Here is a 272,385-nt window from a genome sequence, read left to right on the forward strand (position 1 = left end):
TTGGGGTTATTACTACGTGTGAGGTATTCTTCCAAGATGTCTTTTTTTTCCCATTGTACTTTATAAATGATTGTGTCTGAGGTAATCAGAAGTCTCTTGATTTTGTAGTTGGTTTAGTAACTGGCTTCTTTTCTGAATTTTAAGCTAATTCTCTTGTGTTTTCTAGACAGAGATTCACACTTGCCGAAGATGTTAATGGAATGTATTCATTGTTTTTAAGAAATTTTTTAAGGGGCTCCTGGGTGGCTCTGTTGGTTAAACAGAGCCTTTGGCTCAGGTCATGATCCCGGGGTCCTGGGATCGAGTCCCACATCAGGCTCCCTGCTCAGCCGGGGGTCTGCTCCCCCCTCTGACCCTCCCCCCTCTCATGCTTGTGCTCACTTGCACTCTCCCTCTTTCTCTCTCTGAAATAAATACATAAAATCTTTTCAAAAAAGGAATTTTTTAAAGATTTATTTTTATGTAATTTCCATACCAGCATGGAACTTGAACTCGCAACCCCAAAATTAAGAGTTACACACTCCACCAACTGAATCAGTCAGGTGCCCTGAATATAGTCTTTTTTTAAAAGACTTTACTTATTTATTTCAGAGAGAGAGAGAGAGACAGAGCACAAACAGGGGCAGGGAGAGAGGGAGACACAGGCTCCCTGCAGCGCAGGGAGCCCAACGCGGGGCTCCATCCCGGGACCCTGGGATCAAGACCTGAGCTGAAGGCAAAGGCTCAACCCACTGAGCCACCCAGGCGCCCCCATATTCATTTTTAAAGGCAGAATCTATAGATACCATGTCATAGCTGATCATACTGGTAAAATTAAGTTCGATATGGTTCTATATATATACACACGTGCATACATTTATATATGTGTACGCACACACAGTGAATCACTAATGAAACGTAATCCTTTTAGATCAACTAGAGAGACAAACACAGGGAAAACAGCATCTACAAAAGATCGAAAATTCAGAAAACAGCAAGGATGAATGTTTTATTTTATGAAACATTTATTTAGAGAGTGAGCGTGCGCACGTGCAGGCGTGGGGAGGGGCAGAAGGAGCTGGAGAAGCTCAAGCGGACTCCGCTCCCAACGCTGGAGCCAGACACGGGCCTCGAACCCACCACCCAGATCACGACCTGAGCCGAAATCCAGAGTCGGACACTCAGCTGACGGAGCCACCCAGGCGCCCCAAGGGTGAGTTTTTTTTTTAAAGATTTTATTTATTTAGGGGCGCCTGGGTGGCTCAGTATGTTAAGCCTCTGCCTTCGGCTCAGGTCATGATCTCAGGGTCCTGGGATCGAGCCCCGCATCGGGCTCTCTGCTCAGCGGGGAGCCTGCTTCCTCCTCTCTCTCCGCCTGCCTCTCTGCCTGCTTGTGATCTCTGTCTGTCAAATAAATAAATAAAATCTTAAAAAAATAAAACATTGCAAGGAACAGAAAATGCATTAACCGTGCTGTACATAAAAACTCCGCTTATAAACGGACCCACACAGTTCAAGCCTGTGCCACTCCAAGGCCAACGGTGTGCTTCTTTAGGTCGGGTTTTCTGATTCAAATATCCATAGGGGAAATAACTAAGAAACTTTATGTGCTGAAGTACAGTAAATGAATTAGAAAACTAAGGAAACTTAACAAAATGGTTTGAAAAGCATGTAGGATTAATTTTCTTGCAGGCTACAGAAAGGACTAATACACTGGTATATTGATGTATAAAGATAGAAACTATAAAACCACAATTAACTTATTAACTGACATCATGTAATTCCTTTATAAGTTAAATATAATTAAAATAATATTTTACATATGTGTAATTTACGAAAGTTTACTCACTGGCAAATTTTTCAACTTCTTACCTGACAACCGACAGTCTCCTTTGCTAGACGACCATAAAAGCATTTGTGAACATCGATTTCCGCTTTTAACTGATTATATCAAACTCCAAAAAAAGCCGTAAAACAATACCAAAATCATACATGCTGTTGCCTCCGTCACAAGGCTCTGTGACATGCTGGTGCCAACCCACCCGTGCCCAGCGTCCAGCTGGACCGGTCCTTACGGTTCCTGTTAGGATTACAAGACGGTCTTCAGCAATAACCGGCGGGAAACGCTGCAAAACGCAATCCTCACGGGACCTGGGAATTCCACGGCACAGCTGCGGCCACACCCCGAGGTGACACACCAAGGGGATGGGGCACACGGGCCTGGGGTTCTGCTTTTAATGGGGTCAAGAGTAGGGACCTAGGGTTTCTCAGACTCACTCCTTGTCGGTGAATCTAAAACACAAGAGCAGGGGCGCCGGGGGGGCTCCGTCGTCGAGCGTCTGCCTTCGGCTCAGGTCGTGGCCCCGGGGTCCCGGGATCGAGCCCCGCAGCGGGCTCCCTGCTCGGCGGGGGGCCTACTTCTCCCTCTGCCCCTCCCCCTGCTCGTGTTCACTCATTCGTTCTCAAATAAATAAAGTCTTCAAAAAGTAAATAAATGAAATAACCAGAGAACCCCCGTCAGGGCGAGCCTGTAGCAGTGAAACCAGAAGCGAATGGCCAGACGCTACACGACTGTCGCGCGGGAACACGCCGCCGTGTCTCGGGGAAGAGCCGCGGGGCCGCACGACGGCTGCGAACACGCGTGTCTTCAAGCCACCGCGGTGGCTCCTCGTTCTCAGTGCGAGCCGGCGGCGCCCGGGCGGCGGGACGGGTCGCCGGAGCTCGGCCGCTTCCCACAGCGCACGTGGGCCCCCCGCGGCTGCACGGTCGGGGTCCAGCCCTGCCTGGCTGGTCCCCGCTCAGCTGCCGGCAAGGGGTCTGCAGGGGCCGGGGCCGGAGGCACCTGCCTCCACGCCTCCGAGGTGGGTGGCAGAGCGGCTGGCTGGTCCCGTGCAGTGTCACAAACCAGCAACGCGCAGGCTTCCGGGGTTGCTCAACAGCATTAACAAGATGCGGCTGGCGTGCCCCCAAGTCACCCCTCCAAAGGGAACTGTCCACTGGCAAAATTGTGCAATCATCACCTGTCTAGTTCCCGAACATTCTCACCATCCTAAAAGCAACCCTGTCCCCATCAGTTGTCACCTCCTGGCCCCCGGCCCCCGCGACCCCCTTTCCGTCCGTGGAGGAGCCTGGTCTGGACGTGTCATCCAGGTAGACTCACACCCCGTGTGGCCTCCTGTGTCTGGTTCCCTCCCTGGGCATCGTGGGCTCAGGGTTCGTCCCCGGGGCGGCGCGTGGGGGCCTCCCTCCGGTCGCGGCCGGGGACGCTCCCGCGCGTGGGGGACCCGCTATGTGACTGTCAGAGTTTGGGGCTGTCGCCACCTGTGCCGTCCGGAGCCACGGGCAGAGTTCTGTGCGGTCTGCTGTTTTGAAGCCACTGTTTACAGTCTGCTGACCTCTGATGCCACTGCCGGTCACCACCCGGGGGCAGGGGGGTTGCGTTCCTAGATATTTCTGGAGCCATCGGCACTTCTTTCCAAACCAAAGACAGCGGGTGAAAAACAAACCCAGCTGCTCGGCTCTGCCGCCGCTGCTGAGGGCCTCCCGTCCCTGCATGGGAATTCCGCTCCCAGGAAGGCCCCCGGGGCAACAGCTCTTTCTGTCCCGAGCAGACCCTGGGGGAGGTGGGCCCCCCCGTTTTCTGCCAGGCCCCGGGTCTGTCCGAGCTCCCGGCAGACACTGGGTTGGCCTGAATCTCACACTGGTGACATGTGGCCTGTTCTAGCACTTCGCAGGGACACGGAGATGGTCAGGTCCCTGCCCCCCCCCATGGACCCCCAGGGCCAACTTACCACACTGCTGGTTCTCCCCCTCACCAGGCCCCGGGCCCCAATCCCGGCCTCCGTGAGGGATGGGTACAGGATGGCTGGGTGCCCCAGGAAGCCCCTGGTCTGTTGCGGCACCGGAGGCGGCCCCCCGCCCCGGGGTCCCTGTACTCCGTGGGCCCCGCTGGCCTTTTCCTCCCCTCGTGGGAGCAGATCCAGCTCAGCTCTGGGATCAGCCAGGACTACCAGCCGGCAGCCAGGCCAAGGCAATAACAAGCATTCTGGCGGCGGTCCTGGAGGACCCCACGGCCCACTCTGTGCGCCCAGCTGCCCGGGGCTTTGTGCTGCTGTGTCCGAGCGGCTGCGGATGGCCGGGGGGCCTCATCCCTCGGGATCGGCCTGGGCTGAGGGCCTCGTGGTTTGCTGGGGCTGCACACGTACTGGGGTTCAAAATCCCACTCCCCAGCCACAGCCGGCCCAGAAGCAGGGGCGGCTTCTAGAACAGGTGGACGGAACCTCGGGGACACGTCCAGCTGCGCGCCCAGGAGGGTCATCTTTTACGGGTCAGCAAGGGGGGTGGACAACAATGTTTGGAAATTCTTAACAACTGGGGTGTCTGGGTGGCGTGGCCGGATGGGCGGCTGACTGTTTGGGCTCAGGTTGTGATCTCAGGGTGGTGAGACGGAGCCCCACATTGGGCTCCAAGGACCGTGCAGAGTCTGCTTTAGATTCTCGCTCTCCCTCTGCCGTCGCCCCTCCCCTGCACGCTCTCTCCAGTACATAAATAGGTCTTCAATACAATTTTAGAAGGAATTACTTAATAGCGGTGTGCCTTTCCTTTTAGTCATTTTTAAAAAGATTTTATGTATTTCACAGTGAGAGAGCACGACTGGGGGAGCAGCAGAGGCAGAGGGAGAAGCAGACTCTGATCAGCAGGGAGCCCGATGCGGGGCTCGACCCCAGGGCCCCAGGACCACAACCTGCGCCGAAACCCACGGAGTCACCCGGGCGCCCCGGTGGGCTTCCTTCCATTTTACTTCATTTTGAACGAGTTGCAGAACTTGAACTGAGGGTTTTCGGGTGCCCCCACGCATTTTCCCCTAAAGCCAGCATCTTGGAGGCCAGGGGACAGGATCACCGCAGGACAGCCCAGGGAGCGCTGTCCAAGGAGGCTGGGGTGGGGGATGGAGGGACAGGAAGGAAGGACACTGGGGGAAGCCGCGTCCACATGCCTGACGTGGCGCCGGGCCCCTGCCCTGCTCATTGTCCCCTCCCCCCCAAATCTCTGGGTCCTGCCACCCCTCTGACGCCAGTCCTATTCTTTGGGGCAGCCGGGCAGGGGCGCTGGCCTCAGATCCCTCCCGTCCCTGCGGGCCACCGCGGGCTGCACTGCAGGCTCGGACCGCAGGAGGCGGCGAGGGGCTCCGGGTCACTCCTGGGGCTGCCTGCGCCCGGGGTCGGCCAGCGCCCCTTCTTGCCCCTGGTTTGTGCTTCCGTCGGCCTGGACGCGGGGACGACGGGGGGCAGCGCGGGTGGAGGGACACGGTGGCCGCGGGCTCCGGCCGTCAGAGCCCGCAGGGACCCTCTGCTTCCCGCTGGGGCCCGAGAGCCCGAGGGGCACGGCCCGAGCACTGGGGCCCGAGACCCAGGGACGACCTCCCTGACCTGCAGGTGGCGGAGTCCTGGCAAAGGCCGTCTCCCGGCCCGGGGTGAGCGCGGCGGGCGCGGGGCCCAGGCCCGGGCGGTCCTGCCCCCCGCGCGGTCTGACGGCTCGGTGCACACCGTGGCGCCGCATAAATGCAGCGGTCCCCTGCCGGGCGCACCTGAGGACACCGCGTCGGGAAGGAGCCCCGGGCGGGCCGGCCGCGCCCGGGTCCTGACCTCCGGCGCCGGGGGAGGAGCGCGGTCCGTTTCGAGGGGGCGAGGCCCTCCTTGCGTGGCCCTGAGGCCAACAACCCCATTGGCTGGACTCTGCGCCTCGCCACGCCCCTCGCGCTCAGTCCCTGCAACCCTATTGGCCCAGCTCCGGGGCCGCCTCGTCCGCAGCCTGGGAGCCGGGCGCCGTGCCAGGTTCGGTGACGCAAACGCGTTGCCCGGCAACCGCTCCCGCCGGGGGGCCTCGGGGCCCGGCGCTGTGGCCAGGGCGCAGGCGCGGCGGCCGCGAGTCCCCAGGGCGCGGGGCCGGGACCCCGGCGTCCCCTCCGCCCTCCGTCGGCGCCCTCGCCGCCCGCCAGCCCCGGGCGAGGCCCCGCCGTGCGGACGAGGAGGAGGGCCGCGGGGGCGGCGTGGGAACGGGCTGGGCGCCGCGGGCGTGCGGCTGCCGAGGGCGGGGAGGGCTCGGAGGCGGCGGGTCCGCGGGCGCGTTCGGCCGCGCGAGCGGATCCCGCCCTGGGGAGGGGCCCCCGGACGCCGGAGCGGGGCCCTCGCCGCGGCCGCTGTCGCCCTTCGTGCCAGCGGCCATGCGCCCTGCGGCCCGGCTGCACCTGCCTCACCCGGCTCGGCCCAGAGTGGCCGGCGAGGCGTCCGTGCCTGGGGGAGCGCCGCGGCCGCCGTGGGCATCGGCAGATTCGGGGCCTTCAGATGACGGAAGTCGAGTCTGTGACCCTTGCGGGCTCGGACTCGCGGGCTAAAGCCCTGGCGTGCGGGGCGCCTGGGGGGCTCGGGTCGTAGTCTCAGGGTCCGGGGATCGAGCCCCGCATCGGGCTCTTTGCTCGCAGGGACCCTCTTCCCCTCTCCCCCTGCCTACTTGTGATCTCTGTCAAAAAAATAAATAAATTCTTAAAAAAAAAAAAAAAGAAAAGTAAAACTCTGGCGTGGGCAGGGCTGGGCTCCAACCTCCCCACCAGCAGTGCGGGGTCTGCCCATCTCTGGGACGCCCACCCGCTGCCTCCCTCTCCTGAGAACCTCACGAGGTTGCAGGGCCCCCAGGAATCCCGACCTCGGGGTCCTTAATCTCATTTGCAAGTCCCTTCTGTCACTAGATTTCATAATGACAGGCATGAGGACAGGGTGTCAGCCGACCCCAGGGCATGACTGAGGTTTCTGCAGCATGGAGCCCACTCTGGGGGAGGCCCGGGGCTAGGTGACCTGAGCGGTGTGGCCTGCCAGCATTGGGCTCCCCCCTACGTCTGCCTCCTTTTCCCTGTCTACTCCATCACCCGTCCTCTTTGTGCTCCCATGGCCGTGTCCCTCCCAGGACCTGCACACATGCCTGAAAGCCCCGGCCCCTCCCCCAAACTGGGGGCTCTTGTACATGACGCCCCAGGTTATTGTTGGGCAGGTCAGCTGGGAGTGGGAGATCTGGCTTTCCAAGAGCCACCTGCATGTCCGCTACCTTGGAGGACTGGGCAGAGAGGAAACAAGATCGCAGGCCAGGGACACCTGGGTGGCTCAGTCGGTTGAGCAGCTGCCTTCGGCTCAGGTTATGATCCCAGCGTCTTGGGATCGAGTCCCACATCGGGCTCCTTGCTCCGCAGGGAGCCTGCTTCTCCCTCTGCCTCTGCCTGCCACTCTGCCTGCCTGTGCTCGCTCTCTCTGACAAACACATAAATAAAAAAAAAAAATCTTAAAAAAAAAAAAATCACAGGCCAAGGGCCCCATCCTCTGACACTGGGGCAGAGTGGTGGCCCTTGGCCAGCTGCTGGGCCCGGCCCCGCCTGCCCCCAGCCCCACCCCTGCCCCCACCCCGGGGACTTCCAGTGACCGATCCATGGGAGACAGGACACGCGCACGCCCCATGGTGGCTGAGGCACCCACAGCCAAGCAGGCGGGGCAGCCCAGGACTCCTGGCCACACCCACCCCTGCTTTCTCTTCTCCCTTCCCTCCCCCACCCCCATGGAGGACAGCCGCCCTGGCTTCATCCCCAGGACTGCTGAGCCACCGGAATGGAGCGGGCTGTGAGTCAGTCCGCAGGAAGGGACACTTACAGCCACTTGCATCAGACGTTCCTGCCGCATGGCCCCACAGCCAGAAGCCCTCGCTTGTGACCCCCCACTTCTCTGGGGTGCTCCTGGAGCTTGGGAGCCCCTGTCCATGGAGGGCCAGACAGGAGGGAATATGCGGGGAGGGTACAGGCCAGGTGGGGCGCCACTTGTCCCTATGCCCACAGCCACCCTTGCTCCAAATGCCAGTCCTTATCCCAACACCCTGATCCTCCTTAGAAGCCGCACTGCGACCCCGGTCCTCCCACACCAGCTCAGGGCTTTAGGGCAGCCCTGAGTCCCTCTGTGAGTCAGGGGCCTGGCTCTGAGCAGAAGAGGGAGAGGCCCAGCCCTTCCCCCAAAGGCACTGGCTTGTGAGGGTACTGCAGACGTCCCAGCACTGTCTACACACCGTCCGCTCGGTCCCCAGCCCCACGCACGGGCCCCCGCTGCTCTCTCCTGTGTGTGCACACACCTCCACTCAGCTCCCACGCGTGCACAGGCTCTGCCCTACACAGATCCAGGCTCCGCACTTCTCCAAACGTGCACAGACACACGTGCACGCCCAAATCTGGTCATACTCGCACGCACGTCAAACTGGGGCCTTGCTTTTAGCGTTGGGGGAGAAAGGTCTTTGCCATCGCCTCCCACAGGGCTGTCGGGTAAAATGCAGGAGCCCGGGTGCCACTCCAATTTCACGTAAACAGTAACTGTTCGGCTGTTTGGGATATACTTATGCCTTCACTGAAAAATATTCCTTGTTTATCTGAGATTTCAAATGTAACTGGGTGTTCCGTAGTCTCTTGGCTCAATCTGGGAGCTCTATCTGCTGGGTTGTGGAGGCCTGAGCTTCCTGGATTCCCCCAGACGCTGCCCAGGAGGTCAACGCTGCACACCCAAGCCCCGCACTCCCCAGGGCTCTGGCTGCTTAGCCAGGCCAGGGAGGGGCCTGCCAGAAGGGACACCACCCGTCACAGCCAGCTTGCCTCCTGGCTCAAAGGAGGCAGGGGGAAGCAGGGGCCCTAAGCGGGGAAGTCAGGACCTGCCTGGTGTCTCCTCTGGGGTTTGGGGGAGTCCTGGGCCCTACCTGCCCTGCGCACTGGCTCTCTCTGTCCTTTGCTTGGCTGGAACGGCTCCTCCCCTCCCTGCGCCCCACTGATGATCGCCAGGAGCTGGGCGGGTGTGAGGGGCAGGGGCCCCGACCTGGTCTTCCGGCCTCACTTGCCTGGCAGACTACCTTCCACCCCCCAGGGCAGGTCAGAGGAACCTGGCGTCCAAGGAGAGGTGGGCAGGGTAGCTGGCAGATACCCCGAGCTCCCTTTCCCTTCCTGGCCGCTGGGCACCCAGCACTTCTGGGAGCTTGGCCTAGGAACAGGGCCTTCCTGGAGGAGGAAGACCGGCTGGCTGGGTCTGCAGCTGGCCCGCAGCAGGACAGGGCTCGGGTCTGCGAGCCCGCCGGCTGGGCCCAGAGGTCCCTCCACTTCCCCATTCCCACTGGCAGCCCCCATCGCCCCCAGAGCAGGCCAGGCTGGGGTGGGCCTGGCTGCCTCTCCTTGCTCAGCGTAAGTCAGGCACCCACAGGCCCCTGTCCCAGGGTCAGACCCGGGGCTCAGACCTGGGGTCTCAGAACCTTCGGGGGGGGGAGCGGTGCTCAGCCCTGACCTGTTCAGGGGATGTGTGTGGACTAACTGGGCACCCCGCTATCAGCAACGGACACACACATGTGCGCGCTCCTGGAGGTGTGCACAGAAGCCCGTGCCCGTGTGCACATCACACACGGCCCCACTGGTGGGGACAGGCCCTGTGTGCACCGCGATCCCCACCCCCGCCAACTTTCACAGAAGGGTGTGCTCCCCTCGTGGTCCCCACCTGCTCACCCACAGGGCAGGGGGTTATAGGACTCTGCTCACTGGGTGGGCAGAAGCAAGGGGTCCCTTGGGGGGTGTGAGCCTGCCCCCCCCGCCCCCGCAGGACCACCGGGTGAGGTCTGGGGACATTTGTGGTTGTCATAACTGGGGGTGCTGGTGCATCAGGTGGGTGGGGGCCACAGTGCCCAGGACGGCCCCCACAGAGAATGACCGGCCCCTATGTCACTAGTGCCGAGGGCGGCCCCTGCGGGAAAGATCCCAGAGGTAGGGGCCAGCCCCCCGCCCCTTCTTCCCATCCACAACACGGCACCTGTGGAGGAAGCAGCTATGCGGGCTGTGTGCGGGTGAGGCGGCTTGTCTGAACATCGCCCGGAGCTGGGGACAAGCCTGCCCCCTCCCCCACCGGCCAGGCTCCAGGATCAGGACCCCGGGACCTGAGCTTGGCTGCCCCTAGGAAGACGGGCCAAGGGCAGGCCTTCGTTCGCGTCTGTTCCCTGAGGTCCGTGTGAATGGCAACCCCCGCAGGTCCGCACAGGAGGGTGAACACGGCTAAACACCCACCCTGCGGTGTGGACCTCCTTCACTGCTGTGGATTGAATCGCGGTCCCCAGAACCCAACCCTTGGAACCTGTGAACGTGGCATCTGGACACGGGGCCTCGTTAGGTGGAATTCGGTGGTAAGATGAGGTTGTATGGGAAGAGTGAGGGCAGAGTGGCCGAGCAGACAGCCGCCTGAAGGTGGGGGCGGGGACCCGGGCAAGGCCTCTGGGGGCCTAGGGACTGTGGCACTCTCGAGGACCGCCCGCCGCCCGGGAAGCTGGAGAAGCAGGAAGGATCCTCCCTGCGAACCTTCCGGGAGGGTGTGGCCCCACCTAGACCTTGATTTCAGACTCCTGGTCTCCCGAATCTGAGAGCAGAAATTCCTGCTGTTTGAAGTCTCCCGGTGTGTGAGAAGCTACCACACTTCAACCCCTGTACACACAGACACAGACACACACCCCTTTGCACACACACGTGCACACACACTCAAACACACCCAATCTTTTCAGCAGTATTCAGGAAGCACTTGCTGTGTCCCAGGCCCTGTGCTGGGCTCTGGACGGCCCATGGACAGATCTGTGCTGTCATGGAGTTGAGCTTCTGAGGAGGGACGGTGGCCCTTCGGTACCCACCTGAGCCCGGCAGGGGACAGAGAGGGCCCTGGCCTGAGGGCAGGGGTGGGAGGGGACAGCTGGGAGAGGGAGGGAGAATGAGGAGACTTCTCCCGGGCAAGCAGGTCTGACCGCCCCACCCCAGGCACCTGGAGCAGACCTGTATGTCTACACACACACACACACACACACACACACACACACGCAGGGGGTGGAGATAGGGCGGGGGTGGGGGGCTGGTGCTGACTGAGGTCAGGTGTGGCCTTGGCGGGGGCACATAGAGGCTGCCCCACTAGAAGGGGACCATTCAGCTTCACGTCAGTGGGGCCTGGTTGGGGGACAACGAGGTATGGGAGGCAAAAAGCCTCTAGTAGGACAAACAGTGTGGAGGACAGGGAGGTTGGTCCAGCCCACAAACGCGCACTTCCGTGTGCCCAGGGTACGGGGAGTCTGAGGGCTCTACACCACAGTACTTTGGGGACAGGGAGTTGGCCTAGCTCAGGAAGGACGGATTCTACCCAAGTCCGGGGCAGGGCGGGGGTTGGGAGGCAACAAAAACCCCCCTGTCCTGGCTGCCCCCACCCTTTGGGCTCTTTCTTGGTTCTGGGCCCCTGCTCTCTCCGAAACGTTCCTTTGCAGGACTGAGGGAAGGTCTTTCATAGATCTCAGTCCCAATCCCAGTGGTTCCCTTTCTCTGCCAACTACAGGGCAAACCCCTGGGGGGCTCCCTGGAGGAGGCAGCTGGGTCTCAAAGCCTTTTGGGGTGCACCAGCAGGACAGCCAGAGCCAGGATCAGCGAGAGGCACCAGGGGGCTATGGCAGCTTGTAGGATCAGTCAGGACCGAGCCACAGCACGTTCTGGGATTGGAAAGCTGCGAGAGGGAGCCATGTATGTTCTAGGGAAGGGAAGTCGCCCAAAGGAGTCAGTGTATCCCAGGCCCTGGCCGGCTTCCTGGGGGTATTGCCACAGCGCAGAGCGCGGCTCCAGCTCGGTGCCAGGGACCCACGGGCCTCCCACGGCCGCAGGCAGCCCCTCCACCACCCACACCCCTGCCGGCAACGGTCAGCAGCCCTCCCGGATCCTTCCCCCAAGCCCCGCGCACCTCCCCGCGCACGCGCACGGACACCCCTCACGGCCAGAGTGCGCAGCCGCACTTGGCCGAAGGGCCCTCCAGCCCCACCCCCGCTGAGCGCGTGTGGGAGGGGCGGGCGGGGGCGGGGCATGCGTGTGGGGCGGGGCGAAGCCTGGCCTATAAAGGCGGCGGCGGGGCGGCGCGCCCGGCTCCTCTCGGCGGCGGCGGCGGCGGCGGCCCAGGCGGAGGAGTCCGCGGTGGTGGCGGCGGTGGCGGCGGTGGCGGCGCTGTTCCCCGCGCGGTCCGCGCAGCGGGCTCCGGGCTGCGTGTCTCGGGCGGCGGCGGCGGCGGCAGTCCGGCCCCGGCCCGAGCCCGACCCCGGTGAGTGCGGCCCAGCGACCCTGGCCCGGCCCCGGCCGGGTCTCGGGGATCGGGCCCCGCGGAGCGTCGGCGGCCCGGGCTCCCGGCGCTCTGGCCGCAGCCACTCACGCTCTCCTTTGTCTGCTCCCGCCTGCAGGGTCCCTTCCCCGGCCGCCCCCCGCCCACGGGCCGCCCCCCCGGGCCCGCCGTCCCCTCCCCCGCTGGCGGGGCCCGGACAGAAGATGGTGCAGAAGAAAACAGCCGAACTTCAGGGCTTCCACCGTTCGTTCAAGGTGAGGGCCGGGTGGGCTTGGGATCGCCTGGGGCTGGACCGGTCGAGTGGCCGGTGGGGGGCGCGTAGCCCACCCACCCCTAGGATCCCCCCAACTCCGGGGCTCGTGCCTGCCCCCCACCCTGCGTCTGGGGCTGCTCCAGTGGGGTGTGCACTGGTGGTGGGGGGCGGTCAGTGGGCCACAGGCCAGGCCCCAGCACCTTGGGGACTGTAGGGTCTTTCCTGCAAGAAACCCAAGTGGGGCCGGGGCCCGCAGCCCCTAGGGGCACCTGGCTGTTTGTCCCTGCAAACCCCAGCCAGGGAGCCCAGCAGGCCACAGTCCAGCTCTCTGCGCCCTCAACCTGTGGGTCTGTGGGGTCTTTCCTCCAGGGATCTGAGGTAGGGCTGCAGGTCCCCAAAAGCCCTCCTAGGTGGTCTACCGAACGGGGGAGTGGATTGGCTGCCCCCCCCCAGCCCTGCATCTCCCAGACACTCCAGGCCCAAGTGCTATTTCCTGTGGGAGCGGGAAGTTTCTGCGGTGGCCCCGAGGCTGCAGCCGAGTCCTGGTCTCAGATGAGCAAGTCTGGGCGGGGGGGTTGGGGGGGGCGGGCAGGTGCTGGGCTGGGGCCCCGCAGGGCTGGCTCAGGGGACGCAGTGATGTCAACGGCCGCCCCACCCCGCCAGCCGCGTTATGTAATGGCTTCCCTGGGCCTCCTTGGGCAGGGACCTGTTGCCCTGTAAAGAAGGCAGGACCTGGGTGTGTGTGCAGGCGTGCGCACGCGTGTGTGTGTGTGTGTGTGTGTGTGTGTATACACGGGCGCGCGGCACACGGGGGTGGGAGGAGCAAGCTGAGACTGTTTGGGTTAGAATTCCCAGGCCTGTCCAGCCAGCATCTCAGGCCAGCGTGCCCCACCTCTGCCCACACGCCTGTCATCTGTGCGCTTCCCCCCCCCCCCACACCCCAGGGCAGCAACAGCCTTGGCACATCCAGGTGTCCGGGGCTGGGCTGAAGTGGGGGTGGGGGGTGGACCTGAGATGTCACTGTCAGTGGTCTGTCTCCTCCTGGTGCTGGCCAGTAGCTGAGACAGGGTCAATGTGAGGGGCCAGCACCGCCGCCAAAACAAACTCGAACTTTCTGGATGGTTCCAGCTGCCTCCTGCCAAGGCCTGCTGACTGGAGGCCTGAGGCCCGCCCTAGGCCCAGCCCGCCCACATTGCTTGGGACCAGAGGCTTTGCCCAGGTGGGACGATAGGAGTGCTGAGGGGGTGAGAGGAGCACTGGACGGGGAGCCTCAGCTCTGAGATGGCCCTCCCGGCTACTCTAGGACTGTCCTCCCTGCACAGTAAGGTTGCTCCCTTGGGCTGGGGCCAGCTCCCTCCCCCGCACCGTCCAGCAGTGGCTCAGCAGGGACAGGCTTCTGCCGGCCGTCTCCCAATACGCTTCCCCCATTGTAAGCTGGGAAATTGGAGGCCCGGAAAGAGCAGGGGTTTGCCCTGGGTCCCCCCAGCACATAGTGACGAGGACACGGGAGCTGGCTCTCCCCTGGGGGCGGCCTGGTCACTCTTGCTGTCTCCACGTAAGAGGCCGGGACGGGCATGTGAGGGCGGCGAGGGGACCCAGAAGACACCCTAGGGTCCTCACGCCCTCCCCCCATCTCCCCCACAGATGTTTGTCGGGCCTGGGGCTGAGGTCACTAGCCCAAGGTGAGGTGGCTGGTGGGTGACGGTGTTGGCTGCTGACTGTGGGCCTCTTGTCTTATCGCCCCTTCATGTGGTGACCCTGGAGCCCCTCCTCCCAGGTGCGAGGAGTAACCTGGCGCCTGGGGAGGAGTCTTACCGGTGAGCTGATTGCTGGCGCTCCAGCCTGCTGTCCGCCTGCCTCCCCACGGGGGCCGGAGCCCTCAGCGGGCCGGGCCAGGCCAGTGGACGAGCCCTGAGCTGGCTGGCAGGAGGACTCCCTTCTTCCCGCTCCCCTGCCCAGCCCGGGCCTCCTAGCAACTATCTGCAGGGCGGGTGGGAGCCTGGGAGCGCCCGTGCGTGTTTTGCAGCTGCTCCCTCTGACCTCCCGCTGCCCCCCTCTGCTGCCGGCCTGGCTTCCGGGCGTCCTGTCTGTAGGAATCTGGCCCAACTCCGGGCCCCTCAGGGTCTCTCTAGGGCTTTCCTGGAGTTTCTTCTCTGGATGACCCACCAGCCAGAGCCTGGCCCCACGTCGTGAGGCCCAGAGAGGGCTAGTGACTGGGCCCGGGTCACCCAGCATCAGCAGCACCACCACGCACAGAGGCCCCCCACGCCCACCCGAGGCCCTGGCCACTTAGACTGCTAGGGCTCGGGGAGCTGAATTAGAGGTGGCTCCTGAGGGAACCTGGCTGTGCCTCAGTGCCCCAGCCTCCAAGGCCGCACACCTCATGCCGGGGCTGTCAGTCCTCACCCTGGACCATGTCCTCTGCAGAGAATGGGTCCAGCTGTCCTGCGGGGCATACGGGATGGTTCCTCCAACCCCCAGCCGCCTTCCTTCCCCAGTCGTGGGGACTGGTGGGCAGTCTCGAGTGGGCCTCTCTGTCACAGGGCCGCTCTCGTGGCTGGGCGCGGGGGCCTGTGAGGGGCTCTGTCCGGGGGTGAAACGGGACAGTGCCGGCTGTGGCCTGGGCAGGGCCAGGCTGAGGGCGGCCGGGGTTTACACTCTCTCCCAAGGCCTTGGAGCCCCATTTTGTGAGCCTGCAGAGTCTGGGGGAGTGACACTGTGGGTCCGGTGACAGTGGGACCACAGAGGGAGCGGTACATGGCCAGGAGGGCAGTGGCTGCCCATTCAGCAGAGGGGAAACTGAGACCGGAAAGACCAGTGCCTTGCATGGGAGGCGGTGGGAAAGCAGGCAGGGCCGCCCCTGCTGGGAAGCCCGCCTAGAAGCCGGTGACTCAGCCCCTCCCACTGACGGCCGTGCTGCCTTTGATCCCGGGCAGCACGGGGCCAGCCGGGCTACGGAGCTTGTCCCCATTCTGCAGCGGTGAACAACCAAGGTGTGAGGCGTGGCTGGGCACCACGGTGACTCACGCCCAGCCCTCTGCCCGCTCACGGGCCCTCCCCACACCGCATCCCCTTCCTGGACGCCCCAAGGGCCCTGGGCTAGGTGGTGGGGGGAGCGGTGACCATTTCCTCACAGTCCGGCAAAGCCAGGCTTTGTTCCCCTTGACTTGTGGACACAGGGTGGGCCCGGTCACTCTCTGGGCGGGGCCTGAGCGCTCTCGCCTCCCCTCCTCCTCCAGGGGCAGAATCCTTTCGAGCTGGCCTTCTCCTTAGACCAGACCCATCACGGGGAGACCGATTTCAGCCTGGAGCGCCCTGCCCGCCCTGGTGAGGCCCGAGAGGGAGGGGGGCTTCCCCGGGAGCCGCGGGGGGCCACTGCCTGCTGGGCGGGGTGGGCCTCACCTCCGGGTCTCCCAGTGCAGATATGCCCGCGAGCCAGCCCATCGACATCCCGGACGCCAAGAAGAGAGGCAAGAAGAAGAAGCGGTGCCGGGCCACCGACAGCTTCTCCGGCAGGTTCGAGGGTGAGTGGGCGCCAGCGGGGGCGGGGCGGGGAGCGAGATGGGGGCCGGCCTGGGGCAGCTCTCACGACCCCCCCCCCCCGCCCCGCTCCATAGACGTCTACCAGCTACAGGAGGACGTGCTTGGGGAGGGCGCGCACGCCCGAGTGCAGACCTGTGTCAACCTCATCACGAACCAGGAGTACGCGGTCAAGGTGAGCGCCAGCGCCCGGGCGGCTCCCCCTTACCTCTGCCCGCAGCGCCTGGGAGCTGGCACTGGCGGAGGGTGGCGGGAGGAGGGGAGCTGGCATCCGAGCCCCGGGGCCAGCAGCTGGGGAAAACGAGTGTCTAAAAATGGCCTTAGGGCCAGTGAGTCAGGCCACCCCTGGGAATCTAGGTCAGACTGGCCTGAGCCCCCGAGGTTGGGCAGGAAGTGACCACAAGGGCCAGCTCCCTACCAGGCGGCTGGGGGCTTCGGTCAGAGCTGGCTCTTGTCTGCTGGGTCCTCTCGTGCCATACCTCAGGACTGACAGGTGGCTCTCCACGCTGGTCACGAGGATGAAAAGGCCGCGCTTTACTTGGGGCCCGAGGAGGCTTGGCATATGGGGAAACCAGGGCAGGCCCAGAAGGACCTCTTGGGTGTTCCCGTGTGGCCTCTGACCCACGGTGTGGCCAGGTGGTCTGGAAAACTTGTGTTCCTTGGCCAGGTAGTGTGACCCTGTGTTCTGAGAAACCTTGCAGTGTTCCCTGGTGACCCTGCCTCTGGGTGGGGTGGGGTCCGAGGAGGCTGGCGGCCCAGGACGGAGGACCAGGTGCCGCGGGCATTGGATGGTTCGCCTCCAGCACTTCTGCACTGGGGGCTCTCCTGCTCGGGACCCTGCCGGGCAGCCTGGCTTCCTATCACTGTCGGGCACTGCGACTTTCTCATGCTGCTGTGTGATCTCCCGTAAATGTGGGGCCCGCGTTTTCCTCCACGAAGGCGGGGTCCCAGCCAGACCGCCCAGAGCTCCCTCAGAGGAGGTGGCTACTGGCGTTGTGTCAGGAGGCCCTGGAATCCGGTGGCTCTGCCTCTCGGCACAGGTGCTTGTCACCAGACAGGTGGCACAGGGCATGGGCTGGGCGCTGGCAGCAAGTGGCCATCACGCCTGCCTGCTGCAGGAATGAGCTGGGACACACCATGTTCCCCCCCTCCCCAGGCCGGTGTGCTGGACAGAGAACTCTGGGCCGGGGGGTGACCTCGCCTGCCTCACCGGCCCAGGGAGAGGGGGCCGAAGACCCAGCCTGGGGAGAGGTCCCCAGTGGGGGCCAGGGCTGCCCGGAAAGAGCCAGCAGACACCTGTCCCCACTTCTGGGAGCAGACATGGCTGGGGCACCCTCCGGTCCTCAGAGCTCCTGGGGGCCTGAGGGGATTGGGGGCAGAAGCTGGCGTCCTGAGGCTGAGTCCCAGGGGACTGTGCCTGCTCCTTGGCAGGAGGGCCCATCTGGGCGGCCTGAGGGACCCCAGGCAGCTGCCCAGACAGTCGTGAAACCGGAGGTGAGACTTGGCACTGAGGCAGGCAGGGACAGCATGGCCAGTGGCCAGGTACCCCAAGGCCCCCCCAGTCCCCTGGGTGGGTTGGGAGCCCACTCAGTGGCCACCAGTGTCCTGGTCAGGGAGGGGAGGCTGCCCAGTTCCGGGGACCCTGACACCCTGAAGGGGCATTCTGTAGGAGTCCCAGACCCCAGACGTGCCCCCGAGGCCTGTGGGGTCAGGCATGGAGAAGGCGCAGCTCTTTTCTTTCTCTGGCTGGCTTGTCCTGCTTGTTTCTCCCCCAGTGCCACTTGGGAAACATGTCACCCCTCCCTCCCCCCAGACTTGTGGTGACGCCATAGTCCCGGCGGCTGGTGAATTCTGGGCCCCAGAAGAAGAACTCAGCTTCTTAGAACTTAAGATTTAAGAGCTAATGGGGTCCTAGGCATGGCACAGAGTGAATTTCGGGTGGGGGCCCTGTGGGCCTTGGAGGGTCCGGGTGATGCAGCTGCTCCAGCTCCTGCCCCGCCCCCTTCCAGATCATCGAGAAGCAGCCGGGCCACATTCGGAGTCGGGTTTTCCGGGAGGTGGAGACACTGTACCAGTGCCAGGGACACAGGTAATGTGACCCACCTCGCCACACACTGGGCCCAGAGCCAGCTCTCCGTGGATGAATGGGCCTGAATAGCTCGTCATCCCCAGCAAGCATTTCAAGAGCGTCCAGTGTGTCCCTACGGGCAGGGTCTCGGGTGGGCAGGCGGGGGTGGGGAGGAGTCGGTGCACAGGGACCTCAGGAAGCCTTTCTCCTCTCCTGCCTCTCCAACCCCCTGTGCCCCAGGAACGTTCTAGAGCTGATAGAGTTCTTTGAGGAGGAGGATCGCTTCTACCTGGTGTTTGAGAAGATGCGGGGCGGTACGTGGGGCCTGGGAGACCCTTCCCGCTGGGTTGTGATGGGCTGTGGGCTGGGCCACCCCACAGGACTTCTCAGAGCTGCCCCTCCTGTGCATGGCTTGTGGGGTCTGAACTTGCTGTCCAGGCTTTGGGCCCCAGGAGGCCAGAGTCAGAGTGTCCCTGTGGGGGGGAAGCGGGTGCTGCTGGGCAGTGGCCTGGAGGCGCCCAGGTGACCGTGTGCGCTCTCCCTCCGCCGCGGCCCGGCCCCAGGCTCCATCCTGAGCCACATCCACAAGCGGAGGCACTTCAACGAGCTGGAGGCCAGCGTGGTGGTGCAGGACGTGGCCAGTGCCCTGGACTTCCTGCACAACAAAGGTGTGTGGGGTGGTCCCCGGGGGCGGCCCACCGGGCGTCCGCTCCACCTGCCCTGGGACTCCCGGAAAATGCTCCCGCGGACTTGCCCTGGTTCTCCCTGCAGGCATCGCCCACAGGGACCTAAAGCCGGAAAACATCCTGTGCGAGCACCCCAACCAGGTGAGGGCGCTGGGGAGCGGCCCCCTGCGGCCGGGGCGGGGAGGGGGGGGCCGGGACCCCCGCCTCAGGGCCTCTGCCCACCCCTCCCAGGTCTCCCCCGTCAAGATCTGCGACTTCGACCTGGGCAGCGGCATCAAACTCAACGGGGACTGCTCCCCCATCTCCACTCCGGAGCTGCTCACCCCGGTGAGCCGCGGGCGCGCCCAGACCCGCTCCGGGGCTGCGGTTGCGTAACCTCGAGGTGCTGCCGGCCCAGCGCCGCCGGGCTGGGGCTTTTTGCTTAGCAACAGCCGCTGATTGGCCCCGCGGAAGGGGGCGGGGCGGGGGCTGGCTCCCGGCCGCTGATTGGGTGGCAGGGCGGGGCGAGCACCTGCCACCTGTTGATTGGGTGGAGGGGCGGGGCGGGCGTCCTAGCCTGCCTCTGATTGGCCGGGCGGGGGGGCGGGCGGGGCGTTGGGCGCCTCGGCCCCGGTGACCCTGCGGCGGGGCCCTCACGTGACGCCCGGGAAGTCCCGGCCCGCGGCGCCACCCATCCCCCTCGCGGGCTCCTGACGCCGGGTCCCGCCCGCAGTGCGGCTCGGCGGAGTACATGGCCCCCGAGGTGGTGGAGGCCTTCAGTGAGGAAGCCAGCATCTACGACAAGCGCTGCGACCTCTGGAGCCTGGGGGTCATCCTCTACATCCTGCTCAGCGGCTACCCGCCCTTCGTGGGCCACTGCGGCAGCGACTGCGGCTGGGACCGCGGCGAGGCCTGCCCAGCCTGCCAGGTGCGCGGGGGCCCCGCAGCCGCCCCGTGCGCCCCCTGCACCCCGCGGGGACCCCGCACCTGCCCCGTGCGCCCTGTGACCCGCGGGGACCCCGCACCCACCGCACCCTGCCATGTGTCCAGATCGTGGGTTAGGCTGTCTGGTGGCCCGGGGCCCCTGGCAGAGCTCACCACTAAGCCGGGGAGCCCAACTCTGGGTCCCGGCCGGCGCGCGTCCCTGTGGGGGCTCCGTTGCCCGCAGCCGACACGTCGCTCCCCTGTCCTCCTGCCCCGCAGAACATGCTGTTTGAGAGCATCCAGGAGGGCAAGTATGAGTTTCCCGAGAAGGACTGGGCCCACATCTCCTTTGCTGCCAAAGACCTCATCTCAAAGCTGCTTGTCCGCGACGCCAAGCAGAGGCTGAGCGCCGCCCAGGTTCTGCAGCACCCTTGGGTGCAGGGGGTGAGTGAGCCCCACGAGGGCCTCGTGTTCCACACAGCCTCCGGGGGGCTGGGGAGTGACTTGGGGTGGGTGTCCGGGAGCCTTGGGGAGGCCGGCAGCGGCTCCCACCCGCCACATGGGTCTGGGGCTCTGTCCGGCCAGGGTGGGGGACACAGGCACAGCGGGGACGTGGAGCAGCTGCCACCAGCCAGGGCTTGGGGTTGCAGGTGCCACTCGGTGGAGTGCTGGGCCTCTTGCCCCAGAAACACTGGGGCCCCTTCTGGCCTGGCCCACCTGCCCGGAGCAGCGGGGGTTGTCCAGTGGTTGGGCAGGCCGCAGGCCTCTGGCAGAGCCTGCCAGCCCCCCGCCCAGCTCCCTGTCCCCACCCAGCTGGGGAGAGCCTGCCGGTTTTCTGGCCCGCGGTCAGCGAGCCTGGCTGCCAGTCCAGGGCAAGGAGGGCACAAGGGCAAGGGTCTTAACCAGAAATAGAAGTTGCACTGGGACTCCCCAGGGAACCAAGCCTGGGGCCCTCATCTCAGGGCGAGCCGCTGGAGGGGCACCCGTGCCCTTCTGGGACGTCAGGAGACCCGGGAGTGGACACGGGAGGGGGCGCGGAGCAGGTCCCGTGGGCCACTGCTGGACTCCCGCCCCCTCCCGCTCCCCTTGGCCTGGCTCAGTTCCCGCAGGGGCGCCCCTTGACCCCTGGCCCCGACCAGCTGGGCGCGGGGGGGCCGCTGGGCGCTGCTCCTGAGCCCTGGCCCTCAGCCCTGGCCGTCCTGTCTCCTCACAGTGCGCTCCGGAGAACACTCTGCCCACACCCATGGTCCTGCAGAGGTGAGGCTGCGGGGGGCCTGAGTGGGGGCGCTGGGGGGTGGTTAAGGTTGGGCGTTCAGAAAGACAGGAAGTTCTTTGTAAATGGGGGGGCTGGGGAGCCCTCTGAGTGCCACCGCTGGTGACGGATGGAGCCCCCGTGGGGGGCCGGGCCCGCTCCCCCAGGGAGGCTGCAGCCCCTCCCCCAGGGGACTGCCCAGGGGACCGGGGCCTGCCTGGCAGCACCCCCCCCCCCCCCCGCCAACCTCTGCGACCGCCCCCTCCCCAGGAACAGCTGTGCCAAAGAGCTCACGTCGTTTGCGGCCGAGGCCATCGCGGTGAACCGGCAGCTGGCCCAGCGCGAGGAGGACGCGGCGGGGGAGGAGGGCCAGGGCCCGCCCGTGCTCATCCGGGCCGCCTCCCGCTGCCTGCAGCTGTCCCCGCCCGCGCAGAGCAAGCTGGCCCAGCGGCGGCAGCGCGCCAGCCTGTCTGCGGCCCCCGTGGTCCTGGTGGGAGACCACGCGTGACCCCTCGCGCCTGTACATAGGTCACTCCCGCCCGTCCCCCCACCGCCCCATCAAATCTGAAGAGGTTTTTTAAGCTGTTTCCAGCCGGTGACCGGCAGGCTGCCCTCCCCTGGCTGGGCTCCGAGGCGCTGAGCTCAGTCGGGGGGGTCTTTTTATATGAGGTTTTTGCTGTTGGGTTTTTTCTCTTTTTTTCTGCCCCACCCCCATTTTTCTTCCCCTTTAAAGGTGTTAAAAGCAAAGCAGGCGCCTGGGAGAGGAGAGGGAAGGCTGCGCGTGGCTGGGCTTGCCGGTCCCTGCTGCCCCGGCCCCAAGGCTCGCCTGTACTGTGAAAGGTCCCCACCCGCCCACCCGCCCCGCCGCGACTCAGGAGAGGAGGGCGATCGTCGTCTTCCAGAGCTGGGGGCCCAGGAACGCGCCCCTCCCCAGCCCGCACAGTATTTCAGGGACGGGCCCGCCCCACACCTCCCCCCAGTGACCCAGCAGCTCCTTAACCCCTCACCCCAGAAACACCCTGGTGGCTGGGTGGGGCGGGGTTTCTCAGGTCTCCCTTGTGGCGGGAGGGGGCCTGGGTGGGGGCAGGTGGGCTCCACGGCTGCCTGCTGTACCCCCTCCCGCCTTGAACTGACAATCGGGGCTCTCTCAAACCTTGACCTTAAGCTGCAACTGACCCCAGGTGGGGGGTGCACCTGCTGCCCCCCAGGATGGCGGTGCCGGAGGAAGTGGGAGGGGCTGGACAGACGCCCGTCAGCCAACGTGGGGGTCCCAGAGATCCCCACTGTGGGCACCCGAGTGCCCCTTCTCAGGGCTCAGTCTGACCACGGCCACGTCCCGCCCCTTGTCGCCCTTGGGGTCTGGTGTGGAAGCTCTATCAGCCCCCTTCCTCCTCAGAGCCAGGGCCCACCCAGGGGTCCTGCCGAAGCTCCTCCACCCCCAAGGGCAGCCTTTCGACCCGCCCACCTTCAGGAAAACGGCCGCGGCTACCGCGGCCTCCTCCCGGGCACCAGGAATCACAGTGCCCACCTCTGCCCACCTTGGCGCTGGGCTCACACGTCGGGCCTGCCAGGCCTGGGGAGACTGATGCCCCTCCTCGTCCTCGGGAAACACTATGCAATACAGGCCCCCCTTCTCTACGCACATGCGCTCCTGCCCGCCGGGGAGGGCCCCGCGCAGCCCCCAGCCCGGGCAGCGTGGCCCGGCGTCTGGCCTGGTCTGCACAGCGGCCAGGGCCTGGAGAGCCCTCCGGCTTCTAGTCTGTCCCGTTCTGTTAATTTTTCAGATATCAGTTGACTTCCTTCCCTGTTCTTGAACACTTGAATGTTGGGGGGCCTCGTGGGGGGGCCCAGATGCCGTTTCTGTGGCCGTCTCCCGTGGCTGGTGGGGACTGCCGCCCCTCCGGCCCCCCCGCCCGCCCGGATCTGTGGACTGGCCTTTCCAAAGACCCCGGGGCGTGGGAGGCCGCCCCACCCTGTTTCTTGCCCACCGGTGATCCTACGTTTTGCAACTGGGGATTCTGCCTTTTTGTAAAAAACGAACGGGCCCCCGCCCACCACAGGCGCCTTGGCCGTTTTACTCTAGAAAGCCGAGCCGTGAGGAGCTTTGTTCCTTCTTCCCAAAGGTGGGACAGCCACTCTCTGCCCGCCACATGTCACACGGACCGTGGGAGCTGAGGGGCTGTCAGAACCGTTACTGTGAATGCGCCTGGCCCCCAGGCCGCCCCACGCTGGGGGAGGGGAACGGCCACGTTCAATGTTAAGATGTGTAAAAAAGACAAAAAAAAAAAAAAAGTTTTTTAAAAGTGGGGGGAAAACATCCAAGCACTTTAACCGCCACGCCAGGTGAACTGATAAAAACAGCTCATCTTCCTGACACCAACTGTCAATGCCGGAATTTTGTATTGTTTTGTAAGGATTTAATAAAAGTCATAAAAACTTGTGTGTCCTCGTCCTGGTTTTGTTTCGAAACGAGTGGCCTCCAACCTTTTCTCGCCCCTGGGGAGGCTGTGAGTCGGGGGCGGGGACAGGTGCGGCGACAGGTGCGGCGGGACGCCGCTGGGAGGGTGGGGGGCTGGGCTGCTCCTCTGAGGCCCTGAGCCGTCCCCCAATGTGCCGGATGCCTCCTCAGGCCTCCACGGAACCGAAGTGGAAGCTACGGGGTGGCCTGGCCTTGGACCCTGGCCCTCAACTCTCCACATCCCCACCAGCCGGCTGCTGCAGATCCGAGCCCGGGGAAGAGGAAGGGAGCGCTTCTGGCAGGCCACTGACTTGGAAGGCCACAGCCCAACAAAAAGTTGGGTTTTGAAAAAAGTCCTTCAAACCTGGCCAGATGGTTGTTCTGTGCAGGCGGCCGGATAGCCCGGGGTTGGCTTCGCATCCTGGGGGTGAGGGAGCGGATCAGGGAGGGCTTCCTGGAGGCGGGAGCCAGTGGGGTGGGGGAGGGGTGGTGAAGTCTGGCCCCTGAGGGTGTCACCAGCTGCTTCAGCTTCCCCGTCTGACCAGCAGGGATCCGAGATGGGCCTCACTGGGGAGGCGTGAGCGGGTGGCAGGGTGCCTGAGCTGCCCAGCGGCCCACGTTCTGCGTGAACTTCTGGGCCCTCCGCGTGGGCTCGAGCTCTGTCCCGGGGACGGTACCTTGCTCCGGCTGCCTGCCGGCCGAGGGATGCTCCCTCACTTGTGGGGGACACGTGTGTCTGCTCACCCGCTCGTGGGGTCCTTAGCTTGTCCCCACGTGTTTGGGTGTTGTGAGCTGCGCTGTGGTGAGCAGTCTCCGCTGTCCCTGTGCGGACGGACGCCGCCGACGGGAGCCGGGCACAGGCCCGCCTGGATATCATTTCTGGAAGGACCATCTTGTCATTGTATGGAGTATGGACACGGCCCAAAGGGCCTGGTGAGCCGTTGTCACCTGCAGCCAGCCCAGGGAAGGGTGACAGGCTCGGGGGGCGGCCAGGAGGCCAGAGAGAGAGCCAACAGCGACCTGTGTCAGTAGGGGACCCGCGCGCTCCTGGAGTCCCAGGATGTGGGGCAGGAGAGAGAGGCTCTCTGAGCTGGTGACAGGCCTACCCAGACAGGCATAGGCTGGAGGATCTCCCGGGCAGGAGGGGCCTGCGGCCCCCACCCGTCCTCCCTGGGAAGCGAGGCTCAGCCAGGAGCACACCCCTACCTGGCACGCGGAAGGGAAAACCCAAGCCCCCACCCAGCATTTGTCCAGCTGCCCCTAGAGGCGTCTCTGGAGACCCCCCAGCTACCCTGCGCCCTCCAGGACGCCCACCACCACCGCCAGGTGCCCCCTCCATTCCTCAGGGCCCTCCCCTATCCCTCGCCCGGCCCAGCATGCGCATGTGTGCCCACCGAGCCCTGGGGCCATGTGCCAAGCTCCCGTCCTCCCAGGTGGCACTGAGCCCCGCCTGGCCCTGCCAGGCCCCACCGCCGACCTCTCCGTGTTTCCTCCCACCCGGCAGGGCCTGCATCAGGGACGGCTCGATCTTGCAGTTTCCTCTCGGCGGATGCCACGCCTTCCACCTCTCCTTTCTCCAGAAGCCGCAGGAAAGTCCCGGAGCAGGAGGGACTGGGAGCCTTTCCCAGGCTGGTGACGCCCTGGCCCCGTGTCCACCTGCGTCAACGGAGAGGCTGGCTTGGGGCTCACCACCTGCCCCGGAGCCATCCAGCCTTGGGCACCCCGGCTGATGCGGGCAGGCGGGCGCGTGCGGACGGGACCAAGACCGAAGCGCCCTGGAAATCTCATCTGCGACGCGGGTCTGCGCCCTGCACCCCCTTGGCAAGGCAGGGACCCGAGCTGATGTTCGGGGTTGATGATGGGGAAACGGGCAGGCGTACGGAAGCCGTATTATCTTCGCAATTCTGTAGAGCTGAGACTTTTTAAAAATAAGTGTTGTTAAAAAGTAATAATAAAGTAGGGTCTCCTGGGTGGCTCGGTCGGCTGAGCATGTGACTCTTGATTTTGGCTCAGGTCCTGATCTCAGGGTCATGAGACGGAGCCCCGGGCAGGGCCCCCGTCTGCCCCTCCCCCGCGCACGTGCGCGTCCTTGCTCACTCGCCCTCAAATAAATAAACGAATAAAGCAGCAACGCACCCACAGACAGGCAGGGGCCCTGTGGGTGTCGGAGCCCAGGCTGGGGCGCGACGGCTGACGTCTCCTCGTCATCGTGGGACGGCGTTTCCTCTTGGGATGACAGAACTTTCTGGAGCGAGACGGCAGCGATGGTTACACAGAACAGTGACTACTACACGCCACTGGTGTGTGCTGTGATCTGCGCCTCCATTAAAGTTAAAAGGCGACCAGAGCGCGTCTGTGTAGGACGTGCCAGTGTTCGGGTAACACACCGAGGGCTAATTTATCACCTCAAGGCAGGGGACGAGGCTGCTCAGACGTGCACCGCCCCCAGGACTGGGGTGTTCTGCAGAGTTTGCTCCTGCCTCTCCCCCGTCCCCACGGCAGGCTCTCCCGCAGGCCACCCCAGCTCCACGCCCTCCTTACCGGTGCTGCCTCCAGAGGGAACGCTTGCCTGTCCCAGGGTCGGACTCACCCACGAGGGAGGAGTGCTGGGGTCAAGTCAGACAGGCATCTCCCTCCTCCCCACGCAGGGTCTGGGATTCGCAGCCGCCTCCGGAAGATGCTTCGGGGTTTCTGTCCCGCCCATTATTTCCCCCATGGAGACTCAGTTTCCCCACGTGGACTGTGACAACACTGACTCCGTTTCCCTCTTGCGACCCCCTGTGAGACAGCAGGAGGCTGGGACCCCAGCAGGGCAGGGGGACAGACCGCTTGCCCGGCCCAGGACACAGAGGCACAGAGACGCGGGAGGAGCAGGGCGTCCCCAGCATCGTGTCCACTTGTGCGAGGTGGCCCCTGAGGGTGTCGGGGCCACAGAAGGTTGTGGGACCAAGCCCCGGTCGTGCCTGACCCGAGCCCCTCCGCTCAGTGACTCAGCCCTGCCCAGCCTCTGGTCCCGCAGGGTCCCTCCTCTTGAGCCTGGTGCCAGGCACGCAGGGCGAGAAACCGGCTCCCGACCGCTGCCGATGGGAGAGCCAGGACCGAGGGGAGGGGACACGGGCCTCTCCCGGGCTTGGAATCAGGGGAGTCCACACACTGCATCCCCGGGGACAGTCCCTTGTGCTGGGAATCTGCAGCTGGTTCCCCCCGCCCACCTGTTGGTAACATTTTGCAAAACCCTGTTACAAAGTCAGCCCCAGGACACCGGCATCCCTGCAGTCCAGCCCGGTGGAGAGTGGGGTAGGGGTGTCATAGGCCCAGGACAGGGGCCTCCCTGTCTCCCACACTTTTCCCTCCACAGGTGCAGTTCATACCCGTGGTGCCCAGTGGCCCCGGGGGGTGTCTCTGGGACCCCCACCCTGGAGTAAGGCAAGGAGAGCGCCTCGCCCTGCATTTGGGGCCGGAGCGGGGTACTGACGGCACCACCAGCAGGGAGGAGGGCGGTGCTCAGATGGGGAAACCGGGACACAGAGCGGTCGCGTGCCCGGCCCACGCACAGAGAAGCGGGGTACGCGGCAGGAGCCGTGGGGCTATGAGGAGCGGCTGCTACGTTCCCTGGCCTCTCAGAACACTGTCCCCGCCTGCCTGTCCGTCTGTCCTTCCCTCCTGACCCCCCTCTCCCTCCCTTCTGCCTTTCTTTCTGGAATAAAAGCACATATTTGCTGGAGATTCAGAATTATTTACTTCCCAGAAGGAAAACCCATAAAGTACATTTGTGCTGTGGGTCTTGAAAAATTCACCAGCGAATGAAAGGTTTCCACACAAGGCGTGTGCGCTGGGGGTGGCGATGACGATGTCCGGAGAATCGGTGGGGGGGCTTCGGCGGGTCCCATGAGTCCGGCCCTCTGGGTCAGGGGGATCCCGGCCCCTCCGTGGGCCCAGACGCAAGGCTCGGGAGTGGGAGAAACGGAGCTGGAGGCCTGGGTTTCTCCGTGGGGCCGGCAGGGACCATCTGGGAGGGGAAAGGAGGCGAGGGAGGCCGGGAAGTGGAGGAGGCTGGCGGCCCGCACGGGGTTCTCTGTCCCCACTTAGCCTGACGGGTTTCTCAGGAGAGCTGATGAGGGCTGGGCTTTGCGGCTGGGTCCGCCGGGGGTTCCAGACCAGGCTGGGTGCCCACGGAGGCGCGGCAAGGCCCACTCCGCTGTGGGGGGCCGTCGTACAGAACCAGGGCAGGGGAGAGGGGCGAGCTCCGTGGGGGGTTGCCTGGCAAAGAATCCCAAACTCACCGGCTTAACGCGACCGTTATGTTCTGCTCCTGCTTCTGTAGACCAGGAATCTGGGGAGGGATCAGCTGCATGGTTTGTCCGGGGACAGACCCCGAGCCCACGACGCACAGGGGGAGGACCAGACACAGGAGGCCCCACGGGGTGTGAGTCCACACCTGTGACGCGTCCAGACCAGGCTCCTCCACCGCTGGGAAGGGGCTTGCTGGGGCGGGGATGGGTGGGGCTGGGGAGTGACGGCTCTGGGGAAAGGGATTCCTTGCAGGTGACGGAGGGTTCTGGAATTAGGCAGTAGTGCCAGTTGCACAACTCGGCGAACATACTGACAACTGAGCGAATGGACCCGACACGGGGCTCCGCGAGAGTGGCCAGACCCAGAAGGACCCGTCCCGCAGGACCCCACTCCCAGGAGGGCCCCAGAGGTGCCCGTCCACACGGACAGAGAGGAGGGGGTGCGAGCCAGGGCTGGGGCAGTGCTGGGGGGTCCGTGCTTCGTGGGGACGGAGTCTCCGTGTGGGGGTTGGAAGGTTCGGAGACGGAGGGCGGGGGTGTGAGTGCTTCCCGCCGCGGAGCTGTGCGTGCAGAGACGGTCGAGGCGGTGAATTCATGTTATGTGCATTTTTATCACAGTAATAATTTTAAAAAGGAAAAGCAAAAACCAAAACAAGACAACGGAACGCCCGTGGATGGATTTCTGGCCCCGTGTCGGGGCGGCTGGGCCGCCGCTCATCTCTCCCCACTTCCGGGCTCGCCGCCACAGTCCCGGTGGGGCAGAAGGGACAGGGATCTGGAGTGCGTCCCTCTGTCGAGTCACGGCCCTGAGGCCCAGCACTCCAGGCTGGCCCAGTCTGTGGCTGAGGGGTGACCCGGGCCCCGGCCGTGTGTAGGCCTCTGCCGGGACGGGCCTGGAGCAGGAGTTGGGGGCCGGTGGGGGGGGCTCTCCAGAGATCGGGGCTCGGAGGACAAGGGAGCCCACCGTGCCTCCTCCGTCACAACCGGCCAGGGAGGAGTCGGCTCCCCTCTTCGCAGAGGAGACGGGCGAGGCCGCCTTTTGTCCACTGGACGTTGACCTCACAACCTCGAGTCAGTGTCCTCCCGAGCCCCGCTGGAGAGCGTCTCCTCTCGGACACGGCTGAGGACAGAGCGAGACGGACGTCCCTGCCCCCGCAGCGAGGCCGGCTTCCTGCTTGTCCCGTAACCTGGGTCTTGCGCCCTCGCGCCAAGAGACGTTAGGACTCTCAGGCCTCAGAGGCCACCTCTGGGACGAGGGGCAGAGGACACGAACCTCAAAGCCCGTCTCGGCAATAAAGAAAGGATCTCGTGACTCGGAGGACTTTGGATCCGCCAGGTCCCGGGAGAGACAGGAGAAGCCTGAGGAGGAGTGGGTGGAGAGGGGTAGGATCCCAGTCCCTGTGGTTCCTGAGAGTGGCACTAAGTGCTTCAGGAACATTCCAGAGTGTTTGCGTCTGCTCTAGACTCATCCCTGGTCCGCGTTCCTGGAGTACAGTCAGGCAGGCTGGGAGCTCGCTGGGCGTTAGACGGGCCAGTGTCCACAGTGGTTTGATGTAGGAACAGAATTTGCTCTGAGAGTCGAGGCAAGTCAGTGCATCAATCAGACCCATCACCCCGAATCCCAGAGGCCCTTCTGCTTCTTCCGGGAACTGGCCCCCCGTGGAGTTGTCCCCCTTGCTGTCTCTCGGGGGCTGGGTCTCCCGGCAGCACACGGAGGCGGGGACGCACGGGAAGGTTTGTTAGGATTCCCTGGGAAAATCCAGCAGGGCAGGGACTCCCTACAGGGACAACTACCCCTGGCAGCACCCGGCCACGACTGGGGGTGTCTGCGGTTGTCACGCCGTGCTGCCCCTGGCATGGGGGTCTGGGGTGCTGCTCAGTCCCCACAGCACCCGGGACGCCCCACTAGTGAGGACTGTCCAGCCTCCTACATCAGCAGTGCCGGGGCGGGGGCAGAAGCCTTGTGGTGGGGGGCGCAGAACCAGAGGGCAAGGCAGGTGAGCAAAGGGGGGACATCGCACAAGGTCCCCTAGGGGCAAATCTGGAGAGGACGAGGGTCACACATCAGCTGTCCCTCCTGGGGCAGGGGAGCTGGGGTCCCGCCCCACGCCTGCGGGTCATCAGAGTAGGGCTGCTCCTGTGGGGACGTTACTCCCAGGGTCCCCCGGCTCCCGCTGAGACCCGGCGAAGGGGGCTTCAGCTGGCTGAGGGGCCGAGAGCACAAGGCGCCGGCTCGGGTCGGGGGAGCGGCGAGAGCAAAGTCCTGGGGCCTGGGGTGGCTCCTCGGCTCCTGCTAGAAACGGACGTCCAGGTGTAGCGGACTGCGCAGGGGCCCGAGGTCCAGGCCACCCGCCAGGTGCAGGGCCCTGCGGTCCGCTCCCTTTGCTCCCTGTGGCCACCGCCCCCAGGACGGCTGCCCAGGCTGCACCCGTGGGAGGAGGACGGGCCTGGGTCGCCAGGGCTCCTGCCTGGCGGGCGCCCCGACAGTGCTGCGCACACACGCCCGCAGGAGCTGAGACCCCCCGCCCCCCAGCCCTGCCTTCCCTCGGAGACTAAGCCGCTTGTCCTGCGAGACGCCACCTCCCGGCGGGGCCCCGGCTTCCGAGCTTCCTTCCACTGCATTCTGGCCACGGAACTTCTCATCAGTGGGAAGTTGCACTCAGCCTCGGTGGGAGTCCAGGCACCACTTGGGGCTTGAACCCTGGGGCGGTGGCGCCCCCCTGGCCATATCTGGGCATCTGGGGTCTGGAGGGGCTCTGACTCACCCTGGACTGGGGTGCCGTGAGCCCCACGGGCACGACGAGACCCCAGCACCCCGCGCCCCTCTTCCACTAGTGACCTCAACCCCACGACCGCCCCGGCTGGGAGTGAGAGTTTCACGAAGAGATGCTGTTTTCCCGCAAACGTGTGTCCTTCCTCCCCCCAAACCCGGTCACACACTCGGTTCGTGACCTCAGGAGGCCACGTGAACAGTCCATTCTATGCCCAAGCAGATCCCGCTGTCTGGCCGGGCGCGAGACTAAACGAGACGAAAACGTGACCAGGTGGGGCCTCCCCTGCCCCGGGTCACTGACCTGCTCGCAGGAGGGGCCTTCCTGGGCCAGGGTGTCAAGGAGAAGGCTGGGCTGGCCGGCTGGAAGCCCAGGCAATGGAGGTGAAGTGGAACCAGGAAGCCCCGACCCACAGCTGATGTCCCTGGCAAACCTCAGGTGTGTGGGGGAGGGAAGCCTTTTCCTCTACCCTCTTAGGTTCCGTACCGGAGCCTGTCAATTAAACGGATGAAAGACATCTTACTAGGAGCCACACAACTTTGTTTATTTTGAATTTGATGTGCTCCGGCATCCCAGGAAGAAGTGGAGGTGCAAGCGAACAGGGGGATGCGGCAGCTCCGCACCCCGCGACGGGGGAAGGGCGGGGAGAAGAGCCACACGTGGGAGAGCAAATGAACTTTGGGAATGATAGACGGCCCTCGGGAGAATAAGTGGGTGATAGTTTGTGACAAAGTCTGTCTGGGAGTGGCGCCCGCTGCTCTTCCCCGAGAGGAGACCCCGATCCCCGGAAGGGATCTAGGACTATTGCGCTCTTTCGGGAGGCTCCGTTTTCAGGCAGACGAGGGACTTCAGGAGCTCAGACGCTCGCAGCTCAAAGTAATTCTCACACCAAAGTGCCACGTTTTGGGGTAACAGGTCCGGGTCCCCTTCAGTTGCTCCCGTGAAATGTTTTGCCAAATCTTCCTTTCCTTTCCTTGTGTCGGACATTTTTGGTGTGAATGAGTACACCCCTGTGCGACAGCCCCAGTGTCCTAGAGTCGCGCAGGGGCGGTGGCAGGGGGGTGGGGATGACGACCTCCCACCCTGCCCTCCACCGTGGGGCCCCAGAAACGCCGCCGGGTTCCCGGGCTTGGCTGTTTAAGCAGCGCCCTCTAGAGGCCCCGCCAGTGTAGACAGGCCGGGAAGTGGTAGGAAGACCCCCTGCGGCGAAATTCTAGCTCCTTCTCAAAGACGCACAGGTGTTGGGTGGGCGCACTGCACAAAGTGTCAGTCAGACGAGGCGGACAGCCTGCGGACCTTCCCTGGTCACCCCTGGGGCCCGCGTGCCCTCAGCCTCCTGCTCCCGCAGCTCATCCCCGCGTCTTCTGGACCGCGGAGCGCAGGGAAAACGTGACGCGGTAAAAGCGAACACCGACTTCTCACATTTCAGAGTATTTCCTTCTGCGTTGCCGAGAGATATAGATACATATCTATATGTATCATATATATTTATGTATTTTTATAAACTTTACTTATATAATATGTGTTTTTATGTATTTATATGTTACTTATGTTATATATATATTTAACTGCAATAGAGAAGTTATGACAAGGTGAAACATGGTGGGTCAAACATGACCTACTTTATCTTTTCTTTTTTTTTTTTTCAAAGATTTTACTTATTTATTTGTCAGAGAGAGAGAGAGAGTGAGCACAGGCAGACAGAGTGGCAGAGGGAGAAGCAGGCTCCCCGCGGAGCAAGGAGCCCGATGTGGGACTCGATCCCAGGACGCTGGGATCATGACCCGAGCCGAAGGCAGCTGCCCAACCAACTGAGCCACCCAGGCGTCCCTATCTTTTCATTTTTATTCTATTAATTTATTTTAGTTTTTTAAAAGATTGTATTTATTATTTGACAGAGGGAGATACAGCGAACGAGGGAACACAAGCAGGGGGAGCAGGAGAGGGAGAAGCAGGCTCCCCACCGAGCAAGGAGCCCAATGTGGGGCTCCATCCCAGGACCCCGGGATCATGACCTGAGCCAAAGGCAGACGCCCAACGACTGAGCCATCCAGACGCCCCTCTTTTATTTTTTTAAGAATTTTATTTTATTTTTTTAAAAGATTTTATTTATTTATTTGACAGACAGATCGCATGTAGGCAGAGAGAGAGAGGGGGAAGCAGGCTCCCCGCTGAGCAGAGAGCCCGATGCGGGGCTTGATCCCAGGACCCTGGGACCATGACCCGAGTGGAAGGCAGAGGCTTTAACCCACTGAGCCACCCAGGCGCCCCTAAGGATTTTATTTTTAAGTGATGTCTATACTCAACATGGGGCTCGAACTCATGACCCTGAAATCGAGAGTCACCCAGTCCACGGACTGAGCAGGCCAGAGACCCCCAGCAGTCACCTACTTTCATCCTTGCAAAGGTCTGGAGTTTTGCACCCGAACTGAAATGGCTAATACTTTGGAATTCCCTGTATTTGCTTGAATAAAATCTACCAGGGACACCTGGCCGACTCAGTCCGTGGAGCTTGTGACTATCGATCTCACGGTTGTGAATTTGAGCCCCAACCTGAGCATAGAGATTGCTAAAAATAAAATCTTGAGGGGCGGCTGGGGGGCTCAGTTGTTAAGGGTCTGCCTTCGGCTCAGGTCATGGTCTCAGGTCATGGTCTCAGGGTCCTGGCATCGGGCTCTCTGCTCGGCGGGAAGCCCGCTTCTCCCTCTCCTACTCCCCCTGCTTGTGCTCCCTCTCTCACTGTGTCTCTGTCAATTAAATAAATAAAATCTAAAAAAAAAAAAAAAAAAAGATTCTGGCAGGCAGGTGTGGTGTGCTAGACAAGTCTTGGAAGGGAGCTCCCTTGCGCATAAACCCGCCACCTACCCGTCGGGAACGTCCCGTCTCTTCCTTCCACGTCTCCTTGTCCAGCATGTGCAGGGCCCGTTGGGAACCAACACTGCACCATGATTTTAGCCCCCTGAGGCCACCGTAGCCTTCTGACCTCCAGGATTGTCGGACAGAAATGATTTAAGCCGCTGTGGTTGTGGTATGAGGTACAGCATCCCTGGGAATCTCATACCCACTCGTGGACCAGGACTGGTCCCGGGCCCCGTCCCCCAAGCAAGCAGCAGGCCCGGCGCTCATGCCCACCGCACAGCTCCTGCCATCTTAGATCTTCATTCCCAACCCTTGGCTGACTGCAGAGACCCTTGATATCACCGCTAGGGTCTGTCCTTGTAGTTTAGGCTGACGGGTAAAGTGAACATGAAATCACACAAGCTATAATCAGGAAACGCAGAAACTTACATGGTTGGCCGAATGATAAAAAAAGAAGGTAAAATTATATTTTGGGTGAGGGGCTACAAAATCAAGGTAGGCAGCTACCGAGGAGGGTTTGCCAAGATTCTCTGTAAAGGGCTTTGTCTGCCCTTTGGTCTCCATGGTAACTACTCACATCTGTCCTGGAAGCTGGAAAGCAAGCAGAGACAACTTGCAAATGAATGGGCATGTCTCTGTGCCAATAAAACTTTATTTACAATAAGGAGTAAGGGGCAGGGCCTAGCGCTCAGGCAGGCCATATTCGCGGAGGACACCTGTTTCAGAATATCACCGGAGCTAAATTGGAAACAGCAATAGGAACTCACCCTCTTCAAAATCGACTGTTTCTTCCTGATCACTTAGGTAGCCATTAAGGTTCTGCACCAAAAATTAGCGTGCAGTCATTGAAGATGTGTCCCCAATACCCACACTGCAGTCATGGGTACTCTTCTCCATCCCCAGGGAATGGGGGTCTCTGGAGAACAGCGGGCCGTGTGTTTCGGGGCAGGGGAGGTGCACTACGGGCTTTGACTATGTCACTGCAAGAAGGCAGGGGTGCTTCTCCACGGGGCAGTGTTGAAGGCACACAGGAGCCCACACAGACGTATCCATCATCAATCATGATTACAATTAATTAAAACTACCTGAGTCTGAATGGCACGAATCCATAATTATCCTCAAAGGGCAGGAACAAGGATTATACTATATACAGGCCTGATTTATTCTGGTGAACCATTTCTCATCACCCCCACATAAAAAATCGGCTATCCTCTTACCACACGGAACAGACTCAGGGTGATCCCAACTATATAAAAGATCCTACTCTTTGTAAAAACCAACAAGAAATTTTAAAAAAAAAGGCCAATAAAGAAATACACTAAAAAGCTTACGCTAGTTATTTTTGGATAGTAAGACAATAGGTGATAGTCACGTGCTTTTCTGTATTTTTCTGGCATTTCCAAGATTCCCTCCTTTATATTCCTAGAATGAAAAATTGTCCCCAGGTTTGGACTGCCTTTGTCCATGGTTATAAGCTGGTGCTTTGGCCTTGGGTCAATTTCTTACCCCAAAAGAGCAGAGTGAGCTGGTGCACAGGAGGCGTTTTATTCCATCCTGTGGCCAAGGCTGCCCTTGGCAGGACGTCCCGTGAGGGGCTGGCAGGTATACAGGTGCAGGATGCCCTTGGCTCTGTCCTCATCCCCAGGGTAGAGGTCGTCCCCAGGGGGAGGGGACTGGCTGTCCATGGAAGGAAAACCCAGAAGGGCTTTAAGCAAAGGCTCTGAGCCCCCAACTAAGCTCGGAGGAGACTGGATTCTAAAGGGTAAGGAGGCGTAAGTGGTGGAGGCTGGGGGTTGTCATGAGAAGCAGGGGCAGTGCAAAGTTAAAGCACAGAGTCCCTTGTTCCAAAATTATTACAAATCTCAAGATGGTGACAGCAGAGCATTCCATCAAGCTTGGGGCCCTGGATGACTGCTTGGGCTGCGTGCCTGGGGGAAGTTGGCCATGGTGGCATCCAGGAACGGGGACCCTACTCAAGGCGTGCTTTGGAGGTAAAGAGCTGATCGAGATTTGGGACTGGACCCTGAGGTGGGATGTCTTGCCTGTGGCTCTCCTAGGTGTCACGGGGCCATTCACCCCTGCCCCCAACAAAAATCCCTTCTCCATGGGAACGACCGGGCCGAGACTGGTGTGTGTGTGGGGGCGTCCCCCATTAGACGCTACATTGTCGCAGATGTCGTCCAAGTGTGCCCCAAGTCCCGTGCTCAGGTAAGGGCCAGAGGAGAGCCTCACGCCCACCCACGGGGATGGGCCTGGGCCGCCGGCCTTCTGGTCACCCGGACGTGGCTCCAGGACCTGGAAGGGAGGACGCTCTTCTGCGTGCTGGTCACCGGTCAGCGGCCCTTCCTCCAGGGACCCCTCCCCCAGCGCAGCTCCAGATTTTGCCCCCCGCCCCCGGGTTGCCCAAGGAGCCCGGCTTTATGCTCTCCGACCTGCCCGTGTCCCCTCTGCGGGGCACTGGGGTGCCCTGACACGACGGGCGCGGCCAGCAGTGTGGGGGCTCAGGCCCCGGCCGCCCCTCCCATCAGGTACCCGGCCCCGAGCGCGGCTCGTCTCTCCGCCCCTTCCGTCTGCCCGCCCCCTCCCCGCCCCTCCCCGCCCCTCTGCGGCCCCCTTCCCCTCGCCCCGCCCCTCCCCGCCCCCTCCCGCGCCCCTCCCCTCCCGTCGCCTCTTCCCGCCCCGCCCCGCCCCTCCGGGCGCCCCGCCCCGCGCCCCGCCCCTCCCCGCCCTCCTCCCGCCCGCCCCGCCCCGCGGCCGCCGCACCGACAAGATGGCGGCGGGTGGGAGCGGCGGGCGCGCGTCGTGCCCGCCGGGGGTCGGCCCGGGCGCGGGGGCCGGCCCCGGGCCCAGCGCCAACGCCGCCCCCGCTCCCGGCAACGCGGCCGCCGCCGCCGCCGCCGCCGCCGCCGCCGCCGGCCCGGCCCCCGCCGCCCCCGGGCCGCCCCCCGGGCCGCCCCCCGCGCCGGGGCCGGGGCCGGGGCCGGGGCCGGGCGCGCAGGCCGCGGCGGGCGGGGAGCGGGCGGCCGAGGAGCCGGGGGCGGCGGCGCTGCTGCGCGAGCCCGTGTACAACTGGCAGGCCACCAAGCCCACGCTGAAGGAGCGCTTCGCCTTCCTCTTCAACAACGAGGTGCTCTGCGACGTGCACTTCCTGGTGGGCAAGGGGCTCGGCGCGCAGCGCATCCCGGCGCACAGGTGGGCCGCCCCCCGGGCCCCGCCGCCCCGGCCCCGCCCGCGCCCCGGGCCCCGCCGCCCCGCGCCCCGGCCCTGCCCCCCAGCCCCGGGGCCCTGGGACGCGCCGCCCCGCTCCCCCGACCCTGGGGTCCCCCCGCCACCCCCCCCCCGTCCCATCCCCGGGACCCAGCCGCTGCAGGGACCCGCCACCGCCAGGTCCCCCGAGCCCCAGCGCTCCCGGGACCCACCTTGCCCCAGGCCTGTGACCCTGCCAGGCCCCCATCCACCCCTCAGCCCTCTGATACCGGCCCTACCCTGGCCCTGGGACCCCACCCCCACCCCCCAGCGGACTCCCGCCCTCCAGACCCAGCCACCCCCACCATCCTGCCCCAGTGACCTCCTGCACCAAGACCCCCATCCTCCCCCACTGGGGACCCCCAAGCCCCCACCAGACCCCCCACCTCTTGAACCCGGGAGCCAGATTCCTAAACCGTATAACCCCCTCAGTGATCCCAGTTCTGTGACACCCCAGCCCTTGTCTGCCCCGGTCTCCAGGCCTTGTCTCTGTCAAAGGGGGCATTGTTGGCCCAGGTCCCCTGCCAGTCTCCTGGGTGCAGCCCCCAGACCCCCGGCGGGGTGGGACTGATGTCAGGCCCCCGTCCACTCCTGGTCTTTCTGACTCTCCCCTTTGCACTCCAGGGAGCCGGGAGAGGGAGGGGAGCTTGCTGGGAGGCCTCCATCGGGGGAGGGGGGCGGGGGGTGTCTTGCCACTGGCCTGGAATGTTCCACAGTGAGCGGTCCTCCCGGCCTTTCTGACATGTGGCCTGCCTTTAACCTGTGTCTTTGAGATGTTTCTTTCTGGCTTTTTCTTGGTTATTTATGTGCAGCTGGATTTAGATTTCTGTCTGCAGAAGGTTCCAGGCCTGTGGTTGGGTCCCCGGGACCTCCCTCCCCCGTGTGCGTGCAGCCACATGGGCCTCACCCCTGCCTGGAGTAGGGGGACTGATGCATGTGCGAGTCCCTCCCAGAACCCCCCACCCCCATGCCTCCCGCGTGTCCATCCGATCCGCCCGGTCTGGCCTTTAAAGCTGTTCCCCCCACCCCACCCAGCTTTGGGGAGTGCACGGAACGAGCAAGGTGAGGCCTCATGAGGTCCTGCCCGCCTGACCCACGCCCTTTGGGGATGGGGTCCCGTGGACACAGCTGGAAACCCCACAGGGTGCGGCAGGGGCTCAGGGTTTCTGCTGCAGGGGAGTGACCGGCCGCCCCGCGTGCCCCTAACCGTAGGACATGTACTCGAGGGTGCGTGGCTGTTGGCGGTGAAGGAAGGGGAAGGTGGGCATGGGACCCCCAGAGAAGTCCGGGGGAGGGTGTGGTGCGGCGGGGGCGCCGCAGAAGGGCTGGGAGCGAGGGCTCTGGTGGGAAGGTCAGCCTTGTGTGGTATTTGGTGAGCTTTTCTGGGAGCAGGAGGGAGATGTGGCCCCGGGAGAGGACGGGCGAGGACAGCAGGGATCCTAGCCCTGAGTGAGTGGTGCCAGTGCCAAGCAGGCGAGGGGGAGGGGAGGCCTGGGGACCAGAGGGGCTGGGCATGCAGCCGGTGCAAGGGGGCGCTGTGGGGTAGAGGGACAGTGTCTGCTTTGGGGGGGGCCTGGCTGTGGATGGAGCCTGCAGGCGCTTGGTGGGGACCCTCGAAACAGCACGTGCAGGTCCTCTCCCTGGTGGGCTCGGGTGGCAGCTTGGTAGGGGCGGAGAGTGGGGGGCTGCAGTGGCGGGTCCCTGGACCCTGGCTCCAGCATCCTGGGAAAGGACAGGTGTGGCAGGGACGCGTCCAGGGCCGAGACACCTGGCGGGGAGACGGCTGGAGGCCATGTGGGCCTGGGGTCTGCAGCGTGCGGGGACAGCCGTGGGAGGGGATGGGGCAGCCTGGGAGAGGTGTGGGGAGGAGAGCGGGGTGGTGCTGAGGAATGGCTGTGAGGAGCCGCCCCGAGAGTGGGGTCCGGGCGCAGGCAGGGCAGCCTCCCTGCAGACATTCACTTGCAGACCGGCCTTCCCGCTGGACGGTGGCTTTGTGCACCGGAGTCCCGAGTCCCCAGGGAGCCTGGGCCCCCGGCTCGCCTTGCCTGTCCAGGTAGTGTCTGTCGTGCCTGGGCCCCAGAGGCTCCCGGAGCACGTGGGTTTGATTGCCAGACAGGGTCCGGGTGGGGCTGACGGCACTTTCCTCGTCCCCTGTGCCCTGGCATCGATGCCCCACTCTTTGGCCGCTACTGATAGAAGGTTCTAGTTCTTTTTCTTTCCTTTTAGCCTTTGGGTTGTGATTTTGTGCGCAGGGGTGAAATTTCCCTGCAGTGATCATGTGGATCATTGCCCAGCGAGTGCCCCGGGGCGTTCTGGGCCTCGGTTTCCCTACCTGTGAACTGGGTCTGACCACTCAGATGCCTCCACCCCAGGACTTCCAGGAGGATCGACTTGGTGACCCCACCAAGTGCTTATCGCAGGGGTCCAGGGTGAGCGTAATCCAGGGCGTGAGGTCAGCAGGCCAGGGGCCCTGTAGGGAGGGGCAGAGGCTCCGTATCCCGGGGCCCCACTGGTGTGTGCCGGTGCTCCCCGCCCAGGCCCAGATCCTAGGAAGTGATGGTAACCTCATTGTGGGGAAACCTGGCACACCCCCCCGAGCCAGGGGTCAAGGTCAGCTTCAGCGTGATGTTGAGCGTCCGTCAGGGACTCCTGATGGGTCAGGCTGGAAGGGTACCTCGCCTCTGTGTTCTTCCCCAGCGTCGTGGGTTGAATGGTGGTCCCCGAAAAGGCGTGTCCACACCCCAGTGCCTGGTACCTGTGAATGGGACCGTATTTGGAAGAAGGGTCTTTGCAGATGTGGTGAAGTTCAGGGTGTCAGAGATCACCCTGGACGATCTGATGGGCTCTAAACCCATGTATCTAAACTAGTGTCCTAAGAGACACGGGGGTGAGACAGAGGAGAAGCCCCCGACCACCACAGAGGCAGGCACTGGGGCGCTGTGGCCACAGGCCGGGGGAGCCCTGGGGCCGCCGCAGCTGGGGGAGGCAGGCAGGACCCTCCCCTGCAGCCTCCCAAGGGCCCTGCCGCCCCTGCACCGGGGACTTCTGGCCTCCAGGACTGGGAGAGGGTGGGATTCTGTTGTCAAGAGCTGCCCAGTGCGTGGGAGACCGGGGTCTCCAGGCTGACCCCAGGACAGCCCCCGACAGACCCAGATCGGGCTCATGCGGCGGGATGCCTGGCCGGGTGTCCTGGAGACTGTCAAGGTCACGAAAGCAAGGAAAGGTGGAGATCTTGCTGCACGCTAGGGGTGCCTAAGGAGGTGGCCAGATGCCATGTGGGTCTCTGGTGGTGTCCTGCCGCAGAGGGAGGGGTTCGTGCCCCTGCTGAGGCCTGCGCCAGAAGGCAGACTGGGGGAGGGGCTTGCGCCAACCTCGAGGAAGGCCCCTCGGGCTGGCCCACCCCCCGCTCCAGGGTCAGGTGGGCATGGGCTGACCTGGGGTGGGGGACAGAAGGGCCCTGGGCCCTCGTCCGGAGGCTCTGCTTGGTCTTCACCCTGTCCCCTTGCCCTCACGCGTTTCCTCCTAACCTCGCCACGACGCGCACCACCGTCGCGCCTGCCGTGACTCACTCCTGTCCCTCCCCGCTGCCTTCCAAGCCCCCGGGAAGGCCGGGCATACAGGAGGTGCTCAGTCACTGCAGGGCCGCTGACCTGCCCGGATCAGCGGTCTCGGCGCCGCGGAAGCCCTGGGTGTCTCTCACTCCCGCAGTCGGTGGCTCAGATGCCCGGATTCCTCCCGTCGTGGAGAACGGAGCCCTGCAGGGACGGCCCGCGGGGAGCGGTGTGTGGGGTCTCGTGTCATCCGCTGTTCTGCTCCCAGAACTTGGTGATGACTGGCCGTACCGTCTGTTTGGAGAACTGCCGAGGCCCCTGTCCTTTGTCGAGACTCTGAGCTGGTCTCCCACTGACCCTTCTGTCACCGATCACCTACCCGCCCCGCCCCTCTCTGGCAGACAGTCACGGACACGAGGCGCTGGCGGGATGCACCCCTGGGCCACCGACATGCTGGCCCCGCGTCAGCAAACTTCGGTAAACGGCCCCACAGCCGCCGTCCCAGGTGCTTAATTCTGCCGGCGGGACAGAGCGGGTGTGGGCCGCGCATCAGCGAACGAGCGCGGGCGTGTTCCGAGAAAACTTTATTTGCAGAAACGAGCGGTGGGCCGGTCTGCCGCCCCGGGCAGACTCCTGGTTCCTTAGGATCTCAGCTGCCGAAGGAGTTCGCCGGGAGGACGGGTCCACCGGCGATACCAGGCCGGGGGGGAGCGGCGGTCAGGGTGGGGAGCGTCTGGGAGCGGGAGCCCTCTCCGCCTGCTCAGGCCGGTGTCCGGGTTCGCAGGACGGGGGCGTGGTTTTCTACAACAGCTTTTGCACATTTATTGCCGATTTTTGCTCACTTTTTTTTTCTCTGTCGTGAATAATCTTCATTATGTTTTTCCAGCTCGTTCTTGCTGGGAAGCATGTTTATTTCTGTCTGATTTGAGCAATGTCTGTCCGAGCCTTTGTTCGCGCTAATAATTGTTGGGTGGATTCTGTGGTCTGGCACCGTCCGATAGGCTTTCCTGTGATGATGGGAACGTTCCAGAGTCACGCTGTCCAGTGCTAGCTGCCCGTGGCCGCTGAGCCTTTGAAGTTCAGCTGTTGTGACGGAGGTATTGAATCTTTAATTTCTTAAAAAGATTTTATTTATTTGTTTGAGAGAGAGAATGAGCACGAGCAGGGGGAGGAGAAGCAGACTCGCCGCTGAGCAGGGAGCCCGACGCGGGGCTGGGTCCCAGGACCCCGGGGTCATGACCTGAGCCGAAGGCAGAGGCTTCACCGACCAAGCCTGACCAAGCCTGTAGGTGCCCCAGTGAAACCTTCAGATTTAAAAAAACAGGTTTTGGGGATTTCTCTCCGCTGTTGTTTTCAGTACACTGAGCCCTTGAGCCATGGCGGGGCCGGGGCTCTGGCCTCCCCCCGCCAGAAATCCACGTGTAACTGTCCACCCTCCAAACCGCCCCCACTGGTAGCCTAGTGGGGGCCGCAGGCCTTGCGACGCCCGACCCGACGCTTTGTCTGCCACGAGCCGTGTTCTGAGGATCGGGAGGAGAAAGGACGTTGGCAGCCCCGTGCTGCGTTCGCCCAGGAACACCCGCCTGGGCGTGGGCCCCTGTTGGAGGCCCAGCGACAGCTCTGTTACCTGTTTTCAATTTTAATTTTATTTGTTTATTTGTGGACGGCAGAGGGAGGGCCCCCAGCAGGCTCCTCACTCTATGTGCAGCCCGAGGCAGGGCTCGATCCACGACCCTGGACGGGAGCCTAAATCAGCCCGAGGCTTAACCGGCGGAGCCCCCAGTGCCCCGGCTCAGTACGGTTATGGCTGGGGTAACTCCCGCAGCTGCTGAATTCCGTGCAGGGCAGACGGCGCTGCGTCCGTGCCGCGGGCTGCGTCCTGCCGCAGGCGTCCAGCTGCCCTGGCTTCTGCGCGGCCGGGCGCGCGTCTGCGGGTGGAGACACGGGTTCTTTCCTCTGGGGTAGACCTGGGAGCGGACCGCTGGGATCGCGGGGGAGCCCTGACAGTAGACAGTGGGAGAAAGCGCCAGCCTGGGGCTCCCCGGGGGTCTCCGTTGTTCCACTCGGGTCGTGATCCCCGGGGCCCGGATCGAACCCCCCGTCAGGCTCCCTGCTGGGCGGAGTCTGCTTGTCGCGCTCTCTCTGCCACCCCCCTGCTTGTCGCGCTCTCTCAAATAAATAAAATCTTTTATAAAGAAAGAAAACGCCAGCCTGCTTCCCGGCACGCCTGCACCGTCTGCCCCCGCGATCTCGGCCTCGCGGCTTCGCTGCTCCCTCCGGTCTGCCCCGGGGGCCGGGGGTCGCCGTGCCTTCCCTCCCGGGGGGGTTCGCAGGGGCTCCCCTGTGCTTGCGTGTGTCCCCAGCGGCTCCCTCTCCGTCTGAGCTGCCCTCGTTCGGTGGCGTAAAACCGTTCTGAACTTTTGTCTTCTTGAGGGTCCTCGGCGACTGCCCGCCTCGCCGCTGATTCCGGCGGGTGGCGTCTCCTCCGTGGGCGGCGGGCTCGCGAGGTCCCGCCGTCCCTTTGCCCGCCTGCTTCTCGCCTTGGGTCGGGTCCGCTCCGCGCTCGCTGGACGCCGGGGATGGGAGCTCCCCTCGCCGAGTCCCAGGCTTGGCCTCGTGGACTCGCGACACTTGGTCCTGGTGGCGCCCGTCCCCGTGCGCGTGGTGGTCTCCTCTCAGGCCGGCCGCGCTGCCGTCCTCCGCCCGCGCGTTGCTTCCAGCGCGGCTCTTTTCCCAGCGCGGGGCTGTTTCTGGGCGTCCTGTGGCTGTGGGCGATCGGACTCCTCGTTTGCAGAGCGTGCCCTGGCTGCCGTCAGCCCCTGCCGTGTGCCCGTCGGGCGACCGTGGCGCGTGCGCGTGGAGGCCCCCAGATCGGGTTCGGTCGGGCCGGCCGTACCGCGGTCTGTGCGCCGCTCCGCCGGCCTTCTAGAACAGCCTGGAAGGTCCAGCTCTGGTCCGTCCGGTTGTCTCTCCATCCGCGCTCGGTTTCTGCGTCTGGGGAGCCCGTTGCCAGGGCCGCCGGTCGCCGACCGTGCCCCGCGGCTGGCGCCCCTGCCCCTGGAGCCCAGGAAGCGTGGTGTCCGGCGAGAGCCTCATAGGGACACCCGTCGTGCCGGCTTCCCTCGGCTCTTCCTGCGGCCTGTGCCTTCCTCACCGCCGCAGCCGCTCCCACCGCGTGTTCGGATGCCCGGCATCTGGCCGGGAGCGCTGTCCCCTCTAGGGGCTCTCCCGGGGTACACTGAGGCTCTGCACACACCCTGCGTGTGCTGCCCACTGGCTGTCGCGCTGAGGGGCGAGGATGCCCACCGGACGCCGGGCGGTGGTTTTCCGTGTCCGTGAGCTGGACTTCTAAGGGGAGAGCTGTGCTTCTTCCTGGTACCCGCTCACTCGGTTCCGTGCTCGTTCTGTCTTTGTGGACGTGGATACGTGTCGTGTCCCGCACGCATACTCTGTTGAGGCTCACAGCACCCCGGATTTGGCCGTCCCACATCCCCCGTTCCGCGTCCCCGTCCCACGTCCCTGTCCCGCTCGGAGCCTTTCTCTGCTTCCTGTCCCCACGAGACACTCCAAGTGTGTCTCGTGCTTTCCCCGCTCCGGCCCTGGAATCTGCCACATCTCCAAGGACCTGGTCCCGTTTGTCGGTGTGGGACGCGGACACCGAGCTCCGGGCGCTGGGCATCCCCTCGCCACCGGGGTGTCCGAGCGTGGAGCCCTTCCCAGCGGAGGAGCTGCCCCCTGCCCCGCTTTATTCCTGTGTCTGCGTCCACCTGCCCGAAGGCCAGGATGACCCAGTGCCCCCAGGTCAGCACCCAGAATCTGTCCCCCCACCGCACCTGTTGCCCCTTTGTCCTCAGAGGAGAACCCGGCGCACCCCTTCCACGACACGCCTGTTTCGTGGCACAGCCCCGGGACCCGCGACTGTGCTCAGGAGCGAGACAGGACGCGCAGGGGTGCGGCCCCTCTGGAGGCCCGGCTCCTGAGCGGCGCCTCGCCCTTGTGCTCGGCTCTCTTGGCCTGCAGCCGCGTTCCCAAAACAGTCAGGTGTTCCCGCGCCATCTGGGGGTCTTGTCCGTGTTCTGTCTTCTTTAAAGCTTTTCAACTGGGGTAGAACGTGCACAACACGAGGGTCACCACCTCGACCGTCTCTGCGCGCACAGCTCGGTGGCGGGAAGCACTCACACCCCTGCCCTCCGTCTCCAGAACTTTCCATCCCCCCACACGGAGACTCCGTCTCCACGAAGCACTGATTCCCCACCCCTGCCCCAGCCCCGGCTCCCACCCCCTCCTCTCTGTCTATGTGGACGGGACTCCTCTGGGGGCCTCCTGGGAGTGGGGTCCTGCGGGACGGGTCCTTCTGGGTCTGGCCGCTCTCGCGGAGCCCCGTGTCCTCGGGGTCCCTCCGCGTCCTGGCAGGGTTGAGGGTCCCCCCCCTTCCTGAGGCTGGACCGTGTTCCTGCGTGTGACGTCCGCGCCATGTGTGTCCTTCCTTGGAGAAGGGAGGCCCGCATGGTGACGAGGGGCTGGAGGCGCGAAGGCGTCTGAGCCCCAGGGCGGGAGACGGGCCAACCCTCCTCAGACCCGGTGACCTCTCTAGGGCACAGGCTTGGTGGCCGTGCCTGCTGGCGAGGGCGCGTGAGATCCGGGGCCGCAGGCGTCCGGCACGTGGCATGGACACACGAGGTGCCGTCCGTGGCCTCTCGCTGCGGCATCCGACCGTCTCCCGGCCGGGACTGAGGTGCTCATGCACAGCTGGGACGTGGGAGCAGGAAGGTGCTTGGTTACAGGGCGCGGGAGTGCAGTGAGGGCCCGGGGCCCGCCGCCGCCGTCGGGGACGTGTCCGAGGCCCGCAGCTGCGGGAGCCAAGCCTGCAGGCTGCGGGACCACACACGTTTCCTGTCCCCATCCTGGGGGCCAGACATCCGAGGTCAAGGTGTGACGAGGAGGTCCCTCCTGCCTCTCCTAGCTCCTGGGGGCTCCAGGTGTCCCCAGGCTCGTGGCTGTGCCCCTTCCGTGTCTACCTCTCACCACGTGGCTTCTCCCAGCATCTGTGTCCCAAAGTCCCCTCTTAAGAGGGCACGGGTATGGGACTAGGGCCACCCTGCCCCCTTGTGACCTCACGTGGACCAGTCACATCCACGAAGACGATTTCCAAGTGAGGTCCCGTTCCGGCTTTCCGGGGGGACGTGATTTTTGAGGGAGGCTGTTCTCCCCATTAGACTCAGTTTCGCATCTGGTCCTCTGTCTCGGGTCCAGTCTCTGGATGGGCTCAAGCCCCATGGTGCGTGGTGGCCCCTATGAGGGCCTGGGAGGTGTGGCCCAGGATGGAGGGGAAGGTAGGAGCTGGGGAAGGAGGTCCTTCTCCCCGTAGAGAGTCGGGGGCTGCCCAGCCTGGGATTTGCGGGGGGGCCGTGGGCAGGCAGAGGCTGGAAGGAGGATGTGGGGGCCACTCTGAGCCCCGCATGCGTCACGATGGGGATCCCAGGACTGGGTGTGATGCGGGGGCCTTGTGGACCCGGGGCGGGTGCTCTGCGGCGGATGGGCTGCGGGGTGAGCCCTGGAGGCTGGGAGTGGACAGCGCAGAGCGGTGGCCCCGTGGACTGCTCCGGCTGGGGTCACAGCCTGGAGGATGGCGGGGGGTGCCTCGCTGCTTGTCCTCACCCACTGGGCCTTCCGGTCTTTATGCTGAGAAGTCGCGGGCAGGTGCGTCCCCCGGGGTCACGTCACACTGGATGGACCCTTCAGCCTCAGAGCTCCCGCCTCCTAACGCCGCCCCGTGTCCCTGCAAACCTTCCTGGACCCTCGCTCCCATCACAGCCTATGTGCGTCCAGCCCCACGGCCAGGCTGTCTGTGCACCAAACCTGTATCTGCCTCCCTCCAAGATGGCCCAGACCCTGGTGCCCACAGCCCGAGCGGGGGTGTGTGTGTGGGGGACGGGGGACCCTGACAGCCCGAGCGGGGGTGTGGGGGGGATGGGGAGACTCCGATAGCCCGAGTGGGGGTGTGGGGGGGGACGGGGGACCCTGACAGCCCGAGTGGGGGTGTGGGGGGGGGACGGGGGACTCTGACAGCCCGAGCGGGGGTGTGGGGGGGATGGGGAGACTCCGATAGCCCGAGTGGGGGTGTGTGTGGGGGTGACGGGGGGGACCCTGACGGCCCGAGCGGGGGCAGGGGGATGGGCGCACAGGGGGACAGAGCCTCAGGGCACCGACTTGCCGCCGCGCGGGCTGCATAGCCTCCCTCCCCCGCATCCCCCTCCGGGAAGCGTCTGTTCCCGCAGCAGCTCCTGTGGGGACAGCTGGGCCCCCGCCGGCCCAGACTCGGGGGACGGGCAGAGGCGGGGCGGCGGGGAGCGTAACCGGGCTCTTCTGTGCCGCCAGGTTCGTGCTGGCCGTGGGCAGCGCCGTCTTCGACGCCATGTTCAACGGCGGCATGGCCACCACGTCCACCGAGATCGAGCTGCCCGACGTGGAGCCCGCCGCCTTCCTGGCGCTGCTCAAGTAAGACTCCCGGACCCTTCCCGGCGGCGCGGGGCTGGGGCGGCGTGGAGACCCCCCGACGACCGCGCCCCCAGAGCCCCCCTCCGTGCGTGGAGGGGCCTGGTCTGGGCGTGTCACACGCGTGGCCTCCCGCGTCCGGTCCCCTCCCTGCGCGTCACGGGCTCGGGGGCCGTCCCCGGGGCTGCGTCCACGACCCTGTTCTCACGCTTGGCAGTCAGCAGCGTTTGTGGAAAAGCAAGATCACGGGAGAACCTTCCATCCCGCCTCCCGTGTTTGCTCCGTGAGCCTGGAAATTCCCTCTCAAGTGCGTTCGCCTCGGAGCACTGAGTGCCCGGCGCGGGGCTGCCCGCCCCCAGCAGGGGTGAAGCGGGGCTGTGGGCCGCGCGGGCTCTTCTCCCTCTGCTGAGCACAGGTCTCTCACTTCCAGAAATGCAGGCGTAGATCACGGTGCGGAACTTTCCAGACTTCCCAGCAGTTAGAGCGCCTTTTTTTTTTTTTTTAAAGATTTTATTTATTTATTTGACAGAGATCACAAGTAGGCAGAGAGGCAGGCGGGGGGTGGGGAGGCAGGCTCCCCGCTGAGCAGAGAGCCCGATCCCATGATCCCAGGACCCCGGGATCATGACCTGAGCCGAAGGCAGAGGCTCAACCCGCTGAGCCCCCCAGGCACCCCTAGGGCGCCTTTTTTATTGCAGTTCATTTTCTCTCTACGAATGTAAAGATGGCACAGAGTCACACAGGGAGATGCGGGGCGGGGAAGGAGGGAAGGAAAAGAAAAAAATGAAAGTTCCAGCAAGTGTGAAGGACAGAGCGAGCGTGTCCAAGGCCACGCGAGGGCTGGCCGAGCTCCAGCCCGCAGCCCCTCTGCCCCTCGGGGCCACCCCTGCCCTCTCCTGCTGCCCGCCGCTCGCGGACGCCCGGTCCCTGGATGCCCCTTAATCCTTGACTCGGTTTGACACGGTTGGTCTTCGCCAGTCCCAGCGTCTTCCCCGATGGCAAGTAGCGCTTTGGGGAACAATCTCATGGATTTGTCATCGTGTAATTTCTCAGACTGCTCAGCCCAGGGGCCGGTAGGCTCTTTCTCTCCGTTTCCACCACTCCCCCCGCCGCTGGGAGTGTAAAAGCAGCCATGGGGGCGGGTGCTGTGTGCCAGTAAAACTTTATTTACAAAAACAGGTGACAAAACCATGATGAGCTATCACTCCGTACCTGGGTAACTATTACGAAAAACACAGAAAAACACGAGAGAGCTGACAAGAATTAGTGGGGGGTGGGGGGTGGGACCCCCGTGCAGGCGCAGCGGGAATGTGAGACCCGGCTGTGTCCTCGGGCAACAGGCCGGGGGTCCCTTAGGACGTTTCCACGTGGAGCCACCATGTGACCCAGCAGCTGAGCTGCTGGATGTCCATGCAGGAACCCGAGAGCAGGGACTCCGACACGACCTGTGCACCTGTGTTCACAACACGAGTGTCCACCCGTGGGAGCAGGGGAAACACCACGTGTCTGTCCGCACGCTAGAATGTTAACGTGGAGGGACCCGGAGGACACGGGGCTCAGGGAGAGGAGCCAGACCCAGAAGGACCCGTCCCGCAGGACCCCACTCCCAGGAGGGCCCCAGAGGAGTCCCGTCTGCACAGACAGAGAGGAGAGGGTGGGAGCAGGGGCTGGGGCAGTGATGGGGAGTCTGAGCTTCATGGGGACAGAGTCTCCGTGTGGGGGAATGGAAGGTTCTGGAGACGGAGGGTGGGTGGTTGCAGGACGGGGTGAGTGTGCTTCCCGCTGGTGTAATTTATGCTGTGCATCTGTTTAAAGGTTTGTCTAAGTAATTTCTTTTTTTTAAAAAGATTTCATTTATTTATTAGAGAGCAAGAGAGAGCATGAGTGGGGAGGAGGGGGAGAAGCAGGCTTCCCACCGAGCAGGGAGCCCGATGCAGGGCTGGATCCCAGGACCCTGGGATCGTGACATGGGCCGAAGGCAGTGGCTTAACTGACTGAACCCCCCAGGTATCCCTAGTTAAGTAATTTTTGCTTTTTTAAAAAAGATTTTATCCATTTATTTGAGAGAGAGAGACAGAGCAAGAGAGGAAACACAGGCAGGCGGAGTGGGAGAGGGAGAGGCTGGCCTTGCGGAGCAGGGAGCCCCGCGCGGGGCTCGATCCCAGGACCCCGGGACCATGACCTGAGTGGAGGGCAGCTGCTTAGCATCCGAGCCCCCTGACACCCCCCTAGTTCAGTCACTTCCAGCTCTGACGTGGGGCTCGAGCTCACGACCCTGGGATCAGGAGTTGCACGCCAGGCCCTCCCTCCCTTGCTGGGTGAAGTTTACCCTAATTAGAAAAAAAGAAAAAAGAGATGTGGGTCAGGAAACGGGAGCAGGTGGAGGGTCGCAGTGTGCGGGGCCCTGGCCTAGACGGCGGCTGCGGGTGCTGCTCGGCTCGCGGTCCTGCTACTGCTGCGGACCTCCCCCCCCCCCAGGGTCGCTGGACCCCGCTGGGGTGGGAGGGGCCGCGCTGCCACCTCTGGCCGCTGCTGGCGGGGCGGGTCCAGGTGCCCTCACCCCCCACTGCTGGCCTGGGGGCAGGCCGGGCACCTGCCCCCCTCGGTCTGGGTCCCGCTGACTCTGCGGGGCCGCAGCTGCTCGTGCGTGGGGCTCTTCGGCTTCTGGCACATTCTCGGGGGATGGGGGGGCGTGCACGGACGCAGCCCCCCCAGGCCTGGCTCTCGGGGCTGCATCCCTGTGCATCGGGCAGGCTTCGGCCGGGTTCCGACCTCTCCATGGCTCAGTCCGCACCGCGGGCCGCACGTCCGCTTCAGAGCGTGGAGGTGGCCGCGAGGCCCGGTGCCCAAAGCTCTGGCCGCCCCAGGGCCGACCCCGCAGCGGGGGCCTCCGGCAGAGTCGGGGGCCTTCCGCGCTGCTGCGCCGGCCCGGGGCCGCCCCCCGGGGACGGAGGGGCTGGACTGTGGGTGCGGCAGCCTCTGGCTGGTCCAGGCGGGTAAGGGTCTTGGGCAGGTCGTGTGTGCCGGTCACAGGGCGACGACGCCCGCTCGTTCCGGAAGGCTGCTGGGGCTGGAGCGCTGCCGCCCGCCGGCCTGACGGTCCTAGTGTCCTGTCTTAGGTTTCTGTACTCGGATGAGGTTCAGATCGGACCCGAGACGGTCATGACCACGCTGTACACCGCCAAGAAGTACGCGGTGCCCGCGCTCGAGGCCCACTGCGTGGAGTTCCTCAAGAAAAACCTGCGGGCGGACAACGCGTTCATGCTGCTGACGCAGGTGCGCGGGGCCGGGGCTCCGGAGTGCGGCGCGCGGGGCGGGGCAGGCGAGCGAGGTGCGCGCGGGCGGGATGGGCGGAGGACGGGCGAGGACGATGGGACCCGGCCTCGAGGAACGGGCCGGCGAGAAGCGGGTGCTCGGGGGAGACGGCGCGGGTGCCCGGGGGCTGGGGGCGCGAGGCCGGCTGCGAAGGCCGGTGGGCGGGGGGCCCAGGTGAGGACGCGGGGGCGCCGGGGTGAGGCGAGGACGCTGTGCGGGCGGGTTAGGGCGCGGATGCAGCGGGAGGCGGGTGGGGGCGCGGGGGCGGGTGAGGGCGCTGGGACGGTGCGAGGACCCGGGTGGGCGGGGACGCTGGACCGGGCGACACTAAGGCGCATGGGGGTGGGGGCGCGAAGACGCGGTCCGGGGGAGTCGGTGAGGAGGGAGGTGCGCGGGGGCGGGGCGAGGAGGGCGTGTGGGACGCGGAGGGCTGGGCGGGAAGGAAGGCGTGTGAGGGTCGGGGGAGGACGTGGCTGCGGGTGGACCTCTGCGTGTTGGACGTCCCCTAAATTTGGTGGCTGGAGGAGAGCTTTCCTAGGCTCATCCTGGCCTGGACCTTTCAGGCAAGGTGCCTGGCACGTGTTTGGTCGGAGATTTCCCGGCTGAGTTTTGACGCCCTTTTTCAGGGCCAGGTGTGGGGAGAGGAGCTGTTGCCATCCTTAGACTTTCTTGGAGCAGGTCCCTTTCAGGGTCTGTGGTCCCAGGCATGGGGGTGTGGCTGGCGTGGCCACAGGGACTGGAGGCGGGGAATGGTGTGGACACAGGCCGGTAGGGGACAGGGCCGCCTCCTCCCTGGCTGGCCCGGGCTCGGCCTCACGTGGGGTGTGGCAGGGCCAGAGCCAGGCCCGTCGGGTGGCACCGAGAGCCGTGGCCCCGTGGGTTGTGCCGACCAGGCCCCAGGCAGGGAGAGCACGTACCGGGTGCGGGGCTTGTGCTGGGCAGGAGCGGCCGGAACGTTTTCGGCTCCAGTTCCCACACCCTGCGAGCAGGTTCCTGATGGCGCAGTCTTGGCGGTCCGAAGGGCACGGCTTCCCTGTCCGCTGGCCGCGTGTGGCCCTCTCCCCGGGCCTTCCTGCCTTCCCAGGGGCCTGGCCTGCCCGCGGGCCCCACGTCTGCCTTGGAGGCGCGGGCCTCGCGGAGCCCAAGTCCGTGCGGCCCCCGTGGCCGCGAGACGTGGCATTCAGGACCGCGTCTGGGCCCGAGGGGCGTCCAGGGTTCCCGCGCCAGCCGCGTGCTGACGCCCGCCCTCTCGCCAGGCGCGACTCTTCGACGAGCCCCAGCTGGCCAGCCTGTGCCTGGAGAACATCGACAAGCACACGGCGGACGCCATCACCGCCGAGGGCTTCACGGACATCGACCTGGGTAAGGCCCGGGTCGCCGGGGCGTGTGGCCGCAGCGGCCGGGGAGAGCGGCGCAGCGACCCCCTGCCGAGCTGGTCCCCTCCCCCCACAGACACACTGGTGGCCGTGCTGGAGCGGGACACCCTGGGCATCCGGGAAGTGCGCCTGTTCAGCGCCGTGGTCCGCTGGTCCGAGGCCGAGTGCCAGCGGCAGCAGTTGCCCGTGACACCCGAGAATAAGCGCGAGGTGCTGGGCAAGGCTCTGGCTCTCATCCGCTTCCCACTCATGACCATCGAGGAGTTTGCTGCAGGTAATGGGGAGGGGGTGGGGGCCGCTCGGAAGGAGCACGACCCCCCGGGTCCTCAGGTGTGACCCTGAGCCAGCTGCGGGAGCCAGGAGGGGGTGCGTCTCCACCGAGGACACCCCGGCCGGGTTCATGTGGACAGTGTGGCCCGCGGGCCAGTGTGTGAAGACCAACACCCCCTGGGCGGCACCAGCCGGGCATCTGGGCTCCCTCCCCCCATGTCCCGCGTGTCTGTGCGCGTGTCTGTGTGTGGGCTGGGCCGACGCCGGCCCCCGGCTTGGGTTCACGTCCTGGACAAGCCTGCACCGGGCGGGAGGAGGCTGGGCTCGTGCCGACGTGGAGGCAGCCCCACCGTGCAGACATGTGGACGGGTGGACGTGTGGACACCGAGCTGCCGGCCTCCCCTCCAGGGCTAGCGGGTCCCGGGTGAGGCTCCCGGTCCCAGCCGCGTGGCCAGTGCCGATTGCGGGCCTGGGTCTCCGTGTGCCCCACTCCCTGCTTGACCGGCTGCGGTAAAGAGCCGTTAGCACGCGTGTCGTGCACGCGCGAGCCAGGACCGCCGTCTCCTGCAGAGTAGTTGTCTTGAACGTGGGGTCCAGGGCTGGCTTGGATGTCCGAGCCCGGATCTCCCATCATCAAAGGCATAGTGAGTGCCTCTCGCGCGCCAGGCACCGGCCGCACGCAGTGACCACAGGGGCCTGGGCGCTCCAGATGGCACCAGGCTGTTGTTGGGTGGGGGCGGTCGGGGGCCAGGCCTCGTCCCATCCCCACACCCGCGGGAGCCTTGTGGGGGCCCCTCCCGCTGCACCTTGGCTCTCACCCCCAAAACTGCTCTCCTGGAGGTCCCCCTGCCCACCGGGCCGCTGGAACCCCTGTGCGGCAGCCCCGGCTAGTGCCGCCCACTCCCCTGGCTGTGGGGTCTCGCTGCTTCCCGCACCCCCCCTTCTTGTGAGGCCCCCCCAGGCTGCCCTGCTCTGCCTGATGCCTGCGGTCCCTGGGAACGATCCGTGTGTGCGCCCTGGGGTCGGGTCCAGCCTTCTGGCCCTTTGTCACTCAGCGCGTTTCGGAGAAGGACCGCCCCTGCTTCTGTGTCCCCCCGGAAAACACGGAACTAGAGACAAGTCGGGAAGCACCGCGCCGGGAGTCGCGGCGGCTGAGCACAGAGCGGCCGCGGCCCGATGTCCTTTTCGTCCTGCATTTCCTACGCAGAGATTAAAAAGAACCGTGTCAACTCTGTTCACGTTGTATCTTCCTTACTCCCCCAGAGCTGTCCCCGCGGGTCCTGGGGCCGCGCACAGGCCTGTCACCAGCCCGTGGAGACCAGCTCCCCGGCGTGTGGATGGGGCCCGGCAGGCTCGCCGCCCCCCCACCCCGCCGGCCTCTAGGTTGCCCGGCCCGGATCCCCGCCGGCTGGAGCAGACAGCGGTCCCTCAGCCTGGGCCGGACGGCCGCGGCTCCGCAAACCAGGGCTGCCCCCTAGGGCCGCTGCTTAACGGGCGACCCGGGGGCGGGAGGGGCCTGTGGCCCCGGGAGCCAGCAGATCGGACGCCCCCGCAGATGCCAGGGCTGCCCGGACCCCCAGTGTCCTCACCTCGGAGGACCCCCGCCGCGGCCCGACCTCCGCCCCCTGTGCCCGCAGGGCCCGCGCAGTCCGGCATCCTCGTGGACCGCGAGGTGGTCAGCCTCTTCCTGCACTTCACCGTCAACCCCAAGCCGCGCGTGGACTTCATCGACCGGCCGCGCTGCTGCCTCCGCGGGAAGGAGTGCAGCATCAACCGCTTCCAGCAGGTGGAGAGCCGCTGGGGCTACAGCGGGACCAGCGACCGCATCAGGTGGGCCGGCGGGCCGGGGCGGGGCCGGGGCGGGGCCGGGGCGGGGCCGGGGCGGGGCCGGCGGGCCGGGGGCGGGGCCGGCGGAGGACGCGGCCGCAGCTCGGCACCTGCTCTGTTCCCGCCCAGGTTCTCGGTCAACAAGCGCATCTTCGTGGTTGGCTTTGGGCTCTACGGCTCCATCCACGGGCCCACGGATTACCAAGTGAACATCCAGGTGCCCACCCCGTGGCCCGCCCCCCCATCAGCCTGCTCGTAGGGGCACAGCCCGACTCTGTGGGGTCTTGGGGGGGCACGGGGGGGGGGGCCTTGGTGAGCAGCGCCCGCTCCCCCGCCCCCCCAGATCATCCACACGGACAGCAACACTGTCCTGGGCCAGAACGACACAGGTTTCAGCTGTGACGGCTCCGCCAGCACCTTCCGAGTCATGTTCAAGGAGCCGGTGGAGGTGCTGCCCAACGTCAACTACACAGCCTGTGCCACGCTCAAGGTGTGCCCCTCCCAGACCCTGCCAGGGCCCCGATCCTCCTCCGTTGTGGGGCTCTAGGGTCATCGTGGTCATCGCCCCGGGTGGGGGGGGGAGAAGCTGCCACCCTGAGGCCTCCAGTAGGACCCACTCCCTCGGGAGGGGCCCTCCTGGGGCCCTGGGGTGCCTGACTGCAGGAACCCTATCCACCCCCAGGGCCCGGACTCCCACTATGGCACCAAGGGCCTGCGCAAGGTGACCCACGAGTCCCCCACGACGGGGGCCAAGACGTGCTTCACCTTCTGCTACGCAGCCGGGAACAACAACGGCACGTCCGTGGAGGACGGCCAGATCCCCGAGGTCATCTTCTACACCTAGGCCCCCAGGCCCCCGAAGCCACCTGAGGCCAGCAGGCTGCCCCCCGTCCCAGGCCGTGCCCCCCGCGGCCCCCATGCTGGGGGCGCGCTCCCTGCCACGTTTCTGGGCGTCAGGAGAGGGTCACTCCCTGAGGGGAGCCTGGCTGCTTGCTCAGAGGAGCCGGGCAGGAGCTGGGAGACCCTCCTGCACGACTCGGGAGGCAGGGCCGGCCCGGACCCGCCCTGCGCGGACGGGCCAACGGGTCCTGGGGTCTGGGGGTCCCGCACGCTGTCCCTGCAGCTCGGGGCTGCCTGACCAACGTCCTTACCACGGGCTTCGGCCAGGACCCCGTCTCATGTTTGTCCTGTCCCCCCGCACACAGCAATGCATTCTGGGTTCCCATTCCTTGCGTGGGAGGCGTTCGGCGGGGGCACTCCTAGTGCATCAGCTTGGGGTCTCGTGTCCTGGTCACCGGGGATGCTCAGGCCACCCCGACCCCGGGCCCCAGCGCACTGGCCTTGGTCCCCGCTTGAGGTCCTGCAGGCTGGCGTTCTGCCAGGCCCACCGCAGCCGTCCCGCCCCTGCAGCCGCGGGCACGGACCGCTGGCCCCGTCTGCCCGGGTGATGCCGTGGGTCCGCCGTGGCGGCCGGTCCCCGGCCGGCCCTCCCCCGACCCTGTACATACCGCAGCCCCGCCCCTCCTGCAGCCCCCTCGGAGCGGCGCCCTGCCCAGAGGTGCGGGAGGGCGGAGCCCCGCCCCCAAACCCTGCTGCGCCCCCACCACGTGCTCCCGCCCCATGATTCCTTCTGGAAACTGTCCTCCCCAAAGCCATGGAAGGTGTGCCCTCCTCACACCGTACCCCCACATGATTTTTTTAAATAAAGGAAAGAAACATAATGGCCCTGACGCGCGGTCTTCTTCCTGCCCGGCTGCTCTGAGCTGGCCCTTCTCTGCGGCCGCGTCCCCACCATGAGACCGGGCGGCCCGGGGAAGGTTCCGCCCGTGTCTGGAATCACGGTCTCCTGACACAGATGTCCCTGCCTTGGGGACCCTCCCCACGCCCTCTGTCTTCTGCACGAACTTCCGGTCTGCCCAACTGGGGACCCCAGGCAGGCTCTGCCGGAGCGCACCGTGACCACGCCTTGTCTCTGCCCTCTGGCCCTGGAGCGTGGCTGGCACACGGTAGGTCCCTAGGCCGTGCCATGCAGCACGGGTAACCTGACCTGGGTCCCTCGCTTGGCTCTGCCCCATGGGTCAGAGGATCCCCGAGAACAGGCAGAAAGAGAAGGGCCCGATAGCTAAGAATTTTCCAGAATGAATAAATACATCAATCCCTGCATTTAAAAATCTCAGAAACTCAGTGAGATTTAAAAACCACACATACTCAAACTGCTAGAAACCAAAGCAAGAAAAAGCAGGAGAGGGGCACCTCGGCTCAGCCGTTTAAGCATCTGACTCTTGGTTTTGGCTCAGGTCATGATCTTGGGGTCGTGCGATCGAGTCCTGCGTCGGGCTCTGTGCTCCGTGCGGCGTCTGCCTGACATTCTCTCCCTGCCTCTGGCCCGCCCCTAACTCATCAGCACACGCTCTCACTCTGTAACATAAATAAATCTTTAAAAAAATCACACAGAAGAGCGAGCCACCAACCTAGAAAATGCGCCCTTTAAAACTGAAAGACAAATGAACTCAAACAGCAAGACGGGACCAAAACTGTCAATTATGTTGAACACACACAGATCTCTACACTCCAGTTAAAAGAGAAACACTGGCAGACTGGGTACGGAACCGAAACTAAGCTAGTTCCCGATGACAAGAGTCTCACTTAAATTACAAAGAAACAGAAAAGCTGAAGATAAACAGTAGTAAGTTTCACGACCAGACCCCGACCTTACCAGAAAGACGGCAAAGGCCCGAGGGCAGCAAGGGGCCCCGGAAGCGAAGCCCATCTCGCAGCCACGGAGGGGTCCGTGCGACAGGGAGCAGCAGCGGCTGTGGGTGTGCGCACCGGGGCGCGCGTTCAAAATAAACGCGGAGACGCAGAGTCAGCAGAACGGAATGGGGAGGCTCTAACCCGAGCTGGAAACGAACACCAACACGCGAAACGAACAAACGAACACCAGCTCTCCGCGAGCGGGACTGCACCCGGTCGGCACCGAGGGACGCTGCCCTCCCACGGCAGGGCAGTCAGACTGGAAACCAATCCAGGGGGATCAAAGCATGTTTACATAAACACAGGCTAAAAAGCCATACGGAAGTGAGAGAATATTTTGAACTGAATGACACTCTGATCATACTACACCAAAATTGTAAGATCCCGTCAAAGCGGAATTGGGGAAATTCATATTTTATGCACAAGTAGAAAAACCAAAGGTCTAAGTTTTCATCTTAAGAAACTAGAAAGCGAGCAGCAAATTTGATCCCCAAAGTGGGAAACAATATCCTGAGACCAAAATTGAAGCAGAAAACAAATGAAATACAAACAAAACTCTCAGCTGGTTTCTTGCTGGAATCCTAGCAAAAACCACAAACTTCTTTTTTTTTTTTTAAACACAAAAATCCAAGAGCAATGTCCAGACTGAAAAGGAGACAGCACCACACACCCTACAGATCGCGAGGACACAGCACGAGGGGTTTTCTGGTTGGGGACAGACTATCTGCACGCCCACGTTCAGTGCGGCCTCACTGGCGACACGGAAACGAAGTGTTACGAGTGAAAAGAAAACGTGGTGTGCCGCGCGCAGTATCCGCCTCTTTTCCTTTCAAAGGGAAAGTTCTGCCCTTTGCAGCAACGCGTGACATCCTGTGCGCAGAGGCTGCACACGGTCTTACATGTGGCATCTGCACTACAGCCGCTCCCGTGGGATCAGAGAGTACACTGGTGGCCAGGGCTGGGCGCACTGGGCAGATGCTGGTTGGCGCGCATCTTAGAAGATACGCACATTCTCGGGGTGCGCTGTGCAGCCCAGTGACGGCAGCGCAGGCCGGTAGAGCTACTACAAAGGGCCCCATGTCCTCGCCATGCACACGCCGTCAACTCTGGGAGCTGAGGGGTGTGTTAGTCACCCTGGCCCGGGGTAGGGGGCGCGCATCAACGTCCTCCCGTCCGCACGCCATCGGGCCACGGCAGACAGCCTAAAGTTAAAGTTGAAAGAAAACCTATCAAAGGGACATGGATGCCAAGGAACCCAGAGGGACTGGGTTTCAGGAAGAGCCACTGCCCGGCAGGCAGAGGCCAGCAAGGGGTCCCCCGGAAGCATGTGCCGAGCTGGGCACGCCATGGGCAGGGCACACTCTGCCCGACAGAAGCCGGCTGCACCAACCGGAACCTGGAGGAGCTTGGAAAATGGCAGGTTTCCTCCCACGGGATTGTGCTTAGTGCTGGGCGGCTGGGGCAGGCTGGGCGGGGGTGGAAACCTGTGGTCTCTCCGTGCCTGGAAAGCGGAGTCCCGCGGGAACTCGGGGCTGGCAATAAAAACAAGCTCAAGGGGCGCCTGGGGGGCTCCGTGGGTTAAAGCCTCTGCTTTCGGCTCGGGTCATGGTCCCAGGGTTCTGGGATCGAGCCCCGCGTCGGGCGCTCTGCTCAGCGGGGAGCCTGCTTCCCTCTCTCTCTGCCTGCCTCTCTGCCTACCTGTGATCTCTGTCTGTCAAATAAATAAATAAGAAATCTTTAAAAAAAAAAAGAAAAAAAAGTTTAAGACGTGTGAACTGGAGGTGAGCCAAAGCCCGAGTGGAAGTGCAGCCTGAGGAGCCCGACCGAGGCCTCATCCGGGCTGGCGGCCTGGGAAGGAGCGTCCTCTGGCTCCGCAGCGTTCAAGCACAGTGTTTGCGACGGCAAAATGATTCTGAAACGTGAAGGAGGAAAATGAAATCTATAATCAAGGGGGGAAAAACACTACAGCCTCTAGAAGCAGAGCTACAGGGGCCCCAGATGTTGAAACTAGAGGTCAGGGGCACCGGGGTGGCTCAGTGGGTTAAGCCTCTGCCTTCCTCTCAGATCATGATCTCAGGGTCCTGGGATCGAGCCCCACATCGGGCTCTCTGCTCGGCGGGGAGCCTGCTTCCCCGTCTCTCTCTGCCTGCCTCTCTGCCTACTTGTGATCTCTGTCAAATAAATAAATAAAATCTTAAAAAAATATATATATATATATATTGGGGCGCCTGGGTGGCTCAGTCGGTTGGGCGTCTGCCTTCAGCTTGGGTCATTCGTGATCCCAGGGTCCTGGGATGGAGCCCCGCGTCGGGCGCTCTGCTCGGCGGGGAGCCCGCTTCTCCCTCTGCCCGCTGCTCTGCCTGCTCTGCTCTGTCATATAAACAAAATCGTAAAACAGAACAATTAATAAATTGCATAGCTTAAGAGCACACAAAGCACAACAAAAAATCAGGACTAGTAAATCCAAAGACACGTCAAAAATTACCCAAACTGGAAGCACAAAACAGGAGGAGGAGAAAACCATGAAACAAAACCCCGCAGAATATGAGAGCCCCTCTGGGGCCAGGTAAGATGGTCCGACACAAAGAGAACTGGAAACCTGGGGGCGGGGAACCGGGAAGACGCGCTTGCCGAGCTAACAGCAGGAAACCGGGCAGAGCTGACGCGAGACACCGACCCCCAGATCTAAGGAGCCGGCGAGCCCCGCAGGGCGAAGACAGAGACAACCACGCGCCCCCGCCACACGGCTCACACGCGGTGTCACGGGCGGCCAGACAGAAAGGTCCAGGACTTGGAAGGGAGCAATTTTGACTCACATCGGAATCAGCCGAATGACATCTGTAAAATGCTGCAGAGCTAAAACCCAAAAACGCCCCCACAAAAAACTGAACCCACCTGCCCACCTGAAACCCCATTCCCAACAGCCATCGCTAATGCAGGCAACGCGTTCTCAGGCGGACACGTGTTGAGACTTTGTTGCAAAAACCCACACTCCCGACACCTTTAAAGGCAGGCCCCCAGGCTGGAGGGAGGGGCCGAGCTCGGACCCCCCGGCCAGCGGTGGCGGCAGCGCGCGCACAGGGAACACACGGGACACACACACGTAAACGTGTACTCACAATCACACAACGCAAATATACCAGGGACCAGAACACGATGACTCCGCTCAGAAATAAACGGCAGATGCGGCACCGAAGCGGGGTGGGCGGGAACGGGCCCCACCGCGCGGCCGGCAGCGCCCGCTCCGGATCCGGGGCCACAGGCTCTGACCCCACCGCCCAGGGCGCCGGCGGCGACCGCTCTGGGGCTGGGTGTCCGGCTGCGCGACCTGCCTTCTCCCTCCGGTGTCCGTGCCCCCCACGCTCACCGCCCTCCATCCTCCCCGCGGGCCTGCACAGGGCGCAGCGCTGGACGTGGGCTCTGCGAGCCCCGCCACGAAGCACGGCCGGCGGCTCGCGGACCCTCTGCTCACGCGTCGTACGAAGTCGCTTCCCGCCCGCAGGTCGCCGGAACCGGCGGCGCCGCTGAACAGTCGCTTGGCCAGGAGATGCCGTGTCGGGGGCTGTTCTCTGCGCCCCCGAGGCGCCCATTCAGGGTGCGGGGTCGGCGTTGTCCCTCCTCCCGGAATGTTCCTTCAGCGGCTCTCCCGGCGCGCCCGCCCCTGCGCTCCCTCTGTCCCCGCGGACGCCGGGCCCTGCGGACGCCTCCTCGTTCCTCGAGTTCTCTTCCCCCTCCGTTTCCTTCTGAATTCAAGCTGTTTCCGCTTCTGGTTCTGTCCATTTCTGTCTTTTGTTTTTCCATTTCTGACCCAAGATGACTTTTCGCAGAAGTCTTTGAATGAGGTCGGGAGTGTCTCGCCATCTTCACCGGCATCGAAGTCACCTGTCCAGAGAGGCTGGGAGTCCCCTGGTCGAGCTCCCTGGTCTGCAGTGGACAGGGTCGCGTTCTGGTTTTGCTAAGAATTCACTCCCTTTGCTTTCGGCCACGTCAGTCCAAGACCCCTCACAAGGGCATTAGCCCAGCAGGAGGAGACCCCCCCACAACATGACCTCACCGACCCTCACCACGTCCAAAGATCCGTCCCTAACACCGTCCCATGCCGTGGCGGGTGTCAACATGATGAGCGCTGGGAGAACACGGGCAGCCCGGCAGCCACCGAGACCTTTTTCCCTCCGTGCTGCATTTGAGGCACCGCGTGAGGCTGTCCAGGGGCCCCCCACTTTGTCAGGCACAAGGGGACCCAGTGCGGCTGCCCCACCCCCGCCACTTCTCCCGGAAGCAGCCACTTTGCCAGGGTTTCTAACGTGTTTGTGTGAAGCCAGGCCCAGAGAGACCCGACCCGTATCTGTCCTCCACGCTCGTCCTGACGAGGGCAACAGCGGCGTCCCCAGCCCCCAAACGCAGCCTCGCTCTGACATCTGCTCTGACGTCTTCGGCTCACGAGCCGGGGGTCACGCCCCGGGCCTACCCCTCCTAGGGACGGGCGCACCTGTGCTGCCCCAGCCAAGCCTCTCGGAAGCACCGGACACCACACTCAGGACTGCCTTCGTTTTCTTTTATTTTTTTTAAAAAAGCCCCTAAACTCTATGGCTTCCAGGAAGCGTCAGAGAAACCGAAGTGCCATTTCTGTACACGGTGTAAAGCAAGGCCTAGACGCACACCCGCTGCCAGGCCGGCCCCATCGCTCCAGCCCGGGGGCCAGCGCAGGCCCTCCGGGGGGCCCAGTGGGACGGCTCCCGCCAGGGCTGCCCGGCCCGGGCGGACCCGCGGGGCTGGAACAGGGCTTTAAGGCGCTTGTCTCCTGCTGCTCCGCGGGGCGTGGAGCGCGGCCACGAGAAGCCCGCGCACGCCCGGGCCCAGACCTCAGCCCCAGCGCCCAGCAGGTGCCGCCTCTGGGGCTCTGGGCCCTGGACTCGGCCCCACGAGCAGCGGCGGCAGGAGACCCCGGGGGCTGTCCCCGCCGGCCCAAGCTCCGCTGCAGCATTTGGTCGGGGCCTCCCCCACCCCGCCTGCCCCCGTGGCGCGGGGAAGCCCAGGGCGGCTCGGCCCCCGCAGCGACGCCCACGGTGCCCCCTCGAGAAAACGGCCTTTGGATCGAGGGAGACAAGCTGGACTTTATGAGACTAACAGGGCGGGCGGCGCGGGCGGCCGACTACTCACTCCGGCGGCGGGCGGCCCCCGCGGCTTCTCCTCGTTTCACTCAGTTACTGCTCGCGGAGGGAAGGACTAGACACGGGTGCGGAAACTTCGGCCAAAGTCTCGTGTGAAGGAAGTGAGCCCGCGAGGGGCGGGCGGGCAGCTGCGGCCAGCCCTGCAGTCCGCGTCCTGGCTGCGGCCGCGCGGCGGGGCCGGACCGCCCCGGGGTGGGGGGAGGCTGTGGCAGGAGGGGTCGGGGCGCCTCGGCCCCGGGGTCACTTGTGACGCTGCACGGCTTTTCTCTTCCTCCTCTTGAAGAAGCAGCAGCACCTGCACGGGGAGGGCGAGGGGACACGGACATGTGGCACGGGGTGGGGAGGGGGCCCGAGGTGCCCCCGTGCCCAGCTGCCGCCCAGGGCCTTACTTGGTGTCGTCGGCCACCTCCACCTCCGCGGGCGCCGTGATGGGAGCGTTGGAGTGCCCGGCCGTGGGGTCGTCCGCGTTCAGCTCCCCGTTGGTGGAGTTCAACGCCTGGGTGGGGGCGCAGCAGGCGGGTCAGGTGGGCCCTGCCCCGCCCCCCCATGTCGGGGTCGTCGGCCCAGCCCCTCACCTGGTTTTTGCTGTGTGGCTGGGCTTTGTCCCGAGGCTGAGGCTGCGAGGGCAGGTCGGAGTGGACCGTGCCGATAGGCGTGGGCTGCAAGGGGTGCGGGGCGCACTGCTGAGGCCGCCCACCACGCGCCCGCCCCACCCTCCGGCCCGGGGCCCCGCCCCACCCCCGGGGCCCCGCCCACCACGCACCGGGGCCCCGCCCGCCGCGGGAACCAGGACTCTGGGGCGGGGGCCCACGTACCAGGGGCTTCCCCGCCCAGTCGTACTCGTAGTCGAACACGAAGCCGCTGCGGTCGAAGAGGTCGGTGAAGAGCTTGCGCAGATAGTCGTAGTCCGGCTTCTCGAAGAAGTCCAGGCGCCGCACGTAGCGCAGGTACGTGGCCATCTCCTCTGTGGGGAGCCGGCGGGGGCGCGGGGTCAGCGGGGCGGGGGGCGGCCCGCGGGGGCCCGGGGCCGCGGGGCGGGGGCGGCCCTCACCTGGGAAGCTCTCGCAGAGCACCTCGATGGGTGTGGCCCGCTTGGTGTCCCCGATCTTCTGGTAGCGCTCCTTGAGCGTGTCGGCCTGCGGGGACAGCGGTCAGCCGAGCCCGCGCCGCCGGCCCCCAGCGCCCCCCGCCCCCGCCGCCGCGCCCACCTTGAGCCCCTGCCAGGGCAGGCTGCCACGCAGGAAGTACATAAACATGTGGCCCAGCGCCTCCAGGTCGTCGCGGCGGCTCTGCTCTGCGGGGGGAGAGCAGGTCAGCGCGGCCCGCGCGCCCCCCCGCCCGGCCCGCGCGCCGCTCACCCTTGCCCAGGTGCGTGTTGATGCTCATGTAGCGCGCCGTGCCCGTGAGGCTCTTGTGCTCCCGGTACGGGATGTGCTTCTTGGTCTCGGGGTCGATGTACTCCTTGGCCAGGCCGAAGTCGATGATGTGGATGGCGTGCTGCCGCTTGCTGCCCGGCCGGCCCACCAGGAAGTTCTCGGGCTTCACGTCGCGGTAGATGAGGCTCTTGGTGTGCACGTACTCCATGCGCGTTATCTGGGGGGGGGGGGGGGGTCAGGGCTACCCACCGCCCCTGTCCCCCCCGCCCCCCCCCAGCGCCCCCAGCCCGCACCAGCTGGATGGCGATCATGAGCACCGTCTTGAGCGTGAACGTGCGGTCGCACAGGTCAAACAGGTCCTCCAGGCTCGGCCCGAGCAGTTCCAGCACCATGGCATTGTACTTTCCACATGGACCGAAGTAGTAGACCTGAGGGACGCCCTCTGGAGGGGGCAACACAGATTCGTGTGGGGCCCGCGGGGCGCCCTGGGCACCGCACCCGCACCGCACGCGCCGGCCGTACCTGCGGCGTTGAGCTGCTTGTAGAAGCGGTACTCCAGGTGCAGCTGGGGCGCCCGCGACTTGATGGGCTCCTGGGAAGGGCAGGCGGACATGTGGTCAGGTGACCCCCCCCACCCCATGTGCACACCGCCCCCCAGGAGACTCTCGGCCGGTCTGAGCCCGGACGCGGCCCACCGGGCGGCGAGAGCCAACTCCCAGACTCACCAGTTTAATAGCCACGTACTCATTTGTGTAGAGATTCTTCCCTGCGGGGAGAGACGTGCGTCAGAGCCGCAGCGCCCCGGCAGGGGGCCCAGCGGACCCAGGGGCCTCCGGGAGCCGCCTCCTATTCCCCGGCAGACCCCCTTGAGCTGGCCACGTCCTGGGAAGGAAATGAATGCCCGGGAGGCCCCCCTGCCCCGCCGCGGGCAGCCCCACCTGCCCCCCCACCCATCTTTGAGGCCCCCCTGGCAGGCGGCCCTCTCCTCCCGCCACCAACCGGGCCCGCCCACTCAAGGGAGCTGCTCCCAACTCCTCTCTAGGGACTCCTTCCCGCCAGCACACCAGCTCGCTCCAATCTCTCCCATCTAAAAAGACAAAGAGAGAAAACATAGACCCATGGTGACCCCAAGGCCCCTCTTCAGCTCCCACGGCGGCAAAGCAGGAGACGGCGGTGTTTCCCTCAGCCTATGCCATCTGACCTGCAGCAGCCCCTCGGGGCTCCCCAGAACACCCCCACCCCTTTCCCCTCTAACAGCTGCTCGGCCTCTACCCAGGACCAGCCCCAGAGCAGTCCACACCCCCGCCCTCACTGGCTCATCTCCTTCTGTCGGTCCCACCAGCAGACCCCAGCCCTGTGGAGCACAGCCCCTCCCGGCAAGAAGCCACATGGAGAGGCCTGTCCAGGTCGTCTTGCAGGGCACTCACCCAAGGCGCGCCACACCTGGCCATCGGCGTGGGGAGCTCCCTTGCGGTGCCGAAAGGAACCGGGCCCCAGGGCCCTGCCCCTTGCTGGAACCTGTGGTCCGGTGAGACCCCGCCCCGTGGGACCTGGTCGGCAGAGCGCCTCTGGCTGCCTTCCCAGCACACCCGGGGCTAGGATCTGTGTGCCTCATAGGTTAGAAAGAGCCTGGGGCAAGTGGTCTTCCCGAGGCCATCGCTGACCAGCAGGACCTCCGGGAGCCCACAGAGAAAGAGCCCACACGCCCGACCCCAGAGAACTGCGAACACGTGAGTTCCGGAAGCAGCCGCGGCCCAGCCCAGCAGCTCGGGGCTTCTGTAAAGGGGTCCCGCACACTGTGGCTTCGAGGTCCGGTGAGCTGCAGCACCATGGAGGGCTGCCCGAGTGCTCCCCGCTCCCCAGCCCCTCCGGGGGTTACTGGACACTGTGCCTCGGGGAGCCGGGCTGCCGTCTCCCGCAGAGCAGCTCCTCCCAGCACGACCCTGGCCTATGCCCTCAGACCGGACTCACGGGACCCGGAAGGCCACGAACGTGGCCCCACGTGCTATACCTGGTCCTCCGGGAGGCCACGCGTCTGTCCCACTATCCCGGAAGGGGATCCGCTGTGGGGAAGGGGCCCCAGCTTACTGCCCCCATCATGGTGTCACCCACACCCGGGCTGCTCCTGTGAACCAGCTCCCAGGCTGTCGCGGGGGCTCCCCCTGCCCACCACCCCCTCCCCCAAGTCCACGCCCCATCCCAGGTGTGCTCCAGGTTGTCTGTGGCACCAGCGGCCTCGGCCATCCTAGGGCCTTGTTTCCAGGGGCGGTTCGAGAGTCCACGGGTCCGTTTCCCTGACACGCTGCGCAGGCCCTCACGAGACACCTGACCCCCCAGCCGCCAGCCGCCACGTGCCAGGTGACTTCTCACGGGGGTCCGCAGTTGTCGCTGGGGAGCGCGGGACAGCCTGTCAGAGTCACTCTGCGGGCCCCTGGCAGGTTTTGGCGCGTTGACAACCAGCAGTGTGTTTAAATTTTTCTTTTCCGACTGTTGCCCAAATAGAAAAGCTCACTTCTGCCGGCGTCCGGAGAGACCACGTGGCCGCCGCGGGCCCGCGCTGTGCCGTGCGGGCGCGCCCAGCCCGCTCTCCGTCTGTTTTCCTTTCTTCGCCGTCTCGGGCCACAGTCAGGAAGGGGGGGACCGCGGGGCCCCGCGTCCCGGCAGACCCTGCTCATGCCGTAGACGACCGAGAGGCTTATCACGGACGCTCTCTTGAAGCTCAGCTTCCTTGCTTTTGATGAAAAATAGGTTTTGCCTCTTATGTTCTTGCTTCAGCATTTTATGAGAAAGTCTCAAACATAAAAAAATGGAAACTCCACGCGGGGAAGACCCGCACCCTCAGGCCCCAGATGACACCAGCGACAACCTGCTCCTTACCCCACTGAATGGCCATCCACCTGTCACCAGATCATCTCCTTTATTTACTTATTTTTAAGATTTTATTATTTATTTGAGAGAGAGAGCAAGCACAAGCGGGGGGCAGCAGAGGCGGGGGAGAAGCAGGCCCCCCGCTGAGCAGAGAGCCCGATGCGGGACTCGATCCCAGGACCCTGGGATCATGACCTGAGCCGAAGGCAGAGGCTTCACCGACGGAGCCCCCCGGTGCCCCGATCTTCCTTGTTTTTATAAGAGCAGCGCGTTTCAAGGGAGCGGCAGCAGCACCCTCCGTGCTCCCACCGTCGAGCGCGGGCCGGGTTCAGGAGGACTCGCGGTGCCTGTTTTCGCCGGAGGCATTTCCCGGGGACGCACGCGCCCGCCCGGCCCACGCGGGATGCCGCCGGCTCCACACCCACGCAGAAGCCCGCCCAGGCAGCGACCGAGGGGGCACCACCCTGCCCGGCCCCCCTCCCCGGCTCCTGCCGTGTCTCTCCGAGGACGCCGGCTGGCTCCCAGAGCGCTCTCCCACGCGCGGCGGGGCCGGGTGCTCCCCGCCGAGCCGCCCTGCCCAGTCCGCTGCTCCTGCTGCGAACGTGGCGAGCGACTCACGTGGCGGCCTTCACTCGCGGCCGGTGAGGCCCAGTGCCCCCTGCGCCCCCTGGCGACTCAGCGGCTGCTTCTGGGAGCCTCTCTCCACACCCGCTGCCCGTTCCTGACGTGGTCTCTTTCTGTCCTCCCAGCAGCAGAACGGGGCTCCAGCTCACGACCCCGGATCAGGACTCGCACGCCCCCCCGGCGCGAGCCGGCTGGGCGCCCCTCTCCTGCCCGTCTGGACTCACGGCGTCTTTTTACACGTGTGCGACACTGGCGCTCTGTCACGCGGCGCTTGGCGGCACCACCTGTCCGTGGCCTGCCCGTCCACGCTCCTAACCGGCTTTCTCGTGAAAACATGGGTTTTTTTCCAAAGACTTCAAAGACAGAGCGAGCAGGCAAGCGCATGAGTGGGGAGAGGGGCAGGAGGAGAGTCTCCAGCAGCCGCCCGTGGAGCGCAGAGCCGGACGCGGGGCTCGATGCCACAGCCCTGAGATCACGCCCCGAGCCGAGACCAAGAGTCAGACGCGCAACCAACGGGGCCAGCCAGGCGCCCCTCACGGCAGGAAGTCTTAAACTCTGAGGATTCTGATCCTTTACAGTAACCGATCGCTGGGTCTTGCTGAAGAAACTGGCGTTCTGACCGCCTGCGTGAGTCCTTGAAGGCCAGACGGAGTGGAAGGTGAGCGTGTGCACACGTGCCCACTCGTGTCTGAAGTGGGGAGTCGCACACAGCTGGATGCGGTCAGGTCCTTGGGGCTCAGAGGGCCTCCCCAATGTCAGTGGAGTCGCTGGTGCTCCCGAGGGCGGCGAGCGGAAGGAAGATCCTGGGGGCCACAGGAGGCTGCAGCGGCGGCCGTCTGGGTGCAGAGGTCCCCCTGAGCTCCCCCGACCCCTGGCTAAGAAGTCAGGACACCCCCACCATGGGACAGAGGTGACTCCAGCCCGAGTGAGGTCTGCTCTCAGCCGACTGCCAGCCCCCGACGATGTCAAGATGAGCCTCCGGGGCAGAGTGTCACACAGACGTCCCACGCGGCACCCGCCACTCCAGTGGAGAAGGCAGTGCAGGGGCGTGCGAGACGCGGCGAGCGAGGCGGTAACAAGGGAAACGGAGCCGGAGGTGCTGGGTGCTCAGTGTTTAACAGTCACGAGGACGCGTGAGACTCGAAGGACGAGACGGGTGACGCCAACAGGCAGGTGGGAAACTCCGAGGGGGAAACGGGGCGTCCAGAGAAGTGAGAAACGCCGAGCGTGGAAGGAAAGATTCACCCCCAGCGGCTCCGACAACAGGCCAGACGCGGCAGAGGGAAGGAGGGTGAACGTACACGCGAGCAACACCGAACGGGACCGAAGCCAAGGGAGGCCACGGGCCGAGGGAGCACCGGCCGCCGCCTGGGGGCCCTGCAGGAGAGCGTGGAGCACCTCGTGCGCACCGTCGGGTCGGAGGACGCAAAAGGCCCAAAGACGAAGGCAGGAAAGAGCCGGAGAGAGACTGAAGCCGCTCCGGCGCCACGGAACGGAGTCACACAGGTCTGCAAAGCGCGCTCAGTCCCGCGGGACAGACACAAAGAAATCCGCCCTAAACCACGCAGAATCGAGGTCTGAAACCAGAGGCAAAGAGAAAACCTTCGAGTTGCCAGGAAAAAAGACGCACGACTGACAGGAGGGCAGGAATCATCGGGAAGTGCACACGGAGACCAGCCGGCGTCCCCGAGCGGTCTCCGAGCAGAGAAGCCGGACAGGCCTGAGCTCGGACGGGGCCGCGGGACTCCCGGGCCCTCGGATGCTGCCCGCGGGAGTTGAGAAATGTCGCCATCCCTGCGGGGACCAGTCTGGCAGTTTCCCGTCCGCACACACCTCGTCCGTGACCCGGCGCTTGAACGAAACATCTGTGCACGACTTGGGGAGGGCGCACGGAGCACCTGCACCCATAGCGACGGAAATCTATGCACAGCCGCACGTCCCTGAGCAGGAGGACAGATGGGGACAATGGGGCGCGGTCACAAAGACCGACAACCAGCTACCTACACACGCAGCAGCGGGGACACGCAAAACCATGCGAGCAGAAGCCCGGCAGAAAACACCACGCCCCTCAATTTTAAAAAGGCTTGAAGCCCAAAGCTGCGGTACCCCACGGCCCCAACGCACCCTGTCATTTGTCTGTGCACACCCAGACTGCGTAGGCTGCTGACCCTGACACCCCAAAGATAAGCCTGCGCAGCCCCCAGGCTGCAGGCCGGCACTGGGCCCGGTCTGTGCGAGCACAGGTGTGCACACGTGGACACACTAACAGGGCAGCGGGACGGGGACAGGGTGGCTCCATCTGGGGTCGGCTGTGGAACCGGCTGCAGGCTGTCGGGAGGGCCGGACGCCGCTGCCCTCCGCTCCCTGCCACGAACTCTGCAGCCTCAGGGCCCAAGTGACACGCACCCACTGTTCGAGCCCAGCACCAGCCCCGCCTGCCCCCTCGACCAGCACACGGAGACCGGACGCCCGTCCCCAACAGTTTGCTCGCTCACAAAGCCCGAGCCCAGGGCTTCCGAAAGCCGCAGACAGGCAGTGACTCCACGGCCCAAGCCCGGTGCTGGCAGCCTCGAGCAGCCGTGGTGTGCCTCTGGCTCCGGACGGGACCCCCACAGCCTCCCAGGGCCGCTGGCCGGGGGAGGGCTCAGGCTCGCCTGCAGCTCCAGGGTTCAGCCAAGGGCTCAGCGGGAGCTTAGCACACATCTCTCGGCTAATGCCCCTGTTCCCGCCAGCTAGAAACTTCCATGTGGGCCCCCCCCCCACGGCAGGGGGCACACAGATTCCCGACTGACAGGGAAACACAGGTTGAGGCTAGGGCTCCACCCCTCCGGCAAAACCTCCCCCTTGGGGAGCAGAATCTCACACTTACCTGAATTCCCAGTCCCAACCATGTGAAGTCCTCTGGGAGTGGGGGCCACAGCCCCGTCGGGCAGCCTCCCCCTCCCCGTGCCCCAGAACATAAGCAAGGGGCTCACCTAGCCGGAGCTCCCCGAAGTTGCCACAGCCTATCTTCTTCCCGACCCGGAAGTTGGGTCCCACCATCAGGACCCCTGAGCTGGTCCCCGAGCTCCGGACGCCATGGCTGGTCCGGCCGCCGGCCTTGGACATTCTCCGACCCTCCTCCGACTCCCCTTTCCCTCCTTTCTTGTCAAAATCCATAAGTTTGTGGTACCCTGGCCTCTCCACGGTGACTCTGCTGCCGTGCAAATCCCGGGTCCGGGCAGACCTGAGGCTGCGGCCGGCTCTTCGGGGCTAGTACACCATGGCGGCCCGGCGGGCTCCCTGCTAGTGAGACGCGGGCGCTTGCCAGGGCCCGGCCGTGGCGCTCATCTCTGTGGCCTCGGGGTCGCATGCAGGGGAAGGACACATTCTGTTGACAGGTCCCGCCGCCTCAAATCTCGTAGCTCCCAGCTGGTAGAGAAACAAAGACACGGGTTAGGAGGCCACACATGTCCACGACGCAGTCCCAGACCGGCGGGGGGACCCACGGGTAGCACCACGAGAGGCTTGGGCAGCGAACCAGCACGCTGGAAAGACTTCTGAAGGTGCGAGTGTGACCCACGACTTTCTGGGGGACAGAGGATGCAGTGACTCAGGCCCCTGTGAATGTCACAGGTCAGGCTGGTGGGGGATGGACTCTGTTGAAGGACCCCCACCCCATGACTCGAGGACAGAGCCTCCGGCAGAGGGGGTGGCCAGTCACGTGACTGAGGCCTCAGAACCCCAGAGCCAGCTGTGGAGCCCCAAGCCTGGGTGCAGAGAGGGCGGGGAGCCACCGCCCCAACACCGAGGGGCTGCTTCTCAGTCCAGGGAAGACGACAGACAGCAGAGCAGGAAGTGCCCAAGGCTGAGAGACGCTCACCACGGACCTCGGATGCCTCGGGGCCATCCCACCGCCCCCCCTGCACCCCACCCTGAGCTGTGCAGGTGGGCCTAACAGCACAAAACTGTGGCCTGTGGTCAGGCGGGGCTGGAGGGAACCTTGACCCTGGCCAGGCTTCACTCGGTCCACAGCTGCCCAGGGAAGGCTGGAGGCCCCGGGCTGCCGGAGCCGGCAAGCTGGGCACAGGCTGTGTGTGCCGCTGGAGTGGGACCAGCCTTGGCCGGAGGGACTACGCGGGAGCCACGGAGAGCTTAGAAGGAAGGGCAGGTACCAAGCAGCCCCCAGGATACAGGGAGAAGGGGCCGGCCACCCAAGCTGGCTATGGCGAGGGGCAGGTACCCACAGAAACAACCCCGGCCAGCGGCCTCCAGCCCCGTGTCCCCAGGCCCTCCCAGACCTGCGCCCACCCAGCAGACTCTGCCAGCCCAGGCCTCTCTCTCCAACCCCGCCAACCGTTGACACCAAAGCCAAAGGATCTCCTCAAAGAGAAAGCACCCACGGCTCCTGCCAGCGCCGCCACCCAATACGCCCTCCTCTCAATTCAGGGAGGGGCGCCTCCAGCGGCGGATGGAGTGTGGCAGAGGACGCTGGGTTTCAGCCCAGGTCACGATCCCAGGGTGGTGAGAGCGAGGCCCACGCCGGCATCTGTGCTGGGCGCCGAGGCCGCTTGACATGCTCTCCACCCCCTGCCCTGCCCTCCCCTCCCACCCCCCCAAATTAACTAACTAAATAAATCCGAGTGCGCTGCCGGAGGCCGCTACCCAGCTCAGGCCCGCCCCCGTCCAGTACTCAAGGCCCGCCACACCCGCCCTGAATGTCCGCACGCGGCTGCCAGGACGAGGTGACAGGAAACAAGGCAACCCGGCGCGGTGCGCTCACCGGGGAGGGAGGCGGCCGGGTTTTATAACCAAGTGGGCGGGGGCTGGCAGGTGGGAACACGGAGAGGGCGGGCTGCTCCCCCACGGCCAGCGCTGGGCCAGCTCTCCCGGGCAGGGGGCGCTGGCGGCAGAGATGGTGCTGCCTCCCCCTCCTGGGTGCAGCCGGCTCAGAGCAGGCAGGGGTCCCACGGAGGGGATCCCCGGGCTGCGTGCTCAGGGAGCGGTGATGGCCCAGGGCTGTGGCGCGCACACACTCCTTTCTGGGCTCGCGCACACGCGTGCACACCCACATCACCCAGAAAGGCGAGCTGCCCTGGGAGCCTGGGCGGGGGCCTCGCTGTCCCCTGCTCCAGCAGGGAAGGACCTCAGGCCGGGGACGGGAAGGCCCCCTGCCTGCTTTGGGAACCATCCCTCCGGCAGGCCCTGGGGGCCAGAGTGAGCGAGGTGTGCTGGGCCTGTCAGTCAGCAACAGGGCCCAACACGAAGAAGGGGGGTGTGCGGGGATCCCCAGCCTCCCTGCTCCGTCGGTGGTGTCCCACATGCCCCTGGGCAGAGCCTGGAACACGCAAGGGGCGTGGGGTCTTGGGAACAGCGGCTGGGCTCCCCCAGGAGGGAACATGGCCATGTGAGGGTGGCGGAGACAGCCCCCTTCCGTCGTGGGCGCCTGGAGACCCCGCAGGAGCCCCCCGAGCGCACCTGGGCTCCACCTGAAGGTGACCCCACAGACACCGTCACCCCAAGTCTGCTATGAACGCCGCCCTCACGCCCGCCCCCAGCGTCCACAGGAGCCAAACGGTGGGAAGAGCCCGGATGTCCCCCGACAGACGAGCGGATGCAGATGTGGTCCAGGTACACACGAATATCACGCCGTCGTCGGAAAGGACGAAATCTTGCCATTTGCAATGGCGTGGACGGAACGAGAGCCGGTTACGCTGAGTGAAATCAGTCAGAGGAAGACAGTTATCATGGGACATCACGGATACGAGCACCGAGAAACAAGACAGGAGCACAGGGGCAACAGGAGAAAATGAAACTAAGATAAAACCAGACAGGGAGACAAACCACAAGAAACTCTTAACCTCAGGAAACAAACTGAGAGCTGCTGAAGGGGAGGGGTTTGGGGGGTGATGGGGGGGCGGGGGGGCGGCTGGGGGATGGGCATCGGGGGGGCAGGTGCTGTGCGGAGCGCTGTGAACTGTGGGACTGGTAAATCACACACCTGTACCTCTGAAACCAGTAATACATTATACGTTAATAAAAAATACTTATTTCCTGTAAAAACAACAACAAAGTTCTTGATGGGTCCCATCCTCCTCCCGGCCGGAGCCAGACCCCGCCCCAGGCACGCCATGGGGGCATCGGAACCACACGAGAGGAGCTGGACAGCACCTCTCCCCCCATGAGAGGGCAGACGGCACCTCCAGTCCCTCAGTCCTTGCTCTACCGTCACCCACATCACGGACATGACCCACGTCCCACACTGGTCACCCTTGAAAAGCGCACAGTTGGGGGCGCCTGGGGGGCTCAGTGGGTTAAAGCCTCTGCCTTCGGCTCGGGTCGTGATCCCAGGGTTCTGGGATCGAGCCCCGAGTTGGGCTTTCTTCTCGGCAGGGAGCCTGCTTCCTCCTCTCTCTCCGCCTGCCTCTCTGCCTACCTGTGATCTCTATCAAAGAAATAAAATCTTAAAAGAAAAATCTTTAATAATTAAAAAAAATCTAAAAAAGAAAAAGAAAAAAAAAGTGCACAGTTCAGTGAACTTTAATAGAGTTATCCAACCATTACCATGATCTAATCCCAAAACCTTTCGTCTCCCCAAAAAGCAACCCCAACCCCATCAGTCATTACCCCCAAGACACCCCAAGCCCCATTCCCGTCCGTGGAGGAGCCTGGTCTGGCCGTGTCACACACGTGGTCTCACACCCCGTGAGGCCTTGTGTGTCTGGTTCCCTCCCTGCACGTCGTGGGCTCGGGTCCGTGCCAGGGGCCGCGGGGCACCGCGCGCGTCCGTCTCTGCGCACTGAGAGGCGAGCGTCGGCGGACACGTGCGGCCGGTGTCCTGGGTGCGCAGCCGGGCGCGCCGCTGCCGGCCCCGAGGGACATCGAACCGAAGCCGTCCGAGCCGCAGCGGCCCCGCGTTCCGGAAGCCCCCGGCCCGCGCGCGGGGCCGCCAGTGCTCCTCGGGCTCTAGCCCGTGCTGCCGGCCTGGCGGCGGCGCGTCTGCCCACGTTTCCCCGAACGCCCGCTTCTTTCTAAACACGGTCTCCTCCGCCGACCGAGACCGAGGCGGCCAGATCGGCTTCCCCGAGAGTGACAGCGGCTGAATGTAGTCGTGAAAAAGGAACGGAGGAGGGGACGGCGGCAGCTGCGCTCGGGACGGCTCCCACAGGCTGCGGGGGGACCCCGGGAGCGGAGGGGGCACGGCCCGGTCTGGAGCTGCCTGGACGGCCGGACGGAGCAGAACCCGGCAGGACGCGGTCATCAGCCGGGGCAGGACTTTTGTAGGAGACACCTGGTTCTTTGGTAAAAAGTGCAGGGCGGAACGCCACAGCCACAGCCGCGGGCGGCCGCTCACACACCCACACCCACAGGGCGCCGGAGCCCGCCGACCGCCCGGGGAGTGCTCGGGCTCTCCTTCCCTCAGAGCCGCCAGGACCCGGCCGCGGGCGCGCACACACACACGGAGACTCAAAACACAGAGGCCCAGAGGCCCGCGGGTGTAAGAGCCACGGGAGTTCTCAAGATCACGAGGGACGCGGACCATTCTCACACCTCGCGACGGCCGCTCTCGCGACGAGGGGTGAGCTCCGGGGGAGAAGGGGCCCCGGGGGCTCCCCGCAAAGGCAGCGCGCTGGAAGCCAGCAGGGGGACAACCTCAGAGCCGTCAGCTGGGGGGGGGGGACGGGGGCCGAACCCAGGCTCCACACAGACGAAGCCAGGACAAGCCGGGAAGACAGACCCCTGCTCTCTGTCCTGGGGCCTGGCACGGAGCCCCTCAAACCCAGGGCACTTCCCGAGGGACGAGCGGGTCTCTGCTCCTCAGAGGCACCAGCGATCGCTGGGCGGGTCAGCGGGAAGACGGCCAGGAATGGAGCTGGGAGGCCAGGCAGGCCGGCCCACCGGGCTCCGCACGCCGCTCCCTGCGGGCCTACCAGGGCCGCTCCGCCCCAGGCACGCGCGCGGAGCTCCTCTGTGGGCCACACGCCTCAGGACCTCAGCCCCGTTCCTCCTGCGAGCCCCCCCGGCCGGCTGCATAGGGCCGTCCCTAGCAGCCCCCCCCCATGGGCATCGCCCCCGGCCTCACGACCCAGGGAGCCCCCTGTGCCGGGGGGGTTCTTAGGTCCCTCCAAGAGACCCGTGTGCTCACCCCAGGTCGCCGCCTGTGACGGCGGGGTCTGGGGTCTCACAGCACTCTCCTCCCCAGATACCTCTTGCTGCTGCCTTGGAGAATCCGGACCATGGGGGTGGCATGCTGGGGGCTTGGGGACACCATCCACACCCCTCACTCTCTCACCAAACCCTCTACGGGGAGGAACCCACCACTGGCCCATTCAGCAACAGGCTCCCTCTGTGTGAGCCTCCCCAGCGGCCCCTGGCAGCCTCCCCATCCAGAAGGGGCCTCCGGCGGCTCCGGGCACCTGGGCACGGCACGGGAAGGATGCTTGTGTGCGCACTGCCCCACACGGGCCCCCGGGCACGGCGCCAGTGACCCGCACCCGCAGCTCTCCCAAGCCCCATGCTGGCCGCAGCTGGTCGGTGGCTGCCCCCCTCGGGGTACAGCAGGCACTGTGGTGGCAGGGGAGAAGCCCTTCAGTCTGACCCCTTCCGGGAAAGCCCTGAGGGCACCAGCCCCTCTTCACCCCCACGGAAGAGGGCCACCTCCCCCCAGCCCAGCAGGCAGCACAGACCTGCAAACGTTCTAGAAGGCAGCCAAACTCAGCGTGCCCTGGGAGGCCACCCCACCCAGCACGGGCCACAGAGGGGCATTCTGGGTCGTGCCTTGGCACACTCTGAAAGCCAGGTGGGACCCACAGGGGACCAGCAAGAGCGAGTCACCTGCCAGCCCGGGGAAGCAAGGACAGGAGCAGCGCAGAGGCCTGACACGGCCAGGACAGGGCAGGTGCCAGCCTGGCATGTCCGGGTCCAGCTGGGTAACCCTCCGTCCGAGGGCAGCGGGAGTGTCTGCCGTCAGCGCTAGCCCTGGCCCAGGCCTAGGTGCCACTGCTAAGGGTAACCATGTCGGGGGAAGGGGCTTCCTGTCCCTCCCTCGGGCCTAAGATAAACCCAGTCTCTGCCCAACCAATATGGCCCCCAATTCCTGACACAGGGCAGCCCCCCCACCGGGGCCCCCTGACCCGGGAAAGGCCTCAGCCTACCCCCACCAAGAGGAGCACAGACTGCGTGTCCAGGCGGCCCCCACGTCCATGCCAAGCAGGCCTTGTGGAGACCGCTCTGGGGCAGGGCTGTGCTCCTCTGTGAGCACCCACCTCAGGTGAGTTACCTGCCGTGGTTTTTTGGGGGTTCTCCATCTTGTCGGTGCCAGGGGCCAGCTCCCCCGGTGGAGGCCCCAAGAACCCCCTTCTCTGACCGTGTCCACTCAGTGATGTCACAGTCCCTGGCTGACATCACCAGCGCAGCCCCAGCCCAGAGCCAGGGCAAGTCTGGGAGCAGATGCGTGCAGACGGCCTCCCTCCTGGGATGTGGGGCCCTCCGAGGCTGCCCAGGGCCTGGGGCCCAACCCACAAGCACCCAACTCCGTGGGATCCAGGCTGCGCCCCACCCCAGCATCTCTGGACACGTACGTCCCTCCCGAGCCGGACCCACCCTTGTCTCACGGGGCCTTGATGACCGGGAGGCCAGGCCTCCTCCCAGGACTCACCTGGGCCCAAGGTCACAAGGACCCCCTGCGCCACATCCCGGTGTCCACACAGCACTCCCAAGGGTGACATGGACCCCGGACACATGGCCAACCTCATGGTCGCAGCCCGGAAGTCCGAAGTCGCTTGCAAAGTCGTGTTATGACAGACGAGGAAGTGCCCCAAGGCGGCAGACCCCCCGCGACGAGGCCAGCGCAGACGTGCATTCCGGGGAACAGGTCATACACTGGGAGTCACAGACGAAGGACTGCAGGTAATCAGTGGGGGCGAGCTTGGGGACAAGCGTCCTCAGTGGGTGCTACACACGGGCCACTACTCAGTGAGGAGCGGAAGACCTCTGACCACGGTGAGCGTCAGCTCAGTGGTCCCGAAGGCACACAGAGGCCGTGTTGCAAGGAGGCGGCGTGGAGTCCCGGGGGACCGCAGACGGGGGCGCCGCCACAGCCACGGGCCACCAGAGTCTGCTCTCCAGCGGCTCGGACACAGCCGACGCTGACAGAGCTGTGCAGACGTGGCCCACATCTGGGCCCCAGAGCCCCGGAATTCACAGTACCTGCCTTGCGACCTTCGGACAGACCCGGGTTTTCGCACAATGAACCAGATCACAAGAGAGGTGAGGCCCCCGTGACAAGCCCCGCAGCCGAGCCCACGCACCGGCACCAAGCGGAGACTCGTAAGAGGGCGACCCCAAGACCTGGGCACCGGGATCCCCGGCAGGCACCTCCGGCTCTGTTTACAGGCAGCAGGAGAGGATGCCCGGGATCTGCTTCGAAACGTCGCCTCCAAAAAGCCCGGCAGGACACAGATCCCTGGGTGAGCTGCTGGGGCCGTGGGGCCCCGCGCCCCGTCCGGTGAGTCTGGAAACCGCTGAGACGGAGCCGAAGGGAAGCGGAAGGGCTCCAGGCCGATGAGCGGGGCGCGCTCCAGCCCTGCGACGGGGGACGGCGGGGACGCCCACGGGGCCTCCCCGGCGGTGGGGGCGCCGAGGGGTGGGCTGGACCCTGCTGCTCAGGCCCCGCACCACGCCCCGCACGAGGCCCACAGCGGACCGTCCGTCCAGCCCGGAAGTCACCAGTCACGTTCACAGAAGACGAATGAGGCGGGCGCCAGGGGCTCAGTAGACGCCCGGGGCCGCCACACGCCAGCGATGGCCTCTCCTCCGACTGTTCCCAGCCACCCAGGAGAGCCCTCATCCATAACTTTTCACAGAGCTAACCCCCTGTCGCAGGGGCAGGGGGTCCCACCCCACATGACAGCCCCCAGGGACCCGCTATCCCGGCAGGCCCAGAGTGACCAAGACACACGCTGTAGCGGTCCCTGGTGTGGGCACTTGTGTCCCTGGAGAGGCATGTCGGAAGCCCCAGAAATGTGACCCTCTGGCAAATTAGGGTAGGCTGTCTCCTTAGACGAGTGTCCTCACGAGGCGAGGACAAAGATGTCCAGGAAGGGCAGGCCACAGACGCGGCCACAGACACAGCCAAAGCCAAAGAGCAGCAGGGACCGCCGGCAAGACCAGAATCTGGCAGGGGCAGGCCGGGCGCGGCCCCACCACACCTGGATCCCAGACCTCTGGGCTCCAGAACAGCGTGCAGCCCTGCTGGGAGCCACCGCCAGTGGCCATGGGCAGCAGCCGCGTGGGCAGCAGGGACCCCTGATGGGACGAACACAGCCTGGGGACGTCCTGCGGGACCCCCGGCCGGCCCTCCCCGACCTGCCGGGGCATCCACAACGAGGAACAGTGGACTCAGGGTCCCGGCCCGGAGGGTCCGAAGCAGAGGGACAACGGAAACCCCGTGGGGTCAGGACGGGGTCCCGGCACAGAGCGAGGTGGTGAACAACGAGGGGACAGGGCCTGCCCGTCACCGTGCGGACATGCGGCATGAGCGGAGGGCCCGCGCGTGGGGCCCTGGAGCTTGGTCCCGTGCGGGAACTCCGCACACGGCTGCTCCGGAAGAAGCGCTATCAGCAAAAACCCAAACCGGGGTGCCTGGGGGGCTCAGTTGGTGAAGTGTCTGCCATTGGCTCAGGTCGTGATCCCAGGGCCTGGGATCGAGTCCCTCACCGGGCTCCCTGCTCGGTGGGGAGTTCGCTTCTCCCCCTGCCTCTGCCTCGCCCCTGCTTATACGCTCTCTCGCTCGCTCTCCCTCCAACAACTGAACCACTCACGAGGCCCACGTGTCACTCCGAGACACTGCATGCACCTGCTCAGAGGAGCGCGGATGAGGGAGTCTATGGCCACAGGACAGCTGGGCGCCCCCACACAGCTGCTGCAGGAACCCCAGGGTTGTAGAAGGTGTGGGGCAGCAGGAAGCAGAAACGACACGAGAGGCCAGGACACAGCGACCACGGAGTCTGAAGATGGGGAGACCGGGGGCCTCACCCACAGCGGGAGCAGAACACGGCAGCGGCCGCCGAGGAAGCCGCCGAGGAAAACCGTCAGCGGCTCCTCAGAGTTACTCACGGAGACGTCAAGGGACCCAGCGACCTGCTACTCGAACGGACACCATGCGTCCACACAAAGCCTGCGTGCTCACAGCTGCCAAAAGGCAGCCCCAGCCCCAACCTCAGCGTCCACCCACCGACAGACAGACACGCGTCCCCCGCCCACGGGCACGTCCCCCGCCCACGGGCACCGCACTCAGCCACCAGCAGGAGCGAGGCCCCCACGCACAGCCCCGGGGACAGACCCCGAACCCACGACGCCCAGGGAGGGAACCAGACGCAGGAGGCCCCACGGGGTATGAGTCCATGTCCAGACCAGGCTCCTCCACGGACAGGAAGGGGGCTCGCGGGGGTCGGGGCTGGGGAGGGGGTGATGGCTGATGGGATGGGATTTCCTTCTGGGGTGACGGGACATTCTGGAATGACATGGAGGTGATGGTTCCACAAAACTATGAATGTATTAAAAACCGCCAAAGTGCTCATTTTAGTGAATTTTTTATGGCTCTGTAAATTACATCTCAACTAAAAACAGAAAAGCACAGCATGTGGCATCTCAATAAAGCTGTTTAAAAAGCCAGAGGGTGCCTGGGGGGCTCAGTGAGTGAAGCCTCCGACTCTGGGCTTCGGGTCGGGTCGTGATCTCAGGGTCACGAGACTGAGCCCCACGTCGGGCTCTGTACTCAGCACAGAGTCTGCTTGGGGTTCTCCCCGCTGTCGGCGCCTCCCACTCGTGTAGGTGCACGTGCTCTAAAATAAATCCTGAGAAAGTACTGAAAATAAACACAAATGAACGGGCAGAGTGAGGGGGGATGGCAGGGACGGGTGCAGACGGAAGTCACACCTGCGAGCCAGCCCGGCGTCAAGGCCGCGCCCCTGCCCCTGCGAGAGCGGCCGCACGCGCTTCCACGGAGCCGAGGGCCGCGCGCCCACAGGAAGTAAACGACGCAGAAACTGGCAAGCCCGTGGGGAGAGGCGGACCGGCTGACTCGCCCCAGCGTGAGAGCTCAGCGACCCCAACCTGTGAGTCTCAACCCCTGGGGGGGCCCCGGGCGAGGATGCCCCCCGCCACAGCCACCCAGGACAGGCCCAGTCCGCGTGGCCCGGGGAGCCTGAGCTCACAGAACACCCCAGCGCTCACCAAGGCCGGTCAGGGCGACGGTGTGGCCCCCACTCTCCCGTGCACACACAGGGCTCTCGCACCGCCTGGCTCACAGGAGCCCACACCGAAGGCCCTTGGGAGGTGGCCAGCACCCTCCCGCCCCGTCCCCACCACCAGAGACCCAGGGGGCAGTGGGGACCAGTTACAGACCGGGAGCAAGCCCGACTACCCAGCCCCTGCCTCTGGCCACACATGTGGCAGCACCTCCCCCAACACTGGAGTGGCCCCGGCGCCCAGGAGGCCCCTCAGAATGCACACGCGGCACTGCTGATGACCCGGGTTCCCGGCGCTCCCCGAGGGGCTGAGGCCGGCGCCGGTGTGGGCTGGGAGCCGCCCCTGAATCCCGAAGGTCCCGCCCCGCAGGCCCGCAGGCCCGCCAGCCACCCACCTCAACCCGCAACAGCCCGGCACCGGCAGCCGGAACGGCAGATAAAAACGCTAGGAGCTCCGTCGACAAGGGACCTCGCACGGCAACACGGAACCGAGCGCGAGAGCGTCCCCGGAGGACACGGGACATGCTCCCACAAAGCAGCCCTGACTGTCTGCCCGTAGCGCAAGTCCTCGGGCCCAGCAGAGCTGACGGACTGCGTACCAGGCCACGAATGTTTTCTGGTCAATTCTGTGCTACTTCTTAAAATCAAACATTTCGGGGCACCTGGGTGGCTCCGTGGGTTGGGCCTCTGCCTCCGGCTCAGATCAGGGTCTCAGGGTCCTGGGATCGAGCCCCGCATTGGGCTCTCCGCTCAGCAGGGAGCCTGCCCCCCCCCAACTTGGGATCTCTTTCTAACCAAGTAAAATGAATTCCACCTGCTGCTTTTTGGCCAAGGCCGCCGCCCACGTGGCCTGAGTCCCATCTCCACCCGGGATCCGGAGCACCTGAGCCTCAGAAACCCTTGTCACCCCCCAAAAGCCGAGGACCACCAAGACCACCTCGACGGGGAAGCCGAGGCCCAGGGGGTGAGCAGGCCCTGGAGAGCCTGGGCGAGGGCCACAAGGCGCACTGGGAGTGGCGGGGCTGGGCCCCTGTGCTGCGGCCCTCCGCTCTCCCCAGGGGCCTGGCCCCTCCCTCCCGCCAGGCTGCAGAGGAGCTCCGGCCGTAGCTGAAGCTGGACTCCCAGCGCCAGGTGCAGCTCTGGACACCCATCTGTCCTCTGCACCTAGTGCTGGGACCGTGGTCCCCATGGAGCCACAGTGCAGCCCAGCCCGAAGCTCCAGGCCACCCCACTGATGGCTCCTGGGGGACCAGCCCCAGTGCCCTCTCCCAGCTTGCGTCCTCAGACGTCCAGCTCCAGGACACAGTGGAGGGCTGCACCGCACAGGCCCCGGGACCCACGGCCACACAGCCTCATGCCCAGGGAGGCCGCTCTCAGCTCGGCTCCTGGCAGCGGCTGGCAGCAAATCTCCAGGGCGGGGCTCTCACCGGGGCCATCCTGCCCCCAGGAACCATGGGCGACACCTGAGGACGTCCGCTCCGTCATGACTGGAGGGCTCCTGGCACCGAGTGGGTGGGGCCAGGGAAGCTGTTCAGCCCCCACAGCACCGAGGAAGCCCCCCAGGGAGTGCGTCAACCCCAGTGTCAGCAGTGCCAGGAGAGAGGGCGCGGGGACAGATCACGTCCTCAGCACAGATTTCCAACAGGCCTGTCGGTGCAGCCTAAGCAGACAGAAGGCAGCCCCCAAGCAGGGGCTGGCAGTGAGTGGCCGGCTTCGAGCTCCCGCCAGCCTCCCCTCGGGTGTCAAAGCAGAGAGGCAGGAGGGAAGGCACTGGTGGGGCAGGGAGGTGCACTCAGGGCCAATCAGCCTTCCTGGCCCCACTCTCAGATGCGGAGCTGCTCGGTGGGTGGACTGGGGTGATTCGTAGGACACACAGCCTCCTGCACGGCGTGGTAAAGGTTCTGTAAAGACATCGGTCTCCGGTCACGGCCTGGAATTACACCCAAGACCGTTTCTAGAAGCAGTGAGAGAGCCCTCAGGTGTCTGTGTCCCAATGAACCACACCCACCTCTCCCGGAGGCCCCCAGCCTTCCTGGAAGTCTCTGTCTGGGATTTCTAATCCCTGAGACACACAAGTGAACCTGGGGAGACTGCAGTGTCCCAGGCCCTCTGCTGGGAAGCCTCGAGAGGCACCGCCCCACTGAGGGGTGCTGTCCGGAGCCCCCATGGCCACAGGTCTGCAGAAGGGCTCTGCCGGGCCCACTCCCTGCCTGGTGGGCCAAGGCTCACTCTTTGAGGTGGCCGCCCTGCTCACTCCGTGCCCACCGGCCAGGTCCTGGGACCACAGCAAGCAGAGACCACGAGGACAGGCACTGCCACGGGGGGAGACACTGCCCTCAACCCCGTATCTGCAGGGGAGACAGGTACCTGCTCTCTAAGACAGGGGCTCAGTCTCCAAACCCAAAACCAGGTGAGGTGTCCCCTCACTTAGAGGGTGGAGACTACCAGATAATTGAAGTCTCCCTTTACACACAATTTTCCTAAGACCCTAAAATACGACACACCAATGTGAAACCAGTAACAACGCCGTATGTCCCTTTCCACCTCTTAAACAGGGACTGCCAGCCCCAGGGCCGCCTTGGATCGTGCTGTGACCCAGGATGGCCCAGGACCCACCCAGGAGCTACCCGGGTCCTGGCAGGCACCTTGCCCACCTGCCAAGAGAGCCGCACCGGACTTGGGCTTCGGGGAGCGGGGGGTGGGCTGCTTACGGGAGCCTCAGCAGATAGAACCCGAGGTCGACTTTGCATCCCGGGTCTGGTGCGTCAGTTAATCCCACACACACCAAGAGCAGCTTAAGGAACAAAACTTCTGTAATGATGCTTAACCGAGGGTGCTGCCGAGCTCCCGGAAGAGAAAGGACCCATCGCAAGGGGGGAGGATCCCAGAAATGGGCCTCCAGCTGCCCTGAGGGTAAGCAGACCATGTGGGAGGCCTTCCGAGGGAGGGGACCCCAGACGGGGCCTGGAGAGGGCCGGTGCGACAGCAAGGCCCCGAACCACAGCCTGCTCCTGTGAGCAGGAAGACCAGGGGTTTCGGCGCAAGGACTTACCCCCCTGCGGCTGCCTCCGACCCTGGGAGTGGACCCCCACACCACAAGGGCCCTGTGTGGAAGACGGGACAAGAGGCAGACCCCAAGGCAGGCCAGCACCCACGGGATGGTGAGGACAAATGAAAGCCCCCAGCCCGCAGGAGCCCCAGGAACTCCCAGCACACCCACTCCTGCCTGGGCTAGTCCTGCCTGGCGCCGTGGGCACCAAGGGGCACAGGTGTGCGTGCTGGCCTCATCAGGGCCCAGGCCTCCACACCCAGCAGGCTACTCAGGACTGCTTCCTCAACTGCACAACAGGGACTCAGGAGGCTGCCCAGCATGGCCCCCCAAAAGGGAAGGGGGCAGACTCGAAGCCACGCAAGGTGGGGGCCTTCCAGACCCACCAGACCTTGGTTTGGTTCTCCCTTTCCCTAAGGGCCCACTCACTGTACCACGTGGAAAGACTCGACCCGTGGGAACATTCCCGACCAATCGCCAGAACTCTCCCCAGTGCGCCCTGCGGCCCAGCACAAGCCAGCAAGGCAGTGATGCGGGCCGCCATCCCAACCAGCATGCCCCCGCTCGCGCACAGGCACCTGTCTCCCCATCAGAGCCAACCATGCTGACCTGCCCGATGTCACCAGAGGTCTGAAGGCTGGTGGCCCCCAGCCCCCAGGACTTCGACCTCCTCCTAGGAGGAGACAGGGCCCACCTGGAAAGAACCTTCCAAGACAGGGATCCGCCCCACCACAACCAGGCCGAGGAACCCTGCTGCTCGTGAGGTGGCCTGGGGCAGCTCCATGGGGGCTGGGAGAAAGGGAGAACTCAGCAAAGTCAACTATGGGACAAGCAGTTACTGGGCATCCCAGGGGAAAGGCCACCACAGGTTGGGGGGCCCCCCAGGCCCGTCCCAGTAAACCCCATGGACACAAGTGACCCCACAGGTGTCTGGAATGCCTACTGGCTTCCCGGGAGCTGGGACGAACAGATAGGAAGGCTTTCAACTTAGGGGGAAAAAAAAACTCACCTACTTCCTCTCGCAACCCAGAGGTAATTACTACGTAATTAAAAGGAGCAGAAAAATCAGCTGGAACCAGAGCCAGCAGTTCAAAGAAGTCTGTCTTCACAGGGGCTCTGTCATCCCAGAGCGGGGACACACCCAGAGCCACGTAATGAGCCACTCATCCCCAGTCCACTCGAGAAATGAGAAGTCATCCACATCAGACGCGAAGCCCCTTTACACGAGAAGATCCAAGCGCCGGCTCCAGACAGAGTGACCTGTGCCCCACGGCCCGGCAGAGCCCCTGGGGTTCTGTCCACCCCCGGGGTGGGCCAGGTATGTCCAGTCCACTCCTTTCAGACCTTCCTCCCCACCCCCACCACACAGGTCCCACCTCCACTGGCCCAGCAGGCCCAGGACCGCCGCCCCCCCAGCACTCAAGCACTCCCCGTTTCTGTTTCTGAGGCAAGGCCACAGGCCCCCGCAGAGAGTGAAGAGAACCTGGGGGTACCACAGCCCATCCCCACCCACCAGCCTGCCCATCTGCCTGCAGGGGTCCCTTTCTTGGGGCACAATTTGGTGGAAACACAAGCAAACAAAAAACCAACTACCAGCAAAACCGCAAACTTCCCCATTCGAACCTGCGGGCCTGGCTCCCAGTCTGTCCTGTCAAGGGCCCACCTCCTCCAGTGACCAGATCAAGGCCCTGCGGACCTTACCCCCTACACTGGAGCCTTTGTGCTCCCACTCATCTCTCACACCCACGAGGCGGAGCAGCCTGTGGGGCTGGAGACGCCAGCGGAGCCCGGCCGTGTCCTGCAGGCGAGGACGGAGGCCCCACGCAGCGGAGGGCCGCCCTGCAGACGCCCCCGAGGCTGAGAACTGGCCAGAGGGCCCGGGGAAGGCGTGCTGGAGCCCTCCGAGGCACAGAAACACTACCGCCCAGAGGCCAAGAGCCCCCAGGCCGCCCCAGGACGACAGCCCCAGGACGACAGCCCCAGCACCCCCGCCCCCCGCCAAAGCATCCCTGAGAAAGTTGGGGCAGGCGGGGGCAGGGAGGAGATCGGCGCGGCCACCGCCCCCGGCGCGCAGACAGCGCACCCCCTCCCTGATCCAAAGTGTTTCCGGAAAACAAAACCGGGGGCGCGGGCGGAAAGGGGAGGGCACAGCCTCACCGAGGCGGCCGCTCCTAAGCAGGGCCCCGCAACAGGTCACCGCGGACGAGACCCCCTGCCGCATGCCCCGTCCCCGCCGGCCCCGCTGTCCCCTCGGGGCCTTCCAGCCCACAAAGCCAGGGACGGCTGGGCTGGGGCAGGGGTCCAGGGTCGAAGGGGGGACGTGCGGGGACACGGGCAGGGGGCAAGGGGCCCGAGCACCGGGGGCCGCGAGGGGCGAAGTGGAGCGCGGCTAGGTGGACGGCGGGGTCTCGAGCCGGGCCCCGGACGACCGCCGAGCCTGCACGGGGGCGGGGGGCAGCGCGGCCGGGAGCGCCGCCGCGGAGGCGTCGGCGGGAGCGCGAGGCAGCAGGGCCCGAGTCGGGGTAGGGGCCGTCCGGTGAGAGCGCGAGGAGCGAGGCGGCGGGGCTGGAGCGCGGGGTCAGCGGGCGGGGGGGGCCCAGGTGCGGGGCCGGCGGGCGGGGGTCCGCGGCCGGGCGCGTGGCCGTGGCAGCGGCGAGGGCGCGCGTCCTTACCTCGGGGACTCCGCCGTGGCCGTGGCCGTGGCCCCCGGCCGGCCGGGCAGCGGCCCGGGCTCCCTCAGCAGCGCGGCGCGGACCCCCACTCCGGGCCCCGCTCGCGCTGCGGCTCCGGCGCCCGCTCGGGCCCCCGCTCCCGCTCCCGCACCGCCGCCGCCGCCGCCGGCCTCCGCATGTTGGCGCGGGCCGTCCCCGCGGCGCGGGCGCCCGGCTCGCCCCAGTCTCGCAGCGTCGCCCGCGGCCCGCGCTTACGCCCCGGCGTGGGGGGAGGGGCCGCGCGCACTGCGCAGCCGCCGTCGGGACGGGCGCGCGGCGCCTCAGCGCGGGGCGGGGCTTGGCGGCCGCGGGCGCCGCCGCACGACGGCCGCCGCGCTTTGCGGCCGCTCGGGGACGGGCAGACGGCGGCCCGCGGGGGGTTCCCGGAGGCGCGCGCCCCGCGGGGCGGGGTGGGGCGGGGGGAGGCGCGCGCGCGCGCGTGCGAGGAAGGAGCTGGGCCGCGTCCACCCTCCCGGGGGGGCGGGACTCCCGCCGCTCGCCCGGGCCCGCCCGCCGTTGCCATGGCGACGCGTGGCCGGTCGCCCGCCGCGCTTCTGTGCCGTCACGGTCTCGCCACCTGATGTCACGGCCGGGCGGGGGCGCGGGGCGGGGCGGGGCGGGGGGCGGGGCTTGCAGGGCTGGCGGGAGCCGGCGGGGGCGGGGCCGGGGGCGGGGCTTGGTGTGCCCCTCCCCCGCCCCGCGCCCCCGACGCAGGCTCCCTGCGCCGTGGAGCGCTGACCTCCCGGGGGTCCGCGGGCGTGCGGGCGCTCAGAGCTGCGAACACCGGGCACGGCGGGGTCGGGCGGCCACGGGGGCCGCGCGGGGCACAGTGACCCAGAGCTCAGCCCTGCGGGAGGACGACGGCATCGGACGCTCGGGCTGTTGTCCGGCTGCGGTGACCAGGCGGGAGGCCGAGGAGGGGGTCGACCGCGGACCGGCGCTGCAGGGCCGGGGCGGGGGCGGCGGCCGGCCTCGCGGGGCCCGCGGAGCTGGCCGTGGTGACCCAGCACGTGCGCCGTTAACCACCGCAGTCCTCGCCGGCTCGGGCCAGAGGCCCTGCGGAGCCCGTCCGTAGATCTCGCTGCGCCCTGCACGACCCGCGGGCCGTCCTCCCCAGTGGCCGTCGAGACGCCGGGCAGTGCTGTCCCCGCTGGGGAGCCCGTGCAGAGCGCCCGTCTGCTGTCGGCCCAGTGTCCCGTGAGACCGAGCTTTACCGCCGCCCCCTTCTCTGCCTTCGGATTTCGACGGCGGCGCGAGGCCCAGCCTGGCCCCTCTGGGAGTCCCCGAACCAGGGCCCTTGCAACCCTGCGTCGCGTCCTTCTGTCCCACGGGCAACGTCCCCGCCTCCAGGAAGCCCAGGCCACACATCACCGCGCTGTCCTTGCGGTCGGCGTCCTGACCCTGCGCGGCCTGAGCCTGCAGCCCGCCTCCTCCAAAACACGGCTCTGGACAGCTGCTCTGCGGAGGGAGGGGGAGGGGGGGACGAGCCGCCTTGTCCTCCAGCTGCGCCAGGCCAGGAACCACATCTGCTTCGCTCACTGCTGTCTGCCCAGTGGGCACTCGGTCTGTGTGTGGTCACTGTGTGCCGCGAGTGGATGAGTGGGAGAAGGCACCCGCCACCTTCACGGTCCTCCTAGATTCTGGAGAATCGGGTTTTCTCTCATCAGACCTCCTGGCCCCACTGTCCTCTCTCACTCCTCAGGGGAAATCTGCTCCCAGGTGCTCGGCCCCCCGGGGGGGCCAGGAGGCACCGCGGCGTCTCCTCTAGCAGCATCTGGGGTTGATGGGGAGCTGCAGCCTTGCGCCTGTGGAAAGCAGCATCCCAGGCGGCTGAAAGAAGGCGGAGAGTGAGGCCGAGGTTGGGGTGGTGCCAGGAAAAGGCTGTGTGACTCCGCACAGGTCACCGACCCTCTCTGGCCCTCCACGTCTGCAGGCTAGGACGCTCCATAGCCCCCGGTGCATCGTGGGAATCACAAGCTCGTGAATAAAGGATGGTCAGCGGAGCCTCTCTCACCAGTTGGAGACTTTGAAAAAGCAAAAGGCCTTTTGTGCTTCCTCTTTTCTAACCCACTTTGAAGGGGGCCCGCAGGTGCCTGCCCCCTTTTAGCTTTGATCCTGGGGACACTACCAGGGGAGCTGGTGTGGGAAGGGGCCCCGTCGGAGCTCTCGGGGCAGTAAGAACGTCGTGAGGAGGTGGAGCCCGTCGCTCCCGTTGCCCATCCCCCCGCCAGGGAAAGCCGGAGGAAATCCCAGCCTCCCCATCCGTCCCAGACAGCTGCGATTTCAGGGAGGAGACGGGCGGGCAGCGACCCCTTGTGTTCCCTGAGCCCTGGAGGAGGCAGGCCCGGCTCCCCGAGAAGACCCCAGGACAGGAGCGGAGCTGCCTCCTGGGGTCCAAGGCCAGCCCACGGATGCGGGGCCCGGTTCACTTTTGTGGAACTGAGTCGGTTCCCGCTCCCTGCAGCCAGGCCCCGCCCCCGCCCTGGGGCAGGGACGCAGACCGGCACGTTCGCGTTTTCCAGAAGCGGACACTGAGGTCTACAAAGGGGAGGTGACTTGCGTGCGGTCCCAGCACCAGCGACCGTGGCGGGAGTTCAGCAACCCCAGCTGGGGCGAGTCAAAGCTCTCTCTCAGGATGCTGTGAGCTCCGGGGGGAACCCGGGGCCAGAAGGCGCGCGAGGGGCAGCCCGTGAGCGGACACCCAACAGAAGCTTCTGGGTGGGACCCCCCCACCCAGCGGTCCCCCGTCCTCTGAGAACAGACCACAGCCACCAGGGCTGTACCATGTGGCCCCAAGCCGCTTCTGATTGGCCCAGAGAAGCCCGTTCGCTGCTCCTCTGGGGTTGCCGAGCAGAAGGGGTCCCTGCCTGCTGTGTCCATGGGACCCAGACGGTGGTCTCCTGCCCGTGTGTGTCTGCCTCCCGCAGTGCTGACACACGCTGGGGTGAGCACACGCCAGCACGCGCCGGGGCACCCAGGCCTCCCGGGACTCTCCCAGCACAAACCGGAGCAGGGGACGTGCAATGTACCACGGCCACCAAAGATCCCAGCCGAGGAGCCCCTTCACTCCTAGGGGCCAAGGCCTGGGCGAGGTGGAGAACTGAGTGGCGTCACCCCCAAAATTCACACCCACCGGGAACCTCAAGATGGGACCTTATTTGGAAACAGGGTCTTTGCGGTGGTGATGAATTCGGAGGAGGTCACGCTGCACGAGGGTGGGCTCTATGTCAATGGCTGGTGTTCTTATAAGACGATGACCCATGGGGCACCTGGGCGGCTCGCTCGGTGAGGCACGTGACTCAGAGGGGCTCGGGTCTTGATCTCGGAGTCAGAGTAGGATCGAGCCCAGCACGGGGCTCCGCGCTCAGCAGAGTGTGCTGCAGATGCTCACCGTCCGCCCCTTCCCCACTCATACATTCTCTAAATATTTTCTTTAAAAAATGGAAGAGAGGGGTGCCTGGGTGGCTCAGTGGGTTAAAGACTCTGCCTTTGGCTCGGGTGGTGATCCCAGGGTCCTGGGATCAGTCCGCTGGGCTCTCTGCCCGGCGGGGGGGTGGGGGGTGGGGGCAGGGAGCCTTCTTCCCCTCCCCAGCCCACCCCTGCCTCTCTGCCTACTTGTGGTCTCTGTCCATCAAATAAATAAATAAAAACCTTTTTCAAAAAATGGAAGAGAACAAAGAGCAGACACTGGAGGGGTCAGCCACAGACCGAGGGACTCCTGGAGCCCCAGGAGCTGGGAGAGGCAAGAAGGACCCTCCCCTGGCGCCCCCGGACAGAGCATGGACCCGGCAACACCTTGATATCAGGCTCTGGGTTCCAGAATTTAGGAGGATGAATTGTTTCAGGCCAGTATGAGATACTTGAACGTGGCAGTCCCAGGAAACCCCCGCAGACGTGGACCCAGACTGGCCACTGTTAGGGACTGAAATGTGGTCCCACAAAGCTATGTGGAGATCCCAGCCCCTGGCGTCTGTCGGAGACAAGGGGTCACAGGGCTGGCTCCTGCTGGGGGAGAACCTGTCCTAGGTCCCCAGATTCACGGGGCTTCCCCCTGCCTGTCTGGGCCCACATGTCCCCTTCCTATTGTCATACTGAATTGGGACCACTCTACACCTTACGGCCTCGCCTTACCTTGGAAAAGTACTCCTTCGGTGACCACTTCTAAAGAAGGTCACCTCCTGCGTCTCCGGGGCTAGGACTTCAACAAAGGAACAGAACCCAGCTCACCTCGTCAGAAAACGCAGAGGCACCCACGTATGTCCTTGCACACAGCGCAGCACCCACCTCGCTCCACCAGAGGGCAGAGCCCAGGCCCTCCGGCCCCCGGACACAGACGGACAGCCAGAGACCAGTCTGTGCCTTCCAGAGGGGCCCGGGGGAACGAGCCCCGACTGCCCGCGGCCATGACCTGCCCACTGATGCCTCCCCACTGACCCCCTCGCTCTTGTCTCCGACAAACCTCTTGTCCCACTCTTCACGGTGGGCCCAAATAGGTCACAACAGAGAACCCAGCCGCCCTCTCTGTAAAAATGAAAAGAATGCCACTCATCCCTTTCTCTAAAAAAAGTGTTTTTTTTTTAAAGATTTTATTTATTTATCCGACAAAGATCACAAGTAGGCAGAGAGGCAGGTGGAGAGAGAAGGGGGGGGAAACAGGCTCCCCGCTGAGCAGAGAGCCCGATGTGGGGCTCGATCCCAGCACCCCGGGATCATGACCCCAGCTGAAGGCAGAAGCTTAACCCACTGAGCCACCCAGGCGTCCCTAAAAAAACGTTATTTTTAATGTTGAAGCATAATGAACATTTTTAGATGACATTAAGAAATATTTTTAAATGTTGTCTTGAGCGCTAACCTAGTGTTAGGATCCGGCCAGGACAGGCAGGGAGGGCCCTTCCTCGGAGCTTGCCGCGGGGACACAGCCCTATAGACACCGTCCTCTTGCAAGCCAGGCCCCCCCAGGACACGGGCGCACTGAGCCCCGGGGACTGTGGTCCTCGTGACACCAGCATCATCCCGCTGCGGATCCCGGGCTCTGCCCTCCAGAAGTGGGGGGAGACACCCACGGTTTAAGCCCTGCCTGTGGTTCTGTGACACGGTCACCTGCACACGGGTCCCAGTCTCTCAACTCCAGCCCCATCCTGCCTCCTTCCAGGTCCCCCGGGAACCGAGGGCGCACATATTCCCCCCTCTTCCTGCTGTTGTCAGTCCGGTCTCCCCCCCTCAGCCCAGGGCAACCTGCTCTCTGTCCACCCGTGCACTCCGGGTCCCGCACGTTGGCAGGCGCGTCCCCACGGCACAGCATGCCCCAGCTCCTGCTGGGCGCCTTCCCCGGCGGCCTCAATCCTTACTTAGCCTCACAGCTTGGGAGGGCGCGGCCCCAGGGGAATCGCAGGGGTGGTTCCTGCTGGGGGAAAACCTGTCCCAGGCGCCCAAGCTTCACGGGGTGGGGCAGGGGGTAAGGGGGTCACTGGTCACCTTGGCATGCCTTGGCCCGTAGAAGCATCACCCCCATCTCAGCCCCGTCTTCACAGGGTTTCTCTCCTACATTGTTTTAGGGCCCACCCGACTCCGGGGTGACCTCACCTTAACTAAGTACCCCTGCGACCACCCCATTTCCAGATAATTTCCCGTTCTGAGCTGCTGGGCACGAGGACGTCGACACGGGAATCTGTGGGGAGGGCGGCACGAGGCAGCCCAGGCCATCTGCTTGGGGCTTGTTGGGGTTTCTCTGTGGATCTGGTCTCCTTCCTGTGCTGGCCAAGTGTCCCGTGGAGGACTCCCGCCCGCCCTCCCGTGTCCATGCGGGGTGTCCACTCCAGGAGCCCCGGGGAGGCTCTCCCGTTCCTCTTCCTGCCACGTCTACCATTACCTTCCCTTTAAGGCGAGTGATGCTGGTTTCTCATTTCCTGCACAATTCCCTTTTCAAGTTAAAAGAGCAGAGCATAAAAACAGCAAATTGACTGAAACAAAAAGCACAAACGAAACGCACCGTGGCGGCTCTCGGACAGCTGGGGGTGCGGCTGTGCAGGGCAGGGTCCACAGGCGGGGGCGGCACGGGGCGGCTGGGGCCGCGGGCCGTGCACCCGTAACAGCCCCCAGAGGCTCCGTGATGCAGGAAGGACTACGGGATTTATTTCCAGGATCCTCTCCCGTAATATACCCATTACGGAGGAACAAAGGTGCCTGCGTGCGGGCCTCCTACCGTGGGCCGCACCTGCTCTGCGGGCTGACCCGGCCCCACGGTGAGTGCAGCGTGTGCCGGCTGCAGAGGCTGGCTTGGGGACGTCTGGGGATACCCATGGCTTGAGACCCAAGGGGACCCAGGCCCGGGCGCATCTGCAGGGACCACGGCCACCTTTAGACACCACGTGGTGCTTGGCACGAGGAGCAGAAGCAACCAGGCGTGGGCGCGTGGAGAGCACAGAACAAGCCTGGCTGGCCGGGGCTGCTGGGCATCCGGCGTCCGGCGCGGCAGTGTATGACGCAGAGGGCCCCTGTCCTACCCCAGGGCGGCCAGCCAGAGGCCAAGGGGCAGCACTCAGGGTGCCTGGGGAGCCTGGCCAGAGAGGGCCGGGGGGGCTACGAGGGCCGGTCTGGCCTGTCTGCACGCAAGGGCGCTGCTGAGATGTCCACGGGGTGCTCTGGTCCTTTGTCTCAGGAACTACAAGGGTCAGAGCAAAGTGACATTTCATATAGATTCCTCACTAAGGCACAGATTTCGCACAACTTCTTTCCTTCTAAAAGGCCAAGCTCCCGAGAAATTCCGTCTCCTGCTTCCTGCAGCTCGGGAGGGGGCTGCGTGGCCACAGGCTCCAGGCAGCCGGCCCAGGCGGTGGCCCCCGTCCTCCCCCAGAGGGGTTCCGCCCGGGGTTCCGGATCTTGACAGACGTCTGCTCCACGTTCCCAGGAATAGAGCCACCGTGGGCAGGCTGGCCAACGGCCCCGCACAGAGCCCAAGGGGCAGATGGACAGATGTACAGGGGCTCAGACCACGGCGCCCAGGCGGCTCATCGGCCTCTGGCTGACTCCACAGGATTGTCCACAAGAGCTTTCTGGCTGCAGGTGGACAGGGACACAGAGGACAAGAACACGGAGGACCCGGTCGAGCGTCGCCTGCGGGGACAGGAACGAGGGGACAAGAAGGGCCGAGGGGATGCCCCGGCTGGGTCCTGCTCTGCGCCGTCAGCCCCAGAAGGCAGGCGGCTTCCGCTGCCCTTCCTCCTCGGGGGGGCCTGCAGTCGGCGCGGAGACCCCTGCGGGAGAGAGCATCCTCCTGCCGGCCAGCGGAGGCCGGGCAGCTTCCGGGCGCCGCTCGCAAGGACTGCCGCTCCCAGAGGTGAGAGGAACACAAGTGTGGGTCTCTGGGTGCTCGCGGACACCGCCGCCCTGGCCGGGGAGGAGAGAGGGCAGTGGGGGCGGGCGGGCAGCAGGGCCAGCCAGCCCCTCTAAGGCCACTGGCTGCCGGCCGCCGGGTAGCTGGGCACGGTGGGATACTCGGGCAGGCTGTTCCCCGAGAAGTTGTTGTACTGAGCCTCCCGAGACGGTGGGTTCCGCCACACGCCCGTGTTCCACTCAGTCTGCGCCTTCTGGAAGCTTCCGCCAGCCCCCCGGTAGATCCTGTGCACCTGCAGGCCAGAGGACGGGGAGGCAGAGAGCAGAGAATCCAAACTGAGCGTGTGGCAGGCGACGAGACCCGCTTGTGTTCGTGGCAGGACCTCTCACAGGAATCAGAAGCCACAGAACAGCTCCGCGGGCGCGTCAGAAAACGCCAAAGCCGACATGGCGGCCTCGGAGGGCGCCGGCCTGATCCACGGCCACGGTCCCCCCGCTGCTGCCATGTGTGGCTGCCAGCACTGCTCTCCTGCCCTGCTCTGGGGCCGGGCTCTCGGGCCGCCTGACGCGGGCGCCCTGCACTCCACGCCCTGTCTGTGGCCCACGGTCTCCTAGGCAGAGACCCCCAGGAAGGACTGACTCCCCACGGCAGCTCAAGGAACACGGGCCAGTGCTGGAAGTTCTAGAAATTCTGGAAAACTGAGCAGGTGAAAACTGGCATTTCGACTGGATGCTTTGCTGACCAGTGAAGCTGACCCCGTCGCTCATGGGGATCTTTCTTCTGCCCCGTGACTCCTAAATATCCCTCTCTGCCCTCTCAGTGGGCGTGTGAGGGACAGAAAGAGAGAGCTCGCACGGCGGGCGGGAGCCCTCCCTCCCCACCGGCCGGCTCGCGAGGCTGGCCCTCCGCGGCGTCTGGAACTGGACTGCGGGCTCCGGCCAGCCTCGCTGCTGGGGGCTTGGGTCCCCTGAACCGTCCATGCAGACGCGAGGTTCAGGCTGAGCACCTGCTCCCCTCCCAGAGTCGGGGTTCCCGGCCCGAGTCGGGCAGACGAGCCCGCGAGACCAACCCTGCGGAGACCCCAGCGCTGGGTCTCTGCCAGCCCCTGGAGACCACACCACCTACACACGGTCCTGTCTCATTTGGGGGGAACTAAGCGTGTCCTGTGGGACATCCCGGGAGAGGGCCCTGGGAGCTCCTGCCTGGTGTCCCTGCCCCCCATGCCCCTGCCCTGAGCTCATTTTGCTTCCTGTCCTCTGTCTGTATAAACCACGGCCCTGGGGACGACCGCCTGCTGGGCCCTGGGGTCCTCCCGGCACATCCCCGCACCTGGGCCTGGGGACGGACACAGGCGTGGTGTCGTTGTTTGGGAAGAACACACTCTGTTGGAGTCCATAAATCTTTCTTTTCTAGCCCCGTAGACATCTTCAGTTAGTATCTGCTTTCTAATTTCGGATGTTTGCAGCTGAGCGCAAGTCCCTGGTTGGGAACGTCCGCTCCCGTGTGGACTCAATACCGGAACCTCTTTCAGGTTCACTCGCTGTGTGTCTGCGCGCACATTTGTGGGTCCCGCAGGTCCCTCCACCCCCTGACTGTCCACACAGCCAGAAGCATTTGGGGTGCACATGGGGCGGGGGGTGCGGAACAATGCTTCTGTGTTCGTTCCCAGACAGCCAGGTGCAGGGGGGAAGCCTCCGTAAGCCAGGCGACGCGCTGTACCAGCCAGGACCTCACGGCACAAAGGCCAGAGAGACTCCGATCACGCCCATCACACGGCCCGTGCTGGGGCCAGAGCGCCGCCTGCGGCCCTTCGCTTTCCCGCGGGGACTCCACGCACAGCCATGACTACGGCCTCTGACCGACACCTGAGGGCTCAGGCCCGGTGTCCCCCGAGGCCACGTGCCCGCCAGCGTCCACGGGGCTGCGCTGCGAGCGGTCTGCCGCAGTCTCTGAGCATCCGGAGCCGTCCCGCCCACAGGAACTTTCCGCGGCGGTGGAGACGGCCCGCCAGCGCCACGCAGCGGGCAGGTACCCAAGATGAGGTGGGTGTGGTAGGTACCCGCGAATTTTTACTTTTACTTAATCTCAATTTCACTGTACTTGGCGGCCAGCATCCAGTGGCGGCCAAATCGGGCAGCATGGAGCACACCCCGGGCCACGCACATGCTGGGGGCCTGGCAGATGGTGTCCCCGAAGGCAGATGTGGCCATCGGCGGCCTACACTATGCCGTTTCCCCAAGCCTGCTTGAGTAGCGGTCAGCTCGTTCCCGGACACCCAGTCTCTCGCTCCTGAAATGGGGATGAGATGAGCTCCTGGAGCTCGGGGGCTCAGGCGATGGGATGCATGGGAAGATGCTAGACGTCTCCGAAACCAGAGGACTTACCTTTATGATCGCGATGGCCATCATGGCAGCTGACACGGAGAACATGACGGCCGGGAGCAGCATGACCACAGCAGCCCCGACGTTGGTCTGGAAGAACCCGACTGCCGCCAGCCAACCACTGCAAGGGGCCAGAGAGAGCGAGCATGGGCGCCAGCACATCTATCAGACAAGGGCCCAGCATCCTCCATACGTAAAGGTATGTTGGTGAACAAATCAACAACAAAAAAAATAAACGACTAACGGGGAAATGGGTGATGGGTGTGAGGACTTGCAGGGGCCGGTGAATACACAAAAAGACGCTCAAACCCAGCAACGAGGAACACACGCTAGAACGGGGTCTCTGCGTTCCCCTGCCACACGGGCAAACACGGCGCATGCAAGGGGCCGCGGAGAGGAGCCCGGCCCCGGAGGGAGCTGCCCCTCTGCAGGGGCAGTGGCAGTGATCTACAATAAACCCTACACGCTCACTGCTGCACCAGCTCTCCTGCTCCTAAGAATTTGCACCACAGAATCACGAATCACCATGAAAAGCCGGGGGGCCCTAAACGTTCACCGGCTGGAAAGGACCCAGACGTGTGGCGTGCCACAGCCTCACGACGGCATGCTGAGGAGGTGTGCGGGAAGCGAGAAGGGAGAAGAGTTAGAGAGCCCTCGGTCCAGCAGGACGGCGCGAGGCACATTCTGTCCCGAGCGCGTGTGGACACACATCCGCACCCGCCTCTTGGGCCGAGAGGCAGGAAATACCTTGCGCTTCAGGGACTTCGAAGACCGAGCAGTAGCTGGGAGGTCGGGACTCGTCCGCTACCGCCAGCCACCCCGCGCGCCCCGATCAGGCCCTGCAGCCGTTCCGCGGGCAGCCCGGTGTTCCGGGAGCCCGCCGCGGGGCCACATCCACGGATCAGCCGGCCAGGCCTGCTGGGTCCAGGCCCCCACGGCCACACGCGCCCGGCCGCCCACAGCCCTGCGGCAGCGCCCCCGAGAAGCAGAAGGCTGCGTCCCACCGCCCCCACGCGAGCCCTGCCGTGCCCCACACACGAGGCCGAGCCCCGTGTCTCCGGAGGCTGCCTGTGCTTGTCTGCGACTGTCCTCGTGCCTCGGGCGGCAGGGTGAGCGCTGGCGTGCAGTTAACACGCGTGGCTTTCTCGGAAGCGTGCTCTGGAGACCGCGACACGCTCTGAACACAAGGGAAGCCGCGAGTCCTCCCCACCCACGTGCGTGACACGGGGGCGGCCAAGGAGCCTGAGCCGCAGGCTCACTCTGTGCTGGGCACTGGGGACAGACCTGCCACCCCGTCCCACTCGGCAGGGGGCTGGGAAAGCCACTGGTGAGGGCACCTCTGCCGGGCAGAGGACGCAGTGTGAGGCCGAGCCAGGCGGCTGGACGGTCCAGGCGGGTGCTGGGTGGTCGGAGGCTCCTGGGAGGGGAAGAAGTGCTGGCGTGGCGGTGGGGGACAGTCACCCTTGGGACTAGTGTCCTCCCAGCAGGTCTGCGGCCCGGAAAGAGGGGCCAGGCAGGTGGAGTCCCAGCCTGAGGTCTGTGGTCTCTGGGGGAGGTGAAGGCACGTGCGGGCAGGAATGCGGCCCAGGCTCCCCACAGGACCAGGATGGAGAAACAGCTCACGTACCGGTGACCACTGAGGCTCCAGGGAAGGCGGGGGACACACTGGCCTCCATCAGCTACAACTCAATGAACGACAGAGCCTGCCGCGAGCCGTCCGGGTCAGGAAGAGGCCACGGCGTCCACGGTGGGAGCAGGGAGGATGCAGGGAGGAGCGGAGCCGGAGGGCAGGGCTCAGGGAGGGGACAAGGGGCGCCGGGGGCTCCCACGGGGCTGGAACCAGGGAGGGCAGAACACGGCGTGAGAGACGGAGCGGACACACGAGACCTGGGGAGTCCGGCAACTTCCCAGAAGTGCAGCCCTGCAACCAGCGCGTACACGAGACACGGGGACACGTGTCACTGCCGCACCAACAACGGCAGCTCGCATAGAGCACCCCCCGACACTGGTCGGCACGGACGGAAGCACGTGGCACGCCCCCCACGTGCGGGAGCGTCCCCGGCCACCAGCCGGAGCGAGGCCTCCACATGCTGCCCCAGGGGCCGACCCTGAGCCCACGACACGCAGGGAGGAAACCAGACACAGGAGGCCACACGGGGTGTGAGTCCACGCGTGTGACACGCCCAGACCAGGCTCCTCCACGGATGGGAAGGGGGCTCGTGGGGGCTGGGGGCTGGTGAGGGGGTGACGGCTGGCGGGGACGGGGCTGCTTTGGGGAGATGAAACCTTCCTCAACTAAAGAGAAATGACGGGTGCACACTCTTGAGGGTGCACGAAAGCCACCAAGCTGTCCACCGTGGGAGTGAATTTCTGGCCTGTGATGGGGGGGCTCACTACAGCCGTTATTCTAAAAACCAAACTGCGGACTGGACAGCCACATGCAGAAGAATGAAACCGGACCATGTCCTTACTCCACACACGACAACAGACTCCGAATGGATAGAAGACCCCAGCGTGAGGCAGGAACCCATCCACAGCCTTGAGGAGAACGCAGGCAGCAACCTCTTCGACCTCAGCCGCAGCAACTCCTTCCTAGCCACGTCACCAAAGGCCAGGGAAGCAAGGGCAGAAAGGGACTATTGGGACGTCATCGAGATCAAAAGCTGTTGCACAGCAAAGGAAACAGTTAACAAAACCAAAAGACAACCGACGGAATGGCAGAAATGTTCGCAAATGACTTATCAGATAAAGGGCTAGTGTCCAGAATCTATAAAGAGCTTAGAGAACTCAACACCCAGAGAACAAAGAATCCAATCAAGAAACGGGCAGAAGACATGAACAGACATTTCTGCAAAGAAGACGTCCAGATGGCCAACAGACACGTGAAAAAGTGCTCCACATCGCTCGGCATCAGGGAAATACAAATCAAAACCACAGTGAAGGGGCGCCTGGGTGGCTCAGTGGGTTAAAGCCTCTGCCTTCAGCTCAGGTCATGATCTTGGGGTCCTGGGATCGAGCCCCGCGTCGGACTCTCTGCTCGGCAGGGAGCCTGCTTCCCTTCCTTTCTCTCTGCCTGCCTCTCTGCCTACTTGTGATCTCTGTCTGTCAAATAAATGAATAAGGCCTTAAAAAAAAATTTTATTTATTTATTTGACAGACAGAGATCACAAGCAGGCAGAGAGGCAGGCAGAGAGAGAGGAGGAAGCAGGCTCCCCGCCGAGCAGGGAACCCGATGTGGGGCTTGATCCCAGGACCCCGAGACCATGACCTGAGCCGAAGGCAGAGGCTTCACTCACTGAGCCCCTCAGGCGCCCCTCATAAGAGACTCTTAATCTCACAAAACAAACTGAGGGTTGCCGGGCGGAGGTGGGTAGGGAGAGGGTGGTGGGTTATGGACATTGGGGAGGGTATGTGCTATGGTGAGTGCTGCGAAGTGTGTGAGCCTGACGATTCACAGACCTGTGCCCCTGAAGCAAATGACACGTTATATGTTAATAAGAAGTTAAAAATTTTTTATATTTAAAAATTTTTAAAAATTGAGATAAATACTATAAAAATGAAAACACAAAACAAAACAGCAAACCAAACTCAGGAGAAGCACAGGGCAAGGAAGCCTCCGTCCCCACAAATGAGCTGGAACGAAGGGAGGACGCGGGCGCGGGGCAGGGCTTGGGGGGGGCCAGCCCACGGGAGCGCACACACCCCACGGGCGCAGGCGGCCGAACCGAACGCAGTTAAACGCCACGTGGGATCCTGAATAGGACAGTCGTGGCCACGCGGGGCTGCCGACGACGGCCCTGGGGACAGCAGCACTGTACCCGTGTGGGCCTCCAGTAGCGGCAAAGGCCTGTCCGAGGCCCACGGGCACGACGGCCACGGGCGCTCCTTCCTGTCTCTGCGCCTCCCTGGAAACCCCAAAGCGGCCCAACACGGAAACCCTATTGAGGGGCGCCTGGTGGGATCGGCTGCTCCCGGTCTTCGGGTAGGCAGCCCCCGGGCTCCCTCCCACCGTCTCCCCGCTGTGGGGACGGGTCGGTCCCCTCCCCCGGTTCACCCCAGGGCTCAGCCCAGGCCCCAGAGCCTCCCACTCTCTGCCCCTGCCTCCACGGTCCTACTCGGGAGCAGTCTGAGGGGCTGGGGGCGGCGACAGGGCCCAGTCCAAGGGCGGACCCTGTCCGAACCCTATCGTGGCGCCCAGGCCTGGAGCACACGCCAGAGACCCGAAGGAAACGGGATGCAGAGCACACGATTAGCCTCTTTCAGCTTCCTCTGCCCCTCCGCGGGGACGGTCCCACCTTTCCTGACCTCGGCCAGGTGACAGCCAAGCGCATGCAGCTGCCGCCCCCCAGGGGGTCCTCCCTAGGCTGCGCGTCGGGAGCGTGATCGCAAACCCCTCGCCAAGGAGAGAGCTTAGAAAGAAAGAACGAAGCTGTAATTTAAAGAGCTTTTTATAAAATTCCCTGAACTTGGAAGTGGGCTCCACGCCCCACACGGGACTGGAACCCACAAGGTGAGGTTCAGCGTCGCGAGCTCCCCCGAGCGAGCCAGCCAGGCGCCCCGGAAACACCGAGTAAAGGAGCAAGAACACAAGTCAGAGGAGGGTGCGGAGGAGTCGAGGCCGGTTTCTCAGACACGAAGCAGCCCTGGGGTCTGGTACGGACACGTACACACGAAGGACACCTGTGTGTGTCTCAGAGTCCTTTTCCTCTCCGGGACCCCAGGGAGGCAGTCGCCGAAATGCCCCCCCGTGGAGGACCGACAGACCCTTGGGACGCTGGGCGGGCAGGGGCGCCCCGAGACCACCCCCCGAGGAAAACCGCACAGCTGGTCGCTGTGTGTCCCGTCAAAAGGCCAAGACCAGGGACGGCCACAGTTACGGCCGCAGATACCCGTCCCCCGGCAGTCGGCCACCAGGAGCCAGGGTGGCGCAGTCACCCTGGGCTGGGCTTCCAAAGGGAACGTGGGTTGGCAGACCAGCACCTTGGGGTCCCCATTCCCTGCACTGAGACCCGGGGAGGCCAAGGAGCTCGGTGGGATCCCAGCCACCCCAATGAACATTCCAAGAAGGCAGAGCCAGGAGGAGCCCCCCACCACCTGTGCAGGCCCAGTGCCCAGCAACAGAACGGGAGCGACGACAGCCATCCGCGAGAGCAGGCGGGCCTGGAGCCGCGCGGCGGGTGCCGTGTCCCCCTCCTCCTCCTCCCGGTTCTTCAGGGGGCAAAACACTTCAGAGCGGCTCCCCGCCCCGGCTCCCCAGCTGGTCGGTCACCTATCCCCTGCCCTGTCTGGCCTGCACTCCAGCAGGGAAGGAGACTAACGTCCTCTTTATACAAGCTGGCCCCGGGGAAGATGTGGAAACCAGCGTGGGGTGACACCGGACAGAAAAGACTCGCACGGAGGGCCAGAACCGTCCCTCCCCACCGGCCGGCTCGCGAGGCTGGCCCTCCGCGGGTCTGGAACCGGACTGCGGGCTCCGGCCAGCCTCGGTGCCCGGGGGCTCAGGTCCCTGAACCATCTGTGCAGACGAGGCTCAGGCTGAGCACCTGCTCCCCTCCCGGCGTCGGGGTTCCCGGCCCGAGCCGGGCAGACGGGCCCGGGAGACCGACCCCGCGGAGAACCCAGGCGCTGGGTCTCTGCCAGTCCCTGAAGATGACACTTCACACGCACAGTCCTGTCTCGTTTGGGGGGAACTAAGCGTGTCCTGTGGGACAGCCCGGGAGAGGGCCCTGGGAGCTCCTGCCTGGTGCCCCCGCCCCCCACGCCCCTGCCTTGAGTTCACTTTGGTTCCCATCCTCTGTCTATATAGACCACAGCCCTGGAAAAACCGTCTGCTGGGCCCTGGGGTCGTCCCCCTGGCACATCCCTGCACCTGGGACCCAATGACAGCCCTTCACCGGTCCTCCAGACCCAGATCGGGGAGGACATCAGGACCCAGATGCCAAGGGTCCCCGCGAAGCTCATCCGCTCAGCAGCAGGAAAGCAGCAACGCCAGGAAGCCCCACAAGGCTCTTCCGGAAACAGTCCCAGCGCAGAGGGGGACCCGCGGACTTCGTGCCGGGGAGCGGAAGACACAGGAGCGGATGGACAACAGGAAGGTGCTGAGGGGCAGGTGCAGGAGGCCACGAACACCCCAAGGGATGCCAACCGGCAGGCCGACAGGGCGCACCGGAGCAGAGACGGGCTTCCAAACCACCAACAAGGCCGAGCACGCGCACGGGCAGCCTCAAGCAGCCCACGGGACACTCCACGGCAAAGTCATGACCTGCAGCCAGCCGGCAGCCCCACAGGCACCCACATTCTTGTCCTGGGAGCTGGGACACGTCCCTTCCCAGAGCAGAGGGGTCCTTGTCAGGGCCCCGAGGTGGGGGAGACCCTGGGTTTCCGGGGGTCTGGCGTCCTCACCAGGTCCTCACGAGAGGGAGGCAGAGGGCGGGGGTCCCAGAGACGGGCAGACCCGGCGCTGCCGGCGGGGAGGATGGAGGGGGCCGCGGGCCAGGAAAGGGCGGGAGCCGGGTCTCCCTGGGGCTCCAGGGGGACCAGCCCTGCCAGCACCGGGGTTTTGGCCTTATGAGGCCCATGTCAGACACCTGACCCCAGAATTGTGAAATGAGACTGTTCAAGTCGCTAAGTTTGTCCTAACTTGTGACGGCAGCCACAGACCTGGGTATAAACCTTAAAAGACAAAAAGCCTAGCTTTCTCCTGACAGCACGGTCATAGGCAGCTCTCCTGGGGGGCCCTCTTGCTGTCTGCGGAGCCGCTCCTCCCAGACACACCCCCAGGGACACACCTACCAGCCTCCCAGAGGAGCTGGGAGTGTGTCCCAGGCAGGACACTCAGGGGCAGGCCCCGGGTGCGCATGGGCAGCAGACCCCAGCCCCAGCCCCTGCAGGGCCACCGTAGCGCTCACACGCCGTCTCTCCCACCCTGGGAGGCTGGAGCCCCACCCGCCCCTCAGGGAACGTGTGTCACACCCGCGTGCAGCAACCCAGGTGCTCGGCTCACCACGCGCCCCATCCCGCGAAGCCGATGGCCTGGAGGACAGTCAGGACAAACTGGGCTCCGAAGATGAAGAAGAAGGCCATGAAGTTGAAGGAGCTGTCGGCGCTGGAGAGGGAGAGAGCACAGCCGTCACCGCGGGCCGCGTGCGCCCGGCAGGGCCCCCGAGGAGGTGCCAGCCCCAGCGCGCCGTCCCCGGGCGCTCAGACCGGGCGGGGACTCCACGGGCCACACCGGCCGCTCCGGACAAAACTGCTGTCCCCCCCCAGAGTCTTGGCTGCAGAGGAACGCGAGGGGTTTCAGGGTGAGCGACAACCCTCACGAGGTCGCTGAAGATTGAGCCGGGGAGGAAGCGCGTCACAGATTTAAGGTGCCCCGTACGCTCTGCGGAAGACGCGGACAGTTGCCGAGGGGCCGTGGCACAGGCGACCTCCAGGTCACTGAAGGAGGACGGGGCCTGCAGGACCCCGAGGGCCGCGGGAGGAGGCAGGGCGCTCCCAGGCCGTCCACACGCCGCAAGCATTGCGGAGCGAGGCTGCCCAAGCTGGCCGGGAACCCGGAAGAATGGCCCCTTCCAGCCTCGGCAGCCGAGGGGGTTTCTAGTCCTTCCCCCCCGGAGGGCCTCAGGGCGCTGGCAGACTCTCTGAGCCCGGGATTCGGGAACCATCAAGGGGCAAACACGGGAGGTCCTGAGGAACGGGGGGCCTGCTGGGGTGAAGGTTCACAGAAGCCTCGAGCTGCCGACACCCAGTGCATCCCCCGCACACAGCAGTGTCCCTCGGCCCCTGGCAGGAGCGAGGCGCCGCTACGTACTGCCCCGGAGATGACCCCCAGCCCACGACGCTCAGGGAGGGAACCGGACACAGAAGGCCCCACGGGGTGTGAGTCCCCACGTGTGACACGCCCAGACGAGGTCCCTCCATGGATGGGGAGGGGGCTCACGGGGGCCGGGGCTAGGGGTGATGGCTGACGGGACAGGGTTGCTTGGGGGCTGATGGAATGTTCTGGAACTACACAGAGTGATGGTTCCACATCCCTCTGAAGAACCCAGAAATGCTGACACGAGCGGGTGGGTGGCTGCATGAACGGTCTCTCCATTCAATCCCTACAGGACAAACCAGACCGCCCTTGCCGGAGTCCAGACTGCCACCCCCGGACAGAAGCTGTCCCCAGACCCCACCGGACGGTCCTGGACACGGACGTCCGACGACAGGCGCCGCCAGGGCGCAGGCCCCGAGCACACAGGGTCGGGCGTCTGGCCGTCCCCTGCGCCGGCCCCGCAGCCGCACTCACCGGAAGGCCTTGTAGGCGGGCCGGAACCAGCACGCGTAGCCGCAGGGACCGAAGAGCAGCAGCCACACCAAGGCCAGGCCGAAGTTGGCTCCCGAGCCGCCTCCGATCCACCAGGCCAGGCAGGCGACCAGGTTCACCACCAGCGTGGCACAGTAGACTGGGGAGGGGCGCGGAGGGTGAGTGGGCTCCAGGGCGGCGGGCCGGGACCCCTCCCACCCACCGGGAAAGCGGGGCCGGGCTCCGGTCAGCACGGGCGCCACAGCGCCAGACCAGGGCGCGGAAGACAGCGCTGCCAGAAAGGCGACGTTCAGCCCAAAATCCGGGCTCCCGCCACCTGAGGACGGGGCCAACTTCATGGTGGGGCTGTCCCAGGCCCGGGTCTGAGGGGCGCAGGGAGGTCCCGCCCCCAGCCGGCTGGGCCCGCTGGGCTCGAGCAGCCACAGCCCAGCCCAGCTCCGCCCGGCCCAAACCGACCCACCCAGACCCGGCCCCGCCGCCCCGCCCCGCCCACTCACACAGCCACAGCCGGTAGATCCTCTTCACCAGGAGCTGGTGCTCGATGGGGATCTCCTCCGAGAAGTTCTGGTAGAAACAGGGCTTCAGCGGGATAAACCTGGGCAGCGGTGGGAAGTTGTTCTCCTTCCCTGCAGGGACACAAAACACCAAGGAACGATACCAGGCGGGGGGCCTCAGTGACGGCCCCAAACACTTCCCGTCCCTGTCAACCTGCAGACGTGTCCCCTCCCGCGGCAGAGGGGAGACCTTGTTCAGGCCGCGAGGTGGGGGTGACCCTGGGTTCCGGGAGCACCCGGCATCCTCACCAGGTCCTCACGAGAGGGAGGCAGAGGGCGGGGGTCCAGGAGATGGGCGGACCCCGTGCTGCCGGCAGAGAGGATGGTGGGGGGGGGCGGGCCAGGAAAGGGCTGGAGCCGGGTCTCCCTGGGGCCCGGGGGGACCAGCCCCACCCGCGCCAGGGTTTTAGGACTCTTGACTTCACAACATGAGATGATAAATGTGATTTGTTTTTTTTAAGATTTTATTTTATTTGAGAGAGAGAAGCAGAGGAGGAGGGGCAGAGAGAGAAGCAGGCTCCCCGGCGAGCAGGGAGCCCGATGCGGGGCTCGATCCCAGGACCCCGGGATCATGACCTGAGCTGAAGGCAGCCAGCTTCCTGACAGAGCCGCCAGGCGCCCCGGTGAACGTGGTTCAACCCCCTCGGCCGTGGCGATTCGGAAGAGCAGCTGGAGAAGACGCGCAGGCTCGGGGGCAAAGCCCGACGCTGCCGGCACCCGCCGCCGGCACCCGACTCCAGGGAAGGTTCTGGCGCTCTGAACGCACGTGCTTCCTGGGGCAGCTCGGACACATGCCCACCAGCCACGGGGTCCAACCACAGCACTTTAGCCTTTCTGGGTCCTGGAGCCCAGAAGTCTGAGCTCAGGGTGTGGTGGGGCCGCGCCCCCCCCCCCCGCCCCGGGGGGCTCCAGGGGAGGGTCCCTCCTGCCTCTCCCAGCTCCTGGGGCTGCAGGCGGCCCTTGGCATCCGGCCACATGGCTCCGGTGCCTGCCTCGGTGCCTGCCTTCTCCTTATGAGAACACCCGCCACCGCATCACAGCTACCCTATTCTAGTGTGACCCCCTCTCCACTAACTACACACACAACAGCTCTGCTTCCAAACACGACCCTGCCTCACAGGTATGGGGTGAAGACTGGACGTGTCTTCTGGGTTTAGACTTGAGCGCGGCATGGTCCGTGCCAACCTCAGCCTTTGCAAGACGTCATCGCTGTGGCCGGACAGCCTCCTGAGCACCTCGGAGGGCCAGGCCGTGAACCAAAGCCAGAGGGGGTCTGCCCTCCTGGCCTGGGGACACCGACAACAATCACAGTGACTGAGCAAGAGGGGCGTGCCAGAAAACGCTGTGTGGGGGGGGGGCGAGGGTTGGTTAGCTGTGCTCCACCAGGAGGGCCGGGGCGCCTGGCTGGCTCAGCCGCCAAGCATCTGACTCTTGATCTCAGCTCTCGATCTCGCGGTTGTGATTTCAAACCCTGCACTGTGCTCTATGCCAGGTGCGGAGCTCACCGATAGAGTCATCAGGTTAGCCCTGCCTGCTGAGTGTCTGCCCTTGGCTCAGGTCATGATCCCGCGTCCTGGGATCGAGCCTCACTGGGAAGAGCCTGCTTCTCCCTCTCTGCCCCTCTCCCCTGTTAGTGTGCTCTAACAAATAAAATCTTTAAAAAAAAAAAAAAAAAGTTGGGGCACCTGGGTGGCTCAGTGGGTTAGGCCTCTGCCTTCGGCTCAGGTCGTGATCTCAGGGTCCCGGGATCGAGTCCCGCATCGGGCTCTCTGCTCAGCAGGAGCCTGCTTCCCTGCCTCTCTGCCTACTTGTGATCTCTGTCAAATAAATAAGTAAAATCTTAAAAAAAAAAAAAAAAAAACTTGGTACTTAAACAGAGACTCCAAGAAATGAAAAGAAGAGGCCATGGGCTCTGGGGGAGGGTGTCAGTGTGAGCTGATGGAGAGGCAGCGGGGAGCCCAGGGACCAGGGAGGGGTGGACAGGCGGAGGCGGAGGCGGACCGCACCTTACTGGCTGCAGAGAGCCCTGAGGCATGACCACGGGAGGCAGGAAGCCACGGGGTCCCAAGCCTGAGCAGAGAGGGGAGCTGATCCCACTCTGAGCGTGCTGGCTCTCAGCCTCTGCGATCAGATGTGGGAGAAGGACCCCCAGCACGGGCTCACAGCTTCCGGGCCACAGTCCCTGGTCACTACCCTTCACGGTTCCTGTCCAAGGCCCCAACAAGGACCCCACCCGGCCCCCCGCCCCGCTGTTCCCTCGGCCACCAGCACCTCTCTCCTTCCTGGATGTCTGACCCCCACCCCTCCTGCAGCACGACAAGGTGGCGCTTCCTGTAGTCAGGCTGCGACCCAGAGGTGGGTCTGGGTCGCCAAATCACATGCCTCTGAAACCCCGTTTCCTTGGCAGATAAGAAGCCCTGGGACGCGTTCTGTGTAGACTCAGACCCAGGAGCCTGGGTTGAAATCCCAGTGCCACCAGCAGCCGCCTGACCTCAAGCACCCAGCGCCCCACTGCACCTTCCACCCGAGGACGGGGGCGATGCCGGGACTAACTACACACACACAGCGCGGGGATGAACGTGAGCGGACGGTGTGCACTCCGGGCACCTTGCCGTGGCCTTGGGGCCCCAGGTCCCCCCTCACTTTACCTGCACATTCCACCCCCCCCTTCTGAGAGGGACGAGGTGGCCATGCCTGTGACCGAGTGAGAGGATCGTCTGACGCACACAGGCATGAACCCAGACGCCCAAACCTCACACCTCACGTTGACGGCCACGACCAAATGGGCCCCAGGGCAGAAAGCCTGGGGCCAGGCGGACAACTCCCACAGAAACTGGCATCGCCCTCCCGTCTGGCTCAGAGTGAGGAACCGACCCCAACACCCTCCACAGAAGGAGGAGAGCGGCGTGTGCCCCCCCGGGGGTTTTCGGGGTGGGTCTGGACCCTAAGGGACCCCTCCCACAGGATCCCCCACCGCAGGACCTCTGCGCGAGACTCACCAGACATTTCCGCTGTGACGACTGGGCGGGGCAGAAGCCTATGGCCACCTGGAGGGGAGACAGCCACAGTCAGGAGGTCCTCAAGGCCGCTGGGGAACCCCGACCCCAGCTGCACGCTCAGCAGCAACCGCAGCTAGAGGCCTCAGCTCTAGCCGCCCCGGGGGTGTCCGTGCTCTGGTCCCAAAGGGCACCCCAAACCGATCAGGCCGGCCCCACGTGCCCCCCGCAGAGCCTCCCGGGCAGCGTCCGTGCGGGCAGAATGGGGTTGGCCTGCTGCCCCAACACACACCCGGCCAGAACCAACATGCTCCTGGGACCCCGTGGACCCACCCCACCTCCGTGTCCCCCCCACCCCCCCAAGCTTTATCCACGAACAGCTCCGAGCACCTCCTCAGCGCCGCTGAGAACCGGGTCCACGCTCAGTGCTATGACATCCCACGAGCCACACGGCCTCTCTGGTCTGCACCCTCGCCCCCGTAAGCCTGGTGGAGCTAAGGGCCTCGCAGCGACCCAAGTGAGGCAGCTGGGGATGCAGCCGGCCACCGGCGGCCCTTCCCACACAGAACCAGGGGAGCCGGCATCACAGAGAAGCCCTGCGGAGCAGGCTGCCACCAGCACGTACACCCGTGGGGACTTTGCCGGTCCCCTAAGGGCCCTGCGGGTAGGCACTGCCATCCCCAGGACAGAAGCTGGGCTCACGGGGCTGTGCCCAGCGCCCACCCGGGCCCCACAGTCCCCAACACTGGGAACCTACAGACAGCTTTCAGACGCACATTCTAGGTGACGAGGTTCCAATGATACTGAACTCCCAGGGTCCATGCCCCCCACCCCCAGGATACCCTCTCTGATACGGCCCGGCCCAGCCCTCTGTGCCCCCATGCCGGGTGGGCTCACAGCCCCACTGCACCGCCCATCCACGGCACTGGCCTGCGGGCAGACCGCCTCCCCTGCCCTGTGCCCGTGGGCTGGTGGGGGCTGGGAGCAGACCCCCAGGGCTCCAGGGGAAGCTCAGAGCAGGGATGAACAGGCCCCACAGGGATCCCAAATCCGCACGTGCTGGACGAACCCACGTTGGTTCTACTGCTAACTGCTCTGGGGCAGACCCCCAGCTGGCCCCTCCTGAAGAATGGGAAACGGGACGCCGACCAGAAGCCCTTCAGGGAGCGGAGTGCAGGCTGGCAGGCCACTCCCGCCCTGTGTAAACACCCTGCGGCCAGCCCCACTCTCCCAGAACCAGGACACAGGCCAGGAGGTGCCCCCCTGGGCCAGCACGCATCCCCCGCTTGGCTCAGAAGCTCCCCTTCCCGTGTATAAACCCCAAACCTCGGCAAAAGCGGTCACCTGACCCAAGGACCCTTGCCTACCACGGTCCCCTGCCTCTGTCAACAGACACCAACCTGGTTTGGGGCTGTTTATTTTCACAAGCAGACCCGTTTCCAGACACCCGGGACAAAGGGGATCCCGTCCCAGCAGACCCTCGGGCTAGGGGCAAGAGGTGGCTGGAGAAGAAAGTCCAAGGGCCCAGCCCCCCGCCCCGGCTGGACCGCATGAAGCTCAAGGCCGGGGAAAAGCGCCGTTGGGGCAGAAACGTGTCCCCCCACGCCACGGGGCAGCGCAAGAGGTGAAGGCCTGGCGTCGGAGTCTGAGGGGGCCGAGCGGTCGGTGCCTACGAGCCGGGGTCCAGCCGGCGGCACGGGGCCTCCAGCACCCCGCGGAACACCTGGAAACGGTGGTTGAGGTCGGGCCGGGCGTGGACGCGGAAGCGGGTGCCCAGGGCGCCGTCGGGCGAGGGCGCGCCGTAGAAGACGCGCTGCACACGCGAGTGCACCAGGGCCATGGCACACATGGCACATGGCTCGCGGGTGACGTACAGGTCATAGCCCGTGCACACGTAGGGGAGGCTGTCCGCGCGCACGTCCCTGTCCTCGTCCAGCTTGCGCACAGAGCCCACACGGACGCCCTGGGGGGCGCCAGCCGGGGCGAAGGAGCAGGCGGGGAAGGGGCCGAGGTCGTAGGCGCCGCGGCCCTGGCCCTGGGCCACCAGGTCAATACACACCATGGTGGCGTGCAGCAGGGGGCGGGCTCTGCTGCTGCAGTCGTGGCCCGTGGCCAGCACGCGGCCAGAGGACGGGTCCACCACCACGGCTCCCACCGCCCTGAGGCCCCTGGCGGCTGCCTGGTGCGCTGCCCACACGGCCCGCTCCATGTGGGCCTGCATCGCCGTGCGCTCCTGCGCGGAGAACAGCCGCCCGGCCAAGGCGCGAGTCACCTGCCTATCCTCGTGGAAGGACGTGGGCCAGTAGGCACGCGCCTCCTCGAACTGGCCTCTGGTCAGGGGTGGCCGGGCCGGCACGGGCACCAGGAAGGGCTGTCCCAGGCCACGAGGGTCCACGGCCGGCTGTGGGAGGAGCTCGGCGAGCGACTTGGCCCCCGCCGCCGGCTCCGCCAGGCACAGCAGCATCTCGAGCGCATGCGGGCCGGCGCGGCGGCTGGGCCGCACCCTCTTCAGGTGAGGCTGCGCGGGCAGCGGGTGCACGGCCGACACCTCCTTGAGAAGCCGCGATGTCTGGCGCTTGTCCAGGATGGGCGCGGCGTAGGCCATCACCAGCTCCACGTCCCTGGACTGCTGCTCGGACAGGACCGGGAGGGCTTGCCACGGCGTGGGCTCCGGCTCTGGGCTCCCGGTGTTGGCGTCCACGCGCTGCTCCCCGAGGCCCGGGGCTGCCTCCATCCTCGGCACGGCTCCGACTGTAGGAGACAGAGATCGGAGCAGACATTCATCCGTCAGCTGCAGAGGCCCCGGCAGAACGCAGAAGTCCGTCCCAGGTCCCAGGAGCGTGCGGCATCCGAAGGCTCGTCCGAGAGCTCCGCGCACACGGAGTGCACCAGTGGCCGTGGTCGTGCTCACATCCCGCCAAGTCTGGTCTGCAGAACTCAGCCCAGCACTGACGTTCTGTCTCCCTGGGACAGGGGCCACTGTGGACATGCACGCCAGGTCTCACCCAGTGAGAAAAAGAACACGGACGGTCTCAGTACTCATCTTCACGCCGACCGTCCGCCAGGTGACCACACTCATTTCACCTGCCTCTCTGCGCTTTGGGAATGGTGGCTTCTAGAACATTTAACATCACGTCCGTACCCCGTATCGTGCTCCCGTTGGTCGGGACCGCCACGGATAACGTCAGACCCCAACTCCTGGTCATCTCGACGTGACTGTGGGGGATCCTTGCTGCCCCCGCGCGCCCACACCACACAGCCGGCTGGCATCCCGGGCAGACCGGCCCCCTCCTGCCTCCCTCCCTGTGGACAGGGAAGGGATGGAATCACCTCTGACAACCGTGGGCTTCCCCACCTCACAACACGCCTCCAGCCCACTCCTCGGCCGCCCCTAATCACGGGTGTTCATCAGCCAGGCCCGCTAGGAGGCAAGGGACGGCCTCACCCTCCAGGCTATGTCCTGAGCTCACCATACACGTCTGGCCGGCGCGCAGAGCCCGGGTGCTGGCGGCAGCCACAAGGATTGGAAGGCGCAGAGGGCCTCCCAGCACACTCACGGCACCGTGCCAGGCAGGGCCCACAGCAGGGCCCGTGGTGCCGACTCTGACTCTGCCCCCAGCACACGCCACGCCCAGGACCCCACAGCCCGCACGGGCGCCGAAAGCTCCAGGTCTCCACGGCAAAATACGCGCCCCACCTGCCCCTCCGAGAGTACAGCTCTGACGAAAACGGAACAGGTGACAAGTAAAGAAGCCTGCCCTGGGACACTGCCGGCCAGGGTGCCAGCCCCTAGGCAGGACGGGTAAAGCCCCAGCGTCTGTCTGACCTGGGGCTGCTCCACTCCACACCCAGCCGCGCGCCCAGAGCTCCGAGAACACACGTTCACCAAGAAGCCTGCACACGTGTGCTCTCAGCAGAGCCTTCACGGCACCCGAAACACGAACATGGCCCAAGTGTCCTTCGATGGATAGGTGGACACACACAGTGGGTCCCCCACGCACGGGAGCATCCCCCGGCTGCCAGCAGGTGTGAGGTGTCCCCAAGCACCCCGGGGACAGACCCCCGAGCCCACAACACTCAGGGAGGGAACCAGACACAGAAGGCCACACGGGCTGAGTCCACGTGTGTGACACGCCCAGACCAGGCTCCTCCATGGACAGGAAGGGGGCTCATGGGGGCTGGAGGTGGGAGGATGAGAAGTGACTACTAATGGGGACGGGGCTTTTTTGGGGGTGGGTGGAGTGTTCAGGAACAAGACTGTGATGACGGTTCCACAATCCCACAAATGTTCTAAAAACCATAAATCTGTCCATTTTAAATGGCTGAACTGCCCCTCGGTGAAGCTACTAAAAAAAGCGGGAAGGGGTAAGGGCACCGGGCAGTTGCCAAGTCAGCAGACTCCAAACAAGGCCCTATGCCTCGGATGACAGCTGCTGGTACTGTAGCCGCCACGTGTCCTCCCGGTGACCCAGAAGGGAGCTCGGGGGCTGTCCCCTTTCTACAAGACAAGATGAGGCTCTGTGAGCTGGAAGGACTTCCTGGAGCCACCAGGCAGGGAAGGCAGAGTCGGATCTGACCAGCTCTCGGACCGCCTCCGAAGCCCATTCCACAGATAAGGAGTAAACAGCTTCTGGAGACGATGTCCCCGCCTGAGCTCCCAAGCCCAACGTCCAGAGGGCAGTGCCAGTCCAGTGGCAAACAGGGTCCACGCACCAGGGTTGTTTCAACCAGCCGGGATGTGCAGCGTGCTGGAGGCCTCTGGGGCACTCGGCTCCTCTCATCCCCGAAGCTTGAGATCAAGGCCCGGCTCCGGGCACTCAGCTGCACCACACACACCCCCCCACCACCATTTGCTGCGCTCGCCCAGCTCAGTGCCATCCCTGGCACGTCTGGGGGCAGCCGCAGCCGGCTCCGAACCGACGATGCAGGGTCCCAGTGCCTCTGCCTCAGGCACTAAGTCCTGAACTGGGAGGAGGGAGCCTCAACTCCCTATGGGAGCCCCCACAGGTGGGCCAGGAACATAGGACCCTAACACAAGTGCCCCGGCAGCTTAGGACTACCCGCCCCCCGCCACAGAAGGGGTGCGCTGGAAGTCCCGAAGGCTCTGGCTCCGGAAGGAATCAGGAAATGGCACTGATTCAGGCAGTGGAGTCGCCCTGCAGGCAACACCCAGTAAACTCAGGCTCGAGGTCCTGTCTCCCCACTGGATTAGGAAGGCAGGCCAAAAGCTGGGTGTGGACCCCAGGGCACCTGGCCTAAGCCCCAGCCTCAGCGTCCCCCTCTGAAAAACGGGAATGCAACACCATCACGTAGGGCTGTGGGAGGCAGAAAGGGACAAAACCCACACGAGACCCCACACCGGCCGGGGTCCAGTGATGCCCTGGGGTGGGTGGGCAGAGTCAAGGAGGGCTCCTCGGAGGCAGTGACCCGCAGCAGGCCCTGGAAGGCAGGCAGTCCTGAACAGGACAGCCAGGGCCGGAGTCCCAGGCTCGCCCGCAGCGCGCCAGGTGCTGGTTCGGTGCTGGTTCCGAGGGCGGAACCAGGGCGGCTCCTGGCCCAGCGGGGAGGCAGGGAGCTGCCATCTGCACCCTAACGAGCTCCCCGCTGCTGATACGGAGTTCTCCGACCGCGGGGTGTCCTCGCGGCCCACGCCCTTCCGTGCACGAAAGTCCGAGGAGGTCGGGCGCGCGGGGTGCAGAAGAAAGCCCCCCTGCCCGGGCCGGGCCAGGAGAAGCCCCGGACCGCTCACGCTGTCGGTAAGCGTCAGGGCAGCGCCCGTTTACAACGTGGAGAGGCCTGCAGGGGCGGGACGCGAGCACCCGCGGGGCCCGGAGGCAGGGGGCTGGCCGCGAGGACCCCAGGCACGCGCGCGGGGAGGGTGAGGGGGCGAGCGGAGCAGCCGGGCGTACGGGGCCTCCACCCCCGCGCCCACAGGGGCGCGCGCACGCGCACAAGGTCGACGGCCGGGGAGCGGCGGCCCGCGGACCGGCCGCCCCACGCGCACGCGCACACGCGCCGATGCCCCCGGCTGCCTCCTGGCGCCGGGCACGGCCGGCGTCCCCCGCCAGCCGAGATACGCTCCCCCCGCGCCCGTCACCGCCCCGGCTCGCCGTCCGTGGGAGCCTGGGCCGCGAGAGCCGCGACCCCGGGGCCCCGCGCTTACCTGAAGAACCGCACGCGAGCGCAGCGCCTCCCAAGGCTTAGCAACCAACCGCCTGCCCCGCCTCCGCCCGCGCCGCGGGGCACGACGGGAGCGTAGTTCCAGGGGCGGAGTCGGCGCGGCACAGGGGCGGAGGCCGGGACTACAATCCCCACAAGGCTGCGCGCCGGGCCGCGGAGCGCCGCCCATCTTCCGAGCGCCGCTCCCGAGACCCGCGGGAGCGCGGGGAGAGCTGAGTTAAGGGTTCGAGACCGCTCTGGGCGGACGGGGAAAGGGGACCGCGGGGGCCGTTGGGGAAATCGGCCTAGGGAGACTGAGGCAGAGGCGGACACGACACCCAGTTTGCTGCTGCCACGTAGCTCCAGAAGGGCTGTCCTCAGAGACCTGGGGGGTCAGTTTCTCGTAGTGGCCTGGGATTGGGCGGTCCTTGGCCTCAGTTTTCCCATCTGGACAGTAGGCAAAGGGGACCCCTTGGCCCTTTCCGCCACAACGTGCTGATTTTAGGAGCAGCCGCAGGTATTCATGCTGGTGAAACAGTGAGCCCGGCGGTTCTCTACGCTGGGCGACGTCTGGGGACCTCCGTGGGGGTTGGGCCGGGGGTGGGGGTGGGGACGCTCACGCGGGCCCCAGCCGAGGCCGGCGATGTCCCTCGACCCCCGGGTGCCCCCGCACAACCAGCCCCGATGTCCGCGGCGCACGGGTTGGGCGATGGTGGTCGGACCGCGTTGCTGAGCCGGAGAAGAACTCGGATCTCGAAGCGCCCCGGGGGGGACATGTCCCGTGTCCTCTGTCTCCGTCTCCTTCCCGCAGGGACCGCGGAATCCCCCCGAGATGGGCCAGGTGTCTGCTCTGGGAGGGGCGGCGGCCGCGGACCCCCGCCTCCGCGGGGTCGTTCCAGGCTCAGCCCCGCGGGGCCGCGGGGGTCGGACCACGCGGATTCCCTTCGTGCGCCGAGCGCCCCGCGACGTCCCGGTTACTCGTGGGAAGCAGCGCTCCGGGAAGCACGTTCGCGCCGGCCGGTCCCCTTCCCTTCTCTCTCCAAACGAAAGCAGCCAGAGTCCCGTGTGCTTCCGTTCCCTTCAGCCCTGGATGTCCACGCGCACCGGCCCGGAGCGCCTGTTTTGCTGATTATTATTATTTTTTTCATTCCACGGTGTTTGGTTGGCATGTTGTTAGAAGCAAAGACTGGATTTTCCGCATGTTAAAAAAAAAAAAGAAAAAGGAACCTCCTCCATGTATTTTTCTACCTTTATTTTTTAAGATTTTATGTATTTATTGGACAGACAGAGATCACAAGGAGGCAGAGGCAGGCGGGGGTCGGGGGGAGGCAGGCAGGGGTCGGGGGGAGGCAGGCGGGGGTCGGGGGGAGGCAGGCGGGGGTCGGGGGGAGGCAGGCGGGGGTCGGGGGGAGGCAGGCTTCCCGCTGAGCGGAGAGCCCCACGCGGGGCTCGATCCCAGGACCCCGGGATCATGACCTGAGCGGAAGGCAGAGGCTTAACCCACTGAGCCACCCCGGCGCCCCAGAATCTGCCTATTTTTGTAAAGTTAGCTTTACACCCAACGTGGGGCCCAGACACATCAGCCCAAGATCAAGAGTCGCACGCTCCACCACCTGAGCTAGCCGGGCGCCCCTTGTCCTGCCGGTTTTTAGTCTCTCCGTAGGCGAAAAGACATACAGGTGGGGATGTGAAACACTTTGGCAGATCTCCCAAGAGAACAACCCCGGCGCAGCAATTCCAGCTCTAGATATACACACCGGGGACCGGAAAGCAGGGACCCAAATGGATACCAGCCCAGCCATGTTCACAGAGAAAGGGTGAGAATTCCAGTAACGGGTAAATGGATAAACAAAACGTGGTCCATCCAGTCACGGGAATACGATTCAGCCTCAAAAAGGGAAGGATCCCGGAGCACCTGCGTGGCTCAGTCCGTGACTCGTCTGCCTTTGGCTCAGGTCGTGATCCCAGGGTCCTGGATGGAGCCCTGCATCGAGCTCCTTGCTTGGCAGGGAGCCACTTCTCTCTCTGCCTGCCTCTGTCTGTCTGTCTCTCTCTCTGACAAATAAATCTTAAAAAAAAAATAAAAGCAATGGACTTACGACTCAATGGAACCAATGAGAGTCAGCCTTGGGATTTTGCTTGAAATACAAGCAGAGTCCTTCTCCTTGTGCTATAGGGTTGAAGCCCAGAGCTTCCTGCAGTAATTTTTACTACCCAGTGGTGGAGTTTGTCTGGGAATTAAGCCCAAACAGAAGAGAGCAGATCCCAAAAGACTGAGCGCCTGGATCTAGCCCTGCGCACATCGGGAGCCCCTGGGCTTTCTGCCTTTTGTTTTGTTGGGTGTGGTTTTTAGGACTTAAGCTAATCGGAGTTATGATTTCAGTCCTTTATAAACCCAGAGCTTCCATCGGTAGGGTCCCTTCTGTTCATCACATAGCACCTTCACAAGTCCCACGATCCTCAAAACTCACGGTGACGGGCAACTCGGGTCCAGAACCAACAAGTTGGGAAAACCTGGGGACTGGTTCCCCACTTGTAAGCGGAGTGGCCGCAGAAAGTGGCCTGGAGTGTGGGAAGCCTGGGTCAGCTGCGCCGGCTGGGTGCCCGGAAGCTCTTCTCTGTCCACAAGGCAGTCAACAAATGAGTCTGGGGAGGGGAAGGGCTTCCCACAGGCCTGCCCCTCTCCGCGGGGCTGGGGCGAAAATCAATATTCCTCACGCCAAGCGGTGTGACACTCACTTATGTTGCTCATCCCCCTGTTGATGTCCGAGGATGCCCGTGACGTTGATGTGGGCCAGGTGCTTCCCACTCTGTGGGGGTCCTCAGACCAGACTCTTCCTGGAAATGTGGGGCGGGTGGGGGGGAGCATCTCCTTCAATGCCCGGGGAAGCCAGATCAAAGCCACCAGGGGTTCCGCAAGGAGGGAAAGTTGCCACGTCCTGCTTCCTGAATATTACAGGACACTGCGCTGCCCCCAGCGGGTCTTTTGACAACTGAATCCCGGCCTTCTTAGCCAGGCCTCCAGAGCTCAGGCCCCTATGACTGCTCCTGCAGCCCCAGGACTGATCACACAACAACCCTGGGTCACTTCCCCCGGGGCCAGAAAACATTCGTTTCTGCAAAACAAACCAAACGGTCCAGAAGTTAGAAGTTCTAAAACCCAGTCCTTTGCTCACATCTCGTTAACCCTTACTTTGCACAGAATGATAGAACCCACCTGGTTCTCTGCTTTCCCAGGCCCCAGGGCTGAGACGAACAACAATTACTCCTGATGCATACTTCCAGAGGGCATCCCCCCCCTTCAACACACCATTCAAGGCACTAGACATCATCTCCTTTGTCCTATCATCTTCTCTGTCCTCGTGGCAATCCTATACAGCAGGGCAGAAGTATCCTCATTTCATTTTATTTTATTTTTAAAGATTTTATTTATTTATTTGACAGAGGGCAAGAGACAGCGAGAGAGGGAACACAAGCAGGGGGAGTGGGAGAGGGAGAAGCAGGCTTCCCGCTGAGCAGGGACCCCCCCCCCCCCCCGCCGCCAATGCGGGACTCAATCCCAGGACCCTGGGACCATGACTGAGCCGAAGGCAGATGCTTAATGACTGAGCCACCCAGGCGCCCCAAGTATCCTTGTTTTATAGATGAGAAAACACCGCAGCCGCCGTCCTTTTGGTCATTTGACACTTATGATCAGGTTTATGCGTGTGCCTTCCCTGCTCACACCCCAAGGCGGGGTTTGCTGGCATCGAGGAGGTACCCCGTCCAAACAGGGCCTAAGTTCCACAACCTTGAAATGACCTCTTCACGATTCTTGGGGCTGGACATGCACCCCGGGGGTACACAGTTCCAATGGACCTCGCCCAAAGCCTGGCCACGTGGGACTGGGATGTCAGGAGAAGCCCTCTTTCGAGGAGCCTACCCCTTGGTCTGATAGTCTTCCCAGCACTCATTATTCCCCGGTGATAGCTTTTTTATTGGGAATGTCCACTCCACATGACACAGCACGGTGGTGTCTACCTTCCCTGGCCCAGAGCAAGTGCTCAATATAGGGGACCACCCAATGTCAGGATTATTGTTGTTATTATTTTAACAAGGCAGACGGGATGGCCTACCCATTCCCCAAGGAGCCCTGTGCGGCCTGCCCAGCCGCTAAGGATCCCCGGGCACTGTGTCACTTACCTACCAAAGGCAGCACGTTCCAATCCCTAGCTTCAGTCCTGATCAGCAGGAGTGACCTGGGGGAGCCCAAAACATCCACACCCATACTCTTGCCCCCCACCCCATCAAGGGACCCGGCGCCTGCTTCATGTCACTCAGAGAAGCAGGGGTGCCCTCCCAAGGGACCACTACAGCTCGCGCGCTCCTTCAGAAATGCTGATTCTCGGGCTGCACGGTGCACCTGCTGAATCGGAAACTCTGGGCCGGGCTCCAGCCATCTGTGTTTCAACAGCCTCCCCTGGGGGTTCCAGGGCCGCCCCCTGCCCCTCAACTTCAAGAACCAGGCCCTTTGCTCCCCCACATTTGCAGTGTCTGGAGACGTCTGTGGTCGGCAGGGCTGGGGTTCTCCTGCCACCGAGGGGGTGGGGGCCAGGCATGCTGCTGACCACCCCCCACACAGCGCCCAGGACACTCCCACAGAGAGTGACCTACCCAGAATGTCAGCGCGGCCAGGGGGGACAAACCTTGCATTAATTATTTGGAAAAAAGATTGAGTCTGGTCCCCGCTCACGCGGGACACCGGAGTAAATCCCCGGGGTCAGAGGGTACAAACCAGGGCGACCCCAGCGTCTGTGAGTCACCCCCACTCAGCGCGTGTCGTGAAGCGTGTGCCGTGTCCCAGGACCTCTGGAGCCCAATGGCTGCAGAACGCAGTCTCCTGGGGGTCAGTGGGACCTCCTGACCCAGGGGGTCTCACCTGGGAGTGAGTCTGCTCCCCGGGGGTCACAGGTGAAGCCTGGGGACATTTTTGGTTGTTTCAGCTCCAGCGAGTGCTCCTGGCGTGGAGTGGGTGGGGGCCAGGGATGCCGCCCAGGACCCCCCAGTGCTCAGGACGCCCTACAACCAAGAAACATCCGTTCAAAGTGTCAGCCCCGTGGAGGCCGACGAAGACTGCCCAGGAGCCCAGCAGATACACCAGCCCTGGACAAGGGTCTTGGGACCCCGAGCCTCAGTTTCCCCACCTGTAAGTTGGGAATGGGGACAAGACCTACTCGTTTTACGTTGCTGCAAGGACAGGGACGCGCGCGGCCAAGGACAGACCCGATCCTTGGGTCCGGGGTGGGGGGTCTATTTGGGGGCAGACCCCCCCAAAACGGAGCCCTTGTCCGACTCGGCGATATCTACCTAGGGAGATGGGGACTCTCCTTCAGGAGAAGACTGCGCCCCTGTGTCAGGGCCTAGAAGAATCCCCACGTCCCCCTAGCCCCGGCTCGGTCCTCCAGGTCCCCACGGCGGGCCCTATGTGGGCCCAGAGCCGCGGGGAGGTACCGGAGTCACGTCCCGCCCCGCTCGGGAAGACCAATTCCTATTGGCCAGAGGGGAGCGGCGGCGAGCTCTGATTGGTCGAGGGGAGCGTAGCGGCGAGTGATGGACGGGACGGGACGGGGCGGGGCCGGGCCGGGGGCGGGGCCAGGGCTGGGGAGGAGGGCAGCGCGCCCCGCCCCCCGCGGGAAGGGGACTGCAAGGGCGGTGAGGTTGCGCGTCCCGCCCCCGCCCCCTCTTTCCCTTTCTCAGCCCGGGAAACTGAGTCTTTGCTTCCGGCCTTTATCCAAAATGTTGTTTCCGATACCGTGGGTGGTGGGTGGTGTTTTGTGGGTTTTTTGGCATTACTTTTGATTTTTAAATTTATTTCAATAAAATGGTATTTACCTCCGCGACTGTTGTTTTTTGGGGTGTTTGGGTTGTTTTGGGGTTTTTTTGCCCTTTCGTGAATTTTGGGTCCAACGTGAGTGTCTCGCTCTCTTCCCCAGGTACCAGCTCTACAGAAAAGGACGGGGCCGGTAAGCTCAGTGAGTCCACAATATTGGGCCTCTGATGCCGAGGTCAGTCACTACCCCTAGATCCAACCTCCAGGGGATGGAGAGGGAGGGACCTCGTCCTTACATTTAAAAATCCAATAATTGGGGCGCCTGAGTGCCTCAGTTGGTTAAGCGGGCAGCTTGGGCTCAGGTCCCAGCTGTTTCCCTCTCTCCCTCTGTCAGATAAACAAGTAAGTAAATAAATGACATCTTTTAAAAAATTAAATAAATAAAAATTGAAGAAATCAATTAGGCACAGTTGTCCATTTTTAGAATTAGGGATAGAATGGTATGATATGATATGATATGAATGATAGGTACAGTTCACCCATTTGAAACATATAATTCAATGGTTTTTATTTATTTTTAAAGATATTTTTAGGGGTGCCTGGGTGGCTCAGTGGGTTAAAGCCTCTGCCTTCGGCTCAGGTCATAGTCCCAGGGTCGTGGGATCGAGCCCTGCGTCAGGCTCTCTGTTCAGTGGGGAACCTGCTTCCTCCTCTCTCTCTGCCTGCCTCTCTGCCTGCTTGTGATCTCTGTCTGTCAAATAAATAAATAAAATCTTTAAAAAAAAAAAAAGATATTTTTAAACTTATTTGGCAGAGAGACCGAGCTGGCTCACAAGCAGGAGAATGGGCAGGCAGAGGAAGAAGCAGGCTCCTCGCAGAGCAGGGAGCCCGAAGTCGGACTCGATCCCAGGTCCCTGAGATCATGACTCGAGCCAAAGGCAGACGCTTCACCGCCGGAGCTAGCCAGGCGTCCCTATTTTAGGACATTTTAATCACCCCATAAAGAAACCCTATAGGCATTAGCAGCCACTCCCCCCACGAGGCCCGGACACTCACTAACTCACCTGCCTCTATGGACTTGCTTATTCTGAACATTTCATGTGAGTGGGTCATGCAGTATCTTGTCCCTCTGTGTCTCCTTTCTCTCCCTAAGGGTGACGGTTTCAAGGCTCCCCCACATAGCGCGTGTGCTGGTCCCTCACCCCTGCTTACAGCTGAATAACACTCCGGTGCGACAGGGCCGTGTTTGCTTTCCGCGGGTCTAGCCATGAACGTTTGGGCGGTTCCCACTCCTTGGCCATGATAAGTAACGCTGCTTTGAACGTGCGTGGACGGGTCTGCAGGTGGACATAAGCCTTCCTCTGCTACATCAAATGGTAGCTGGGCGTCTAACCTCGGGAGGAGCTGCCCGCCTGTTTTGCAGGGCGGCTGCCCCACGCCGAGCTCCCGTGGGCCTGTGCCGGAGCGTCCCACTGCTCCGCGCTCAGCCACCGCATTCGGTACCGCCTGTCCTTTTGGAGACAGCGGCGGGAGCAGCTGAGAAGTGCCGGCTCGCGGTGGTGTGGGCTTGCGTCTCCCCGATGACTGCAGACGGGGAGCTGACGGTAGCCACGGAACCCCTACTATGCGCCCGGCCCTTTCCTGGGAAGACAGACTCACCTTTCGGCTGGCAGGTGACAGCCAAGGCAAACAGAACAAGGCGACCGGCTCTGCGGAGGGCTGGAGCCAGTGTGGTCTTCGTGGGGGCGGAAGTGGTCAGGGAAGGCCTCTCCACGGAGGTGACACTTTCCCCGAGCCCCCAACAGGGACATGTTTTCTGTGGGGAGAGAACAGGCAGCCAGGCAGAGGTCCTGCGGCAGGACCGAGATCCCCCTGGTTGAGGTTTGGCGAACACGGGGGCTCACGGAGGAGAAGCAGAGAGAGTCAGAGAGAGGGAGAGTGGATGCCAAGCTGACTCCCTGCTGGGTCACAGAGCCCAACACCGGCTGGATCCCAGGACCCCAAGACCATGACCTGAGCCAACGCCGAGAGTCAGTCACTCAACTGACGGAGCCACTGGGGCGACCTGGCAGCTTCCATTAAAGCTAAACTCATGTAGGGGGGCGCCTGGCTGGCTCAGTGGGTTAAGCCTCTGCCTTCAGCTCAGGTCATGGTCTCGGGGTCCTGGGATCGAGCCCCGCAATGGACTCTCTGCTTGGCGGGGAGCCTGCTTCCCCCTCTCTCTCTGTCTGCCTCTCTGCCTACTTGTGATCTCTGTCAAATAAATAAATAAAATCTTAAAAAAAAAAGAAAGAAAAAATCTGTCCATATATCCGTGCTCAAATTCTTAGATGTCCTGTGGCTCTCTTTCTCTGGGGAACCCTGACTAACGCAAGCTCCCAGGTGAGTCTCCTGGCACCCTCTTTTCTGCTTCTAAGCCCCACTCCTGCGATGGGACAGGAGAGGCAGGTGGGGGCAGGTAGGCTGGGGTGAGGGGTCTGGCTGAGTAGAGAGAGAAAGGAGAGGGCTGGGTCCCCAGGAAGGGCTTCCTGGGTGAAAGTCCCAAGCCTCCAGGGCCTGTCTCCCTCCAGGGCCATCCCCCCCCACCCCGTCTGCTGGGCCAGCTGAGCTATTTTAAGATGCCCCCCACTTCCTCACCCAGTCAGGAGCCCACTTCCTGACTGGGTCTCACTCTCTCCTCTCAGGGTGGGGTAAAGACAGACTTGCAAGTTGGGGTGTTTCTCCACCAACCCCAGGGTCCCAGACCCTGAACTTGGGGTTCCCTGTCCGTTCTCCAGATCAGGAGGGGCCATATAATTGGCAGATCCCAGTTGAAAGTGAAAATATGGGGCCCCTTGTTCAGAACTTATTAGGAATTTCAAGACAACAGCCACAGGGCAACAACCCATGGGAGGGGCTCTTTGAAGCTCACGGCTCTGGGTGACTGCACAGGTCCCAGCCCCTTGAAGCTGGTGCTGCCCTGAGCCCTGGGGCTGTCCCCACACCTCATGGTTTCATAAACGTGTATTTATCTATTTTATTGTGTTAAAATACACATAACATAAAATTTACTGTTTAGCCATTTCTAAGTGCACAGCTCATCGGTATGAAGCAAGGACTCCCCACCCCCTGCCCCAGCCGTGGCTCCCACCCTCTCCTCTCTGTCTCCGTGGACAGGACTCCTCTGGGGACCCCCTGGGACTGGGGTCCTGCGGGATGGGTCCTTCTGGGTCTGGCTGCTCTACCTGAGCCCCATGTCCTTGGGGTCCCTCTGTGTCATGGCAGAGGGAGGGGTCTTACTTTTGTATCAAGTGCACCTGTTCAAGTCCCTCTCACTCTCAGGCAGACACTAAGAAGCAGAAACATTAATTTCTTGTTGTTGTTGTTTTGCTTTTAACAATTTTATTTATTTATTTAACAGAGAGAGAGACAGTGAGAGAGGGAACCCAAGGGCGGGGAGGGAGAGGGAGAAGCGGGCTTCCTGCTGAGCAGGGAGCCGGCACGGGGCTCCATCCCAGGACCCCGGGATCACGATTTGAGCCGAAGGCGGACGCTTAATGACAGAGCCCCCGGCGCCCCGGACACATCCGTGTGTAACAGCCGGTCTTCTTTAAGCCATTTGGTTTTATTCCAGCCTCTGCCTGATCGTAACAGGGAAACAAGTCCCGTTTCCACCAAGCCCCAGACAAACTTGGAGGACACATCAAAGGTGAGGAACTGTGAACAGTCCCCAGAGATCTCGTCTTCCTGAACAGCTGGGCGCAGGCAGAAGTGACCACCTGTGCAGGGTTGTTAAAAGCCCAGCTGCATGGGGAGCCTGGGTGGCTCAGTGGGTTAAAGGCTCTGCCTTCGGCTCAGGTCATGCTCTCAGGGTCCTGGGATCGAGCCCCGCATCGGGCTCTCTGCTCCGCGGGGAGCCTGCTTCCCCCCCTCTCTCTGCCTCTCTGCCTACTTGTGATCTCCGCCTGTCAAATAAATAAATAAATAATTGTAAAAAAATAATAACGTTAAAAATAGAGTCTTAAAAACAACAACAACAAACAAGCAAGCAAACTAAAACCGAAACCCAGAGGGCTTTGCCCCGGGCTCCGGGCCCCAGGGCTGCGGTGCGGCTGTCCTGCCTGGTTTCTGTCCGGACTCCGCCGCGGCCTCTGTCCTCCGCTTCCTGCCGCTCCACGTGGAGGGTGTTTCCCGGTTTTCACAATTGGAGCGAATGCGGGGAGAGACGGCTACCGGCAGAACCAGCTCTCCTCATTGCACAGTGTTCGCTTAGATCCTGAGAAGGAGAATTTCTTTTTCTACGTCTCCCTCCCTCCCTCCTTTCTCTCTTTCCACCAGCTCTTATTGAGCACCTACTGAATATTATTAAGCCCTGACCTAGAAACACTGGAAGCACAATAGGGAGCGCAACAGATGCAGGTGCCTTTCCTCTGGGAGCTCACCGGCTAGGCCGATGCTTCTAGAACTTTCTGGGCAATGGACACATTCTTCTATCTGTGTCATCTAGGAGCTACCAGCCCCCACGTGGCTCTTGGGCACCTAAAATGGGCCCTTGCAACTGAGGAACTGAATTCTAAATTTTATTTACTTTTAATCAATTCATTTAAATTCGAGTAGCCACGTATCATGTGTAGCTTTCACAGTGGACAGCACATGCTAGAATTCATGGCTCCAGGGTGGGAGCATTTTTAAGGCCATACATTCCTGTGGCCTGTTATCTTCCACACAGGCTGGGTGTCTCAGGTCACGAGAGAGGGAGAAACGCAGGGTCAGGACGGCCTGAGGTCACGGTGATGCCATCCACCGTCACAAACGCTGTCCTGTGGATTGGGGAATCGTCGTCGTGCTGCGTCAGGCATCCATCCATTGGTCAGACATCATGGGGGACAGCTGGGAACATGGTGGACGAAAGCCAGGGTCACTGCCCCAAGGAGCTCATGGAAGATGGGGAAGAGAGAAGATAAACAAGGGAACAACCCAATACAATGATTGGAGATAGAGGACCTATTATGGGAATGTCTGGGTGGCTCAGTCGTTAAGCATCTGCCTTGGGCTCAGGTCATGATCCCAGGGTCCTGCTCAATGTGGAGTCTGCTTCTCCCTCTCCCACTCCCCCTGCTTGTATTCCCTCTCTCGCTGTCTCTCTCTCTGCTAAATAAACAAATGAAATCTTAAAAAAAAAAAAAAAAAAAAGAAGTCCTGTGATGGCAATAAAGAGGATGATGGGAGAGGAGTGCCTGTGGCAGGGTCTCTGGCTGGGGGTGGTTGGGAGGTGGGGGGTCTCCGAGGAGGAGTCATGTTTCAGCAGGGGACTGAAGATGAGGAAGTGCTGGCCCTGGGGCTACCTGGGGATAGAGCAAGGCAGACAGGAGGCACCGCTGGTGCAAAGGCCCTGAGGTAGGAACAAACTGGAGAAGGCCAGCGTGGCTGGGGCGGAGAGAGCAAGGAGAGAAGGTGTAGAAGCGGGCCCGCAGCTGGACCACCCAGGGCCTTCGGGAAGGAACTACAAGTGACTGTCCTGAAACATGGGGAGCCTTACAACAGTGCTTTTATCTTGGCAGAGTTTGCTCTGGTCAGTGGAGGGAGCTCAGTGGGTCAGGGCCAACTACTGGTGGGTGGGGATCGAGGCTTGTCCCCATGTCCTGGGCCCAACCCCCTTTCACTGGTATTTGCCAGTGTTGTCCTAGGGGGCAGAGCGGTGCAGCCCGGAGGGAATGGGGCTGGAGAGGAAGGAGGGCTGCGGAAGGAGGCTGTGGACAGGCCTCTTCCTGCTCAAAGAAGTCATGAGGAAATCAAGGAAATTGGCAGGAGCCTGGCATGGTTGTGACCTTTGGAGCTCAGAAGCACTTCAGCTGACGTTGTGAGCCTTGGGGAAGGCAGCCGGGCAGAGGGAGCCCCCCTGGACAGCTCCCTGGCATGCAGCTGGGGCAGGTGGCCAGAGGACACCATGGGAAGCCACCCCTGGGCAGTCTCCACTCCCGAGCCCGGGCCTCTCCAGGCCCCTGTCCGGAGGACAGGGGCCCTGGGGGAGGGCTGGCTGAGTTTCGGGCTTATCTCTGTAAACAAAACTGAAGATTAGAGTTGGGGGGTCGGTGTGGGGGTAGAGTTGGGGGGGTGTGGGGGCTGGGGCTGAGGGCATGGGGTGGAAAAGGCCGGCCGGGGAAAGGGGAGGCGGTGTGGGGGCCTCTGCAGACTCTGCCCCTGCCGCCTCTTCCGCAGGCCGGTCCGACCACCGTCTCAGCCGAGGCTCCGGGCAAACGCCCGCCCACATCCTTATCTGTCTCTTGTTCCTCCCTCCGCTTCCTCCTCGCAGCGGGAGCTGAGGCCCACCCAGGGTGAGGAGTGCGGGGCACAAACTTAAGGGACACCGGAAAGCTCAGGTGCAAAGGTTCACAGTATTTTAATGCAATATTTAAAAAGCCGAAATTAACGCAAAATAATCCATGATGAACAAGACATCAGGATTTTGGAAAAGGTCGGATCCGACCCTGCACTCGCATGACCTTGGCTCCCTGCTCATTCGGTCTGGGCCCCGTTCCGAGAAAATTTTGTCCCTTTTTTGATAGCGCATGAACATTTTTATCCCAACGACGGAGCTTTATGGCGCCTCTGTAAATTTTGCTTCCGCAGCGAGTGCCCCGCTCGCCCCTCCCCAGCCCTGGCCCTGGAACGAGCGAAAGAACGAATGAATGGCTGGGTCTCTGCGGAAAACCGCGGCCGCAACCCGGGGCCCGGCCCCCCGCACGCCGCCACGCCCGCCCACAGGAGCCGGCCCCGCCCACCCCGCCATGCCCCGCCCCACCAACGAGTCGGCTCCTCCCCCAATCCCGGCTCCGCCAACCACGATCCGGACCCCGCCCACCCCGTGTCCGCCCCTGCCCCAACTCCGCCCCCTGGCCCCCGGAAGCACGCAGCGCCGGCTCCTGTCCGCAGCCCCTGGGCCCCCGCGCGCGTATCGCGTCACTTCCGGGGCGGCGGCGGGATTGAGGCTCATTTCCGCCCGTGGGGGTGCGGCGGCGGCGGCGGCGGCGGCGGCAGCGGCGGCGGCGGCGGCGCAGGAGGCTGGGCCGGGGCGCCGAGGGACCGACGGACGCACGGGCGAGCGGCCGGGAGCCATGGAGCGCGGCCCCGGGGCCGGGGGGCGCGGGCCGCGGCGGTGAGTGCCGAGCAGGAGCGAGCGCGGCGGCGCGGGGCGACCGCAGTGCCGCCCGCGGCCGTTTGGGGAGCGGGGCCTGCCCCCGAGGCCGGGACAGCCAGGTGGACGTCCCCGACCCCTCACTCCCGGGGAGGCCGCGGGCCGGGCTGTGGGACCCGCGGACCAGGCCGGGCGTGGCGGGCCAGCGTCCCGACCCCGGCAGAGCTCTGCCGCCGGCCGCCAGCCGCCGACCACCGCGCGACCCCGCAGCCCGACCCCGGGCCCACCGCAGCAGCCCGCGGCGGAGCCCTGCTTTCTGAACGTCTCCCGGGCCCCTTCGCCTGCCCCTTCGCAGGCGTCTTCCGGCCGCCTGGAGCACCTGGGTGGCCTTCCCGGCCTCCGCTTGCCGCCAGGGAACACCCCGCAGCCCCTCACTCTGGGTCGGTGCTCGGCCCAGGACTCCTCCGGCATGGAGTGCGAACTCCGCCGCAGGGCTCACGGGCGCCGCCCGACCCAACCCTGGCGCCTCCCGGGACCCCTCTGGTCGCCTCTTCCGACCGGTGTCCACTCGGGAGGGAGACCAGCAGCTCCTGGGACCCGCCCTCACCCCTGGGGTTTTGCGCTGCCCTGTTCCCTCTCACCCAGCCGCTCAGTCTGCCGTCTCAGCCGTTTCAGACGCACCTTCTTCCAGGCGGCTTTCCCGCCCCGACTGGCGGGGCCAGGTGCGGTCGGCGTCGCGCCGATGTAGGTCATCGTAGATGCTGCAGTTGCTGGGTTCCTTGTGGGTCCTCAGAACACCAGCCGCCCGCGGGGGGCCTGGCAGGGGCAGGGGGCCGGCGGCAGAGTGCCCAGTGGTGCACCTGTAGAGGAGCTGCAGGGGCCAGGGGCCTGCGTCCAGGGAGTGAAGCAGTGGGTGTGCACCCCCTGGCCGAGGCCCCGCTCTCAGGACTTGGTGACACTCATAAGTGGCACGCGGGAGGTCCCAGGTATGCGTGGCCCAAGAAGAGACTGTCCTGCCTCCCTGTCAAGCCTGGCAGACTCCGAAGCTTCCCCCTTTCGTCTTTACCTCCTGTCGCTTGCCCAGTCCGTCTGCGGGTGCAGCAGATAGCTGTCCTGCCCTCTGATTGCCCTGGGGGCGTTGGCTAAACACGCGAATACAACTTCTGGCGAGTGCTGTGGAGGCCGACCTGGGCCGGCAGAGCGCAGGGCACCTTGACCTGCTTCGGAGGGCCTCTGCAGGGGCGCTGGAAGGGGGATCCAAAGCGTGGACAGGACAAGGGGCAAGGACCATCTAGTGAGATTGGGGGAGGGGTTTCCTGGCAGGGCCACCGCATGGACTCTGGCTTGTCTGGGGAGAGCCAGGGGAGTGGGGAACACGGTGAGGGAGGCTGCAGGGGTCGGCCCGTGGCAGGCTGTGCCAGGGATTGGATTTCTATCCTGAAAGTAGGGAGAGGCCAGGGGCCTCCAGAGAAGTGGTGTGCTTGGCTGTGTGCTGGGAGAGCGCTGGGGCTGCTGGGGAGAGCGGTGTGGGGGTGGGGAGCAAGCAGCCAGCCCAGCAGCGCAGCAGCCGGGGTGAAAGGTGGCGGCATGTGGACCAGGTGTTGGTTGGAGGAAGACCCATCAGACCCCAGTGGAGGGAGGAGTCAAGGATGACACCTGTGTTTCTGGCGTGGGCAGTGGGTGAATGAAGGTGTGCCCCTTCATTTCCTTAGTGGCCGGGGGGCTCCCGCTTGGCCACCTGGCTCTCAGCCCGGCCTTCCTCTCGACACTGATCTTCACTGAGCCGTGCAAAGTCCAGCCCTGCTCTTCCTCCCCGGCCCCAGGGCAGCGGCCGTGTCTGGGTCTGGATCTCCGAGAATATATCGAAGCAGACTGGCTTGGTGGACTGGCTGACACCTGGGGACAGATCATTCCTTTTTGGGCAAAGGGAGGGCATCCTGTGCTCTGTAGCACGTCTGTCAGCATCCCTGGCCTCCCATTCAGTGCCGGGAGCACCCTTCCCGCCTTATCACAACCCAGAATGTTCCTCCCTGTTGGCTAGTGTCCTGGGGGCAAACTTTCCTCATCCGGGAGGGAGAACCAGAGAGCCTTGCTTCTGAAACGCACTTGCACGTGCTGGGTGCGGCCTGCCCGGGAGTTCTGCCAGTTCAGGGCCGCCGTGGCTTTCCCAGCTCCCACCCACCGCTCCCTTGTGCCCCAAATCTGGGCAGTCTCCAGCCCGTGGTGGCAGGTCACACAGGTCCGCGGGGAGCAGGTGTGTCTGAGGGCCGTGGCCTGCTCTGCTCTGAGTCTGTGTGTCCCAAGTGCCGGCGCCCCAGAACGGCACACGCCGGGGTGCTCTGCCACTACGGCGGACTCATGAGTGTCCCTCTCTTGTCCCAGTCTGGAGAGAAAGGCCTGCTGGGCAGTGAGGTCTTCCTCCAGCCTCCGGGTTTCTTCCCGTGCCTGCGTTGGCGGCTCCGTGTGGGACTGTCTGCTCTCGCAGCGTCGCTGAAGTCTGTACCGCGCGGCGGGTATCTCTGCTCCCCCCACCCCCGGTCTGCTACCTAGTGCTCTCCTTCACTCCCCCTGGGAGCTGAGAGGCGTCTTTGCTGGTCAGCCAGGGCACAGAGGCCCAGGGAGGGAGAGAGCCTTGCCTGAGGCCACACAGCCCTATGCAGCCAGAGCTGGGCTGGTAGTGCCAGAGCCGGACTCCTTCAGGCCCCAGGGCCCCTCCCCCCAGCCTGGCCCCAGCGTGGGGAGAGCCATTGTCCCAGCTCAGCCTCTGGATGTATCCTGCTTTTGTTACCAGAGCCTTTGTTTGTTGTATGTCCCTTGCCTCTGGACAGTGCCGGCCTGCCCCGGGGCCTGGCTCTCTGGAGCACACTCCCAGGGCCCTCCAGGCAGCAGGCTGTCCTCACCTTGGCCGCCTTGTGTCACCAGGGGATGGCAGATGAGTCCTTGAGAGCACAGAGTTGGGCTGGGGGGAGAGTCTGGGCCGGCTGTGGGGATAGAGGCCTAGGGAGGGTGACAGCATGTTGTGTGGGCCCAGAGCAGGGGCTGTGTGGGGACAGCTGGGGTAAGCCAAGGCTCTGATGGCCCAGCACAGCCTGCAGGCCAACCCTGGGCTAAGAGGTGGGGGCACACGTGGCGAGCGCTGGCGGCTGGACGCTGAGGAAGGGTGTAGCAGGCGCTGGTCTCGTCAGCTTTGGGTCCCACCAAGCCCCCTGGGAGGCACCTGGTCCCTGTGGAGGACGAGCTGGGCCCCCAGGCCCCCGGGGTGGAGGGTGTAGCAGTTTGGGCAGAAGAGGGTGGACTGGACTGGGAGGAAGCCAGGAGGCTTGGTTTGGATAAGACTGGGTCACGCGCCGCCCGGCGCAACCCCGAGGGAACCCCATTTCTCACTTCTCCCCTGCAGGGTTTCCCTCTGCACGACATGGAGAGGCAAGTCCGCGAGGCTCCCAGGGGCTCGGCTTGGACCACGATGGGGCTGGGCTGCGGCCTCCTAAGGGGGCTCTTGTCTGGGGCGGTGGCCGGGGGTTGCCCTCCCCCCTGCCCGCGTCTCAGAGCACCCCCACCCCTCCCCTGCCACGCGAGGCCCACCCTGGGGCCCGGCGCCCGCCATGAACGGCCTGTCAGTGAGCGAGCTCTGCTGCCTTTTCTGCTGCCCACCGTGCCCTGGCCGCATCGCTGCCAAGCTCGCCTTCTTGCCGCCAGAGCCCACCTACTCGCTGGTGCCCGAGCCCGAGCCGGGGCCTGCTGGAGCAGGGGCTGCCCCTTCGGGGACGCTGCGGGCCTCTGCCGGCACCCCTGGGCGCTGGAAGCTCCACCTGACGGAGCGCGCTGATTTCCAGTACGGCCAGCGCGAGCTGGACACCGTCGAGGTCTTCCTGACCAAGAGCAGCCGGGGCAGCCGCATCTCCTGCATGTACGTGCGCTGTGTGCCCGGCGCCAGGTGAGCCTCGCGGTCGCCATGCGTTCGGGGGGTGCGGTGCCACGTTGGGGGGCGGGGAAGGAGCTAGGGCGGGGAACTTGGCGGCTCCGGGTGTAGGATGTGCTCTGTCCTCGGGCCTCTCGTTTCCTGCCGGCAGTCGTGCCGCACGGCCCGAGCCCAGGTGAGAGCGTCTCTGGCGGTGCAGGCGCCCCGGGACGTCTTCTTGCCAGAAGGGTGGCCGCTGACCTCCGCTGAGGGCGGGCCTCTCTCCACCCAAGGCCACCGGGACCGTCGCGCGGCTGTCCTTCCGGGGCAGCCCCTGTCTTGCAGATGCGAGCCGCGAGGCCCAGGGAGGCGGTTCTGAGTGACCGCGTTACCTCCTTGACCAGGGGCTGCCTGCTTCACGGTCTCAGTGCACACCTGCTCTGGGAAGGGCTCCTGGGTGCTGGGTCCTCAGTGAGGGTTTGGCATTTGCTTTGGGGCCAGGGCACTCGAAGCCCGGCAGGTGGCTCTGGCCAAGTCTGACTCCTCATTGCCAGGGTGTCCTTGGGGCCTGGAAGTACAGCTCTTCCGTGAGTGCCGTAGTGGGAAAGAGGTGGGGCCTTTAGGGCAGGCGGGGTTCTGACTCCGGGTCTGAGTCCAAAGGGCAAGTGTTTACCTTTTAGCTAGGCTGGGGGCCAGGGGTGCTGGCGGAAGAAGACTTGAGGAGTCCACTGGCCAGGAGCCAGCCTGTCGGTGACCTGGGCCGGGCCCTGCTCTGCCAGCAGCCTCGCAGGATGGAAATGAGTGCTGGGGTCGCGTTCTGTGGGAGCGGGGAGAGGTGCTGAGAGTAGGGATCGGCTTTATTCCTTTGTGGGGGCCAGGGTGGGTGCCAGCTGCCAGGAGGAGAAGCCGCCGTCCCACTCTCCGGAAAGGTCTAGGCAGCGGGCGGATGTGCGTGCCGTACTCTGGCTGTGGAAGGTCCCCTAAGAGGAGGGATTCCGAGGAGACACAGCCACTGCCCGGAGGGAGGACACGCAGCAGTCACTGTGCCTGCTGGGCCCGTGCCGTGGTCCGCCCTGTGCCGAGACTGTGATTGGTGGTCCCCGTGGTTCCCTCGCACAGAGGGCACGTCCGCGGCCCTGCCGGCTGTCCCCTGCCCAAGACCACAGAGCCGGGAGGAGCCGGAAGGCGCCGGAAGGGGCAGCCTGCCTCCCTCATTGATACTCTCAGCTGTGGTGGAGGGCGGGTGCGTCCTGTCCCTTTCCCTCTGACCTGCCCGGACCCCTGCCCGCCGCAGGTACACGGTTCTCTTCTCGCACGGCAACGCGGTGGACCTGGGCCAGATGTGCAGCTTCTACATCGGCCTGGGCTCGCGCATCAGCTGCAACGTGTTCTCCTACGACTACTCGGGCTACGGCGCCAGCTCGGGCAAGCCCTCCGAGAAGAACCTGTACGCCGACATCGACGCCGCCTGGCAGGCGCTGCGCACGCGGTGAGCTTCATGCCGGGCTGGGGGTGGCTGCGGGTGGGGGGGGGCCCTCATGAGATGGAGCCATCCGCGGCCACGCTGGGCCATGGGGCGAGGCCTGACCTGTGTCCCCATGGTGTGACAGGCAGGCTTGTTGTGCGGGGAGGTGGGGTGGGCGCTCCTCTCCTTCTGGGACTCCCTTGCCCAGAGCGGGTGTGGATGGGCTGGGGCTGTGCCTGGGGCAGCGGAGGCTCCGCCTGCAGGGCGTGGCTGGAGGGCGGCCGGGGAGGGCGCCTGCAGGCTGCACGAAGACTCCGGAGAGTCCGGCCGGCCGCCCAGGGAGATGTGGTTTTCAGGGTAGAGTGGGGCTGCTTTGTCATGTTCTCAGGGCTGGCCCATGAGGCATGAGTGGCCGGTGGCTGTGGTCTTCTCTTGGGGGTAGGGCTCCTCTGGACCTGGAGGGTTCTGGAAGGTTCTAGAGGGTTCTGTCAGCTCGGGGTCTAGCACAGCCCTGGGGGCCAGTGGGAGGGTAGCAGGCAGAGGCTAGGTCCTCCCTGGGTGTGGGCCCCCAGCTCGTACCTGTGTGCTTGCCTCAGGGCCACTGAAGTTGGGGCCACACCTCCGTCCCTGGAGCCCCACCATGCTGCTCATCCAGCTCCTGGGCAGCCCCCTTCCCACTTACTTACCTGGTGTCTGAGAATCCAAAGAATCCTGCCGAAGGAGGCCACCTTGACTACTTCCGGTCCTCCTGGAGGCGCTGCCCTGCCTGTTGCCTCCTCGGGGCTCCCCGTCTCAGTCCTGCCGGCCCCCCCGCACCCTCTCCTTCCCGCAGGGACCAAAGTCAGCCTGCCCTGGGGAGGTTGGGGATCCTGGTTGCCGAAGTGATGCACCAGGCAGTCCGGGCTGCAGGCCCCAGGAGTGGGGTCCCCTGGTACCACCCTGGCACAGGGGACCCATCCTGGGCAGCACGGTGCGGGGACGTGCTGCCCTCGGCTCCCTCAGCCCTTCCTGCTGCGGCTCCTGCTGGCTGGGTGGGGGCTGGCCGATCACGGCCTGCTCTGCGGCGAGGGCTCTGAGCCGTGTCCGCCCCGCCGTCCGTCCTGCTGCGGGCACTGTCCTCAGAGACCCGATCCCTCGGGAAAAGAGCGGGAGGGCAGGAGGCTCGACCCCGGCGGTGACCAGGGGCCTGGGAGGGCCGTGGAAGACCGTGGCTGCACCTGGCGCCTGTTGTGTTTTTCCAGCGGGCGGTGTCGGAGGGTTGGGACCAGACTGCTACTCAGGGCGGTGGTGCCTTCCGTGGTGCGGGGAGCTGGCTGGAGCAGCGGTCAGGGTGGTGGGCCGAAGGCCAGATGGAGTCCCTGAAGCCCGGGGCCAGGCAGCTGTGACCTGGAGTGCTGCCTCCCAGGACAGAGACAGATGGGGTGGCCCCTGGGTAGACAGGTGGAGTCTTGCCGCCTGGGGGGTTACATAGGTGAGATGCAGAGGGGTGTTCCCTTGGGGTATCAGGGTCCAGGTTTGTGGGAGAATCATGGAGGCCTCTTCCCCGGGGAGGGTGGCTGGTAGGTCCCCGTGCAGATGGGAATGGGCGCTTGGAGGCCGTGGAGCTGGCTTGGGGCCGGGTCAGCTGTATTAGGGGTAGGGTGGGGTGCTAGGGGAGTCATTGCGGGGAGTGGGTGCAGGGTAGGGGGAAGGGCTGGGACCCGGATGCAGGATGTGGTGCCCACCTCCACACAGGAGCCGCCACTCCCGCTTGCCTGGGTTGTACTGAGCCCCTAACTGGGCCGCGCAGCGAGGGGCTGGAGACTGGCTGGTGAAAGCAGGATACACAGCTACCACGATTTCTCCTGGCGAAGGGCCTGGGTGGGTGAGGGATGGTGGGAGGAAGACAGGTCCCCTGCCTGTGCTCTCAGGAACTGGGTGTGTCCCTGGTCAAGTGGGGGCGGGGAGCAGGAGAGGCCTCAGTGCCTGCCCTGTCCCCCTGAACCCCAAGCATGGCATGGGGGCCCTCACCAGGGGCACCCCACACCTGTGATCCAGGTTGATGCTGTTGCTGAAACAGGGTTAGTGCTGGGTGGGGCTGCAGCTGCGCCAGCCATCTGCGCATCTGCCCAGGCCCTGCCTCCTTACTGAGTGCACTTGTTCGCTGTTGAGAGACAGTGCTGGGGAGTAGGGGGGATTGTCTCTGGTCCAACCCCCTTGCCCAGAGGCACGCAGGGAGAATGGGGGGCTGCCCTGGGAGCGCAGGGCGGAGGAGGGGGACGTGCTGCTGGCTGTGGCTGATCCTGCCGTCTCCCCCGCCCCTCCCCGCCAGGTACGGCATCAGCCCGGACAGCATCGTCCTGTATGGGCAGAGCATCGGCACGGTGCCCACCGTGGACCTGGCCTCCCGCTACGAGTGCGCTGCCGTGGTGCTGCACTCGCCGCTCACCTCGGGCATGCGCGTTGCCTTCCCTGACACCAAGAAGACCTACTGCTTCGATGCGTTCCCCAAGTGAGAGGGGGGGATGGGGATGGCGGTGGCCGGGTGGGGATCAGGGGAGGGGCCTCCGCGGGGCGGGGCGGGGCACTGCTCAGAGCCTGGCGGTGCCCTCCCCTACAGCATCGAGAAGGTGTCCAAGATCACGTCACCGGTGCTCATCATCCACGGCACGGAGGACGAAGTAATCGACTTCTCCCACGGGCTGGCGCTCTATGAGCGCTGCCCCAAGGCCGTGGAGCCGCTGTGGGTGGAGGGCGCCGGGCACAACGACATCGAGCTCTACAGCCAGTACTTGGAGCGCCTGCGCCGCTTCATCTCCCAGGAGCTGCCCAGCCAGCGCGTGTAGCCGGGCCCTGAGCCGAGCCAGGACTTCAGCAATAAGGCAGCGCCTGGACCTCGCCCCCGCCCCGGCCTGGGGGCTGCATGTGAACGCCCCCGGGCACCCCAGTCCTCCGAGACAGCTGGGGGTTGGGCGAGACAGCTGGGGGTTGGGCGTCGGGGCCGGGCGGGGACCTGCCCCAGCCCAGGGGCCGTGGACGATGTACAGGCGCGGAGCTACACTCTCCTTTCCTTTTGGAAGCAAAAAGAAGGAAAAACGTGAAAACAAATTAAAGATTTAAAATTTTAGGGTTCCTCTTCCTTTGTGGCTCATGCATGCCTTTCAGGGCCCAGTGAGTGGGACAAATGCAGGGCTCTGGTCACTGTCCTTGTGGAAGAGGAGGTGGGTTTGGGTCCCATCCAGAGTCCCACCCCTCGAGGCTACTGGTTGGGTGGTGATGGAGGGGTAGGGAGCATGCGGCCCCAGGTGCCTGATGGCCTGTGCCTCCTGGGAGGGTGGTGGTCGGCTCCTAAGTGTTAAATAAGGACGCGAGGTCTGGGAGGTGCTGTCCCGCCCCTCCTCACCCCCCTCCCCTGCATGGAGACTCTGGAGAGCCCACCGTGACCTTGGCAGGTCCAGAGGCCCAGCGGGGTTCCCCCCAGGAAAGGGAGCAGGGACTGGGATGGGGGAGCACTTCCGTTTTGGGGCCATCAGAGCGTGTCCTCCCGGGGTGCCATTGAAAGCGGGGCTGAGCCAGGGTCTCCCTGGGGGGTCCTCTGCGCCTCCCCAGAGCGAGAACGGTCCGTGGCGACTCAGCCCGCGTGGCGGTGGCGGGGCCCAGAGTTCGTTCCACCTCCCCAGTCCGAGGCCTCCTGGGTTCCGCGGCCCCTTTAAGGGCGGGGCGGTGCTTCGTCCTGGGGGCGGGGATGGCGTCGTGGGGGCGCGGCCGGGGCGGAAGCGGAAGTGGCGGTACCGCGCGCCGAGGCGGCGGCGGCGGCGGCGGCGGCCCGCGGGACCCGGGAGGAGGGGTAAGTGGGCGCCGCTCGCACCCCGCAGCCCTCCCGGCGCCCGCTCCTTTGCGCGCTCCGACCTCCCCGCCCGCAGGACGGGCTGCCGTGGGGCGGGCCCGCGCGGACGTCGGCGTCGGAGTGGACGCAGAGCCGGGCTCGCGGCGGGGACTCGGGCCCGGGTGCTCAGGGGCCTGCGTGCTGGCCACGTGTCCGTGTCGCCCTGTCGCCGTGACGGGGCGGGGGCGCGCGCGAGGACTCCCCTCCCTCGAGGCTTGCTGTCTGGACTCAGCGCGCCCCCGGGCCGGGGGTCCCGTCCCGCCCTTCTCCGACGCCGCAGAGTGCCCTTGCCTGGGGAGGGGCCGAGGCGCGGGCTGCTGGTGCCCCGTCCCTCCCGGGCCCCACGGGCCCCGCTTGCCGGGCGTTCAGGGCCGTTTCTGATACCACCCGACGCTAAGGAGCAGCACTGGACGCGAGATGCGCACTCCGGAGAGACTGCCCGTGGGCCTAAGTCTCACCTGCCCTGCCCGCCACAGGGCCTTTGCATGCCAGAGGTCGGTCGTTGTTGCTGACATGCCCTGCGTCCTGGCCTGGTGCAGATGACCCCGGCGTGGCTAGTGTTTCTCAACAGGCCTGACTTTCTCTGTCTGCTGCTACAGTGTTTCTTCCCCGAAGCACACCCCACCCCTCCCCGCTGCCCTTGGACCCCATCCGAGGGCAGGTGCCCCGGGAGCCGGAGTTCCACAAATCCAGTAAGCTGGAAACAACTTGTTTAGAATTGGAACAGAAATGTTCTTGGATACACAAAGTAAACAATTCGGGAGTTTGGAAGGGTGTTGGGGGAAAACTTGGCATCCCTCCAACCCCTGACCAGGGCCTGGCTCCCCATTCTGGGCACTTTCTCATGCGTCAAGGAAGAACGTCTGCCCGTGTACATCTAATGTGTTGATGCAAAACTTCTCTCCCTTTACATGTAACCCTTTCGGCCAACATAGATGAGGAGGGGGGGGTGCTGCTCTCCCTGTCCTGGGCCATTCGTTTCAATTGTGGCACCCTATGGTGTTAGGATTTATTGTTTCCTTTTGGTAGAAATTTCAGTTCTTTTTAGGCTTTTTGTAACAAGCAATGCTAGATTGATTAAGCTTGTACAAGTGTCTTTGTATCTCAGCGGAACGTTTCTGCAGGTCGGCCTGACGCTACGTTCTTTAGGGCAGGGGTGCTGGGCCAAAGAGCTTTTCACAGGTCTCTGAATGTGCTCACGGTCTCTGTAACAGGCCAAACGGGATTGCCTCCCACCAAGCACCGGGGAAGGACGGGCCTAATGCCCATCCCTGATGCTTGCGTTTGCACACCTGGTTGGGGTGAAATAGTATTTCATTATAGCTTTACTTGTGTTTCCCAAAGGGAAATGAAACATAGCAATAGTTTTCTCCAATTATTTATTTATTTTTAAAGATTTTACTTATTTATTTGACAGAGATCACAAACAGGCAGAGAGGCAGCAGAGAGAGAGGGGGAAACAGGCCTCCCTGCTGAGCAGAGATCCCAATGCAGGGCTAGATCCCAGGACCCTGGGATCATGACCTGAGCGGAAGGCAGAGGCTTAACCCACTGAGCCACCCAGGTGCCCCTTGTCCGATTTATTTTTTGCCACTTATATAATCACTTCAAAATGGGAAAGTCTGTATCTGTTATTAACGTGTACATATGTAAAAGCCGTTTGTATTTCATATTCCTCAACCATTTTTCCATTGGGTTGTTGGTGTTATTGTTTTCTGGGAGCACTTTACATATGAAGGAAATTAGCCCATTTCCTGTTAAAATCGTTTCTCCCCCATTCTATAATTTGTTTTTGACTTGAACTGTGTCTTTTTCCTCCAATTTCTAAAAAATTCATATTATTTTTGCTAAGCATTTAAAATCATTATTATTCATTGTTATTTGTTTTCATGTATGGTTTCTGTATTTTGTGTCATGCTCAGAAATATTCTCCACTCAAAGATTATAAAACATTTGATGTGTTTTTCTGGAAATGTAATGGTTTCTTTTTTACATATATATTTAAATTTTTGGCTAATTTTGGAAAGTGCTTCTGGGAAGGACTGTGGTGGGAGCCCAAACTGCTTTTCCAAATAGGTTTCCCTGACTCGGTTTCCCACAGAAGCCACTCCTGCCCCTGTCGACAATCTGTCCTTTACCGCATGCTGGGCTCCGAGTGCGAGTGGGTCTGTTTCCAGCCCTTGCGTTGTCCCCCCTCACCTGAACACCACTGTCTTCTTTACTGAATGTGCCAAGACCCCGTGTCCCCTCGTTGAAGTCAGATGGAAATTGTCCTGTCAGAATCCACAGCCGAGGATGCCGACATACTTTGTGTGATAGTAGTTCTTCATGACACTCAGTGACAGAAAGCATTCTGAAAGCGTCACTGCGTGTCCCCCTCCCCGGCCCTTGGATAGTCACAGTGCCAGGGGTCACCTGGGTTGAAACTGAGTGTTGGTTGCTCTGACAGTAGCGCCCGCCCATTGCATGTAAGGGATAAACTGAGGCAGGCTGCTGTGGACCAAGGGCTCATCAGGCTGATCTGGCCCCCAGGCCCTGTGCCCCGAGGATCACCTCTTTCTGGGTGGAGTGCCCCCCCCCCCCAGGGCTCACCCTCAGCCTCTGGGGTGGGGGTCGGACCATGCACAGCAGTGATGGGGGAAGCGGTGGTACATTCCAGGATGCGCCCCCCCTTTCCTTTCTGCTTGGTATGGCCCATGGGCCAGGCTGCCTGGGAGAAGGGCCAACTTTCGGTTCTCCATTTTGTGGATTTTCCACAACACATGTGTTCACACCCGGCAGCAGCGTTCTCCTGCTGCCCAGCAGGCCCCCGAGCACCTGCACCCTGGGCAGGGCGCCCCCCGGCTCCCCGTGACTCCTGACCTGCCACAGCTTAGACCCCCGGCTCCCGTGGTCTGGGCATGCCCCGGTACCCAGAGAGCCCCGGGGACACAGCTGGGCATGGGCCCCTCCCCGGGGGTCAGGCCTGGGACCGTGAGGATGCCGCTCACCTGGGGCCACGGAGCCCAGACTGGACTTCGCATGGGGTCCCCCGCACCCAAGGCCAGGCCGTCCACCCTCCTCTCCTTCCGTCTGGGGTCCCAGCTCCCTGTAGACTGAGCCGGTGGGACCCGCTCTGCTGCCTCTGCCATCTCCACCTGAGCCGCAGGGCCCCCCGGATTCTGGAAGAGGCCGGGGTTCGGGTTCTGTTCCGTCCAGCACAGTGGCCGCGGCTGTGCGCGGAGCCCTTGCCCGGCAGGGCCCAGATGTGAGGTGGAGCCTCTGCTGGGCGCCGGCCCCGAGGACCCTGAGCTAAGGGGTGGGCGCTCCCACGGGGCAGGGTCCCGGTCAGGGTGCGGGACCGGCCTGGGAGCTGCGGGACTGCCTTGGAGGGGGGCCAACCTGGCATCAGGGTCCCCCTCCCTTCCATTTCAGAGCTCCTATCTCCAGCCCAGTCGATGTTCGTGACAACCCTGGGTCACCGGGTTGCTGTCCCCAGTGTCCCCACTTACAAGGGAAATGGCTCTGGCCAAGTTGCTTCCAGAGAAGAAGTCCTGGCACCCCAGCCAGGCTTAGGCCCTGGGCTCCCCTGGGGCTCGGATAGCCTCTGGACACGGGGGTGCCCCTGCTGGACAGCGAGCTCCGCGCTGCCGGACCCCCGTGCCTGGCACCAGGCCACACACAGACCAGAGCCACCTGTGCAGAACCCATGCTGGTGAGACCTGGGGGGTCAGGGCCTGGCTGCCCTCACTCGGCTCAGAGGGGCTGAGCCAGGGCCCTCCATATGGCGACCACCGGGCCCAGTGGAGCGCCGCCTGCCCCGGGCGAGAGACGACCATCTGGAAGAAGGGTCTTCCTCTCCCTCGGCAGGGCGGGTGGAGACCAGGGCAGTGGGGGCCTGCGGGAGGCTCTGCACCCCGGTCCTCCCACGCGGCCTCCTGACCTAGCAAACCACCGTGCTGGGGTTCCTTGTTGGCCCGCGTTGGAAAGCACACGGCGATACACAGACGGACTGGGGCTATTTCGGGGTACCTTTTCAGGAGTGGCATTGGTGGGTCAAAGGCACCACATCTACAGTTTGACAAGCGAGGGAGGGCAAACTCCGTGCTGCCTCCAAGGGAGTCTGCTAATCCCGTTACTGAACAGGACTCCTGGGTTCCCTCTTCTGTTTGCTTGCTTCTTTGTTTTCAAGGATTTTCTTTCTTTATTTGACAGAGAAAGACAGAGATCACAAGGGGACAGAGAGGCAGGCAGAGAGAGAGGGGGAAGCAGGGTCCCCACCGAGCAGGGAGCCGGACGCAGGGCTCGGTCCAAGCACCCTGGGATGGCGACCCGAGCTGAAGGCAGACGCTTAACCGACCGAGCCACCTGGGTGTCCGCATTTATTTTATTTTTAACCAGGCTCCCCACCCAGCGTGGAGCCCTACATGGGGCTTGAACTCATGATCCTGAGATCCAGTCTTGAGCTGAGAACAAGAGTCGGACGCTTAACCCACTGAGCCCCCAGGCACCCTTCTTCGTGTTTGTTTTAAAACCTCCATCTTGCGGGCACCGGGCCGGCTCAGTCGATGGAGCCCGCGACTCTTGATCTCAGGGTTGTGAGTTCGAGCCCCTTTGGGGCACAGAGATGTCTTCAAAAAAAATTAAAATTTTCATCTTGGAGTACTTTGGGGTCTACAGAAAAGCCAGTATAGAGTCCCACGTACCCTCCACCCCGTGCCCCCTGTGTTGCTATTTTGTCAGAAGCAAGAAATTCACTTGTGTGCGCTCCCATCAGCTGCCCTCCAGACTTCGTCCGACCTCCTGGGCTCTTCCACTAGGGTCCTTCTCTGTCCAGCAGCTGTGTACCCGTCGTGCCTCCTGACTCTCTCAAAATCTAGGACACCACTTCAGTTGTACCTTGATTTTCACGAGTCTACGGCCATACCACCCTGAACGCGCCCGATCTCGTCTGATCTCGGAAGCTAAGCAGGGTCGGACCTGGTTAGTACTTGGATGGGAGACCTTGATTTTCACAAGCTTGACAGTTTGGGGACTGCTCAGGTATTTTCTAAGAAGTCCTCTAATCTGGGCTGAGGGTTATGGGTTTTGGGGAAGAACACAGAGTTGAGAGAGAGTCAAGAGTAGAGTTGTGTCTTGTCATCTCCTCTGAAGGGTCCCTGATGCTCCACAGACGTCCCTCTGAGGTTGACCTTGATCTGACCACTAGGCTGAGGTGCGCGCTGCCGGGCCTCCCCGCAGTCAGATTACCGCCCTCCCCTTCCCTGCTCTGTTCTTTGGAAAGGAGTCTCTGAGTCCAGGCTACACTTGAAGGGGGATTTATTTAGAAAATAATTTTTCGGGCACCTGGGTGGCTCAGTGGGTTAAGCCTCTGACTCCGGCTCAGGTCATGATCCCAGCATCCTGGGATCAAGCCCTGCATCGGGCTCCCTGCTCGGCGAGGGGGCCAGCTTCTCCCTCTCCCACTCCCCCTCCTTGTGTTCCCTCTCTAGCTGTGTCTCTCTCTGTCAAATAAATAAATAAAATATTTGAAAAAAAAATTTTAAAGATTTATTTATTTGAGAGATCACAAGCAGGCAGAGAGGCAGACAGAGAGAGAGGAGGAAGCAGGCTCCCCGCTGAGCAGAGAGCCCGATGCGGGGCTCGATCCCAGGACCCTGAGATCATGACTGAGCCGCAGGCAGAGGCTCAACCCACTGAGCCACCCAGGCGCCCTATTATTAAAATTATTAAAAACAAACGTAAAGTCTTTACTGTCTTAAAAAAGATAGGGCCGTCCCAGCATGTGTATACGCACGTATATATGTGCGTGCGCGCGCACACACACACACACAGCAGCCTTGGTTCTGAGCCTGACCTGTTTGGGGCATCTTCCTGGTGGGTATAAGGGCCTGGGGCATCCCTGCTGCGCAGGCCTCCGCTAGTTATTAACTCTCTGCTCACCTGTGCCCCCAGGCCTGCCTCCCCTCCAGGGCCAGTGGCCTCCCCTGCCCTGCCCTGGTCTAGCAGCCAGTGCGCCCTCCTGACCCCGTGAGTGCCATCAGAGCAGGGTAGAGACGGGAAGGGTGGAGGGACTGGCTGCCATGAGTGCTCGGACCGTCTCCGTACTTCCCCCAAACCCTGTGCTGTCTCAGCTTTGCCCGGGTCTCTGGCCTCTGCCACTCCTGATTTCCTCATCTGTGAAATGGGGGCGACAACTCGAAGGGTCTTCGTGTAACAAAAAGCAGAGGTGAGTGTGGAGTCTGAGTGCAGTGGGGATCATTGGGCACTGGGGCTTGTGCACACACTGGCTGCTCGGGGTGTGGGCACACACGGCCTGTGGGTGGAACACAGGCCCCGGTCCGGGGACTCCTGCCTGCAGAGTGGCCAGCGTGGCCCCAGACAAAGCCCACGGGCCCGCTGGGAGGCATGTCTTGTGTGGGGCCACGCAGCCTGCTGGGGACTGCCGGGACGGCAGCCCTGACCTGTCTGCTCACAGCCTCTGCCTGTGGGAAGAAGGCACGACCTTGTCGCCCCAGGTCCCTGCAGTGGCCCTGAGTGCTGCCCCCTGCCATGTCTGCTGGAGGCCCCAGTGTGGCTGCCCGTGGCACGCATCCCCCCACCCACCCTTCCTCCACTGGGCCATCCTGTGCCTACCAACCTATGCCTTTTCCTGACTCCCAGCCGCCCTGCCGTAGACCTTGAGCTCTTTGAGGGCAAGTTGCTGGGCGCTCCTCTGGGCACAATAAACATTCCTGGAAGCAACAAATGGGTTCTGGTCTCTTTCTTGTCCAGCTGCTTGCCTCCTGCCTGGTGTCAGCTGGGGTCAGGGGTAGCCTCCAGGGGCTGCCTGCCTTGTCTGAACTTGGGAGAGCTTCTTCCATATGACTGGGCAGTGGAGGTGGGGGGGGGGGGACTGTAGACTGGCCCAGGCGGCTCACCTAGACCTTCAAAGGCACGGGGGTGCCCGGCCCATGGGAATGATGACTGCAGTGCTCGCCAAGTGCCCCCCTGGATGGTCCTCCGCCCGTCAAAGGGCCCTCCTTCGCCTGGGCAGCCTTCAGTCAACACTGTCTCCGGCTCTCCCCATACAGCCACGTGCAGGGTGGGGGTGGGGGGCCCGGACGCGAGCCGACAGTCGCCAGCGAGGTGGCAGAATGAAGAGAGAGTCGAGGACGGGGCCAGGGTCCGGGCCGCTGCCCACACGCACGCAGCAGCAGCTGTGCCCCCCGGAGGCCGCTCTGGCCATCGCTGGGCCCCCATAGCCAGCCTAGGAAGGGGCGGGGCCGTGGTCGCCGCGGAGAGGGCCACCCTGTTGTCCCACTTCCGAGTGACCCCGGCCTCGGACTGCCGGCTTGGCTGACCCCGGCCATCGGCGCCCTCCCCACTGAACGACCTGGCCCGGACGTCCTCAGGGCTTCCACAGGCCCCACTTTTCCCGGCCCCAATCCCAAGGATCCCCGCCCAGCGGCGCGGAGCGATGTTCCAGCCCCGTGTATCGGCAGGGCCCGACGCTCTGCCGCGCCCAGCTCTTTGCAACCCCACCGGGCTCCCCTTCCCGACCCCCAGACCCCGATCCTCCGCCAGCCCACATCAGCCCTTCCCACCCCTCGTGGGGTGCGCACAAGTGACTCCCGAGGGGGGCGCAGGAGGAGAAACGAATGCCGGTTCGCCGGACCCGGCTGGGCGGGGCGCCCCACTCGTCCCGTGCCCGGCCACGGGGCTCCGGGAAACGCGAGGCGACGGAGGGAAGCGCAGTCCAGCAGGGCCCAGGTCAGGGTAAAGGAGAGGGGGAAGGGTCGCGCACGTGGCCGGGGGGCGGGGCTGGCCGCTTCCGCACTCCCACCGGGCCACGTGGGGAGCGGAGCCCTCCCCCACCGAGAACGGGGGCGCGCCCGGGGCCAGGGTGGAAGCGTCCGGGGGAGGGGAGGGCTCCCGCCGGCCGCGCGCCCCGGCGTGGGGTGGGCGCGCCCGCGAGGGGGCGGGGCGCGCGCCGAGGAGGGCGGGCTGCGCCGGGCGGGGGTGGGGCCGCCCGGGGAGGGAGGGAGGGGCGTGCCCAGATGGGGCGGGGCGCTCCCGCGAGGGAGGATCGTACCGGGGAAGGGCGGAGCTTGGCGAGGTGAGGCGGGGGAACTCCGAGAAGGGCAAGGGGGCGCGCGCCGCAGGGACCGGAGCCGGGGTCTCGGGCTGGGGGGCCCGCGTGGGGAGGGCGCGCTTCGGGAAGCCGCCGGAGCCGAGCTCCGGGGTCGGGGTGGGCGCGCCGGGGGCGGCTCCTGCGGCCCCAACCCCGCCCCCGGCGGCCGCGCGCGGCGGGCAGGGCGGTGGAGGGCGCGCCGGGCGGGGGGCGTGGCCGCGCGCCCCGAGGGGGCGTCCTCCGGGCGGGGCGGGCCGCGGCCACCCCCGCGGGCTCCGGTGCGTCAGGGCGCGTCAGGCGGGGCGGGGCGGGCCGAGCGCGGGCGGCGGCGGCGGCGGCGCGCGCCGGCCTCCGCCTCCTCCTCCTCCTCCTCCGCCTCCCGCACTCGAGCAGCCGCCGCCGGCCGGACGGGCACCGCTCCCGCCGCCTCCTTTCAGCCCGCTCGGCCCGCGCCGCGCGCCCTTGCCCGGCATGTCGGCGGCCGTGGCGTGCGTGGATTACTTCGCTGCCGACGTGCTCATGGCCATCTCCTCGGGCGCCGTGGTGCACCGCGGGCGGCCGGGCCCCGAGGGCGCGGGCCCCGCCGCTGGCTTGGAGGTGCGCGCGCCGCGCCGCGAGGCCGCCCCGCCCGGGCCCCCGAGCCCGCCACCGCCGCCCCCCGCCGCCTCCGGCCCGGGCCCCGCCGCCGCCGCCGCCGCCGCCGCGCCCCACCTGCTGGCCGCCAGCATCCTGGCCGACCTGCGCAGCGGGCCCGGCGCCGCCCCGGGGGGCGCCTCGCCCGCCTCCTCCTCCTCGGCCGCCTCGTCCCCGTCCTCTGGCCGCGCCCCCGGCGCCGCGCCTGCCGCCGCCAAGAGCCACCGCTGTCCCTTCCCAGGCTGCGCCAAGGCGTACTACAAGTCCTCACACCTCAAGTCGCACCTGCGGACGCACACAGGTGAGCCCCGTCCTCCTGGCCCGCGCGCGCGGTCTCCTGCGCCCCTTCCCCCTCCGGGACCCCAAAACTGCGTGGCGCGTGGGGGGCGGGGAGGGGGGCGCGCCCGGGCCGCCGCCGCCGCCGCCGCCGCCGCCGCGCCGGCCGGGAGGGCGGGGCCTCGGTGGGTGGGGCGCGCGCAGGGGGCGTGGCGGCCACGCGGTCGGGCGGCGCGCGGTTGGCGGGCGAGAGCGTGGCCGCTGCAGGGGCTCGCGGGGCGCGCGGCGCGACGGGGTCCGTGGGCGGAATCGGGGCTCCCGGACCGTCCCCTCCCCCGTCGGCCCGGTTTCTCTCTATTTCCTGTCGCGTTCGCGTCTGGGGAGTGGATGCCGTGTCTGGAGCACGCCGCTCTGACTGTCCTGTCTTCCCGTTCTTTGCCTCAGTTTCCCTATCTGTAGAGAGGGAGGTGGCAGCGACGAATCAGCCCAGAGGGCAGCAGAGCAGCTGGCGTGGGGGTCGGAGTGGGGGGGCGCCCCGCACGTTCCCCCCCCGTGAGTTTTAATAAGGCGGAGGGGTTTGCTGAGAGCGCGGGGTTGAGGCCTGAGTCTGGATGCGGGAGTGGGGGGTGGATTTAAGAGGGGGACCCTCGAGGGTGTCAGGTCCTCACGCGTTAGGTGGCAGGGATGGGGTGAGGGGTCAGTGACACTTGTCACCTCTCGTTTCCCAGCTGAGGGTGAGGGGACAGCTCGGGGAATCTGAGGGAGGGTCACAGTCATCACCCTTTCACCCTCTCTCTTGTGCCCCTGGGGTACCCCACTCTCCACCCCGAGAATGCTTTTGTCCAAGCTGGGAGTTTGGGTTGGGGGTCGGGGAAGGTGGGTGTTGGAAGCTGGCCTGGGCTTGAGTATTGAGGGGGGTCCTCCTGCCCTCGGGGAAGGGGGGGCATCTGGGTGCTGGTGTGAGCATGCACTCGGATTCCGGCTCTGCCTCTTTCTAGCCCATGGCCTATCCTGGGGTTCAGTGTTTTCGCGTGTGTAAAGGGCACGTGGAATTCCGCCTTCTCAGGGTCTCTGGGGGGGTCTGGTGCAGCCGGGGCGCTGTGGACACACTCCCTTTGTGGAGAGGGTGCGGGAAAGCAGGGCTGGCCCTGTGGTGTGGTGGGGCTAGGGTGCGGGCAGCCCCCGACTCCTTGCGGGACCTCAGATGCCCGGTGCCCTCCTCCCTGCCTTTGGCGCTCCCCGTCTCCCCCACAGTCCCCATCCCTGCCCACGGGGACCTGGAGGCTCTGCCCCGCTTGTGAGCACAGGACAGGATACCGGGGCCACTGTGCGCCAGGCGGGGTCTGCATTTCCTCCTGGAGCCACCCCACTTCTCCAGCAGCTGCTGGGTGTTACACACACATTGAGGCAGTGAGGTCTGGGGGTCCCTGAAGATGGAGAGATGCCTCTCTGGGGACCAGAGGGGACATTCCTCTCTGGGTGTGGAGCTGGGGTCTGAGGAGGGTCCTGGCTCATCCTAAGTGAGTTGGCCTGTCTGGGCAGCTGGGGTGCTGGCGTGGAGAGACTGTCCGGAGAGGGACCCCGTTTCTCCCGCTCTTGCGCTCCTACCCCTGTCCCGTCGTTGGATGGTGAGGCGCCGAGAGCCTTTTGGAACCCCCTCCCCCCCACCCAGGGTACTGATTTGATTTATTTTCTTTTCTGGGTCCTGTCCAACTTCTGGGTCAGTGGGAGGCAGTGGCCAGGTCACCTCCCAGCACAGGTCCCAAGAGACAACTTCAGAACGGCCTGGAGTCCTTCGACCAGAGGCTCAGAGGCCCCAAGCAGTGGTGGTCGCCTCTAAGTCGGGGGACTCCTTGCTGGGCCAGGATGTCAGTATTGCTATCCTCGTTTTAAATGAGAATTTTAAGTTCGCGAGGCCCAGCTGGGGTGGGGGAGTGTCCCAGTGGAGGGGGTGAGTCGTGGGTGGGGGGCGGGCAGGGCGCCGTCCCTCATGGGTCCTTAGCCGCCACGGAGCGGTCCTGTCTCAGAGTCCTCCTTGTAACGCGGCGTGGGAGCCCAGAGGGCACAGCTCCTGGGCACACTGTCTGCTTCTGAGGTTGGGAAAGCCTGACTCCGGGACCCTTGCTGTACTGGTTCCCGCGGGTTTCCGACACCTGTGTGCCCGAGACGGCTCATTCAGGGAGTCGTCCCCCGCCCCAAGAACCCTGGCTTCGTGGTTGCGTAAGGGCCTGTTAGCTTTTTTGGCTCCTAGTAGAGGGGGGCGCTGCTGTTATGGCTGGGTTGGGGGAGGGGAAGTCATGCTGGCCCTGGGTGTCCCCAGGCTAGCTTGGTGTTGCCTGTGGCCGAGAGTGGGCCTGGGGACCCATGGGACGGTAACTAGAAGTCAGCGGGGGGCCATCCCCCGGGAGAGAAGCCCGCCCTCCCCGCCTTGCCTGAGGATCACTCTTTCTCTCTGTAAGGAGAATCCCAGTCCCGGTCCAGCCCCATTCCACAGAGGAGCAGACTGAGGGCCCGGGCAGGAGCCTGGCCAGAGTCCAGTGTCCCTGCTCCGCTTGGCACAGGAGGTGGGGAGGCCGGGGAGGGCCACCCAGCAATAGAGGCAGGGTTGGCCTGTGGTCCCCTAGGTCTGGCCTGCAGCCCCGGCATCGAGCTCTCCTACGCGGGGTGGGGAAGGACTTTGGAAGCTTCAAGAGAAGTTGACGCCGTTGCTATGGATACGGAGAGTGAGAGGAGCGATGGGGCGGGGGCGGGAGGAGAGGCTGGCTGTCTACTCCCTGCTCTCCCAACCTCCATATCCGGACTGTTCGCCTGCCCCAGAGTCCCCGGTTCCAAGTGGGCTCGAGCTCTGCTCCTGCTGGACTGTCAGTCTCCCCCCCCAGCAAGAGGGAGCTCAGACCCGGGAGTGGAGCTTCTAGGCCAAGGTTGGATCCCCAGGGCACCGCGGACACCACTCTCCGTGGTTGTCCAGGGCACCCTGGGGGGGTCTCAGCAGGATCCCTGGCCGCACCCACTCGATGCGAGAAACTCGTGTCCCCTGGGGTGGTTGCAGGGTCACTCCCAGGTGGGACCCACTGTTTTACTCTAAAACCCCGTCTCAAGTCAGGAATGGTAGGTGAACGTCGAGCACATGCGGTTCTGTGGGGCCCTCCCAGTCCCTGTGCCCTGACACCCTGGACCCTTGGGGAGGGGGGTGATAGCCACAGCCACGAAGGAAGAGGTCTCTCTGCCGATACCTTGGGGTCCTGTGGGGCAGAAAGGGGTGTGTCCCAGGAGCAGGATGTCGCCTGGCTGCAGGGCGTGGGGACAGGGGCCCTGGGGCAGGAGTTGGGAGGATGAGGCGGAGGTGTGAGGTGGGGAGGGTCAGGGCAGGTGAAGGGTTAATCCCAAGGGCAGGGGGTGGAGGGTGGGCAGGAAGGCAGGCCCGGCTTTGCAGAGGAAAATCCGTTTACGGAGCTGGGAGCTGGGATTAGGGTCCCGGAGAGGGGTTGAGGAGGGCAGCTTGCCCGCCTGGGAGCCAGAGGGGTGGGCCAGCCCACAGACTGGGTGCAGGTGAGAAGCCCCTGGACGCGGAGAGCCAGAGGTGGTCGGGGTGAACCCTAGTTTTTCTGAGTAGCCCAAGGAGGGGGCAGGGTGGGGGTGGTGGTATTCTTGGCCGAAGAGGCCCCCGGGGGAGAGGCAGATGGGGACACTGAGACCCAGAGGGGAAGTAGCCACCATCCTCCAGGGTCCGAGTGGACAGCAGACCCTACCCCCGCTACCCACCTCCCCTGGGCAGGGTGCCTTTGAGGACAGGTGGGGCTCGGGAGACTGGCCGCCGGGGAGCTCCCCCTAGCTCCCTCCTCCGCACACGCAGAGAGCAGCTGGAACTGGGGGGTGGGGGAGGGCCCCCAACATTGCAGGGCCGATAACCACCCCCCACCCAGGCTCCCTGATAAAGGTCGCCCAGATGGCCCGGGAGCTGGTACGTGATACCAGTGTGAGGAGCCGGCCTCCCTCCGGAGGGGGCCGCCCTGACTCGAACCTTCGCCCAGTGCCGTCCCAGAACAGTGGGTCTCCCGACCACACATGCTGGGGGGGGGCTGTGCGAGCTGTTACTGCTCACCCCCCAGGCACAAGGAGCCCCCTGGGCCAAAGAGGCCCGTCTGGGTGGGAAGCGAGCCGTGCAGTGGGGGTCTGCAGGGAGGAAGGAGGCGTGAGGGGCTGCAGTAGCCGTAGGGCCTCGGTTGGGGGTGTGGGGGGTGGACAAGATGGTGAACACCCTGTCAGCTGCTGCTGCAGCCCGAGCTTGGCCCTCTGGCCCCCGAGGCTCCACACAGATGCATGGAGTGCCCACGGTGGGCCAGGCCTGTGCCCTCCACTTGGCAGTCAGGTGAAGGGGCAGGTCACACACCTGGGAGATGCTAAGCACAAGGACAGAGAAGCCGAGAAAGGGGACAGTGGAGTGCACCTGTGGGGTAAGGAGAGGCTGATCTTAGGTGTGATGGTACACAGAGAAGGGGCAGAGGGATAGAAGAGAGAGTCTAGGCAGCCAGAACATAGAAGTCGAGGGAGGGTGAGGGGTCAAGGTAAACCCTTTCGGCGTTGATCTTGGGTCAGGGAGTAGTTCTGGGAGTTGAAGGGCAGAGCACAGACTAGGTGGCTCAGCCCCAAGCTGATAGGTGACTGCACCAGTCCAGGCAAGAGCTGGGTGTACAGCCAGTGTGGGGTCTGGAGATATTCTGAAGGGGTTACTGATGGGATTTCCTGCCAGTTACCCAGCAGGCCAGGAATGGAGATGGCCTGTCTCCGCCTTTGGTGGCAACAACACAGCTATTGAAAGGGGAACCCTACAGGAGGAGTGGGGATGTGGGGGTGGGTAGGTGGTAAGCCTTGTGTTTGGGGGGCAGGGCCCGGGGGCGCCTGGCCGGCTGCTCACTGGGGCATGTGACTTTGATCTCAGGGTTTGAGTTCGTGCCCCACGTTGGGTGAGGAGATTATGTAGGGGGACTCTGTACAGCTGTCCTAGGAGCTTGCTGGAGGCAGACCCCAGGCCCTGCTCTCCAGACCTCCCCATCAGCTCCCCCCTTCTGCTGCACCTCCACAACTGTTCTTTGGGTCCTTTCTGGAATCCCGGGGGGGGGGCTTCAGGAAGCCCCTGGCGCGCTCCCTGCTGCAGCCCCAGCCCTCTGGAGCTCTCCGGAAATTCTCTCTCACCTGGCCCATCCCCCCTGCGTGTGCTGGGTAGGTGGGTATTTGTGCAAGGGTCAGCTGCCGGACACAGCTCCCTCCCTACCCGAGGGATGCCCTCACGAGGTCATGGTGAAGGTTAGTTGTAGGAGTCGGGTCCTTGGCCCCTGCCGGGAAGGCCAGGCAGGCCAAGTGGTGCTGCTTGGCTCCGGTACCACCTTCTCGGTCCCGTTTATCAGGTCTCCAGGACCTCTTGGCCTCCATTTTTTCTGAGCCAGCATGGCACTGTGGTGACTCCAACTGTCCCCAGGTCACCCCAGCCCAGCCCAAGTCAAAAGGTCGTGTCCACAGGGCTCCGCCCACCGCATCTCCTCCAGCCCGGGTTCCAGTCTGCTCTGGGGCAGCGGGAAGTGGCACCTGCGGCCCCCGCTGGCTCTGAGTCTCCTCAGCGCACCCCCTCCCTGCCCTGGCTGGTGGACTGTGGGAGGGTGACAGGGCCTGGTATCTCGCAGGCATTCGCCCGACGTTGTGGGGGCGGGAAGCCTGCGCACCGGTGCCCGCCACCCACGTGTGCACGTGAGCTCCCCAGCAACTGGGCGTGGGGCGGGGCTGGCAGGCGTCCAGCCGGCGAGTCGACCCCAGCCCCGCCGCCCGCCCCGCCCTCGCCCTCGCCCGAGCGGGAGCGGGGACCACGTGAGCGAGGCCGGCTGGGCTGCGGATGTCCCTGCCGCCACCGAGCTCCGAGCTACGTGCGGCAGCTGTGTTCCCGGCGGCTGCACGCGTCCTCTTGCGCGGCTCTTGCAACCTGCTCCTTGCAAAGTGGGGCTGCGGGGAGGCGGGTGCCAGTCCCGCCGCCCGCCCGAAATGGGGAAGTGAGCCAACTGCGGGGCGCGCCAGCAGCGGGATGGCCCCCCCTTCCCTTCTGCTTTCCCCCGCCTGCGCTCGGCAAGATGGCGACAGGCCTGCAGGGCCCTCGGAGGGGGCTCCCCCGGCCACCAGGACTGGCCTAGAGCCAGCAGCCCCGCCCCCGAAACCGGACTCCGCTCCCGCAGACTGCAGCCCTGGGGGACTGTCCGGTCCCAGCACTCCACCATCCGGGTGGGGCCGGGGTCCTTTCCCGGGCTGTTTTGAGCTCCCTGGTTCTGTAGAGGATGGCCCTGCGGAGGTCCCTCCCCCTGCCTTTGGGACCCTCCTGGGGAGGGGTGCGGCCCCAGAGGTTTGCAGTCCACGAGGTCTTGGGTACAGATGTGTAACGCCCCCTCTTTCCCTGGCGTAGGTGACTAGCACACCTGGATTCACCGCCTTCTGGGGCGCCCCTCCCGCTGCTGGGAGAAACCCACAAATCTTCACAGGGGACTTGCTGGACCCCGCTGCCTCCTTTGGTCTTGGGGGCGGCCTGGAAGAAGGGGTGGGGGAGGGGAGGGTTTCATTCTCCCCTGGGCCATGGGTGGTGGCAAGGGAACCCTCCCTGCCTGTCCTGTCTCCTGCCTCCTCCCAGCCCCTCACCTAAGGACAGTCCCTTCGTTTTCAGAGCTGGGACGTCCCCGGCACACGCTGAGGATCCAGGCCCTGCTCTCCCCACAGCCGCGCGCCTGTCCCGTTGTCCTTCCCGCCCGCTCCCGGTTTCCTCTGCCTTCGGCCACCATCTGCCCTGTTTGGGGGCCTTTCTCCGACCCCCGGCCAGGCACCCCCTTCTGGTGTGTTCCCTGAGTGAATCACCACAGTGCTCAGCGTGGGCCTGACCCCGCCGTGGCCGCCGGAGTCCAGCCCTCTGCCTTTGCACCTGGAGCTCCATCCAGTGCCACAAAGGGTGTCACACAGGGGTGTGGGCGCCACGGCTCACGTGCCCACATTCTGTCCATACCCGCACCACACACACCCTCCAAAACTCCTGAACGAAACAACTGCTGGGGAGCCCGGCCTCCCGGTACCCGGCGCAGGGGCGCAAGCTCCGGGTCCCTCAGGGCCCCTCGGCCTGGGGCATGGCGGGGTCCAGGGGGGACCCCATCTAAAGGTGGGGCCCTGGGGACTCCCCCGTGGGGTTGGGAGATGCTGACAACGCTCGTTGGGGATCGGGCTGAACCGATGGGGGGCTACACCCCAGACAGGAGGGGTGGGCGGCGACAGGCGCTTGGGGCTGGCGGCGGCTGGTCGGGGCAGGATGGGCGAGGCCAGCCTGGGAGGTGGGAGGGGTCTGCGGAGGAAGTTGCCTGGTGGCGGCCCGCCCCTCGCCTCCCCTCCCCTCCCCTCCCCTCGCCTCCCCTCGCCTCCCCTCCCCTCGCCTCGCCTCCCCTCCCCTCGCCTCGCCTCCCCTCCCCTCGCCTCCCCTCCCCTCGCCTCCCCTCCCCTCGCCTCGCCTCCCCTCCCCTCCCCTCGCCTCCCCTCCCCTCCCCTCCCCTCCCCGTCGGTTCCGCGGGGGCGGGGTAAGGCCGGTGGCCACCGCCTCCAAGCCCTCCCCTTCCCGGCAGCGCTGTGACTTGCCAGGGGCCTTCTCTGCCAGGGCCTGGTGCCCTTCCCCACCCTGGGCTCTGGGGCTGCTGCAGGTGGCCCTGCGGTCCCTCCACATGGCCCTCTACCTCTTGAGAGGCCACAAGGGTCAGTGGGTGGGCAGGGCATGGGAATCCTCCCAGACGCCATCCCCACCCCGACTTGGCGCCCCGAGTGGTCATTTTCAAAAGGAGAGGGTTACTGGGGGTCGCGAGCACCTGGGAGCCTCCGGTACGCCCCCCGGGAGAGCGGAGGTGGGGCGGGAACCACTGGCGGAGGGAGCAGCCCCTGCCGAGCCCGCGTGCCCTGGGGGCGGGCGCAGAAGTGTCCCCAGGCGGCGCGGTGGGAGTGGGGCGGGCCTGGCAGAGCTCGGCCTCCGCGGAAACTGCTCGTGGAATCACTACAGCGTCCTGGGAGCAAAGGGCAGGAGAGTTCCTTAGGGGCTTCGTGAAATGGGGGGGGGTTTCTTTACGTCGCCCCCGAGTCCAGCCTCCAGAACGCGCGGGCGGCTGCGGCGGGGGTTGGGGAGCCACACGGCCCGGACCCCGCCCGCGGCGTCCCCCCGCCCCCACCCCCGCGCTGACCGCCGCCGTCTGTCCTCTGCCCCCTCTGCCCAGGCGAACGCCCCTTTGCCTGCGACTGGCCGGGCTGCGACAAGAAGTTCGCGCGCTCCGACGAGCTGGCCCGCCACCACCGGACGCACACCGGCGAGAAGCGCTTCCCCTGCCCGCTCTGCTCCAAGCGCTTCACCCGCAGCGACCACCTGACCAAGCACGCGCGCCGCCACCCCGGCTTCCGCCCGGAACTGCTCCGGCGCCCGGGCGCCCGCAGCACCTCGCCCAGCGACTCGCTGCCCTGCAGCCTGGCCGGCAGCCCCGCGCCCAGCCCCGCGCCCAGCCCGGCCCCCTCCGGCCTGTAGGGCCCTCTCCAGCCCGCCCTGCCGCACCCCTGCTGGGCCTGGGCACGGAGCACCAGCAAAACGCCTGCCGTCCGCAGCCAGGGGCGGGCCACGGACCGACAGCCAGCGTCCCCGACGCCGGCCGGGGTGGGGGTGGTCCTCGGGAGCGGCTGGGGCCCGCGTCTGTAAATAGCCATGTCGGATAACTCTCTTCCCACGTGTTACACAGGAACCCCTGGTGGGCCGCCAGCAGGCGCTCCCCTCCCCCCATCGCCACCTCCCTGCTTTGGAGAGGGGGAGCTGGGGGGGGGGGAGGGTTGGTGAGCGGCCCAGGAAAGGTGCACCTGACCGGTGCTCGGACCCTGCCCTCCCCAGCCCCCCTCTCCAGGTTGGGATGACGTGTGCAAAGAGCCTTAGATGAACCGGGGGTCACCGCGGCACCCCTGCCCCCACCGCGCCCGGGGCCCCTCACCCCTCTGAAAGCCATTGGAGATGTTCAGGGAATTGGGGCGTGGCCCCAGCCGCCCCCATCCGGGTACTCAATCTCAGGTGTCCACAGGTTCTGCCCTGCCACCCAGCTCCCCGGCAGTGGGGGCGGGGGGAGGGGGGGAGGCAGTAGGATCCAGGATTTGCTCCTAAGACTGGGGTGGGGAGGGAGAGAAACGGGTTCTTCCAAAGAGCATTTGACTCACTTGGAGGGGAGGGCGTAACACGGCTGCGGCTGGGGCAAATGCCTCCTTATTTATTTTCCTCTGTCTCTGCAGGTGGGAAGGAGGGGGGCGGGGAGCTGCCCCCCTCCGGGTGGGCGTGTGCGCGTGTGAGTGAGGACTGCTCCTGTCGGAGTCCAGTCCCCGACTTTGGCCTTCCACGGCATGGTGTGACAATCAGTCAGTCCCTCCTGTTCGGGACCACGACAGCATCGAGCATAAAGCCCCCGTTCCCTGCAGGTGGCCGTGTGGGGGCCGGCCCCGTCCTGCCACTGGCCCTTCTTCCTGGCGGGTAGCCCCAGTCCCGTGGCCTCTGGACCAGAGGCTGGGGGCCCGCCTGTGAGGGCGGGAAGCATGAGGGCTGACCCCCGCACCCCATGGGATAGCTCGTTTTTTGGACCGGGTAGAATATTTTTTCAGGCACCAATCCCTTTCCTGACCTGGGCCCCGTGGGTGGTCCGCTGTCCTGGGGGGGGCGGGTGTTGGGGGGAAGGTCTGCCAGATCTGAACTTAGGGTAGGGAGGGGTAAGTGCTGTGTCCTCTCCTGGCGCATTCCCACCACAGCCTGGGTTGGGTTTCATTTTGGACAGGGACTGAGGACCCCCACCCTACAATGGGAGAGCACCCAGGCTCCCTGTCCCAAGACCCTGAAAGGACCTGCGTCCCACTGTTGGCTGCAGGAGGTTTGTGGCACCTGCGTGTGTTCCAGAACCTTTCTGTCTCCCCTTTGGGGGCTGGGGGTTTGGATGGCGTTGGTGTGGACCAGACCCGGCCTGGCAGGATCCAGGGATGGGTGCTGGGGGTCCTGGGGAGGAGGCCAGGGAAGCCCTTTTGGAGCTGCACTGGGAAGGGTCGTCTTGCCCGGTTTCTGGGCGGATCCTTGCCAGGCTGGTCCGTCTGTACCCTAAACCCTCCTCTCTAGCAGTGTTGGTGAGATGCCTTAGTCTGTGGGGGCAGGCTGGGGTCCCATTTTCCCCTGTGTCTTTATGGACATTCTCTTGGTTGTCCCGTCCCTGGCTGGTGCCTCCCCACAGGAGGTCTGAGGGCCCGGGAAGCCGGGGACTCATCCCTGGTCCCTGTCCAGTGTCCAAGGGCCTGGAGAGACCTGTGCCCCTCCTCCCCCAAGGAGCTGGAGGTCACTGGGACCTGGTTCCAGCCACTTAGCTGTGGCATCTCAAGGGGGGAAAGGGGGAAGGGCCCCCCAGGGACTTGTGCTTTCAGGGGGCGCCCCCCCTTCCCCTGTCCTGCCTGGCCTCTTCCTTGTATTTAATTAAACAAGCCCTTTTTTAAACCCGACTCTTGTGCCCGTGTGGTTTTTCCCACCCCTGGCCTTCCTGGAAAGACCCCACTGGCTGGGACACGAGATAACGCTCCCTAAGGCCTGGGGAGGGGGCCGCTGCCCCGCATCCCCCACGCGTCGCGCGGCTGCGCCCCCCTCCTTCCCGCTCCGTTACCCGGCAACAGAGGCGCGGTGACTCGGCGCCCGGGGGCGCCCAGCGCCCGCCCCTTTCCGGCTCCGGGAGCTGGGGGAGCCCCTGCCCGTGGCGCTGCAGGGGGGCGTGACAGCGCTGGTCCCGAGAGGGTCCCCGGACCCCGCTGCCTCCACCGCCCACCGTGCCGCGCGCCCGGCGGGTCTGCTCACGTAGCGCACGGCTGCCGCCCGCCCGCTCCGGATGGGAGGGCACGGGGCCGGGGAGCCCCTTGGGGAGGAGGCCTCAGCGGCCCCGGGAGCCCCGGGAAGCTGATGAAGGTCGTGCACCCCTTTCCCAGGGAATAGACGCCCAGATCCCCGCGGTCTGCAGGGCCCCGAGGGCGGGTGTGGCTCCGGCGGGGGCGCGCAGACCCTCGCCAAGGCCTTCCCGGAGTCCGCCCCGGGAAGGCGAAGGCCCCGCCCTCTGGTGGCCGTTCCTGGCATTGCGCCGCCGGCTCCCGCCGAGCCCTGCCCCGGGGTCCTGCCACCGCGGCCGCGCTGGGCACGGGCCCTGCCCTTCCTCAAGGACGGCCTCCCTGTTGCACCCCCGACGCCCTGCTTCGCTTGGTCCCCTTTTTACTGGCTTCTGCCCCGCAGGCCCGCAGACATTGCTCCTTGGACCCCGGTCCCACTGCCCCCCTTCTGCTCCGCTTGGCTTTTCTGCCCCTTTGGGTGGAGTCCCTGGAATTCGGGGTCCACACACGCAGCCCCTCCTGCCTGTCTCTCTTGGGACACCATCCCATGTGCTCTGCACAGCTCGAAGATGTCCCCTCCGGCCTTCTGGACGCTTCCTGGTCATGTGGCCGCAGGGATCCCTGACCCCCTCGGATCTCCTCCACCCTGGGCTCAGGCCCCCCTCCTTACGCTCCTTGTACGCTCACATGCCCTTATGTGCCGACGACACTCCCTGGTTCCACGCCAGTCGGACCTCGACTCCGGACCCTCAAAGTGCCAATTCCCACCGCCAGGCTGCCCAGTCCCACCTCCCCGTCAGGCACTGGCCTCTCCATTTTTCCAGGTGCAGGCCAAAATCCTTGGGGTCACCCTGGACCTTGAGTGTCTCTAACCACATCCATTCCATCCGGAAACCTCCCTGGAGTTCTAACTTCAAAGCACATCCAACGTGGCCCACTTCTACCCCATCATTGGCCACCTGGACCGCGGCAGGCCCCCCTCCCCCGACGCCCCCCCAGTCTGATGTGCCCCTCTCGGTGGCCACCAGAGGGCGCCCATGAGCACCTGCCTCACGTCCCACCCTCTGCTTACAGACCTCTGGGGCTCCTGGGGGAAAAGCCCAAGTCTTCACCGAAGTCTCCAGGGCCCTTGCACGACCTGCCCTCATCCCCTCCCTGCCCTGCACTCCTCCCTCTCTCCCCCTTGCCTACCCTGCTCCAGCCACGTGGACCTCTTCTCTGTTCCTCCAACCTGCCAACCCAGTGCTGCCCCGGGGCCTTTGCACCGGCTGTGCTTGCTGCCTGGAATGCCCTTCCCCCTCTTTACCTTCTTCAGAACCACTCAACTCCCACCTTCCTCAGAGGACTACATGAACCACCCCTTCTCAGACGCACGCCTCGCCCTCACCCAGCACTTGGATCATGCTGTCTCCTTTCCTTACTTCTTCTTGTCTGTCTCCCACACCTGGAGCACCACCTCCACCAGGGGGATCTTTCCACTGTTCACGGGTGCTTCTAGCGCTGTGTCTGGCACGTCATGGGCACCTGGTGAATATTTGCTAGATGGACGTCCAAGGCCCGCCGGTGAGCGCGGATGGAGACGAGGTGAGCTTCACTTCACACGCCCTGTCGGGCCGCTCTGGGGGGCCTGCCTTTCTGTGATGACAGGTGTCGACGGACCCCGCGTGGGGGGCCCGCTGGCTGAGGCGAGGACAGCGGGAGCTGGGAGGGGGCCATCCTGTGCTCAAGGGGTCCGTGGCTATCAGCAGCTGCTGGACCCGGGGTGGCCAGCTGTTCATACGGCGGCTGCGGTGGGCAGTTGTGGGTGCATCTCCCCACGTTTTAAACATGGGCAACGGACACATTCACATCATTTGAAAAACTCCTACTCAACACCCTGGGGCTCAAACACACACACGGAAAGCAACCACATGCGTGTCCACAGCTGCACAGTTCAAGGGGCACAGACGCCCTTCCACCCACGGCCAGACACACGACATGGACACATGAAACCGACACACACACGCCCGCACTCAGCTGTAACCAGGAGCGAGGCCCCCATGCGCTGTCCCGGGACGGACCCCGAGCCCACAATGTGCAGGGAGGGGACCAGACACAGGAGGCCCCACGGGGTGTGAGTCCACACGTGTGACACGTCCAGAGCAGGCTCCTCCACGGACGGGAAGGGGGCTCGCGGGGGCTGGGGGCCGGGGGAGGGGGAAGGATGACTGCTGATGGGGACGGGGTATCTTGTTGGCTTCGGAATATTGTGGAGTTACGTAGAGATGATGGCTGCGCAAAACAGTGAACGTACAAAAATGCCCCTGAATTTTCACTTCCAAAATAATTATGAGTAATTGATAATTATTGATAATGATATTAAGTAATCAGTCACAGGTGCTCTCTGGTGGCGCCCGGGTGGCTCAATCAGTGGAGCACGTGACTCTTGATCTCAGGGTCATGGGTTCAAGCCCCACCGGGTGTGCAGAAATTACTTAAAAACAAAACCTTAAGAAAATAAAATGATTGATTCTGTTCATGGGACTTCCCCTAAATAAAAAAGGAAAAAACCCACCAAGTGGACTAAAACAGAGGGGAGAGCCTGCCCAGGTGCCCTGTTGGAGACGCCTCCCATCTGCCTCCACCTCCATTTCTTGTTTTCATCACTAAAGTCTACCCCAGGTGGGCGCATGAAATCCAGTTTTCTGCACACAATCCCCTCCCCGAACTGAGGGCACATTCACTCTTTCGCATTGATCGGCTTTACAGATACGTGTTGCAGATTCTGTGTCCGGCGGGGTTCTGGCCCCGAGATCCTCAGGCTGAGGAGGGCAGAATGTGAATAACATCCCGACACCGCGGGCGCACGGGAAGGTGTGGGAGGCCGCGGTGGTGAGAAATCCCCAGGGACAGGTGACTGTCAAGGGGAGAAATCCACCTGCGTCCTTCACCACTTCCAGCCCCCTGTGGCTCCCAGTCCCCCTCCTGGTGTGGACGACCAGGACCCTCACATGCACAGCCTCCAGCTGTCTCCCGCCTGGACGCCGGCTCCAGAAAGAGTCCCACGGGGGGCGCTTGGGTGGCTCAGTCAGCGGAGGGTCTGCCTTCGGCTCAGGTCCTGGTCCCCGGCCAGGGTCCTGCCAGCGAGCCCCGCCTCGGACTCCCTGCTGGGGGGGGGAGCCTGCTTCTCCCTCCGCACTCCCCCTGCTTGTGCTCCCTCTCTCAGTGCGTCTCTGTCAAATAAATAAATAAATTCTGAAAAGCAAAATTAGATTGTGTCGTCTGCAGAGTCATCTCTGACCCTCCCCACCCCACCGGCCCTCCTGCCATACTTCTTAATTTGTGATTGTGGTAAAAATACATAACATAAAACGTTGCATTTTTAACCATTTCTAAGCGCACAGCGGCGTGAAGCACACTCACCCTGTCCCGTGACCACCACCACCCTTAGGCTCCAGAACCTTCCATCCCCCCACACGGAAACTGTGTCCCCACGAAGCACAGACTCTCCACCCCTGCCCCTGCCCCCAACCCCTCCTCTCCGCCTGCGGGGACGGGACTCCCCTGGGGCCCTCCCGGGAGTGGGGTCCTGCGGGACGGGTCCTTCTGAGTCTGGCCGCTCTCGCTGACCCGTGTCCTCGGGGTCCCTCCGCGTGTGGCAGGGGTCAGGGTCCCTCCTTCTTTCCTCCGTCTGGGCAGTGACACTCCGTTGCGTGGACGTGCCGCATGGTGTCCACTCTTCTGGCGGCAGACGCGGGTTGTCCCAGCGGCCGCCCCGGTGGGTCCTGTGGCTGCGGCCAGGGGCGTGCGGGTGCCCTCAGGGGCCCGCTCTCCTCCCTTCGGCCGCGCACGCAGGAGGGGCCGCTGGCTCGCGCGGCGGCCGCACTCGGCACTCGTGGGGACCCGCCACGCCGCCTTCCAGAGCGGCCGCCCCAGCGCGGACTCCCGCCGACACGCAAGGCTCGGCCCGACGACGCTGTGTTTTAAGGCTCCGGAGGCCGGAGCTCGGACTCACGGCCGGGAGACCCAGCGTGGCCGGCGCTGCGGCGGGGCCTGGCAGCGCCCCAGTCTCCCCAGTGGTCGGTGAGACGCTGGCCTACCCCGCCCCCGGGCCGTGAGCCTCCCCGGTCCCACCCGGGCCCCCCTTGGCGGGCTCCAGCGTGGCGCCCCGGGCGGGCCCCGGCGGCCAGCAGGCGCCCAGAGGGGCCCCGTGGGGCTGGGCATCGCGCTGCCCACGAGCAGGTGCGTTTGGGGGTGACTCGGGCGGGTTCCGGGGTCCCGGGAAGACGCGCCCGCAAGACTCGCCTCGTCCAGCAGGGGGCACTTCAGGGCAACGCGCTAATAAAACGCCCATTAAAAGCAAGGGACTGACCGCTGGGTCCCCAGGGATTTTTTTTTTCCTTTTTCCCCTGATCAGGCGCGCGGTGGACAACTCGGGCGCCGTCGGGGCCTCGGGCTCAAGGTGGCTGTGCCGCCGCCTCGGAGGGCCGGGCGGCGGCGCCGGCGACGCTCCGGGAGGCTGCAGGCCGGGCCGCCCGCGCCCTCCACACGTCCTCCCGCGGCCGCCGGTCCCAGCCCGCGCGTCCACGCCGCGCCGCTGTCCCTCGAGGGCCCGCGTCTCGGATCAGGCGCGCCGCGGGCAGCCGCTCCCGAGGTCCCTTGCGGCGGCGTCCCGGGGGCCTGCGGGGGCCTCGGAGCAAGATGGCGGCGGCGGGGTCCGGGAGGCGCGGGCGGCGGCGACCGCGGCGCCAGTGAGCGGCCCGGGGGCCCGGGCGGCTCCGGGCCGGGGTCCCGCTTCGGGACGGACCATGCTACGCTCCACCGGCTTCTTCCGGGCCATCGACTGCCCCTACTGGGCTGGGGCGCCCGGGGGGCCCTGCCGGCGGCCTTACTGCCACTTCCGGCACCGCGGGGCCCGGGGCCCCGGCGCGCTTGTCGGCGGCGGAGCGGCGCCCCCCGCAGCAGGTAATGCCCCAGCGGGGCTCGGCTCCCCGGCCCAGGCCTAGACTCTGCCGCCGGCGCTCTCCCGGCGCCCGGTTCTCGGCCCAGGCCGCTCTCCGCACGCTGGTGGGCGTCGTCTCCCGAGCCGGGCCCGGGACCACCCACCCCCGGGCCCGGCGCACGGCGCGGGATGTCGGCGAGCCTCCGCTTCCGGGAGCAGGCGGTTCAGCCGGCCGGGGGCATGGCCTCCTGGAGCTGTCGCGGGCGTGCGGTGAGCTAACGCAGGCCGAACGCCGAGCGCGGCTGGCACCGGTCGGCGGGCCCTGGGCTCCTGCCTCTCCTCGCGCCCGGGCTCCCCCAGCGCCAGGGGCTTGCGGCCGCGCCGGTCTGCGGCCGCGCTGCTCTCCGCCTCCGCGCCTCCGGGAACGGCCACTGCTGTCGCCAGTAGTGCAGTTGGGAGGGTCTTGGGAGCCCCTACTGTGTGTCAGGCGCGACTGGACGGGGAGTAAGTCACAGCCCGGGGATTGGGACGGGAGGGGGAGGAGGCTTCCAGGAATTACCTGCTTTCGGTTGCGCGGAGCTGTCGGTGGACGGCACGTCGCATCCTCGTGGTGATTGTCGTTGTCATGGCAGGGCTTGGTGAAAGCGGGGAGGACTCAGGCAGGCTTCTTGTAGGAGGGGTGGGATTTGAGCTGAGACTGTGGGAACGAGGGAAAGAAAGACGTCGCAGGGAAAGGCTTGGAGAAAGGATGAAGTGGTGTCATTGTTTCTGAGGGAAATCCAGGCTCCCACTGGTGACCTCTGTCCTTCGGGACTGGCTCCCCCTTTCTGTCAGACCCCGACCTCCTCCTACGGTCCATGTGAAGTTTCGTTTGTGTTTCTCACCGTGAGAAATGATTGCTTCAGCACCTTCTTCAAAAGAGGAGCGCACTGGCTGGAGTCAGATAATAGGCCTGGTTTTCCGTTTTGTCAGGAAAGGAAAAGTAGGGTTTTCTAATTTGTCACATAAATTTGCTTAGTCCCCTGGCACCTGCAGCGGTCTGCAGCCAGCCAGATGCAGGCGTTCCTTGGTTCCACACCTGTGCTGGGCACGGGGTGCGCAGAGCGGCGTTGAGCTTCGAGTGTGGCCGCCAGGAGCCTGCTGTCAAGGAGAAAACCCACCCGTGCCCACTGGTACCGTAGAATCCACTCCTGCTACTCCCGGCTCCGGCAGGGGCCGGCGGGCGGTGGGGGGAGCACGAGGGAGTTGGCGCCCAGCTCGCCCGCCCATTGAAGCGTCTTCAGTCCGTGCGCTTACCTGTTGGCATTGTGCGTAGCGCTTTGCAAAGAGTCCCCTGATTTCTGGGTTCCTCACGGTTTCTGGGTTCCTTGAACGTTCGGAGAGGGCAGGACCACACCCTCATGCCACTGACTTTGCGACCTGGCCCCAGGTCCTCGAATTGCCTTCCAGCCGCCTGAACCCTGGGTGGGGTGTGATTTCTCGCCTCATGTGTCCGTCCCATGGTAAGTCGCTTTTTACGTTTCTTTCTGCCTCACAGGTGGCCAGTTGGTTTCTCAAAGGGAACCTGTTGGGTGGCGTGTGCCCCGCTTGCCTTGGGGAAAGATGCTGCCGCCTGCCCCTTTCCCCAGTAGGTCCTCATTTTCCTTTTGCAGGAAAGGCAAGGTAGGGAAGGCCCGTTTCAGATAGAACACTGCCTCCCCTTCAAGGGCCAGGGTCAGATCCCAGCTCAGCCTTTTTCTTGCTGCGGGGCCTCTTGGACCCCCTGTTTCTTTCTCTGTGGTGTGCTTATGGGGTTGCTGCCTTGTGAAGAGGCCAGGGGAGAGTGTGTGCCTCATCCTTTCCCTGCCTTTCAGCTGCCCACGCTCCAGATTTTGACAAGTTTCTTTCCGGCGGGAAGAGGCTGCAGCAGTCCAGGTGTGCGTGGCCCAAGCAGCCGTGCTCTGGCAAGGGTGGGCTGGGCCGGGTTTGCTTGGGCTCATCTTCAGGCTCCAGAGCAGCTAAGGTGCTGGGTGGGAGCTGCCTGCAGGTGGGCTGTGGGGGTCCCTGTGAGGCCCAGCACCGCTGGTCTTGGGCCAGCGGGCGCCTGAGCCTTTCAGCAGAGTCTGAGTCCTGTGAGGGGGCTGGGCAGGGGGATCCTGTTGCTTCCAGCCCCGCAGACCCAGCCCCGCTGCCCGCCTACCCGGTGTGGGCTTCAGGACTGCCCCCTCCAGACTCGGGTGGCGTTGCCCGGGTGCGGCAGCACACCCTCTGGCAGGCTCTCTAGAACTCTCAATGGTAGGGATGATTGTCCCCGTTTTACAGACGAGGAAACTGAGGCCCAGAGATGGAGAGCCACTCTCCCGGGTGCGCGTGGCCGGTGAGTGGGGGATGGGATTGAGTCTGGGGAGCCAGGCCCTTGGCACACTCAACCACCTTCCTCCAGTGCCGGCTGCCCAGCACCTGTGTGTCCCTCACGCACAGCGAGGCCCCCTCTGTGTGTCGGGCTCGGCGCTCGGCCCCGGGGCTGGTCGGGAGCAGCGAGCCTGGGAAGGACAGAGCTGCAGGACTAGAGCCCGAGACCTGAGGACAGGCTGGAAGGCAGGTGTGGTCAGGGCCGTGTGTGGGGGGCACAGCCCTCCCCTGGCAGGGCCCTTTATGGTGTGGAGAGAAGTCAGGCCTCGGAGGGACGGAGCGGGAAAGGAGTGCTTCCCTGCAGAGGGCGGGATGTATTTCCTCTGTGAGCTGACTTGGAGCTGGAGGGGCACAGCCGTGGTCACAGGCAGCCCCCAGGGGACGACGGCACTGGGCAGGCCCGCCGGCCCCGCCACCCGTCAGCTGCTCCCTCTGGGGGCCGCGTGCCAGTGGGTTTCATGGGGGCGACTTCCCACCGGCATGTGCTGGTGTCTTCGGAGACGGGAGGGAAAGGCGCCCTCCCGTGTCCGGCGCTTCCTCGGCACAGGTGAAGGCGGGGGGACTTGTCTTCCCTGAACTGAGAAAGAACGGATGCTGAGAGGAAACCCGCGCAGAGGGCAGCATCGCCTTTCGTGTCTGGAGGCCTGGCCAGGGTGTGCAAGGAGCCGGCGGTGCCTTTGCTAGCCGGGGGCAGCGTGGCCTGGAGTCTGACCCACTGGGCCTCCGGCTTCGTCTGGGCTGGGAGCTCTGAAGCTGGCTGGGGGAAGAGTGGAACCTGGCCAGTGGGGCCCGTGGCGCTCTGGGTGGGGGGGTGGGTGTGTGTGCGGGTGCAGGCATGGGCGTGGGGGTGGGAGTGTGTGTCCTGGGCGCCGGAAAGCACGGAGCAGCCTCCCCGACCCCCACCTGCTCTGTGCCGGCAGCACCCCCTGCCCGGGTCGCGACAGCAGCAGGCGTTCCCGGGCATCGCCCGGTGTCTCTTGGTCATCAGCTGTTTCTCGCGGAGGCCACCTGACTTTCTTTTTAAGCGTCACCCCCACCCCCGCCCCTCCCAGGATGCGGCCGCCCCCAGGGACCCAGCCTTGCAAGCCTCCCCGCGGAGCGCTTCAGCTGGTGGTGGGTCTGGTGTCGGGTGGTTCTGGGTTTCTGCGGGGCTGGGCTCAGAGGCGAGCTGCTGGGCTTCCCAGAGCCCTGGATGCACTACACTGGGCCTCGCGGCTGCTGCGCCCTCAGCAGTCTCAGCGGGTGAAGCCCCCGAGTTCTCCGTTCGGAGCCCTTTTCCTCACCACTCGGAGCAATGTCCGACTTGGAGTAATGTTTGTTTTAAAAACCTCGGCAGTCCTGAACAGTTGGAGGAAAGGGGCTTTGTGAGTCGTCCGAGGCAGACCCCGCACCTGCAGGCGGCTGCCCACCCCCCACCACCCCCCGCCATGGGAGAGGCCTTGCGACTCTTGTGCGTCGTGGTCCTGCCGCGCTGATTACGTTGGATTCTGTTTTTGGAGGCGAGAGGCCATCCTGGGCCTCTGCGCCTGGCATCCTGCAGCTGGCAGCCCCTCCGGACGGCCTGAGACCTCCGCAAGCTGCCTTCTCCCCTGACCTGGGAGGGAGCCGCACACGTACAGCTGCTTTGGGGTTTTAAAGTGTTTTTGCTCTGCGCTAGCAGAACAGTGGGGCTCCCCCTGCGGTCCTGCCCCCAGGGGACGCAGGGCGCTGTCTGGGGAGGCTGCTCCTGGCACAGGGTGGGTGGGGGCTGGGGTTGCTGCTCAGTCCCCCAGGGCGCCCTGAGCGCCCCTCCCCTGTATCCGCAGGTTTGTTTGGGGCCTGGAGCGTCTGTGCTGCCAGGTGAGTGTGCGGAGCCTGCTCAGCGCCTGGCCCGGGCAGGGTTGGCGGGCACAGCCCGCCGGGGTTCCGGGGAGCCGGGGCTGCGTGTGGGGCTTGAGCGTGCCCCACCCCGAGTTCTCCAGGGGCTCCGAGGAGAGGAGCAGGCTCCGCGGCTGCCTTTCAGCCGTCGCAGGGCAGTGCAGCCCCAAGGGAAGGCAGTCTGGCTTCGCTTTCTGTTGTGCAAAGAGCCTGTCCTGGCGGGCGGGCGGGGCTGGCCTGGCCCCCACCCACCTGGCCGGCATCGCCGCCTGTGCCTCCGTTGGCGCTTCTGTGGAACGGGTAAGGACTTGGGCCCTCCATGGACGGACACTGTCGTGGGAACGTTCTTGCCTGCTTCATCATCCCCTCGCTCCCTCTGCACTCTGGGTCCTCTTTCCAGAGCCACGCTTGGTGCCGGCAAGGCGGGCGTGCGGGCTCTTCAGCTCTCCGCCGGCCTGTGCAGTGGGGAGGCCGGGTGGTGTGGTCTGACGCACAGCAAGAGCCAGGTGCCAGGAAGGAAGCCAAGAGCGGGAAGAGGTGCCTGGGCCACTGGAGCCCGGAGCCCTCGGGGCGGACTGCAGGCCGGGGGTCGTGGAGGGGTCTCCTAGCTCTGCTTCTCGGTGAGCTGTGCCCTCCGGAGTCTGTGCTGTGCTTGGCCCGTGCCTTTCGGGGGACCGAGTGTGCGTGCTTGCCATCGGGGGGCCTGTGGTCTGGCGGCTTCTCCTAGCTAGAGGTTTTCTGGCAATGGCCGCGCGGAGGGCCTGGCCACGGCAGGCTGGCCGGGGGCAGGCGGGAGTGGAAGGCGAGGAGCACCCCGGGGGAGCTGCCTCCCACTCGTGGCTTTCGTTTGCTGGAGGAAAACGGGGTGGGCAGCTGCTGGGGGGCCCAGAACCCGGGTACTCTGAGGGTGGGGCTTGGCCGTTGCACAAGCGGTGGCTGGGCCTGGACCGGTGTTTACACACAGGCGTACCTGGGCCTCGGCGTCTTCTGGAGTGTCTGAATTCAGTGTGTACCTGTGGGCCGGCGCGGGGTCGGGGGGCATTCTGGAAGCCTAGGGTGGGTGTCCCCCAGCGCAGATACGGCCCGGGGTCCAGGAGAGAGCGCGGTGGGCCCTGGGATTTGCAGACATCAGGCAAGTGTCCCCCAGCAAGTGATTCCCGAGCTGGGCTTTAAAGGGTGAGTAGAGGTTTGCGGCGGAAGCGGGAGCCGGGGTGGCGGCCTAGGAGATTGGGGCTGGGAGACAGGGCAGTGGAAGGCCTGGAATGTTCTGTTGTGTGGTGGGGAGGGACTGAGGGTGGGAGGGAAGGGGGGTCGTTGCTCTCTTGCATTGCTGCCGTCTCCAGCGGCTCCGGCAGGGGTCACTGTTGTCACGCTGACTCGTGATGGTCCCGGAGGCTGCTGTGGTCCGGCCAGTCCACCCCAGTCCGCCCCAGTCCAGCCCAGAGACGGCGATGGAGGGCTGGGCTCAGGGCCCGTTGGCTTTCTTGTGTGGCCACGGGGCGCTGTCTGTGTCACAGGGACTGTCTCCTCCGGCCACCACAGGGACCTGTGTCCAGGGGAGTGGGTGCACTCAAGGCACAGGGGCCCCTGGGCCCACGGTCAGGATTTCCTTCACTCACTCGCTCACTCCACGAACCGGCCAGCTCACTTGCGGCCTGGGTGTGGAGGGGAGCCAGGCAGTCAGCGTGTGGAGCGGCTGGACAAGGAGGGGGCAAGGCCCGGGAAAGGGACAGGGACGGCGTGTCTGAGTGCCACGGGACCACATTCACTCCAGGTGCTGCATCCTGGTCATTCCTGTCCCTGTATGTCCTAGAGGCCAGATCCGTCCCCTCCAGGTAGCGGGCACACAAAACAGTTGTTTGTCCCGAGAGATCTGTGTCCCCTTCTCCAGCACAGTGGGTCGGGGGACCCTCAAGAGCAAGGGTGGAGATATACTGTTCCTGGAGGCCTTTTCTGGAGGACCGGAAAGCCCTGGGGCCTCCCTCACTGTGCACCCGTGCCCCAGCATTGTACTGGGTACCTGGGGATGAGCACAGGCTTGTCCGAGCAACTTCATCCCACCAGTTCTGCAGGGAGGATCCTGGAGGGCTGCCCGGAGGAGTTGCTGAGACAGGGGGCATCGGGCTCTGGGCAGGAATCTGGTCCTGTGTGAAGGAGGGGTGGGGGCTGGCCCACCTGGAAAGCCTGCCCTCGTCCCCCCACCCCCCAGCACCTACGTGTGGGGTCAAGTGATAAAAGGCACCGACGCTCCCGTGTGGCCTTGGAGCGATGCTTGCGTGTGGTCTTGGAGCGACGGCTCTTTCTTGGGGGACACCTGGCTCCCCCTGTCTTGGCCCCACGGTCCAGGAGTGGCCGTGAGGGGTGTGGCTTTCCTCCTCTCCTGAAGATGCTGCGGTGTTCCTAGGTCTCCGTCGTGGGGGAAGGTGACCCCCAGGACTTCCACCCGCCACCACGTTTGCGGACTTGGAAGTGTACCAGGGCCAGCGCGAGAGAATCCTCGATGTTTTCTGTGTCGGACCGTGCCAGCGACTTGGTGGCCCTCGTGGGCTGGTGATGAGGGCAGCAGAGGGCAGGCCCCCTCTGGCCGCGCGTGGGAGGCCGTGCCGCTGCTCGCCTGTATTTCCGAGCGCTCTTTGTGGTTTCATCCTGCCCTCGAGGCTTCCCTGTGGTTTTGCAGCGCAGCCGAGGTCCCCTCACGGTTATGGTTCCCGGCCAGCAGGCTGGGCGCTGGGCCTTGGCTGCCTCCAGGCCACTCTCGTTCTGGTCCTCCCAGGATCAGGCCTCGGGGGGCGGGGGGGCGGGGGGGCGGGGAGCTCCCTTGTGTGTGGCCGTGATGGCCAGAGAGAGCCCAGTCAGGCGGCGGTCTCAGGGCCAGCTGGGACCCTCTTTCTTTTCTTTTGCCTGGAGCCCTTGCACTTGCTTCAGGGCGGGGGGCGGTTAGGGTTGGGGGGGAGGGCAGTGAGGGGAGGCAGTCCGGGGCTCGGAGCTTGGAGCTGGTGTGTGGAGCCGTCCAGCATCGTCAGCCTGCCCTGGAGGCGGAGGTGGACCCCAGGCCCTGCTCCCCTCGGCGCAGACCAGCCTCCTCATCAGGCACATAGCAGGGGCCCCCCCGTGTGCCCTCTTGAGCACCCCTTGTGTTGGCTATCCCTCTTTTCTTCCTAGATGTCTGGGGTGCCCCAGGTGGCCCCAGCACTCCCCGCTCTGCCCCAGAGGGACAGGTGGACGGCCGGGTACTTTGACCCCCACCTTCAGGCTCCTGCCCTGTCCGGTGGGCACTGGGATGGCCAGGAGTGGGGGGTGAGGGCCTCCTACCCTGGGGGGGGGTAGGAAGGTCATGAGGAATAGAGACTCTGGGCCTGGAGAGGAGTAGTGACGGCAAGCCCCTCTGCGGTCCTGGGGGGGGGGGCTGCTCTGGCCCCTTTTGGGGGCTGGCCAGAAAAGCCCAAAGCGAGGGGTGGGTGCTCAGACCTTCTGAGCCCCAGTCGGCCCTGCCCTGCATCCCAGCCAAGCCAGGGCTGGCGGGTAGCCAGTGTCCTTTCTACCGCTGTGGCCTCACCAGGGGCGCGGCCTCCGCCCCGTCCGCAGCTCCTGGAGCCTGGGTGGCTTCCGTCTCTCTGCTGACCGGCCCTGGCGTTCTGCTTATCTCGAGGGCTGTGGGGACGGTCTCCTCCCTGTGCCCTGCTGCCCCGTGCAGGGTCCCCAGGCTCTGGCTGCCCCCGGGTTGGAGGAGAGTTCCGCTGGGGCCTTATCAGGGCTCGAAGCCCGGGTGGGACCGCTGTGCGGCTGTCCTTATCGTCGTTGGACCTTGGGCAGCGTAGGAGGAGGGCCGGGGCGACAGCCAGCCCTTCGGAAGGCGGACGAGGTCGGCCGGCAGCGGCAGGACCGCTTTCCGGGCGGGGAGGACCGAGGCTTTGGGGTCAGCCCTGTCGCCAGCTGCCTGAAGCTTAGGGAGCAGCCCGGCTCGGAGGCCCAGCCTCCTCATCTGTGGAATGGGCAGACTTGGGCAGGACGATCTCGAGGGCGGGCCTGAGCGCCTCCTGGGGTTTATGGTGGGGCCTCTGCTCGGCTGTCTTGTTAACCCCGCGTGCCTCTGTAGGGGGGTGCTCCGTGTTTTCTGGAGCTGGGGTGCGGTGGGCGCAGACGCACAGACGGGGCCCAGGATAGGGCGTTGCTCGGCAGAGGGGAGGTTGGGAGGGATTGGAGGCGGCTGCCCAGGACTCGGGAGGCAGCGCTGCCCTGTCTGTGGCCCACTCAGCCCCTCGTGGTCTGCACAGCGACTCTAGGCCGGCCCCACGTGGGCTGTCGCACTCAGGGGGCCACGGCCCTGGACGGTGGGGCTTTGGCTTTCCCTTGTGGGGCTGGGGAAGCGCGCCTGGTGCCCGACGTGCTGGAAGCCTGTCCCGGAAGCGGGCGGTCAGAGCGGGGCAGGACGCCGGAGCCCGGGGAGGGCAGCTCTCTCTTCCCGCAGGGCAGGTCCTGGGGGGCTTAGGGCCTAGGTGGGCTGCGGGTTGGGTGTGGGGATGGGAAGGGGTATTTGGGGAAAACAGCCTAGTTAATCTTGTTTACCAAATGCCTGCTTACCAGGCACAGACCCTCAAGGGAACCGCCCCTTGGCTTCCATCCAGATAAATCCCCTGAGAATTAGAAGGTGCCAGTCCAGGGTGCCCCACGGCTCTTCCTGACCTCTCGGTGCCACCTACCTGAAGCGTTCCGATGTGCTCCCACGGGTCGGTGGGCAGCGCCCCAAGAACGCCCTGTAGCTTGTAAAACATTTTCTTGGGGAGCTTCTTCAGTTCCGAGAGGCCCCCCCGAGGTCCCAGCCCTCCGAAGCAGGGCAAGGCGGGGGCTAGGTGCCAGGAAGGCCCCTGCCCCGAAGCCTTGGGTAACTTGGCTGGGGCTCAGTGGGCCGAACTCTGGGCCCCGTGTGCTCACTTTGAAGCCATGAGGTTGTAACGGAGTTCTTGGTAGCTGTGCTCGAGGCCTCTAGACCTGTCTGGAGCCCCTCGGGCTGCCGACGGAGTCTCCATAGTACCGGGGAACCTGAGGCCCCAGGGGGGCCGGGGCTCGGCCTTGACCTTCGTAGGCCTACGGAGCGGGGTTTCTTCCGCTTTGTGGTTGGGCAGGCCACCTCCAGCTGGGGCTGACAACGGCCCACATGGGTAGGGCTTCGGGGACGCTCACCTCGAGGGACTGGGAGCTCGGACTGGGCTCAGCCAGGAGCTGCACCTGCTTCAGAGTCTAAGCTCCTGGGACCCCTCCCCATCTGAGAGGCCGGGCTGCCTGGAGGCTTGTGGGGGTGGACCCGGCGCGGTTGCCCTTAGGATGCCCGGTATAGGCTCCAACGTAAGAGACTAGATAGCCCCCCTCCGTGCCCCTTGGCCTCAGGCCCCCCCAGCCCCTGAGTTAACGAGGGGGGTTCGCTAACGAGGCTGCCTTCGGGCCTTTGCAGACCCTTCTCTCTCCCTCCCGGGGGGTCTCCACCTAAGCACATCTCCGCTTGAGGGAGACCCTTCCTTTCAAACTGTGAGGTGGCCTGAGCTCTGAACTCTGATCACAATTCTTTTGTTTCTGTTCTTTAATTTTTTTAAAAAAGATTTTATTTATTTGTTAGAGATCACAAGCAGGCAGAGAGGCAGGCAGAGAGGGGGGGGTAAGCAGGCTCCCCGCCGAGCAGAGAGCCCAATGCGGGGCTCGATCCCAGGACCCCGAGACCGTGACCCGAGCCGGAGGCGGAGGCGTTAACCCACGGGGCCCCCGGGCGCCCCGACCTCGTGACTTTGAAACAGGGTTGAGGGGCTTCTGGTTGATGTGCATTTTTAAAATTAAAAAAAAATTTTTTTTAAAGATTTTATTTATTTTAACAGAGAGCACACAAGCAGGGGGAGGGGCAGAGGGAGAAGCAGGCTCCCCACCGAGCAGGGAGCCCGATGTGGGGCTCCCTCCCAGGATCCCAGGACCATGACCTGAGCCGAAGGCGGCCGCCTCATCGACAGAGCCACGCGGGTGCCCCGGATGTGCGTAGTGTTCAAAGCCCCTCTCCCTGGCGAGGGTAGGGAGAACCCCACCCGTTCATCTGTGACCAGCCCCTGGGGGCGTATTCCAATGAGGTGGGCTGGAGGCCCCCTTGAGATCCACCAGTGCAGCCCCTCCGTGCACGTGCCCAGTAAGTGCCCCCCCCAGCTTGTGGCCCCCCCCCGGGCCTCTCCCTGCTGGTGGCGGCCAGGACGTCGGAGGGGAGGGCACCTGCCTCTGTTCACTCAGGCCGCGTTGGGCCGGAGTGGGTCTCCCGTTGCTACCTTTGGGCTGGTTGTGAGGCAGGGTGGGCTGGGAGGGCGGCCCTCCTCCTCTGACCAGGGCTGGCTGTGCGTTCTGTCCCCGGGCTCCCCACCCCACGTCTGGGAGTTTCCAGCTGTGACGGGGGCACGAGTGGACCGCGCCCCGGCGCCCCGGCTCGGTGATGGTGAGCGTTGACTTTGCCTCCCTATCTCTGACTCACAGTCCTGGCGTGTCCTCGGTGGTCTGAAGCATCGCTTCCTCTCATGTAACTAGTACTCAGACCGAGATTCCAGGTTAAATGCCAGACAACAGGCCTGCCGCGGTCCCTTCCTCCCTCGGGCCCCGGGCAGCCCCCGGCCCAGCCACAGGCCCTGCACAGCTCCCTCTCTCGACGGCTGGCGGCCAGCGGCGGGTTTCTGTCCCCCGTGTTCTCTCGCTCAGTGATGTTGCTTGGTGTGTGCTGGGGCTGCGGGGGTGCCTCACCACGGCCTGGGTGCCTTAAGACCGCAGACTTATCCTCTGACGGCTCTGGGGGGCCAAGGTCCGGAGTCCGTCCCCAGGGCTAACTCCAGGGGTGGGTGGGGGGGGCCCCTTCCTGCAGCTCCAGGGGAGAAACAGCTGCTACGTTCCAACCACAGGGCATGAGATCTGGCCAGGTTTGCTTTCGGGGTGCTAGAGAGTCATCTGTGATTAGACTTCTAAAAAAGTTGTTTGAATATGGTTGGGACACAACATTACACTAGTTCCAGGCTTATAACTGGGATTAGCGATCAGTGATTTGAAAGGTTCATACGTGGGTCCCTCGGGGGCTCAGTCGGTGAAGTGTCTGCCTTTGACTCAGGTCGTGATCCCGGGGTCCTGGGATCGAGCTCCGGGTCGGACTCCCTGCTCAGCGGGGGTCTGCTTCTCCGGCTGCCCATCACCTCACTTGTGCTCTCTCTCGCTCCCTCTCAAACAAATAAAGTCTTCAAAGGAATATAAATAACATTTCAGTTAGGATTTCCTTTTTTTTTTTTTTTTAACATTTTATTTATGTGAGAGAGAGAGTGAGCGGGGTCAGGGGCGGAGGGAGCGGGAGAAGCAGTGGGCAGCCCCCCGCTGAGCAGGAGCCCGACGCGGGGCTCAGTCCCGGGACGCCGGGTCAGGACCTGTGCCGGAGGCAGCCGCACAGCCGACCCAGCCGCTCGGGCGCCGCTCACACGGCCCCCAGTGATGAAATCGAGATTCCGGAGCGCTTGCACACGGTGTGTTTGAATACGGTGTGTCATCCCTTTCTGGGGACGTCGGGCTTCATTGGCTCAGCCTTTATTTAGTTTCTGTGCTCCTGTCTGGGCATGAGAGTGGCCCAGGAGCTTCGCGCACACAGCGGTGGTTTGCTTGTGCGGGGCTCGAGCACGGGGCCCGGAGCGCGGTGCGGGGCCCGATTCTCTGTCCCACAGCCGCCGGCGCGGGTGCGGACTCTTCATGTGTGGACCTCACGAGGTTGGGACACCAGGCCGGCTCCGTGGGAAGAGCGTGTGACCCCCCATGTTGGGGTCGCGAGTTCAAGCTCCCGGTTGGCTGTGGAGGGTACTAAAAAAAAAAATAATCGTAAACTTTTAAAAAACATTAAGAGGATGTAAGCTTGGGGTGCCTGGAGGGCTCAGTGGGTTAAGCCTCTGCCTTCGGCTCAGGTCATGGTCTCAGAGTCCTGGGATCGAGCCCTGCATCGGGCTCTCTGCTCCGAGGGGAGCCTGCTTCCCCCTCCCCCTTCACCTGCCTCTCTGCCTGCTTGTGATCTCTGTCTGTCAGATAAATAAATAAAATCTTTAAAAAAGAAAAAAGGACGTAAGCTTTGCCGCACCCCACTCGGTGTTCTCAGAATGTGATGTGAACATACAATGCTTTTTCTTTTTCCCGCCACGGGACCGTGGCTTGGATGGCATTCTTCTGCCTCACCTTTCCCTGAAAAGCATTGTGGGGCGCCCTAGTGGTGTCCCTAGTGGCGTCCGTGTTCTCCTGGCAGCTGCAGGGAGCCCTACAGGTGACACTTCCGGGGTGGCCCTCTGCTCCCCCCTCCCCCAGGTCCTGACCCTGGGGAGCCGTGCGCGTCCTGCCCCACGCCGGCTGTGTCTGTGCCCTGCCTGCGGGCTGGCCCTCCGCTGCGCGAGGAAGTACCTGCTACAGCTTCACTCTGGGCTGGGCCCGTGGACTCTCCTCCGTGCCCCAGCACTTGTCCTGTCGGTCTCCTCCCTCGTGCCAGTTCCACGACCTTTGCCGGAATGGGGCCCAGTTCTGCTTCCTGCCCCGCCCCCCCGCCTGCTGATGGGGGAGGGGGCCCTCTGGAGCCCTTGGCCTGCTGGCAGAGCCTCGTTGGGGGTTTGCCGGAGGCCCAGCCCCCTAGTCGGTCCCGGTTCTGTGCTGGTCCGTGGCCCTTCGCCACGTGGCGTCAGGGCTGAGGCGCGGACCGAGGCCGTGGCCAGCGTGGGCTCGTGCGGCCGCTGCCGGAGCGGGCCCACTCACCGCTCTTTCCTCCCGCTTCGTGTTTCAGGGCTCGGTTATGACCCGTACAACCCTGAACTGCCCAAGCCCCCCGTGCAGAGGGAGAATGGAGCGCTGGGCCGGGGGGATGAGCCGCGCTCGGACATCCTGGAACTGGAGCTGGTCAACCAGGCCATCGAGGCCGTGCGCTCGGAGGTAGAGCTCGAGCAGCGGAGGTACCAAGAGCTTCTGGAGACGGCCCGCGAGCACAGCTCCGCCGAGGCCCCTGCCGTGGCGCCCCGCGGCCCCGCTGCCTGCCCCACCGCCGGCCTGGGCGAGGACGCCTTCCCACTGTCCTTCGATTACAACCCTGGTGGCCGCCCCAGCCTGTTAGGCCCTGACGCCGGCTACCAGCCCAGTCCTCTGGCCGCTGCCGCCGAGGCAGGTAGCAAGTACTCTCTGGCCTCTCTGGGTCGGGCGCAGGGCCGAGGTGCGGGGGGCGGTGGCACCCTGGAGTATGTCCCCAAGGCTGTGAGCCAGCCCCAGCGACACGGCCGCCCTGTCCCCAGCAGCAAGTACGTGCTGGACGACTCCAAGCCGTCCACGGACCTGGAATATGACCCACTGTCCAACTTCTCCGCCCGGCTGCTCAGCAGGGCCAGCTCCAAGGACGACAGGGCCCCCAAAAGGCCCAGGGGCTCCCGGGGTAGCGAGCCCTACACACCTGCCCTCAAGAAGCCCTGCGACCCCTTTGCCGGCTGCGATGCCAGGTTCTCAGACTCAGATGACGATGCCGCCGCAACTCCGGCCGTTGTGCCTGTCACCACCAGCCCCCCGAGAGCTCAGGCGGGCCCTGAGAGCAAGGCCCCTGGGCAGTCAGGCTCCAGGGAGGGCCAGGACGCGGAGGAGGGCGGCCTGCGGGAGACCAAGGAGATGGCAGTGCAGTACGACGTGGAGGACCTCGGGCAGCCCCCCAAGGACCCTGGGGGGACGCCCGTGGCCAAGCCCAGCTCTCCGGCCAGGGCCCCCCGGGAGCCGAGTGGCTCCAAGCAGGGAAGACCCAAGAAGAAGAAGAGTGGGGCACCTCCTGCCCCCGGCCCCAAGGACGGCATCCGGAAGGACAGGGGCAAAGACGTTGGGCACGGGAGGACAGCCGGGAAGCCCTGTGCAGACCGGAAGGGCCCACAGGCCGGCAGCCCCCGGCACAGGGCCGAGCCGCCCGAAGGGACCAAGAAAAAGCCATCTTCGGCCACCCCGGTGGCCAGCTCAGGGAAAAGCCGGCCTGACCGTGGGGGTGTCCCCCAGCTGCCGAACAGGACTGGCGGGAAGACCACGTCGGGCAAGCTGGCCGAGCGGAAGGCCCGCTCCCTGGACGAGGGGGCCCCCCGGGACGCCCCGAAGCTGCAGAAGCGGGCCCTGAGCCACGCAGACCTCTTCGGGGACGAGAGCGAGGACGAGGGCCCGGGACCCACGGCGCCCCCCGCCGCCCCGCCCCACCTCAGCTCCAGCTCCGACTCGGACTCCGACTCCGACTCGGACTCCGACAGCAGCCTGGGCAGCTCGGCCGCTCGGGGCCCGCGCAAGCGCCTCAAGCCCCCCCCGCCCACCAGGCCTGCCCCCGCCTCTCCCTCCTCGTGCTCTTCCTCGTCCTCATCCTCCTCTGGGCCCGGTGGGAGTGTGGACTACTCCGCCCTGGAGAAGGAGGTCGACTTCGACTCGGACCCCATGGAGGAGTGTCTGCGCATCTTCAACGAGTCCACCAGCGTCAAGACGGAGGACAGGGGCCGGCTGGCCCGGCAGGTGAGCCTCCCTGCCGGGGCCCTGCGGCTGCAGGGCCGCCCCGTCCACAGGACTGCCTGCTGCCCTCCTTCCCCGCCCCCGCCTTGTCCACTCGGAGCAGGCTTCAGGCCACCCAGCAGGCTCCTGGGGCGGTGTTCTGAGATGCACAGAGACCAGGCAGGGTTGGGCTGTGTGTCGCCCACCTCTCCCTCCCTCTCCTCTGTCCCCCAAACCCAACCTGGTGCCTTTCTGGGTTGGTGGGCACGTGTCCCCATGCCGGCCGCCAGAGGGAGCTTGCTTGCCGCAAAGCTGAAACTCCCGGCTTCTGGGAGGGTGGCGAGGTTCCCTTACGGCCACCCGTTGCTCTCCTGCCCTCCTCTGTTTACAGACCTTTGAGGTGGTGCCCGGTAGATTTCTCTACCTGGTTCCTGTGTTTCTGAGCTGCTCCTGTGAGTGGGCGAGGGAGGGGAGCAGGAGGCAGTGGTCTGGGCAGGAGACCCTTTTGGCCAAGGCCGCCGTCGCCCTTGGGCTGGGGTGTGTCTGCAGGACATGCGCTGGGGAACCTGTTTCCTCTCCTGTGAGCCAGCAGGGCTTGGAGGTGAGGGCCCTACATTGTATTTCAAGACCTGGGAGCCCCTCCCTTGGGTGCGTCACTGCCTTCGCACCTCACCACCCCCGATTGGGGAGGTCTGGGAGCCCGCTGAGTTGGTGTGGGGGGCGGGCCCGAGGGATGGAGCTTCGCTGAGGGACCTATTTGTGTTTCAGACCCCCAAGGAAGAGAAGATCGAAGACAAGGGGCATTCGGGGCTGACCACTCTGTTCCCTGGGCAGAAGAGGAGAATTTCTCATCTCTCCAAGCAGGGCAAGGAGGTGAGCATCTGCTTTTGGGTCCTGAGTAGAGGTCGTCAGGAGAGAAGAGGCCTCTGTGTGCAGAAACCAGATCCCGGTGTTCCCCTGCTGGTGGGTGGCACGGGGCAGGGAGGGTGACGTGACGGGTGGCTCCGGAGTGGCCGTCCCCCAGTGGGGTCACACAGCACAGCCTGGTGCTGGCTGGGGGATGTGCTGTGTGATCCCAGAGAAGTGGCCCAACCTTTCTGAACCCTGGTTTCCACCGTAAAGACAGGAACGGCTGCTGGTGGCTAGGGCGAGCTAGCGGGCGGAGGACAGGGCAGAGGGTGGGGCCGAGCACCTAGGAGCTCGGGCCGAATCAGTCCCTGGACCCCTCCCCGGGTGAAGCTGGAGACTGGAGAGGACCGGAGCAAGTGGGATTGGATGGGCGTGCGGGTCCAATCAGGGGGCGCAGGGACTCCCCCCCACGAGTGGGTGTGCCTGTTATCAGGGCCAAAGGCACGGCCTGGGCATTCCGAAGGCAGAAGCCAAGAGGGCAGGGACACGAGGTGATCCACTCCGGGACAGCCCGGAGACATGAATTTGAGGCCTGACATGCTGAGCTCCTTGGTTCCTGCCTGGGTATTTAAGAGCTCAGAAGGCCTCAGGGTAGCCGGCTGTACCCAGGCCCCGGAGCCCCTGCCTTCCTGCCCTTGGCCGTACTGTCCGTTTTTTGCCCTGCGTGATCTTGTCTGGGTGCCCCCGGCCTACAGCCGCTCCCTGGGATTTGTCATCACCCAGGCAGAGCCCGTGAGGAGAGGCCCCGCTCCCCCCGCCCGGCCTCCCACCGCCCAGGAGGTATGCTATCGGCGGGCCCAGCAGGCCCAGAGGGACTCCGCCAGCTGGCTCCAGGCCGCCCAGCAGCCGGCTGAGAAGCCCTCCTCCGTCCACATCTCAGCCCCTGGCGAGAAGAGGAGGATCGCGCATGTCCCCAACCCCCGCCTGGCTGCCGGTAAGTCCCAGGGCACATTGGCTCTGGACAGTGGGAGGGCCCGAGGCTCCGCTTCTGCCACCGGTGGTGGCCTTGAGCAGGGCCCAGCTGGGGCCTCAGCATGCTTTCCTGTGAGATGGGGATAAAGGTCTCTCCGATAGTTAGCGGTCGGGCGTAATGATGCGCCCAGTGGCCCTCGGCCTTTCCTGGCTTTGGTTCTGGTAGAGGGCTGCTGGCTGTGGAGGGTCTGAGGGCTGCCTGCCTCCCATCCCTTGTCTGTCTTACAGACCCTGACCCTCCCTCTGAGGCCCCGAGCCAGAGGCCCCCCTGGGATTCTCCCTCTGTCCCTGCCCCTGGTCTTGTGTCCTTGCCTCCCCCGGGCTCCTTGGGTATCGGAGGCCGGTGGCCTCCTGGGGGCCGGTCTGAGTGTGGGCACCGGGCCCTAGACAGCGATGCCGGCAACAGGGAGCTGGCCGCGGGGTTGTGTGTGCGGTGGGACTGGAGGCTCTCCCCTGGTCCGGAGGCCTCGGGGCGGTCTGGTACCCTCCCCCTGCTCCCCACTCGGGAAGCCGGGTCACGGCTCTGTGGTCGGACAGGCGGGGCGCTCAGTGGGTGTCTCTGGTTCAGCGGTGTCCGGAGGGGGCTCAGGAGGCCTTGTCCGGATCCGGAGCGCGCTTCTCTGGCGGAGGCCCCTGCTGTCCGACCGGCTCCCGGGGGAATTCCCTCGCTGCTGGTTCTGACACCCCCTTGAGGAACCGAGCCCAAGGGCGGCCCCACGAGGTGGTTCTATGAACGCAGATATCCGTAGCCACCCTTGCCTTTCCCTGGTGCCAGGAGCCTTCTTCAGGATAAGCTGCGCGCGTTCTGATCCGTCCCCACCCTGAGCTCCCCAGTTAGGACCCGATGGCGAGAAGTGTTGGCTGAAGGTCTGTAGCTGCGGCAGAGGACAAGGACCCTGAACCGTGTGGGGCCCGGGCGGCGGCTCTCAAACCCACAGCTGCTGCCCGCAGTCGAGCTGTGCGGTTGGTCCTGGCACGTGGGCCTCGCCATGTGCGCTGGGGGCGGGGGGCCTGGCATTCGGAGGCACGGGGGGGGCGCCTCCCTGAGTGGCAGCGGGACCCACCTGAGGTCTTGGGAGTCCTGCCCGGTGCTTGGTGCCGGCTTTCCTTTCCTCGCGAGCCCACATGCCGCCGCAACGTCTCTGTCTCAGTGAACCCGAGAGCGGCGTTGCTGTCCCTGAGAAGTGCGTGTTTTCTGCTCAAGTCGGCAGAGGCAGACCCTGCTGTGGGATGGGCCACAGCTGTGGGATGGGCTGTGGGATGGGCCACAGCTGGCTGGTGGTGCCAGCGTCCTTCCCGAGAGCCCGGGCCCCCGGGCCCCCTGCTGTCCTCATCTGCTCCCCTTCTCCTGTCGCGGCCGGGCCCGGGAGCAGGGCTGGTCCGAGGCCCCATGTGCACGTAAGCCCACACCATCTGCCTGCAGCCCTCAGAAACGGCCCCGCAGGCGGGTGCCCCCTCCGTGGGTGGGGGGGCAGGAGACTGTTTGGTTTGTGACCTCATCAAAGGGAGCAGCAGAACACATAGGCGGCGGTGGGCAGGCCCACTGGTCACAGTGACCGGGCCGGGGGTGTCCCATACCCTCTGGTCCTCCGCCCAGGAATCAGGGCCTGTCCCCCTCATAGTCAACGCCTCAGAGTTGGGGGCCGGAACATGTGGCAGAGGCTCCCCGCGTGGCCTGCCACTCGCCGGACCACCCCGGCGGCGACGTTGCCTGAGCCGGCCTCCAGAGCCCCGTTTGCGTTTCCCCCTTCTCGATGGACTTGCCCGGAAGCAGATAGAGCCTAATGTCCTTCCACAGCCCGTGCCCCGCAGCCCGGCCCTTCCCCCTGTGCTCCGAGATGCACGTCCTGCTGACGCTGAAGGACCGCGGCTGCCTGGTGCTCTGCAGCTCGGTGATGGGCGTGCTGTCCTCCTGCGCTCACGCACCCTGTGCCCTGCCAGCCCCCGCAGGTGCCAAGAGGGCCCTCGCCGCCAGCAGCAGCCAGCCTCCCAATGGCCCGGAGCCGGGCAGCCAGCCCCTGAAGGCGCGCACGTTGTCAGGCATGGCATCTAAGACCACCACCACCATCACCCACAAGCGCGTCGCCCACAGCCCATCTTTACAGGTGAGCGTGCCGCTCCCCGCCCCGCGGGAGCCTCCCCCTGCCCCCCGCCTGGTTCAGAGACACTGGGCGGGGGGCACGGCGCAGGTGCCATGTGCCCACCCCCACCTGGCCTCGTCCACACTGCCAGCGTGATATGTTGGCGCCGATGAACCAGCGGCCACCCTCCTGGTCACCGGAGCCCAGAGTGTCCGGCAGGGTCCACCGCGTGCGCGACGCCCTGGGGATTCTGAGAAATGCATCAGAGGACCAGGCGGGGACACGCCACCTCCCGACAGATCTGTGTCTTCCCTAGAGTTTAAAGAAGCCCATTATCCCGAAAGAGTTTGGGGGCAAAGTCCCCACGGTCATCCGCCAACGGTATCTCAACCTGTTCATTGAGGAGTGCCTCAAGTTCTGCTCCTCGAACCAGGAAGCCATAGAGAAGGTGCGCGAGCCTGGCAGGGGGCTGGGGCCGGGGCGGAGGGGTGGCTGCTGGGCCCCAAGCCCAGCAGCCCAGACCTGAGCCGAGTGTGTGTGGTCAGGCGCTGAGCGAGGAGAAGGTGGCCTACGACCGCAGCCCCAGCAAGAACATCTACCTGAACGTGGCCGTGAACACGCTGAAGAAGCTGCGAGGCCTGGTCCCCAGCTCCGCGCCCGGGCTCACCAGTAGGTCGGGCCAGGGTGCACTGGGCGGCCGGGCGCTTGCGTCTGCGAGGGTCAGGCGTGCGCCGGCAGCGCACGGGGCCGGGGTGTGGGACGCGGGCCGGCTTTCTGCCGCCCAGAGTGCAGAGACACCATCCGCAGAGAGGCCGTGGGAGGGGCCGGTGGCGGGTGCCAGCCCCCGGCTTCTGCGGAAGACGGCCGGGGCCGCGTGCCCGCACCACTGCCTCTCCTCGCTGTTGACACCCTCCCCGGCGAGTGGCTCCGGGCTGAGGGCCCTGCTGGCGGGGCGGCCTCTTCAGGGGCGAAGCCTGGCCTGCTCTGTGCTTTCAGCTCTGGGAGCACCCCCCGCCTCTCGAAGGCACATTAAGCCATCGGTGCGCTCGCCTCCCTGCTCTCCCGCTCCCACCTCCGCCCCCCACAGCTCCCCCTGCGCAGGGTCCAGGGAGCCTCTGGAGGCCCGTAGGTCTCCCCCGTCCCCTGGGACTGCCACCAGCAGCTGGTCCCCAGAGTTAAGGTGGGGGCAGGATGGCCGCCCCCAGGTCACGGGCAGTCAGGCCTTTCCTGACAGGCCCCCCCCGGGGGACGGGGCGCCCTCGAGAGTCCGAGCCCAGTTTGCCCTCCCCCCCCTCCAGAAACCAGCGGTCGAAGGCTTGTGTCCCATGAGATGGTGCTGGGGGGCAAGTTGGCCACCAAGACCAGCTTCTCGCTGAGCCGCCCGAGCAGCCCCCGAGTGGAGGACCTGAAAGGTGAGCCCGGTCCCTCCCGCGGTCCAGCCAAGCCGTCCCGGGCGCTCAGCGGTGGCCACGGTGGCGGCGCTTCCGCCCCACCCCCCGCCAGGCCCCCCCTGCTCGCCTGCCTGGCCCTCCCCAGCCCTCCCCGGCCTTGCTGTGGGCTGACCACCGGTCCCGGCTGTCCCCAGGGGCCGCCCTGTATGGCCGCCTCAAGGAGTATCTGCTCACCGAGGACCAGCTCAAAGAGAACGGCTACCCCTTCCCTCACCCCGAGCGGCCAGGGGGGGCCGTCATCTTCACGGCGGAGGAGAAGAAGCCCAAGGACCGTGAGTGGCCCTGAGCCCGGGTGCCGGGGCTGGGCGGGGGCGGCTGGCGGAGCGGCCTCTGGGTGGAGGGGCGCTCGGGGGCCTGATGCCTGCACCCACCCGCCACCCCCCGCCCGCCCCGCAGCGTCCTGCCGGATCTGCTGCCGGTGTGGCACCGAGTACCTCGTGTCCGCGTCCGGCCGCTGCGTGCGCGAGGAAGAGTGCTACTACCACTGGGGGCGGCTCCGCCGGAACCGGGGTGAGCCCCCCGGGAAGGAGGCTGGAAATGCCCGGGCCTGTCGGGGGTCCCCGTTGTGCGCAGGAGGCGCATGCTGGGCTGCCCGCGGGCCCGGCCCTGACAGCCACCTCTCTTCCAGTGGCCGGCGGCTGGGAGACCCAGTACACGTGCTGCTCAGCCGCCATCGGCTCCACTGGCTGTCAGGTCGCCAAGGTAGGACTCGCGGGCCCCGCTCGGTGCTTCCCTCTGTGGGGAGCAGCCTCGGCCCGGCTGGAAACGAGGGGCAGCCCGCGGCAGAGCCCTGACCCCCCCCCCTCCTGTCCTTTGATCCGTGTGTCTCTGACCACGGCCTTGGAAAGAGCGGGGCGTCCGTCGCCCTCAGCAGCCTTCCTCCCGCCGCCCGCAGCAACACGTGCAGGACGGCCGGAAGGAGAACCTCGAAGGCTTCGTCAAGACTTTCGATAAAGAACTTTCGGAAGACGCTCACCCGGGGATCTTCGCCCTCGACTGTGAAATGGTGAGTTGCGCGCCGCGCGTGCTCGGTGGTGGCCTGGCGCCCGCGTCTGCAGCCTGGAGCCGGCGTGGGTCTCAGGACAGAGCAGGTGAGGGGAAGAGCGTGGCCCGTGGCGGGTGCCGCCTCCCTGGTGGCTCGGGCTGGGACAGTGGGCGTTTTCTACACTGGCGCGGAGCGGCTCTGGCCTCGGCCCTTGGCTCGCCCCAGATGCGCGGAGCGACGCCACCATACCTCGGGCCTGGCGTGTGGGGGGCTGCTGGGGCTTAGTGAGGGCACCCCGGGTTCACAACAGCTCGGGCTCCCAGAGCAGCCCCAGGAGCTCCCCCAGGGTGCGGGGCGGGGCAGGCACGTTGTCACACGAGCCCTCCCGGCCGCGCAGTCCTACACCACGTACGGCCTGGAGCTGACGCGCGTCACGGTCGTGGACACGGACATGCACGTGGTGTACGACACCTTCGTCAAGCCGGACAATGAGATTGTGGACTACAACACCAGGTGGGGCCCCGCCGCCCCGCTCCCCTCCCCGCCCCTGGCTTGGGAAGCCAGGAACCCTCCCTCGCTACCCTCAGGCCCCAACTCTGCGCACCCCAGGTTTTCAGGGGTGACCGAAGCGGACCTCGCCGACACAAGCATCTCGCTCCGGGACGTCCAGGCCGTCCTGCTGAGCATGTTCAATGCTGACACCGTCCTCATCGGTCACAGCCTGGAGAGCGACCTGCTGGCCTTGAAGGTACTACCCGCCCTGGGCCCCGCTCGCCAAGGGTCTGGGAGGGTGGCTGGGGCTGTCCTGGGCCCCGGGGCGCTCAGCACGTGGGGGGTGGGGGCTGGGCGGTCCCACGGGGCCCCTTCCTGCCCGGGCCCCTGTGGTGTGTGCCCGGCCGCCTGCCCACAGGTTATCCACAGCACTGTGGTGGACACGTCCGTGCTCTTCCCACACCGCCTGGGCCTCCCGTACAAGCGCTCCCTGCGGAACCTCATGGCCGACTACCTCAGACAGATCATCCAGGACAACGGTGAGCTGGCGGGCGGCAGGGTGGCGGGCCGAGCCGGGGGGCGCCCACCCTGACACCCCCCCCCCGCCCCACAGTGGACGGGCACAGCTCCAGCGAGGACGCCAGCGCCTGCATGCACCTGGTCATCTGGAAGATCCGAGAAGACGCCAAGACCAAGCGGTGACCGCTGCCGCCCGCCCGCCTTCCCCGCAGCCCCGGCCCGGCCTCTGCCCCAGGCCTCTTCCAAAACAGTGCAATAAATCTCGAGAGCTAACCCTGTCCACGTCGCCGAGACATGGAAACGGAGAGAGCGGGACGAGCCGGCGGCATGAGAGCCCCGCACCGAGACCACCTGGAGCCCTGCCCCCCACCCGGCCCCCTGCGCCGCCCCCGCCCTCTGTCCTCCGGGAACTGCGGCTGACTCCCGGAGGAGGCCGGACAGACGTTCCCCGCTCCCCCTGGCCCCCGGCCCGCTGCGTCCCTGGCAGCCAGGCCTCCTGGCTCTCCGGCCGGGCAGGCTTTTCGTGGGTGTGTTCAAGACAGGGTTTTTTTTATTTTGTATTGTTATTTTTATTATTTGTAATTTAAACCTGGCGACTCGCACAGTTGTCTTTTCCCCACCCGGAGAAGCAAGACCCTGGTGCTGCCTTCCCTGTTGGGGGAGGGGGAGAAGTTGGGGGGCCGGGGGCCGACAAGCTGGCATTTGGGCAGCCACCAGGACCAAGAGTCCAGCCTGGCCTGGGCCGGACGGGTGGGAACTGGACTCCGTGACCTCTGGGAACCAAGCCAGCCCCCCCCCCACCGCCCCCCCAGGGCCTCGCCTTCCGGACCCCTTCAGGGCCCCTCAGCCTCTGGACCCTGTCTTCCGGCCGGAGACCCACCCTCCCCAGGGGCTGTCTGTAAAGGCCTGCAGCCTCCCCAGGGCCCTGAGCCCTTCTTCCCCAACCCGAGGCAGGGACAGAATAAATGTTTGTATGGATTTTAGCTTGCGTGGCGTTTGGTGGTGGTCTTCGTGCCAGGTGAGCCTGGTGGTCGGGACCCGCCGCTGACCGGGAAAGCAGGAGCACATCCTTGTACGACTTCCTGAGCTGTCCCTGGGCCTGGGGATGCAGACCCAGATCCCTGGGTGGCCCGGCTCCCTGGGGGCGCTGTGATGGGGGAGGTGGTACCCCAGTCCTGTGAGTGGAGCTGCCTGGCTGGCCCGTGAGGGACGGGGCGGGGGTGAGGAGACCCAGGGAGTCACCGTGCCTCGCCCTCGCAGGGCTGAGAGTCTGCCAGGGGAATGGAAGGGTGGCCGCCCACCCACGGTGTGTGCCTGTTCGCGGCTCCCAGGACGTGCTTGTGTGCACAGCACCCAGTGATGAAATCAGGCTTTTGCGGGTCATTGTGTGTCTCTTGGGGGTGGGAGGGCCAGGGCTGTTCAGGTCTCTACTTTTAGTTCATTTAAAATGCAAAATGAAGCCAGAAATGACCTGGCGGAGGGGGCAGTTGCTGGAGTGTCCTAGGTCTGGAGGCGGGAGCACGCAGGTGCTGGAGGACTTCCTGGAGGAGGCCCCCTGCTACTCAAGCTTCCGCCCAAGGCCGAGAGAGCAGGGTCCCGGGTGAGGACATAGCAGTCTCTATCTCTGAGGTGTCCTGGGCCATCGCTGCCGAGGACTGGTTGCCCTCTGGATCCTGGGAGGCCCTTGGGGGGAATGTTGGCCGAGTTGGGGCCCCAGCCACTGTTGTGTCCCCCTGAGGTCCTTCTTGTGACCATTTGACTTTCTCTTCCACAAACAGGTTGTTTGCTAAACCAGTGGCGCAGGTTCTGTGTTTTTGTTTTTGTTTTGTTTGGAGGGGGGCAGAGGGAGAGCGAAGAGAGGGAGAGTGAGAGGGAGAGGGTAGGCTCTGTGCCCAGCACCGGCCGGGCGCAGGGCTTGGATCCCACCACCCTGAGGTCGAGCCCTCGGCTGAAAGCAAAAGGAGTCGGACCCTTCAGCGACTGGGCCCCCCAGGAGCAGCCCCCACCTCGTTTCTGTGCTTCTGGTGGTAGCTGCTTCCTCCCCAGCGCATAAGGAGCACCCCCAGGGAGGCCGGGGGAAGGGGCTGCAAGGTCTCCGCTGCCCAAAGATGCTGACTCCTGGCGTCCGCAGGGCCTGTGCAGATCCGAGGGAGGGAATGCGGCCTCGGACCAGCAAGGTCTCTCTGGAGGCTGTTTGAACAATTTGTGCAGTGCCCCTTCCTGCCCACCACCCCGGGCTCTTTCCCATTTACTACTGGGTAGGCGTTGGGTGTTTGTTGAGTGAATGAATACATGAGAGGTTTACCTGCCCTCCCCACCCCAGACCAAGGAGGGCGTACAGACCAGGCTTTCAAAGAACAAGGAGTGGGAGGCAGGGGCTCTGATGGGGGAGGTCACATCCTGTGTGCTGTCCTCACCATGCCATGACTCATTCATTCATTCACCCAACGTTTGCTCACAGGTGTTGCTATGAAGGGCCCCCGAGCCCCAGGCCAAGACGGCAGGCTGGGGCCTGGGAAAAGGAGCAGGTACCAGGTCTGTTGGATCAGCAATGGGCCAGAGGGAGGGATCCCAGGACCTAGAGGGAAGGGCGGTGAGGGTGGGAAAGTGCCCAGTACCAGCTACCTTCCTACTGTCGATACTACAGGTGGTTTCTAAAAGTGAAAATAAGAAAGACCGCACTCACTCCTCTCTCCTGTCTGCCCGAGTTTGCCCCTCCCCTTGAGCCCCACTCGGGGCCCCTAGCTTCAGCAGCCCCTCCCGTCCTGGGTCAAGTCGCCCACCTCTGGGACTTGGCGATGACCCCCCTCATGGCCGTCTCCCACCCCTGTCACCTTCAGGAAGGGCCCTGGGGCCCTGCTGCTCACTGGGTGGGCATACCCTGGGCCAGAACCTCGTGGGCTTCCTCTCTCGGCCTCCCCCAGTCCTGCCCGCAGCACTGCACCTGTGCATAGAAGGTGCTCGCTAGACAGGTACAGGATGAGTGGGTGCAAGCCCGGGCACACGGCTGGGACCTGTGATCATCTGTGCGTCTCTCCCGCGCTCCTAGCCCCACTCCAGCCCCGTCCAACCTTGGCCAGGTCACCGGAGTCCCCGCTCCTAACTACCGGCTCATTGGTACCCTGGCTCTGCTGCGCGAGGCCCCGCCCACTGGCCCTCCCCGGCCTGCCCCTACCTTGGCACCCCTCATCTTGCAAAGCCCCAGCCCTGGATCTGGGCCCGCCCCTCTGGCCGGCACCACTGCAGAGACCGCCCCAGGCTCCACCTCTGCCCGGCGCCCCCTACCCTGGTCCTCTCGGTGAGGCTCCGCCCCGCCCCCTCTTGACTTCTGGCTTTGCTCCGCCGGGTGAACCCCGGCCCACGCTCAGCCCGGAACAGGCCGCTCTCGGCGAGACCCCACCCAGCCTCGCCCCGGCCCCGCCCCTTGGGCCGCCCAACTCCGCAAGTCCCCGCCCCCAGGACCACCCATGCTCCGCCCGGGTCCCGCCCAGCTGGAGAAGCCGCACCTCCCGCCCTCCCGGGGCCGCCCCGTCCCCGCCCCTTGGGGCCGGTCCATTTGCCAAGCCCCGCCCCAGGCGGCTCTGGCCCCGCCCAACTCCACAAGGTCCCACCCCCAGGGTCATCCCGGCCCCGCCCAGCTCTGGAAGGCCCCGCCCCCAGGCCGCCCTGGGACCGCCCCTCGGTCGCGCCCGCGCCGCCCGTTTCAGGCCGGTTGGCCCCGGGCTAACAGCTGCGCCGCGTCCACCGCCCTGGCCACCCGCGGACCGCCCGCCCCGGCCCGCGCAGGTGAGCGGCGGCGCCCCCGCTGCTGTGCGTCCCCGGGCGCCCGCGCACCCTCTCTGGACTCCGCCCAGCCTGGGGGTGTGAGGTCGCGGCGGCCGCGGCGGGGCGTCACCGGAGGTTCGCGCGGGGCGGAGTCCAGTGGGGGTGCCGCAGCGCCCGGGGTGCTGTGGACCCAGGTGTCCCGTCCAGGGAGTGTCCGGCGCCTGGGCCACCGCCGCTGCGGGATGCTCGAGTCTTCTGGTGAGCCGAGGGTGGGAAGGCAGGGGCAGCCAGCCCTGGGGGCAGGGGGCGACTTCCTGCCCCCGCATGACCTTGGCGGGCGTTCTGGCCACCTAGGCATTCCTGCGGCCCGCCTGTCCCCCGCTGGGTCTCCCCGCCTCTGGGTCCCGCTTGGCTAAGCCTCGCTCACCCTGGGCCTCACTGTTCCTCATCTGGTGAATGGGCGCGGCCTGGCTCAGGCTCCGGGAGCCAGGGAGCTGGCTCAGAGCCAGGTCCTCCCCCGCGGGGCCTGGGGACGCTGTTGACTCAGATGCCAGCCGTCTCTGCCCTGAACGTTTCTGAGTTCAGCAGGCAGCCCAGACAGGGAGAGAAGCAGAGGACAGAGGGGGCATCAGCACTGGGATGGGGGACGCTCCAGGCAGAGGGGGAGCCCCAAGGAGCCGTCTGAACAAGCGGGGTCGGTCTGAGAAGTATGAGCTGAGACCAGAAGGGTGAGGAGGCCCCAGCCAGGCTGCCCTGCTGAGCTACTCCTGGTGGAAGAAACAGCCGGCAAGGGCTCGGGGCGGGGGGTGGGGGGCAGAGGCTGCCGAGTGCTGGGCGGGTGGGGGGGTCACTCGGGGAGCTGCTGAGGGTCCCCCGGTTAGACTCAAGTTCCTGGCATGGGAGGGCAAGAATCGAGCGTGAAGTGGGTGGTGGGAGCGTTCCAGGCTCCATGAAAGGCGTGGTGGGTGCCCCCATCTCCCCCATCACGGTTAGCTGTCCCAAGACCACGGTCAGAGCCTCTGCGTAGCTCAGCCCTCATAGACACGCCTCCAGATCCAACATAGGACCCTGGGGCCACTGAGTCAGTCAGCAAACTGAGCAGCGCCTAAGTGGGCTGGGCATGTGGGGAGCGGGGGTTGGGGCGGGAGGGGGTGGCAGGACGGCCTGGGAGGGGTGGGTGTGGGCCCCCCAGGACGAACGGTGGGGTCCTCCTAAGGGCCGGGCTCTAATGCCCGCTCGGGGGCTGCTAGATGTGAGGCCGTTGCAGGTGTGGGGGTCAGCCTGGGCCCCATTGGACCTGAGGATACCCGGAGAAGGACACAGCCAGTGGCTGGGACTTCAGGGCCCTGTGGTGGGACAGCTGGTGGTCATGGGAAGTGGCAGTTTAGAGGGTCCAGTCTCAGGCCTCGAGTTCTGGGAGGGCCGAGAATGGGACGATGGTCCAGCTGGTCCAGCGAGGGCTGGGCCCCTGGTGTGACCTTGGTCTCTCTCCCCACAGCCCCCCCAGCATGGGCAGTCTCGCCTACCGAGAGGACTTGGAGGAGGAGGAGAACTCAGGTGCGTGTCCCGGGTCTGGGGGCGGGGGGGAGGGGCTCCACAAAGCTTAGTGGCCGAGGTGGCGGACTGAGGAGGCCCCCCACACCCACACAACAGGCCCAGCGTGGGGCTCTCCTTGGGTTACAGATGGTCCCCCACCTGACGGCTGAAACCTAGGGCCGGCAGCCCGTCACCTGGGAGCCCCTCACTGGGCCTCCGTTTACCCCCTCTGCAGAAGGAGCGGGTGTGAAGGGGTCTCCCGGAGCCTGTTCTCGTAGCCTAGGGATTGGCCCAGGGGGTGGGGCCGGGGCCCACTCCACGGATCCCGGCTGGCGTCTGGCGAGCTTCCTGGAGGCGGGCGCGAGTCAGGGGCTGCAGGGGCCATCCTGCTTGTTTACCGGCTCCCTGGCCTTGCGCTGAGTGTGCCCCGAGCCGGGAGCCCTGGGGGCCCATTAGCCGTCCGCTGGGGTGTCGTCAGCCCGTGTTTGTCTGCGGCCCTGCCCCACGCGCCGCTCCCTCTGGCCTCAGCGTTCACCTGGGAGGTGAAAGCCAACAGCAGGGCCTACAACAACCGGTTCAAGAAGACCTTCCTGTGTTGGCGGAGGCAGAAGCATAAGGTGCGCGCCCAGGCCCTCGGCTCCGGCCCTCCCCCGCGGCACCCCGCACCCCCACTCTGAGCCTTGTGCCGGGCTCGCTGTCCCTGGCCCCCTCCACCCCGCCCCAGCTGGAGTTATCATGAGTTACTCAGAGCCCTTGGCAGGGCGGTGCGTCAGTGGGGCTCTACCCCGAGCCCCTTGCGTGCGTCTCACTCTGGGGAACCCCAGCGACGCGACTCCCGCCGTGGGTCTTCACACCTGGTGGGGCACAGAGACGCCGGCTGCAGGCTTGGTGTTCAGCGGGCGCTCAGTGAACTTGGGGTCAGGACCTTGCATTCAGCAGCTGCAGGGTCGAGGCTGGGGCGGCCAAGGGGCGGGCAGGGTAGGTGGGGCGTCCCCGGCCTGGGCGGCAATGCTGTGCCGGCTCTCGTTCCAGAGCAATGTCATCAACACGGCCAAGTACAACGTCTTTTCCTTCTTGCCTTTGACCTTGTATGAGCAGTTCTGCCGCATCTCCAACCTCTACTTCCTTCTTATCATCATTCTCCAGGTGGGGTGGGGTGGGGGCAGCCCTCAGGGTCAGCCCTGGCTCACCCTGCCTCCTCTGGGGAGCCGTCCCTGACCACCCTTGCCCCAGGGTTCTGGAGACCCAGGGCGGTTTAACTGTACTGTTGCCTGTGTGGCTGGTGGGTCCGTGTCCGGCGCCCCACATTCGCTGCTGGGGCCCTACGGCCCGGCCAGGGGCCTGGCACAGGGGAGGGGCTCCACGTATGTTGAATGATGACGGGTGCCTGCGTGGCTCCTTCCGGTCCAAGGAGGGCACGTCCCCTGCCCCCATGGACAGCTGACCTCTTGGCCTCAGCCTTCCCAGCCAACCCCAGAGGGCAAGGAGGAAGCAGGGGTCAAGTGCATGTTCTCAGAACCTGCTGGGCCACTTCCCACTGCCGGGGTGGTCCCGGGGAGGGGGATTGGCTTCCAGCTGGGTCCTCTCCCTCTCTCAGAGGGTAGCCCGTATCCAGAGCATCCTGACCCTCAGCCGGGTCCTCTCCTTTTGCTCTGAGTAAAGATCCAATAAAAGCTCATTGAGCACCTACTGTGTGCGGGTCCTGTGCTAGGCATCGGGGACCTGGCAGTGGCTTCAGCACCTGGGGACTGGGGGGTGACATCACAGCACGTGGTAGGCGCCAGGGAGGGGGACAGGGACTGCCCACCCAGGCTGCTCTGTGGGCAGCTGGACACGCAGGGGAAAGGACTGGGCTGGGGAGCATTGGGTGGGGGGGAGAAGGGCCAGAGGGGCCAGAGGGTGGTCGTCCTGAGGTCTGGCCCTGGCTGGGGTGGTCAGCAAACGGACCTGGGGGCTGGGCCGAGAGGCTGGCTGTGCTGGGTGCGAGGGCAGGGGGAGGCGGTCGGGTGGCGCTGGGGGGACGGGCTGGCATGACCCCCCTCCACGGCAGGGCTTCCCTGAGATCTCCACGCTGCCCTGGTTCACTCTTTTTGCCCCACTCGTGTGCCTCCTTGTCATCCGGGCCACCCGCGACCTGGTAGACGACATCGTGAGTGTGGCTGGGGGCGCGCGGCGCATGGCGGGGGGCAGGTAGAGGTGGGGGCGGCCACTCCCGCGGGCAGAGGGTGGGAGGCAGAATCCGCCTGCTGCGCCGGACAGGGGCCGCCCGTGTGGATGGCTTCTCTGCACGTGGGCCCCTACCGGGCGGCCGGGGGCAGGGTGGGGTCGGGAGGGGTTGGGGCCGTCCCTCTGACCCGGCCCCTGTCAGCCCAGGGGCGACACAGGAGCGACAGGCTCATCAACAACAGACCCTGCCAGATCCTGGTGGGGAAGAGGTGAGGCCCCGCGGCCCGGAGGACGGTGGGTGGACGGTGGGGGCGGCCGGTGGTTTCCCGTGCTGGAAGGGGGGGGTGCACGACAGGGAGGAGCCCCTTCGGTGCTCCTGGACATCCTGCCCGAGTCCAGCGGTGACTTCTCTGTGGCTTCTCAGCCCCAACTTCTCTGGCCGCTCCTGTCGCCCGAACCCGGGTGGCCCGGCAGTAGGGGCGGAGGCTGAGGGTCTGAAGGGGTGCGGTGCGGGGGAGGCCGGGGGGACCTGGGAGTGGGGGTCGGGGCCGCCTGGCCGTCCGGGAGAGCCGAGGGCGAGCTGCCGGAGCCGGGACCTCTCTGAGCGGGGGCGGTGGAGCCCGGGCGTGGGAGCCCCCGCCCCTGCACCCCTGCCGCCACCCGCACCCCTGCAGCTTCCTGTGGGAGAAATGGGCGAACCTGCGTGTGGGGGACGTGGTCTGTCTGCACAGAGACGACATCGTCCCGGTGAGCCGGCGGCTGGCGCGGGGCGGGGGGGCGGCTCCCGGCTCCGTTTCCTCCTGCCCCCCAGCAGCGCTGTTTCCCCCGCTCCCCCGCCCCGCGCCAGGCCGACCTGCTCCTGCTGGCCAGCACGGAGCCCAGCAGTCTGTGCTACGTGGAGACCGCAGACATCGACGGGTGAGCAGGGGTCGCCGCAGGGCTGGGGGCTCCGGGTGCAGGACCTTCCCCGGCGGCCGGTCCTTCCCCGGCGGCCGGGGAGTCGGCACAGCGAGCCTGCTCAGGCCTGCTGGCCGCTCGCCCCGTGAGCATTTGGGGGGCGCCTGCAAGCCAGCGGGGCCGGCAAGCGGCTGCCTTCGCACCGACGTTCCCGGGGCCCCAGTGTGCTCCGCGTGCCGCCCCGGCGAACGGAGAAGGCCGCGAGGCCCCGCTCTCCGGGCCCCGGCCTCCGGGTTGGCCCTGGCGCCCAGTGGGGGCTTAGCGAGAACGCCCCCACTCCCACCCGCTCCGCATCTCATCTCCAGGGAGACCAACTTGAAGTTCAGGCAGGCCCCGCCGGTCACCCACCTCGAGCTGACCAGTGTGAGGAGCATGGCGTCCTTCCAAGGTGAGCGGCCACAGACCCGTTCACCCCTCCCGGGCCTCCACCTTCCCCCTGCGTGGTGGGCGGGCGCGGAAGTCCCCCACCTTGCTGGGTTTCGGGGATGTTGGGGGCCGGAGTAGCCTTCAGGAGGCGGGCTTGCCCCGGGCCCGTGTCACGGCCCCGCCATCAGCGTGAGCACGGGGCGTTTTCTGTGGTTACGGCACGAAGGGTGGCATCGGTCAGGCTCATGACACGCGGCCGCTGAAAGCCAAACACGTTCGGCCGTTGAGGCGCAAAGGCAGCCGGTGGACGTGGGCTAATGACGTGCGTGCGGGTGGGAAGGGCCCACGGGACAGGGAGTCCTGGGCGTGTCTCCTTTGCCGCCCGGAGAGCAGGACCGTTCACCCCTGGGGGTACCGTCAGGGCTCGTCACACCCCAGCGAGGGGCCACTTTCCTTTCCCCCGGCCTGCTGGAAAGGCTCGTTGCTCTGACGGGTCCCGGAGCCGAAGCTGGGTCTTGAGCTGGTGGCCGGCCTGTCACCGCATCCGGGAAAAGCCTTGCTTGTGTGGAGGGCGGCTGCACCCGTCCCGACACCTCCCTCTGGGCCTCCACCTGCCCCAGCTGCCCCGGGGGGTCCTGCGAGGCAGAGCCCCAGCTTTCAGAGCGGGGAGACTGGGTTCAGAGAGGTGAGGGGGTCCCAGGCTTGCCCCTTGGCTCCCCTGCCCCCCGCCAGGCCTGCCTTGGACAGCTCCCATCTCCATTCAGGACCAGCTCAGGCTCTCAGTCCTGGAGCAGGCCTGTGGCCCCCCAGCTTTCTCCCTACCGGGGTCCCAGCCCACCCCTCATTGTCATTTCCCCCTGCCCTGGGCCATCCTTTGACCCGCAGTTTATTTTCTCAAACACAAGTGGGGCTGGAACCCCCAATCTCTGTGTGGTGGTGACAGAAAGCCCCTCTCCCACTGCCTTCTAGAACACTCTGCAGTGCCCCGCATTTGTCCCCTGTGGTTTCAGGGTGCTGAATGGAGGCGTCCTTTCCTTCTCCCCCTCAAAGGTTTACTGAGTAGCCCTTGTAGGCCGGGGGCTGGGCTGGGCTCTGGGGACCCCAGCGTGACCAGGACGAGGCCGGCGCCCACTCCCCCTCCCCCCACGGAGCTCACAGACGTCAGTGGGGCCCGCTCCAGAGTGAATGTCTCGGGACATCCCAGGGTCCTACCCATGAGCAGGGGGGCTCCAAGGGGAGGGCTTCTCCGAGGGGCCGTGAGTCCGGTGGGGGCGGCGTGGGGCAAGGCCGGCCCTGTGAGGGTGGCTCGAGTAGGAGGGCGGCCCAGCCACGCCGAGCCCTTGGCTCCCTGCCCCCCCGCTGCCCACAGGCAAGGTGGTGTGTGAAGAGCCCAACAGCCGTCTGCACCGCTTTGTGGGGTGCCTGGACTGGAACGGGAGGAAGCACCCCCTGGACAGCGGCCACATGCTTCTGCGCGGCTGCAGGGTTCGGAACACAGACACCTGCTACGGGATGGTCATCTATGCGGGTACGGCCGCAGGCCCGGGCCTCCGCGGTGGGCGCCGGGTGGGGGGCCCCCGAAGTCACCGGCAGGAGGTCACACGGCCAGGCCCGGGTCCCTGGAGCGTAGAAGGGTCTGAGGCGGCCAGCGTCCTTGCTGTGGCTGAAGACGGGAGCGGTGCGCCCCGGACGGACGTGGGGGCAGCTGGAGGGAAAGATGGGGACGAGCGGATCGGCGGGCAGGGGCGAGTGGACGCTGACCCCACAGGCTTCGACACCAAGATCATGAAGAACTGTGGCAGGATCCGCCTGAAGAGAACCAAGATCGACCGGCTGATGAACCGGCTGGTGGTGCTGGTGAGGCCCGCACCGGGCGCCCGGCGGGGGTGCGGAGGGGAGCGGGCGCCCCGCGGTGCGGACCCACGGCCTGATCCCGGCATGGGTCTGTGGACCAGAGCCTTCCCGTAAGAGAAGGGCCAAGCAGGAGTGTCCTTAAGAAGGAAATGTTGATCTCGGTGTTTTCCAGACCTGCAGGGGGTCACGACAGGCTCGCCTCCCTCCACTGACACTTAACAGCCCTTAACTTTTTCCTTAATTATCTCTTTTGAAGTTAACTGAAGAAATCAGGGCGTCTGGGGGCTCAGTCGGTGAACCCTCTGCCTTCGGCTCCAGTCATGATCCCAGGATCCCGGGATCGAGCCCTGCATCCGGCTCTCTGTTCAGCGGGGAGCCTGCTTCTCCCTCTCCCTCTGCCTCTCCCCCTGCTTGTGCGCACGCGCGCGCGCGCTCTCTCTCTCTCTCAAATAAATAAAATCTTTTATTTAAAAGATTTTATTTATTTACTGGACAGTCGGAGATCACAAGCAGACAGAGAGGCAGGCAGAGAGCGAGAGAGGGAAGCAGGCTCCCCGCCGGGCAGAGAGCCGGACGCGGGTCTCGATCCCAGGACCCCGAGATCATGACCTGAGCCGAAGGCAGAGGCTTCACCCATGGAGCCCCCCAGGCGCCCCAATAAGTAAAATCTTTAAAAGAAAAGTGAAATCACAGCCACAGGGCCAGATGAGAGCCGCCCTGCAGGCCCCCCCCGTCCCGCCTCCCCCCCCCCCCCCGCTCTGCTGGGCCCGCAGGCAGGGCTGGCTGAGGAGGGGGCCGTCCCTGTGTCCCTGCTGGTGGGTCTCGGGGGCACCCATGTGCAGCCCGGGGCTCCACCACCTCGCTCCCTCCCTGCAGATCTTCGTGTCCCTGGTGCTGGTCTCCGTGGCCCTGAGCTTGGGCTTCTGGTTCAAGGTGCGGGAGTTCAAGGCCAGGCACTACTACGTGTCCTCCCGGTACCTGTACAGCGCGGCCACGGAGACCTTCTTCGTCTTCTGGGGCTTCCTCATCCTGCTGAGCGTCATGGTGCCCATGGCCATGTTCATCATGTGGGTCCGGCCGCCGCCCCCCCGCCCCCGCCCTCCCGCCGGCGTGGGGGCTGGGGCGTGACCCGGCGTGCCTTGCAGGGTCGAGTTCATCTACCTGGGGAACAGCATGTTCATTAACTGGGATGTGGAGATGTACTACGCCCCGCGGGACGAGCCCGCCAAGGCCCGCAGCACCAGCCTCAACGACCAGCTAGGCCAGGTGCAGTACGTCTTCTCGGACAAGACCGGCACGCTCACCCGGAACATCATGACCTTCAAGAAATGCTGCATCGGGGGCGTCACCTACGGTGGGTGCCCCCGCCCCCGCGCTGGCCGGCCGCGCTGCCCACGCTGGCGTCGCTGGCCGTGCACCTGCCCCGCAGCGGGACGGGGCTCCGCTCTGGGTCTTCACGAACAGAGCCTGCGCGGACAGTCACGGGCACTTCCAGGTGTCACGTGAGGTGTCACGAGGTCAGAGTCTTCCCCGGGCTCTGGAAACGGGAGAGCCGTTCCTAGCTCACAGACCGCGGGGACCGTGCCGGGCGGGGCTCCTCTGTCCTCTCCGGAGACCAGGGCCCAGGCGTGGCACCGGGGAGGTGACAGAGAGCCCGCCTGGGTGGTCCGCAGGAGACAGAGCTAGAAACCGCACCCCACCTTCAGTCAGGGCCCGAGGGGCGAGAGGGAGCAGCGGGTCGGCCATGGGCAGCATCTACCCCCTGCTAGGTCTTCGGATGTTTCTAGAAGGACTGCGGAGCCAGGTCTTCGTGTGGAACCACCCAATTTTTCCAAATAGGCAGCCAAGTCCAAGTTGTAAGGAGAGACCATGGAGAGCCCTCCGTGTGGCTGTCTGCTCTGGCTGCCCCCGGGACCCCAGAAACTGTGGCTGCGCCTTGGCCTCCTTTGTACAGAAGGCAGAGCAGAGGCTGGGGGTCCTTGGTGGCTTGGGGTATGGGGTCCAGAGCCCCAGGCCCAGCTTGTCTGCTGTATCTGGTGGCCCCAGGAAGCCTGACTATGGGGACTGGGGGCTGTGGGGTCCCCGTGGGTCCGGGGTAGCTGAGGCCTGACTGGGGGGGGGTCTTTCCCCAGGCCCCGATGAAGAGGAGGACACCCCACATCAGGTGAGCCCTGGCCGCCGGGTCATGCGGGGGTGGGGAACGCGGCGGTGGGGGCAGGGACGCGCCCAGAGCCCACGTGCCGCTCTCCCGCACCGCAGGAGAACCCCTACCTCTGGAACGAATTTGCTGATGGGAAGCTGCTTTACCAAAACGCTGAGCTCCTGTGTGCCGTCCGGGACAACAAGGACAAGACGGTGCGGGAGTTCTGGCGCTTGCTGGCCATCTGCCACACCGTGATGGTGCAGGAGGAGGACCGTGAGTGCGCCCGCCCTCTCCCCCCGGAGGGTGCTCGGGCCCCGGGGCCCCTGGCCCGCTCTCCTGGCCTGAGAGATGGCCCGGCCCCACTGCCAGGCCCCCTTCCACTGTCTTCTGGATCGCGGGGTGTCCAGGCTGTGACTTGAGAGCTGTTCTTGCTGGGAGGATGAAACCCTTAGGACCGGGGCCCGAGCACCCGCCTTCCTTTACTGGGCTGAGAGGTCACACGAGGCCGGGAGACATCTGTGACCGTCTCCTGGGCCTGTTTCCTAGCCCCGTGCTCTGGAGACACAGGCGGGACCCGCTGTAGAGGAGGGGCGGGTCCTGATGGAGGGCAGGCTCCTGGGGACGGCGCCCTGCCCAGCTTGCGGTTCCCTCCCTGACCAGACCAGCTGGTGTACCAGGCGGCATCCCCTGACGAGGAGGCACTGGTCACGGCGGCCCGGAACTTCGGGTACGTGTTCGTGGCGCGCACACAGGACAGCATCACGGTGATGGAGCTGGGGGAGGAGCGGGTGTACAAGGTCCTGGCCATGATGGACTTCAACAGCATACGCAAGCGCATGTCCGTGCTGGGTGAGTGCCGGCGCCCCGGGGGCAGTGGGCCGCAGGGGAGAGCCTGTGGCAGCCGGGCCTCTCCCTCTGCAGTCCGCAGCCCCGAGGGCTCCATCTGCCTCTACACCAAAGGCGCTGACGTGGTGATCTTTGAGCGCTTGCACAAGAAAGGCGCGAAAGAGTGGGCCACGGAGGAGGCCTTGGCTGTGAGTCCCTGTGGGAGGAGGGGCTGTAGGGGGGGGCGTGAGGGCACAAGGATGGAGGAGGAGAGTGTGTAGAGAAACGGAAGGTACCCTTGCTGTCCATGTACAGTTGTCCAGGTTGCACACTGCCCAACCTCCCCCAGTGTGAGCGTGCACATGTAGGCCTGCACACACACGGACTGGGAAGGAACTGAACTCTCAGCTGTATCTATCCAGAGGGGACATCTTTTTCTCTTTTTAAAAATAGATTTTATTTATGTATTTAACAGAGAGCGAGATCACAAGTAGGCAGAGAGGCAGGCAGAGGGGGAGGAGGAAGCAGGCTCCCCGCTGAGCAGAGAGCCCGATGCGGGGCTCGATCCCAGGACCCTGAGACCATGACCCGAGCCGAAGGCAGAGGCTTAACCCACTGAGCCACCCAGGCGCCCCGGGACATCTTTTTCTAAGTCACACAAGGACACCCTGTGGTTGGGCTTTGGACCTGGACACTGCCTCCCTTCTCCTAGCCAAGCCTGGGGTCTGAGACATGTGCAGCCCTCCTTGCCTCGTCTTTTGCTCCGTGGGTGATGACCAAACTCCACCGCCCAGCCGTTGAGGCTCTGTCTGTTGCCTGCCGGTCTCTCTAGCCTGGTATCTCCTTGCCCCCGGGGGGTTTCCCAGGACCCCAGTTTCTGGCTTACAGTTTGCCCCTTGCTCAGATGATACCTCAGGACCTTTGCACACCTAACCCCTCTGCTTGGAATGCCTTCCTCTACTCTGTCGCTCAGGATCTTCTAGATCCTGATGCGATCACCTTCAGGGAGATTTTCCTGCCCCAACCCTAACAAGGCTGTCCTGTCATGTCAGGCGTCCTCTCTCTGGCCTAGCCCTGACCTGACCCTGCAGGGCTCCCTAAGGGCTTTGCTAGGTCTGCGGCATCACCTGGTGCAGGGGCCCGTGGGGGTGTTTATGGAAAGAACGTCACATGCCCTCCACTGGGGGCTTCCCACAGTGCCCTCTCTGCTGGGAGTGGGGGGCCGTGTGGAACCCTGCTGGGGGAGGGGGTTGGGTGGGGCCTCTGGTCTCTGACTCCAAGCTGGGGAAACACATGCTGAACAATGACGCACTCGCACCGCTGTCTTGTGATGTGCAGGGAGCCCCTGTCGTGCCCCAGATGGCCTCTCCGACCCACTGGGGCAGAAAACCTGGGTCCGGGCGGGAGTCCAGACACTCCTAAGCGGAGGGACGACAGGGAGGGCCTGGGGCTGACCGAGGCGGGGGCAGGGAGGGTCTTAGGAATGTTCGGAAGTTGCCGTAGGAGGCGAAGGGAGGTGCTCCCGGCAGGAGGGAGGGCAGGGGCAGGTGTGGAGGCCAGGCGGAGCGGAGCACGGGGGGCGGTTTGGGGGAGAAGGGTGGTGACGGGGCGGCGCCGGCCCCCCGGCCCCCAGTCCTTCGCTGAGCAGACGCTGCGGACCCTGTGCCTGGCGTACAAGGAGGTGGGCGAGGACGCGTACGAGGAGTGGCGCCAGCGACACCAGGAGGCCAGCATCCTGCTGCAGAACCGGACCCACGCCCTGCACCAGGTGTACGAGGAGATGGAGGAGGACCTCCAGGTGCGCGGGGCGCGGGGGGGCCAGGCCGGCACCCCGACCTCTGCCAGGGGGCCAGGTCCCCGCTCAGGCTGCCCCCACCCCCCAGCTGCTGGGAGCCACGGCCATTGAGGACAGACTGCAGGACGGCGTCTGTGACACCATCAAGTGCCTCAAGCAGGGGAACATCAAAGTGTGGGTACTCACAGGGGATAAGCAAGGTGGGTCCCAGGGCGGCCCGGCCCCATGCAGAGAGGGGGGCCGGGTGGGCAGGAGCTCCTCTCCTGACTGGAGCGCCCTGACAGCCTGTCCCGCAGCCGGGCCCGGCACGGCCTCCACCTCATCCGGGGAAGGGAGAAAGGGGAACAGTTCAAAGTGCCCCCTGCCCCCCAACACCTGCCGGGGGGCCTGCACTGTGCCGGGCACTCCCGCGCGTTTGGCCTTCACGACCCACCCCCGTGCGAGAGGTGGGTCGGGCAGGCCTCTGAGAACTCGGGGCACGCTGGAGGTTGCGCAGGGCTCGGGTCCCGAGAGCTCCAAATCCCCTCCTCTCCCCTGCGGGTTCTTTGGGGCCCACTGGGCGTGCGCGCGGCCGGGCGGCATCAGGGCTCACGTGGGCACCGGGCACAGACGGACAAAATAGTCAAGATGTCAGTTCGCAGCCGCGCTCCTGTAAAGACAAATACGTCCAAGCTGCTGCTGCTTTTTTTCCTGCTGATTTTAAAAGAAATTAAACCATCTTTGTGGGTTCCAAGAAGTGCCAGGGGGCCTAGGCATGCCACATCCAGTGACCGCTTGGCCCTGGCCCCCAGGCTCCCTTCCTCCAGGAGCCTCACCCCCTTTGCTCCCAGCTGCCGCCAAAAACATCCGGGCCGGCTGCCATTGGCGGGCCGAGTCCGTGCCTCCCTCCGAGCCAGTCCTCATGGCTGGCCAGGGCAAGGGCACGCTGATGTTGGGGGGCTGGGCCTCCACCGCGGGGTGGGCGTGGCCCGCGAGCGCGGGGCGCAGCGGTGCTGAGCGGGGCTGGTTTGCAGAGACCGCGGTGAACATCGGGTTTGCCTGCCAGCTCCTCTCGGAGAGCATGCTCATCCTGGAGGAGAAGGAGATCGTGTAAGACGTGGGGCTGGGGCTGGGGCTGCACCGGGGCAGAAGCGGGGCTCCCGGGGTCCGCAGGGGCCCCTCAGCCTTGCCTGGCTGGACTCCCGGAGGGGGAGACCCAGGCGCAGCCGGAAGGGGGTGCAGGGAAGCCCGCGCCCCCGCGTGGCTGAGCCCAGCTGGGCCCCGGCAGCCGCATCCTGGAGGCCTACTGGGAGACCAACAACAACGTGCCGCGTGGTAAAGGCCGTCGGAAGAACCTGTTCCTGCCACGTGTCAAGGTGGCCATGGTCATTAGCGGGGAGTTACTGGTCAGTGTCCACTCAGGGCCACCGGCAGAGCCCCTGGGACTGGGGAGGGGGCTGGCAGGAGCAGCCGAGCGGCGGTTCTCAGAGGGTCGCAGTCTAGTCCGGCCAGTGCTGGGTCGCGAGGCCCGCTTGGGGCGCTCCCGGAGCGGAGGGGTGCAGGGAGAGTGATGAGCCCCACCCCATGGCCAGGACCAGCTCCTGCTGTCCCTGCGCAAGGAGCCCCGGGCGCTGGTCCACAACGTGAACGCAGACGGGGACGAGTCGTGGCAGGAGCCAGACGAGCAGAGGGAGGACTTCCTGCGGGACCGGCGCGTGTCCCTGATGTGGCGGACCCTCGGGATCCAGCTGAGGGCCACGGTCACGCCGCAGGTCACGGGCTCCAGCACCAGCACCGGCGAGAGCCCCGAGGTGCGGCGGGAGCGGGCCTTCGTGGAGCTGGCATCCCAGTGCCAGACGGTCATCTGCTGCCGGGTGACGCCCAAGCAGAAGGCTTTGATCGTGGCGCTGGTCAAGAAATACCAGCGCGTGGTGACCCTGGCCATCGGGGACGGCGCCAATGACATCAACATGATCAAGAGTGGGTGGTGGGTGGCAGGCGGGGATCGGGGCGGCCGGCCGGGGGCAGGGGTCGGGGCGGCCGGCCAGGGGTGGCCGGAGGCTGACCGGCCACATGTCCCCGCAGCTGCGGACATCGGCGTGGGGCTGGCGGGGCAGGAGGGCATGCAGGCCGTGCAGAACAGCGACTACGTGCTGGCCCAGTTCTGTTTCCTGAAGCGGCTGCTGCTGGTGCACGGGCGCTGGTCCTACATGCGGGTCTGCAAGTTCCTGCGCTATTTCATATACAAGACGGTGGCCAGCATGATGGTGCAGATCTGGTTCTCCTTCTACAACGGCTTCTCCGCCCAGGTGTGCTTTGCGCAGGCCCTGCCGGGGCAGCAGCCACACGTCCCCTCTGGGCCCAGCGTTCTCAGGGGCACTTGGCAAATTGGAGCTTGAAGAGGGGCAGGGCAGATGCCTCCATGTCCATCCATCTAGGGGGCCCAAGGGCAGAGCTGGGCCCCGGAGAACAGTGTGGGGGCTGGGCCGCTGACTGTAAGGCTCTAGGCAGTATCATGGCGAAGACGACAGGTGCTCTCTGGAGCTCCACAAGGGTCCCCGGCACTGACCTGCCCCGCGTGAAAAGATGTGTCTGCCAAGGGCCAGCTGCGGGAGGGGGTGAGCTCCCCGTCACTGAAACCCAGGGGTGTGAGGGGGGGCTTTACAGACGCACCCTGGATAAATATGTATTGTTTGTTCCTTTTACTTTTTTATTTATAGATATTTTTCAGATGTTTCTATAAGTGGAATAGTTTTCTTTTCTTTTCTTTTTTTTTAAAGACTTTATTTATTTTTTTGACAGACAGAGATCACAAGCAGGCAGAGAGGCAGGCAGAGAGAGAGGGTAGCAGGCTCCCCGCTGAGCAGGGAGCCCGATGCGGGGCTCGATCCCAGGACCCTGAGACCATGACCCGAGCCGAAGGCAGAGGCTTAACCCACTGAGCCACTCAGGCGCCCCTGGAATTGTTTTCTTAAGTTGTTTTTGGGATTCTTCCTTGCCGGTGTCTAGAAACAGGAGTGAGGTTTTTATTTTCAGTCTGTGCCCTGCAACTTTGCTGAGCCGGGTTACTGCCTTTCATAACTTTCTGGGGACCCTTTTGGGACTTCTCTGCACCTAGAATTGTGTCCTCTGCAAACAGAGACAGTTTCCTTCTTCCTTTCCTAGTTAAATAGCATTTATTTATTTTTCTCACCTAATTGCTCCGGCGACGACTTCAGTGCGGTGAGGAAAGCAGGATCTTCGCGTTTAGTTGTTGTTGTTTCTCACATTTGTTAACTGGGGGAACCGCTACTTACTCTTGTCTTTATTTCCAACGTTTATTTCTATCAGTGTAGGCTTGTGGCCATTTCTTCTACTGCATATGTTGTTGCCCCGATCGTCCCTGAGTTGTCCCTTTGACACGTGCCTGCTCTTTTCTGAGTACAGCCCTGCTTTCTGGGGCTACGGGAGGCCCCACACTCCCGCTGCATTTCCCGTAGGGAGACCTGGGTCCTGGCGGTCAGACCCCAGACTACTTGCCGGCTGTGCTGGCTGGGACCGGCCGCTTCCGGACTGCTCGGTCGGCAGGAGCTGGAAGAAGCACGGGTGTCGGCCCTGTCGGGACACACACCTGTCCCGTGTCTTCTCCGTGTCTGTCTGTCCTCCTCTGTGTGTGTACTTTGAACACTCTGAGCCCCCGGCCGTCCATCTGGTTCCGGGCCCGCGGGGCCAGGCCCAGCCCAGCCCCTTCCACGGACTCACTGCGGGTTCTTTTCTCCAACAGTGAGGACCTTGGTTCTTGTAAATTTTCTTGTTTTTACTTATTTGTTCAAAACCAGAAGGCCCGTCAGGGGTTTCCAGAGCTCGTGTTCTGGTGACCAGATTGGCTTTGTCGTCAGGAGACCTCTTCCACACCGGGCCCCCCTAACCCTAAGACGACCTGAAAACCCCGCATCGTCTAGCCATCCCCCCCATATTTCTACACTGAAGCCATCCCATTAAAACAAGGACCCGACGGTGCAGTTTTACAATAGTTAGACCCCGCTTTTCCGCTCTGCCTCTTCCCTTCCCGTCTTCATCCGGCCTCAGACAGCCCAGCCCTGGTCCTAGCACCAGCCTTCGTTGTAACTCGACTTCCCTGTGCGCCTGGAAGCCTCCCCAGGGGTCCAGCTGGTTTGGGCGGGCGTCCTCGGGTACAGCCTTGCCCCTCTCCGCGGCCGGCGGAAGGCTGACCGCGCGCCCCCTCCGTCTCCTCCCCGCCAGCCCCTGTATGAAGGCTGGTTCCTCGCCCTCTTCAACCTGTTGTACAGCACGCTCCCCGTCCTCTACATCGGGCTCTTCGAGCAGGTGAGCAGCGCCTTGCCTCCTCCTCCCCCGGAGAGGCTCCCGTGTCCGCCCCGGGGGCCCGGCGCGGGGATGGGGCTGTCCCCCACTCCCCACCTGGTCCCAACAGCCTGCTACCCCCGCCCCACCCCCAGGACGTGAGTGCCGAGCGGAGCCTGCAGCTGCCCGAGCTGTACATCGCAGGCCAGAGGGACGAGCTCTTTAACTACTGGGTATTTCTCCAGGCCCTTGCCCACGGCGCGGTCACCTCCCTGGTCAACTTCTTCATGACCCTGTGGGTCAGCCACGACTCGGCCGGGCCCGTCAGCTTCAGCGACTATCAGTCTTTCGCTGTGGTCGTGGCCATGTCGGGCCTGCTGTCCATCACCATGGAGGTAGGCAGGACCCCGGCCTGTCCCGCCCCAGGGGGGCCTCGGACGCGAGCCACCAAGGGGTGCCCGCTCAGTGACCTTGCCGGGGGGGCCTTAGCAGGTGCCATCCGTGGACCCGGGGCACTTCCATGGAGCCCTGCCCCGACTTGACCGTCCCTGCCCCTTCAGGTCGTACTTACCACCAGGTACTGGACGGTGCTGTCCGCGCTCGCCGTCTTCCTCAGTCTCCTCTTCTACGCGCTCGCGACTTCGCTCAGCCAGAGCCTCTGGCTCTTCCAGATCTCACCCAAGACCTTCCCGTTTCTGTGTGAGCCCCCAGCGGGGGACGGGGTGGCGGGCCCTGGAGACGGGTACGTCCCTGTCCGCGTGCCACCGTGCCCCTCTCCGAGCGCCTGTGTTCTCACGGGGGCATGTGGCGGTGCCATGCAGGGGAGTCGGTGCCTTCTAGGAGTTGGCACAAAGGTGTCCTGGGGGCAGAGGGAGAGGGGGCAGGGGGGCTGTCAGCAGGAGGGGGCACACGGCAGGCTCTGGGGAGGCTCCACCCGGGGCCGGGCTGTGACCCTGAACTGTTGCCAGACGCTGACCGCAACGTGCTGTCCCAGCCCTCCATCCTGCTGGTCGTTCTGCTGAATGTGTCCCTGAACACCCTGCCCCCACTGGCCCTGCGTGTCATCTGCCAGGCCCTCAAGAAGGCGGGCCCCAAGGTGAGGGGGCAGGGGTCCCCTCAGCCAGAGCCTGTGCTGGGAGCCGAAACTCCAAGACGTGGGGCTGGGAGTGGGAGGGATGGAGACCCAGGCACACGCCCAGGGCCCTTGGGGGGACCAATAACAGGACCCGCCCCCAGATGATGGGGGTTTGGGGGTCCAGATGACAGAGCAACTTGGAAATGGTTTAGGGAGGAGAAGGGACTTAGAAGCACCCCAGCGTCCGTCCACAGATGGAGGACACACAGCACGGTCCGTCCCCACGCGGGAACACGGTCCAGCCTCCGGAAGGGAGGGACCCTGACCCCTGCCACTATGCAGAGGGACCCCGAGGACACGGGGCTCAGCGACAGCAGCCAGACCCAGAAGGACCCGTCCCGCAGGACCCCACTCCCAGGAGGGCCCCAGAGGAGTCCCGTGTGCACAGAGAGAGGAGAGGGTGGGAGCGGGAGCAGGGGTGGGGAGTCCGAGCTTGGTGAGGACAGAGTCTCCGAGTCGGGGATGGAAAGTTCTGGAGACGGAGGGTGAGGGTGTGAGTGTGCTTCGCCGCTGAGCTGTGCGCTTAGGGAGGGTTAAAGGGACCCACTTTGTGTTGGAATGAGAAAAAAAAACAATGGAAACCCCCAGACATAGAAGGGCGGGTTGCAGCTGCGATGGGCCCTAGAATTGGCTGGAAAAACGGACCCAGACGTGGCCAGAACCTGCCGTCCTCTGCCCCGGGGTGGCGGGGGGAGGGGGGGGCTGGCCACGTGGCTGCCCCAGGCGCCCCTGTCCTGGCTTTGCCACCAGAGGGCACCCCAGGCCGCTGGCGGCCGGTCGGGTTCGGTCCCAGGGAAGGACACGGGGTGGGCCGAGGTCAGTCCCAGAACTCTCCGGGCGGGGAAGGGTCAGTCGGTGGCGGCCACGGAGGGGCAGGTGCCCCGAGAGCGGGGGCAGCCGCTGACCTCGGGCTCCGCTCCGCTCCGCAGGAGGGGGAGGAGGCCCCCAGCGAGGAGGTCGTGGCGGTGGAGCCCGGGCCCTACCCGCGGCGGGGGTCGCGCGGCCGCCGCTCCAGCTACGCCTTCTCCCACCGCGAGGGCTACGCGGACCTCATCACGCAGGGCACCATCCTGCGCAAGGCGCCCGCGCTCGGCGGCGACGTGCTGGGGGCGCGCGCGGCGGCCCCCGAGCCGGAGCCGGGCGCCAGGGAGTCGCTCCGGCCGCGCGCGAACACGTGGGCCCCGGGGAGGAGGCGGCCGCCGCCCCGGGACCCGGCGTCCGCGGAGGACGCGCCGCCCGCCCGCGCGCCCAGCCCGGGCGCCCCCGAGGACCGGCCGTCCGGGTCCCGCCGGGAGCCGCCGCCCGCGGGGCAGGAGGACAGGGACGCCCCGGGGAAGGCCCCGCTCGCGTCCTGGAGGAGCTGGTCCTCCGGCTGGCGGCGGCGGCTGCAGGGCCCCAGGCAGCGCGCGGCGTCCCTCCCCGGCCGGACCCCCGCGCCCGCGGAGTCCGCCCCCTCGGGGACGACGCTGTCCTCGCCGTAGCGGCCGCGGGAGCCCCGGCACCGGCCACCCGCGCGCGCGGCCCTCCCCGAACGCCAGGCTCCGCGCCCCGCGCTCGCCAATAAACCGGGGCGCGCCGCCCCCTGGCCTGCTCTCGGCTCCGCGTGTTCCTGAACCGGCACCGGCCTCGGCTTGGGGCCCCAAACACCGCCGTCTGGTGGCCCGACGGGGCCTCGCAGGGGGAGCCCCGCCCCCACCCCAGCCTTTCTTGGGCGGGCAGGGGAGGCCGTCCAGGGCACGGGGCAGGTCCAGCACTGGCCGGCGCAGCCTCGTCCCCACCCAGGGTGCCCCCCCCCAGCTTCCCCCAAAGCACCACCTTCCGCCCCAGGCCGACTCCCACCCCCCACCCTGCGCGCACCGTCCCCTTCCCCCCTTCCGCCAGCACACAGGCCCAGGTGAGTGAGTAGAAAATAATTTATTGGAGAAAAACGAAACAACAAATCCAGCACAGCAATGGTTAACAATGACGATGATAGATATATTTTTTTAACTTTAAGCCTGTCACCTGAGGGTGGGAGGGAGAGGGCTTCTGTGCCCTCTAGCATTTGGGGGGACTTTTAGGACCCGGACTTTGTGTGTCCCCAGAAAACAGCCCTAGTGTCCAGAATTGATTAGACACTCAGGGCCACACGGCCCCTTGGCCCTCCCTCACCCCGGGCTGCAGAGTATCCCCCCAAAGACCAGCCCCTAGGGGTGAGCCCAGGGATCTGGGGGGCTAACGTGTCACACGCTTTGGTTTCAGGAGTGGAACGGCCCAAATCCGGGCAGTGATGGGCTGGGTGTGGGGGGGAGGTCCTAGAACATGCCCTCTGCCCCCCTAATCTGGGGCCTCCTTCCTTCAGGGCGAGGGGCTCCCTTCCGCTACCCCAACCCCCGTTGCTGGCCTGTGGGAGCTCAGCAGCGGGGACACTGCCCCGGAGCCCCCATTGATGGGCACTTGGGGAGCTCTCTGTTCTCTGGGGTCCTGCGCCCCACATCCCAGGCCAGACAGGGGAGCTCCCTCCTAGCCCAGGGCCAGGGAGGCCAACGGTGTGGGTGGCGCTTGGCTGGGTGCCTGCGGGGGGGGGTGGTTGGGGGTGTCTCAGGAGGGCCCTCCGGACCTCGGGAAGTTGGGGCACACCCTGGCCCCACCACCCTGGGCGACAAGACTCGACTTGGCTGATTGTCTCTCTCCTCTGAACAAGACACTTGGGAATTCATGCTCTCGTGAAACCAGCTGGGGTGGGGTCGGGGGTCCGAGGCGGCAGCGACAGCCACCTGCACCCAAGACCAGGAGCAGGCGGCCCTGGCTCTCCGCTTGGCACAGGCGGGGGGCGCAGGGACACCGGGAGGCGCAGACCGGGCTCTGGGTGCGGAGGCCCTGCGGCCCCCTCCACCTTCCTGGCCACCCGAGGGCCTGTCCCCCTCCCGCCGCTGGACCTTAGAAAGGGGGGAAGGAACACGGCTTGGCGAGAAGGAGCACCGACCGAACTCAGGCACGAAACACAGCCATGCGACAAGGAACCCGGGCTCTGACCTGGCCCGCCCCCCCCCACCGCCCGCCCACCTAGCACATTAGTCATGCATCAAATCAAATTCCATTGTCTTTTTTTTTTTTGATTTTTTCTTACTTTTTTTCTTAAATTACATTTGAACACAGAACACATAGAATAATAAATACTCTTATAAGACATGACTCCAAAAAACAAGGGACAGAACACGCCAGAGAACGGAAAGGTACACTCTCTCTTCCTGTCTTTCCTAAAGGACTCGTTTGAGTAAGAAATCTGTAAACGCAGGTCCGCGCTCTCCGCCTCTCGCCCCCGCCGCCTCGCCCTTGGCCTCCGACACGGGCTCTCACTGACATTCAATGTGTCTCCCACGGAACTCCTCAAAGAAATGACATACCATCGTCTGCAAAATTATAATTTAACGGTATAAAGCTTCAAGTCACGTATTCCAAAAACTAGCTAAGGATTTTTTTTTTTATCACATAAACTATACATTAAATATTTTGAGGTATTTCAGAGAAAATTGTCAAAGGCTCGAAGGAGCTGTGCTGGAGGTGTCATTCCCTGCATGGAGAATGGTCTTTGGTATGTGACAACCAGCTGGGTGTGGGGGGGGGCACGGGGGGGGGAGATGGGGGGGGTAAGGGCCCCTGGGGTGGCTGGACTGGAGCTGGTGTGTGTGTGTGTGTGTGTGTGTGTGTGTGTGTGTTTGAAAGGGGCCCAGGAATCCGGGAATGCGGCTGTGACTCTGGCTGGTGGGGCTTGACCCCATCGGCCCACAGGTCACCATAACTAGAAAGTTCCACAACCAGACCAGTCCCAAGCCAATTCCTAACTACCCAGCATGGGACAGAACGGAGATCTCTGGCCTCTGACCCTTGGACCTTAAATGCTGGGGAGAGCAAGTGACTTACCTAGCAGGGGGTGTCCCCAAAGCTCCGCCCCTGCAAGCGGGCACTCAGTCCAGTGGGGCCAGGTGACAGTGGGAGGCGGAAGGAAGGGGTCCAGCCACCCAGACTCCAGTGCCCAGCAAGGACAGCAGAGTGTGTGTGTGTGTGTGTGTGTGTGAGTGTGTGTGTGAGCACAGGTGGGGGTTGGTTGCTGAGCGGGAACAGGGACTCTTAGGATTCTGTCCCAACACCCAAAGGTTCTAGAAGCATCACTCAGATCGGCTGCTTAAAAAGCGGGGAGAACAGCAAGTCGATAAGGACAAGAGAACATTTCACACACATCTTTGGTTCCGGAAAAAGGCACTCATCGACCTCAGTATCCTCTCTCCCTCCCTCTCCTCCCTTCTCTCTCTCCCTCTCTCTCTCTCCCTCCCTCTCCCTCTCTCCCTCTCTCTCTCCCTCCCTCCCTCTCCCTCTCTCTCTCTCTCTCTCTCTCTCTCTCTTTCTCTGTCGGCGGGAGCGGGCGCACCTGCAGGGCAGGGCGGGCGCCCCTGGTCGCGGGCGAGGGAACTCAGCCTCCAGCACAGGTCCCGGGGGGAATCTTTGGTATCGGGCGTGATTTATCCAATCACAGACGAGAACGTTTGCGTGAGGTAGCCTTTACCTGGGGGGGGGGGGGCATTTCACTAGAAATGTCTTTTGCATTCTCGAGCGGGGAGGGGCGACTACCTCCCTGGGAGGCAGCGGGCGCGCAGGGCTGGGGGGTGAGGTTCCTTCGAGCCTCCAGACCTCGAACCGCGGGAAGGGGGGTCTCGGGATGCAGCTGCCGGCCAGCCTTGGAGGTCACCTCGGAGGTCCCCAGGAAGGGAGGGCAGACGGGCGGGGGTGCGCGGGCCGCTCCTCTTCTTTTCCGACCCTTCCTTTCCCCTCGTCAGTTTTTTTTTTTTTTTTTTGGTGGTTTTTTTTGGCAAAAAAAGAGCAAGCCGATTCCGCCGCCCTCAGCGTCTTCTCTCCCGCTTCGTAGACAGAGTCGCCGCCCAGGCTCGCCCCCTGCGTCCCCTCCGGCCCAGAGCGGCGGCCCCGAGCGCCGGGAGGTGTTGGGGAGTTCCAGAAGGTTCCTCGCAGGTGGCACCGCCGCGGCCCCGGCGCGCAGGGATGCGGGGCGCCTCCCGCGCGCTCTCGGTGCTGGCTTCTCCGCGCGGCTTCGGGACGGGCGTCCGGGTTTGCTCCTCTGCTTTCCGGGGCGCGTCTCTCCCTGGGCTGCCGTCGCGGCGCCGACGGGGACGGTGGACGGACGGCGGCGTCTGCGGCGGACCCGCACGGGTGGGCCGGCCGCGCGCTCCGGCCCGGCCCCGGGCGACCCCGCGCCGGGCGTTAAGGCAGGCGGTTCTTGGCACGAGGAGCCCTGGCGGCCGGGGGCGGCTCTGCCGGCGGGGGGCTGGGCGCGGGGCGGGCGGGCGCTGCGAGGACCCCGCGCGGCGCGGAGGCTTTGGCGACTTCGGGACGGGCCGGGCAGGGCCGGGGCAGGAGGCCGGCGCAGGAGGGCTTGCTCTCCGAATTCCTTCTGTCAAATACCCGGTTTATATTTCTCGTATGTGCTTCTTGACCCGCTTGCGGGGACGCCGCGGCGAGCCCTGGTTCTCCCCGGGGCCCTCCGGGCGTCCCGGACGGAGGGAGCTGGGGAGCCCCTTCGGCCACCCCCTCCCGTCTGGGGGGGTGGAGGGCTCCCTTTGGCCTGGGGGGGGGACGGGAGGCGGGGGAGGAGGGGCCCTTCTTGTGCACTGGGCCGGGGGGCGCGGGCTGCACCCCTCCAGCGGGGCCCCCCGCGGGCCGGGCCGGGCCGGGGGGCCGCGGGCTCAGGCCTTGGAGAAGGTGGCGGCGGCGGCGGGGCCCGCGGGGGCGGCGCCCGGCTCCTCGGCCCAGCGGTTCACGCAGCGGCGCCGCGCGTTCATGAAGAAGTTGCTGACGGTGTTGAGCTCCAGGCCCAGCTGCTGCGAGATGGTGACCTGCATCTCCTTGGACGGCCGCTTGTTCTCCTTGAAGATGGCGATGAGCGTGCGCCGCTGCAGGTCGGTGAACACCAGGCGCTGCTTCTTGGGCTGCAGCGCGCGCTCCTTCTGCTGCTCCTGCTCCTTGCGCTTGCACGCTGCGGCCGGCACACGGACGGGAGACAAAGACGGGGCGCGGCGTGAGCACCGCTCCGCGGGCGGCAGCCCCTCCCCGGCCCGCCCCCAGGGCCCCCGGCGCCCCGCGGGCGCGTCTCGCGGTCCCCCGGATGCTGCGGGAAAGGGCGCGCGAGTTCTGTGGCTCGGGGTAGACCGGGTGGGAGAAGCTGGGAACGACTGGGGGATGTGAGCCACCCCGGGAACCAGCCCCCCTCCGCGCCTCCTTCCCCGGGCTGTCGGGCAGGCCTGACCCGCTTAGGGACCCTGTGTCGTGAGGCTGATGCGACTCTGAGACCCAGGCCCCTCCAGCCCCACCTCCAGCCCGGGAGGCTGAGGCCCACACTTGCCCAAGGGATCCCCTGGAGCCGGGAGGATCTAAGCTGGGCGGATGCGGGACCCACCCGCCCCCACCTTGCACTGGGAGCGGGGAGAAGGCCGCAGGAGGCTGCCCCAATGCCCCCAGCTGGCGGTGGCTGGCAAAGGGGAGCTGGCAGCACCTCAGGGCACCGGGAGGGACCCCAGGCTGCTCCACAGGGCCCCAGCTCCAGAGTGGACCCTGCCCTGGAGACAGTGGGGCCAGTGGGTGGGAAAGATGAATTCCCCGGCCAGCACTGGCCACCTCCCTCCAGTCTCAGTTTCCCCGCCAGGGACTCGTCAGGGGCTGCAGGAGGTGGAGAGCCCACTCTCCCATGCTTCCCCACCCCAACTCCTCCTGGCCCAGCTAGTCTGTCACCCCCACAAGTCGCTGGTGCTGTGAGCTACACCAGCAGAGCCCTGCTCCCAGCCCTGGTGACCCACTGGGACCACACACCAAACTGGCTCTTTTTGGTTCCAGAAGAGTCTGAGCCAGATGACGTGCCAGATCGATGTCCACACAGGTCTGCAGAAATAGATTCATGTTGCCTGTGCTGTGGCTCATTTCTCAGGGACAAGGGGTTCTCCCGGGAGGGGAGGACCGACACCCCACTTCACCCCCTGTCTCCCCCTGACCTGACACACACAGTGTTTCAGGGCTCTTTCAGGTTTTATGAGTAAATAAGGGTGATATTTGGAGATTACTGGACAGTTTAGAAAAGCCTCTAATGAGAGAGAGAGAGAGGAGAGGGGGATTGACAGGAGATAAAGAAGGGAGGTGTGGGGAGGGGGGGAGGAGGGAGAGGGAGAGAGGGAGAGGGACAAGTGCGAAAGTTGGTAGGAAGAGAGGGAAGAAATGGACAAAGCAGGCAAAGCTGTAATAGACACTCTCGGAGGGGGACACTAGTGCTGTATCCACGAAACAAGAACAGGATCCGGTGCAATGAGCAGGACGATGAAAAGGGAAGACGATGCTCTTAGAATTACACAGACAATCGCTGGACCGGATCAGCGTAAGGACTGGACACAGCATTAAGCGAGTATCCCCGGCAATAGGACTAGGACGAGGCAGGCGCTGAGATGGGAGATGAGAGAAAGGTGACAATAAAGTGTGGACTGGGCGGGCCTGTCATCTGATTCAGAAGTGATTGAAAACTAGAGGAAGAGATTCCCAAGTAAATAATGAAAAAAAAATCCATGTTTGAAGGACACGAGAGTCTGGCTTAACAGCCTATGACATGCAGCCGAGTGGGTGAAAAAAGACATTCCCTGAGGCTCGTCCGTGTGAGATTTCTGAGACGCAGAATAAAGAGAGGAAAGTAAAAGTTCCCAGAGATGAAAGCCAGACGTCCTGGGAGGGTCTAAGAGTCCTAGCGGCTTTGGCTTCTCAAAAACTAGGAGGCAGTGAAACAATGTCTTCAAACTTCCGAGGGAGATTCTGTTCAGCTGGAATTGCGTGCCCGCCGGGCATCAAGCAGGAGCGTGGCCTGAACACCGAGTCGGACGGATGAAAGTCTCCAAAAGTTGACTTGTGGGCACCCTTTCTCAGAAAACTCCTGGAGGATGTGTTTCACCAAAATGAGGAGGCAAATTAAAAAAGGAAAGTGTGGCGTTCACGAAGTGTGATTTCCTTCTGGGAAAAGGAGAGGGTCCTCCAGATGATGGGGAGGGCGGAGCCTAGAAGACCAGGATCAGAGGCACTGGGACCCGACCGGACCGGACCCGCAGGTCAGCCCCACCCAGCACCAAGCCAAGTGGCAAGGGGACATGACCTAACATGTGTGGAAAGTCCTGGTGAGTCTGTTCACATTTTGTTGGGGAGTGTGGGGAGCACTAGTGATCGGCAACTACTAACTCCCAGAAAAACAAACAGTTGTACAAGAAAGAAAAACGCGGTCCTAGCGCTCTGTGTGACTCGGAGGTGGGCAGCGTTCCCCGAAAGCGTGATAATGTAATGCCGAACACGGGTTTAGCCAAAAGACCGTGTTCGTCCGATACCGAGAAGCCGACGGAGGGGAGGGTGTGGTGGGCAGATGGAAAGACGGCGAGGCGACCTGGCAGGGAGCAGTGCTCCAGGGAGCCCTTTGTGTACAGAAGAGGGGACAAGGACGGGAGCTCGAGCTCGTATTTTGTCTGCTTTGAGAGACGCTGGAAGGGAATGCGAGGAATGGGCCTGGCCTCCCATCTCTGTGGAACCTGGCCACCCTGTGAGGGTCAGGGAAGGGCCGAGGCCCCCCATTCTTTCAAAGAGAGAGCTGAGTCCCCAGCATCCAGTCCCGGGTGGGCGGCAAGACTCAGGCCTGGGCTTTGAATTTCAGAAGAGGCCCTGCTGGCCCCGCAGCTGTCATCTTCTTTGGCTGATTTACTCATCCCCCTTGTTCCTTCACTCGCTCAGCCGTTTGCTCCCGAATTCATCGCACATCTACAGTGGGGACCAAGATACCAGAGGGACGCCTGGCTGCAGGAACTCTCCACCTCGGGGTCCTGAGTTCAAGACCCACGCTGGGCGTAAAGCTTATGTAAAAAGAAGAAAAGAAAGCAAGCTCACAAGAGCCTTGCGTGTCTCTTATCCGTTCATCTTTAGGACGACCCCATAGGGCGGGGGTTGTCCGCGTTCACTCAGAGAGTGTAAGCCTCTTGCCCAAGTCCAGCAGGGGCCAGGACGAGAGCCACAGCACCGGGCCAGAACGGGAGGGAGTGAAGACCAGGTTCCCCTCTCCCCCACTGCTTCCCCTTCTCCAATCAGAGCCTAATGGGGGCCCCAGAGGCAGGGGCTGGGGGAGGGGCCAGGCCAAGCAGAGTCATGAAAAAACTTGGTGTTTTGTCGATCACAGCAAAAAGAGGCTCCTCTCTCCCCACTTCCCCGTGTTCAATCTAATCACAGCTCCTCACAGCCCCAATCGATCTGGGCCCCGTCAGAGCTGTTTACCAGAACAGCTTTTGTCCTGGCTTCCATCCCCCACGGCCCCCCCGAGCCCAGCCTGGAGGCTCAGGGGTGTGAGTGCCAGTGGGGGGGGCGGCCCAAATCCCCCCCCATCAGCATGGCCACCTTCCCCTCAAGAGCATCCTGTCTGGTGCCCAAGCTCACTCCCACTGGCCCAGCGCTGCCCTCTTTGTGTCTCCTGGGCAGCCGGAGAGGAGGACAGGCTGTGGGTACGAGCCCCTTTACACAAGTGAAAGCCCAGGCCGGGAGACAGGGACTGACCCAGAGCGGGGCTGGGAGAGCGCCTGGAGGGGAAGCCTGGACTCACCCACAGTGCCAGCCACCAGCCTCCTACGGCGATGCCACGAGGTGGCCACCTCTTCCAGGAAGACCTCCACTGCGGACTGCCCCGTGGCTCCCACCGCCATCCCCTCCTCCGCCATCACCTCCGCCTGCACGGCCTCCGCACCACCCGCACCCCTTCCACCAACATCGCCCCCCATCGCCTCCTCCCCGTGGCCTCCCCCTGCATCGCTTGTCTTCTGCCTCCATCTCCTTCTCGGCCCCCCACACCCCTTCCACCAACACGGCCTCCTCCATCAGTATCACTTCTGCCCCGTCACCACCACCCTCACCGCCACCTCCGCCGCCTGTGCACCCCTCGCCACACCACCACCACCACCGCCGTCCCCACCTCCCCGCCATCACGCCATATGGCCTCTCTCTATGGCCTCCCCCGTCCGGCCTCCTGTTGGCTTCGCCCGCACCCAGCACCTCCTCTGGTAACCGGGTCCACACCGGGGGGCCCCGCCGCAGGGCCACCTCCTATGTGCCCAGCTCATAGGGACCCTGTGTCCCTCACCAGGGGCTCCCAGCCTGTGGTTGGGGGGCGGGGAGTGGCCCCAGACACAGACCCTCGCCACCCACCACGGTTGCCGTGGCCCCTGGGGGAGCTGCCAGACAAGCGTGGGGGGCCAGGGGCAAGTCAGTTCCCCAACAGGCCCTCAGGCTCCTCGTTTGCAAAACTGGGACGCTGCCCCCTTTTCTTTATTTTGGCGGAGCATTACAGTGACCGCTCTATCCAGGGGCCCCGCCGGCTGTGGGTTTGGGTTCGCCCTCTAGGCCTCCAGGGACTGAAAACCACTGACTCTGGGATGCCGGGGGACTCCGTAGGTGGAGAGTCTGCCTTTGGCACAGTCACGATCCCCGGGTGTTGGGATGAGCCCAGCAGGGAGTCTGCCTGTCCCTCTCCTCTGCCTGCCCCTCCCCTGCTTGCGCTCTCTCCGACAAGTAAACAGAATCTAAAAACAAAGAAACAAAACCCCACTGACTCTGAGATGCTCTGAACTTTGAACAACTAGAGTCCCACCCCTCCCGCCGCTCTCACTCTTTTTGGAGTCCGGGGATGAAGAGGGTCTGGCGCTGGGTCCTGGGGGGTTCCCAGAGGCCCGGGGATAAGATCCCAGGTGCTCCGGAGGAGACGAGGGGCCCTCTCCCAGGGCCAAGCCCCTGACGGGCACCGGCAAGTGAGCCAAGAAGGGCCCCGGCCAGCTGGCCGGCCCCAGCCCCGGGCAGGGCTCCAGGCAGGAGGGGCGGAGGTGCACGGGGGTGCCTCAGGCTCCAGATGGAAACCCTCGCGTGGTCCGGGCCTTCCCAGCTACCGGGAAGGGATTGAGCCAGAAAAGTCTCGAATGTCACGGTGGGGGTGGGGCGGAGATGAGGTGTTGAAGCCCATGGAGGGGGTCGCGCGGCCATGGCCATGACGTCCCCACCCTCACCTCAGGTCCGGCCTCAGGCCTCTGCGTCTCTCCCAGAATCTTCCGGAGAGGCACAGATGGAGACACTGTCCCCGCCCGAGAAGTCCTCCCCATCTCTCAAGGCCCCGCAGCGGTGACCCGCCCCAGGAAGCCCTTCTCTTCACCCCAGAGGAGCCTGGCTCGCTCCCCGGGGGCCCCCAGTCCTGACCTCGAGGGCTCAAGCCTGAGCCTGAGTTCCCTCGGCTGCCAGCGCGGGGTGGGCCGCGGGGGACAGCCGGCCGGCAGCGATCGTCCGTGGGTCCGGTCGGTCCCGTGACTGGCAGGCCTCCCCGCCCTCCTGGGGGGGTGGGGGCAGGAAGGGGGTTCAGCCCGGGCTCGCCCAGGGAGACGCAGCCAGCCACTGGCCTGGTGGGCCGCTCAGGGGAGCGGGACCCCCGGAGCACCCCCAGCAGCCTGCGCCCACCTGAGGTCAGGGAGCGGCAGGGGCCTCGCCCACCCCTCAGCGGACGGAAGAGAATCAGGTCCGTGGGAGGGGGCGGGTCGCGCCTGTCCCCCCAGTGTCGCCTGATGGCCGCACTCTTCCTCCTCTCTTTCCTCCCCCTCCTCCCCTTCCCGCCCCCCTCCCCCTCCCTGCTCCTCCCCCTCCTCCCCTTCTATCTCCTCCTCTCCTTCCTTCCCCCCCCACTGCTCCTTCTCCTCTCTCCTCCCACACCCTCTCCCAGAGGTACACTGTGTCTGGGCCACAGAACCGGGCAGGAGCAGGTGCCTGGGGGCGGGGCGGGGCCGCTCCAGTGGGCTGCCCGTGCGGGCATCTTCCTGTCCCCCTCATCCTATCGGGGTGTCCACGTGGAGCCACCACAAACACCCGGCGGGGTGGAGGGTGATGTGTGATTGAGGCAAGTAACCGGGACATCCCACCACCCCAGCAAGAGTCATCCATGCGCATGCGAAGGGCTGGGCTGTGGGCAGTGGCACGGGTGTCTGGAGGGGTGAGGAGGGGAGAGCCCAGAGGGTGTGCAGGAAGGCCCAGGGGCCGGCAGACCTCGGCATGACAGGTGTATGTCGGGGGAAGCGGCATGAAAACCTGGGGGTGTGATGTGATGAGGCTGGGGGCAGCAGAAGTGTGCCCAGCGCCCCCTCCCCCAGGCTCACTGCGTCTGAGCAGGTGGGATGTGGCCCGGGGACCATGCAGACCCTCAGGATGGCTCCTGGCTGCCTGCCCCGTCCGTGCGGACGCAGGGTCTTGGCTTGGGATCTTGCGCACACACTCTGTGCACACTGGTTTCCTGCTTTATCAGGTGAGCACAGGGACCCCGGGGACCCCGAGGACCCCGAGGTCCCTGTCCGTCAGCAGGAGGGAGCCCCGGGGCAGGGGCTGGAGCACCCAGTTGCCTTTGGAGTCCGGAGCTCTGAAGGAGCGCCCGGGCGGGGCCCTGGGCCGGTCCCTTCCTCCAGGCTTGCTTCACGCTTTCATGAGCAGCTGCTGTGGGCCAGGTGCTGCTGGGGACAGCTGGGGGCAGGGCGACCTCACTGGCCAGCCACGCTCTGCTGTCTGAGACGGGTCAAGCGGGGACTGACTGGGCTTGGAGCAGGGAGGGGTGGAGGTGGCACGTGTGCGGGGGGGGGGGCGCGCTGGGAGGGGCAGCTGGGAGCCCATCTAGGATGCTCCAGCGGGGACAGAGCTAGGTGTGCAGGGTGGGCCTGGCTATCTAGCCCAGGTCTTGGATGGGGAGGAGGGGTCTAGTGACGCCCCGAGGGCAAGAGGAATGAGCCAAAGCGGGGAGGGCTGGGTTTGACAGGGAGGGACAGGAGCTGGACCGCAGCACCAGAATTCAGCAATGGGGGCTCCTGTCCCTCTGTGTCCCTCTGTCTGTGCCATGCCCAGGGCAACACCTAGGCTGCTCTGCTTGCCCTCTCGCCTGCACCTGGGCTCAGGATGGGGGTGTGCGCGCTGGAGCTGGAGCCACTGTCCCCTCCCCTTTTGGCCACCTCCTGTGCTCAACTTAGGCTTCGTGGAGCAGACATTCAATACGGAGCCTGGTCTCCGGCTGGGATGATGACTGGTTTCCTTGGCGACGCGTCCCGCCCCAGCCACCAGCTGCCCAGGCCCAGATGTGGGGAGCCCTGATGCCTCCACCCTGATGGCTTGTCCCCACTGGCCTGAGCTGCCCTGAAGCCTGCCCCGTGGCCTTCCCAGGCCAGAGATGGTGGGTGACTTGCCCAAGGTCACACAGCTAGTCCCTAAGGGGACCTGGAATCGATACATGGACCCTCTTTATCTATACCCTGGACCCCTGGGGGAGCCTAAAGGGGGTCCCCATGGTGGGCACGGAGTCATCTCCAAGGAGACAGGTGCACAGCCAGACCCCTGCCCTCAGGCGAGGACCTCAGAGGCCTCAGCAGGCTCCTCATCTGTCCTCATGGCTTGTCCACGTCCACTCTCCGTCCCTTCCTCCCCTTCCCCTCCCCAGTCTGCCCCGCACACCTCTCCCCCAGCCAGTGTCTGGCCATCCTCCCCCCTTCTCCCCTGCTCCCCCTGGATGGGATCTTAATGGCCATGTTTTCAAATTAGTTCTGAGCCTTTCAAAGACTTAGCAGGGAAATGGGTGTCTCTGCAGGGCCCCTGTCCGGGACTCCATTTGGAGGGTGCAGTGCCTGGGGGTGGGGAACTGGGGTGTCGGGGTGGCTCCCATCGAGACTGTGGGCCGTGGAGACCCCCCCATGCAGACACCCTCACACAGGGGAAACCGAGTGGGTGCACGGACACACCCACCCCCAACCTGCACGCAGCGTTTCTTTTTAAAAACCTATTAAGAAGCCACAGCGGCCAGCAGCTGGAAATGGATTTGAAAAAGATGACCGGAAAGGAAGCGGCGATAAGAAAAAAAGAACAGAGAGGCCAACCCAGAAAGGGGGCGTGACCCAGCACCTCGGTGATGAGGAAAAACTAATCAACAGATCAACTCACAGAACTCTGGTCTCGCGCCCCGGTATTCCCGGGCAGGTGGTCAGGGGCTGGCCCGGAACCGTCTGGAACAGCTTGACTGTCCTCTGGCTCGGAGGTGGCCAGGGCAAAAGGGAAACGGCCATAGGCGGCACAAATGACCCTGGAGGCATTCTCTTTCCTGAGGTGCAATGTTCTGGGTGTCTGGAGAAGGAAGCAAAACAGAACAGGCTTCCCGAGACGTTGTTTTTAAAAGGACGAGGAAAACGGAAGGAACGAGGGCTGTAGCTGCCCAGTTAAGTTGCGCCGGCTCCGCAGGACAGAAGCAGGGCGGCAGGAAGGAGGGTCCTGGAGGCCGCGGTCTTGCTCCCCTTAAATCTGGAAGGAGGCGAATGTGTCCACCACGGGGAATGATAATGCAGCCTCGTCTACCGAGGCGGCGGCCGAGAGAGCGGCGGCTTGGTCGGGGCTGCCCTGCTTCTGGGGGCCTGTTCCTCTATCCAGTCCCTGCGCTCCCACCGGGCTGGGACTTCTAGTCCGCATCTGGGGAAGGGACGCGCGCAGGGAAGGGGGCGAAGCGCCGGCCGCGGGCCTCCCCCGCCGCCACCCCCCCCAGGCTCACGCGGAGCACCCCCGCCCCAGTCCCGGGGAGCCCGCGCTCGGTGGTCCGCGCTCCCAGCGCTGCGCCCACGAGGCCCGGAGCGCACACCCCGGGGCTCCCCGGCCGCCCTGGCGCGTGTGCCCTACAGGGGCCTGGGGTCTCCGCATGTCCCGCCAGGCTGCGGACGGCGCGTGCACTGCCGGCTCCCCTCGAGTTTAGGGGATCCCCACGCCCGCGGAGGACGGAGGTGCGGAGTGCGGCACATCTCCGTGGCCGGTCTCCACGGCCATGCCGGGCGGCGCTCGCCTTGTGGGGGAAATCGAGGCCCTGACGCTTCCCCCCCGCTCGCGCGCGCGGATGCGCCTGGCGTTCGGAGAAGCGCGGCCCCGGCTCCCCAGTCACCGCGGTTGGGCGCGACCCTCTCTCCACCCCAAGCACCGGGGAGTGCAGTCGGGCAGTAACTAGCGGCCCGCGGGACAGCAGTTCCAGCGGGCCCAGCTGGGGGCGCACGGGTGACCCGGCCGCCTGCGCGGGTCTGGGGGAGGGGGGCTCCCGGCCGCGCCCCCGAGGCGCACGCGGCCCCCAACGCGGCAGATCCAGGTCCGAACGCCGCGGACGGGCTTCCGGGGCCAGAGCCCGCGCCCGCTCGTCCTGGCGCGAGCGCGTGCGCGTCTGCGGGTGCAGCCGGAGGGAAACTACCCGCGGCCCCGGCGCACCTGCCTTGGCTCCCCCGCACGTCCCTTCCGCAGTCACCGGTCACGGACCCATCTCCTTGTCCCTGTTTCCATCTGCTGCGAATCTGTGACTTGTTGGGTCTAAGCCTCCCCACGTCTGCCCGCAAGGGACAAGTCCGCGGGCAGGACGGTTCCGTTTCCTAAACCCACCCACGCCCACGCCTACCTGGCAGAGGGGAAACTGAGGCCCCAGCTGCCCCACACTGCCCGGGGTCCCACGGCAGCCCCTGGCTCTAGGCCTAGCCTCTCCCCTCCCCCGCTAGCGCGGCCTTCCTTATTGATCAGGGCCATATTTAATTAAAAACTTGATTCAAACCAGCTTGAGCTCCCCTGGTTAAGCTGAGCTTGCTGCTACACACAAAGACGCAGGCCAGCCGCAGGGGCGCGTCGCTCCTCGTAGCCGCTCTGGGCTTCCCGCCTCCCGTCCTTTGTGCGCCGGGGCCACCAGCCAGGAGCTAGGGCATCTGTAGATGTGGCAGGAAGCTCCCTCGGCCTCTTAGGATCTAGGCAGGCTACGCGGAGGCAGGATGCTGAGCAGGGGTGTGCCGAGCTCCAAAGTGACCGTAAGACGCCCTCCGCCCCAGGGCTTTGAAGGAGAGGGCGCCGGCTGGGAGCGGAGCCGGGAGACCAGTGGGGAGGAGGAGGAGAGGGAAGGGGCACCAGAGGTGGGTCACTCAGACTAGAGTGGTGATGGCTGACAGAAGCAGCACCGAACGGGAGAGCAGTTAGGGAGGAGAGCGCCCGCCCAGTTCTGGGGTGTTAGGCTAAGGGAACTTGAGAATAAAGGAAAACCAGCATTGGCCCCTCACTGTGCGCCCCTGTCCATGTGCTTACCTGTGATTGTGGTGTGTGTGTGTGTGTGTGTGTGTGTGTGTGTGTGTGTGTGTGACGGTCCCTGTCTTGCAGACACACACGGGAAGGGGTTGCTGGGTTTGGGGCTCAGGGAGGGCTGAAAATCCAATGCTGAGCCCAGGCTGACCCCGAGGGCAGCTTCAGTGAGGAGGTGGTTGTCCAGGGAAAGCAGGGACAGGGATGCTGGTGGCTCTGAGTCGGATGCGGGAAGCTGGGGCCTGGTCCCCACACCCCCTCCCTGGGGGGGCTCACGTGGGCCCAGGATCCTGTAACCCTCAGAGGAGCCCCAGGGGAGACGAGCAGGCCTTGCCAGCCAGCCCCACGGCCCACCTGCCTGAGGGTCCAAGCCGCTTATAACTGGAACTCGCCATGACCTTGAGAGACATCTTCCTGTCCTTGGCCTCCGTCCCCTGAGGCCTCTTCCAGCCTTCGTCCCCGCTGGACCACTTCCCTGGGAACCCAGGCATCTCAAGCCCTCCTTTCAGCCCCTCCAGACTCAGCCCATCGGGGGCTGCACCCCCCATCCCCGAGGCAGCCTGTTTCTCACTGGGGAAACCGAGTCTGTTCTCCCTCCTGCTGGAGCTGGCTCTGTCTCACACTGTGGGGGGGGGGGGCTTTGGGAATTGCCTTCCTTTCTCTTGGTCTCAGCTTGCTGGTCTGTAAAGTGGGCACAATAATCACAGCTAGCTTCAATGGTCGTTCCAGATGATTCCATCTCTCATTCCTGGTGGCCGAGCCAAGCCAGCCAGCCCCCTCCCCATCTCAGAGCCTGCCCCTCCCCATCTCCCTGTCTGCACAGCGGCAGCACAGAATCCCTGAACCTGGGCAGGGTCCTGGGGCTGTCCCAGTCAGGTTTTGCAGTTTGGAGGGAGGGCCCGGTTTGGGGGTGGGGGGACCCAGGGTTGCTCTGAGCGTCTGCAGAGCTCACAGGGCTGGAATACACACAATCCCAGACCTGGTCGGCCTCACCCCATGCATCGCATCGCTGTGGGGGCCCGCCGGACTCCCTGTCCACTCTCCGGGCATCTCTCAGATCCCGGGCTGCCATGGGGGCCCCCCTGAAGATGAGGAGAGGTGCGTGGGGGGAGTGGTTAAGCGAGGTGGCCTCAGGGTGCAGGGTCTGGGACTGTGCCCTGAAGGTCTCCATAGGGAGCAGTTGACCCGAAAACCTCCACAGGCACCTACTAGGGGGCGTCTAACTGGGTCCATTTCTCAGATGAGAAAAGTGAGACTCACACCCTCACCTCCCACCCCCCCACCAGGGAGTGAGGGAGCCCTGGTGAGGCCCATGTGGTCAAGTCCCCTGCTGGGACATCCTGGGGGGATCTGTAAGATGCGAGGGCCCCCTGCCGCTCAGAGTGAGGTTTTTACGGAGTTCAGGGGTCCCTGGGTGGGCCTTGGGGAAGCTGTACACCAGCCCTCCCAGTGGAACTCAGTTGGACCTTGTGGGCTGGGTCCCTTCACGCTCAGACCCCCCCCCCGCTGCCCCTCCCCCCAGGATAGTGACTGAGGGTGGGGAAGAGGCTGGGGGCAGGCAGTGCCGGCCTGCCCCTGGGTGAGGGGCTGGTTTGCCTTTTCTGGTCCATTCCTGTCCCTTCCAGACTCCCCAGCCTGGCCTGCCACCCCCCCATCAGCATCTTGGCTCCAGAAATGGTCCCCTCCTTGCCTCAGTTTCCCCATGCTAGTCTCCACCACGGCTGGGGCACCGGACTCACCAGTGAGACAAGGAGGAGGACAACTACCTCCACCTGATATTAAAATTATATATATTTTCTGATCAGTTACAAAAAATACTTTTCCTCCAGAGTTGCAATTTAAACAATATTTGAAGACGGCCAAAGCTATCGACCAGCGGCAGTGATGAATTAGAGACGGTAATTCGAATTCATCGACCACCCCGCCCCAGCTGAGAGTCCCCCTTCACCTCCCCCAGTCCCTCTCCCACAATTCCTGCTTGAGCTCGAGCCAGAGGGGCTTCCAGGAGGAGGCGGCTGGCAAGCCTTACACTCCCCGGACCTTGGAATGGGGTGGGAAGCGGAGGCCCCCAGTGGTGGTGGGGGTAGGGGGCTGCAGGACGGGCCTTGCCTGGATTAGCAGGTCCCAGAATCTCAGAATGTGAGGCCCAGAACCTGGCTCCTGCCACCTCTCCGTCATTTACAGATAGGTAAACCGAGGCACAGAGAACAGGCAGGCACAGGGCCATGCGGTGGACCCTGAGGTCTGCCCGGCCAGATTCCTCACGTGCTTCACAGAAAAAAAATCGCCACCCCTTTCCCCTGAGCCCCGGACTAGGGAAGGAGAGAGGTGGGGGGAGACCCAGGCTGAGGGGACCCCCACTCAGCTGCCCGGGGCGTGGCTCGGCTCTTCTTTTCGGTGCTTTTCCTTCTCTGTCGCTGTCTCTCTTTGTCTTTCTCTGTTTCTGCTTTGGCTTCTCTTTCCGTCCCCATCTTTGTTTCTGCCCGTTTCTCTGTCTCCACTTTTGTCCTTTCCCTTCTCTCTGCTTTGTCGCTCTCTCCCTCCCCACCGATCTCTGCTTCTCCGCGTCCATCTCTCTGCGTGTGTCCTTCTGTCTCCGGCCCCAGCGCCCGCGGTCAGCCCGGTGGCCAGTCCCCGAGCTGCGAGCGGGTAGGCCGGAGGCAGGCGAGGGCGCGGACAGGGCCGGGGCGCAGCGCCCGCCGAGGGGCGAGCAGGGGCCGGGAGGCGAGTCCTGCCGCGGGCCCGGGGGTGGGGCGCGGGGGGGGGGGAGTGGGGACCCTGGGGGCGCGCCAGGCCACTGTGTGGGGCGCAGCGTTGGGGAGGGGGACGCGCCCCGTTGCCTCCCCCTAAGCACTACGATTTGCCGCCACTTAACCGCTTTTCATTTGCGCAGCGACCGGAACTAAAGGCCTCTGCGCTGCCCGGTGCCTAATTACCGCTCGCCTGCCGCCGGCCGGGCCGCCTCTACCTCCCAGGCCCAGCCCCGTGGTGCAGCCGCGGCCCGGAGCACCGGCGAGTTGCGGGAGGCGGCCCGGCCCGGTGCGCGGAGCAGGTGGGTCAGAAGGGACGCCCCAAGTGCGTCCCTGTCCGCTGGCCCCACTCAGCCCGCAGCAGCCCCCAGCTGGGGACTCCTTGCCCGCGGTCTGTCCTTCTGGGGCCCATGAAGGTGCGGCTGAATGCGTGAATGGGCCGTGAAGTTACTGAAGGGGAGGACGGTGAGAAAAATGGAAAGTGGCCTGTGTCCTCTGGGGTGCGCCCAAGTCAGACACCCTGTCCCCTTCGGTACCTGCACTGGGCACGAGGCAGAAGGTGGCTGCAGTGGCCAGATGCCACTCGGTCAGATGCCACTCGGTCGCCCGGTCTCGAAGAGTGCCACTTAGTGTACAACCCCTTCGAGCTATGGCCGTGGCCAGAGCACAGGGGTGTGTGTTCCGGTCCCTGATGTCACCCATGTTGCCCAGAGCAGGCTGTGGCCACGCGTGCTGCTATGACTGAGGGACCCCTGGGAGCACACCCAAGTCCTGGCAGGTGGCGGGGGCAGGACAGAACAGGTTTTGCCCTCACACAAGCCCAGTTTAGGTTCCTAACGCCATTTCTAGCTTGTCACCCTGGGTCAGCTGCCACGTAGGAGGGGGAATTTATTTTCCGTTCCCTGAAGTGGAGACTCTAGGAAGCCTATAGGAGGCTCCGCTGGTCACCTCCACGGCACACGGGGGAAACTGAGGCCACGTGTGAGCGCAGGCTGCCCCCTGGTTGTCCAGCGCGCCCAGGGGAGGGAGGAGCAAGCACAGACCCGCCTGCGCCCTTCGGCGGTGGTCTTTCTGCCCAGTCTCCCGCTCCCTGGGTGGACTCCGGGCTCTGGTCCGTCCCTGCCTCCCCACTCGCCGGGGGCGCCCGGTTTGAGGGGCGGCACTGCGGCTCCTCTCGCCCCTGTGCACAGAGAAGCGATCGATCCGGCCACTGAGCCGGCTATTGTCCCCACGGCTGGGGCAGCCGCAGCCCCCTCCCCCTGCGGCCAGGGAGAGACACCCCCCTCCAGGTCAGGCCCATTGTGGGGACAGCGGCAGGGGCTCTCCTGCACCCTACAGGCACCCAGGAGAGGGGGGCCTGGCCGGGCGGCCTTGCTGGGGGCAGGTGTGGACCCAGCTGTTGTCGGCGGGGAGGGGGGGAAGGGAGCGCGGTCCCCAGGGGGCCTGGGGCTGAGAGTCAGCCTGAGAGAGAGAGAGAGAGAGCGAGCCGGAGAGAGCACCGGAGAGTAGAAGAAAGGACAGGAGCAGGAGCAGAACCAGAGCGAGCGAAGGGTAAACAGACAGCGGTCTGTCCCGACAGACGGAGGCAGAGATGAGGGAGACACAAAACGGAGAAGCCAGGCCCACAGGAGGGCGCGCGCCCGAGCCAGAAGCAGCCGTGCAGGGTGTGAAGGCCTCCGGGCCGCACGGGCGAGGGTCCCCGGGGCCGCCCCTCCCCCGCCTGTTCTCCGGTGACCTTTGCCAGCGGCCGGAGAGGGGGAGGGGGCTATCGATCGCTGAGGCCGAGCTACAAAGAAGCGCGCTCTGGGGCCGAGGGCTGAGCTCAGGCCGGCCCTGGCTGCCTCAGCCCCCGCGCCCGGTGCACGGTCGGGGCTCTCTGCCGGGAGCTGGGAGCGCAGCCAGAGGCTCCTCCGAAGGAGGGGAGTGGCTCCCGGAGGGGACAGCAGCGGCGCATCTGGGGCACAGCATCCCCCCCCCCACACCACGCACACAATGAGCGACCTTGCAGGCTGCTTTGGGGATCCTCCCCACAGTATGAAAGGAACCAGGGACCCCTTCCCGTTCCCAAAGGGGCCGGGTGGGCTGCTGGGGGTGGGCGGAAGGCAGCACGATCCCTCTCTCCCTTTTGGCGACAGTACAAACGGGCCAGGGCACAGATCACGGTCCAGCCTCCCGCCAGGGAGTTCTGAGCCGGCCGGCCAGGCGCACGGCCCCGACCTGAGAAGGGGCTGGGGTGCCCCGCGGCCGCCCGGCCGGGTGCCGAGGAGCCCCGAGCCGGAGCCCTGGGCTCACCGCTGCGCGCCGCGCTCCTACCTGCGAGGCGCAGCGCCGACATGCGCTGGAACTCGGGTTCCTGCAGCCACTTCCACATCCTGCGGAAGGTCTCCCGGCCGGACTTGAGTTTGCTCCACGGTTTGGGGTTGCGCAGGAGGTCGGAGAGCGTGCCCTGGGAGCGGCACAGGATGCGCTGCGCGAAAATGGCCTGCGGGATGCTGTAGCGCTTCAGCTCGGCCGTGATGCGCTGCGCCACCTCCTTGGTGTTGATCTCCTCGGCCGCCGCGCCCGCCCCGGGGCCGCCGCCTCCCGCGCCCGGGCCGCCGCCGCCCGCGTGGGACCCGTGCGCCCCGGCGGCCGCCAGCCCGCCCAGCGGCGCCAGCAGCCCCGCGGTGCCCCCGCCGCCCGCGCCGCCGCCGCCGCCGCCGCCGCCGCCGCCTCCGGGCAGCCCGCGAGCCAGCGCGTCCTCGGCGCGCCCCAGCAGCGCGGCGTGCGGTTCGAAGGCGGCGGGCGGCAGCAGCTTGTCCCCGGCCAGGTGGCCCGGCGCGCCGTAGGCGGCCAGCGGCGGCGGCGGCGGCGGGGGCTGCGGGGCGCCGTGCAGGGCGGGCGGCAGCGCGTTGGGCAGAGGCGACAGCGGGGACCCCATGGTGGGCAGCTCCTTGCCGTAGGGCCCGTAGAGGTGGCCCACGGAGGCGAGCGCCGCGCGCTCGTCGCGCATGAGGGTGAAGCTGCCGCTCACGCTGGCCGCCAGGCGCTGCGGCGGGGGCGGCGGGGGCGGCGCGGCCGCCGGGTGCGGGTGGGCGTGGGGGTGGCCGCCGTGCGCCCCGGCCACCGCCGCGGCCGCCGCGTGCTGGTGGAACTTGTCGGCCACGGCCGCGAGAGGCGGCAGGTGCTGCAGGGGCGTGAGCGTCGTGTAGGTGCCGCCCAGGCCGGGCGCCTCGCAGGCCATGCCCATGGCCGGGTGGAGCGGGCCCGCCAGCTCCCCGCGGAAGTCGGCGCCGCCGCTCGCGCCGCCCGTGCCGCCCGCGCCCCCGGCGCCCCCGCCGCCGCCGCCGCCGTCCAGGAGGCTCGCCATGCCGGCCACCAGGCCCGGGCGCCCGGGCGCCACCAGGCCGCGGTGCTGCGCCGCCGCCGAGCGCGCGTGGCCCGGGCTCAGCAGCTCGCCCGCCTGCGCATGGGCCACGCCGTGCAGGCCCCCCAGGCTCTCCAGGCTCAGCTCCATGCTCGGCCGCTCGCCTGCCGCGCGCGCTCCTCGGCGCCGGCCCGGCGCGCTCAAGGCCGCCGCATGGCCCCCGCCCGCTCCCCGGTGGCTGCGCGCGAGGCTGCCCGGCTGCGCGGCGCACCGCCCGGCCCGGCTGCGAGCGCGGCCACCAGGATGTGGCGGGGGAGCGGCCGCCGGCGCCCGGGCCCGGGTCTGACGTCAGCACCCCCGCCCACCCGCTCCCCTGGCCGCCGCCTCCCGCCGCCTCGCTCTCCGCCCGCTCCGGCCCCCTCGAGCGCCCGGCTGGCCGGAGTGGGCCGGACTCGGGCTTCTGGGATTCCCCTGCCTCTGCGCCCGCCCGCGCCTCCCGGGGCCAGCCGTGCGCCGGGCACAACACGCGGGGTTCCTAGGGCAGACTCCCCCGAGGTGGACTGGGGCCCTCATCTCTGCCTCTCTTTTTCTGTGTCTCTCCCCAGAGGGTCAGGAAGGTTACCCTCCTGCCTGACGCCCCCCAGTCCGTCTCCAGGGAGCCCATAGGAATGTGGCCGGGTGGGGGCCATCCACCTGTCGTCTCCCCCCAGCACACGCACCCCAGAAGGCAGGGCCCCTGCAGGCTCGGGTTCCCCGTCCGAACACTCTCCCCGGAGCCACAGACCCCTTCTCACCTCTCTGGGGGGCCTGGTGCTGAAAAGCGGGGTCCTGGGGCTGGGTCCCTGCCTGTTTGCATGTCCGGATCTGCTTCCAGGTTCAGGCTCTGGGCCTCAGTTTGCCCAGCTGCACAGTGGAGCACCTGTCCTCAGGGGTGCCAGAGACACCTTCCACTTCCAAGTTCTTCTAGTTTCCTCCATCCCCAGTGTGGGAGCAGCTTGGGGGGTGACCCTTAAAGGGTCTGCGTCCTCTTCCAGAGCCCGTGGGCAGAGGACGTGTCCTCTCGGCTTCTTAAGAAGCCCCAGCTTCCAACGCCAGGTTTTCTCTTTTGGGTGTGGGGGTGAAGGCGCTCCTTTTCCTCACCCCCTGGAGACCCTTGAGGCCCAGGGACCCCTGGGAACCCGGAGGAACAGGGAGCCTCCCACGCTCAGAGAGAAGTCCCCTTCCATGGTCCCTCTGCTGGGGTAAGATGCATCCCTGTGACCAGGCCAGACCCCAAAGGGCACCCCTGTCTCGAGGCCAGAGTGGGGGACGGAATCCCAAAATTGACCCCCCCCTTCCTCCTTCCCCAGATCATCTGCCACACAGGGCAGACTCTGCAGGGTGGGGGGGAGCTAGTGAGGCCTCTGCCAAGCCCCCCCCCCCAGCCAGGCACTCCCATCTTGGCGGGGAGGACGTGGGTTGTAAGCTGCCAGGGGAAAGAACACCCCAACAGGGAGCCCCCCACCCAGGGCAACCGCTGGCCCCCCTCCCCCACCCCTCCCCCTGTGGATGTGGACCAGCTGCTGAGCTTGTCCCCCCCCCCCCAATGCAGAGCCCTTTCTGTGTCTATTTTCCCTTCCGGGATGGGGAGGAGAGGGCTTTCCTGACCACCATCGTGGGAGAGGGAGGGGTGCAGTCTCTAAGTGTAAGGGAGTTGGGGGGTCTGGGTGACTGGGACCCAGATTGCAGGGATCAGAAGTGGGATGGCCTGATTCACGTCCTGGGGTGGGATAGGGCTGAAGGGGACCTGTCAGTGCTTTGTGCTTAGGACTCAGCATTTAGTAGCCACCTACTGTTTACCAGGCACACTCTTTCCTCATCCTGCCCTGAGCGGGTGTCAAGCCACCATTCTCCATGTGCCTCAGGCCCGAGGTAGAGAGCAACATGGCCCGGCTTGCCCTTGGTTCCCCCGCGTTGTGCAAGCGCTAGCGTGGCCTGGGGTCCAAGTCCATGGGCTTTTCCATTCTGGGGTTTCTGTGGGATTCCAGGTTACATATTAGCACACCCATCTTCCGGGTGGGAAGACAGAGAGGGGAGAGGAACAGGTCCAGACAACTTAACGTCCCCCTACCCCATGCAGATTGAGTCCAGGAGCCAGGTTCCACAGGGCTGAGCCCCAGCCCGAGCCCCCCAGTCCTACCCTCCAACAATCACAGATAATTAAAAATAATCGTGGGATCTAAAAATCAATCAGCCTCCATAAAATGATCACATCCCAGGCCCAAGGAGGGCAGACCAGCCGGGTGGAGGAGTCAGGGTGGGGAAACAAAGGTGGACGGAAGGACCCCCCCCCCACGCGCACCCAGGGACGCTCCATGGGGGGCCTGACCATGCAACCTTTTGCTTCCTTCTTTATGTCTCTTCTCCAGCTCGATTATCACTGCTTTTTTTATAACAAGCATGTGTGGCTTTTGTAACGAAGAAAGCGTCCATTTTGAAAGAAAAGACGCCAGCCAGAGGCTTGGAGACTGAGCCCCCTTGGCTCTGCGGCCTCCGGACACCCCGAGCACCAGGACTCCGCATGGGCAGGGGCAGGGCCGGCGGCCCCGGTGCAGGCAACCCTCCGCCTCCTTCACGCTGGCCTGGACTTGGACTCCCTCGGGGAACAGGGATCTCGCTCCCCACAGAGGCTGCGCTCCTCCGGGGAGACAGAACAAAAATTTGCCGGCATCAAGGGAGGGAGGAGGCCCCCTGGAACCCCTGAACCGGCGTCCCCCACCAGCGGCCTTTTAGTAATTAGTAAAATAGAATTGAGCCGGCTACGGGGCAGGCGGGTGGCTCGGGCCCTGATCGATCTTGGGTCATTAGGCAAATTGCGGCGGGGGAGGGGCGGGCCGGATGGGGGCAGGGAGACCCCCTTTCTCGCTCCTACCCAGACCTTGGCCACGTCGTGGAAGCTCTCAGTATCCGCCCACCCAGGAAAATTGGAGATCGACTCTGGGACCCCGCGTGTGCGCGCGCTGGGCTGCCCCCCAGCCGACGGCCACCCTCTCTGTGCCCAGTTCGGACCTCCTCCCCACCCGGAGAGCCCAGCCCTGTCTGCGGCTCCAACCGCACCCCCCTCCCAAGCTCAAAACTCCCCAGTAATCAAGTGCCGTCCACCTCCTCTCCTCTGGTTCCGGCTCAGCATCGCGGCTACAAATGGGGGGGGGGATGTACCCAAGGTTTTCCCTTGCAGAGGTTCCCCTAGGTCCCTCCGTGGTCCAAGGATGATTTTGCGGTTCGATTTGTCCCCACGGAAATGGAGGTCACCGGTCGCTGCGCACCCCTGTTTTTATTAGAGTAAGGTTTTAATAAATAGAGGCGATGAATATCCCCCTCCAGCCGCACCCGAGCCTGTCATCGGTGCCCGCCCCCAGTTCCACTCCCGCAAACCTGCCGGCGCCCCCAACTCCTGGTCGGCGCGCACCTGTAGGCCGGCGCCCTCCCGCCGGACTTTGGCGCCTTCGTTCGGGGCGGGGTCATTGGACTTTATTTAGATTTTGGGGGGAGGGTGCTGGGCTTTTCAGGCCTGGCGGGGGGTCCTGGAGGGGCTGTGTGCGCGGCGCGGGGAGGTTCCAATTTCGGACACTGGGCGCGGGGACATTCCGAGGGCCGGCCCTGGGGCGCCACGACGTTGGGGCTTCGCCCCTGGCGGGCTGGACGTCCCGAGCTTCTCGCCCGCGATCGGCGGCGCCCGAGGGCGCTGGCCCCCGGGGTGGATGCTCCCGCGGGCGTGTCCGCGACAGCTGCGCTCGATCGATCCCCGCGCCCGCCCCGGCCCCGCTGCCCCCGCCGCAGCGCGCGGCTCCATCGAATCCTCATCGCTCCTGGGCCGCATCGCCCGTCGCGCTCTCGGCAAACACCGCTCCTGTTTGCGCGGGGGCACCCGGGCTGGGCGTTCTCGGGGCGCAGGGGCGTGTGTGTGTCCCTGGGGCCCGGGTCCTCGTCCCCTCCCCCGCCGCCCGGCCTCCGCCGGCGGGAGTTACAAGAACACAGCTAGAGGAGGGACTCCCTCCCCCCACAGCATCACACTATACTCTGGGGTGGGCGGTCGAGGCCCGGACGCGGAGGAGCCGCAGGGCGCCCGGACCTCCGTCTCCGTCTGCGTCTCCGCCTCGGTTTCCCCATCTGGAGAGTGACCCGCAGGGGCTGAGGGATCCCAGAGCGCCTGAGGTCTGCCCGCTCTCCTTCCTCCGAGGGCAGCCACCGCCGCGCGGATCCCCGGCCCGGCGGGGGGCTGAGCCTGGGCGCCTCCCTTGTGGGTCGGGTGAGGCCCCGTTGGAGGCGCAGCGAGAGGAGGCCGGGCCGCGAGCGCGCCCCCCGCCCCGGCAGGCCCCGAGCCCTCTCCTCTCGGGTCTGTCGAGATCGCCCCTCCTTCTTCATGAGCTAGAGAGGAGTCTGCGGGTCTGCCCAGCAGTGAGCAGTCGGGGAAACTGAGGCCAGGCCCGCACAACGCCGGTCGAGGCCTCCAGGAGGATGAGGGGAGGGCACGGGGAGGGCTGGGGGAGGGCTGGGGAGCCGGAGGACGCCCCACCGCCCGGCTCCGCCGACCGCTTGGCGCCCGGGCTCCGCCGGCCGAGGACTTCCCCGTCCCAACGAAACCCGCGTCGCGCGCGCGGCTCCAGAGAGGCCCACGCGCCCCCGCCGCAGCCAATTTCCGGCCCTCGGCCCCTGAGTGAGACCCCCGCCCCCCGCAGCCCCCAGCGCCCTTTGGTTCTTCCCGGAAGGGAGGTTCCTTCAACAATTAAAAATGTAAATATGTATGTCTATTTAATCCACGACGCTCTCAGCCTTGCCGAAAGGGGTGCGCGGGTCCCGGAGCCGGGGCGGGCGGGCGCGGCGGGTGGGTTGGCGGAGGCTGGGGGCTGGAGGGGGCCCAGGCCGGGCTGCGGCTGGGCCGCCCTCGGGTCGCTTTCAGGAGTCGCCTTGTCCGGGGTCGTGGCGCTGGCTCTGCGGAGCCCCAGCAGGCCGGCTTCGACACCCCGGGAGTACGCGGCCTCAGACACCACCCCCCCACGCCCGCCCCCGCCCCCGCCCCGGTGGCCACGCGGAGGCCGGGAGGCCGGGCCTGGGGGAGTGCCCACCTTCCAGACGCGGAGACGAGGCCCCGCCGGGAGTGAGCACTACGCCCCTCCTGCTCCGGGAGGGTCGGGGGGCCTCCGCCCCAGGTAACCTGGGGCGGCATCCGGTTCCAGAGCCTCGCCCTGGCCTGGCGCCCCATTAACGCGCCATTTATCTGAACACATGGCACCTTTCCGCTTGGCCAGGAAGTAGGGGGAGGCAGGGACTCCGCACCACCATCCCCGCAGGGCTGGCTGCCCCCAACACCCTTGCTGCCTCCCTGGGTGTTGGGGGGCCCCTCTCGGAGGGATCCTGGGAAGTTGAGACTGGGGCCCCGGGGGTGCACACCCACCAGGCAGAACCTACAAGTCCAAGCTGGTCGCAGGGAACTGGGCGGCTCCCTGGATGTGAGCAGACCTGGCAGTGCGGACCCTCGGGGAGCCGAGGTCCTTCCCCACCCTCCCTGTGTATCTCCTGGGCTTGGGGAGGGGGGCAGACGACAGGGCCCTCCTTCCTTCTGAGTAAGGACTGGGGGGAGCGCAGCAGCCTTCCCAGCTGGAGGACTTTGACGCTGGGTTTTGTGGGGTGTGTAGGAGTTCCATCAGGCAGGTGAGTCAAGGAATGAAAGCCCCCTTGGGATCTGGGGAAGTGGCTGGGGCTGGGACTGGGGCTGGGGCTGGGAGCTTGGCCTTACCCGTCCCCAGGTTCCTCACAGGCCAGGTTTCCTTCATTAAGGAAGTATTTGTTGAATGAGTCAATGAGATAAAGAGGGAGCAGAGTGGGGGGTGGTGTCAGGACCAAGCCTTGAATGCCAGCCAGGGGAGGCCAAGCGGAAGAGGGCCGGGCAGCCTTGAGAGCAGCTCCTTCCACACTCGGTTGGCACAAATGGAGCTCATGAGAGCTGCGGTGGGGAGAGAATGAACCTGACCTCATGCCACGAGGGGGCGCGGTGGGGGGGGCAGAACAGTTTACTCCTGAGCCTGGCAGGTGCGGCCCCCTGAGGGGAGGAGGTCATTCTCCCTTCAACCCGCAGCTACCTCACTCCTTCCAGCCCAGGAGGTGGGGGGGGGTCCCAGATTCCCCTGGGGAGTCATGCACCCGGCAGAGCCCCAGGTCCGCTGCCTGCCCCCTCCCCATTGTGGCTTCTGCAAGCTGGGGGAGCTGGGGCTCTGAGGCAGCCACTCTAATTATACCCACTTTCCAGATGAGGAAACAGGTGCGGGGGGCTCTGGGATCCGCCCGAGGCCCGACCAGCCACGGTCCAGGCACAGTCTGCAGGACTGGGGGGCCTGGCCGCTGTCCCGGCTGGCCTTGTGGGTTCCAGCTGCACAGAACATCCCTCTGACCTAGTCCTTTGGACAACCTCAGAGACCCCCATGCCCCCCACCCCCCACACTTGTGGGAGGCAATGGGACGAGACCAGAAGGGATAGCCCACCCGCACTTGCGGGGGTCCCCCTTCAGGGCTGGGCTGCCCACCGCCCGGATGAAGTGGGGGGGTCTGCGGTGGTCCTGGAGCCTCCCCTGGCCCTCACCAGCCAGCGACATGTGAAAGGGACCCAGAAAGGCAAGGGTCAGCCTCCCAGCACCTTTTTCCTCCTGGAAAAGGCCCCCCCCAGCCCCTCCCCCGCCACACCGTGAACGCTGGAGCCTGACCCTTGGGGGAACCCCAGGCAGCGGAGAAGCAGAGCTGCGGGGGGGGGAGGCTGAGGGGGGCCTCAGTTTCTCCCGCCGGTGGCGGAGGGGGAGCCCTGCCGCTCCTCCAGTTCGCCTCCCTGCCCCTCCCCTCCCCCACGCTCCTCTCCTCTCTGGCCTCCTCCCTCCTTCTTCCTCCCCCTCCCTCCCTCCCTGGGCGCGGACAGCTGGAACTGCGGGGCAGCCCAGCGCCCACCTCCCGAAGGAGCACGGCCCCTCAGAGCAGTCCCCACAGCCTCCGTAACAAACCCCGCACTCCGGCCGGCAGGAACGGGGAGGAGGCTTCCCTCTCTCCCCCCACCTCACTTTTAAAAAACACAAACACAACACAACATTTCTGTTATTCTCGAACTCCCTGGGCTCGGAGGCACGAAGACAGGCCCCTCTCAGCAGCCTCTCCGGGGACCTGGCAGAGCAGAACTTCCTCCAGCCCTTGCCTCCCCTCACCCCTGCCCGGAGGGGAGAGACGGGAGGGTTACGCAGCGGAGTGAGAAACTGGGGGCGTCCTTCTGGCACGGCCCCGTCAGGAGGGTCCCGTGATGGGGGGGGTCACAGCACCTGCTGGAACGAGAGGGGCTGGGAAGGGTCGAGGGTCCGCCGGCGGACCCCTTGCTCGTCATCCAGGTGGGAAAACCTCTCAGAGCAGGTGCCCCTCAGCTGCCCGGGGAAAACCGAAGACCTTCGGAGCCCAGGTGCAGAAGGAAAGATGGGGTGCAGGTGGGTGTCTGCTGGCCGAGCCCCGGCCCCGCGGCTGGTTCGGCCCCTGAGGGCGGCTTCCTTCCCCCACCCGTCTTCTGCGTGGGGAGACTGAGTCCCAGCTGGGCTGTTTTGTGGGGCCGCTGACCCCTAACCTTGGGGGTGTCATCCTCGTGCCGGTGCCTTGCTGCCCAGGGATGAAGGGCACATAGCCGCGCACCTTTTTGGTTCCACAGGCTTCGCCCCTGCACAGTCCAGGGCACGTTGTGGGTCCCAGGAGCCGCAGCCCTTACACACATGTCTGACCCGTCCAGAGGCTCAGTTTAGCTGTGAAATGGGCATAAACCACACGGGGCGAACCTGAGCGCACCTGGTAGATGACTAGAAAACGCCTGTGACAGGCGAGCCACCGAGCTGTGTCCTTGGTCCAGACAGAGGGAGCGAAACCAGATGGGCGGTGAGGGCAGAGGGACCCAAAGGACTAGGGCCTGGGCCTGGGATTCCAGCTGGGCCTGGGAGGTGGGAGGGGAAGAGGGTACAGGGGTCGGGGGGGTAGGGGGACAGGCAGAGGAGCTCCTCCTGCTGTTGGACTCTGAGTTATGCACCCAGGGTGTCGTGCCTCAGTTTCCCCATCTGGAAAACGGGGATCACGTTGAACTGTTGTGAACCCTACGAATTAGGTGCACGGACCAGGCCCTGGTGCATGGTAAGGACTCACATGCCTTACTCGTTCTGATGCAAACTTGGGTCCAGGTTTGGAAGGGTGGGCTGGGCCAGAAAGACACAGCTGAGGAAAGAGGATGGCTCAGAAGGGGGTGCTCGGGGAGTCTGTGGACAGCACCCCAAGTCGGCCCTGTGCTGATCCCACCCTGTGCCTGAGGTCTCCTCTGCTCCCAGCACCGCGGGCTCCCCTCCACTGGCCTGTGGTTTCTCTCCCCAGCCTGGGAGTCCCTGGACAAGGCTCCGAGGGTTTCGGGTGCCCCAGTGTCCCCCACATGGCAGGGGTGTATGCCTGGGAGGTCCGCTCTATTGCACCCAGAGCGCTGGGTCGGGGCCCATCCAGTTCACGAGGGCAGCTGACCACACAGTGTGAGAAAGCACAGGCCGCGGGCCCCCCTGCCCCCGGGACTCGGGAGAGCTGCTGGGCCAAGTCAGCCGGTTCCACAGCCGGAGCGCCCCGGGCGGGCTGGTGCGTGGACTCCCCAGGCCTTCTCGTCCCGTGTTTCCCTGAAGCGGCCCCACCCTCCCCGCCGCAGGTCGGTGTGTGGGCAGAGGCCCGTTGTGGACCGTCACTCTTGCCACATCCCACATCCCAGCTCTGGGCTCAGGACCACGGGAGGGGGCCACTGCCCTGCCGTCTTCCTGCTGCTCCCAGCAGCCTGCTCCGGCCCCTTTGTCTCCGCGGGTGTTTTCACTGAAGGCGTCCGGTGCCCGTAGCCCGAGCTCTCAAACCCGGTCGTCTGGAGTCCAGCCCGGCGTCTGTCCTGGTTCTCTACTCCATGCACTTGCTGGGTTCCTGGGCTCATTCTCACAACTGCTCTGGGTGGCGTCGCCCTGTCCGCACCAGGGAGGGTTTTGCAAGCATCCTTCTCGGTCTGCTTGGGGTCCGGAGAGTTGAGGTGGAGATGCGGAGAGGCAAGGCAGCCTGAGAAACAAATGAGAAAAGACATGGGGAGAAGCTGTAGGGGAGACAAGTTAGTGCACTCAACCCACATCGGGTGCTGTTAAACCCTTGCCACGGGCGGGCCACGGCGTTGGCTCTGAGCTCCCCAGCAGGCAAAGCAAAAAGAGAAACACTTGCAAGTGTGTACATTTCTATGGCCAATCACACTTTCATAGTCATCAGAAGGCACGGTCATGGCCCTGGGTGGTGAGCAGAAGGCTAGCGTGATCCCCACCCGATGGCGTCGTAGTGCCCTGTATAATGCCCTGCTGTAGCCACCGAAGTTCGGCAAAGGTGACAGGTCTCCCCCACGGTCCTGTGTTGTGGTAGGAGGCCCTTCCTAGCAGAATCTCTCCTGCCGGCCCTGCAGAGGTAAGCTGCCGTGTCATTTGGGGTCTGGAGGGAGCCACATGTTGGGAGATGGCTGGCACGTCCCCGTGACCGAGAGCACCTCACTCCCAGACAACAGCCAGAAAGAAAACGGGGACTTCAACCCTACAGTCGCGGGGCTTGAACCCTGCCGACCACGACGTGAGCTTGGACAAGGCCCTGGAACTGTGGAAAGGGTTTCAGCCGGACTGGCACCTGACTGCGGACGGTGGACCAAGCAGCGGACCCCCAGGCCATGCCCAGACCACCGACGTCTGGAAACTGAGCCGTAATAGATGCGTGTGGCTTGGTGCTGGGAGAGACGTGTGTGTTTCTTACGCAGCAGGCGCTAACGAGCACGTGGGGACGGCTCTTGCTAGCTGCATGAGGTCTGCCGGCGGCTCAGCGAAGGCCTCCTGCTCCTTAGTCGATCGCACAGATGTTCCTTATTGGCACTTACATTCAGTGAGTGCCTACTGCGTGCTGGGCTCTGCACCAAGCTTTTGACCTGGGTCCTCTGGGCTCACTCTTCTCCAGCTGCGGGAAGCTGGGGTGTTTATCGTGCTGGTTTTCCAGAAGGAGAGACCGAGGCCTGGAGGTTGCAGGGAGCCTTCCCGGAGCACACGGAGAGTAAGTGGGGCGGGGAGTCGTGTGGCTCCGGGCCCCCGGCGGCCCTCCCCCGGAGGTTTGCTCATGTCCGCATCTCAGCAGGCAGTCGGCCAGCTTCCCCTGGTGCAGGGGCTCTCAGAGTAAGAACCCCACCTGCTGAATCAGTGCCCCTCCACGTGGGGTATCTCCAGGTGTGGGGGACTGGCTGTCTGGGCTTCCGTGAGCCGTCCAGGGGATCCCCGCATGCTTACATTTGAGAACCACAGAGAGAGCACGTTCTGCTCTGTCATGCCTCAGGACTTTTGCACAGGCTGCTCCCTCCAGAGGAAGGCTGAGTTCCTTACTGTCCCTCTTAGGAGAGGCCACTTGCCCTGGTCCTCTGGGTCCCGTTTGCCATCACCACCTCAGGGAAGCCCTCTGGCCCCCCTAGTCAACCAGCCCTTCGCTGTTTTATGATCTCAGCCTTCCGTGTTTCTCCTACAGTGGTCTCGTCACGACTTGTGCTGCTGTACTTTTGTCCTGGGAGTATATTGCTTCACACCCTTCTCTCCCACCAGTCTGTGAGCCCCAAGGGGGCAGGGGCTGGGGTCTGCCCAAGTGGCGGCAGTGGCCCCAATGAATGGCACCCGGCCTGATGTGTGGCAGCGTGCGTAGTCACCGGGTGACGGACAGTGAGAGGACAGACAGACAGACGGGCCTCCCTGCCTCCCTGCCTCTCAATCGCCAGGAGAGAAAGGAAGGCACATTTCAAACAACCTGAAATGTATCTCAGCCTGGAGCCGCTGGCAACACCAGCTCCCCCCGCGGGGTGGATCGACCCACCGAGGGCGGCGAGTGTCTGGCTTTGTGCAGGCGGAGGTGGGGGGCTCGTGGAGGGCGGGGGCTGGCCCACCCGCTCGGCGGCGTCCACACCCCCCACTCTCTGCAGACGCTGGGGCAGCCAAGGGAGGGTCTGCGGCTGGGGGCCGGGGGACTGGCGTGCCGTTTGCGCAGCAGCCAGGCTGGAAAAGCCCTCTCGACACACAAAAGCAGGAAAGGCACATTAAGCCCATTATCAATATTTTGCCTGGAAAAAATACAAAAAGCATTTTCTTTTCTGAAAAATTAATATCCTGGAAGGGGGGGAGGCTGGGTTTCATGTCTGGTGAGTGGCGGGAGGGGGAGGCTTTGGTCTCCCCCCAAGTGGGTGCCTGGGTCCGTCTGTGCAGCCCTTCCCCCAGGCGACCCCCCACCCACTCCTCATCCTCATGGCTGAGCCCCCAGCCGCAAGCCTGGCCCTCCGTGCACCTCCTTCCTCCCCTGGAGCGGGGAGCCCTCCCAGCTCTTCCCAAGCGGGCCACGTTCTTCCATCTCTCTGTTCGGGCTGCCGCTCCCTCGTCCCCCGCCTGCCCCAGGAACCTCTTACCTTACCTGCAGGGCCCAGCTCCAGGGCCCCTTCCTCTGCACCTTCCCCTCCCCTCCCAGATGGGGCCCTTGCTGCCCGTCCCACCCCAACCCCTGCACCTTCACCCCCCTCTAGGGACCCCCGAGCCTGGAGGCTTCTTGAGAGCCGGGCCGGAGCTGGGGCTCTGGGACCGTGGCATTGCCCCCCTCTGCCCTGCAGAGTGGGTCGGTACTTGGACAATCGTGGGTGACAGTGCTCCCAACCCCTCCCCCACCAGAGGCCTTCTTCCCTCCCCGCCTGCCCCTGCCCAGGAGGCCCTCAGGCCTGGAGAGAAGATTCTGAAAATCTGGCCGCATTCTTCTCCAGTCTCAGTTTCCCCTTTTGTAACAAGAGGTTGGGAGCCCATCCGACGTTTTGGAGACATCATGCCCTCGTGCATTCAGCCGGTGCTCGCCCCGAGCGCCTTCCCCGTGCAGACTTTGCAGCGCTGGACACGTGGAGGGTAACCGCCGCCCCCGACCGGAAACTCAGTTCACAAACCGCGTTGACCTGGGCCGCTCGGGCCTCCTCCCCAGCTCCTGAGGACGAGGCATTGTTTTGACTTTAGTGAGGATACTGAGGTCCAGGAGAACCCTACAGACCCCGCAGGGAGCAGTGGGGTCTATCCAAGGGACAACTGAGGTGGGGGGTCCTGTTGTGGACGCCGGGACCAATGGGGACCCCTCCAGAGCTCCCGAAAGAGCAGGGAGCTGTTCTTGGTGCTGAAGCCAGAATCGGAGGCTCCGGGCCTGGGGAGGTTTTTCCCTTCCAGCCTGGCCGTTGGAGGTCCCCCCTCTTGCCACGGGGCTCAGACTCCATGGCCACCCTCCCTGGGCAGGCTGGACGGCCCAGTGCAGTCACCTGGGGCCTGTCTGCAGTCCAGGTCATCACCACTGCATCCCGAGGGGCTCACTCCAGCCCTGCACGCAGGCTCGTCCCACCCCATTCCTACGGCTTCTGTGCCCTCACCCGATCCTGCCCGGCCCCTCGCACGGGTTTGGCCCTGGGCCCACAGGGCTGGGGATCCCCAAGACTATCTCTCCCTCTCCCCCGGCTGGGCAAACAGACAGAGGAGGGTCTCGGCATCTGCACATTACCGTGTGACCCCACACGGACCCCAGTCCCTCTTGTACCCCAGCCCCCCACCTCAAGCCTCATGCTTTGGAGGGACTGGAGCCTGGGCTTCAGTGATCTGGGAGGACTTCCTGGGAGAAGTGGCCCCACCAGAACCTAGACAGGGAGCAAGGGGGAATGATTTTCCTTCCACCCCCCATCCCCCCACCCTTGAGCTGAGCTGGGAAGCCTGAGGAGGGGGCAGCGTCTCATCCACACTGGGGAGGAGAGAGCGGAGCTCATTAGAGAAGGGTACCTGGCACGCAGCTCCAGTGGGGGTGGGGGAGGCACCGACAAGAGAGAATATTTTATCGAGGCGGCTGCGATCTCTCTTCCAAGGCCAGTGGCCTCTCAGATATTGAGTATCCCTGTCGATGCCGGTAGCTGTAAGTGGAGGGAAAAAATCGCTTAATGGGCTGCTTGAGCCTCACTCAGGTGGGTGGGTGCCGGGAGGCTGAGAAAAGAAGGTGGCGCTGGGCCCTTGTAGGGGCCTCCGCTCCCCCTCCCCGGGCTTGGGGGCTCAGGGAGGGGGCTCCAGACGGCTGTAGCCTCTGTTTGGTTTCATCCTCTGCGTGATTGCTCAAAGGATCCTCGCTGCACCTGCTGTGCACACAGGGCACAGGGGAGCTCACAGTCTGCGACGGCAGAGCTTACAGCACGACCCACAATAACAGGGGCTGGGGGCGGGGCTGGGGGCTGGAGAGGTGGGGGGGGGGCTTCCCTAAGAAGTCAACCTTTGCCCTGAAATCTGTAGGTGGAGCAGGCGTTAATTAAGTGAAAAGAAGTGGAAACAGCATTCTAGGTGGTGGCAACAGCACGTGCAAAGGCCCGGTGGTTGGAGGAGCTCAGGGTTAAGAGGGGCTGCACTACTGAGAGGGAGGGGTTGCCAGGAGAGGAGGTGAGTAACTATTATTTCCTAGTGAAAACAAGCACTGTTTTCAGGAGAAGCGGATGATAACATCCCCCGATAGATGGGGAACTGAGCTGTAGCTATGAGCTGCCCCTGCCTCCTTCCCGCCCAAAGGTGTTGAGCTAGGAGGAGCGGAGGCCAGCGGTCAGGGATCTCAGGGGACGGGAGAGTATCCGACGGGGTCACCCAAAGCCAAGATGGGGTGGGACGACTGGGCTTCCCTGTCACCGTCAGGAAAGCCGAATCACAAAATAGGGACCTGCACACTTGGCTACATCTTCTGTTTTTGAGCAAGTGATCGGTGCACGGGGGACAAAATGTAAACCATGACAGCGATCACACAGGGAGAAATAAGCCTCCCCTGCGTCTCACCCTCCCCGGCCACCCCATTCCCACGAGGAGTATGAGCGTGCGGGCCGCTGTGCCCACTCAGATGCCGGCATTCTCCACATGCTTTTGGGCACCTGTGCACGGTTTCGTTTCGTTTCGTTTCCTTTCTTTTTAAAGATTTTATTTATTTATTTGAGAGAGAGATCACAAGCAGGCAGGGAGGCAGGCAGAGAGAGAGGGGGAAGCAGGCTCCCCGCTGAACAGAGAGCCCGATGCGGGGCTCCATCCCTGGACCCTGGGATCATGACCTGAGCCGAAGGCAGAGCCTTTAACCCGCTGAGCCCCCCAGGAGCCCCTCTTTCTTTTTTTTTTAAATAGACTCTTCCTCTGAGAATAGCTTTAGGCGAGCGGCATGTGGGGGCTCTCTCACACTGTCCCCCCACTTTCCTCCATCGTTAACGGTGTGGTGCACTTGTCATAATTAATGAGCCACTATTACACAACATTATTCATGGTTCTGGTGTGAATTGTGTCCCCCGCAGAACCTGCCAACGCAGCCTGATTTAGAAAGAGGGACTTTGTATCTGACCGGGTTAGGATGAGGCCGTTTGGGTGGGTCTTAATGTGACAGGCCTAGTGTCCTTGTAAGAAGGGGATGTTTGGACACAGATGCACACCTGGGGAGAAGCCATGTGACCATGCGGACAGAGACGGGGTGACGCGTGCGTAGACTAAGGGACATCGAAGGTGGCCAGCAAACCCCAGGAGCCGGGCGAGCCTGGGGTGGCGTCTCCCCCAGGCCTCTGAGGAACCTGAGACTGGCCTGGGACTCCCGGCCGCAGCCGGGAGAGGGGGTTTCTGTTGCTTCAACCTCTCCTTTGTCGGCAGCCAAGTCAACAAGAGCTGCTCTAAGCCTCCAGCGCAGGTTTGCACGGACACGCGTTGCCAACTCCTTTGGGACGAGTGGGCTTTTCACCAGGTAGACCTTGGGAATACTTAGGGCTTCGCCTCTGTGCCGCATCCGGCCTGTGACTGCCCCCCCCGACACCCTGTTGCTGGCTCTTCATGGTGTTTCCAGATGGTTGCTGGGCCGCGAACACCGCAGGGGACATGCTCTTCTGTGTGTGTACCTGTGGGGTAGTTTCTAGGGGAACACACGGGCCGGGGGAATTCATTTACCTTTTATTGAGCACCTACTGTGTGCTCGGCCTAGTTCTAAGGGACTCAGGGCCCAGCGGGGAAGGCGGTAGATGGAACGTTCTTGTCCTCGTCAACCTCGCGTCTTGCATGTGCCCGTGCAGTTTTGTTAGGTGTTGGCCCATGTGCCTCCCGGAAAGTTCCACTCCTATTGACGCGGTCACCGAAAGCGTATCGTTGTAATTGTGACTGTGTGTGTGAGACACGGGGCTGTGAGGGGGTCCCAGGGTCCCCTCTCCTCCTGGACTCATGGAGGTAGAGGTAGGGGGCACCGGGCCCAGGTCCCTGGAGGGGCAGGAGAAGCCAATCGCAAACATGTCAATCCTTGAATCAGTCGAATTGGGTTAATAAAGCAGCCAGATCCGGAGATGACTTCGGAAATCCATGCGCACAGCCGTGTCCAACGAAGACAGCGTCCTAGGGCAGCTGACCCCCCCGTCTTGGCTGGCATGATGGTGGTCTGGGAGACACACCCTGGGGTGGGGGGACCTGCTGTCTAGGCCTTGGCTTCTTCTATCAAGGGGGCCTCCACACTGGTAATGGTGTTAGGGGGTTGGGCACAGGCAGCCTGGGCAGGTAGCCTCATGGCACATGACGCCTGTCCAGCCGTCCTGTCCCGGGCTCCCTCAGTGCCAGCATTCACCAAAGGAATGCATGAGCAGAACCGTGGAGAGATCTCCAGGAGAGGTGCTGGGGGACCCACGAAGCTGAAGCTGGGGTCTGAGGGCAGGTGGGCAGGTAAGCAGAGGGCGGGGAAGGGCCAGAGTCCCCGCGGTGGGGACAGCAGGAGAGCAGAGGCAGCCAGGCAGGGACACAGCGGCTGCAGGAAGTGGGAGCTGAGGCACACTCACACACACACGCAAACACACACATGTTCTCACATACTTGCACATGCACGCACACAGATGTCTACATCGGCGTGTGCCCCTGTGTGGGCACCCATACACTCTCACGTTTGTGCACACACTCACACACACCCTTCCATGTTCACGTACACACATACACACATGCGAACACCAAAAATAAATACGGAGGCACCCGGGCCACACACATGCACCCAGTCACACCTTACACGTTACACACTCACAAACACGCACGCACACTTAACATACACACAGTTGCATGCAGCTTCTGCTACCCTGGCCCCCTCACTCCCTCACACAATGCACACACCCCCACTCGTGCCCGTTTACGCACACACACGCAGGCCCCCACTCCCACGCACGCACGCACATGTGCACATCCTCACACTCGCAGTCTGCTGGCACAGTCCTACACTGAGACGCACACGGAGTCACACTCCCGCTCGGACACACGTTCGCTCAGCCCCGCTGGAGCCATTCCCATGTTACAGACCCAAGCGGCCATTTTCCAAACAGCTCGTCCTTTGATAAATCCCAGCGTTTTCATCTTGCACACGAATTGGCTAACCTCCGCCTCCCTCCCCCTCCCCACTCAATAACCAGGTTAAAATAAAAATTGAATTCCAGCATCTGCTTTCAAAAATAACCCCCCCACCATCCACCGGTCAATGCAGCCTTCCTCAGCTGTTAAGAATTAGAAATGCGACGGCGGCCGCCGAAGGCCGCTGCACGCGCCTCCAGGGCCGCTTGCGTGGAAATAAAGTAGGGACAGTGCAGAATGTTGGTGGGGGTCACCTGGGGGCTCCAGCCCTGTACGGTTTGCGAGGGGCACCAGGGCCAGGCGAGGGGCACCAGGGCCAGGCGAATGAGCGCCGCTGATTTCAGCTGGGGGGCCGCGTCCTTCGGGGCTGCGCCGGCAAAGCGCCCCGAGTTCCCCCTCCGCGAACCCCACGGGTGTGCGCGGCGTGTGAGTGGGGGTACCTGGGGCCAGGCAAGTGCATCTCTCAACACCGCGCTGGGCACGAAGTGCGCATCCGAACTGTTGTGTGCACTGATTAAAACGACACCCATTCATGGCGAGTAATTCGGTCTCTTTTCCGCCCGAAGAAAGAAGCAATCTTTCCCCCACACAGGAAACCCTGGCGTTTTAAAAACAGCATCTTTATCTTTGGGATAAACTTTCCTTTGACCACATTCCCATGTTCATTTTTAGGAAACCCAGCTAGGGGCTGGAGGCTTTGGGATTTTGTGTTCGGATGGAGCTGGAAGGTTTAGGGCACCCCCGCCCCCCACCAGGGTCTTCCCTGAAGTCTGCAGCCCGGAGCCTGGGCCTCGCCCTCCCGGCTTGGACTTCCGAGCGGGGCTGGTGCCCTTTGACCGCCAGGCCACGCTGGGCCGAAGGCCGCTGTCCCCCCAACCCCCCCACCCGCACGGGGCCGCGGGGCGGCGAGTGCCGGGACCTGCGCGCTGGATCAGCGCACTCGCGTGCTGGCTTTCTGGGGGCGCGGGCTGGGCGGGGGCTCCGAGGCCCGGCCGCAGTTCTCGGGGACTGTCCACCCCCGGCCTTGGGTCGCGGGGACTGGGGCCAGCGCCTGGGCCAGCTCCGGCAGGGGCCGGGCGGCGCGGGGAGATGTCCGGGCAGGGGTCCTCGCCCCGCCTCGCCCCCCGCCTCGCCCCCACCGCGGGAGGCCGTGCGGCCCCGAGATAAGAAACGGGTCAATAAACTTTCTTTCCGAGGCGGCCCGGCTGCGGCGTCCTCCCCGGCCCCCTTCCCGCCCGCAGCCCCCTCCGCGCGCCGGGAAAGGTCAGACGGGAGGCGGCATCGACCCGCGCCCGCAGCCGGGCCCCCGGCCACGCCGCGGCCGCGCTGACCGACTGACCACGCGCCGCCCGGGAGCCCGCGCGCCGCCGGCCAATGGGAGCGCGCCGAGCCGCGGTTGCCGGGCAACGCGGGAGGAGGGGCGGGGCCGGCGCGGCGAGGGAGCCCGGGCGGCCGCGATCAATCGGGCGCCCGCGCGCATGCGCGGCCCGCGGCGGGAGGGGGGCTGCAGCCGGCGCCCAGTGGCCATCGATCGCCGCGGCCCGAGGCGCTTAATAAGCTCGGAGAAGGGCTTAAGGGAGGGGCCCGGGTGCCCCCGCCAGCCGCCACGGCCTCCCTCCCGCCGCCGTCAGTAATAATAACAACAACAGCGAGGGCAGCTCCCCTCACCCCGCGCCCGCCGCCTGCTGGACCCTCCCACGTCCCAGCAGCCCGCCCGGGGGCCGCTCGGCGCCCGGCTTCACCCCGGAGGTGGCCCGAGTTGGCATCCCGTCCCCAGCGCCCACCAGCTGAGTGGGCTCGGGCCTCCCGGTTCACCCCTGCGCCGAGGGGTAGCCCTGGGGGGCTCCGCGGGGGCTCAGTGGGCATCCGGTGGGGAGGCTGAGGCCCAGCGAGGGGGAGTCGCTGGCTCAGGGACAGCGGCTGCCGCCGGACAGGTCCATCCTCCCTCTTCTCTGCCTCGGATTCGCCTCCTGCCTGGTGCTGGCGGAGCTGCGCGTGCGGCTAAGTGCGGTGCGCGCGTTGGACGTGTTGGTTCCCGCGCGTTGGGGAAGGGACCCCCACTTCACAGACGAGGAAACGGGAAAGACGAGGCCAGCGCGTTGGTACAGCCGAGGCCCTTCCTCCCCCCCCTCCCCCCACCTCCCTTTCTCCTTCCCAGTCCTCCGAGGTCTTCGGTTTTAAAGCCCAGAGGTCTTCCGGACACTGGCCTAAAAGAGGCGCCTTCGAATCCATTGCCAGACTCCGCTCGGCCTCGCATGAGTGGGGACTGGGCCGGGGAGGAAGTACAGGGCCGGCCGAGGTGCCCCAGGACCTTACTGCCCCAAGCCCCCACGTCCTCTCGTCCTCTCCCGTGACAAAGGTCCTCCAAACCCGCCTGCAGGCCTTCGGTGGCGCATGGAGCTGCTGGCCTGCCCTTCCAGATCACCATTTGGCCTCTGTCTTTAGAGGCAGGTCCGTCGTGGTGTTGGATGAAGAGTCCCGGGAGGCACAAGTGTGGTGGAAACCCAAGGAGGCCGGCACCCGGCGCCCGGCGCCCGGGGCACCGCAGCCCTTCCCCGCACCTTTGAGCCTTCTCTTCCCTCTCCCAAGGTCCGTGGGGTTTTCTTGGGGCGGCGGCTGTGAAGTGTCACAGTCTCAGTGGCTTGCCCAGCGGAGATGTATCCGTCTGAGACCCGGGCCTGGGACCCCCCAGGGAAGGCTCCTTCCAGCCTCTTTTCGCTTCTCGGGGTCCTTGGCAGCTCTTAGCCGCCGTCAGCTTGTCGAGACCTCACCGGAGCCCTTTCTCTACCATCCCCCGGTTGTCTTCCGTCCGTGTGTCTGTGTGTCTCTCCTCTTCTTGTAATGACACCACTCACTGGACTTTGGGGTCACCCTGGCGCAGGATGACGTCATCGTGACTTGATTACATGCGCAGACGGTGTTGCCAAGTAAATCCATGTTCTCAGGCTCTGGGTGGATGCGAGTTCGGGGGACGCGCGGTTCAGCTCGCGGCAGGTGGGCCCAGGGGGAGGGGGCCGCGAGGGTGGTCCTCTCCAGGGTCCCAGGAATCGTTGGGCACAACTGGGTCTGGGCTGGGACGCTGGGAGGATGCCGGCACAGGCCGGGGGCTCTAACGAAAGGAGTTCGTGTGACCTCCAGCTGTCACGTGGTCTGTGCCTGTCCCTTTACCGTGTGGCCCTATTTCCCGTCTTCCTCCCCCCCCCCCCCCCCCCCCCCCGTCTTCAACAGGCACCCAGCACCCCACCGTGCAAGAGGCATGGCTGTTTGTCGACCGCCCTGGGGCAGCGAGGCCAGGCCCAGCCCCCTCCGCTGGGGGAAATGGCAACATGGCGTCGGCTGAGTGAAGCAGGTTGACCTCGCACGAGGAGCGAAGAGATTAGAGACCCCGGACCTGTGCGGCTCAGACTGGGGACAAAGCCCTGGAGGCGCCTGCCCCGTGGGGAGCCAGCCTCCCCCAAACGCAGGCAGGCTCCCAGGGTGGGGACGGGCTGCTTCTCCCGTGTCCAGTTTTCTCTTCAGTTGGGGTGAAAACACATCACAGAAAATTTGCCCTTTTAAAGGGCACGATTTGGCCGAGCCTGGGGTGTTCGCAGGGGCTGCAGGTGTCACCATTCCCTGGTCCCAACATTTTCATCTCCCCCAAACGAAACACCGTTCCCCTCACGAGCCACCCCCGCCCCGGCCCCTGGCTCCTGGCACCCACTGCCCACTTTCTGTCGGACGAGCGTGGACGTGTCACACACGTGGAGTCACTCGCCGCGCGGCCTTCTGTGTCTGGTTCCCTCCCCGAGCGCTCCTGTTCTCATGGCTCACCCACACCGTGGCACGTAGCAGAACAGCAACCCGTTCGGGGGCGCCTGGCTGGCTCCGTCGGCAGAGCGACTGTTGATCCCAGGGCTGTGGGTTCGAGCCCCACACTGAATGTAGAGAGCACTTGAAAATAAAACCTCGAAAAAAACAATCTTTAAGAAAAGAATTAATTTTTTAATTGTGGTAAAGTATATGTAACATTAAATTCACCTTTTAGGGGCACCTGGGGGGCTCAGTGGGTTAAACCTCTGCCTTCGGCTCAGGTCGTGATCTCAGGGTCCTGGGATCGAGCCCCGCATGGGGCTCTCTGCTCAGCAGGGAGCCTGCTTCCCCACCCCCGCCTGCCTCTTTGCCTACTTGTGATCTCTCTCTCTCTGTCAAATTAAGTTAAAAAAAATTAAATTAAAAAAAATCTAAATTCACCTTTTAGCCGTCTCTAAGCGCACAGCTCAGCGGCGGGAAGCACACTCACCCTGTCCTGCGACCACCCCCACCCTCCATCTCACACGGAGACACTGTCCCCACGAAGCACGGACTCCCCACCCCTGCCCCAGCCCCCGCTCCCACCCCCTCCTCTCTGTCTGTGCGACCGGGACTTCTCTGGGCCCTCCTGGGAATGGGGTCCTGCTGGATGGGTCCTTCTGGGTCTGGCTGCTGTCGCTGAGCCCCGTGTCCTCGGGGTCCCACCCTCCTGAGGCTGGACCGTGTTCCCACGCGGGGATGGACGGTGCCGTGTGTACCCCTCCATCCGTGGACGGACACTGGGGTGTTTTCACCATTTAGCCGTTGTGAATCGTGCTGCTGGGAACACGGTATGTCTCAGCGAGCCTCCGTGCAGCAGGTGCGGGGGCGAACGGCTTCCACGCGGGGTCAGGCACACCCGCCCCACATGGGACTGAGCCTGGAGATCCAGCTGAAGGGAAGATGCCGGCGGGGGTCCCGGGCAGGGTCCCGGGTGTGCGGCAGGACCCCCCGACTCTGAGCCCCAGCCACGTGGCCTGGGCAAACCAGTTGCGGTGGTTTGGGCCCCAGTCTCCTCATCTGTAAGGCGGAAGGCGCGAGACCCTTTCCCTCGAAAGCCCCAGCACTGTTCCTCCGCAACGCAGAGCCCTGTGTCCTCAGTAAAGGATTCTCGCTGCTGCTGCCATCATGATGTTTTTGAAACAAAACATCGTGGTATTCTGACCCCCAGGCCCTGGGAAGCCTCCATCCCCTCTCCCGCCTCTCCCCTCCCTTCGGGCATCCCCAGCCCTCCAGCGGCAGACAGCATACGAATGTTGTAGTTATTTCTGATTTATCCCGGGCCCCCGAAGAAATACATTTTCTTCAATTATTAATCATCGAGGTGTGAGAGATACAGAGGAATGAAATTAGCTTCCTGACCTTTGGGGAGAAGGACACAGGGGTGGGGAAGGGGCAGCCCCTGCTCCGGTAGAGTCCCATGGGGTCCTGGGGTGTGGCCCGAGACTCCAGGGTGGGGGAGGAAGGAGTCCCAGAGTCGGGAGTCGGGAGAGGGGGTCTGCTGAAGGGAGTTGGAGAGGGAAGCCACTGGTCTTACTTCCCTTTCCTCCCTCCCTCTTAGGGGCCGGTGGGGGTGCAGGGGGTGCAGGGGGTGCAGGGTCTTGCGGCACGTGGCTGAGGGATCTGGGGGGCAGGACCCCCAGTTTCCGAGGGCTTCAGTTTCCGAGTTGCCTCGGCCTCCCCCCGTCCCCACCAGAGCACCCTCCGGTCTCTGCCACAAATGTCTCACTCCTCACCTCCTACCTCCTTCTCCTTTACAGCCCACAGCAGACCCTCCCACATGCCAAAGCCCCCTGGGAGCCCCCAGTCCTGGCCTGGGGGACATTCCCCCGGACACAGCTGGGCCTGAAGGGTTCGGGCGTGTTGGGTGGGGACAGAACCCTGGCAGGAGGACAGAGTACAGGTGGTGACAGCACCAGCGAGGACAGCTGCACTGTGCTGGAGTCTGGGGCAGGGCTCAGCGGGATGGCTGGCGGGAGGCTAGATTTGCAGCTAGGTGGGCCATGGGGGCTAGGCAGCTATGGGGGGGCTTAGGGCAGGGAGGGGTGGTCCAGATTGGACTTGAAATGTCCCTAGGGGAAGAAAAAAGAAGAGAAAGCTCCCTGGGGAGCCAGGATGCGGTCAGCCGGGAGGGCCTCCTGAGGAAGGAGGGCCGGTGGGCACGGGGTGGGGGGTCAGGGGGGCGGAAGAGGCCAGGCCATGCAGGGGCCTGCACCAGGCAGAGCCTGGAGGGAAGGATGCTAAGCCACTGCTGTCACTCCAAGCCCCGAGGCTCGCGTTACTCCGGGATTGAAACCAGACCTCACTCCTGCCCACTCACCTCCCATTCAAGGACTGGTCACTGCCAGCCGTCCTCGGGGTCTCCTGAGTGCCCCAGGGTGTGTCCGCCTGCAAACCTGAGCGGGTGTTCCCCTCCGCCTGGGACCTTTTCCCCCAGCTGAGAGGGAAAGGGGGCAGAACCGGTCAGCTCTAAGGAGGCCCGGATTCCGCACCGGGCGCGGCTATAGTACCCATTTTACAGGGGACGCAACCGAGGCCCGCAGAGGCTAAGAAACGCACTGCGGGTCACACAGCCTGGTGGTGGAGGAACCGGGTTCCTGTCTTCATTCCGTGTCACCCCAAACCCCCTGGAGGAGGGTTTGCAGTCCGGGCGGCCGCACACTGGGCCAGCGCGGGGGTGGGGGGTGGTCTGAGAGGCTCTGAGGGCGGCGGAGGGGTGCGGGGGGGGGGCGGCTCTGCAGGCGCACAGTGGCCGCTGAGGCTGGAGCCTGCGGGGCGCGGGGCAGGTGCGCGGCGCGGTCCCGCGTGGGGCCTGGGCAGCCGCCCGCCCTTCCTCCCGGCTCGCTCGGCGGCGCCCGATCAGCACAGAGCGATCGATGGCGTATTGAGCACTTTTCAAGCTTCGGTGATTTTCGTGGATTCAGTGTAAACCGCAGCCGGGGCCCCCGCTCCCATCGACCTCGGGCGGAGGCGCCCCTCCCCGCGATCCGGCGCTGACAGCTCCCGCTGCCTGGCCCTGTGCCCCAGCACCCCGCACAGAGAGAAGGACTGGGGGGGCGCGGACGGGCCAAAGTGGGGGGAGGGTCGGTGTGAGCAGAGCCGGGCACCGGGGTCGGGGGAGGCAGAAGGTGGGGGCGGGGCCGTGGCCAGCCGGAGGTGTTAGACGGTCCCTCCGGAAGGAGGCCGGGCTGGGAGAGGGCAGGGGCTGGGTCTCTGGGCTCCCCACGCTTGCAGGCATCGCTCCCTGCCTGCAATCCCAGTCTTGGTCCCTCAGGACCGGGCCTGGCTGCAGCTCCAAACCCGGGGCCATTTCTGCCTCTTGTGGTTCTCGCCTCCAGATCTCCCCCTCCTCGTGGACCCCGAGCGCCGCGTCCGCCGACCACACTGGCCGCTCCTGAACCAGCGCGAGATTCCCTCCCACGGCTCGGGAGGGCTTTCCACAACGCGTAGCGGCTGCCCAGGAGCCTGCGCAGAACAATCCCCCGAAGCTGCGTTGTCCATCCGCCTAACAGACCCGCTCACGACACGTCCCTCCGGGCCTCCATCCATCCACCCACCTGCCCACTGGCTCACTCCCGGGCACACCCATACACCTGCCTTTTCGCCAGGAGGCACCTGTTTAGGCACGCGCCCACCCGCCCACACAGGCCGACAAAGGACGCGCTCAGCACCGTGTGCGCCGACTCAGCCGTCCCTCCGTCCCTCGTCACTCGTGTACTCCCCGATTCAGCGTCCCTCCTCCTACCCGCTCACCTACCCATTCATGTGTCCTTTTGGCCAACTACCCACCCACCCATCCACCCACCGTTGTCCAGCCCTTCCTCCACTCATCGAATCACCCACCCACCTGTCCGTCCATCCATCCGTCTGTCCGTCCACTCATCCATTGATTCGCACTTCCAGACTTGTCCATCCATCCGTCCGCTCATCCTTTGTCCCCTCCCTCCGCGCGACCGTGCATCCGTGCACCAGCTGGGGGCCCACTCCCCCCCACACCCCTCTACCTCTCATCCCTGTTACTCGACCCTCCGTCCAGCCACCCCCGGATACATCTACTGATTCATTCACCTTCGGTCCACCTGTCCTTCCGCCTGTCCGTCCAGTAGCCCGTCCGCCCACGCATCCACCCGCCCGCCTGCTTCACACTCGGCCTATCCATTCACGTCTGCCACAAGCATTTTCCACGCCCGTCTCCGGGCCGTCCCGATACGGCTCTCCGGGGATCAAGTTGCGTGTGACCTGGTTCCACCCCTGTATTCCCCGACCAAGATCACTGCACCCGCACATGGAGAACCACGTTCAGCCCCGACAAGGCCTGACATGACCCGTCCCCTCACCTGAAGGAGGCCCCGTTTTACAGCTGAGCCGATCGAAACCTGCCCGGGGAGGGAGGGGGATGCCAGCTACCGCCGTTGTGGGGATCACAGCAAGACTTCGGGGGCCACCCCGCCAGACCTGACCTTGGCCGAGGCTCACTCTCTGACTGTGCTTCTCTGCGGTGCCTCACCCGGGGCTGCCCCCGCTCCCCTGTCTCCGCCTGCCCTCCCCCCAGTAAACCTGCCCTCAAGCTCAGCAGGGGAAAGGCAGGTGAGGCCCCACAAGGGGCTTATGCTCTAGGTGGTGAGACAGGGTGAAAGCCAGCAGAGAAGCAAAGGAATAGAATAATTTGCTGCCAGGCCGACCCCAGAGGCCTCTGCTCCCGGTGGACGCGCACCTGGGGACGGGTGCCTGCCCGCTTCCTCCTCTCCCGGCCCTGGGGGATGCTGAGCCCGGGGTCCCCCAGGCCCCCAGAGCCGGGGACGCAGACAGGGGGAAGTGGGGATGGGGGGAAGCTGCCATGTCACAGCGAAAGAAGGAGGCGGCGGCTCTGAAACCCCCTTTCATAATTAATAAATGAAGAATATGGTTGTTAATCGATGGAACTGTGAAGAGAATATTGATTCCAACCTCACGCTATTTTTTTTGTGCCGCTTAGATTTTTACTCCTCATTTAGAACAAGGCTTCCCCGGGGAGCTCTTAAAGCCCAAAGATATTTGCAGGAGTCCAGTGGGGCGGGGGGCACGTCGGGGCCGGACTGCGGACTGGGGGGGGGGTGCGAGGGACAGCGGGTGGGGGCAGGGAGCGAGGCCGAGAAATATTATTTATCACCAAAGTTGCCGAATCACTGTCTTTCCCTGAAGCGCCCATTTGCATATTTGATTAAGGATCAATTATTGCGGGTATCGGGAAAGGTCATTGGCCAAATCCCCACCAGGCCGTGGGGGACGTTTTGGGGTTAGAAAAAAATAAATCTCGTTATTAGTTTTTATTCCATAAACACTGCCTGTCTACGGCGCCGCTGCTGTAGCAAAATGATGATAAGGAACCAGCGAACACACAGAAAATCTGTCCCGCCATTCCAGAGAGAAACCCTGGGACCTCTCGCCCGCAGGAGTGCACATTCGTGTCGCATAATTGTACTCGAATATTAAAGAACTTTACAAAGATGGCTTCACACGGCCCGACCTGTGTCAAGAGGTTAGCAGTTCTTTCTGATTAAAAACACGTCACCGGCGTCAGAAACGGTCGGCAAATACCGAGAAGTTTCACGGAGAAAACGTGATCACCGGTCATTCCGTTTCTGGGGACGGCTGTTCCGGGTTTTTCTCAAATAAGCGTTTTATTCTGGAATAATTCTAGGCGCACGGAAAAGGTGCGAGGACAAGGCAGAGCCCCGCCCCGCCCAGCCTCCCCTGGCGCGAGGGTCTCCATCCCCACGGCGCGTCGGCCACGAGGGGGGCAACCGAGCTCTGTGCTGCCGCCTACGAGTTGGTCCCCATTTTGCCAGGTTTCTCAGAACCCGTGCAGGGCTCCACGTGCATCCAGGATGGTTAGGGCTTTTCTCATGCAGAGACGCGCGGGGGTATGAATGCGCCCATCTTGTAAATAGGTAATCGAAATGCTGTTTTGCGACCTCTTTTTTTTTTTCTAATTAGTGTAATATTGTGAACATCTTTAGGCCAGTAGGCAAACATCTTTCTCACAGCTTTTGATAGCTGTATTGTGTCTGCCAATATAACCCAGTTTATTTATTTCTCTTTTCCTTTTTTTTTTAAAGATTGAGGTGAAATTCACATATCATAAAATTAAACTTTTTAAAGTGTGCCATAGGGGCGCCTGGGTGGCTCGGTGGGTTGAGCCTCTGCCTTCGGCTCAGGTCATGATCTCAGGGTCTTGGGATCAAGCCCCGCATCGCATCGCATCGGGCTCTCTGCTCAGTGGGGAGCCTGCTTCCCCCCAGCCCCCGCCCCCTGCCTGCCTCTCTGCCGGCTTGTGATCTCTGTCTGCCAAATAAATAAATCAAATCTTAAAAAAAAAAAAGTGTGCCATTAAATGGTTTCTATCAAAGTCACAAAGTCATGCAATCATGTCCATCATCAAACCCCAGAAAAATGCTCTGCACCTGTCTGCAGTCTCTCCCTACCCTCTCTCCAGCCCCCGGCCCCCGCGAGCCCCCTTCCCGTCCGTGGAGGAGCCTGGTCTGGGCGTGTCACACGCGTGGACTCACACCCCGTGTGGCCTCCTGTGTCTGGTTCCCTCCCTGCGTGTCATGTGTACACATGAGCACATGTCAGAGCCTCGCTCCTGCCTGCGGCCAACTAGTGCTCCGCTGCGTGCGTGGACCACGCCCTGGGTCTCCGTCCGGCCGTGGAGGTGAATCGGGTCCCTTCTGCGTTTTGACTCTTGCGAGTCCTGCGTCTATGAGCACGTGCGTGCGCATACTTGTGTGGGCACCTGTTTTCGATTCCTTGGGGTCTACGCCTCCGTGTGGGTTTGCCGGTCAGACGGTGACTCTCTGGTTAACCGAATGTCCCAGTTGCCGTGTGCAGCCAGCTCTCATTTAAGTCTCCACGGTTTCCTCTTATTAAGTGGAGCGCTGGGATGAACATCCTTGTACCACATCTTCCCTGACGGCCTGCAAATTATTGCGTCGGCGAGGGAGAAGAGGTCTTCTGAGAATGGGTTCCGAAGCAGCTCTCGGGGCTGTGGGCTCCCCCTCTCACCCGAGCTCGGGCGACACCAGGGCAGTGGGTGTCGTTACTCTGTTCCTTTCTGCGGGCCTCGTCCTCATCCTTATCATCTTATCTCATCTGGGCCACTTGTCACTGCCTTTGTGAATTGCTTGTTCTGATGTTTTGCCCATTTTTCATTGGGGGTGCTTTGTTTTTTTCTTATCGTAGAGAATCTCTTTGTTTTTGAAGTTATGAACTCGGCCATTGAGTTTTAAACACGTCTCTTTTATCCTTTTTTTTTTTTTATCATTCGCTGTTATTTTTTGCTTAAATCTTCTGTCACAGAATTTTAAATTTTCCGCTTGATACTGTCTGTCTTCAGTTTCTTGCTATCAAAGTCTCCCTCCACCCGCAAATCACAGACATTCAGTTACCCTCAAACCACTGCCTGTCCTCTCCGGTGGCAGTGCTTTCGCGACATAGGTCTGAAGTTTTACTCCGCCTGGGATTTACTTATCTCCCTTCGTTGTCTCTTGCGTGCTTCTCATCAAAGAATCCAGACAACACAGAAAGCGCATTCGGTAAGCAGGAAGCTCACAGGGTGGCGTGCCCCCCTGCGGAGCCGGAGACTGTCCTGTCCTCCTCCCAGCACCGCCCTGGCCTGGGTTCACCAGCTTGCCGATCTGCAAGTCGAGGCACAGAGAGATCAAGCCAGCTGCGGGAGCTCACACAGCCGGTTCGCAGGGCGCTGGGCACTGACCCCTGGGGGGCTGTGCCGAGCTTTCCATCCGTCCACGCTCACTCCTACCCCCGAGATAAGGAGAGGGTGTGGGTGTGTGTGACGTCACACGCGTAGGAGCCTCACACACACACGGCTTCACATCCTGCTTTGCTCCCGTGGCCGCCGATCCCAGGCAGCTTCCTAGGTCCAGGCATAGGTAAGGCAGCCCCATTCTTCTCAGAGACTCCAGAATAGTCCGTGTGCGTGTGTGTGCGCGTGTGCATGCGGATGCCCTCCTGGGAGCGCAGCCATTCTGATGACAGACGTCGTCCGGGACAGATAACGTCTCCTCCTGTGCTGCCCTGGCCCTCCTGCTCTGCGCCCTGCGAGGCTGAGCCACGTGCCTTCGTGCTCCCTGGTTCCCGGGAGGGGTTTGGCCATCAAGGAGCTCTTGCAGGAGATTGGGGGGTGGAAGGAGGAGTTCGAGGATGGACGCTTGTGGCCTCTCATATCACCCAAACCTTTGTAAAAACAAACGCAAGGACTGAACAACAGTGGTCCTTAGTGAACGTGCCTCCGTTCTTCGGGTGTGCGCGGCATCTCTCCCCGGCAGAGACGCTCGGGGCAGGCCCTGCTGGTCCTCAGGAGCCTTCGTGACGCCCCATGACGCGGGCCTCCGTGCACAGGTCTGTGTGTGCACTACACCGCCGTACATGACGTGCACTGCTCATGAGATCGCTTGGTTTGTGGAGCTCCTCTGTGCTGTCGGCTGCCGTAGACGGGGCGGACGGGGGTGACTGCACGGCCTGCTCCTGAAACCAGAGGTGGCCTGCTGGGGCAGATACACCCTAGGCTGGTTCCCCAGGAGTCCTGGCCTTGTCTAGACCCGTCCCCTTGAACGCACCATGACCTCAGACCGTCTCCTAACACACAGAATATGGCAAAGGCAGACGTCCTGAAGGTCTCCACTCGGTTGACTTAATTGATGAAATGGAAGAGCCCCCCCGGGTGGGCCTGACCTAATCAGGAGCCAGCCGGCAAAGAGGGCCCAGGTGTTCCTTAAATCCCAGACTGAGATTCTGTCTTGGTTGATGGGTTTGAAGAAGCCCGCGGGGCGGGGGGCGGGGGGGGGGCTCCCGCGGCCATAAGGAACTGAATTCTGCCCACAAGCCCAGGAACTGGGAGGAGGTCGGTAGGCAGGAGGAGCGGGGCCGACCAGGCTGGCTCTGCGGGCACTGGTTAGAGAGCCCAGGCGCCTGCGGGCCCAGAATCCAACCTAGGAATGCGACCTGGGAAGCTGCGAGGTCGCGCGCCGGTGTTGTTCAAGGTGCCAGGTTTGCTGTCGTTTGCTCCGCGGTGGGGGCGAACTCACACCCGAGCCCGGCGGGAACGCGGTCCCCGGGTCTCTCCAGCTGGTTCCGCCACGGCGCTCGCAGCTGCTGACAGGCAGGGAGCGGAGCCCAGGGGCGGGCCAGCAGCCGTCCCTGTCCCCACGAAGTTCTCTCAAAACAAAATCCGAAGGTCGTGCCTGTGCCTCAGTCGGTTTGCTGGGGTGGAGACCCTGAGGGGCGCAGACACGTACAGTTTTTCCAGGAAAAACAAAGTCAAAGAACATCTGACAGCGATGTACGGTCGCGCGAGACTTCTAGCCCCTCGGGGTGGGTTTTCTTCCATCTCGAAGGAAACAGACCACGGGCCGCCGCCTCGTCCTCTCCGGGCGCTCTCCCGCCGCGCCCTCGGCGGCCTCGCCACGGACAGCGAGAAGACCCCCAGGTCCCGGGAGACGGACGCACGCTTTGCTCCACTGTTAGCTCGGGAGTGTGGCTCTGTGGTTATTGCAATTTCACAATATTTTCTTCTTCTTTGTTTTCTGCAGAAAAAATTGCCCCCAACATCACACGGCTCTTAAAATCCTGTCAACCAGGGCACCTGGGTGGCTCGGTGGGTTAAAGCCTCTGCCTTCAGCTCGGGTCATGGTCTCAGGGTCCTGGGATCGAGTCCCGCATTGGGCTCTCCACTCCGCGGGGAGCCTGCTTCCCCCTCTCTCTCTGCCTGCCTCTCTGCCTACTTGTGACCTCTCTCTGTCCAATAAATAAATAAAATCTAAAAAAAAAAAGATTTCAGAAATCCTGTCAACTCCCAAGTGTGTTTTCTGCCACATGAACTTTAGAATAATTTGGTTCAGTTCTCCCTCACCCTGTGGGGGGAAAACTGATTGGAATTTTGATTGGTATTGAAATAAAAATGTATGGATTAATTTAGAGGACATCGACGTGTGTGCGTTACGGGGTCTCTTCCCTCAGCGTCCGCGCCGCTCTCTGTTGATTTCAGGCTCTTTTTTTGTCCTTCAATCGCAGATCATTTTTAACATCCTGCCTGGGTCGTAACTGGGTTTTGTTTTTTTTTTAATTTCTGAAGACGTTTGAGTTTTTATTCTCTCTGCCGCGGACGCATTATTGTCACAGTCTTGTCACCTACGTCCTCACTGGTTGCTGCTGGTCCGTGGGGAGCCTGCCGGGCTCCGTTCGTTTGTGCTGTGACCCCTCGAATACTCTCCTGGTTCTTCATAAATTCTCTTGGTGTTTCCATGACGTGATGACACCCTCCGACGAGAGCGAGGGGCGGTGGGTTGGTTTCCTCCTGGGGCCATGACAGTGCGCTGACGTCGCGGCCGGCCGCGGACACCCGCCGACTTGGCCGTCGTTAACCCGGACCGTCTTGTCCTGTCTTACCGCGTGGCTCGAAGCCCAGCGCGATGTGGATGCCTGACTTTGGGTAGCAGGCGTTGAGCAGAAGGCTTCCTGGAAAAGAGATAGAAGGGGCCGACCCCATCAGAGGGACCTGGGTGCCCCCGTTCGGCGCTCACGGTCCCCGTTCCGTGGGCTTCGGAGGCGTCGGGACAGCCACTTGGGGCGGCATCTGGTGCGGACCTCGTGTCCAGCTCTCAGCTGCCACGTGGACACCGTGTCCCTGTTCCAAGCACAGATGGGTCACCGGGGAGGAAGTGGAAGGTGTCACTCAGAATCTCTTTCTTCGCGACGTTCTCGAGGATTTCTCGTGACTAATGACGATGCTGACTGATGTGCTTTTCTTTCTCACCCTAGGCCCGGCCTTCCCGGCTTCCCTAGAATTTCTGTCAAAGGCTTTTGGCCCCTGCTGATGAAGCCTTTTGTTCCTCCGCCCCATCCATTAAGACGGTGAAGCCTATGATTCCCTACCACCTCCCACTAGCTCCGGCCTCATTTGACGACGGCGGTTTTTCCTTCAAATGTCTCTGCATCCGCCTGGACAAGAGCTCACTTTGTATTTCCGCGTCCTTTAATGGATGGGGGCGGCCGGCACACGTCTTTGTCCTTTTATTTTTGGCGGGCTCGGTATTGGGGTTCGCTGGTTTTGTAAAACACTGTGGTCGGGGAGAGGGCTGTATGAATTCTGCGCGTTGCCCATAACCGAGTACCGCAGACTGGTGGCTTCAAACACAGAAATTTATTTCCTCACTGTTCTGGGTGCTGGTTCCTTCTAGAAGCTCTGAGGGAGAATCTGTCCTGTGTCCTTCCGGCGTCTGGAGGCACTGTCAATCCTCCGGGCCCCTTGGGTGGTCTCAGCGTGGCTCAGACCCTGCCTCTGCCTCTGTCCTCCGTGGCTGTCCCTCGGGGTTTCCCTATAGCCTCCCTGTAGGGACCCCAGTCACCGGATTCAGTGCCAACCTCGTCCGGTGTGACCTTGTCTTAGAGGAGGACACCTGCAAAGACCCCCTACTTCCAAATCACGTCACCTTCTGGGGTTCTGAGCGGACGTGAACTGGGGGGACAGGACACTGACCCCAGTCCGGGGGCGTTTCTCCTTTTTCCAGCCTCCAGGAGGGCTGAATAGAATCACGTTTGTTTCTCCTTTCTTTAACCTTGAAGGAACTTTGTCTGTGCGCTGGCTGAGTGGACCAGTCTCTGGTCATTGGCCGTCCAGCCCGGTCTCCTGCCTGCAAAGTCAGGTGTGGTCCAAGGGGTTTGTTATGAATAACAAAATACTCCTTCCCGTCTCTTAACACTTAGGAAATTCCATGGGAACAGGCCGAAGACCAAATGTATGTATTTCCAATTCTAAATAACAACATCCCATCGCCTTAAGGAAACCCCATGCCATGAGTAGTCACCCCCCATCCCTCCCCAGCCCCCGGGCCCCATGAGGCCCCTTCCCTTCTGTTGATGTGTCACACACGTGGACTCACACCCCACGTGGCCACCTGTGTCTGGTTCACTCCCTGCACATCGTGGGCTCGGGGTCCGTCCCCGGGGCAGCGCGTGGGGGCCTCGCTCCTGCTCGTGGCCGTGGGACGTGCGCGACAGACCACGTCGTGTTCATCCATTCATCTGTTGATGGCCTCTTGGGCTGTCCACAGCTCAGGGCTCCCAAGGACACGCGTGTGTCGGTGTCGACGGGACACGTCTTTCCCGTTGTTTGGCGCAGAGACGACGGCGTCCAGGTTAGGAAGCGCTCTCCCGTGCTCTCCCTCTAGTGTTCGGCTTTTGGGGTCCATTTGGGTAACTTACGCTTTTCTTAGAAAATCACGCGTTTCATCCCGGCCTTCACGTTCATTAGCGCGGAAGCCTGCACCGTTTTATCTTGGTGCATATAAATGTCCTCCGTGTTTATGGTTGCGCACACTCTCTCCCACCCCTCATTTTCATTTGGGTCCCTTTCTCCGTTTCTTGATGGCACAAGCCTGTTCATCTATTTTAGAATGCTTTATTATTTTTTCCCAGAAGAGCAGCCGTGGGATTTATGTATTAATTCTGCTGTTTTCCCCTTTTCTAAGCTATTAATTCCGGCTTTTATCTGTATTAATTTACTCTCCTGCTTCCATCAGCTCTGGCTCGGGGTTGCCGCTCCCTTCCCGAGCCGCTGACCGCATCTCGGGCCGCTGTGTTCTCTTCCGCAGTGAAAGCATTTAAGGCCACGATGTGTGCCTGGACGTCCCCCGTATATTTTGGTGGGAGACGTCCCATTATCATTTTTAAAAATATACTCTAGAATTGTTTTAACCCGAGAGCTAGTTCTTTTTAATTCTTTGGTTTTTTAGGGGCTCTCAGTCGGGAGAGTGTGGGACTCTGGATCTTGGGGGCAGTTCAGACCTCACCTTGGGCATGAAGATGACTTGAAAAATAAAATCTTAAAAAAAAAAAATACTATTCCTTTCTGGTGCTGTTCCTGGCGGCTGGTGGGCAAACCTGGCCAGGGCCCCTCCCACACTCTGGAAAGTACAGGGTGTCCCTGGGGCCCAGGAGGCCACCAGCCTTCTGGACAGGGTCTCAGGAAGAAAGTGTCCCCTGTGCTTGCGGAATCCGACGTGCTGAGTAGCTCGAGCTCATTAGTTTAACTGCGCTGGTCCTTGTCGGTCTCACTGTTCTGCTCATGGTTTTGACCAGACGCGAGGCCGTGGCCCACAGATTCTGGTGTCTCCACGGCCGCGTCCTTTCTGGGACGGCAGCCATCGTGGGCATCGTGTTTGTGACCACAACGAATGGCCTTCCCTGGGGGTTGGGTCTTTTTATCCCGAGCCTGCTTTTGCCTGATGTCAGAATCGTGGCCTTTCTGCCCTTTCTGGCCTCTATTGGCCCCTTTTGCTTTTATTTATTATTTTTCAAATACAGACTTGATTTTTTAGAGCAGTTGTAGGTCCACGGAGAAGTTGGGCAGAAGATAGGCGCTGTCCCCACACGCCCACGGCCACCCCCTCCGCAGCGTCCCCCATCGGGGACACGTTGGTGACGCGCGGTGAGCGTGCGTGGACCCATCCCTCCCCGCGTCTGCCGTTGGGTTCCGACTCACTCTCTCTCGTGTCCGGTCCGTGGGTTTCTGTGGCCTCGTGTCACGTGTCCGCTACTGTGGCCCCCCCAGTAGCTCCCGGCACGCCCGGCCCTCCGGGCTCCGCGCTGTCACCCTCCCGCACCCCGGCCTCCACGGCCCTGGCTTTTCCAGATCACCCGAGACTCAGAGCCCCACGGCGCGGCCTTCTCGGCCCGCTGCTCCCGCGCAGGACGCGCGGCTGAGGTCCCTGCGGTGCCGCCTGCTCGAGGGCTCGAGGGCTCGAGGGCTCCTTTCCTCTCCGGGCTGAGTAACGCCCCACGTCTGGGCGGAACTCCGGGTTCTACCCGCTGGCCCGGGGCCGCGCATGGCCCTCGCGACATCGCTGCTCCGAGCACCGCGCCGGCTCCTGCGTGGACGCGCCCTCGACTCCCGGGGCGGCCGCCCGGCGCCGCGGGGGCAGGTGCGGCGGGCACAGGCTTGGGCTCTCGAGGCCGCCGGACTGTCCGTCGCGGCGCGGCCGCGGCTCCCGGCGTCGCCTGTGCGGGCCCCGCGGGCTGCAGGGTCCCCGGCGCGTCCGCTGCGTTTTCCCGGTGACCCGGGTTAGGATTAGGGCTCGTCTCGTGCTCACTCGTCGTCCGGGCGGCCCCGGCCCGGGGCCTGGTCCCCGCGTCCGCCCGCGGGTCTCCCCACGCGGGGGGTCACAGTCCTTCCTGGGGCCTCTTCGGGGAATACTTTTTCCCGCCCGCGGCTTGTCTCCGCGTTCTTCGGCGGCGCTCAGGGCGCGAGCTCCGTTCCAGCGGCCGCCTCCTGCCTTCCGGGGAATGTCTGGGAGGTGATCTCCGGACCCAAGGGCATCTAGATTCTCTCTCATGTTTTAAAGATTTTGTTTATTTATTTATTTTACTTATTTATTTGACACACAGAGATCACACGTAGGCAGAGAGAGAGGAGGAAGCAGGCTCCCCGCCGAGCAGAGAGCCCGATGTGGGGCTCAATCCCAGGACCCTGGGACCATGACCCGAGCCGAAGGCAGAGGCTCAACCCACTGAGCCCCCCAGGCACCCCCAAACAAGCAGTTTCATTAAGAAACCAACATGCACCGATTCCGCAACCGTTCCTAACCTTTCGCTGCCTCCTGGAAACTCAGCTCGTGCTGGCACCATCAACGGTTTCATCCCAGTCCTTTTGCTATTAAATTATGATGTTTGTAGGATCGGGGGGGGGGCCTCAGTCAGTGGAGCGTCTGCCTTCAGCTCAGGTCACGATCTCAGGGTCTAGGGATCCCCCCGTCCCGCACCGGGCGCTCTGCTCGGCCGGCAGCCTGCTTCTCCCTCTGCCGCTCCCCCTGCTTGTGCGCGTGCTCTCTCTCTGTCTCACAAATAAAATCCTTAAAAAATTATTACGCTTCTATGCTATACACCGTCTCTCAAAACCGACAGAACCGTCTGTTTCATAATGCGACTTTCAACCGTTACCGTTGATTCAAATTAATGCTTAAATGCTACGGGTGTTCACCCCGGGGGGAGGTCTCTTAGTTTTGCGTCCGTCTGTCTGTCTGCAGCCTCCCACTCGTTAACGTTTTTAGGGGCCCAAATACGTGGGGCGTTTCCCGGTCTCCTCCCGCTATGCGAGTGGCAGCCCGGCTGGGCCAGGATGGGGTCCAGGACCCGCCGCTTGCCCATTTTTGCCTTTTTAACACGTTTCCTCCAGCTTTCTGCAGGCGTCACCGACAGGTACCGTCGTAAGGCATGTGACGCCCGCCCCGTGGGGACAGGGACCCCATCGTCTCGCCCCGCGCCCCTCGCCGCCCTGCGCCGCCCCACGAGCTCGCTTCTGTCTTCTGCAGGATGTTTGTTTCGGTGAAGCTTTCTCCGGGGAGGACTTTAGACGGACGAAAGTGAATAAATACACCAAGACGGACGCCTGGGGGGCTCAGTGGGTTAAGCCGCTGCCTTCGGCTCGGGTCATGATCTCGGGGTCCTGGGATCGAGCCCCGCATCGGGCTCTCTGCTCAGCAGGGAGCCTGCTTCCTCTTTCTCTCTCTGTCTGCCTCTCTGTCTACTTATGGTCTCTGTCTGTCAAATAAATAAATGAAATCTTTAAAAAAAATAAATAAATACACGAAGACGGTGAAGAGCGGTCGGCACCCGCAGGTCCCGCCCTGTTCGGTGTCTCTGGTCACCGCCGCGCACCTGTCACAGCTCCCGGGCCCAGCCTTGTGCACGATTAATAACGGAGCTCCACGCGTTGTTCACGATCCCTCGCTTTCCCCTAAACGTCCTCCTCCTGCCCCGGAGCCGCAGGTGCCCTCAGTCCGCATGCGGCCTCGGGCGGCTTGGCCGGGACACGTGCGGTCCGCGTTTTCCTCCGCCTTCTGGAAGATCCCAGCCCGCCCGGCCGCACATGCACACGGGGGGGGGGGGGGGGCTCCGCAGGGCCGACTCTGGTCTGTGCCGCATCTCACGGCGTCTGGAACGTCCTCCGGCCATTCTCTGCCCCTTGCCCCTGTTCCCATCTTAGCCTCTTGTCCCCCCTGGAATTTTCTCTTTCGTCTCTTCTCTGTAAAACCTGCGGCTCCTCTCTTTCCCTCGCGGGGGCGGGGGCGGGGCGGGGCGCACAGGACACTGGTCTTCAGCTCCGGGGCAGCGGCTCCCACCCGGGCTCTAAAGTCTGGAGGCCTGGGGCCTTTTCACACTCGTCACGTTCTTTTTTTTTTTTTTCCCAGGTAGATAGAGATTCTTTTTTTATTATTAATTAATTAATTAATTTTAATAAACATATAATGTATTTTTATCCCCAGGGGTACAGGTCTGTGAATCGCCAGGTTTACACACTTCACGGCACTCATCATAGCCCATACCTTCCCCAATGTCCATTTCCCCACCACCCTCGCCCGTCCCCCCTCCCCCCAGCAACCCTCAGTCAGTTTTTTGAGATTGAGTCTTTTATGGTTTGTCTCCCTCCCAATCCCATCTTTTCATTTATTCTTCTCCTACCCCCCAAGCCCCCCACGTTGCTTCTCCACTTCCTCATATCAGGGAGATCGTATGACAGTTGTCTTTCTCCGGTTGACTTATTTCGCTAAGCATAATGCCCTCTAGTTCCATCCATGTCATCGCAAATGGCAAGATTTCATGTCTTTTGATGGCTGCATAGTATTCCATTGTGTATATATACCACATCTTCTTTATCCATTCATCTGTTGATGGACATCTAGGCTCTTGCCACAGTTTGGCTATTGTGGACGTTGCTGCTATAAACATTCGGGTGCACATGCCCCTTCGGAGCACCACGTTTGTATCTTTAGGATATATACCCAGTAGCGCAATTGCTGGGTCGTAGGGTAGCTCTATTTTCAGTTTTTTGAGGAACCTCCACACTGTTTTCCAGAGCGGCTGCACCAGCTTGCATCCCCACCGGCGGTGTAGGAGGGTTCCCCTCTCTCACACTCGTCACATTCTTTACTCTTATTTCATTTTTTGTTTCCTAGTTTATTTGTTAGTTTATTTTTTCAGTCCTCTCTAGTCCCACGTGGGGCTCGAACTCATGACTCTGAGATCCTGTGGAACGAGCCCAACGTCCCTCTTACTCTTATTTTCACTTTTCCGGGAGGGAAGCGTATCCAGAGGGACCGCCCTTTGCTATAAAGTGTCTTCTGGAGCGTCCTAACTGCGGGCCAACCCTCCTGGAGAGGAGGGGAGAGAGCCCTGCTCCCGGCCAGCGGGGTACGAGTCGGCTCCACCACCGTCTCAGCCTGCCCTACGTCCCCCCAGCCGCACCCCAGAGGGTCGAGGGCTCCTGTCCACAAAAGACTTGCACGGACTCGAGCCCAGCTCCGGCGCTCCCAGGCGGCAATGATGCAGGACGATCGGAGGACAGCAGAAGCTACCCACGTGTCCAAGGTCATGGACGCATCTCTCAGACACGCTAAGAAGGAAGGCAAACGCAAGAGAACACACAAAAGCTCCGCGCGTACGGACGTCAACAAGTGAAACTCACTTTTGGCGACGGTGGTCGGGCTGGTGATCCCTCCATGGGGTATGCACCGGGGACGCGAGGAGCCCTCTGGGACGAAGGTCTTCCTTGGGATGGAGGGTTTGCAGGTGTGACTGCACTTGAATAGCCCTCGGCTGGAAAGCACGCAGTCCCTCTGGTGGTGTGACCCGGAGCCTGGGACGGTTGTGGGGAGGGGCTGGTCGCACGTTGTTTTCCCTGGATGTGTGGGTTTCTCGCGGCTCCCTGTTTACCCCTAGTTCAAAGGTCCGTTCAGGCATGGCCGTGTCCAGCTCCTGCCCGCAGACTCGGGGGCCTGCCTTGTCTCAGTGTGAGCGTGCCCGTGTGGTCAGGCGAATGACGGCCCCGACGACGTCTCCGTCACAGCCCCCCGAGCCATGGATATGAAACGTGCTGGCAGAAGGGACTCTGCAAATGAGAGTAAGGACCCCAAGGTCAGGATTCCCGGGGCGCCCGGCGTCCTCACCAGGTCCTCACGAGAGGGAGGCAGAGGGCGGGGGTCCCAGAGACGGGCAGACCCCGCGCTGCCGGCGGGGAGGGTGGAGGGGGCCGCGGGCCAGGAAAGGGCGGGAGCCGGGTCTCCCTGGAGCCCGGGGGGACCAGCTGTGCCCGCGCTGGGGTTTAGCCGCGGGAGGCCCAGGTCAGGCTCCCGACCTCCAGAAGCCTCAAAAATAGATCCGCGTCGTCTCACAGCTAACTTTGTGGTGATCTGTTATGGAAGGAGAAGGAAACTCATACCCACTTCGATCTAGGGATGCTCCTGTGTCGGGGGGAAGGGGCGTCTCGCTGTGGCCAGAACCCACCGTAGAGAGGGCGCTATCAGCCACCGGCACGGAGCCGCGGGGCACCCCTCCCGGATTCTCCCCTGAGGGGCAGCCGCCGAAGGCCGTGGGTGGTGTGGAGGCCGTGGACGGAGGCCTCCCGCCCGGCCAGGAGAGGCTGCTGCCTCACTCCACCACCGCGACCAGGCACCTGGGCCGCTAAGCTCCATCGAGACAGGCGCCGGCGTCCCGGGGCGTTGGCCGGACCCCGCTCAGGGCCCTCCAAGCCAGGTGAGGACGTGGGTGACCTTGCGGACCGGGCTGTGGCGGGCGAGGGGGGGTTGCCAAGTTGCTGGCTGCGGGGCGGCCGGCGGTATCTGTCTCTCAGGCCAGTCGGCGCTCTCCCAGCAGATCCATGAGGTCGATGCAAAATTAATTAGAGTAATCAACTCAGCCGCGCCACGGAGAGCGCCCACGCGGGTTAGGCCACTAATTGGTAGGAGCTGACAGTGCGCCTCCTGCGTCTTCAAGGTATGAGCGCTCCTCCCCTCGCGCAGATTAATCAGCTGTCTGCGTCCCCACCCCATCTACTGCTCCCGGACCTGCCTTTTTGGGGGAAAGGAAGGTGGGGGGTGTGGCAGGGGAAGTGTCACTGACTCTGGGCCCCCAGTGTCCCCTCCTCCAGATGAGCCTGTTGGGAGACGATGAGACCCAGAGGGCAGCAGATGGCTGTGTCCAGTCTTGGAAGAGCCCCACCTGCAAGCTAGCAAGCCCTTGGGAGTGACGTCCGATAGCCCAGTCAGATGTGGGCCTCACAGGGACAGCCGTTCACCTGTCCATCTGTTCACCTGTTCCTCCCTCCGTCTGTCCAGCCGGCATCCATCCTCCCATCCAATCATCCGTTCGTTCCATCCCTCCACCTACAGACCCACCCACCCATGCCTCCACCCACCCACACTCCCACATGCCCATCACCCCTCATCTATCCTCCCATCCGTCTGCCCACCTGTCATTCACACACTCTTATGTCACCACCCCCCAGCCGTAGACCCATCCATCCACCCATCATTCATGCAGCCAGCCAGGCAGCCGCCCACCATCCGTCAGTCTGTCCATTCACAAGTCCACCCAACCGTTCGCTTACATACTGATGCAGTCATGTATCGCTTACCTCACCCGCCTGGGCTCTCACCTGTCCCCCACAGCTCCATTCATTCATCAGTTCTAGGACCGCCCGGGTGTTCACCCATTCCGCTGTCTGCTCAGCTCCTTCCCCCAACCCCACCAAAAGCTAACACTTAACTGATCACTTACTGTCTGCTGGGCTCTCTTCTAAGCGCCTCACACATTCTTCTCATCCTCCCTCCACCCACCTGCCCATCCTCTGGGCTGCCTGTTTATCACCTCTGTCCCTGCCCAGGCGTCTGTCTCTCCGTCCTCCCGTCAAACACCACATTCCTCCTGGAGGCTCTGCAGGAGAAACCACGCTCAGGCCCCTCTCTGCCAGCAGTCCTCGGCTCGAGGGCCCACAGCGCCAGCTTCTGCCACCACATCACCTTCTCCGTGTGTCTCTGGGTCCTTTCTTGTCCCTGCAAGGACGGCACTTCAGATTTACTGTCACGCTAAATCCAGGACGATTTCATCTCGAGATCTGCATGGACCCTATTTCCAAATGAGGTCATGTTCTGAGGTCCCAGGTGGATATGGATTTTAGGGGACACTGTATCCAACCCACCACAGAGGGACAGTGTGATTTTTCTTTTAATTTCTCTGCTTTTATCAGCCTTTTCTAAAATGTCTACAATGTTAACATTCTACCTTGGTAATGAGACTAAAGTTCACACGATTTTACTACATGGAGCTAAATCACAGACTTGATCTATAACAGCAGAGCCTGAGAGGGGCGCCCGGATGGCTCAGTCTGTGAAGTGTCCGCCTTCAGCTCAGGTCATGATCTCAGGGTCCTGGGATCGAGCCCCACGTCGGGCTCCCTGCTCAATACGGAGCCTGCTTTTCCCTCTCCTTCTGCCTCTGCCTCCACTGATCCTCTCCTCTCTATCCTTCTCAGATAAATAAAAATCTTTTAAAAATCTGAAAAAAAAATAATAAATAAACAAACACAGGCTGAGGAATGGACTGACTTTTCTGGATATACGGGAGTCTGGATGAAGATTCCTCTTCCCTGGGAAATAAGAGCTTAAGCTGTCATATCTGTTTGCTGCCCGAGTCCCCAGCATATGAGTGAGGCTCTCCGCTCGGCGTACGTGTCCCGAGCTTCCCCGGGGGCCTGCTGTGGCACTAAGTCTGGTGCCTCGAGACTCCCGGGGGTCCCGCCCTGGGCGGGGGAGCTCATCTGCCCCACGCTCGAGTCCCCCCCCCCCCAGAGGATTCTGCTGCCGTCGTTACTCTCCAGCTGAGTCCCTCCGTCTTCCACCCCCAGCGCCCTTAGGAAGTGAGAACGCCCGCGGGGGTGGAGGGCGGCAGTGTTTATTTCTGTTTTTCTGTATGGATCTCTTCTCCAGCGGACGGAGACAGAGCCTGCTAGAGCTGCTGCTGTGAGTGTCTTTCCGTGTCTCTGTCTCGCTGTCTGCATCCCCTGCCCCCAGCCACCGGCCAGCTGTTCACTGAACAGGATGGGGCCAGGTGCCCACCTAGACGCCCCAGTGGGTTTGCCCCTCCCTGTCCAGTTGGGACCGGCAGCCTGGTGTCCACGTGTCTGAGAGACCCCCTTCGATTCTGGTCCCCTGAGTGTCGCTGGTGTCCTGCTGCCCACAGCCAACGGCCAGGCCGTGACTCTCCCTCTCAGACTCTAGAGTCCGGGCCAGTTAGGTCACTGGCCCAAAAGATGAGGCCACAGACCCCAGAGCATGGACCGCGGGGACACACACGTGGGGGACACAGACATCCCAGGACACGCAGAGCACATCCCACGCCTCTGCACACCGCACAGACATCCCCGAGGGGCGCGAGCTCGGCAAAACGTCTCCACGACCAACCTTGTGTGTCGACAGGTCCTGACAGGTGCACACACGGAGCCTCACGTGTCTGCACGTGCACACGTACACACGCATTCCTGTGCTTCCTCCCCGTGTCCACACGCTGCCCTCTGCTCCCACCAGGCTTCCCCTTGGGCTGCAAATGACCCGGAGCCTTCCGTCTGGACAAGCGTGATCCGCGCACCCTCGGCCTCTCTGAGCCTCCCTGAGGGGGGCCTCCCCACCTGCTCCAGGAACTCTGGCCCCACCCCCACCCCTGGGAATGTGTCTTGGTGCCACAGCAGGTGCCTAATAAATGCTGGATGGGGGGAGAGGCAGTTGAGGGGGGCCGGCCAGGCGGGGTTCCACGCTGACCAGATAAAATCAGGAGGCCCCCACACGTGAGTTCAGCTCAACAACTAACATGTAGTGTACGTGGGTCCCCCCTGCTGGGTTCCTCCCGTGCTGCAGGTCCCGCTGGGGTCCAGGCCCCTCTGCGGGGCCTCCCCACCCCCACCGCAGCGGGACGGAGAGCTGTGAGGAGCCAAGGCCCTCGCTAGTGTCACCTGCGGCCGCTGCCGGGGACCGCCACTCCCACCTAGACGGCCAGGACGTACCCTTGCACTAAAGGGCTGCTGCTTCTCTGAAGTCCAAGACGGGGCGCGGGCTGAGAGCCCCCGGGTTCCACGGCGCAGGTCCTCCCCTGACCTGTGAGGTTCTCAAGACACTCTTACAGATGGGGAAACTGAGGCCGGGGCACGCCCCAGGTCGCAGCTGGGGGCAGGCGCAGGACTTATTTGAACAACACGTAGGACAATGAAGGGGGTCCAGAGAGGCCTTAAGGAAACTCCCAGCCCGGAGGTGCCCGGCCGGCCGCGCACATGGCCAGCCCCACGGCCCAAGGCCAGGCCAGACGGAGGCTTCCAACCTGCTAAACTCGAGGCAGCAGGAGTCCGGGAAGGCTGCCTGCAGGAGGGCGTGCGAAGAGGACCGGGAAACACAGGGGCGGGCGGGCGAGAGGCGCCACCAGCCCCAGACGCACAGGTAGAGCTCCCCTTCCCGCCCTGCCTCTCCCCTGCCCGCCCTGCCGCTCGGGGAAGGAATAACCCAGGGCACCCTCTTCGCTCCCCAATGCACCCCCCCCCAGGAAATCACATGCGCCAGCCAGAGCCAATCAGAGCGGCCCATCCTGGAGCTGCAGGGATTGGGCCAGGAGTGACCATGTGACCTAAGCTGGTCCAATCAGAGAGAATCCCAGGCCTTGAGTTGCTTAGAGGGAGACGAGGGATGTGTCTCTCTGTCTCTCCTCTCCACCTCTTTCTCTGTCTCTGTCCTGCTGGGCAGGACGGAGGAAAGGCTGTTGGCTGCGGTCTCGGAGTCCTGGTGAGCAGGCTGTGCTCCTGGATCAAGCCTCACCTGCAGCTGTATCTGCTTCTTGGTTCCATGGTTGGTGCCCTTGGAACCCAGTTCCTGCTTCTCACACCCGAAAACGTCTTACCGGCCGAGGGAGCCCTGCTCATCTCAGGGGGCTGGAGGCATTTATTGGGGCTCGCCCCATGAGAACCCTGAGTCCTCAAAGGGTTGAGAACTGAGCCAGGGGTGGGAAAAGGAGGGGGAACCCCTGGTCTGTGCACAGACCCCACCTCACAGATGGCCACGGTCCAGGGAGGCTGTGCTCAGGGAGCCAGGAGGTGCCAGGGGACTGCGACCCCACCGGAAAGAGACCAGGTTGGCCATGGTGACCCACTGGCCAGAACTGGATCTTCCCATGGAAATTTCATGGCTTTTACCGTGTTGGGAGTTTGCTCAGACTTGAATGAAAACTGTAGCCAAAGGAGGCCCAAGCAGAGCCAGCCAGGGTGGGGGCCCCAAGACCACGGGAGGGGCAGCTGGCTCGGTCCCCTCCTGCGGTGGTTCCCCTGTGGGGCTGGGCGTTCAGGCTCCGGTGGGGGTGCTTTCTCGGGGAAATCGGCCTCATTCAGATTCCGAGAGAGAGAGAAAGGCAGACAGGAGAGATGCAGGGAAGGACAGGGACCGAGGAGGATGCACGGGAGGCTGCCCAGGGAGGCCAGACCCTGACTGCCGGCCCGGGGTCGAGCGGGCGCCCAGCCCGGCGTGCGGCTCCAGTCAGAGGAGGGAGATCCCGCTTCGGGCTGCCTCACCAGCTGCTGACCAGCTGCGGCCCGAGGCTGAGAGCGGGCGGGCTCCCGGCAGAGGCTCAGTGCCGGCCTCCGTTTCCGCATTATAACTGTTGGGGTTCTTTGCGAACAGCTACTACACCTGGGGGCTAGCCCAGAGACCCTGACACTAGTGGGCAGGTGGGCCGAGGGAGACCCACCGCATCTCTGTCCCTTAGGATGAGAAGTGGGGGCAGTGGGAGGCCTCGGCCCTGGGTCCCCCGCCCTGACCCCCTGTGACCGATCGAAAGGTGTCCACCGGGTCCGTTCCTACCCACATTCCAGGAATCGGAGGGCCGGGGTCCCTGCAGGCAGGGAACAGAGGGTCTCTTCCTGGGGCCTTGACCCTGGGCCCTCCCCGGTGGTCTCCAGGGGGCTCCGCGGTGGCAAGCTCAGCCCTTGGAGCCAGCACTGCCGGGAGGCACACCTGGGATGCAGCCGGGCAACTGCAGCCGCCACTCGGCAGCGGGCGCGCGAGGACCTCCGCGAGCGAGGACCTCCGCGAGGCGGCTCCTGTGGCCCATCTCCATCCTCAGGGGCGGGGCGGGGCGGACCCGAGGAGGGTCCCGCGGGAGCAGGGGTGAGGAAGACCACCAAGCCGTGTCCGTCCGAGAGGCCCCGAGGCTGGAGGGGGACCCCAGCCCCCAGCCTTCCTCCTGTCCACCCCCTACGAAGCCAGATTTTCTTGTTCTCAGAAAGTCTCAGGGGTGGGGGTGGGGGAGAGAGGAAGGCACACAGACGACGGAGCTGAGACGGGACCACAGTCCCTGACCTGCCCACTCGTCCCCCGCCCCCAGGGCCCTCGACCGCCAGCTCCGGTCTACACGGGGCGGTGCCATCCACTGCTCTGCCCTCTGGAACTTCTCCGCTGCTTCTCAAGGCCCGAGGTGCTTGGAACAGCCAAACTCCCAGGTGGAGCCAGTTGTTGCGCCCAACCTGGGGCCTTTGTGACCTCCTGGCGATGGGGGACAGCCCCACCCGTGACTTCCCAGGGGTCGGGTCCCACCGATCTTGTCTGGGGCCCTGGTTCAGACCAATCCTCCAGCGCCACCGCGGACACTGCCCTATCCCTGGTGGAAGGCTGGCACTACCTACATTGAGGGAGAAGTTGAAGCCCTTGACACTGAGGGAGGACGTCAACACGCGCAGGGGACAGGCCTGATCGGCCGGGAGAAGACCCAGTGGCTGCCGAGTCTGTAGCCGCTGTTTCCGGGCGCGCCTGCGGACACGCGCACACTCGTGCCCCACGAGGAGGGCGCGCGGCCAACCAGCCCGCGGGGGACAGACAGGACAAGGGCCTCCCTGGCCCGGGGGGGGGTTTCCACCACCCAGCCAGCCTCGGGGTCGTGGGACTCGGCTCCAAGCCACCCATAAAGGCTTCTTAATCAGCCTGTCTTGGCCAACTGTCATCTCCATTAATGCGTAAAAATCATTAGGCACCGGGCCCGAGACCCCGATCGTAAAGCAGCAGGTCCCAGGGGCCCGCGCCCGCCGGGCGAATGGCATCCTCCGGAAGGCTGTCCGGCTCCCCCCGCGCCCCCGCCCTGCCCGGCCCGCAGTCGCAGCCTCTTCCCAATCGATTTTATGAAAGCAGCTCGGGGTTCGCCAACGTTTCCGCTAGCGCTTTATGCCCCTGTTTAAAAATTCTTAATTAAGCAGGTTTTTCTGTTTACACTTGAACTAATTACACTTTTAAAACCAACAATAAAACATTAGGCCCAGGCTATTAGAGGCTCCGGTGCGGGCCGGCGGCGCGGCCTTGGGGGCAATTCAGGAACTGGGCCCTTCGGCGGCAGATAGGGGCGCCGGGTGGCAGGCGGGTGCCCGGCTTCGCTCAAGAGGGTCTCTGCGTCCTACCCGCCCTCCAGGAGGGTGGGGTGGGGGACGGCAGACGGTCACCTGGGTCTGGCTTCCGCCTGCCCCAGCGGCTGCCGGAGCTATCGATCAGGCTGCCCTCCCCGTGGCCCGTCCTTCTGGGCATCTTCGGAACACCAGGGGCTGTGCCAGGCAGGGCGCGGGGAGCCCGAGGGAGGCCCGCAGGGGCCCAGCCAGGGGGCTGTGCCGCTGGGGCAGGGGCGAGGGCAGCCGTCCGGACAAGTTCAGGGGGCCGGTGCTGGGAGCGTTTACCGGACATAGTTGGGGCTGCTGGAGCATTTGGTGTAGGCACAAGGGTCCGCGTGTACGTGGGGTGAAGCCCCCAGGCCTCTGGTGGTTATCCAAAGGTCCACCTGAGCTGGACCCGAGCTCCGTGGGCAGCCTGGCACGGACACCTCGGTCCTGTCACTTGGACGTGACTACATGTCCTTGGAAAGCACTGTGGACAGCGGCTTGCAGGGCTCCTGGCCCGAACTTCAAGCCAGGCTGTCCCTGACTCAGCCGCAGCGCGGGCGACAGCTGGGTGGCCACCCGAGCACACGTCCATGCCGCTGTCTGCCTTCCGCGCAGTGTGGCTCCAGACGCGTGGGATTTCCAGGCCGTGGGGCCTTCGGGGCTGTACCTGTCAGTGGCCAGGAGAGCTCTGGCTACATGGGGCAGGCCGCCCTGGCGCTCACTGGAGGTCTTGGCCCAGACCCTCCAGGCCCCGCAGAAGATTCCAGGCCCACAGTGACACCCCAGGCCTCTCCTGGGAGCCCCCGCTCTGTCCTAGGCCTGTGATTCGGCCAGCTTACTTGGCCTCAGAGTCCTTCTGTGTCCCCATCAGTGATCGTCCCGCCATGTACCCATCTCCCAGCTAGAAACATTGTCTCCTGATCCCCCGGCCCCCATATTCAGTCTCCAACATCCTCCGTCCTGCCTTCTGGGTCCCACCGGAACAGGTTCCCTCTGCAGGCCCCCAAGGCCTCCCCTCCTCTCGGGTCTCCTACCTCTGCCCTCACTCTTCTAGACTAGGCTGCAAAGGGCCAGAGAGTAAATATGTTTGGATCTGTGGGCCGGGCAGCCTCGGTTAGGACTGCTCAGCTCTGTCCCTGTCGTGAAAGCACCATAGACAATAAGTGAATGAGTGGGCATGACTGCGTGTCAATAAAAATTCATTTATAAAAATAAGCCAAGGGCCAGATTTGGCTTATTTGGGCCATAGTTTGCTGACTCTTGATCTAGACCACCCCAACATTGATGCCAGGAGCTTCTTTCTCATCGGAAGACTTGGTACATACTTCCTCTGCTCTAAAACTTTCCTGTGCTTCTTCACTGCTTGGAGAAAAAGGTCCCACTCTCCCGGCTTGGCATGGAAGGTTCCTCAAGAATTTGGCCTAGCCTGTCTTCAACACTGCCCCTTTTACAGCTGTGGGTTTTTTTTTCTCTCTCTCTCTCTCACTGATGCTGTTCCTCTGCCCTACACCTTCACCAGGCAAACTCCTACTCGCCCCTCAAAGCCCCAGCCCCCAAACCCCATTCTCTAGGAATCCATATCTAGGTCCCAAGCATAATCTTTAGGCATATCTTCTCCTCTGCCCTTCCATCCCGCAACCCACTCCTTACTGTCTGGGCCTGGAAGTATGTGTCCAGCCCTGTCTTCTC

At 64.3% G+C, this 272,385-nt stretch overlaps 10 protein-coding genes across 14 annotated transcripts; 6 read left to right on the forward strand and 4 right to left on the reverse strand.

Annotated features, from left to right (window-relative positions):
• The first annotated feature begins 12,004 nt into the window (after nt 1-12,004).
• MKNK2 (MAPK interacting serine/threonine kinase 2) lies at nt 12,005-23,297 on the forward strand. Its single transcript, XM_080809835.1, has 14 exons — nt 12,005-12,137; nt 12,274-12,409; nt 15,648-15,735; nt 15,831-15,932; nt 16,026-16,123; nt 17,958-18,037; nt 18,257-18,330; nt 18,580-18,684; nt 18,788-18,843; nt 18,934-19,029; nt 19,415-19,609; nt 19,885-20,049; nt 20,819-20,862; nt 21,128-23,297. The coding sequence occupies exons 2-14, from the start codon at nt 12,359-12,361 to the stop codon at nt 21,363-21,365; spliced, it is 1,392 nt and encodes a 463-aa protein (XP_080665961.1). The 5' UTR covers nt 12,005-12,137; nt 12,274-12,358; the 3' UTR covers nt 21,366-23,297.
• Nucleotides 23,298-36,007: 12,710 nt separating this feature from the next.
• Nucleotides 36,008-55,047, forward strand: BTBD2 (BTB domain containing 2; the record flags this gene model as incomplete). Its single annotated transcript, XM_080805170.1, has 9 exons — nt 36,008-36,429; nt 46,413-46,532; nt 49,649-49,805; nt 51,101-51,206; nt 51,297-51,494; nt 53,128-53,320; nt 53,447-53,534; nt 53,661-53,807; nt 54,000-55,047. The coding sequence occupies 9 exons, from the start codon at nt 36,008-36,010 to the stop codon at nt 54,159-54,161; spliced, it is 1,593 nt and encodes a 530-aa protein (XP_080661296.1). The 3' UTR covers nt 54,162-55,047.
• A 5,565-nt stretch (nt 55,048-60,612) lies between these two features.
• On the reverse strand, nt 60,613-85,286 carry CSNK1G2 (casein kinase 1 gamma 2). 2 transcript variants are annotated; one of them, XM_080798432.1, is made up of 12 exons: nt 85,061-85,286; nt 69,086-69,521; nt 63,344-63,384; nt 63,141-63,210; nt 62,912-63,060; nt 62,601-62,835; nt 62,451-62,536; nt 62,294-62,378; nt 62,058-62,206; nt 61,818-61,901; nt 61,632-61,738; nt 60,613-61,537 (listed from the first exon to the last, which is right to left on the reverse strand). In XM_080798432.1, exons 2-12 carry the CDS (start codon nt 69,267-69,269, stop codon nt 61,483-61,485), a joined length of 1,245 nt encoding a protein of 414 aa, XP_080654558.1. In that variant the 5' UTR covers nt 69,270-69,521; nt 85,061-85,286; the 3' UTR covers nt 60,613-61,482. The 2 variants fall into 2 exon arrangements, with proteins under 2 accessions (XP_080654558.1, XP_080654557.1); XM_080798431.1 differs by having other exon boundaries at nt 62,451-62,531; nt 85,061-85,198.
• Nucleotides 85,287-89,654: 4,368 nt separating this feature from the next.
• SCAMP4 (secretory carrier membrane protein 4) lies at nt 89,655-112,906 on the reverse strand. Its single transcript, XM_080802975.1, has 7 exons — nt 112,835-112,906; nt 106,675-106,722; nt 103,619-103,747; nt 103,104-103,260; nt 101,817-101,918; nt 94,817-94,934; nt 89,655-92,724 (listed from the first exon to the last, which is right to left on the reverse strand). The coding sequence occupies exons 2-7, from the start codon at nt 106,679-106,681 to the stop codon at nt 92,545-92,547; spliced, it is 693 nt and encodes a 230-aa protein (XP_080659101.1). The 5' UTR covers nt 106,682-106,722; nt 112,835-112,906; the 3' UTR covers nt 89,655-92,544.
• Nucleotides 108,080-109,455, reverse strand: ADAT3 (adenosine deaminase tRNA specific 3; the record flags this gene model as incomplete). Its single annotated transcript, XM_080802964.1, is given in 2 exon segments — nt 108,080-109,417; nt 109,420-109,455. Coding segments are annotated over 2 exon segments (1,113 nt in total). The 3' UTR covers nt 108,080-108,340.
• Nucleotides 112,907-125,652: 12,746 nt separating the features above from the next.
• On the forward strand, nt 125,653-134,224 carry ABHD17A (abhydrolase domain containing 17A, depalmitoylase). The gene is made up of 5 exons (XM_080813608.1): nt 125,653-125,774; nt 129,151-129,687; nt 130,946-131,140; nt 133,428-133,607; nt 133,716-134,224. Exons 2-5 carry the CDS (start codon nt 129,356-129,358, stop codon nt 133,939-133,941), a joined length of 933 nt encoding a protein of 310 aa, XP_080669734.1. The 5' UTR covers nt 125,653-125,774; nt 129,151-129,355; the 3' UTR covers nt 133,942-134,224.
• Nucleotides 134,225-143,544: 9,320 nt separating this feature from the next.
• KLF16 (KLF transcription factor 16) lies at nt 143,545-154,529 on the forward strand (the record flags this gene model as incomplete). Its single annotated transcript, XM_080812554.1, has 2 exons — nt 143,545-144,007; nt 152,253-154,529. 2 exons carry the CDS (start codon nt 143,545-143,547, stop codon nt 152,552-152,554), a joined length of 765 nt encoding a protein of 254 aa, XP_080668680.1. The 3' UTR covers nt 152,555-154,529.
• Nucleotides 154,530-159,560: 5,031 nt separating this feature from the next.
• Nucleotides 159,561-182,973, forward strand: REXO1 (RNA exonuclease 1 homolog). Of its 4 annotated transcripts, XM_080812518.1 has the most exons (16): nt 159,561-159,849; nt 172,881-174,610; nt 175,355-175,459; nt 176,219-176,429; nt 178,409-178,572; nt 178,865-178,996; nt 179,094-179,217; nt 179,847-179,960; nt 180,134-180,271; nt 180,396-180,509; nt 180,628-180,701; nt 180,895-181,005; nt 181,382-181,497; nt 181,594-181,732; nt 181,895-182,015; nt 182,090-182,973. In XM_080812518.1, exons 1-16 carry the CDS (start codon nt 159,693-159,695, stop codon nt 182,176-182,178), a joined length of 3,639 nt encoding a protein of 1,212 aa, XP_080668644.1. In that variant the 5' UTR covers nt 159,561-159,692; the 3' UTR covers nt 182,179-182,973. The 4 variants fall into 4 exon arrangements, with proteins under 4 accessions (XP_080668644.1, XP_080668643.1, XP_080668642.1 ...); XM_080812517.1 differs by having other exon boundaries at nt 159,583-159,849; nt 181,382-181,732; XM_080812516.1 differs by having other exon boundaries at nt 159,583-159,849; nt 181,594-182,015.
• A 4,295-nt stretch (nt 182,974-187,268) lies between these two features.
• On the forward strand, nt 187,269-204,299 carry ATP8B3 (ATPase phospholipid transporting 8B3; the record flags this gene model as incomplete). The annotated part of the gene is made up of 27 exons (XM_080823004.1): nt 187,269-187,317; nt 187,825-187,913; nt 188,329-188,442; nt 189,347-189,445; nt 189,670-189,731; nt 190,137-190,209; nt 190,310-190,380; nt 190,725-190,807; nt 192,155-192,313; nt 192,554-192,642; nt 193,516-193,706; nt 193,785-193,993; nt 194,772-194,803; nt 194,899-195,055; nt 195,443-195,631; nt 195,704-195,816; nt 197,241-197,405; nt 197,491-197,602; nt 198,416-198,491; nt 198,670-198,787; nt 198,974-199,361; nt 199,467-199,690; nt 201,624-201,707; nt 201,839-202,078; nt 202,244-202,382; nt 202,652-202,779; nt 203,748-204,299. The coding sequence occupies 27 exons, from the start codon at nt 187,269-187,271 to the stop codon at nt 204,297-204,299; spliced, it is 4,005 nt and encodes a 1,334-aa protein (XP_080679130.1).
• A 4,254-nt stretch (nt 204,300-208,553) lies between these two features.
• Nucleotides 208,554-225,249, reverse strand: ONECUT3 (one cut homeobox 3; the record flags this gene model as incomplete). The annotated part of the gene is made up of 2 exons (XM_080797244.1): nt 208,554-208,843; nt 224,067-225,249. The coding sequence occupies 2 exons, from the start codon at nt 225,247-225,249 to the stop codon at nt 208,554-208,556; spliced, it is 1,473 nt and encodes a 490-aa protein (XP_080653370.1).
• Between the last annotated feature and the right edge of the window lie 47,136 nt (nt 225,250-272,385).

Source organism: Martes martes (assembly GCF_963455335.1).
Source record: "Martes martes genome assembly, chromosome: 1".
NCBI lineage: Eukaryota > Metazoa > Chordata > Mammalia > Carnivora > Mustelidae > Martes > Martes martes.

Excerpts from the sequence above, each read along its gene's own strand:
- MKNK2 (XM_080809835.1), top strand. The coding sequence starts at position 12,359 with ATGGTGCAGAAGAAAACAGCCGAACTTCAGGGCTTCCACCGTTCGTTC. Across the intron at positions 18,844-18,933 it reads TGTGCGAGCACCCCAACCAG|GTCTCCCCCGTCAAGATCTG; the intron begins GTGAGGGCGCTG and ends CACCCCTCCCAG. Across the intron at positions 19,610-19,884 it reads AGGCCTGCCCAGCCTGCCAG|AACATGCTGTTTGAGAGCAT; the intron begins GTGCGCGGGGGC and ends CCTGCCCCGCAG.
- REXO1 (XM_080812515.1), top strand. The coding sequence starts at position 159,693 with ATGCTACGCTCCACCGGCTTCTTCCGGGCCATCGACTGCCCCTACTGG. Across the intron at positions 178,573-178,864 it reads CCCACAGCCCATCTTTACAG|AGTTTAAAGAAGCCCATTAT; the intron begins GTGAGCGTGCCG and ends TGTCTTCCCTAG. Across the intron at positions 179,218-179,846 it reads CTCCGCGCCCGGGCTCACCA|AAACCAGCGGTCGAAGGCTT; the intron begins GTAGGTCGGGCC and ends CCCCCCCTCCAG.
- SCAMP4 (XM_080802975.1), bottom strand. Across the intron at positions 103,261-103,618 it reads GATCTACCGGCTGTGGCTGT|TCTACTGTGCCACGCTGGTG; the intron begins GTGAGTGGGCGG and ends GCCCCTCCCCAG. Across the intron at positions 101,919-103,103 it reads CCCGCCTACAAGGCCTTCCG|CGCCGACAGCTCCTTCAACT; the intron begins GTGAGTGCGGCT and ends CTCCCTCTCCAG.
- CSNK1G2 (XM_080798431.1), bottom strand. The coding sequence starts at position 69,269 with ATGGATTTTGACAAGAAAGGAGGGAAAGGGGAGTCGGAGGAGGGTCGG. Across the intron at positions 63,385-69,085 it reads CTTCGGGGAGCTCCGGCTAG|GGAAGAATCTCTACACAAAT; the intron begins GTGAGCCCCTTG and ends CTCTCCCCGCAG. Across the intron at positions 61,538-61,631 it reads GAGGTGGCCGACGACACCAA|GTGCTGCTGCTTCTTCAAGA; the intron begins GTAAGGCCCTGG and ends CTCCCCGTGCAG.
- ABHD17A (XM_080813608.1), top strand. The coding sequence starts at position 129,356 with ATGAACGGCCTGTCAGTGAGCGAGCTCTGCTGCCTTTTCTGCTGCCCA. Across the intron at positions 131,141-133,427 it reads TGGCAGGCGCTGCGCACGCG|GTACGGCATCAGCCCGGACA; the intron begins GTGAGCTTCATG and ends CCTCCCCGCCAG. Across the intron at positions 133,608-133,715 it reads TGCTTCGATGCGTTCCCCAA|CATCGAGAAGGTGTCCAAGA; the intron begins GTGAGAGGGGGG and ends CCTCCCCTACAG.